This window comes from Camelus dromedarius, chromosome 14 (assembly GCF_036321535.1).
Source record: "Camelus dromedarius isolate mCamDro1 chromosome 14, mCamDro1.pat, whole genome shotgun sequence".
NCBI lineage: Eukaryota > Metazoa > Chordata > Mammalia > Artiodactyla > Camelidae > Camelus > Camelus dromedarius.
Window position 1 is genome coordinate 24,820,581 of NC_087449.1, and position 288,358 is coordinate 25,108,938.

General features: G+C 35.9%; 3 protein-coding genes and 1 long non-coding RNA gene across 9 annotated transcripts; 1 reads left to right on the forward strand and 3 right to left on the reverse strand.

Annotated features, from left to right (window-relative positions):
- The first annotated feature begins 13,107 nt into the window (after positions 1-13,107).
- Positions 13,108-191,925, forward strand: DOCK7 (dedicator of cytokinesis 7). Of its 4 annotated transcripts, XM_031465267.2 has the most exons (50): positions 13,108-13,232; positions 32,804-32,909; positions 41,898-42,073; positions 42,262-42,330; positions 46,231-46,360; positions 46,455-46,667; positions 46,983-47,068; positions 47,650-47,716; positions 48,640-48,789; positions 55,302-55,382; positions 60,334-60,499; positions 64,656-64,798; positions 68,277-68,370; positions 69,039-69,201; positions 96,832-96,949; positions 100,080-100,150; positions 103,832-103,970; positions 104,920-105,021; positions 107,431-107,517; positions 110,913-111,144; positions 113,920-114,084; positions 115,813-115,982; positions 122,722-122,814; positions 124,008-124,097; positions 125,050-125,145; positions 126,839-126,979; positions 127,077-127,190; positions 128,667-128,837; positions 130,754-130,893; positions 136,367-136,536; positions 137,564-137,718; positions 147,106-147,288; positions 147,401-147,536; positions 150,731-150,827; positions 153,296-153,392; positions 153,821-153,955; positions 154,852-155,004; positions 159,673-159,831; positions 160,476-160,576; positions 162,750-162,942; positions 164,541-164,684; positions 167,104-167,235; positions 168,760-168,774; positions 175,953-176,078; positions 177,651-177,740; positions 177,860-178,096; positions 178,447-178,590; positions 180,425-180,531; positions 186,388-186,555; positions 189,286-191,925. In XM_031465267.2, exons 1-50 carry the CDS (start codon positions 13,195-13,197, stop codon positions 189,326-189,328), a joined length of 6,396 nt encoding a protein of 2,131 aa, XP_031321127.1. In that variant the 5' UTR covers positions 13,108-13,194; the 3' UTR covers positions 189,329-191,925. The 4 variants fall into 4 exon arrangements, with proteins under 4 accessions (XP_031321127.1, XP_031321132.1, XP_031321128.1 ...); XM_031465272.2 differs by lacking the exon at positions 122,722-122,814; XM_031465268.2 differs by lacking the exon at positions 168,760-168,774 and having other exon boundaries at positions 13,109-13,232; positions 175,944-176,078; positions 189,286-191,924.
- ANGPTL3 (angiopoietin like 3) lies at positions 78,789-86,316 on the reverse strand. The gene is made up of 7 exons (XM_031465278.2): positions 85,822-86,316; positions 85,069-85,179; positions 82,802-82,916; positions 81,730-81,843; positions 81,212-81,307; positions 79,352-79,618; positions 78,789-78,985 (listed from the first exon to the last, which is right to left on the reverse strand). The coding sequence occupies exons 1-7, from the start codon at positions 86,314-86,316 to the stop codon at positions 78,789-78,791; spliced, it is 1,395 nt and encodes a 464-aa protein (XP_031321138.1).
- A 54-nt stretch (positions 191,926-191,979) lies between the features above and the next one.
- On the reverse strand, positions 191,980-203,225 carry USP1 (ubiquitin specific peptidase 1). 3 transcript variants are annotated; one of them, XM_031465277.2, is made up of 10 exons: positions 203,085-203,225; positions 202,334-202,442; positions 200,713-200,951; positions 199,300-199,420; positions 198,642-198,746; positions 197,941-198,101; positions 196,191-196,876; positions 195,338-195,508; positions 194,465-194,666; positions 191,980-193,486 (listed from the first exon to the last, which is right to left on the reverse strand). In XM_031465277.2, exons 3-10 carry the CDS (start codon positions 200,880-200,882, stop codon positions 192,751-192,753), a joined length of 2,352 nt encoding a protein of 783 aa, XP_031321137.2. In that variant the 5' UTR covers positions 200,883-200,951; positions 202,334-202,442; positions 203,085-203,225; the 3' UTR covers positions 191,980-192,750. The 3 variants fall into 3 exon arrangements, with proteins under 3 accessions (XP_031321137.2, XP_064349581.1, XP_031321136.2); XM_064493511.1 differs by lacking the exon at positions 202,334-202,442 and adding an exon at positions 201,796-201,930 and having other exon boundaries at positions 203,085-203,224; XM_031465276.2 differs by lacking the exon at positions 202,334-202,442 and having other exon boundaries at positions 203,085-203,224.
- Positions 203,226-243,374: 40,149 nt separating this feature from the next.
- On the reverse strand, positions 243,375-251,421 carry LOC116156898 (uncharacterized). Its single transcript, XR_004140823.2, has 3 exons — positions 251,192-251,421; positions 244,918-245,005; positions 243,375-243,507 (listed from the first exon to the last, which is right to left on the reverse strand). It is a non-coding gene; the product is annotated as an uncharacterized LOC116156898 (long non-coding RNA).
- Between the last annotated feature and the right edge of the window lie 36,937 nt (positions 251,422-288,358).

The following is a 288,358-nucleotide window of genomic DNA, read 5'->3' on the forward strand; positions in this document are numbered from 1 at the left end:
AGTGAAATTGCCGAATCATATGGTATTTCTATATTTAATTTTTTGAGAACTCTCCACGATTTTTCCCATAGTGGCTGCACCACTTTACATTCCCACCAACAGTGTACAAATGTTCCCTTTTCTCCACATCCTCACCAGTATTTATCTTCCTGATAATATGTCTTCTTGGTGATAGCCATTCTAACAGATGTGAGGTAATATTTTGTGGTTTTAATTTGTATTTCCCTGATGATTAGCAATGTTGAATATCTCTTCTTGTATCTGTTGGCTATCTGGATGACTTCTTCAGAAAAAAAATCTGTTTAGTTCTTCTGCCCATTTTTTAATTGGATTGACTTTTTGTTATTGAGTTTTGTGAGTTCTTTATATATTTTGGATATGAACCTCCTATCTGATATATGGTTTGCAAAATTTTTCTCTCATTCCATAGGTTGCCTTTCCATTTTGTTAATCGTTTCTTTTGCTGTGCAATAGCTTTTAAGTTTGATGTAGTCCCAATTCGTTGATTTTTGATTTGTTGTTTGTGCTTTTGGTGTCATATCCAAAAGAATCATTTCCAAGACCAATATAAAGAAAGTTCTTCTCTAGGTTTTCTCTTAGGAGTTTTATAGTATCAAGTCTTATGTTTATTTTTTGATCTGTTTCAAATTAATTTTTGTGAGTGGTGTAAAATAGGGGTCCAATTTCATTGCTCTGCATGTGTTTATCCAGTTTTCCTGACACCATTTATCAAAGAGGCTACTCTTTCCTCATTGAGTATTTTTGGCTCCTTTGTAGAGTATTTGTTGATCATATAAGCAAGGGATTAATTCTGGGCTCTCTATTCTGTTCCACTGGTCTAGGTTTCTATTTTTGTGTCAGTACCATATTGTTTTTTTAATTACTATAGCTTTATAGTATAGTTTAAATCAGGAGGTGTGATACCTCCAGCTTTGTTCTTCTTTCTTCTCAAGATTCTTCTGGTTATTTGGGCTCTTTTGTGGTTCCATACAAATTTTAGGATTGTTTTTTCTATTTCTGTGAAGAATGCCATTGGTATTTTGTTGGAGATTTTGTTGAGTCTTTAGAAGGCTTTTCTTTTCTTACTTAGTATTATAGAGACTGCTAGTTGTCCCCCAGAAAATTCATTCTCCCCCTTTGTCTATGGTAATAAACCCCTGTTTTTTAACTGGGCACAGAATAAAAACTACATTTCCTAGCTATCCTTACAGCTTGGCAATGGTCATGTGTCTAAATTCTGACTAATGGGATATGAACTGAAGTGATGTGGAACTTCCAGGTCATAAACTTAAAGGGAAATGTATCCTCTTCTCCATTTTACTCTATCTCAGGTTGTAACATATTTATAGTAGTGGTGAACCTTCTTGGAACATACAGATGAGGGCAAAACCTGACAGTCATGTGCAGACCTGCTCTACCGGCCCTGGACTGCTTATGCCCTAAGTGAGGAAAAAACTTTTATTTTGTGCAAACCTCTGTTATTTGGGTTTCTGTTACCGCAACCAGATTCACAGAGAGATACCCTTGGATTAAAGCAACAATCTTTTGATTGGTCTTCCTGTCCCCATTTTTAACTTCTCTTATATTTTTTTTCTTCACTTAAGTCAGAGTAATCATTGTAGAATTCAAGTTTGATCAGATTGTTCCCTGCCATCCTCCATTTCCCATGCCATTTCTTTCACTGTGTACTTTATATTCCTTAGCCTGGCATACCAAACCCTGCATAATCTTGCCTCTGCTTTATCTCTCTAGTTCTACTGCTTATCATGCCCTACCTTGTATGCCAAGCTCAAATCACACAGAACCATTTGGAATAAACCAAAGTCTTGTACCTCAGTGCACCTGTAATGCTGTTTACTCTGCCTGGAATGACCATTCCCCACCCTCATCAGTTTCTCTGCCTGCTAGTTTCTATTTGTCCTTTAGAATTCAGGTCTCCTCCTCTTGGAAGTTTTTCCTGCCCACTCAAGAATTGGTTATAGTCCCCTCTTACATATTCCTGAAGTATTCTATGCATACTTTTATCAAAGAATTGCATGTTTACTTGCCTACTTCCCCACAGCCCTCCCCTACCAATTTCTTGGAGATGAAAGATTACTTTCTCATTAATAGAGTATTACCATATCCTAGCACAAACCCTGGCACACAGTAGCACTTAAAAGATATTTATTCAGTGAGTGAATAAGTCAGTGAATGAACGGAAACCATGGAGTTATGAAAATAGCATTTGAATGGAATATAGAAATCTGAGTTTAATACCTGGTTCTGCCACTTCCTGGATTGTTTTAGTTGAACTCATTTCACTCCACTTCACTTGAACTAGATAAGCTCTCAGGTTCCTTCCAAGTTTATGATTTACAAATACATTATAAAGAGAAAAGTGAAAGTATACAAACTTCTAGAACTGACAACCTTAAGGAGCTGGCTAGGTAATTCTTATACTAAAAATGTATTTTGAAAAAACAATTGCTAAATAAAAGTGAGCTTTTATAGAAATATTTAAGCTCTTTCTACTTACAGCTTTTAAACTACTTTTGTAGTATCAATTATTTTCACAAAATCAGAAATATCTACTCTAATCTGTGAGAAGTAGGGAATGTGAAATTCAGTGATATTGGGTAATATATTAGAGCCAATAGCAGAGAGAGAAGCAGAGGGAGAATCTGGTTCAGAATTGTCTTGACAGAATATCCCACCTATTGTAAAACAATTGTGTAATATTCTAGACCTAAACTAGTAAAGAAAGCAGCGAACTTTCGACCAAATTGCAGATAGATTAAAATGGCAAATACCAAAACTGAGGTGCTAAATGACATTCTATTTCAAAATCACAAAATTATGGGGTTAGGCAGCATTCTTAAGGGGTAATCATCTACTTTTCCCCTGCCTCTAAGCAAGGCTATACCTAGTAGTCCCCAAAGAGAGGAAGTTGTGTGGTTCTTTAAAATATTTGGGAAAATAACATTCTACAGCTCTTTTTCACACTTGTCCCGGTGCCAAATGATATTGATAAGAGAAAATTGATTATCTTAACAATTATCTAGTTTCATTACCTTTATTTTCTAGCTGAGGAAGAAGAGGCTGGAGGTTGTGGTTTGCTCAAAGTTGCATAGTAAGATTGTGGCAAAGCCAGACCTCAAACCCCAGTCTTTCTGATTTCCAGTCCTCTTCTCCAGCTCTATCAGGAAGGACTAAGACTTTCAGCACTTCCGCATTTCACTCCCCGTGTGCCTTGGTAAGTTTTCAATACGGCCCCTGGCTCCCCAGCCAAGGCCTTATCTCTTAGTTCATACACTCAGCCAGTTCTAGCAATAACCCCATACGTCAGAGATTCCCACCCTTTCCTGGTTGTGACAGGCAGAATTCTAAAACGACCTCCAAACGTCCTGCTCCTGGTGTGCGTGTTCTGTATAAGCCTTCCTCAAGTGTGTGGGCAGGACCTGTGGATCAGAGATAGGGATGGGCTGTATTACACGATGAATGTATGGTGATGGTCACCTTTGATTCTGTAGTGATGGAAAAAAAATATATACTAGCATTACATGGTAATATTTAGTGAGAAAATGGAATGCTATCTGAATGTAGCTCCCTCAGTTTCCCTTATTTCTATCTCTAAAATTCTGTATAGATTTCCAACCTTTTCTTCCCTCCCCAGGTAGCAGATGAAAGGTACCTCTGTATCTCAAGGTGATCAAGTGTCTTTTTCAAATTTTCAGTTTTTTTCTCTCCTCTTAGTCATTCTCTACAACTACAAACATGTAGAGTCTTTTACCCGACAGAACCTTTCCATGACTCCAAGCCTTCTGAACTCTGGGGCTTCTTCCTTTCTGTGTGTCAGACCTGCTTGTTCCAGATCTACCCTACTTTTCCTAAAGAACACTGGCCTCAGCTGGGCTCAGATCCAGAACCGACAATCCCCAGCAGGTTTCAGATCCTAATCCAGTGAAATGAAGTAAGAATGGCACAACAGGGTACCACTGACATTGGTTTCCAGCTGGCCTTTGACCCAGCATTTCCTCTACTTGATTTATTTCCTTAACCGCTAACTTCTTAGGCCTCTTAGTCTGGCCTCTTGCTAGATTCATTCTCTAATCTTTCAACTCTCTTTCTTTCTTCTCTAATCAGAAGATTATCTTCTCCCTTCTGACATACTAATTTTGGATTTTTTTCTTTTCTTTTTTTTAAGTTAGAAAGAATGAGGTAATGAGCTGCCATGTTCCCATCACCCAGCTTCAACAATTAGCAACATAAGCCTGTCATGGATTATTATTTCTGTGTGTGTGTGGTAAAAGGCACCTAACATCAAAGTTACCATCTTAATCATTTTTATGTGTAATGTTCAGTAGTGTTAAGTTTATTCACATTGTTGTACAACAGATCTCTGAATCTTTTTCATCTTTTAATTCTGAAACTCTATACCCACTGAATGTTAATCATGTTGGATTATTTTTAAAGCAAATTCCAGACCTTATATTGGTCTGTTAATAAACATTTCAGAATGTGTCTTAGAGGAATAAAGGACTCTCTCCCACTTAGTTTTTTGTACAACCACAAAACCCTTATCACACTTAAATCACGGTTTCAGCAGGAAATAGATGCCACGCTCAAATAAGATAACTTCAGAAGTTTATTTAAAGGTTGTGGGTATAGGGTAACCACAAGGTATAGTATAGTAACCTAGGGTAAGAGACTAAGTTGGTACCACCTCCAGACCCATAAGGATATGGGGATGAAGTTGTTACCAAAACCTGGAAGGAGAAAGAATCTATAGAGTTGGCTACTCCGAAAAAAGCAATGAACTTTGGTCAAGAGACACAGTAAGCAAGAGGTGATCTTGTAGGGAAGGAGGTAGGGGAATGATACCCTGACATTACTCTCCTCTGTCCTTCTGTTCTCTTACCATTATTTCTCAGCTGGCCAGGTCCATCTAATGGCTAAAGGGTGTGGGAACCCTACTGGTACAGTCCATAGAGGCCAGTCTTTTGGAGCAGAGAGTACGGTAGAGAGTGGCTCTGGAGGAACAAATGGGAGATACTAAGAAAATAATAATTGTTACTATCATTTGATACCCAGACAGTGATCAAAATTTGCCAGCTCTCACAAAAATCTTCTATTTTGAGGTTGGTTCATTTTCTTTGGACCCCTAGACTCTATATACATTGTATTCGGGTTGGGATGTGTGATGAATAATTTATGCTGATTTGACTGGGTCACCAGGTGCCCAGGTATCTGATCAAACTATTTTGGGTGTTTCCATGAGGGTGTTTTTGGATGAGTTTAATATTTAAATAGATATACTGAGGACACTGCCGTTCCTAACATCAGTAGGCCTCATCCAGACAGTTGAAGGCCTGAATAGAACAAAATGGACGAACTTCCCTGGAATGAGAGGGAATTCTTCCGTCTAATGGCCTTGGAGTTGAGTCTTGAGGTTTTTTCCTACCTTCAGACAACTCAAAATAAAGTATCGTTTCTTCCTGGATCTTGAGCCTTTTGGTCTTTGGACTGGAACTACATCATCAGTTCTCTTGGTTCTCAGGTCTTATGACTTAGACTGGAACCACATTGTCAGCCCTTGGGTCTCTAGTTTGCCCACTGCCCTTGTCAGCCTCTATAATTGTGTGAGTTAACTCCTTATAATAATTCTCTCTCTTTTTCCCTTCTCTTCTCTTGCCCTTCTTCCCCCGCAACTTTCTCTTTCTTGGCTCTGTTTTTCTAGAGAACCCTAACACAGTATGCCACTTAAGTCTGCTTTATTTTATTTTTTAATGATCGATTTATTGAATTATGTGATACAGTAAGAAATACGTATTTGGTCTTTGTTCTTGATATCTGACACAGAGTTTCTAAAATCCTTGACTGGGGGGAGGATATGGCTTAGTGGTAGAGTACATGTTTAGCATGCACAGGGTCCTGGTCTCAAGGCCAGTACCTCCATTTAGATAAATAAACCTAATTACCACCCCACCAAAAGAAAAAAACGTAAAAAAACCCCAAAAAACAAATCATTTAAAAAATAAATAAAATCATTGGAATTTCCTGGGTGATAGAGGTGTTAGGAGCATCTTTTGTTATTCATAACAAGTTCCTTTCAATCATATGAATTTATGCTAATGAGGTGATTCTTGGTGGGCTCTTAGAAAGCATTAGGATGGGAGCTGGTTGCCAGAAGAACCAACCATGTGAATAGAGGGTTGGAACGTTCAGACTTATCCACAAATCTCTGTGGAGGTGAGGAGCTGGAGATTGAAGTCAGTCATCAATGGCCGATGATTTACTCAGTTGTGCCTACATAATGAAACCTCCATAAAAACCTCTAGATGACATGGCTTGGAGAGTTTCTGAGTTGGCAGACACATTCCTGTGCCAGGTGCACCCCAACTTCACTGGGACAGAGGTTCCTGTGCTAGGACCTTTCTGAATCTTGCCCTAAGTACCTTTTTATCTGGTGGTTCATTTTGTAGCCTTCGTAATAAACTGATGATAGTAGGTAAAGTGTCTTCCTGAGTTCTGTGAACCATTCTAGCAAATTACTGAAATTGGGGAGGGGATTGTGGGAACCCACAAAATCTATAGCCGGTTGGTCAGAAGCACAAGTGGTAGCCTATGACTTGCAACTGTCATCAGAGGTGGGGGCAATCTTGCAGGACTGAGCCCTTAACTTGTGGGCTCTATGCAAACCCCAGGTAGTTAGTGTCAGAACAGAAATGAACTACATACACCAAGTTGGTGTTTGGAGTTGGACAATTGCTTGGTGTGGGGGAAAAAAAAACTCCACACATTTGATGCTGTAAATAAAATCAGTTTGAGATATAATTCACGTTCCATACAACTCACTCATTTAAAGTGTAAAAATTGTATAGATTTTAGTACGTTCACAGAGTTGTACAACTATCACAATTAATTTTAGAATATTTTAATCACCCCAGAAAGAAACCTTATGCCTATTAGCAGTCATTCTCCATTCTCCCTTTCTCTCAGCCCCTGGGGACCACTAATCTACTTTCTGTCTCTATGGCTTTGTCTATTCCACACAGTTTGTATAACCTGTGACCTTTTGTGTCTGCCTCCGTTCACTTAGCATAATGTTTTCAAGATCCATCCATGTCGAAGCATGTATCAGTACTTTATTTTGTTTTATTGCCAAATAATATTCCATTATATGGACATACCACATTCTATCCATTCATCAGTTGATGGGCATTTGGGCTGTTTCCACTTTTTGGTATTATGAACAATGGTGCTATAAACATTTCATGTGCAAGTTTTTGTGTGAACATATTCTTCATTTCTCTTGGGTGTATACCTAAGCATGGAATTGCTGTATCAGGTGGTGACTCTATATTTAAACATTTTGAGGAGCTACCAGCCTATTTTCCAAAGTGGCTGCACCATTTTACTTTCCCACTAGCAGTATGGGGTGTTACAATTTCTCCACATTCTCATCAACACTTATTAATATCTGTTCTTTTGATTCTCATTCACCCTCTGGGTCTGAAGTGATATGTCCTGCGGTTTTGATTTGCATTTCTCTGATGGCTAACAATGTTGAACACTTTTATTCACATGTGTGTTGGCCATTTGCATATCTTTTTTGGAGAGATGGCTATTCAAATTTTGTCCATTTTTAAATTGGGTTAATTCTCTTTTTATCATTGAGTTATCAGAGTTGTTTATATATTCTAGACACAAGTTTCTTATGAGATAAATGATTTGCAAAACTTTTCTCGCATTCTTTGGTTTGTTTTTTCACTTTCTTGATGGTGTTGTCTTTTGAAGCACAACTTGTTAATTTTGATGATGTCCAGTTCACCTTTTTGTTGCTTGTGCTTTTACTCTATTTTTAATATTTTAAAAATTCCTTATCATTTATTTGTTGAAGGAACCAGATCATTATGTCCAGTAGAATTTACCATATTCTCAGTTTTGCTAATTGCAATCCTAGAGTATTGCTTAACATGTTCCCCCATCCCCTATATTTTTTTTTACAAATTGATAACTAGATCTTGGGGCTTGATCATATTTGGGATTAAACTGCTGACAGAAATATTTCAAGGTGGTGCTGTAAATATTCTAAACACCTCTTCTTTACATTGCATGAGGAGGGATACAGTGACTGACTGACTTTTTTTTTTTTTTTTTTTTGATGTTAAGATTAATCAGTGGGTTCTGTTCTTATCTTCCTGACCCAACCACTTAAAATTCCCCAACAGGAATAGGAATTCCTGTTTAATGGTTTATCAGCTCTAATGTTTGCGTCATTTCTATGAACTTTCTATGATGATGAAATGTTCTATCTGTACACTGTTCAATATGGTAGCCTCTAATCACATGTGGCTATTAAATACTTGAAACATGCCTAATACAACTGGAAAATGAATTTTAAACTTTAATTAATTTAAATGTAAATGGTCACATGTAGTATGTGGTCACTGTAATGGACAGCACAGGTCAGATCATTATTCCACCAGAGTCTGCATTATATCTGCATCTGTTAGCTCGAATTCTTCTAAAAGAACTCTCCCTCATCAAATATGAGTATCCTGAAATACAGCTCACTTAGGAGAGACATGACGTGGTTTTGTTTTTTAAGTGGCACTAAGCCTACACTTCAGGCCATTTTCTTGGGGCAGCCTGGCTGTTTGGCCCTTCCCAGCTCTATATAGAACCGTGAGGGGCAAATACATTCTCTTCTGGTAGGGTTGCTATTGTAGTCTCTCTGTCCCTTTCAAGGCGCCTGTCGTGGAAACTACTGGTGCTTCAAACTTTTTCCCCACCACTCATCTCTGATTTTAGCTGCAGCAGTGGTGGGCATTTATGCACATGGATGGCTTCCCACCCGAAGCAACTACTGTATCTCTCAGCTTTCTGCGGCATGCAGCATGGGGGTAGTTAATGTCCACAGGGTCAGCCATCAACCAAGGGTAGCTAAATACTCAACCTCAGAGGGACAATTCTGAAATGCATACTAAACAGTCCTTCAGGGGTGGCAGGCTGGATTGAGCCTTGTTGCCCACAGTGCGAACACTCAGTAAGGCACACTTCATGGCTTTCTCGCCTCTGGTCCACTCTCTCTACTCCCTCTTTCCAGCATTGTAGGATTTCTTCCCTAATCAAGTGCCTGCTTCCAGGCTGTGTCTCAATCTCTGCTTTGGGGGAAATATAAATTAAGGCAGGATCTCAAAATACTTTAGTCCATGGCATTTATTTACTCAGAAATATTTACTGAGTGATTATAATGCATCAGGCAGCATACTAGATGCTGGAAGTATGATGGTGAACAGGAAATCAAGTTTGAAGGGGTACTTGGATAAATAGGCAGTAGTTGAATCATGTATTAAGCATTATAATAGAATAAACATGGGTGCTATTAGTTGTGAAACATGGCCAGATTTAGGATCCCTGAATTGTCCCTTGCAAAAATCACCTTTGCTAGGGGTTAAGAGAGAGTGAATAATAGAGGACAAGGTAGACAAAAGCATCCCTGGTTGGACTTTATGCCCAAATCCTAGGCTTCAGTTTGGGATTGAGGTAAGCCTGAGTGGCACGGCCCCGAAACCCCTTCCTCTGGGCCACACTCATCTGGCCTTCCCAGAGCCTTCAGTGGAGGGAGCCTTATGGTGCTCTTATTGTAAGAATCCAGTGCTGTTTCACAAAAGCACAAGCCTGAAAAAAGGAACCAGTCCCTATCCCCCCAAAATCCCCAAAGGGAACACATTCTGCCTGCAAAGCCAGAACTTTATTCTTCATGATACAAAAACTCTGCCCCTTTGTACTGTGGCCTTAGAACCTTGGCCTTGCCACAATCAGTATCCTCCTTAGCGCTATATTAAAGGGGGAAACTTGAGCTCCATAAAAGCGTAAATGTGAAACTAATATGACTTTTCTCCTTTTTTCCCTGTTTTTTTTTTTTTCTTCTTCTGTTGTATCCCTAAATCTTCTGTTTGAAGAACTTTAGAACACTGTGTATATCTAGTGAGAAAACTGCCCTGAGTCTTTCTTATCTAACTCTTTTGAGGCTATTCTGCCAAACTGGTCCTGGCCCTTGGTAAGCAGTTTCTTCACCAGTATCTTTCCATCAGTGGGGAACTTCGGTTCTGAATCCCAGTCGATGGCTGGGCCATTGGTGTTCCCAGAGTTCGAATGAGACTTTCCACAAAGTTTTAACTGGGTTAAACATGGAGTTACACTCCATCCAATTTTCACAACCTCATATGAAATGAACATCTTGTCCTCACCTGATGCTGAGAACTGATACCATCTAGAACATACATGTAGCTTCCTGAATTTTTCCTGTTTTAGCACTAATTTTTCCTATTTGCTAATTACAGAAAATCCAACTCAAATTAGCTTAAGCAAAAATTAAAAACAAACGAACAAACAAAACCCCAGTACATTATTGGTTTATGTAACTGCAAAGTCCAAGGCTCAAGTAATGTTATAAGCAGCTCGTCTTTTTCCATCTTTTGTTCTCCTCCCTGCTGGGTCTGGCTTCACTCTCAGGCAGGCCTTCTTTAAATGGAGGCCACTGGTACAGAAAATGCAATTTTTAGTTCTGATTGGGCCCAACTGTCCTCGCTTGACTCATGAGTCTATCCTCAAACTAGTCACAGAGGCCAGGGGAATGTGCTGCTTGGCTTGGCTAGGATACACAGGGTGGGGGAGTCAGCTTCATAGAAGTAGAGTGATTGAGATGGTGTATGTGTGTGTGTGTGTGCGCACGCGCACGTGCAGCGGGTAGTGTGGGGAGCATGGATGCTGGTCAAGCCAAAACAATTCCACTCTCAGTCCCTTTGCTGAGCTCCATACAGTTTCCTGAGATTGGACCCTGTGACATGGATATCTGCCCATAGTGGACTTGTCTGGGATGCCAGCTCTTCCCTAGAGGTGGGGGGCCACCATTTTTGCTTGGAGTATTCTCCAGACTCTGTCTAGCCTGCTTACAGCTTGGTCCTGCTTGTCTCCTTCCTGCTGTAAATGTTCCCAGCAAGCTGCACAGTGCATGCAATGTCCTTTCAGACACTTTGGCAACTAGTGAGTCATGTTTACAAAGAACCATTCAAAGCAGAATGTGGTCAGTTCTCTGAGAGCGCAGTGAAAAGATGTTTGGAGAGCAGAGATAAAGGCATATAACATCTGGAGCATGAGAGCAGACAAACGATTCAGCGACTATCAAGCACCCAGGGCAAGTTTAAGTGTAGGATGAATAATGATAATAACAGCGATAATAATAACAGTAGCTAATACACCTAGTACTCAACCATATGCCAGGCTTTTTTCTAAGAACTTTATATGAATTAACTCAATGAATCCTCACAATACTTTTTCAAATGGGTACAATTATTACCCCATTTTAGAGTTGAGGTTAAGTACTTGCCCAAGGTCACCTAGTAAGGAAGTGGCAGCATATGATTAGGTTCCTATCATGGAGGGTCTTAAAGACCACAATACAGCGTTAGCCTTGACTTAGCAGGTTTTTGAGTAGCCATTTCATCTTTCCCAAAGGACTCAAACTTCCTGAGGGCAGCACTGAGTCTAGTTCATCTTTATACTACACTTAGGGAGAAGCCTATCTATCTATCTATCTATCTATCTATCTATCTATCTATCTATCTATATCTATCATCTATCTAATCTATCATCTATCATCTATCTTATCTATCTATCTATCTATCTATCTATCTATCTATCTATCTATCTAATCTATCTATCTCTTCTATGAACAGACTATCTTTACCGGAGTGAGCATTGTTACACAAAATTAATGAAGTCTTCCACAGCAGTTAGAGCACTGTGGATCTGACAGGAAGTTATGGATCTGACAACTGACTGAGACTTTCATCTCTGACTCAATGTGTGGCTCTGGGCAAATGACCTAATGTCTCCATGCTGCAGATTTTCCAACTGTAAAAGAGAGGAACAAAGTATCCAACATACTTCACAAGGACACAGCAAGAGTATAATAAATAAATAAATAAATAAACAAACATTAAATTCTTGCAACACTTCAGAGAAAGATACTACAAGAAACCAAGATGTTTTTCTTAGTTTCACTGTAAAATCGGTAATCAGCAAATATGCAATAGGAGCCAAAGATTCTAGACACTATGGGACTACAGCAGAATAATAAAACATGATATCTGCTAGTCCCTATTTTATAGGATTTGATGGGCAAGATCAGTTTGAGTTGTAAATACACAGGTTATTAACAGAACATCAAAAATGGTAAAGTACATTAGCGCTCATCTGGCTCAACACATATAAATGGAAAATGAGATTCAAAGGGGGAAGTAATAGACTCAGGAAGAGGGTTACTAACGCAGAAAACACTTGTCCTCAAAGAAAAGGCGTGGGCTCTGGGTTTGAACCTCAGTGGAAGAGGTTTCCATCTGTGTGACTTGGGGCCAGTCGGTTGGTTTCTCTGAACCAAATTTCTTTTCTCTAAACTGGGGATAATAACTTACTTCAAAGAGCTGTTGTGAAGATTAAGTAAAATCATGCATGTAAAACTTTAATCCAGTGCTGGGCTTAGCACCACAAGTCAACTATTATTATTGTTACCTCTGTAGGAGAAAGCTCTTTTCTGGCTCTTTCTCTGTGAGAAAAACGACTCTTTCTCCCGTCAGACCCTATTCACAAAGTCGCAGCAGAACAGAAAGTGCTTTTAACTACTCAGAGATGGGCGCTGCAGGAACCAGGACCCAGCCATCCCGGGCGGCAGAGCACAGCCCCTCGGCAAAGCCCATGTTCCATTTCCTTCCCTTCCTTTTTGGGAAAGCCAGGCTCCCCCCACGCGCTCGGTTATCTTATTTTCCTGCCTCGCTAGGTCGCTGGCCCCCCTCTGGTTTCTCTGCGTCCTCTCGGTCATGCGGGCCCCGCGGCAGCCAGGCGGCCACGGGTGACGGCTGGGTCCCTCCACGCCCCTTTCTTCCCCTCCACTCCCGCCGGCTGCAGCTGCGTGCCGAAGCCCGGGTTCCCGCCGGGATTGACGCGCTGGGGGAGGAGCGGTTTCTTGTTGCGCGCCTCTCAGGAGCATTACGGCCGGGCTCGTTCCCGGCTCCGGCCGCCAGCCCCAGCCTCCCGGGTCCGAAGCGGGGACTGGCGGAGGCGGCGAGGGAGGGAGCGCGAGCAAGGAGGCACGCGCCCGCCCGCCCGCCCATCCGCGCCTAGACCGCCGCCGCCGCCTCAGCAGCCATGGCCGAGCGCCGCGCCTTTGCCCAGAAGATCAGCAGGTAAATCTGGGGCGTGGGGCGCGCCGCCGCGGCCGGGGAAAGAACCGGAGAGTTCTCCCGGGCCGGGCCTAGGAGGCTGGTGGGTGTGGCGACGCTGGCGCCGGGATCCCGCGGCCTGGTCGGCGGCTGGGCGGCGGGGCGGAGGGGCGGAGGGGGCTCGCCGCAGCCGTGGGCGCCGCCGAGGCCTCAGGCCGCCCTGCGACCCCGGCCCTCAGCCCGCGCCTGGCCGGGCGGTGCGGAGAGACCCGCATGCCCGCGCGCCCGCCTCCGTCGGCTTCTCGTCCGCCCGGGCCTGGAGTTTCGCGGCGGCTTATTGAAGGGCGGGCGGGCGGGCGGAGGAGCTCGTCGGCCGGCTGCTCCGCGCTTCCCAAATTCTTTGTGTCCCCACCCCCGGGCTGACGGGCTGGGGGCCCCCTCCCTCTCCCCGCCCACCCCCGTTAGGCCCCCAGGAGGCTGCGGGGGTCCGCCCTCCTCCCCACCCCAACAAAAGGATCGGCGCGCGGCGAGCTCCCTGCCGGTGGGAGGCCGCCCCTCCTTTACGCCTCTCACCCTTCCCCGAAATCTGACAGGAATCCTCTTTGCACCCTGGGGCCCAATTCAAAGTGGGCTCATGCACCCAGAATTGAAAACGTACGGCCAAAATGAAAAGTTGAGAGCTTAGCTTGTGGGTCTGCACCTTCAGTGTGCAGCTGCCTGGAGAATTGCAGGCTGGAGCTTGATCTTAGTAGCATGTGAATGTAAATTGCTCCTGTGTTTCTCATAGCTCCAGAGAAAGATGGATGATAGGCAGTGTTCTTTATACACTGGCCGTTGGACTCGTGTTTTAGGAGTCTAGAAGTAAGCAAGCGATCAAGGTTAAGGTTTCTGAGCCTTTTACCTGCTTGTGGTGGGGAGGTTGCCACCTTTTCTTCCCCTTAAAACTGAAAATTGAATTACTGTGGAGGACTAGTATTTGTAGACTTTCATTGTGAAATATACTAATGTATATGACACTAGACTTTTTTTTTGTTTTAGTAAGACCATATTTCTGTTAATTATGATGTCCCAAGAAAAGAAACATTCGAATATATTACTTTTTTGACAATTGTGTGTCTGTGGCTCTCGATCTTTTTAGTTTGCTGATAGTTCTTATAAAGATTTTTGGACCTACCAAACAGATCCTTTTTTAACTGCCTTAACTTCTATAGTTTTACTCTATTTTGGTAGGTTTTTCATTTAAAACTAACATCTCTTTCATTTAAACTTTGTGATTATTCTTTTTTTCTTTCGAGCTTTAAAATACTTATTTCATTTTCTCCTTAAGAGGCAGAATAGCAAGTGCTTAAGAGCATAGGCTCTAGTGTGAGACTGTGACATAGGTTCAAAGCCTGACTTTTATTTTCTAATTTGGCACCTTGGCCATATTGTTTAAGCTCTCTTAAGCTTTAGCTTACTCACCTGGAAAATGGGTATAAAAATAATATCTAGCTCATAGAGTTGTTATGAACATTAAATGGCATAATTTGTCTAAAGCCTTTAGTACAGCGTATGGCCTCTTAGCTATCATTGAACACTTACAATAATTAGTATATCCTAGGGAGTTGTTACAGACTTAATAGGAAATTAATACATTTGTTCTGTTTTTTTTTTTATTTGTAAAATAACTTGGTCTTATTTCTGAAGGCAGTGCCATTTAAAGACAGACGTATTACTTCACATACATGCTTATTATTAATTTCTCTCTAATAGAACCAGAAGCTTATCTCTGAGAACATTGCGCTCATCAAGAAAGTGCACATTCGGGAGTTAGGTATAAAATATATACAGTGTCTGTTCTCCATTCATGGAATTTGTCTTCAGATAGGACATGACAAAACATAAGAAAAAAAGCTAATCAAATTAATATAGCCTTGTAAAGTATAAAAGTAAGTAAGGCAATGGAAATGAAGAGACATGCATTGATTGGAGAGATCCTTAGGAGGTAGGTGTGGAAGTGAGTGATGATAGTTTGGATATGGACGATGAGGAAGAGTGAAGAGTCTGGAATGACATCCAACTTTCTGACCTTAGCAACCAGGATGGAAGCAACTGTTGAGGTAAGCGAGTACAGGAGCAAGAAGGGGTCTGAGGGTGGGAAATGAGGTGGGATGGAGGTGATGTTTCAGTTTTGGACATACTGGTTTTGAGGTGCTCATCGAGCATTCAAAGAGAAATGTCTGTCAGCCTCTTGGTGCAGGTTAAAGGTACAGAAGACAGATTGGGTTGGAAACCTAGATTTGGGAGTCAGCAAGTAGATTGTAATGGAAGCCAGAGGAGTAGGTGAGATGGTCCAGGAGGAATGCACAGCCTTAATTTGGAGGGGAGACCAAGGGCAGAACTCCTATAGATGGTGGATTATTATCTGCTTACGTGAATGACAGGTATTTCCTCCTAGTTACCTAATATGGCTAAATAATACCTCTGAATAAATTTTTGTTCTGCTTCTTAGTTTCCTACTAGGGGAAGTGTAGCACAACACCAAAGACAAACTGCCTGGTTTGACATCGCAGCTTTGCCTCTCACTGAGTAAACTTGGGCAAGTTACTTTCCCTCTCTTTTGCCTCATTTTTCCTATCCATAAATTGGGGTTAATAGTAGGACCCCTTTATAGGGTTGTTGTAAGAATTAAATAAATCTATTCCTGTAAAGTACTTAGAACAGTACTTTGTAGATAATAAGTGCCCAGTAAGTATCAACTATTTTTTATTATTACGGGTTTTAATCTTGTAGTTTAGGACATTTTCTTGAAAGTGATAGTCCTTTTTATGATGTACCTGTATGAAATGTGTTGCTCTGTGAAAAGCCTGTTGCTATTTGAAACTCTTTCTTTCTTTCTTTCTTTCTTTCTTTCTTTCTTTCTTTCTTTCTTTCTTTCTTTCTTTCTTTCTTTCTTTCAAGCTTTATGATAGTTCAGAAACCTTTAAAAACAACTGATCTCTTTCTGGCTCAGTTATTTCCTAACCCTTTGCATTTAGTGCTGTTATTTTTTGAGGCTGTGATTTGGTGATTTCTCGGAGCTCTTTATTCTGTATCACTGTGCTGTTAACCTCAGCTCTTCATAGAAATGCAGACTTAATGTCAAGTAGCGCCTCTTGTCTGTTCTCCCTACTTTTTGAGGACAAGGCACATGTTTTGTTAATCTTGTAGTCACGCCCTAGTATATAATAGGTACAGTTTATGTAATGTTGGTTGTAGATAAACGATCTAGGATTTTGCTTGGATTATTTTGTTCTGTCACTTGATATTCAGCTGTAATGATGAACATTTGTGTGTAAAGCACTTTTTACTGCATTCTCATCTTCATAACCCAGAGGGCAGAAGAACATAGTAAAGAATGTAGGCTCCAGGTTACATTACACAGGTTGAAATTCTACCTATACCAAATAATAGCTATGTAATTCTAGGCAGTTGATCTAACCTCTTTGTGTTGGTTTCCTCATTAGTAAAATGGAGCTAAAAACCTCTATAGGGTTAATTTGAAGATTAAATGAGATAATATGTGTTGAACATTTAGAACTGTGCCTGAAATGTAATAAGCATTCACAAAATGTCACCTGCTGCTATTATTCCTATATTATTTACTATTATTATTATTATTATTCTCATAATCCAAATGAGAAACTGAGGCCTACTGAGAATGAGTTTATTTGCCCTAATTGAGACTCAAACCCTAGTCTTTTATTTCAGATCTTAAACTCTTTTTTTTCGACTGGATTTTCTTTCTGCAAAATATTTTCTGTAGTAGTTCTAGATTTTCTAACAGTGCCACGGTTAGCATCCCCAAAATTATCCTTCCTTTCCTAGTCTTTCCTTTATTAATTTGGTATCATTTTGCTACCTAAGCAGCTGAATTGAATGAAAGGCTTTCATCAGATCTTTGTTTCTGAGGAAAATCTTACATGAGTAGGATTTCCTGGATCTGGGCTTATTTGTAACCTCAATTGTTTATAGTCTTGAATCTGTTCATAACTCTGGCTGGATAGTAGATCTTTTAATCTACTTTGTTCAGTTCATAATCTCACTCCTTCTCAGAGTAAATCCTTTCCGCATGGTATCAGCTACTTCAGTGCTGCCTGTTCCATCACTTTGGCCACATGTACTCCCTGACCTTTTGTTGTACTCATTTCACTAACTCTTAATGCTGAATACCTAACCTATTTCTTGCTTCTGAGCTGCAGAGTAGTGTTAGAGAGAGACTGGAACAGATCAACAGAGTTTATCTTTTATTAATCAATGTCTTTTCATTTGAAATGCGGATAATTTCTCTTATCGTCTTTGTTTCCCTACCCCATCTTTCGCTGAAGATGTCTAACATGAGTCCTTCATTTTAACCTCCGCATATATCTGTCCCAATAAGTCATTTAACCATCTTTCTCTTGAGGCTCAAAGGTGTTTTGTCCCTGAAACTTAACCTATTTTATTGTACTTTGAACCCCATACCTTGCCACCTCCCTCAGACCCTTGATCTCACAATTTTTCCCTTCCTTTCTGGCATCTTCAGTCTATTCTTTTTTATGGATGTTTCCCTTAAACTCTAAGACTTATCATGCCTTTCTCATCATAAAACAAAGAGTTACTGAGTCATCTGGCTGCCAACCAATCATTCTTCTTCTTTTTTTTTTTCTAGTCACATTTTTCACATGTATTTGGTGTAGTCATGACTACTTCCTGCTTGTTCTCCTCATCAATCCTTGGGCCAGATGGCAGTGCTTACCATGGTACCTTATGTGTACTTGAATTATAGAACTCTTGAGAATTAGAAACATTTGACTTTTCTTCATCACTGATTCATGAGCTACAGTTTTCTTTTGCCTCTTTAGGTTTGTCCCCCTTCCCCCTTTCCCTTTGTTTTATTCTGCTTTTCAAGGCTCTTTAAGGGGTGGTCTAGGTCTTTTTATCTCCAGTGCTTAGCACAGAATTTTGTGTAAAGTGGACACATGAGAAGTGTTTGAATGAAAGCCACCCTGCCGCCTTGGAGCACCTTTCATTACCTCACTTCTGGATGACCACAACAAGGTCAAAGCTGATCTAGTCCCTCCTCCTCTAATTCAGACATGTTACAAACGAAGTCTCCCTAAAACACAGCTTTCGTCATGGCATTTTTTTGTTCAAAAATATATATGTAGTGGCTTCTTACGGGGTTAAATCCAACCCCCTGCTTGCATTTTAAAATCATCTATAATCTGGTTCTTCTTTTGTTGCTTGTTCTCTAACTTACATTTGGATTAGTCAGTCTGGTGTTTTCACTTTCCCCACACAAATGCTCTGCTCATTTCCATCTCTATAACTGTTCTGTTGTTTTTTATTTTTGATATATATCCTGCCTCTTCTTTTCTAAATTCTACCCTTCCCTTCAGACTGCCCCCAGATGCTGTCCTTACATTTGGGATAACCATTTCCTTGCTTTTCTTTTTTCTTATTACCTATGAATGCATCCATAAGCAATGTGATTTTTTTTTGTTTTTGAATTCATTTAAATAAAATCATACTGTATGTTTGTATGCTTTTCTGTTGTAATTCTTTGCTCAAAATTATATCTGTGAGATTCAGCCGTGATGTTAAGGTAGTTGAAGTTCATTTATTTTTCATGGCTTTGTATTATTTCATTGTATAAATTTTCACAATTTTCTTTTCTACAGTAGGTGGACATTTGGATTGTTACAGTTTTTGACTATTAGAAACAATGTTCCTATAAACATTCCTATACATATATTCTGGTACATGCATACATAAGTTTTTCCAGGTTATACCCATGTGTGGAATTGCTGGGTCTTTATTGCTTGTCCTGGCAGTTTTATTTATCATCAAGTTTATTAGGCAGTGCCAGACTGTTTTCTAAGATAGTTGTAGAAATTTACACTCCCATAATGTTGCTTTATATAGTTACCATCAGTTGGTATTGCCAGCTTTTTCATTTTTGTCAATCTGGTGGGTGCCTAATGCTATCTTATTGTAAAAGTTTTTTGTTTTTTTTTAAATTTTTTTTTGAAGTGTAGTTGGTTCACATTGTTAGTTTCAGGTGTACAACAAAGCAATTCAGCCATATATATATACATACACATATGTATTTTATTTTTAGATTCTTTTCCATTTTATATATATATGTATTTTTTTCTTTTAATTGAAGTATAGTCAGTTACAGTGTGTCAGTTTCTGGTGTACAGCATAATGTCCCAGCCATACATATACATACATATATTTGCTTTCATACTCTTTTTCATTAAACATTATTACAAGTTACTGAATGTAGTTCCCTGTGCTACACAGAAGAAATTTGTTTTTCATCTATTTTTATATATAGGAGTTAATTGCAAATCTCAAACTTCCAAATTTAACCCTTCCCACCTCCTTCCCCCTCGTAACCACAAGATTGTGTACCATGTCTGTGAGTCTGTTTCTGTTCTGTAGATGAGTTCATTAGTGTCTTTTTTCTTTTTTTAGATTCCACATATGAGTGATAGCATATGATATTTCCCCCTCTCTTTCTGGCTTACTTCACTTAGAATGACGATTTCCAGGTCCATCCATGTTGCTGCAAATGGCATTATTTTATTATTTTTTGTGGCTGAGTAGTATTCCATTGTATAAATGTACCACAACTTCTTTATGTAAAAGTTTTAATATGTATTTACTTGATTGTTAATGAGATTTAGCCCTGTTTTGTATATTTTTTGACCATTTGAATTTATTCTTTTGTAAATTGCCTATTTAAATAATTTACCATTTTCCTTTGGTTTTATCCCTTTGGATTCTGTCTTTTTCTTATTGATTTGTGTGAGTACTTTATACATATTCAGGATATTAGTCATTTATTGGTTATATCTATTACAAATATCTTTTCCTATCCTGTGGTTTGTTTTTAATCCTTTTTATGGAGTCTTTTGCAAACTAAGTTCTCACTTTTAATGCAGTTTATCAGTCTTTTTTTTTGTTTTTTTTAACGGTTAGTACTTTTGGGGTCTTGTTTAAGAAATATTTTATTACCCTGAGGTCATTAAAATCATCATCTGATTTATCATAAACTTTGTAGTTGTATCCTGTATATTTAGGTTTATATTTTACCCGGACTTGTTATGTGTGTGGTTTGAAATTTTAATTTTTTATCAGAGTGGATTATATATAGGAGTTATGAGTTTTTGATAACTCATAACTCATAATTGATCTGTCCTACCACTTCTGTAATAGATTGTGTGTCCTTATTTGTGGGGCTTTTTCTGGGCTCTCCATTTTGTTCCACTGGTCCAGTTATACATTTTTTCACTAATTGTAAACAATTTTCATTATAATAATTCTCAGAATTAAGTAGAATAAATCCTCCCACCTTTTAAAAAACTGTGTTTACTGCTCTTAGCTGTTAAATTTCCATGTATATTTTGGAATCTACCAAAACCAGCCAACCAAAGAAACAAAAAACTCCCAAATCCTATTAGAATTTAATTGGGGTTGCATTAAATCTACTATCAATTTGGGGGAGAAATGACATTTTTATAATACTGATTCCAATCTATGATCATGGTGTATCTCTCCATTTATTTAGGTCTTCTTTATATGGCACAATGAAATTTTATAATTTCTCTATAAGGTTCTTGCATATTTTTTGTTAGGTTTATTCCAAGGTATATAACAATTTACCCTAGGTATATAACAAGCTATATACCTTGCTAAACTCTTGTTAATTCTAGAAATCTGTGGATTCTTTTTTATTTCCTTTTTTTTTTTTTTTGAAAATTTTGCCAAAGTTTAATGATAATCCTTGATTCTTCAGAATGGGCACAGACTTTTCAACTCTGGACAGTCTTCAGGTTACATCAACTCTGGACTGTCTTCAGGTTACACAAAAGCCTTGTAGGACTGATTTAGGCAGAACTATTATGCTTTTTCAGGAAAACACAGGGTCAGTCTTTTTCAAGAGGCCTCATATTTCAGCTCCATGGTTGAGAAACTCCTGTTACAGGGCAGACTGAACCAAGCTGATGGGGAAGATCAGACTGCAATCAACCTACTTAGTGCCCTGTGGCCTTTGTGTTTTCTGTGTAGACAGCCACATCGTCTGAAAATCAAGAATTTTTGTTTCGTCCTTTATAAACCTTATGACTGATTTATCTTTTTGTCTTGGTCTGCAGACTGTACAGTATATCTGTTCAACATTGTCTTGTTGACTACTGCTTCACAAAGAGCTGGAGAGAGATTGTTTAGCAAGTATGCTTGCTCAGCGACGCAGGATATCTTTGGACAGAGGAAGTTTCTCAGATCTGTAGATGGGACTCTGGAAGAAAAGGAAATTTATCTACCTGCTTTTCTCCAACAACCTGTTTTCCAGTAGTCAATTTAATCTCCCCGGGGAGTTAGCTCCGTTTCACTTCTGGGTTGCATTTTTGGACCCCTTTTGCAATGCTTGAGATGTCTTACTGCTTTTGCAGTGGCCTTTTATAGAAGAGACTTTCTGGTTGCAAGAGACAGAAACTCAAATCAGATTAATTTGCAAGCACAAAAAACTATTGACTCGTATAATTGAGTATTTTGGTTCCAGGGATACAGATGATGTCAGTAGGCCTCTTATCTTTATGTCTTGGCTAGATTTTCCACAAAATGGTTACCCATTGTAATGAAGAATTGGCATCCCCAGGCTCAAATCCTACAAGTTTATTTCTGGCAGAAAAGATCCAGGAACTTAGTTACTAGTCTAGTTTGGATCATATGTCCTTTTTTGAACCAGTTACTGTGTTTAGGGATATAAGGGACTCTGGCCAATTCTGGGTCGTATGTCCTTCTCTGTGGCTTGGGTGAGAGGTGTGATGGTGTCAGCAACACTCGATCTCAAGGAATGAGTTTCTTACCAAAAAGGAATTTCTAACCAAAAGGAGGGCCAGAGTGCTGGTCACCAAAACAACAGATGTTCTTTAAAATGAGTAATTTTAAGTTGTGCAGAATCACTATAATTATTTAAATATATAGCTATATAGTCAGCTATACTATATACGTATAAAATTTAAATGCACCTGGTGAAATGCAAAAAACAAAGGAAAAACCAGGGTAACCTGATGCCAGCTGTGGATCCCCTGTGTCTTAAGTTTGTTTAGTTCTTACCCTACTGCCACCTTGGAGCCTCCCAAGGAGGTCTGCTTGGTTTTTGTTTTTGGGCTTTCCCATGCTTCTCTCTGGACCTGCACTCCTGCATCATCATAAGGGGGTCCATATTTGTCCTGTGACACCAGAAACCTGAACTCCTTCACTCATATCAGCCATTGAATGATTTTCTGAAACTTTGCTAAAGATACAGGGATTTGAGAGTGCAGAACTTTCTTAGTGACTCTACTCCAGCTCCCCGCTTTCCTGTCTTCATCATTCTTTCTCTGACTAATAAGCAGTTCCTTCCCCTTATTTTCACAGAGCAGTTCCAACCATATCCATCCTTTTTAAAAAACAACTTTATTGAGGTATACTTTTACATACCATAAAATTAATTCTTTTTAAGTGTGCCATTCAGTGGTTTTCAGTAAATTTATAAAGTTGTGAAATTGTAACCCACAGTCCTGTTTTAGAGCATTTTTATTACTCCCCTGAATCCCTTATGCTAGTTTATAGTCACTCCCTAGTTCCATCCCAGGCTCCAGGCAACCACTAATATACTTTCTGTCTGTCTGTCTCTCTCTCTAAATTTGCCTTTTCTGAACATATCACATAAACGGAATCATACAGTATGTAGCCTTTTGTATCTGGCTTCCTTCGCTTAGCATAATATTTCAAGGTTTGTCCATGTGGTAGTGTGTATCAGTACTTGTGAAGTGGCATTTCATTATGGTTTTGATTTGCATTTCCCTAATGATTATTGATGTCTTTCTTGTGCTTAATGGCCATTCACATATCTTCTTAGTGAAATATCTTTCAAAATCTTTTGCTAATTTAAAAATTGGATTATTTATCTTGTTCTTGGGTTGTAGGAGTTCTGTGTATGCTCTAGATACAATTTTTTTATTAGATGTATGATTTGCAAATATTTTCTCCCTGTCTGGTTTGTTTTTTCATTTTCTTAGTGTTGAATTTTGAAGCACAAAGATTTTAAGTTTTGATGAAGTCCAATGTATCAATTTTTTTTCTTTTATGGATCATGATTTTGGTGTTGTTACCTAAGACTCAGCTCAATTTATGGTCAAGAAGATTTCCTTCTCTGTTTTCCTCCAGAAGTTTTTATAGTTTTAGCTGTTTAGGTTTATGATCCATTTTGCATTAGTTTTTGTGCACAGTATGAGATGAGGGTCTAAATTCATCTTTTATATGTGAATGTTCTGTTGTTGCGACACTCTTTTTTGGAAAGACGTCTTCATCTCATTAAATTAACTTGGTACCTTTGTCAAAAATCAGTTAATCATAAATGTAAGAGATTATTTCTTGACACTCAGTTCTGTTTCACTGATCTGTATGTCTGTCCTTACAGTTTCAATCTGTTCTGGTTACTGTTATTTTACAGTAACACTTGACTTATGGAAGTATAAGTCCTTTAACTTTTAAAAAATTGTTTTGCCTATTCTGGATTTTTTTTTGAATTTCCGTAAATATTTTAAATCAATATCAACTAAATTTCACCAATTTCTGAAAAAATTCTGTTGAGATTTTGATAGGGATTACATTGAACCTGTAGATTAGTCTGGGGAGAACTGCGATCAACAATACTAAGTCTTCAAATCCACGAACATGGGCTATCTCTTCATTTATTTAGGGCTTGTTTATTTCTCTTAGCAAAGTTTTAAGGTTTTCATTGTGCAAGTCTTGCATTTCTTTTACTAAATGTATTTCTAAGTATTTTATTGTTTTTGATGTTATCATGAATGGATTTAATTATTTTTTGGTTTGTTCATTGCTAGTATGTAGATACACAATTGATTTTTGAATATTGAACTTACAAACTCTGCCCTGCTGAACTCATTTAAGAGTTCTAATAATTTTTGGTGGATTCCTTAAGATTTTCTGCATACAGAATTATATTGTCTGTGATTAAAGGTAATTTTATTTCTTCCCTACTAATCTTTAATTTCTTCCCTTTCCTTCCCCCCTCCCTTCTTTCTTTCTTTCCTTCCTTCCTTCCCCTGTTTCGCTGGCTAGATCCTCCTACAGTGTTGAATATAAGTGGTGAGAGCCCGCAACCTTGTTTTCTCTCCAGTCTAAGGAGGAAAGCTTTCCGACTTTGACCATTATAATGGTACAACATTATTTGTAGGAAAGGGAGGGAGGGGACAAAGGTTTGAGAAGTATTTAAAATTTAGGATGAGCAGGATTTAGGAACTAACTAGTTGTACACAGTTTACACCAGGATATAATTTGTATACCTGTGGGTAAGGAGATTCTGACTTTATTTTTATGAAGTAGGTTAGAATTGAGCATAAATTTATCTCCTTTTGGGAGGATTGACTTTTTAACAGCAGACGTTTTCCCCTCTCAGTTTTCTTTTTAGTTGCAAATTGCAGATCAGTGTTAATTTTTCAAATACTAAACTTTAAAATCTTTTTTTCTCTAGTTATAACTGAATATGTTCCATGAAGTAGGGAGCGATATTATCACCATGTTTTAGTTGAGGAAATTGAGATATAGTGAAATGCTGTCGATCACAATGATGGAGACACCTAAGTCTCCTTAATATGGTGCTTTCTAAATCTTTGACTTAAATGTTATCCCAAAATAGTGTCAGATGGAATACATGAGTCATCTGAAATTTTTTTTTTCATCCTCCCCCAAAAGGAACTATGTCTTAAATGTTAAGTGTATTGTATAGAAGGATTGTTTCTGTTCTTTGGTTTCACAAATCAACCTGTATGTGTTTTTGTTTTCATGGGCCTTTTTAGTGGTTGTTGGCCCACTCTGGACCTAAATTCCTCGAGAATTTAACACAGGGTAACTTATAAGTGACAGCGCCTCAGATGGAAGTTTTGTTTAGGCATCCATGGAAGATAGGGAACATCACAGCAGTGGCGGTAGTTATTATAGTGATCCTATTATTATGTTACTGTATACACCAGACAGTTTTACTGGGTGTTTTTAATTGACCTCATAGGTTAGGTTCTGAGGAATAGAGAAATCATTAAAATGAACTATAAGTAGAATTGTTTACCTTTGAAAGCTTGCTTCCATGGAAAAAAGGCCTTAGGAGCTTTATGGAACTGAATTCAGACCCTGCCTCTGCCTTTCATAAGCTTGGGAAAGTTACTTTATTTTTGAAGTTTAAAAACACCTATTTTTTTCTGACTATAAAATAATATATGGTACTGCAGAAAATTTGGCAATACCAGAAGCCTAAAAGAGAAAATAAAAATCACCCTTAATTTTTGATTTAGACAAAATCTCTCATTGGAGCTTCCATTTCAGTGATGATCTTTACAAAAACTAGAAATGGCCTAATGTCTACCAGCAGGGACTGGTTAAGTATATTGTAGTTATCCATATCATGGACTCTATACCAGACAAAAGGAAGGATGGTGGTTAAGATTGGGGGCTCTCTATGTCCAGATCTTAGTGCTATTCCTTTTTGATTATGTGATCTGAACTTCTTGAAACTTCAATAGCCTAATGTAGTGCTTACATTACAGTTTTTCATAAGATTAAACGAGGTATAACATACGTAACAATTTACACAGTATCTGGCACATTGTAAGTGCTTGATAAATACTTGCTAGAATATTATTATTTTATGTGCTAATATAAAAAATTCCCAAGGTACATTAAGTGTATAATGTAAGATATCAAGAAAAGGTTATGTATGATGTTATATGTGGACATTAAAAAAAAATAAGGATTTCTTATATACATGCTGATATATACACATCTTTTTCTTGAAGGATAACTAAGAAAATCTTAAGTGGTTACATGTGGGGAACAGGACTAGGGATTGGAAATGGTAGAGAAATCTACCTTTTGTTTTTACTTTGTGAAGTCTGAGTATTCAATACCATGCACATATTTCTTTTATTTACTTTTTTAAAAAAAGATGTCTTCCTTTACCAAGCTGTTTTCTTCATCTTTTCTCCATACGGAAAATCCTATTTTCTTTATTTCTTATAGTAACTTTATTTGCATAATTGTGGAGCTTGAATGTAGTTCTGGAACCAGTCCTTTGCAGACACGCTAAGACATATTAGAGACTACTTTGAGATAAGTAAACATGTTATCTTGTTAAAACATTGTTTAAAAAGAAGTTTCACATGGAATAGGAGAGAATTGTGTTTCAGTAGTAGTTTTTTAACTTGCCAGTTAACAAATGGCATAATAATGATGTCAGCTAGGCTCTTAAAGAAAAGGTTGTACATTTAGAACTCTTCTGTAGTTTCAGATTTTTTTTCCCCAGCAAACATTTACCTGACTGTTTGATAGTAGAAAATAAAAAGGTGTACTTTCTTGTCTCTTTCCAATCAGTTAGAAACCAACAATGCTTATAGATTAGTTTTCTCTGAAAAACATTTGGAGAGTTCATATGCTAGGCGGTCTCTAAGTTCATCCTTTTTCCCTGCCCTCTTTTTTCTCTCTCCACTCTTATACCTGTCTCTCCATTCCTCTGTCTCCCTCCCCTTTATCTCCATGATCTTAGATACTGAGGATGCAAAGATTAGTGGGATGTAGTTCCTGCCCTCAAGAAGCTCATATCAGTTGTTCCATTCTAGCATTCTTATTGAACTACTTTTGGGAGGAGGAATTACGAATTTCTCTTTGTTCTCACTTTTTTCACTTCAGCTTTATGAACATTTATTAAGCTCCCAAAATGTGTTAAGCACTCTGCTAGAGAGTGCAAAGTTAAGTAAAATGAAGCCCCACCTTTTAATTGCTTAGTTCCTTGCAAGGAGATAATAGATTTCAAAGGTATTGTTTGGTTATCGTGAGATGGTTCTTGATAGATAAGTGCCACTAGACAGAGTTTAAAAATAGACATTTTCTTTAATGACAGACATTAGTTTTCTCTTAAACATTTATACAAAAAAAGAGCCAATAGCGTACTCCTTTCAGAAGTGAAGTTTCCTTGTCCTCCCTCATTGCTCAGGGAGGTTCCAGAATTTCCTTTGAAGAGTGAGAGTGTGCCAGGCCTGAGAATCCAGATTTCTTGATACTTCACTGTACCTTTTTTTCCCCACCATATTTTTGTATTGGAGGATTGCATTACTGCTATTCTAGAAAAATCTACTTTGCAGTGTATGTGCTTCTATTAAAGAGAATGTTTACAAACGTTGGGCTTTCCTACCTCTGAAGTCAAGTTCTATGTCTGCAAGAGTAGACAGGCAAGGCCAGGTTCTTATTCCATGGTAGAAAGCAGTCTGGCTAGTCTGCTGCCTGTCCTTACTAGACTCCTGGAAACTCCTTGAATGAATGCAGATAAAGACGAAATGCTTTGAAAGCACAGAGGAGGAGTGTCTAACCTGAGTGAAACAGAAAGGAATTAATCAGACAGGACTTCATGGAGGACATGATATACTTCTTGAAGAGTATTATACTCTTGAAGAGTAAATACACTTTGCCCTATCTGTATTCTATATTTAGTTTGCTAGTTTTCCCCATTAAGGCAGAGTAATAATAACTGAAGAGTTTTAAGCTAAATTATGGACATCGTTTGTGTCTCTAAAATATAAGGACATTTTTCCTACATTATTATAATACTGTTTTCCCACATTAAAAAGCCAACAAGTCGTAATTATGTAATGCCTTGTCCATGTTCAAATTTCTTATTATCTCCAAGAATGTCTTTTGTAGCTGGTTTGTTCAGCCAGGATCCCATTAAGAACCATTTGTTGCATTTGGTTATATTTCTTGAGTCTTCTTTCCCCCTTTTAAATAGACTTTATTTTTCAGTCTTAAGTCTTTTTTTATGCTAAAACTTAGCCCACTACTTTTATTTATTTATCCATCACATTGACTTGTTGAATAGACTTGACATATAGAATGACCTTTCTTCTGGTTTTTGTCTAATTGCTTCCTCTAGTATTAACTTGTTAAACTGTTCTCTGTATTTCATATAGGTTTGATTCAATTCAGGTTAAACATTTTGGGCACAAATGCTTGAAAGGTGATACTACGTTGCATTTCTTTGATCTATTGTTTTCTTTATTTTGCTTCTTTTTTGTTTTTAATACCAGCTGTACACAATGGTGGAACTATGATTCAACCCATCAATCACCAGTCTTGGACTTGGGTAGTCACAGCATTGGAGTGTCGCCTGTTCTTGTCCTTTCACTTCTGGGTATTTTTAACTAGCCCTTTTTTGTCTTGTTGCTGATATGTTCCCTTACCTGGTATATTCCGTGATATATTGCCTTACACTTCTTCCCGGAGTTGTATCTTTGGTTTAAACACTGCCAGTTCAAAGAGATCTTGTTCTTTTATTTGACATATTACATTGCAGATATTATTTGTGAGTTTATAGGAGTAGCTCAATTAAACTCTTATTTTAGTCTAAACTCTCTTTACTCATCTTTACTGAAGCTTTACTTCTGGTTCCATGAAGAATGACTAGAGATGAGAGAGGCCCAGATTGGCCTTGAGACATTATGGAAATCATGGTTCATGGTGTATCTAACAGTGGGAGGAGGTTAGAGGAAAGGTTAAGTGCAACATAATTTTCCCTCAGGATATGCGTCCTTTGTTGGTTATTTCCCCCTTCCCATGGTGAATGGCCTTAATGAGTGCTTTTTTTTGTAAAAACCGTGATGCACATTGACAGAGTGAAGGAGCTTTCGGAAATGGAGAGAGTTGATAAGGAGATAAATAGGTCAAATATTGGATCAAGTTCTTTTGGGAGGGGAAGAAGATATTCTGCTATTATAATTTAGGAGCATTAGTAACTGGAATTTTTGACCTATTCTTCTTCCCACTTTGCAGTTAATGTTAATAGTTTATTAGAAGTAAGAAAGACTTCCTTGTCTTTCTTTACTTATATGAGTTATCATTAGGAATAGGAAAAATGTTACTGAAAAAAGTAATCTATGGTAAAGGATTTTAACTGATATCAGGAACTGTCTTTACTCATCACATTTCTTGTCTTGCATGCTTTGGACGATAGTACGGTTAAGAGAGATTGTTTTTTTTATTTGGGAAGATTTCCTCACCATTCCATGAAATCTTTCCATATAGAGGGTCTCAGTATAAATACATCCTTTGTCTGGGTTGCAGATATTTTTATTACCATTATAGCTCAGTTTGGAAATGATTTCTTATTTTCAAATTATTCTCATTTCGGGGAAATTATGTCATGTAGAAATAATTTTAGAGACATCATTTGTGTCTCTAAAATATAAGGACATTTTTCCTCCATTATTATAATACTGTTTTTCCACATTAAAAAACCCCAACAATTCTTAATTATGTAATGCTTAATTATATAATATTAATAGTTTATTAGAAGTAAGAAAGACTTCCTTGTATTGCTTTACTTTTATGAGCTATCATTAGGAATAGGAAAAATGTTGCTGGAAAAAGTAATCTATGATAAAGGATTTTAACTGATATTTGTAACATAGGGATTATCTTTTATATGTCTCTGTTATTAAATGAAAGATTGTCTTTTTTTGAAGTAATCATATTTTAAACTTTGTTTCACTTTTTAACATTTTCTGAAATCAGGATGTCTTTCAGTTAATTGATGGGGTAATGGTTAATTAGTGAGGTTTTTCTTTCTTAGCTGTATCTGAAGTAATAGCAAATCTTAACAATTAGTGAGATCTTGAATTTGATGAAATACAGCAGTTTACAGTACTGGTTACTCATGGCTTAGCCCCAGAGACACTGAGGAACAGAAACACTGAGGTAGTTCTGAGGTTGATAGACTGAGTCAAGTAGCACTCAGGAGCATAGAAATAGTGTGTTTGTTCTCTGTCTCTTTTTAAAGGCTTTTTCATATTCTCATTTCAGTCTTGACAACAGGGTCAGGAGATTGTAAGGTCTTTAAAACTAAACATAATACTGAAGATTCACAGTAAGCTTCCTTAAAAGGCCTAAGGGGGGGTCCCAGACTGAAGTGTATGTTCCTGTCCTCTCACATCCAGAGGCCTTACAGAATTTGCCCTTTGCCCTCTCCTGCATCTGTGTTCTCCTTCAAAGATCACCTTCCCTCTCTAGCTTTCATCTCTAAGCCTCTAATTGTTTCTTTATCCTCTTCTCTTCTTCCCTTGTCTGTTCTGAGTTTGTCTTTTATTTATTTACTTTTTAAAAAATTAATAGACTTTCTGGGGGAGCACTTTTTACAGAAGAGTGGAAAGTACAGTTCCCAAGTTTACTCCCCAGCCGAGTTTCCTCTTATTAACATCTTGTGTTAGTGTGGTACATTTGTTGTAATTGATAAACCAGTATTGATACATTACTATTAACTAAAGTCCATAGATTACGTTAGGTTTACTCTTTGTGTTGTGCATTCTATTTGTTTTGACAAATGTATAATGACATGTATTCATCATGATAGTATCATACAGAATAGTTTCCCTGCCCTAAAAATCCCCTGTGCATTACTTTTTCCTCCCTTCCTTTTCCTCTCCTCTCTCAACCCCTGACAACCACTGTTTTTTTTTCCCCCTCCATAGTTTTGCCTTTTCCAGAATGTGAAATAGTTGAAATTATGCAGTATTGTAGCCTTTTTAGATTGGCTTCTTTCACTTGGCAGTATTCTTTTAAGGTTCTTCCATGTCTTATTTTGGCTTGATAGCACATATCTTTTTATTGCTGAATAATAGTCCATTGTATGAATGTATCATAGTTTATCTATTTACCTATTGAAGGATACGCTTCCAAGTTTTGGCAACTATGAATAACAAATTAGCCTTTTATAAAACACAGATATGATCTCAAGTACCTCAAGTCACCCATAAAGAAAAAGTTGAGTTAATTAAGTATCTTGAACCTTAAAGAATAACTCTTACCTTTGTATCAGAAATTTCTAATTGAGTGGTTAGCTCATAACAGTGCTAGTGTGTGGAATGATTGAATATGAAAAAAGGAAGGAAGTATGGAAGAGAAGAAAGAGGGGGAAAGATTATATCATACATTTGGGTAATTTTGGGGAAATGAGATTTCCAGAATTTAGCTGGAAATTCGAATGAGCACTAAGATGTTCCGGGCTCTGAATTCAACCATTAGTTTGAGAAAACTCCAGAATAAAAGTATCATCAAGCTGGCCCAGAATCAAGGGCAGTAGGCCTGTTTCACTTTATGTGCAATGGGATGGTAGGAAGAAAGTGGGGTTTATTTTTTGGAAAAAAGTGAAAAAACAGAGGACAAGTTTTATAAAATAGGGAAGTGGCCAGTTGATAATTATAGGGTGGTGGTTAGATATTGACATCAGGAAAATAATTGCACAAAATCCATCAGTAGGTGGCTTTATTTTGTTCTTGAGTTACAGTTTTTACTTAGTAAAAATATTACTAATGTGAGGAAGTTACTTAGTTACTGGACTTAAGACTGAATATTTCAGTTTATAATTTGTGAAATCTAAGGAATACAGAGATTAATAAGTTACAAGGTCATTTGAATGTCTAAAATACTTTTGTTTTAGAAATGTTATATAAGTAAATTTGAAATACTAGTATTCCCCAAAGGGTCAACAACCAGCCTGAAATTGTGGAACTTCTAAACTGTAATCCGGATTCAAATAAAGACTTATTGGTCAAGATATGGTAATACATTTGTGATTTACTTCACTTGTCAATAAATTCAGCAATAATATATATTTCATAGGGCTAGACATTTCTCTGTTTTAAAAGCCATATGCTAAATATTTTATGGAAAATAGCAATTAATGAAACCACTGCCTCTTTATATAGGGCATAACATAAATGTAGAAAAATAGCTAGGAAGGAGGAAAAAGAAGTTAGGTTATGGTAGATGCTCTGAAGGTTTGAAGAAAGGTGGTATTATTTTTAACTGCGGGGAGTCTAGAAGTATGGAATTCTCGCCATTTGAGTTTTACCTTTAAAATTAGTTAAGAATTGAATTTGTGGATACATGAGAGAAACAGCATTCTAGGAAACAATTTATGTTCACTGAGAAAAATTTGGGGAAAGATATATAAGGCTGAAAGGTGATTAGGGTCAGATTATGGAAGGCCATTAATGCCAGAGTATAAAAGGACATTTTTTATAAGTTTAGTAAAAATAGGGAATAGTTTTCTAGGGCATGAGTGAAGGGCTGGTGATATTAGAAAGGAAAGAACAGTGTTTTTCTTCCTAATTCTTGTCATTTGTTGATTTGTTTATAAAGTATTTTAGAATTAATTTTATATCCTTAAAATATATACACTTCAATATAATCTTACTGTAGCTTAAAGCTCTATCATAAGTCAGAGTATGTTCCCTGAAATACAGTATACAAAAAAAGAAAAGCCTTATGTAATTTGGCTGTCACTCTTGTACCCTACATCAGCATTATAAAGATATTTTACTGTAATTATAAGCAGCGTTTACCAGAATATCAATAGCGTTGATATGCTGAGATTTGTTGTTCTTTAAATGAATCTTTAATATACTTAGCTTTCTCTCATTTTAAACTAGATTGTTTTCGTTTTAAAATAAATGTATATGCTGTTGTTGTTGTTGTAGAACTGTGGCTGCTGAAGTTAGGAAGCAGATATCTGGACAGTACAGTGGTTCTCCCCAGCTGCTCAAAAACCTCAACATTGTTGGCAATATATCCCATCATACCACAGTAAGTAGCGTATTTAAAATATGGTATGTCACTGTTGTATTCTGACTAGGCCCTGAAAGGATGGTGGAAAGAAGAGAGCCAGTAGATGGGGTTCCATCACTAGTCTCACAACCTTATTTGTTGCTGTCTCACTCTTCCCTGAAATTTAAGTTAGGGGAGTGTTAGGAGATGTTATAGAAGTATTGATTTCCTAGTCAACTCTGAAACTTTACATCCAGGATTTAATCAACTCTGAAATTTAATTAGAGCTTATCAGATCCAGGGTGATTCATACATATTCCTAAGATTTAGGAGTCTATTCTAGAAATAATAGGTACTGAAGTAAATATTAAATAATTATGTGGATTCATAGTATTATCTATTTCCTTTATTAGAAAAGAATATATAGTTATCGAATTATTGCTTTAAGCCTAGGGCTGTGTCAGAGACATAAACATATGTTTTCTTACTAAAGAGGCTGGAGTGAAGATAATCCGTTTTGATAAAAACACTGATACTTACTAGTTATAGTAGGAGTAGGAATTAAAAATATACCTCCACATGTCAAAAACTAAAAAAAAGTAATTACGAGGCCTGACTTGGGTAGAGTTATATTAGCACATTTAGCTATGAAACAGTATCAATTATTGAACAAACATGGTATGCCTGAGCATAATAGTTTGATTGGCTTATAATGACGTGTTTATCATGTTTGTGTTAAAATTTTAAAACATAGAATTTACTTTTAACAACAGTAACATGTGATTGGAGACATTCTAGAATATGTAGATTTCTGGGTGATTTCAATGTACATGGACATGATCCTTCTAACACCCTCTCAGTGTCTTGAACTCCTCTTTTCTACTGATTCCCTGCATCCTGTATTGCATATACCTTAACTATTCACTTCCATAGTCGTACCCTAGATTTAGTCATTATGAATAACTGTAAGCCTTCTGTAATCTCAGTTTTATGCTTCCTGTTCTCTGGCTACCACTTCTTATCTTTCTTGCTCTCTTGTTCTGGTGCTCTGACTCCAACCCAACCAGGACCTGGAATCTATGATCCTCCTAACTTTTTTCTGTCTCTCAACCCTTGATGTCCTCTTTTCTCTTCTTACCAAACTTAAATTATTTGTTGATCATTATAATTACTCTCTTGCATATACCCTTGAAATCCTTAACTTCTCATGTCACTGGCACAATCTCAGTGCTGTTTAAGCCAATTCTCTGCTTACTTCATACCTGCACTTGTGCAGCTGAGTGTGGCTGGAGAAAACACACTATCCTATTGACTGGTCTCACTTTAAATTTATGACCCTAACTCATGAAGGCTTTAGCATTGCGAGGCAAACATTGTATTTTCCTAGTCCATTCATTCTCCCACTATTTTAGTTGACTCATTTCATGCCTCCTACTCTTTCCTTAAACCCTAATTGCTCTTCCCCATTTTCACTCTTAGGATGACTTAGCTTCCTGTTTCACTGAAAAAACTGAAGCAGTCGGAAGGGACTTCCATATACTCCTACCACCAAGTGTGTTCACCTTTTATCATCTGTACCAGTATTATCTATCTATTCATCACTTACTTAAAATGAGTCACTAGTGAACTAGAGTCCAACTTCTCTCAATTACTTAAATACAGTACTTTAGTAATTTTCCCTTCCCTTTTATGTCATCATGTTTTCTCTCTGTTTACTGGGTCATGCCCATCAGTACACAAACATGCTGTTATTTCTCCCATTTAAAAAAAAAAATCCTGCTTTTTTTGCCCCACTTTTCCGTCAGTCTCCAGCCTCCAATATTTCTTTGCTCTTTTTTTACAACAAAATTCCTTTAAAGTGTTGTCAGAGCTTGTTGACTTCAATTTATCTTCTTGTATTCTCTCTGAAAAAGTTCTTTTTAAATTATGGGAATCTTCAAACATACACAGAAGTAGAAGACTAGTATAAACATTGACATTTAAAAAATTTAACCACAGTGCTGTTATCACACTTAACAAAATTAACAGTCTGTAATTCTTTGGTATCATCTAATATCCAGTGCATGTTAAATTTTCTTGATTATTTCACACATATCTTTTTATAGTTGGTTTATTCAAATTGAGATTAAACAAAATCCACAGATGGAATTTGGCTTAGATCACTTGCATTAAAAAAAGGGCAGTTTTTCCCTTCCCCAACTTTTTTTAAAAATAAGTTTCAAGTATACAACATAGTGTTTCACTATTTTTAAAGGTCGTACTCCATTTATAGCTATTATAAAATATTGGCTATATTCCCAGTGCTGTGCAATATATCCTTTTAGCTTACTTATTGTCCACATACTAATCTGTACCTCTTGATTTCCTACCCTTATCTTGCCCGCACCCCAACTGGTATAGTTTTCTATACCTGAGTCTGTTTCTTTTTTGTTATATTCACTAGTTTGTTTTATTTTCTAAATTCCACATATAAGTAATATCATAAAATACCTGTCTTTGTCTGTCTGACTTACTTCACTAAGCATAATACCCTCCAAATCCATCCTTGTTGTTGCTTATATGTTCAACTAATATTCTACAAGGGAGCCAAGGGGAAAGGATAGTCTCTTGAACAAGTGGTGTTGGGAAAACTAGATGAACACATGTAGAGCAATAAAATTGGTCCCCTGCCTTATACCATTCATAAAAATTAAGTTGAAATGGATCGAAGTCTCTTAAGCATAAGACCTGATACTATAAAATCCCTAGAAGAAAATGTAGAGAAGAAACTCTTTGATAATGGTCTTGGAAATGATTTTGCTGGATATGACACCAAAAGCACAGACACCAAAGGCAAAAATCAACAAATTGGAACTACATCAAACTTAAAAGCTTTTGCACAGCAAAAGAAACAGTTATCAAGATGAGAGGCAACCTATGGGAGAAAAATTTTGCAAATCACGTATCAGATACGGAGTTAATATCCAAAGTATATAAAGAATTCATACAACTCAACAACAGAAAGACAGTCTGATTAAAAATGGGCAGAAGAACTAAATAGACAGTTTTCCAAAGAAGTCATCCAAATTGCTAACAGATACATGAAAAAGTGCTCAACATCACTAATCATCAAGAAAACATGAAAACTACAATCCGCTATCACCTCACACCTGTCAGAATAGCTGTCTTCAAGAAGACAAGGGATAATAAGTGCTGACAAGGATGTGGAGAAAGGGGAAACTTTCCGTGCTGTTGGCTGGAATGTAAAGTGGTGCAGCCACCGTGGAAATCAGTATGGAAGTTCCTCAAAAAACTAAAAATAAAACTACCGTATGATCCTGCAATTTCACTTCTGGGTATTCATTTCAAGAAAATGAAAACACTAATTTGAAAAGATGCACGTACCCCAGTGTTCATAGCAACAATATTTACAATAGCCAAGATACGGAAGCAACTTAAGTGTCCATCAACAGACCAATGGATAATGAAGATGTGGTGTATATATATATGTGTCCAAACATACAGTGGAATACTACTCCCTCCCCCAACTTTTAACTTCATTTGTTTTTATGCCATTGACTTGTTGAGGAAGTTGCATTAGTTGTCCTACAGAATTTCTTGCCATTCGGATTTTATGTTTACTTCCTTATAAACTTGTTTCTCTATCTCCTGTATTTCCTGTAACAGATTAGGTTCTGGTTCAACTTTTTTGAAACTTCTTCCTTGTAGATGTGTTTCTCTATCTTCTGTATTTCCTATATCTGATTAGATTCATGTTCAACTATTTTTTTTAAAAACAGCTTTATTGAGATTTATTTCACATACCATATAATTCACGCATTTAATTTACAATTCATTGGATTTCATATATTCACAGATATGTACAATCACTACAAATCAATTTAGAGTATTTTCATCACCTCAAAAAGAAACTCTTTGGCTATCATCCTTTTAATCCCCCTTTTCTCCAGACCAAAACAACCACTAATCAAGTACCAGAATTTTGATTGCACACCAGAAGGGATTGAAAGAGATCTTAACACTAAACATGTTAGTCAAAATTCCAGTGCAGTGATTGTTGAAGTAAGACAGTGTGTCACATTGCCTGTGAAAGAATCCATAGGGCTTCACTATTGGTTCTTGTCATCCTTTAACCCTGCTTACTGCCCTGTCGCTCTTTGTTATAAAATCATGTTGCATCTCCTTCCTTGGATCTGTAAATACAGGATCTTTCTTTGGAGTCCTACAAAGTAATATATAGTTGTAAGCAGCTTATCACAGCATCCCAAAATTAACCCAGGCAGTTGTCTCTGATAGGAGTCAGAGAGAGTAGAGACATTTGTAGCAAAAATAAATTTGTTTCCTTGCTACAAGTCTAGCTAATTATTACACCTAGAAAGCCAGCGACTTTGTGTGAGTTTAGAAAACAAGATCATTTATCATTTCTGTGATTTAGTATTTTTAAGAGTGTCATAGGATACTTCCCTACCCTAACACTTATCTCTTGATATGGTTGGCTATTCTTTGAGGAGAGGTTAATTTTGAATTAGACATATGTAAGGACTCCCAGCTTTTGTCTTTATTTTCATTGAGTATTCATTTGTGACACTTTGAATCCTGAAAGATATACTGCCCTAGAAATAATGCATGGGTGTGAAGCATTGACTTATAAAGTTTCCAAAAAAATGTTTATTTAAATGTGTGTATATGTGTATTTATAGTGTGGTAAAATATACATAACATAAAATTTATCAGTTTGACCATTTCTCAGTGTACAATTCAGTGGTATTAAGTATATTCATAGTGTTGTGCAAACCTCCACCACTATCATCACCACTGTCCATTTCCAGAACCTTTTAATTAACCCAAACTGAAAACCTATACCCATTAAACAGTAATTTCATATTCCCCCACTTCTTTCTAATCCATAGTAACCTCTGTTCTATTTATTATCTCCATGAATTTGTCTATTATATGTACCTCATGTAAGTGGAATTGTACAATATTTGTATTGTACAATTTGTGTCTGGCTTATTTTACTCAATATAATGTCCTCAAGGTTCACCCATATTATAGCATTTGTTAGAATTTCATTCCTTTTTGAGGCCGAATAATATGCCATTGTATGTGTATACTATATTTTGTTTATCCATTCATCTGTTGATGGACATTGGATTGTTTCCATCTTTTGGCTATTGGTAATGATGCTGCTGTGAACATGAGTGTGCAAGTATCTGTTTGAGCCTCTATTTTCAATTTCTTGGAATGTATACCTAGAAGTGAATTTGGTAGAGCAGATGGTAATTCTGTGTGTTTTGTTTTTTGTTTTGGAACCACCGAATTGTTTTCCACTGCAGCCGTACCACTTTGCATTCCCGTCAGCAGTGCACAGGACTTCCATTTCCTCTGTATCCTCTCCTACGCTTGTTATTTTCCATTTTTTGGTAATAGCCATCATAATGGATGTGATGTAATATCTTGTGTTTTTGATTTGCATTTACTTCATTCCATTAATTTTATGTTGTATTTTCATTTAGTTCAATGTAATTTTAAAATTTCACTTTTTAGAACTCCTCTGTGACTCGTGGATTATTTGGAACTGTGTTGTTTAGTTTCCAAATGTTTGGAGGTTTTCCTAGTATCTTTCTGTTGATAATTTCTAGTTTGATTACATTATGGTCAGAGAATACAGTCTGTATGATTTCAGTTCATTTAAATTTGTTGGGGTTTGTTTTAAGGCTCAGGGTATGGTCTATCCTGGTGTTTACTTTTTGGGCCTTTGAAAAGAGTGTTTTTTTCTGCTGTCGTTGGGCGGACTGTTCTATAAATGTCAGTTAGATCCTATTGGTTGATGGTGCATTGAATTTTACCATATTCTTCTTGATTTTTCCGTCTGGTTTTCTTTTAGTTGTTGAGAGAGATAATCTTGGAGTCTCCAACTGTACCTGTAGATATGTCTTATTTCTTACTTTAGCTCTATCAGTTTTGCTTCATGTAATTTATAGCTCTTTTGTTTAGTACATGCCCACATTTAAGGTGCTGTGAATCATAGCTGTTATCAGGTAATGTCCCTCTTTATCCAATACTTTTCTTTGTACTGAAGTCAGGGTACTTTATCTGAAATTAATATAACCACGTCTACTTTCTTTTGATTAATGTATATGTGTTATATCTTTTTCCATCCTTCTATTTTCAGCCTCCTTATAGTATATTATTTGAAGTGAGTGTTTTGTATTCCATAGAGGTGCATCATGTTTTTAAATCCATTCTGCCAATCTTTTCTTTTTTTAATTGGTGTATGTAGACCATTTACATTTAATATTATTATCATTCTGCAAGGGCTTTAATCTGCCATTTTATTTTTTATTTGTTCTCTCTGCTTTTTGATTCTCTAGTGTCTTTTTTATGTCTTCCTGTGGGTTGCCTGAACTTTTTTAGAATTCCATTTTGATTTATCTGTAGTGTTGTTAACTGCATATCTTTGTATAGCCTTTTTAGTGACTTATAATACATATAATATAAGGCATTATATATATACATAACTTATCATGTATAAGTATTGACATTTTACCAGTTTGAGTGAAGTGCAGAAATCTTTTGTACCTTTATGTCTTTTTACCCTGTAGGTATTATATTATATATTCTGACACTGTCCCAGCAGTAAGGAGAAGGGGTTCCTTGTTACTGCTACATACATGGGAATGGGTGCCCAGATTCTCTGTGTGGTCTCCATTGACATTGTAGGAGTGGGGGACTCATTACCTTCCAGTAGATATGAAAATCTCAGCTCCCTACTCTGACTTCTCTGACATCATGCTGGTGGGGAGTATTGGAATGGTGTGTTACAGCTTAGTGGGGGTCAGTCTAGCTCCCCATTTGGCCTTTGTGGCTGTGGACATGGGTGGGACTACAGTTTTTCATGTGATGTTTGGCTGGAGTAGGGTGGTTATTGTCTAGGAGTTTTCTGTTTTGCTCAGCTGTTGCTTTCTCGGTGGTTTGGCCGGGGAGAACAGGCTTTGGTGGTTTTTGCTGGTGGTGGTGGTGGTTTTTTTCCCCTGCGCTCTTTGGTGTTTCTAGATTGTGGGCTTCTCTAGCTCCAAATCTGGAGTATATTAAGTCAAGAAGAAATTTTAAGTAACTCATTGCTGTACTGTTCCTTGGGTCCTGAGATCCCTGTTGGTGTGCCTTTTCTCTCTCCACCTTTCAGAGTCATCTTGTGTTTATTTTATAAACAACATGAAGTGTTTGTAGTTGTAATTAGTGGGAACAATAGAGAAAAGTACGTCTACTCCATCTTCCTAGAAGTGGAAGTACCTCCTCGTAACTTTTGAGGTTGAGTGCTTTTTCATGTGCTAACTGGCTATTCTTACATCTTCCTTTGTGAATGTCTTATCACCTTCCCCTTATCCCCCATTTAATTGAGAAGATAGTTTGTTTTTACGGTTGAGATGAAGGACTTCTTTATGTATTCTAGATGCCAGTCCCTTATTAAATATATCTTGTAAGTATTTTCTTTTAGTGTGGCTTGCCTATTCATTTTCTTAGCTGTTTTTTGGGGGGGGCATTTCATTATTTACTTAAATAATTTACTGAGGTAAAATTCACAGTCTAGAAATTAACCATTTTAAAATGAACAATTCTTAAATTAAAAAAAATGAACAATTCAGTGGCATTTAGTACATTCACAGTGTTCTTAACTGTCTTTTGATGTGTCAGATTTTCTTTTATGATTATCCCTTTCTGTCATGTTTAAGAAACCTTTGCATACTTCCAAATTTTGAAGACATACTCCTATAACTCCTTCTATCAGCTTTATAGTTTTAGCATTATTGTTTATATCTGTGATCCGTTGCAAGTTCATTTTTGTACATGTTATGATATAAGGATTAAGATTCATTTCCACCCCCATATAGATAATTTTTTCAGCAACAGTAGTTGAAAAAGATTTCCCTTTCCCTGATGAATTTCTTCTTTCTCTCTATCAAGAACATTGTGATAGTGTATTATGTACTTGGTAGAATGGCTAAGATAGAATGCTTATGAGAGAAAACCATGAATTTTAGGGCTTAAAGACCCAGTTTAAATTTTTGTTCTATCATTTTGTGGCTATTTTATTTTCAGAAATTAATTTATTTGAGCACAATTGCCTTTACTTGTAGAATTGAAATAGTAATTATCTCTAACTTACAGAGTTTGGGGAGGCTTCAGTGAGAATACACACAATGATGATGATAATAATAGCTACTATCAATGGGTAGAAATCAAAGTTTTGGCAAGGTCGCACCCTCTTCAGAGGCTCCCTTCAAAATCAGTTTCTTGCCTCTTCCAGATTCTGTTGGCTGCTTGTGGCCACATCATTTCCATCTTTAAGACCAGAATCTTCAAATCTGTTTGCTGTGTCTCCGTATGGCTTTTGTGTGGCCCAAACCTCCCTCTTTCTTCGATATATATGATTACATTTAGGACCGACTAAGATAATCCAGGATAATGACCCTATTTGAAGGTCCTTAATGATGTCTTCAGGCACTCTTTTATTTTATGTTTTATTTGTTTATTTATTTTCACATATAAGGTCCGTGGATTGGGATGTGGAGATCCTTTGGAGGGCCATTTTTCAATGTATTGCAGTGTGGTTATACATTTTTACTAGGATTATCAACAACAGCGTACAAAGTAAAAGCACCATTAAGAAGCTTAGCAATGAAACTTTCAAACTATAAAAAAGAATTCCTTCAACGAGCATTTTGTCACTGTAAAGTATTATGGAACTGTTAATTATCTTTACTGTTTTTATGTGAAGGTTATGGGCAGAATCTAAGCAAGAAGATCAAAGAGAGTATGACCCGAAGCATAAAGGAGTATGAGGCCAACACCTTGTGGTTTCTTTAGTGCATCTGGCTGAATATCTGTTGACATTTTAGAAATAACTAGGTCACAAACATATTATATTTTAAAAAAATAATAAATTTTCTTTGCTTAAAGTTTTAAAATTCTTGCATCCACCTCTTCCTTTCTACCCACCTCTCATGCCCACCCCTCTTTATAAAGGTGCCCCTTACTGAAGCAGTGGATCCAGTGGATTTGGAAGATTACCTCATTACTCATCCCTTAGCTGTGGATTCTGGGCCTCTAAGGGATTTGGTTGAGTTCCCTCCAGATGATATTGAAGTGGTTTATAGTCCTAGGGACTGCAGAACCCTTGTTTCAGCTGTACCTGAAGAAAGGTAAAGAGACATTTACCTATTTCTGGGTTTTGGGTAACTATAGAAAGGCTACATTCCATTTTTAAATTTAGATCCTATTTCTTGTGGTTGTGTTGTTTCCTGTTATATGAACAAGAATGCAGCAGTCAAATTCACAAACATCAATGCTTTCCTGTCTAAATTATAAAAAATTTTCTTTTTTAAAATAGTGAAATGGATCCACATGTTAGAGATTGTATAAGAAGTTATACAGAAGACTGGGCAATTGTGATCAGAAAGTAAGTTATATGTTTATAACATTTAAAAATGCTGAGTAGGATCTATAAATGGATTAAGGTGGATAAATACTAATTATGAGACCTGAAAATTCATTTTAAAAAAGAGCTGAAAAAGTAAAAGGACCTTGCATATAGATATTTTCTCCTTAGGAGTTCCGCAACTACTTTCAGTGACTTTCCTTTTAAAATAATAGGTTCGTGGGGCTAGTATTTCTGTATTATCATGGATCATTAATAACTAATAATGATAATGATTTGTGGTTTAATTCTTTTTGAGAAATCATGAGTAAGTATTGATGAATAATTTGTATTTCTCAAAAAGAATCCAATTTATTGAAACTTAAATGGTTAAGATAAATTTAACAGCTAGTTTTCCAGATTGAGCTGTTTGAAAGGTCTCTACCCGTTATCAACTAACTGAATATTTACAGGTCCTTGACGTGTACATCCAATCAAGTAAATATTTGTAAAAAAAATAATGTTTTGTTTTACCATGGAATTAATTTTTCTAATGGATGGTGTTTGAAATATCAGGTCAGACTTTTCTTTTGCTGATTTGCATAATGAAGAAGGGTCTTCATACTGAATCTTCTTAGCCTTATTGTATTTTTCTAAAGGAAATATAATGACTGAAGTAGTGCAGAATTGCTATGACATTATATTTTTGAGACATGAAGTTATCTTTGCTAAGTTGTACTAGCAACAGCGATGTATCCATTGCTTATTGTTTTGCCCTTATGGCTGCTGTCTTATTTCACTGCGTTTAATATTGTGCTAAGCGTCACTCTTGGGGATACTGCTGACATGCTTTTTAGTTTTAGTGTGACCTAATAAAAGCACAGTCGGCTACCCTTTATAAAGAAGAGCTGTTTTTATGAACTTACAATTTTGATAAGTATTACAGTAGCCAGATTTTAGACATTACTGAACATATATGCAAAGAGGTAAAGAGTTTTATGTTCCTCTGTCACATAACTCAAAGTCTTTACCTCTTTGCATGAATGTTGGAAAGTTATAATCAGAAATCCTAATAAAAAGAGATTAGTTGCAAAATATATTAACCTCAGAATCATGGGAGTCTGCTACTTAATTCTAATCATGGAGTTAACGGACTTGATTTAGACAAGAGGGTAAGATAGTAACATTTATGGTTATTTGCTATATGCTAGGCATTTTATTGGATACTTTACACTCACTTCATCTAAGGTTTCAACAGATAAGGTAGCTCAGGCTCATAGTGGTTAAGTAATTTCTTTGAGGTCCCATTAATCAAAAAGTGGGATAGCCAGGAGTAGAACCTAGAAGCATCAGATTCTAATGCTTATATTGTTCTTTTATACTAGATATTATTTATTATCTGCAGTGGTAGGCAGATACAGTATCTCCAGACAAATATGGGTTTACAAAATAAAAAGTGAGCATTAGAACCTAGAATTGCCAACTATTTGATGAAAACCACTTGAAAGAAAATTATCAAACTACAAATAAAAGAACTAACAATTTAGGAAATAGTTAATAGAATATAGATCAAGACCCATACGTGTAACTAATATCCTCAAAGAGATGTGAAAAGATATGGTAACCAAATAAAAAAATCAACTAGTTATCTTTGGAAGTGAAAATTTTGTTCAGTGAAAAAAAATGTTAAAACTCAGCAGATAAGCTTAATGGCAGAGTGAATGTGACTGAAAAGTGGAGTAGTAAGTTATAAGAGGAAACCAAAACATTTTTCTGTAATTCAGCACAGAAGGGTAAAGGGATTCAACACATACTAATTAAGAGGCTGGTATTTGCCAGGCACTGTGCTAATCAATGATGGTACAGCGGTCAACGAAACTAACTCCCTGCCCTCATGGAGCCTACATTCTACTTGGGGTTGAGGGCAATGACAGTAAATAAACACAGATAAATACGTAATACATGTGGCGAAGGCAAATCTTGTAGAGAAAAAAAAGTAGGATAAGGGGGATACGGAGAGCCAAAAATAGGTGATTCTACTTTTTATAACTAATCAGAAGAGGCCTTCCTGAAGAGATGAATTAGAGCAAAGACCTGAAGGAAGCAAGGGAATAAGCCGCCTGGATATCTGGGGGAAGAGTGTATTAGGCAGAGGGAAGAGCAGTACACGCAACGGCTCCATATTGGAAGCTAGGAATGTTCAAGGAATACTAAGGAGGTCAGTGTGGCTGGAACAGAGTAAGTGAGGGAGAGAATGCCAGGATATGAAGTCATAGAAATGGTGATGCTGGGTGGGTAATCATGTAGAGCCTTCTCATAGCAACTGACTAGAAGAACAGAATGATAATATAGAAAAGAGTATTGATCATGAATCATGTCATTCTTCTCAGGTCTCTTGAATTTCATACTATCAATTTTTTAGGACATGAAGCAGAACACAACAGTATTCTGGATTATTAGAGTATCTTAGATATGCAACTTCATGAATTAAGCCCCCCCCCTTTTTTTTTTTACTATATCTCATTTTTATTAAAAAATACAAATATATGTATATGCATGTATGTATATACTTAGGTATATGTATATACTTATGATTATACATATGCCCAGGAAAAGATCCTAAACACTAGTTCAACACTGATAATCTCTGAGTAGTAGAAATATAATGATTTTATTTTTATCAGTCTGTATTTTTAAGTTTTCAGTAAGAAACATGGATTCGTTCTGTAATACTAAAATGTTATTAAAGAAACTTTTTCATGTAGAAAAGCAATAGTGCATTCTGTCCTTTAAGGAAAATAAAAATGTTTCCATTGAGAAAAATGACTAGAAGATAGCTTAATAACTGGTAATGGTCTTTGGCTGTTAAGTTTTGTCTATTTGTTTTTAGTCTACATGGTGTAAAGAGGCAAACAGACCCGTGTTTGAATTCAAACTCTGTCACTTTTCAGGCATTTTTACACAAATTAAGGCACTTTAAACATTTCATGAAAGATTAAAACACCTTCTGAGTAATATCTTTCATATTACTATATTGAGTATTTTTATTTTAGTTCTTCTAGAGAAAAATGCTTTTATTTTGTGATTATGTTGTGATGTGAACATGATGTAGCTGCTGTGCAATACCTTTAGCAACAAGACGTGTTGTGAATAATTCATATCAAGTGTGATTCTTTACTATTTCATAAATTGACTGATAGAACCATATCATCCTCTGGTAATTATGATTTTTTTTTGCTCCAATTAAAAATTTGCCCAGTTTGACTGTATGGGGTGTGGCACAGTAATTGCTCTTTGATCCTACTGTCTGAGATTCTTGGATATTGGATTGTTAAGGAGTAAGTTTACGCTAAGAGTTATTCTTAGACTACTGCATAGATCATATAACAATATATGTTAATTAAGAATGTATGTACATAGTGCTATAGATCTTGCTATTTCTCATTTTAAGAGTCTGAAGCTTTAGATTGTTTAAGATCTTTTGTACATAATGAGATACAGCGAAAGTTTTTTGCCTGTTTGAAATTTTAAGGTTTCGATTCTCTGTATGTTTTTTGCCTTTTTAAAATTTGCATTGTTATAAATGCAGTATATACTTTCTACTCTCTCATTTTATTCTTTAACCCCGCTTTCCATCTTTTCCTTTTACTGACCAATTCTCTGAATTGAAAGTACAACTTAAGTTATACCCACATGATTGGCATGGAGAAGAAGGACAGTATGATTTACTTTTGGAAACTCAATCTGCTTTCTAGTTGGATTAAAGGAACTTTGAATGGAAGTTTTCTTAAATCTCTGATTAAATGTGTAATACACTCAAAACTGCCACATCTTATTATGTAAAGAAATTATGCAGAGAATAGTTGCTTATTACATAATGATGATGGAAAAGTTAAAAATTTTCAAAAACTGATATTTACTTAACTATTTTATTTTGAATAGATATCATAAACTGGGAACAGGATTTAATCCTAATACATTAGATAAACAGAAAGAAAGGCAAAAAGGTTTGCCAAAGCAGGTCTTTGAATCTGATGAAGCTCCAGATGGCAACAGCTACCAGGATGAACAAGTAATACTTTTATTTTTAAATGACTATAAGAAGTTATTTTAAAATAGTTAATTTTTTATTCATTAATTAATATATGTAACATTTTGCATGACAGGATGATCTTAAAAGACGTTCAATGTCAATAGACGATACTCCAAGGGGTAGCTGGGCCTGCAGTATTTTTGACTTGAAAAATTCACTTCCTGATGCTTTGCTTCCCAATTTGCTTGATCGAACTCCAAATGAAGAAATAGACCGTCAGAATGATGACCAAAGGAAATCAAACCGTCACAAGGAACTCTTTGCTTTGCATCCATCACCAGATGAGGTATAGATATTTGGATATAAAAAAGCAAATGATTATTAAGATACATATTTTGGGAGTATGAATTGTATACAGTATTATAATAATGTAGAGAACAAAACTTAACTAAAACATAGCAATGCTTTTTATAAATGAAACATAATTGATCACACTTATGATCTAATGACTCCTGTTAGAGGATAAATAGGCCATTCATTTCTGTGTTCAGTTGTGAAGATTAAAAGTAGTAGATTAATAAAATAAGTTCCTAAAAAATAAATTGTAAAGTGTTGAAATATGGTAAGCGCATTCATTTTGGTGTTGCTTGTCAATTTGTAGGAAGAACCAATAGAACGACTTAGTGTTCCTGATGTGCCCAAAGAACATTTTGGTCAAAGACTTCTTGTAAAATGTTTATCATTGAAGTGAGTATCTGTTTTGTTTACTATATAACTTTTATTTACTGGAATAATATTTTGAGTACATATATAACAAAATCCCAGTAGATTTTATACTTGTGTTTGTGTCCTTTTGAAAAGTATCATTCTATACATAATTTTAAATGCTAACTAAGTATTTAATCTTGCCTATGAAACTTAGCTTTAGAGCATTTTTGGCTCACAGGTGAAGATGATTCTTTGCTTCACTATGCAATTAGTCTTAAAATTGGAAAAATATTCACTGAGATCTACAGTATTTTATCAGACACTGTTCCTGGCTTGGGGAATATAAAGATAAAGTATCTTTTTTTCTTAGGGTCGATTTTATATTTGTTACATGGTAGACTTTTTTTTTTTAAGATTTTGAAGTATGCATAAATGGTTGATTTAGACTTTGAAAGATATACATGGGAAAGTGTGTTTCAGGAAGAAGGGTAGCATAGATGGTGTAGCACCAATGTAGAAAAGTACAAGGTATTGAGAGAATTTATTTTTGGAAAGAGATTTCTCTGCATTGTGTATTTTATATTTATTTGTTAACTTCTTCATCCTTTTCCTTCCTGAAGGTTTGAGATTGAAATTGAACCCATTTTTGCAAGTTTGGCTTTATATGATGTCAAGGAAAAGAAAAAGGTGAGGCTATATAATTTGAATGTAGTCTTTTGTTACAATCATAGATTTCAGAAACCTGTTTTTAAGTAGTTTTATAAGATAAATTAGTAATTATTTTTGAGAATTATTAAACATGAATTTTTTAAGAGAAAACAGAAATTTAAGACTTATTAAGTATTTTCTTACTGTAAGTAGTAAAGTTGACCTAGTTTTTATTTCATTGAAAGAGTTCCAAAAGCAAGTAGCAGAAGCGACTTTCTTTTAATTTAAGAAATAGAAAATATAATTTTAAGCAAACAATGTATAAAGGGTTAGAATAATGGTAACAGTGAATTTATATTGATATAATTTTGAAATTCTTACTAGCTGAAAGATCATGTATGTATATTTTAAATATTCTTGCCTAAGATATTGCCCTTAGATTTGCCATCATATCTTTATTACGCTTAGGAGTTTTTCAGACCACTATTTCATACAGCATTTCAATATCCTAAGCCTAATGTGTAGTAGAAACTTGAAATGCCTGTAGTAACTTCTGCTGTAAACAGTTATGGGTTTCTATAGCAGAACTCTACTTCAGCGACTTGTATTTGCTAAATCAAATCTTCTGAGATATCATTTATATAATTTTTTAAAGACTCATTGGAGTAATTCATCTCAGTGATAATTTCTTTGTAAAATTTCTAATCAAAAGGTTGCATTTCTAATCAAATGAGCTTGGGATATTGTTTTTCAGAATATGTTTTTGCATTATATTTCCAAATTGCAGATTTTTTTTTTGCTTTGATTTAGACATGTAAAGATTGGTCAGTGAAATATATGGGAAACTGTATGTTAGTATAATGCTCTAGTATCTGAAGTATTTTAAGACTGAGTACGTATGATTTTTGTGTTTTTTTTTAAATGCACCGATTTTAAATTTAATATATGAATATATTTTTTAGATTTCAGAAAATTTTTATTTTGACCTTAATTCTGAGCAGATGAAAGGATTATTACGTCCACATGTACCACCTGCTGCCATTACCACCCTGGCAAGATCAGCTATTTTTTCTATCACTTATCCTTCGCAAGATGTTTTTCTTGTAATAAAGGTGAGAATAATGCTAAATGTGTTTGTTTATTTGTGTTGCATCTGTATGCTTGTATCCTTATCAATATTGTAAGCTTTTCAAGGGCAAAGATTTTATCTTTACCTATTTTTTCATCTTAATATTTCTTAATAATTTTGGATGTACACTATAGGTACTACTAAATTTTGATTTTAAGGAATTGGTTCATGTGATTGTGGGAGCTGGCAAGTTTTAAATGTGTAGGGGAGGATGACAGGCTAGAAATTCAGGTAAGAGTTGATGTTGTAGTCTTGAGTATGAATTCTGCATGGCAGCAGACTGGAAACTCAGGCAGGATTTCTATGTTGCAGTCTTGAGAATTCCTTCTTTGAGAAACATTGGTCTTTGTTCTTAAGGCCTTTAACTAACTGGATGAAGCACATCCACAAAACGGAGGGTAATCTGCTTTACTCAAAGTCTACAGATTTAAAAGTTAAGCACCTCTAAAAAATACCTTCACAGCAACATTTAGACTGATGTTTGATCAAACAACTGAGTATCATAGACTAGCCACGTTGACATATAAAATTAACCATCATAGGAGCTATCCTACTTTATCACTCAGTTCCTAAATTACATAAATACTAAAATCCCAGTCCCTGAGATCATGCAGCATTATGATTTGACTGCCAGCTAATTAAGAATAAAGATTACAAATTCTAAAGTCTGAATATTACTAAGATACTTAGCGTAGGGTAACTTAAGACTAATTTACTTGAACTTGACCTTGACTTGAGAGTAGCCTAAAATATATTCCTTAATCATTTTATCTTTATTTATATAAAATTATTATTAAAAGGTAATGAATTTTATAATAAGGTTATAAAGTGGATTGTCATGAAATGAATTTTATTTACCCACAGGAATAATGTCCTAATTTGTGGAAACATTCCTATGAATTCAGGTTAAAATAAATCTTAGTTACAATGAACAGTCCTACAAGCAAAGATTTAGCAGCTGTGGTCTTCAGAAACTCACTGAAGAGTAAAGTTCCAGCTATTAATACAATTGATAAATGTATTTTGCAGATTTATTTTACATGGGAAAATAGTAAGTTTTCATAAAATAAAACATACTTGAGGGAATAAGCTGGAAAGATAGAGATGATGATTGGTATACTGGCTGCTTGAAAATGAAATTATACTATATGATCTCAGCTGTGTAAAATATATACACACACACCTATACACACATAAATGTTTGCAAATACATATGAAAAGATTTTTCTATAATTTCAAAAATATCAAGAAGTTAAAATGTTAAAAAAAATTTTAAAGAAAATGTATTTATGAGGTTTTCTTAAGTCGTAGTCAACAGGATGTTTTGTTTTTTGAGAGGAAAAATCCCTTTGACTTGTGTATTTGTTATAGCTCTACAAGAATAAAAAGGCAAAATCCCAGGGACATACGACAATAAACATTTTGTAGTTCATGCATCTGAGTTGTCTGGTGGTCAGCTGATCTAGGCTATACTCTGTTAGGTGGCTGTGCTCCTTCCAGATATCTGTAGATTGGCTTAGCTTCTTTGTATGTCTCTCTTCTAGCCGGCTAGACTGGCATGTTCTCACGGTGATTGCAGAAGTGCCGAAGAGCATACCCAGTTGCACAGGCATTTTTGTAGCCTATGGTCACATCACAGCAGCTAACATTTTTTTGGCCAAACAGGTCACATGACAGAACATAAGCTCAAGGAACTGTGATATGTACTTGTCCTCTTTATTTGAAGGAATTGGCAATGTCATATAGCCTGAGAGGGGTAAAGGGAGGGTGAAGAGTTGGGACTGTTAGTGTAATCTGTCACTGTCTGCGATACTGAGATTCTGACTCATCTAGAATTACTAATTCCTTGCTCACTTTTGTGCCTGGTTTGTTAGCATGGTTACTTTCTGGTAAATATATGAAGGGGTGATACCATTATGTTTGGATTATTGTTTACCTAAGCTTCTGTGTAGGGAACCAAAAAACAAAGCACCTTGGAAGAAACCCACAAATAGACAAACAAAAACTTGGGTTACAATAAGGTAATGATAATTAAGTTTACTTAAGGATTATTTTAATTAATTTTTTATTGAAGTATGACATACTTATAAAAAGTACACACCAATCAGAAATACATAGTTTGATGAACTATTTCCAAATGAATACGTTTATATTACTACCTACCCAGGTTAAGAAACAAAACATTACCAGAATCCCAGAAATTGCCCTTGTGCCTCATCTTGTTCACTGTTCCTTTTTTTTCCCTGTAATTTTGGCTTGTTTTTGAACACTATATTAGTGGGATCCAACAGTATACATGTAATTTTTACTTGCTTTTTTCTGCTCTACAATGATCATGTGATTAATCTGTGCTACTGTATGCAGCAGTTTGAAAGTTCTTTTACATGACTTTGTAGTATTTCCTTATATGAATGTATCACACTTTATCCATTTTACTGGTAATAGATGTTTTGGTTCATTCAGTTTTGTAACTTGTATCAGCAATTTTGTAAATATTTGCATTCCATGAGTATAGATATATGTACTGATTTCTATTTAGTATATTCCTGAGAGTAGAATTGCTGAATCATAAGATACTTGTATGTCAGCTTTGGTAGATGCTGCCATATAGGTTTCCAGAGTATCTGTGATAGTTGCATTTCCACCAGAACTGAATAAGAGTTTGTTAGTCACACTTGGTATTTATCAGTGTTATAAAAAATTGGATATAAGATACATATAATGAGATCTATATAGTATACAAATGGGTAAACAGCTTGGTGAATTCTTACGTATGTATTCATCTATGTAATCATTACTGAGCTCAAGCCGAATAGTATTTCCATCACTCCATCACCCTGGAGAGTTCATTTGTTCGTCTTTCTAGTCACCACCCTGTCTCTTCCACCAGATAACGAGTATTCCAACTTAAATCACCATCGTTTAGCTGTTCCTCTTTTTGAATTTCATATGAACAGAATCATACGGTAGGCAATCTTTTGTGCCTGGCTTGTTTCACTCAATATAATTTCTGTGAGAGTCCTCTATATTGGTATGTATAACAGTAGTTTGTTCTTTCATTTTTATTATCAAGTTGTACTCCATTGTCTGATTTTAACATATTTTATTTATTCTGCTTAGATAAAGGATAGGCCTTAATAGACCATAGTTTTTTTCCCCCTAGTGTACACCTCGTTTTCAATTGCTTATTATAAATAAAGCTCTGTGCACATTCTTTAACAAGTCTTTTGGTATCTGAGTATATACACTTGTTTGTGTTTGATATTGATGGATAATAGGGTAGATGCATGTTTAGCCTAAATACATATATCAGATTCCCAGAATGAGTCAACCATTTTCCACTCTTAACAACACCGGTATTTGTCAGTCTTCTTAATTGTAGCCATTCTGGTATTCACTGTGGTTTTAGTTTGCATTTCCCCTGACTAGTAATGGTTTAACCATCTTTATACACTTACTGGTCATTGGATATTCTCTTTATGAGATGCCTGGTGAAATCATTTGCCCATATTTTTATTGGGTTATTTTAGCTTTTTTATTATTGATTTGTAGGAATTCTTAATATATTCTGGATGTTATTTTGTTGTTGGTTATTTGTATTCACATTTTTTGCCACTCTGTGCTTGCTTTCTCACAGACTGCTGTCCTTTGATGAACTGAAGTTTATAGTTTACATGTTGTCTAATTTATCAACCATTTTCTTTATGGCTATGGTATTTTGTGTTCTGTGTATGAAATTTTTGCTTCTTTTATGTTCAAAACACATTCTCTTAAGTGATTCCTTGTAAGAGTAATTGTTTCACCTTACACATACAAGTTTGGGGTGATGTCAGATGATCAATCCCCCCTGAATACTGAATAACCAAACGACCAGGCACTATTGATTTAAAAGACTGTTTTTCCTCCTGCTGCTCTTGCAGAGTATCCTGTGTCATAAATCAAGTGCTCATATGTATGAGGTTTCCCCTTCTTTTTTGGTTGCAGGTCTATTTGTCTTTAATTGACACCAGTACTACATTGCTTTAATCATTGTAGTTTGTAAAATATAGTGTATTTTTTTCTAACTTTATTTTTCAAGATTGGCTTTGATGTTATTGACTGTTTACATTTTTGTGAAATTTTTACTTGTTAGTCCTTCTCCACTGCAGGCATACTCTCTCTCAAGAAGGGTCTTGCTGACATGTTGACTGAGATTGCATTAAATATACTGATCAGTTTGGGAAAGTTGACATCTTTAAACTGCTGCATATTCTAGTCAATGAACACAGTATATCCCTCCATGTTTTTAGGTCTTTTTCTCTTATATCTTCCTCATAATTTGATACTTTTGACCCTTTTATAAATGATACTAAATATTTTTCATTTTAAATTATATATAGGAACTTGATTTCATTTGTTACTGGTATATATGTGATTATCTTTTCTTTGTAAACTTTTATTTGTAGTTAGTAACATGCACAAGGTGTACACCTTCTTTAATTTTTGCATATACCTAACTCGGTAATATAACCAACATCCAGATCAAGGTATGGAACATTACCCACAACCTTCTTTGTGCCTCTTCCTACTACACTGACTTTGATCACCATAAACTAGTTTAGCCTCTTTTTGCATGTCATAGGAAAGAAATCATAGGATATACATTCTTGTATCTGCCATTCTGAAGAATTATGATTGTATGATTCATCATTTTGACATGTAGCAGTAGTTGTTTTTCATTTGGTATATTATCCTATTATATGAATATATCACAGTTTGTCCATTCTCATTTTTTAAGGCTAAATAATATTCCATTGTGTGTGTACACACATACACACTATGTTTTGTTTACTCATTTCTTGATGGGCATTTGTTGCTTCTACCTTTTGGCTACTGTGAATAATGCTACTATGAACATGGGTATACAAATATCTGTTAGAGTCCCTGAATATATACCCAGAAATGGATTATTCTATTGAATATATATCCAGAAATAGATTTCCTGAATTATATGATTATATTTTTAAATTTTTGAGGAACCTCTGTACTATTTTCCATAGCAGTGTGCCATTTTACATTCCCACCAAAAGCATACAGAGGTTCCAGTTTTCCATATCCTTGCCAATACTTGTTATTATTATATTTTTGATAATGGCCATCCTGATGAGTGTTAGGTAGTATATCTTTGTGGTTTTGATTTGCATTTCCCTAATGATTAGTGTTGTTGAGCATCTTTTTGTATGTTTCTTAGACATTTGTATGTTTTCTTTGGAGAAATGTCTGTTCAAGTCCTTTGCCCATTTAAAAATCAAATTTGTTGCTTTGTTAAGTTGTAGGATTTCTTTATGTATTTTGGATATTAACTCCGTATCAGATACATGATTTTCAGATATTTTCTCATTCTGTGAATTGCCTTTTTACCCTGCTGATTGTGTCCTGTCATGTACAAAAGTGTGAAGTTTTGATACAATCTGATTTAACTAGTTTTACTTTTGCTGCGTGTGCTTTTTTGGGTCAAATCCATGGAAACATTACCAAATCCAATGTCATGAAGCCTTTCCTCTATTTTTTCTTCTAAGAGTTTTATAGTTTTAGGTTTATGTTTAGGTGTTTGATCAATTTTCAGTTAATTTTTGTATATAATGTAACATAAGGGTCTGACTTTATTCTTTTGCGTTTGGATCTTCAGGTTTTTTTTTTTTAACAGTATTTATTGAAAAAGGTGTTCTTTCCCCATTTAATGGTCTTGGCATTCTTGTTGAAAATCATTTAGGTATTTATAGTTTTCAGATTATAAGTCTTTTACCTTTTTGGTTAATTACTCAGTATTTTATTCTTTATGATGTTGTTGTAAATGGGATTATTTTCTTAATTTCCTTTTTGAATTGCTCATTGTTAGGGTATAGAAATGCAACTGATTTTTTGTGTGTTGATTTTATATCCCGCAGCCTTACTGAATTTATTAGTTTTAACAGTTTTTTTTGTGGAATGTTAGGGTTTTCTATATAAAAGATTGTGTTATCTGTGTACAGAGATAATTTTACTTCTTCTTTTTCTATTTGGATGTTTTTTGGTTTTTTTTCTTGTCTAATTGCTCTGGCTCAGACTTCCAGTACTATGTTGAATAGAATTGTCAAAAATGATCATCCTTATCTTGTTCCTAATCCTAGAGGAGAAGCTCTCAGTCCTTCATTCAGTCAAATCATTCAGTCATTCATTCAGCATTGAATATAATGTTAGCTGTGGGCTTTTCATATATGGTCTTTATTATTTGAGGTAGCTTTCTTCTTTTCCAAGTTTGTTGAGCTTCTTTTTTTTTTTAAATCATGAAGAGATGTTGAATTCTCCAGTTCTTTTTCTACATCAGTTGAGATGATCATGTGGTTTTTTTATGTTATTCTGCTAATGTGTTGTATTATGTTGATTGTTTTTTTTTATGCTGAACCATTCTTGCCTTCCAGGCTGATTACTTTTATTTTTAAGCTTAATTAATCTTTACTTTTTTGCCTTTGACAGCTAGAAAAAGTGCTACAGCAAGGAGACATTGGAGAGTGTGCAGAACCATATATGATTTTCAAAGAAGCAGATGCCACCAAGGTAGAATGTCATGTCTCTTATTTCTCCCACTTTCACAGTCATTAGCAGTCAGTCCCCATTCCCCTCAAATCTCCGAACCCAACCCTAAACAACCTTTAATCTCAAAAATTATAATTTGGGAGGATACTATATGGAGCATATTAAAGAATTTTACTAATTCATTTTTCTGTTGGCTTCCCCATTTTCTTTCTTTTTTTTTCCATTATCACTTAACTTGAGTCACGTGCTATGCTATTCCTTTAAAATCTCCCTCACCCCCAAACTAATTGATTCTTGAAATTTTTTTTCTTAGAGAAAATGAAGTTAATCAGTTTAATTCCTAAATAATAAAAAATTTCCTGTATTTACAAAATAGTAATATTGATAGAATTTTTCCTAGCAAAACACAAATATTCTGGGCCTCTGTCTTGCTGCAGATAATTAAGAAATATGATTAAGATTGACAATATAACTTCCATTTTTGCTATCAGATGACTAATTTTTAGAATTTATATAAACTTATAAAGCAAAAATAATTCGTGAAGAAACAGTTGGTACCAAATTCCAGATACCCTGAGTTAGCTATAAGAATGGCAGGTGAGAGAGTTCCAGTCAAAATGGCGGAGTGGTAGGACCACGAGCTTGCCTCTCCTCACATCTGCAATGAAACCACAACTGACTGCTAAACAACCATTGAAGGAAGCCTGGAACCTAGCAAAAAAGATCTTCTGCCACTGGAAACAAAGAGGAAAACCACAGCAGGATGGTAGGAAGGGCGTGCTTGCAATATAATTGGGCCCCATACTTCCCAGGTGGGCTACCCACAAGCTGAAGATTTGTTAAGTCACAAAGGCCCTCCCACAGGAGTGAGAGCTCTAAGCCCACGTCAGGCTCCCCAGCTCAGGTCCTGGCATTGGGAAGAGAAGGAGACCCCCGGACATTTGGTTTTGAAGGCCACGGGGGCTTGGCTCCAGGAGCCCCACGGGACTGGGGGAAATGGAGACTCCATTTGCTTGAGAAGCGTACACAGAAACTCACATGCACCAGGTCCAAGGGCAGAGGCAGCAATTTCGTAGGAACCTGGGCCAGACCTGCCTGCTGGATTTGGAGGGTCTCCTGGGGACGTAGGGGGGCGGCTGCAGCTCACTCAGGGGACATAAAAGCTGATGACGGACATTCCAGGAGTGTTAATCTACATGAGCTTTCCTGGAGGTTGACATCTTTATTGGATCATTAACACCAAGACCTAGCCCCACCCAACAGCCTGTAGGGAAGCCTTAGGCCAAACAACATACAGGGTGGGAACACAGCCACATCCATCAGCAGACTTCTTAAGCCACAAAGGCCTCTAGACACAGCCCTACCCACCAGAGGTCCAGGACCAAGCTTCACCCATCAGTGGGCAGGCATTGGCTCCTCCTGCCAGGAAACCTGCATAAGCCTCTAGTCCAGCCTTATCCACCAGGTGCAGATACTAGAAATAAGAAAACAATAATCCCAAAGCCTGTGAAAGAAATCCACAAACACGTAGACAATATGATAGCGGCAATATGATAGACAATATGAGGCGGCAAAGGAATGTCTCCCAGGCCAAGGCACAGGATAAAATCCCAGAAGAAGCAACAAGTGATGAGGAGAGAGGTAATTTATCTGAGAAAGAGTTTAAAGTAATGATGGCCAAGATGTTCAGAGAACTCAAGAGAAGTATAGATTCACAGAGGGAAGCTTTTAGCAAAGAGTTGGGAAATACAAAGAATACCCAAACAGAGTTGAAGAATAAAATCACTGAAATGAACAATACACTAGAAGGAACCAAGAATAGACTAAATGAGGCAGAAGAATGGATCAGTGAGCTAAAAGACAGATTAATGGAAATCACTACTTCAGAACAGAAAAAAGACAAAAGAATAAAAAGGAATGAGGATAATTTAAGAGAACTCTGGGACAACATGAAGCACTCTAATATTCACATTATAGGGGTTCCAGGAAGAGAAGAGAGAGAGAAAGGACCTGAGAAAATTTTGGAGAGATAATAACTGCAAACTTCCCCAACTTGGTATAGGAAATAGTCACCCAGGTCCTGGAAGCACAGAGAGTACCACACAGAATAAGCCCAAAGAGGAACACACCAAGGCACATAGTCATCAAATTGACAACGATTAAAGATAAGGAGAAAATATTAAAATTAGCAAGAGAAAAGCAATGAATAACACACAAGGGAACTCCCATAAGTTTATCAGCTGATTTTTCAGCAGAAACTCTACAGGCCAGGAGGCAGTGGCACGATATAAAGTGATGCAAGAGGGAAACTTACAACCAAGAATACCCTATCCAGCCAGGCTCTCATTCAGAGTTGATGGAGAAATCAACAGCTTCACAGATAAACAAAAGCTAAAAGATTTCAGAACCACCAAACCAGCTTTACCACAAGTGTTAAAGGACTTTCTCTAGTCATCAAACCATAAGAAAAGAGAACAGAAAGAAGAAAGAGGAAAAAAAAGAGACCTACAAAAGATTGCTTTGGTTGTTGGGAGTCTTTTGTGGTTCCTTATAAATTCTGGAATTGTTCTAGTTCTATGAGGAATGCCGCGAGCATTTTGATGGCGGTTACATTGGATCTGTGGATTGCTTTGGGTAGTGTGGCCATTTTGATAGTATCAATTCTTCAAATCCAAGAGTACAAGAAATCTTTTCATTTCTTTGTGTCATTTCAGTTTTCAGAGTATAGGTGACCTCCTTGGTTAAGTTTATTTCTAGATGTTTTGTTGTTTTTGATGTAATGGGAATATCTCTGCCAGTTGTAAAATTCTGGTTTTTTGAAGTGGAAAAAAAGTGAATGAAGGGTCGCAAATGGCAAAATATCCTTCTTTTTAATGGGTGAGTTGTATTCTGTTACACACACACACACACACCACACACACACACGCACCACACACACACACATATACATATACACATACACATACACACACTAATATATATATACATGCTGCATCTCCATTGTCTATTCAGCTGTTGATGTGTACTTGGGATGCTTCCATGTCTTGGCAACTATAAATAATGTTGCTGTTAATGGAAGAGTGTATGTATCTTTTTGAGTTAATTCTTATTTTGTGGTAGACTATTCCTTTGATAACTATGTAAGTTTAAAAAGCTAAAGCTCTAAACATTCTTAGAACAACAAACAGTACATATATGTAAATTTAAAAAATTTTTTGTGGTAAAAAAAATAAATGATCTATCAAGCCATGAAAGACATAGAAGAGACTTAAAAAGACATATTGCTAAATGAAAGAAGCCAGTCTGAAAAGGCTACAAACTGTATGATTCCAACCAAATGACATTCTAGAAAAGGCACAGCTACAGAAACAATACAAAGATTGTGGTTTCCAGGGGTTTGGGGGGAGGGAGGGAGGGAGGAATGAATAGATGGAGCACAAGGGATTTTTAGGGCAATGAAATTACTCTGTATGATACTATAGTAGTGGCTACATGTCATTATGCATCTGTCAAAACTCATAGAATGTACAATGTCAAGAGTGAACCCTAATGCAAACTATGGCCTTTGGTTGATAACAATGTGCTCATGTTGGTTCATCGATTGTACCAAATATGCCACACTGACGAGGGATGTTAAGGGTAGGGGAGTATATATGTGTGGGTGGGGAGGGCCATGTGGGAACTGTGTATTTTCTGCTCAATTCTGCTATAAACCTGAAACTGCTCTAAAAGAATGAAGTTTATCAAAAAAAAAAAAAAAAAGAAGAATGGCAGGTGATTGTAGATCTTTGCACACATGGTTTAATATGTCAGACATCCAGGAGAGATGTACTTGAGGAATACTGGACAGGTCACCAAAATCTAAAAAACATTTTGCTTTCTATTTTTCTGAGATTCAGATCAAGAATTGGGCCTTTTCTGCTTATATGGTTACTTCTGAGCACATAATATTCTCTGATTCCTGGATGTCTGGTTCAAATTAGGGTTAAAGTATCCTGGCTTTCCCCAGGTCATCATTTTACAAATTAAATTTGCTCTGTTAATATGTAGCTTATAGGTATATAATTGCAGCTTATTTCACACTTCCCTTACATATTTACATAAGCTGATAGAATTAAGTACTCTTAAAGCAAGAATCTTTTTTGGATGTCTGACAGATACAGCAATAAACAGCTACAATTTAGCTATCCCTTCATCTTTTCTCAGCCCTGAGTCCCAAGATAGGACACTATCACCAGAGTATACCTCACAAACATCTTATATGGACAGAGTATGTGAAAGATTTTGGTGTATGTTTTCACCCTTGGACCATTGGTTGACTATTGCAAGCCATCTTAGTGTTTGTTTCGGGGATAGCCTAAAAACTGAGCCAGCTTCAGGATGGCTTCCAGATAAGCACACACTCTTTGGGTCATTAGTCTTTTCCCAGGGTTTCGTCCTCTTGTCATACTTTTTTTTTTTTTTTTTTTTTTTGCTTCTTTTATTACAACTCTGGGCTTATTTATTATTGGTCAGTTTGTGACCCCCACCCATGTCATGGTTGTCATATGTTAGTGATTATTTCAAAATGGCCCAACCACTTCTATCTTTCTTAGAAATACAAAATTTAACAAGGCATAACCTAGAATATTTTGTAGTTGGCAGATGCTGACTAGAACATGGTTATTTTTCCTTTCATAAAATAGTACTTGTAGTACGTAAACGTGTTTGACACTGCTCTCCTTCATTTTCTCCCAACATAAGATCATCACAAACAGAAATTTTAAAGACTTTTACATACATTTGTAGAACTGGTTGAGGTTGTTTAGTAGTGTAGATAATACACTGTTACTTGATCTCTGAAAGGTACAGACTGTTTTTCCATCTTTGCTGAGAATTCTTAACTTTTATATTTTCCTTGTATGTTATGAAGTAGCCTTTAATTCATTTCTTTTGAGCATAATCATATAATGTATAAAGTTTTATTTTGCAGAATAAGGAAAAATTGGAGAAGCTGAAAAGTCAAGCTGATCAGTTTTGCCAGAGACTTGGAAAGTATCGCATGCCTTTTGCTTGGACTGCAATCCATTTAATGAACATTGTTAGCAGTGCTGGTAGTTTGGAAAGAGATTCTACAGAAGTAGAAATAAGCACTGGAGGTAAGAGTGTTTTGTATAAAATATTTCTACATGTATAATGGGGGAGGGTATTAGCTCAGTGGTAGACTGCATGCGAGGTCCTGGATTCAATCCCCAGTACATCCATCAAAAATATGTATATATTCCTATATGTATAATTAAACACTTTTCTTACGTAGACTTGTTTTACTTGTAAACTTTGCAATGTAATGAGGCATTAAAAGGGTTTTGTTTTTTTCCTTTAACAGGTTTATTGAGATATAATTCACATACCATATAGTTCACCCATTTAACGTGTGTAATTCAGTGCACTTTTGCACTCATTAGTAGTCACTCTTTATTCTCTCTAATTCATTAAATTCAGTGCTAACCAACCTCTAATCTGTTTTGTCTGAATGGATTTGCCTATGCCAGACATTTTGTATTGATAGAATTATACAATAGGTAGTCTTTTGTGACTACCTTCTTTCACTTAGGATAATGTTTTAAGATTCATCTGTGTTACAGCATGTAGCAGTATTTCATTTCTTTTTATTGCTGAGTAATAGTCCCTTGTATAGATATACTGTATTTTATTTATCCATTCATCAGCTGATAGACATTAGGTTGTTTCAACTTTTTGATTATTATGAATAATGCTGCAGTGAACATTCATGTGTAAGCTTTTGTGTGGACGTATGTTTTATTTCTCTTGGGCATGTAGCTAGAAGTGAAATCACTGGTAATACGATAATTCTGTTTAACCTTTTGAAGAACTGCCAGACTGTTTTCCAATGTGGCTGCACCATTTAAAAATTCCACTAGCAGCGTATGAGTGCTCCAGTTTCTAAACATCTTTGCCAATGCTTTTATTATCTGTACTTTGAATATAGCCATCCTAGTGCAGGTGAAGTGGTGTCTCACTGCGGTTTGTATTTGCCTTTCCCTGATACTAATGATGTTGAATATCATTTTGTGTGCATTTATTACTTGTTTATCTTATTTTGAGAAATATACAGTGATAACCTTTGCTCATTTTTTAATGAATTTTTTTTCTTATTGAGTTAATGCTCATTTTTTAACTGGCTTTTTTGTATTCTTGTTATTAAGTAGTAAGAGTTCTTTCTCTATGTATTCTGGATGCAAGTCCCTTATTTAATAAAGGATTTGCAGGTATTTTCTCCCAGTCTATGGGTTGTCCTTTTACTTCTTGATGGTATTGTTTGTAGCACAGAAATTTTAAATTTTGATGTAATTCAGTTTCTCTGATTTTTCTTTTGTTGTTGTGCTTTTGGTATTGTACCTAAGAGAGCATTACCTAATCCAAGATAGAGGAAATTTATTTGTATGTTTTTGTCTTAAGAGTTTTATAGTTACAACTCTTATATTTGGGTATAACTTATTTTGAGTTAATTTTTGTACATGATAAGGTTTCCAACTTCATTCTTTTTATGTGGATATCTAGCTGTCCCGCACCATTTGTTGAAAAGACTATTCTTTCCCTATTGAATGGTCTTGGCACTCTTCTTGAAAATCAGTTGACTGTAGATGAATGGGTTTATTTCTGGACTCTTCAGTTCTTTTCCATTGATGTATATGTCTAAGTTATTGCTAGTACTATACTGTCTATTATTTTGGCTTTGCAGTAAGTTTTGAAATTGGGAATAGTGGGTCCTCCAGTTTGTTTTCCAAGATTGTTTTGACTATTTTGGGCTCTTTCATTTTCATAAAAGTTCCTACAGCGTTAATTTTTGCTCAAAGGCAGCTGGAATTTTGAAAGGAATTTCGTTGATTTTGTAGATCAACTGGGAGAGTATTGTCCAAATAACAATATTAAATATTCAAATCTATGGAATGTTTTTCCATTTATTTAGATCTTAAAAAATTTTTTTTAAACAATGTTTTGTAGTTTTCAGTGTATGTCTTGCCCTTCCCTTGTTAAATATGTATCCAAGTATCTTATTGGTTTTTGATGCTATTTTAAATGGAATTGTTTTCTTAATTTCATTTTCATAGTGTTCATTTCTGTTGTATAGAAATACAACTGGCTTTTGAATTTTGAGCTTGTGCTTTGAAACCTTTTTGAACATGTTTATTAATTCCCATTTTTTTTCTTTTCTGGGTTCTTTAGGATTTTTTATATACAAGATCATATCATCTGCAAATAAAAATAGGTTTTCTTTTTCCTTTCCAATCTGGATGCCTTTATTTCTTTTTCTTTTCTAATTATCTTCACTAGAACTCCCTGTACAATATTCAATAAAGGTGGTAAGAGTGGGTATCCTCATCTTGTTCCTGACCTTAAGGGAATGCATTTAGTCTTTCAGCAGTGTGATGTTTGCTGTAGGCTTGAGGAAATTCCCTCCTGTGTCTAGCTTTCTGAGTGTTTTTGTTATGAATGGATGTTGGATTTTGTAAAATGCTTTCTCTTCATTTTATTGAGATGATTTGTATGGCTTTTGTCCTGTAGTCTTTTGGTATAGTGTACTGCATTAATTGATTGGTTTTGGATGTTAAGCTAATCTTACATTTCTGGGAGAAGTCTCACTTGGTCATGATATGTAATTTTTTATATATGCTGTTAGAGTCTATTTCCTCGTATTTTGTTTATTATTTTTGCTTCTGTTTTCCTAAGGGATACTGGTCTGTAGTTTTTCTTTCTTAAGATATCTCTATCTGGTTTGGTGTCAGGGTAATACTGGCCTCATAGAAATGAGTTGTGAATTCTTCCTTCTGCTTTTTGGAAGAGTTTGTGAGCAATTGGTATTCATTCTTCATTGAGAGTTTGGGAGAATTCACTAGTGAAGCCATCTTGGCTTGATTTTGTCTTTGTGGTAAATATTTTTATTACTAATTAGATCTCTTATTTTAGATCTATTCATATTTTCTCTTTCACCCTCAGTCAGTTTTGATAGTGTGTATCTTTCTAGAAATATATTCATTTCACCTAAATTGTTATTTAATCTGACTGTTGACTTACAGTTATTCATAGTAGTGCAGTATAATCCTTTTTTCTCTCTAAGGTCTGTAGTGATGTCCCCTGTTTCATTCCTGACTTGAGTAATTTGAGTCCTTTCTATGTATTTCTTTTCTTCATTAGTTTAGCTAAAGTTTTAAAATTTTCATCTTTTTGAAAAATAAGTTTTTGGTTTTCTTGAGTTTTCTTCTATTGTTTTTCTAGTTTTTACTTCATTTATTTCTGCTCAAGTGTTGTCTTTTTTGGTATACCTTTCTAAATGCCTATTTCAGATTAATTTTCCCTTCTTTTTCTAGTTTCTGAAGTTGTAAGTTTAAGTTACTTGTTTGAGATCTTCTTTTTTAATATAGGCATTTACAGCTAAAAATTTCCCTCTGAGCACTTCTTTAGTGATATCTCATATGTCTGGGTATTTTGTACTTTCGTTTTCCTGTATCTTTGATGTTTTTTAATTTCCCTTGTTATTTCCTCTTTGCTCCATCAGTTAGTCAGAAGTCTGCTGTTTAATATTCACATGTTTATGAATTTCCCAAATTTTCTTCTGTAATTGACTTATAGTTTAATTCAACTTTTCTTGGAAAACATATTTTATATGATTTCAGTCCCTTTGAATTTATTGTATTTTGTTTTATAGCTTAGTATATAGTTTAAAGATAAATTAGAATTTCTTACGTATGCTTGAGAAGAATGTATATTCTGCTTTTGCTTAGTGGAGTGTACTGTAGATGCCTGTTAGGTCTAGTTTGTTTATAGTTTTGCTTCTTTTCTATTTCCTGGTTGATTTTCAGCATAGTTGCTGTATTGGTTTTGAATGACAGCAAAGACTTTGAATGCAAGTTATCTTAAATTTTGTTTCAAACTCAAGTACTGAGGCTGGGAGACCATTATTATATGGTGACTAAAATTTATATTATGAATATTTTCTAGTAAATACACAGCTCCTCTCTAGCTGCTTTTCATAGCTCATTTTTGGTTATATGCATAATCTCTGTGTGGTAAGAGACTCATTTTACACTGGAGCCATTTTAAAAGAGAACCTGAGGATTCAGGTTTTGTGCTTTCTCACTGATCTCTCCAGACATGAAATTATTCTACTATAGTCAGTATGTTGAGGGGATAATTTTCAGCTTCAGTGGATTTTTTTGCTGTGTTTGGAAAGCTTCTTTAAAACAAATTTTAAATAAAATGATAATGAATGTCTTATTTTTTTTTCTTTGGTAGAACGAAAAGGGTCTTGGTCAGAGAGAAGGAATTCTAGTATTGTTGGCAGAAGATCACTTGAAAGGACAACAAGTGGAGATGATGCTTGTAACTTGACCAGCTTTCGACCTGCTACTCTCACAGTGACAAATTTTTTTAAGCAGGTATTGTTGTGTCATGTAGGAATTCTAGGGGACTATTTGTACGTAAAATTCTTTTGATTTTAGAAAAATCACAGTTGTGCTCGTAGTACATATACATATGTGATTTCAAGAAGTTAAAAAGGTTAAGAATAAAAAGTATAAGAATAAAAAATAATATAATATTGTTTTATCATTATATTTATTTAAATGTTGACACTGACTAGTAATGCGTCAAAATCAATCATCTACATGTATATTCTATTTCTTAATTTTAATATTTTAGCTTTCTTAAGCATTGATGATTTATGAATTTTCTTAGAGTAAATGTGTGGTTCATCTGTCCTCCCCACCCAAGTTTTTTCTTGACCTAACGTACTACATCCATAGAATATGGAATATAAATTTCAGGCCCTAGTGGTTCATTTTTGTGCTGAAATACATTCAACATTATTTTTATAGGTGAATTTATAGGTCCAAAAATTTCTTGATCAAAGATATTTTGTTCTTTGCAAGTATGTTTCCTGTACTTCAATTCATGAGTCAAATCAGTAGTTTTCAAATGCTGGTCATGATCCATTAATAGTGATGGAAATTTAGTAGATAACACACAACATTAAAAAAAGAAACCCAGTAGAAAAGAAAAATAATAGTGCATTGCACTTAGTGAAGTTAAATATTGCTGAAGTTTTTTTCCCTCCAATTTTTGTGTTTGTGCATACCTATGGATATGTGGATATGTGTGTATGTGCGACTGGGTTTTGATGTAAAATGAATTTTATACTGTGAATCAAAATCAGAAAATTTTGAAAGTCTACCTGAGATAACCAGTTGACCAGAACCATATAAGAACAGGAGAAAATTTGTGTTAGTGTGACAAACTGGAGAAGAGTACCATGTGTGTATTTTGGAGCAGATTGAAGGAGAATGCTGAGTATTATCTCAAAATCCTTCCTTCTGAGGTGTTATTCTAAATAAGAGGAGAAAATCCTGGCCTACTGACACCTTATAATTTGAGAGGGCAAGGGTTTAGGGCAGGATGTGTCATGAACTGACAGGTAGCGATCTATATGAAACCTTTCTCACGGTTATGTATCAGTAGCTTTCACAGGCAGCTGCTCTGTGAGACTCAGATGGAAAATAAAGCAGGTGAGGTGTCTGAAGTGGCAAGGGTCTTTCTTTTTACTATGGATAATAATGCAAGAAAGAGTCTAGAAAAGGCCACAGTGTTACTTGGGTGAGGTGATAGCCCAAACTTAGCTGTGGAAACAGGGCAGTAGATTTACTTAGTACAATGACACAACTTTGTATCTATGACATTTCTCTCTCTCTCTTTTTTGAGCCACTGTCACTTCTGCTATTTCCACAGCTTTTAAAAAATTTCTTCCGCCAGCTTTACTATTGAACTTGTATTGTAAACTTAAATCAACAAGTCATCCATCCACCCACCTGTTTATTTGACAAATATTTTTTGAGCATTCACCATGTACTGAGCATCAATCCACCCACCTACCTATTTATCTAATAAATATTTGTTGAGCATTCGTCATGTACTGGACACTGTGTTAGAGACTGATAACTGGTAACTGGAACAAAGTGTGAAAACTTACAAAAGGAACAATGAAAAGCATTTACACTTGACTCTTGTACAATTCTGTATTTTTTTTAACTGTTAGCATGTATGATTTTTATAAGTAAATAGCTAGAATATCAAGCAAGTGCATATTAAGTAAAAAATAGAGATTGTAATTTTAATAAAGTAGAATTCAAGGTACTAGTTTCTCCTAAATGAGATACATAAGGCAATTTTTTGTTTTAAATCGATGAGAGATTACTATTCATGATTGGGATATAGTAATTAGGAATGTTTATGTACACAGATTTGTAATGTGTCAAGCCAAAATTATTAGAAATACATGGAGATTTTAAAACTCCACACATTAATTTTAAGGACTATTGTTTGTTGACATGTATAGAAGTTAGTTGCTTCAGGAGTGCACAGCGGTAAGCATGCAGAATGGAGGAATGATTGTCAGCTATGCTTATTCATGTGTTTGGTGATTGACTGGCATCAGCTGATCTAGACTGACATCTGCTGGGCAAACTGAAATGATTCGGACCTTTTCCATGTCTCTCAATTATTCTCTAGCAGGCCACCTTGGTCATGTTCTTATAGCAGTGGCAGAAATTCAAGAGAGAAGGCCACCTTACTTATATAAATGTTTTTCAAGTGTTTGTGTCATGTTTGCTTACTGGCTAAAGAAGTCCCATAGCTAAGCCTTAGGGAGAGAGCTATGTCCTACCCAACAAAAGGCATGAAAATAGACAGGGTGTAAAGAATGGAGACCACTAATATAGTCAATTTAACAGGCTAAGTAGACAGAAGTAATTGAGTCTAGAGATAATCTGTATTTCAAATAAGGAACATTTAAAGAGCTGTATTAATTCTACACCCAGAAGGGTATATTTTAGCAACTGATGAAACATTTACAATAATTAGTTGAAAAAAAACTTCATAAAGTCAGATTCTTTAAACATAACATAACTCATGAAACTAAAAACCAGTTATAAAAGTATTATCAAAAACCTCCAACCATTTAGAAATTTTAAATTACTTTTTAAGATAATGGGATGAAAGAAGATCAATTCTGTATCCTGTTTAGAATACAGTAGTGAACAAATGGGATCTGGCTCAAGGTGAGCACACAGTAATAACGTAGCTTTAATTATGTTCATTACCAGTAAGATGAAAAGACACTGTATGAACTATGAATTAAAAATAATATGATATCAAATGCAAGAGGTTTGAATTAATAAAATCTAAAGACTGACTCTTGAATGAAAGAATAAAATTAACTTCTACCTATATAAGTGTAAGAAAAATATTACATTAAATTAAGATTTTTCTGTTAATTAGATATGGTTTGATTTTTTTGTTTATCTTTTTTCCCATTGATTGAGGTCTTTCCAGAGTTTTCTTTCTGCTCTTACTATCAGGATAATTGTCTTTTTTCTTAAGAGTAGTTTTTTGTTGTTACTTCCTTTCCTTTTTCAAATTCAGCTAATGCTGTATATTTTGCACTTAAGAAATTTGGTGATATAAAATTGAAAAGACAAAAATTCAAGTGTAACAAATTTATGACTATCATATATGTATGTATGTCTGTTTTATGTCTATATTCTTATTTTTCTTTTTTCTTTTTATCTGCCTCTAATTTGCATCAATTTTTATTTTAGAATGTCCTGTAATACCTTATAAACATAGATAATGAGCTATAAATAGAAGTATAAAATTAAAAAATAGCAATATCATAACTTTTAATAAAACTTGAAAGCATAGAAAGAAGAAAATAGCATGTTTTTTGGTGTGTTAGTGTATTTATTTTTAATCATAATTATATTAACTTAATTTTACTTTTCATTCTGATTAAATTGAAGGAAGAAGGGCAGGATCTACTACATTTTTTTTGTCGAATACTTTTTCCTCTGTTTTTAAAATCAGGAAGGAGACCGCTTAAGTGATGAAGATCTGTACAAATTCCTTGCTGACATGAGAAGGCCATCTTCTGTTTTACGGCGACTAAGACCTATTACAGGTATTTTGAAATTTTGCAGACATGAAGACAACTATTATCATCACTAATAGTTGTAGTTTTTGTAATTATGTATTCCTTTTTTCACTTATCTGGCCCACGTGTCTTTTTGTGCTCAATACCTGCAGTCTTCATGTCACTATTCTACTCTCCTGTGGTCTAACAGTTTGGATGGAGGATTACCTTTGATAATTTGAGTACTGAAATGAGAACAATGAATAATATTGTGGCTTAAAATTGTTTTCTAGAGAGGAAAAAACATAAATGAAATGGTAAATATTCAGAAACAGATTCATATTATGATCAGAGTAAACCATGGGAATGAAACTATTTTGAAGTCAATTGAGTTTAAACCAAATCATTTAGTCTTCAAAATGTTGGCTTGTTTCTATGCTAGATTCTTTCTTTTTTGTCTTTTTTGCTTTCTCCTTCCTTTCCGTTCATTCATTCAGTGAGCATTTATTATTTTATGTATTTATGTCTGTATAAGTAATATATAAGTGTGAGACTTGGTAAGATGAAATAATTTAGAGGTCTGAGATGATAGCAGTTTTTGGTTTCTTCCCACACTTTTTGCAAAAATAGGATCTAAATTCTTCCAAAAGTATTTTTAGTGTAAAGTTGTTATTTATTATGTTTACATTGTTTTTATAATATATTTTTATATGCAGCTCAGCTAAAGATAGACATTTCTCCTGCACCGGAAAACCCCCATTATTGCTTAACTCCAGAGCTGCTTCAGGTGAAGCTTTACCCTGACAGTAGAGTTAGACCTACCAGAGAAATTTTGGAGTTTCCTGCAAGGGATGTCTATGTTCCAAACACTACTTACAGGTAACACATTTTACTTTTGGAGAATTCTGAAATAAGATACTGTATATTCTAATACTAATGTAGAATGAAACTTAAAAAATCTTTTGTAGGTTTGTGCTTATTCCATTTCTTACCTCATGATTTTATTAATAGCTGTAATGTATTAAGGTTTTACTATGCACCAGATATAATGTTAATTACCTTATATACATTAGCTTATTTAATCCTCATAGCTTGAAGTAGGTATTACCTTCATTTTAGAAGTGAGTAAACTGAAGGATAACAAGGTTATACTTTTACTGTGTTGGAGCTAGCATTTGAATTGTGGGTTGTTAGGTTAAAACATTTGAACTCCTAGTTACTATATTTCCTCAAATGTTCTTATTAATAGAATCTAGCATTATACATGAATCGAATTTATGTGCCTGCACTATGTTCTAACAGCTAACCAACAACATTTAGTAATTCTACATTACTCAGAGAAAACTTGACAGGAAGTTGTTGGTTAGACTTTTTGGGCTGAACACTGCATAACTCCAGGGGCGCCATTTACATGTACTCTTTATGAGTGAGGCTCCCTTTATTTGTGAATGCTGAGACCATGACTTGACATGTCAGTTGGGATAGCCAACAAGACAACTGAGACATAAGTTTTTACCTAGACGTCCCCATTTTATGGTATATTTCACCACCATTTACCCAGTTCCTGAGACCAAAAATTTTGGAATTGAAATGATTTCTCTTTGTTATTCACATTTTCTCCTCCAATGTGTTCTATAGGCTCTACTTTCAAAATGAATCCCAAATCCAATACTTCTTTCTTCTTCAGCCTTTAAAATTCTGGTCAACATCCAGTTCAGCACTGTCAGATAGAAATATAATGGGAACCATGTTTGTAATTCAAAATTTTATACTTGCTACATTAAAAAAAATAAAAAGAAACAAGTGAAATTAACTTTAATTATATGTTTTAACCCAATATATCTAAAATATTATTCTTTTAATGTGAAATAAATATAAAAAAATTCTTTGACTTTTTTTTTTTCACTCCTACTAAAAGTCTTCAAAGTCTGGTGTGTATTTTACACTTAAACCATATTTCAATTCAGATGAGCCACATTTCAAATGGTCTGTAGTCACATGGGACTAGAGGGTAGAATATTAGATAGCTACTGATCTGGAATTTTGCTGTACCTTTTTAAATTTGATCATTTTATCTCTACCCTTGTTCAGTTAGTTCTCAACGTTGTAGCCAGAGAGATTTTTAAAAGATACAAATCAGATCATTTATTCCTCTGTCTAAAACCCCTAGTGGTGTCCATTACAAGCAGAAAAATAATGAATTTTTTTTTTGATTTTGTGTTTTACTGAAGTGTAGTTGATTTACAATGTTAGTTTCAGGTGTGCAGCAAAGTAATTCAGTTATACATATACATACATATATATATTATTCTTTTCCATTATATGTTATTACAAGAAATTAAATGTAGTTTCCTGTGCTATACAGTAGGTCCTTGTTGTTTATCTATTTTATATGTAGTAGTGTGTATCTGTTAATCCCCAACTCCTGATTTATCCTTCCTCCGCTCTTTCCCTTTTGGTAACCATAATTTGTTACAAATGAATTTTTTATAATAATCTATAAGATTCTACATGATCTGGCTCCTGCCTTTCTCTAACTTCATATCCACCTATTCTCTGCCTTGCTCATTTCATTTTAGCTTCAATGGCCTTTTTATTTATCTTTGAACAAACAAAATTCTGCCTAAGATTTTTTAAATTTTTTCTTCTCTTTGCCTGTCATGTTTTTTCCCCAGATTGTTACATGACTTGACTCCTTATTCAGACATATATCTGCTTAAAGGTCACTCTCATCACCCTAACTGAAAGGATCTGCTGCTTCCTTCCTCCAGCTCTTTACCCTTCCTTGCACTTATCATTATCTGGTGTTACACTATGTAGTTATATGATCGTTTTTTTCTCTTATTAGAATGTAATTACTGTAAAGGGCAGGGACTTGTCTGTTTTGTTCACCACTTTATCTCTAGCATCTGGAATAGTGTGCTAGCACATGGAGAGCACACAGTAAATATTTATTCAATGAATTAAGAAATAAGAAACTGTACAGTCATATGAGAATGGAATTTAAAGTCATTCAGATATGGGTGTGATTTCTGACTTCAATGTTTACTATTTGGTATCATAGAACAAGTTACTTAATTTATTGGCACTCAAGTTTTATTAATAAAATGTGAGATGATAATACCTATCTTTTCTTGTGAGGGTACAGAGCACAAAGCATTGCATTAGCAATGGCACTTAACATGAGTAAAATTCCTGGAAGATAGGCCAAAGAAAATATATGGTGCTTTTAAAACAAACAGGTGATACAGATATTCTATAAATTTTACATATATATGTGTATATATATATATATATATATATATATATATATATATATAAAACTGCTTAAAAGGACATGGAATAAAGAAGTGATTATATAATCCAAGGTTTGTATTGAACAATTTAGAGATCAATTCTGCCTACTATCTTGTACAGGAATCTAATACAATCTGTATGTGTACATTTTCCAGTGAATAATGTTTAATAAAGAAAATAGACAGTAAGACTCTTTTTAGTTTACATATCGCCATTATCTCATTAACTGTGTACAACAGCCTGCACAGAACCAGTATAATTATCCGTGTTTTATAGATGACAAAGCTGACATTCCATAGGGTTCAGATTTGTATCTGAAAAAACCACAAATTTAAGCATTTTTAGTGTGAGTTTTAAGAAAATATTTGCACATTGTATTTATTTTTAGTACTAAACTTAAGTATATTTTAAAGGGTCTCAAGTAAAAACGTTTAAAAGATAAATTGTCTGAATAGAGGAGAATGCACATTATTGAGGCAAACATTTAACAGGTGAGAAACTAGGAAAAAGAACTGTATTCTGAAAGTGACAGATTTCCTGTTACTTAACACCTACTGCTTCCAGATTTTATAGTTATTATCAAACAATTTAGAAAAAGCTGTCTAAAAGGAGATATATGTAAAAAATATATTTTTAGCTTAATTTTTATTTTTTAAATGAAAATGTGCTTTTAAAGATGTTATTGAGACTTCTCAAAGATGTTTTTAAAAAAATATTATTAAGCTATACCTAAAGTTAAAGATTTTCACATTTAAATGAAGTCTTTTTTTTTTTTTTTCCACCACATGTGGTTGTTCACTTATTCTTGTAAAGTGTTAAACCAGAAGGGAACTGGTCTATTCAAATCTTCTATGGGGGAAATGAGAATGTAGATACATGGTAGTTTCTAGCAGTTTGGAAATGAATGACATATTTCTTATTTTGCCAAATAAGTGGAGATAATTTATATCAAATGCTTGCTTTATTAAGGAAATACTTACGCTATCATGGTATCATAGAAAAAAATTCTAGTGCAGTTGTTACATTAAGATAATCAAATAAAGAGCTCTTCCTTACTCTGTAAAAAATTTTTTTATTGAATATATGAAATCATCTGAAAAGTAGTAGATTGGGTGTAATGTTACTCATGTTCCCAATTGTTACTTGATAACCACTGTTGCACCTGAGTTATAAAGGTCATGGTACATCTAATTGAGCAAATATTTGTGTTTTATTGTCTGTTTTATTGACATCCAGTTTTTAAGAGATATGTCATAGAGCACATGCTATTCTTAGTGAGACTGTTAAGATTTAGCCTCTTTCCCAAAAGTAGCCTTAGTTGTAATCACCTGTTGAACTTTCACATCTTTGTTTTTCTTCCAATTTTAGAAACCCTATATCCAGCAAATATGGTGTTACTAAGAATACAGGAATCAATGCAGTGATTCAGACCTGGTGATACTGTGAGAAACAAAATGAAAAGATGTGGTTCATTTTGATCTGGATCTTAGTTAGAAGTTAGGAGTTTGCCCCATACATCTCTTAAAAATCCTCAGTAAAAGTAAATAAATCCTCAGTAAAATAGTCCTGTGAATTAATCTGAATATAGTTTTAAACTTCTTATAATAGAAAATTACAAACATACACAAAAGAAAATAGAACAGTACAGTTAACTTACATTGTCATTCCTGCTTCGTCTGTACCCTGTCCCTTTTTTCCTTGTAGTACTTTAAAGTGAAGCCTCATCATCGTGTCATTTCACTAGTCAATCCTTTAGTATTTATTTCTAACAGATAAGGACTTAAGCACTTCAGATGTTATTGTGGCTAATTTTTTTTATGATCGCTTTATAATCTTACCCTGTATCAGTTTTCTTCCGAGTAGTTTAATAAGCTTATTGTATGGTGATTGAATTTTCCTAAAATTTTGTTTCTAGGAATAGCTTGGTTATTCAAAAGTAAGTGTATATAGTTGGCCCTTCGTATTAGCGGGTTCCGTATCTGCATATTCAACCAACTGCAGGTCGAAAATACTTGGGAAAAGTAAATTCCAGAAACATCCACAAAAGCAGAACTTGAATTTGCTGTGTCCTGGCAACAATTCACGTGGTGTTTACATTGCATTAGGTATTATAAGTAATCTAGAGATGACTTAGAGTATGTGGGAGGATGTGCAAATCCTGTGCTGTTTTATATAAGGTACTTGAGCATCTCTGGATTTTGGTATCCTTAATGGTCCTGAATCAAGCCCCCATAGATACTAAGGGAAGACTGTACTACTTATATTATGACCTGAGAGCCATGTAATTCATGTTTCTTAAACTAGATTATCATATGATGGTAGTTCTCCCTTTAGAGTTGGGGTTCTTAATACCCTGTGGCAGTTTTGTAAATCCTGGGAGTCTCTTTTTGGGAATAATCTTTTTTAATGCATAAAATGAAATACATAGGATAACAAAGGAAATAAGTTACATTAAATTACAGTTATCAGTATTTTAAGTTGTGATATATGTTTCTTTATTAATGAATTAAATAACAAGATGTAACCATAGGTCTAAAAACTACCATATTTTCTAAGTAATATTAAGCATTAACAGTGTTTTGAAATATCTACAGTAGTTGTTATACACAGTTATGTATGATTTCTTTTAATGATAAAGTCTCATATATTACTAGCATGGTTAGTTTCCTACATTCAGAATTTAAGGAAGTGTAAATTTTAGTGAAAATTGAGTATTTTTTTTCCATTCAAGTTTTTGGTTCCCTTCTTTAGAGAGTATTGGTCTTTGTTTTTATTTTTAGTTTTTATAGATGTTATTGCCATACTCCACTGTTGTGGTTTTGCCCTAAATATGACATTCAAGCTTTTATCCTGTCTAATTGGTCCTAGTTTATTTTAACTACAGAAATTCTTGAGTTGGAAGCTCTGTTTTCTAACAGTTTAACGTAGCCACTTAGGAGTTTTTAGCTGAGGGCTTGAATGTGATCGAGTGTTACCTCAGACTCCGAGGAAAGGAGTAAAATCCCAGAAGCAGCAGAGTGTGTGGAGAGCCGTTTTGCTCTCCTAGCCTAAGAATTAGAGTATTTTCAGTTAAGAAGTATTTGTACAGAGTACTTACTTAAAGAGATGTTAAGACTAATACCTGAGATCTAGTTTTTACAAGTATATACATTTATTTAGAACTTAATAGTTCATAAAACCATTCACATACAGTGTCTTACCTGGTAATTACAACTCCATGAAGTAGATTTGGCAAGTTTATTACTATTCTCACATATGGGATGTGGAAATTGAGACTTAGGTGGTTATTTGAAGATAAACAGTTAGAGCCTTACGTCTTTAAGGTTGTAGGTTATTGCTTTTTCAAATAAACCTAATCATTTTGTTAGATGTATGATTGCTCCTGGGATTAAACATGAATTTAGAAAAAACAGTGTATATTTGAGATGGAATCCTTGATTTTTGTATTTTCTAAAATGTCACTGAAACCTCATTAGAGAGAGTGTTAATCCTACTTTCATGACCTTGAACTGCATATTTCACACCAGTTGAGTAACTTTGCCCTGTTTAATTTGCCATGAGAACACTTTGGACTTTGATAAAATGGCCAACACTTGGTCACTTTCTTTTCAATCTTCGAAACTGCTGTGTTGGATGATTACTTAGTAGATACATAAGTGCAGTACTTGTGGTTGTTAGTTATGGGAAAAAACAAAAGGATGTTTGATTATCCTATAAGAGAATGTGGAATATGTAACAATATATGTATTTGGAATAGGTTTTATAAGGAGGTAAAGAGTAGATACTCAATATATACTGATTGATGAATACATTTTAAATTGAATATTATTGATTAATGAATACACTTTTGATTAATGAATGAGTTAATTGATTTCCATGAGTTATGGTATTAGGAAGAAAAGATACAATCATGAACATGCTGATTCTAGGATGATGGTGTGTAAATAGATAATACTGCCATAGGAAATGTGTATACTTGGTCTCAGTAAAATTCACACTCGTTCAGAATAGAGGCTTGGTATAGGTGTTTTGCAGTTCACTAAAAACAAGTAGTCTGACTATCTTTGATGCTCTTGGGGTTTTATTGCTATTTTTCACTATTTTTATTGTTACGATTTTCCAGATTTGTTTTCTATCTTTTCTTTACTTGTTAAGTGCCAGTTGAAGGGATACAGACAGTAGTGCTGCAAAGTTTCGGAGGAAGGGCCTCCATTTGTGGGATATTTGTGGAAGAAGTGAGATTATTTGTGCTTCCTTGAAGTATAAATAGGACCTAGCCAAGCAGAAAGGTAATGGGAGGCATTCTAGGTAAATGGAATGGCATTAGGAAAGTATACAGGAGATGTTTAAAAGTAGATGATTTTCATTAGATCTGAGGGTTTATGCTCTTCTAATTGGGTTACACATTCTTGTGAGGACACAGCTAAATGGGATATGCAAGTCCACAGGATAAACTTGACACTTCTTCCAGGAACATCACTTTTTAGAAGTTTTCAGGAGGAAGTAACTATTTTTATATAATGTAGATTTATGAAGTAGAAAACGCAATTCACATGCGATTTTAAGATAAGATTTTGAGATTTAAAATAAAATCCTAATAGGATTCTAGAAGAAATTTGTGCTTATATCAAGCCATTTCATCCTTTATCACCAGGACCTGTAAGGGTATATTTTCATTGTGCTCAGTTGTTATACTCTTTTATTAGACAAATTTGAATGACAGAGAGCAAAGTATGGTATTGTTTTGGAAAGATTCAAGGGAGATAGACATAAAATTAGGGGGCCAGGCAGGAGACTGTTTAGATAATTTGAGACTCAGGTTAAAGGCAGTGCTTGGTAGGTTTTTGGCAGTAGAAATGGAAAAGTGTATCTGATTAAGAGTCTTTTGAAAAGAAGATTTTATTGAACTTAGTGGCTTATGGTATAGGAAGGGTGGTTTACAAAGTTAATTGAAATGCCAGAGGTATCTCTCAGGTTCCAAGCTTTTATGCCTGGAAGCATGGTAGTGTCATTAATGAATGTAAAGAAAAAGGAGATCGTGGTAAGGTGAAAGGGAGAAAGGACCAGCAGAAGCAGTAAGGTATTGATGAATTTGTTATTTGATAAGTTGAATTTGAGGATGCTATAGGATATCAAAAGGAGAGATGAAAGGTAGGCAATGGAAGAAGGGGAACTGGAGAAAAATTTGGGAATAGTATGTAGATTTGGGAACTTAATTCATGGAAAACAGATGAGTCCATGAGTAGAAAGAATTTCTGACGATCAGAGTAGAAGAGATGATTGAATATTGTACATTGGTCCACAGTGCTCAACACTAGGAGGGAATATAGCTTTAAAGGTGGATTCAAGTTAGAGATAATCCCAGAGTGTAGTAGTATTGTGCAAGCAAAATGAAGGTCGAATTTGAGAAAGGAATCTTACTAATAAGTAGTAAAGAAACCAAAGGGAATGTGAACTAAGAGGCCACTAGATTTGACAGTTGTATTAGTGATACAGTTAGAGTACTTTTGGCAAATTAGTGAGAACAGAAGGACACAAGTTTGTGAACCATAAAGAAAAAAATCCTCTATCCCCAAATTCTCTCAATCTGAGCTTTAAATGCAGAAAAAACTTAGTACTCCTAAAAGGAACAAAATAAAACATATTGTGTGAGAATTATAAAAGATTAGAATACAAAAAGAGAAAACAATTGGTATATTAAATAATGTGTTACTTTGCATTTGAAAGAGTCCTGTTTTTTCGGGGAAAAAAGCTGTTTTGGCATTCTGGCTCTAAAAAGTGAATTTTGACAGCTTGGATGTGGTTCTGAAAACTAAAACTTATTCTTGCCTTTTTCTTTTGTAATTTTTGGAACAAAATCTTTATGAAGGATCCACATAGATCATATATATTTACATGTGTTATATATTAAAAATAAATGACATATGTTGGGTAATGTAAAATACATAATGCTGAGTTTTGACTATGATGAGTTACTATATAACTTGGGCACTGTTTTCTTTAAAAACTGTATTTAATTCAAGATTTTATTTATCTTTGGTAGTTTCTTTAAAAACTTACTTAGAAATAAATACTGATAAGTGATATTATGGTCAAAAGACTTGCATATAACAGTCCTTAAGGATTTAGAATTTAAATTGTTTAAATTAGAAATAACAGAATCACACTTCTATTGGATGTCAATAAAAACAAGAATTTAAATTTCTATAATTTAGGGAACTGAATCTTTATTGAATTTGGAAACATACATAAACACCTCTCAGGCTTTTTAAGCATTCAGTAACTTGTTATGATTCTTAATTCTGTTTGAAAGCCTACACATAAGTATTAGACTCACACCACATCCCAGGGGAATAAATTATTAAACTTTAACTTGATGCCACAAGTACACTCATTCTTACTGTAGTCTGACAAGATCCCTTTAAAATTATTTGTTTTCATAATATTGTGTTAAAATATATAACATGTATACATTATAGATAAGTTAACTCATGAGTTACAGCGATAGCTGATAGATATTTGAAGTCAATATGACTTAGTAATCATGATCTACTGTACTTGTTTAAGACTGTGAACCTATTTCAATACAGTATTCCATTCCACTTCATTTAGCTTCATAAATAAATCATCCATTTACTCCAAATTATTTTGTAGCAAAATGAAGCATCAGTTTAGCAGTTTATATTACAGATTGTCACATGTACTCTGAACTGACTGAATTTTAGTTTTGAAATTGGTATTACAGCATTTAAGAATTATATAATTATCAGTCCTTTATATTTATTCAAGTTTAGAATATTAACCAGAAAAAAGTTTTTAAACTGGGGAAGTTATGAAATTAGCCCACATGATGACTTTAAAAATAAAAAGTCTCTTTCTAAGTTTTTGATTTAAAAAAGTTATTTAAAAATTCACCCATTGGTTAAAATACAGATTGTGACCATCTAAAATTGATTTGCATATCATAAAGTATATGAATAAGTAACATCATAATTTTAATTGCAAAAGGTAAATGGTGTTCTTTGAGGTGATGTGTTACGTTTAATATTAAGTTGGTAGTGACTTTAATATAAAGAGTTTATTTTTGAAGCCTTCTATTAGAGATTTAATACCAGGTTATTAAACCACAGTAATTTGGGGGTGAGTTTAATATTTAATTTATTGACTTTTTAATTTGCCTCAGTTAATTCAGAACTTCCTGAATCTGTTGGATGGATCAACATTTTGGTTGATTTGATAGAGTATAACCTTCCATTTTGAGACTTCCAGCATATTCCTCTTCTCTCCTGCTTAGTTTTTGCTTTTTGCTTGTTATATTTACCATTTAGATTGTTTTCCCCACATACATCGTGGCACCACCAGCCTCCTAAAAAAGATAGATATGCAATTTAATGGATGCAAACTCATTTGTGGTTACTGTTATTATATTTCCCATGAATGTCTCTTTGGTTCTTATAAATATGACAGTGTTGTATGCATGTATTTCACTTTTAAATAATCTATATTAGTCTCATAAACCCTAGCAAAAATGAAACATCTAAGGAAGATTAGAGGTAAAATACATAGTTGTATTAGAATCAGATTAACACTATATGAAGAGATGTTTACCTGTAGAGAAATGCTGATTTTGGATTCAGATTTTAAAGAGTTGACATTGAAAGATATTAGCTAATACTTTGAGAAGATATTTTGAAGATAAGAAAATAAAATATTGATATTAGGAAAAGGATACCTGAATAACTTTCTGGACAGTTCGAGTGTCCTTTTGCTTTGTGATCCCAAGTAGAAAACATCAAATCTTTGTGCTCTGGGAGTGCGTTGGGGACATTGCCAGTAATCTCAACTAGGTGTAGTGTGTAGTTGGTTTCATGATCTCCCAAGTGAAAAGAATATTCAATATAATGCTTGTTGTTTTTCCAGTCTTCTAGCTCAATTCGTAAGATGTAAGTAGATTGTTTTACTATAGAGTGTATCTTCTCTAGACCCAGCCAAAATTCTCCTGAAAAGAAAAGTTGTAAAAGTCTGTGGATTAGACACTGACCATTTTTTTTTTTTGAGAGTGATTTTTTTTTGGTGTAAGTAGATGAACTGTTTTAGTCTCAAATCCCTTTGTTATTTTAGTCTCTTAAAATATTTCTTTTTAAAATAATTTTATTGGAGACAGTTATATTTACAAAATGTTAAAATATTAATAGGCCTACCTAAGGTCTGATTAGCCTTTCTAAAATGGATATTATCAGGCATATTTCACAGGTGAAACGTATTAGACCATTACAGGTATTTTTAGGTCTAGTCATTGGTAGCGTATTTTCTCACTTCTGGGTCCTTATATATACTAGCTTTACTATCAGCTATTTATTAATACTCATATACTATCAAGAGATTTGTTGAGTATTTCCAGAGACTTGGATAATAATGTCATTTTCCTCAAATATAGTCTTGGCCTTTGATATTTGCATGATATATATGTTTTAATTGAGAAAAAAGGAAATAAAGTAAAAAAACATTTTAAATTAAAAAGCATAATTCTTAGTAACTTTTCTGTATAATTAAAAACTTTATTTTTTCATTTGGAATTAAAAACAAATACAAATAGATCTCTATCACAATCTCTCTTTATCCGTTTTATTAAAATATTTGAAGAAAAAAGTCAAAATTTTCTTACTGTTGTTGAATTAGACTTCATTTTAAGGACTGAAAAATAAAAATGGCTTACTTTCTTATAGAAATAAATGAGTACTCTGGACTCTTACTCTTAGAAGAAGATTTGGAGCTAAAAACATATTACTGATTTTACCATTTAGTTAGGGATTTAACTGGTAGTTTGAATGCACATTGTTTAAGTGGTCAAATAATAATTAATGTGTAAAAATTTGGCATAATAATGGATGTTATCCCCTTTATGAATGAGTACATGTACATCATGGATTTTTTTTCTTTCAATATATTTGTTATTAGTTTTTTTTCATTCATGGATTCTTATAATGTGCTTTTTAGATTTTAAATCTATCATTTACTTTTATTTTGCTTATTTTATTTTTATCTTATTTATTTTGTAATCAAAATATAATAATTTGCATTGAGTTAACTAAATGTATGTTAAACCACACAATGTCTGGTATACATTTATAATAGTTAAATAATTGAAATCAAACCATTTTGTACTGTACATCTGATAGCTTCCTTGTGCCTTCCAACCTCCAAATAGTTGATATCTAAAATGTTAATAAGAAAGTAGAGTGACCAGTGATAAAGATGGTTTTCCTTGTAGCTAATTCATAGCATTTACCACTTACTCAGTGCACATAGCACTTAATCAGAATTGTCTTTAATAATTATAGTTATGATAATCAGAAGCCATCAAATTAAATTGTGATAAGTATACATAGAACAGACATGTAATTGTGAAAAGTATTATTCAAATAAATACACTTGTAATAAGTTCAATTACTTACAAATATGTGATTATAAATAAGTTCTATGAAGGCTGGGACTATTATTCATTATTACATTTCTAATGCCCTGTCCATAATAGGTTCTTAAATATTTTTAAGTTAACAAGTGAATGAAGGAATGTATGAAGTCACCTTACCATCAAGGCTCCCAAAACCATATTTGTAGTTTTCCCAAGTTTCATTGAAGTTTTGTGATCCATCTATTCGATGTTGAATTAATGTCCATGAAGTACCTGAATATAGTGAACAGATTATGTATTTTTTGTAGACTGATGCTAATCTATGTAACAAAATACTATTTTGGTTTAGTTTTAATTAGTGGCTGTTAAGGTAATTATTAATGTTGTTATGGTAATAACATTTTATTATTTATTATGACACTGAGAAGTGAAGGGCAACTAATGAATTTGTCTTAATAAACTTATTGACAACAGTCATTTCAGATTATTTTATGGAAGAAGATGGAGAATATTGAGTAAATGCCTAAATAAATACATAAATAAACAAGACAGATATAAGTACTAGATCTATATAGCTACTTGTGTTATATATATTTCATCTTATATATATTCAGAACAAAGATAATAGAATTAGTTTTACTAATAGGTAGTGAGTAACCTGAGCTGCTGTCTGTTTTCTCCTTAGGCTAGTTTACCTGATATAACATCACAGTAGACATTAAAGACTTGGGAGTTGCTGGGTCTAATGGAATAGATACCACTTGTATGTTCGCCTCTGTTGTAAATGGTGGTACAGTCAGCAGGAATGGCTAGAATCAACAAAATATTATGTAAGATACAGTAATAAATGCTATCTTTAGAGCTTGAGATTTTACTTGACATTTTATGAAATTGTGGTGAATGTAGCCATTAGCCTTTTTCAGTAATGTGTTATTGAAAAAGTAATTTATACTAGAGCATTTTTATTAGGTGGCATGTTATGCAAAGAATATCAAAATAGTTACTACCAAACTGATTTCTTTTTAAGAAAAGCGACAAAATGAATGAGAATTTTAAGACTTTTTTTCCTAGATAACAGAAGGCCATAAATAAAATACCACATATGATATATTAGTACGCTGCTTGGTGCATAGCAGGTAGTCAACAGATACATGTGGAAAGAGTGAACATACATGGAGGAAACTAACAGAATCCTTTTTTTCTCTATGGATTACATTTTAAAAGAATAACATTTTGCAGAAGCTTATTTGGGAATGGAGACTTTGTCCCCCCGTCTTTATTTATGGAAAGTAGAAGAGAATGCCAATCTTTCTATCTATATTTAACAATTGTTAACTTTTTGCCATATTTGCTTTATAAACATAAATACAAGTACATACTTTGCTGTACTATTTGAAAGTAATTTTCAAACATCGTGACCCTTAACATCTTAGACATTTTAGTATGCATCTCTTAAACATGAGATTATACTTTCATAAGTGTAATACCATAATTAAATCTAAGAAAAATAACAATAATCCCCTATTATCTAAAATCAAATCTATATTCATATTTCCCTGATTGTCTTAAGAATATGTTTTATAGGGTTTAAAAAAAATCACCAAGATCCAATTTAGGCTGATATGTTTTATTTGGTGGATTTATGTCTTTACTTTCTTTTAATCTAGAACAGTCCCTGAGAATAGGGATTTTTGATTGAAATGTCAGAGATAGAAGAAAAATTTGATGATAATGGCTTCAAGAAGGAAACCCACCAAAGAATCTTACCATCATATTTTACATTTTTTGTTTCATTCAGATGAAGAGAGGGAGTAGTTCTTGGTACTCTTGGTTTAGAAGAAAGATAATTTTTTGTGAATTCTTGAATACCAGTTCTTCTTAACTGATAAAAGAATATAAATCTACTTTTAAAAATGGTACTGAATATACAATTACAGGAATCTGAGTGAGGATATTAAATATACAACTTATATGCATCTTTTAGTTGATAATATGTTATTGCTTTCAACGTTAAGAGGGATAAACAATGCTATACATATTGTACATTCTTCCTGTCCTCAAAATACTTAATCAGGCACATTATTTAATAAGTTCAGTAAAATAGAACAAAGCAAAAAACAGAAATTGGTCAAAAAGCAGCAAGACCAAAAGCAGAAACTTTGTTTAGAATATTTTAATATGTTATATTTATTTATATGAATATAATGTATATTCTATTCAGTGACATAGGGCGATTTTAAATTTAATAATTCTTAGTTGTAGGTTTTAAGACATGGCATATAATTTAAATGAGGCTGCTTTCTTGATAGTTTTTGACATGTAAACATATCTGTAGAGGTAACAAATTGGCAGATTTATTTGTTTACTTTCAGTATACTCCATATTTAATTGTCTGTTGTGCTGGATTTGTAATTTATTGACTGATAGCTTTTCTTACTTATGGGTTGAGAAAAGCAGAGTATGTAATATCTTGTGTTATTAGTGTTAATTTTTTGATGTCAGCGTAAGTAGTATTTCCTAGCATCTGATTCGTAAGGCTCTGTTGTAAAGTTCACTTTTGGAGCATTAGTCTTTTCTTCTAAGTAACTGTGTGATCTTACAGTCACGTAACTTCAAAGTTTTGGTTTCTTAGTTTAAATTTGAGGAACTTGAATCAAATGATCTAAGGCTTCTTCCAACTTAGAAATTCATTGTTTTGAATTCTTCATACATTTTATTAGACAGGATGTGTATCATTTTACAATAGTGATATTTTGCTTTTGTAAGCAGGTTAATTTAATCATAATACTTATAGTAAGAAGGAAATTACAGAAATCAAAACTAGCTGGCAAAAAAACATTTTTTGACAATTAGTAATAATAACCTACTAAATAATGAGTCATAAAGTAGCAACAATAACCTACTAAAATTATGAGTCATAAAATTACTGAAACATGTAACGATGTGTTCATTTAGTGCAAATTGGTAATAATACTTGTTTTATAGTGCTTGGCGTCTTTTTTATTTTTTAACCAGTTTCTTCGAGTCTATTTTTAAAACCCTCTTGAATGACTGTTTAGTAGTGTTACTGATTAATATTTTTGAACTGTGGTACTATATATAGGAATGCTCAGTGTCTGACATAGCTTTATTCTAAATTCTAAATCATTACCTTTATTAATTCAGTATGTATTAAATGCCTCCTATGTGTCAGACAGTATTCTATATTCTGGGGCTATGGCAGTTTTAAAAAGTAACTCATGGAGCTTACATTTTAGTGCAGGGACAGACAGCATAAATAACTGAAATATACGTTATGTTAAATAGAAGTGGTAAGGAAAAGAAGAGAGTAATAAAGGAGGTAGCAGGTTTTAAGCATGGGTGTGGGGGATTATAATTTCTGATTAAGTTCCATGGGAAGGCTTCTTTGAGAATTTTGTGTTTTAGAAAGACCTAAAGGGAATAAGAGTGGGCCATGTGCACACCAGGGAGAAGAGCATTCCAGACAGGGAGCAACAAGGTCAAAGGCCCTGAGATAGCGTGTTTGATGTGTTTGAGTAACCGTGAAAAGGCCAGTGTGACGAGAGTGGAGCAGATGAAGTCAGTGACATGATTAAAGGTCATTGGGGTCTTACGGGCCACAGTGAGAGAGATGGGAAGCCATTGTGGGGTTTTGAACAAGGAGAGACATAATTTAAATTTTAATCAAATCACTTTGCTGTATTGAGGACATATTGTGCATGAATTAATTCTTTTTTTCTCACAACAATCTTATAAGACAGATTCTGTTATTATCTACATAGACTACATGAGGAAACTGAGAGAATTCTTAAGTATTATTAAGTATTATTCAAGGTCACACAAAAGTTTTAGAGCCAAAATTCAAATCCAGGTAGTTTATTAGCTTTAGAGTCTGCAAACTTAACAATCACGTTTATGTGATCCTTTTATTCACTGTCCCAACTATAATTATTTTAAATAATTTTAGGGTCCAATGTTTTCATAAAACTAAATTTTATGTAAAAGATTGTACATACCGTTAAAATTTGGCTTACCTGATTTTCTATTTCTTTTATTTGACTATGCTGTTGATTTAGTTGTCTGTATTGTTCTTCCACGATCTGAAGAAGGTCTTTGATGCTATTATCTTGCTGTTCTATGAAAGTCTGGACATAGATTGTAGGTTGGTTAAAAGTTTCTTCTTTCTTTTTTGTTAAATTAGACTTTTTTTATTTCCTATAGCATTATCATAATCCAAATTTCTTAAACTAATAATGCATTACAAAAATGAGTATTGGCAAACATGTTTCCCTTGTATGCTTCTTTCACATAGTGCATACTTTTATATTTTATTTAAAATGTATCATCTCTAAAATCTGATTTCCTGAACTTTAAATTACTATAGTTAAATGAAAAAAAAAAGAAGCCAGTATTTTAATCTTTTCCATTTACTAAATTACTTTTAAACATTTTAAACATGGGAGAATAGTTATATTCCTTTAGCTTTATACTTGCCTCCAGTAATTTGTAATACTGTAATAATTTAGTTTTCTAAATTTTATTACTTCACTGATTTGTAATTTTCATCTGAAATGCTAAGGTTAGTTATTTTCATAAATAATGTAAGGGAAACGTAAAAACCAACTTGAAATTATTATCAGAAATTTTATTTCCTGGAGGCTTTTTTTCATAAGAAAAATATAGTATTTAAACAGTTCAACAAAGTATTTCAAGTGGCATGTCGTTAAATATTTTTTTGAAAGATCCACATGGAAAACATAATTATGAACTCTTTGGTTTCTACTTACTTTAAGTAAAGTTACTTCTGGGTGTTCTTGAGTTTCAGGTTGATTTTTAATTAAATTGATTAATTGGTCCTCCAAATATCTCACTTTTTGTTGAAGCAGAATTTTTTCTTCAAGAAGACTTTCAAATTTTGAGTTGAGTTCAACTGACATATTCTTTACTTCTTCATTTTTGATTTGCAGTTTGGATGTAGTTCTTCTAAGTTCCTTTTCTTCTTCTTTGATTTCATTGGTTTGCAGTGATAAGTCATAAAAAGACTGATCAAATATGTTGAGTTTTTGAAATATGTCATTAATTTGGCCCTTAGTCTTATGAACAAAGTCTTTAAGACCATGTCCTAACTGAAGTAGGCCATTGGCTAAAATTTTTACATCATCTAACATAGCAAATCTTGATTTTGGTTCTGGAGATACAGAATCAATTGATGAATAGTCTTGGTCAATTCTGGAAGAAATAACTAGAGGAGCAATAAAAAGAAAGAGCTTAATAGTGTACATTTTTATCTAAATTATTCAGTTTCAAGCAATTTGTAATTAGTTTTTTCCTCCAAGCAGACCTAGACTTTTAAACTCTTTATAAAATACTTTGCCACATAAACAGTAAGGTTGGCAGGTGAATATAGTTAATCATTAAGCTGTGTAAACTTGTGGGAATGTAACCTTCCACATGAGTTAGATCAATGCTAAACAAAATCAAAGAAATGAGCGATGAACTTAATAGGTCATTTAAAATTGTTACTGTATTTAATTTTGCTATATTACAAACTGCACTTTTAGTGTTATGAGATCTATCTATTTTTAAAACTCATCTTAATTTGTCATGATTTTTATTTTTATTTATTTTATTATTTTTTAATTGAAGTATAGTCAATTTACAATGTGTTCATTTCCGGTGTACAGCATAGTGATTCAGTTTTATATATATATATATATATAATATATATATATATATTCCTTTTCATATTTTTTTTCATTATAGACTATTACAAAGTATTGAATGTAGTTCTCTGTGCTATATAGTAGGACTTTATTTTATTTTATATTTCATAGTTAGTATCTGCAAATCTCAAACTCTCAATTTATCCCTCCCCACCCTCTCTTCCTCACATGGTAACTGTAAGTTTGGTTTTTGTTTTTTTTTGTCTGAGAGTCTGTTTCTGTTTTGTAAATAAATTCACTTGTGTCATTTTTTAGATTCCACATATAAGTGATATCATATGGTATTTTTCTTTTTTTTTTTCCTGGCTTACTTCACTTAGTACTGTCATGATTTTTAAAGAGATTTAGAAGTAAACACCAAACTCTTTTAACTGATAAATTTGTCATTAAAGCTGAGGAAAATGTAATGAATTAAGTATACATTTCCCAAATTGTATTTTAGTTTTTTTGGGAAACAGTGATCCATTAAAAAAGAATGCCTTCTCTGTGAAGCCTTCCTCTACTTCTTCAGGCGGTATTGATGGCTCTCAGTGCCGCATTCCCATGGTACTCTGTGTAAGCTAACATGATTATATATTCCTTATTATTTGTCACTATAATTATTTATTAGTATACTTTTTGTTTCAGATGATTTGTCTTAGCCATATTAGTGTATTATCACAAAATTCCCTATGTTAAAATATATCCCACCCTTTTTCTCCATAATAGTCTATGTCTCTAAGTCCTAGCCTCTTTTCCTTGTGCCCACTGAAAGACCAGTAGATTATGCATTTTTCTAAGTTTAACCAGAATTAAATACTTCCAGTGTCAGAAACTATATGCCCATTATACATTTTTCTGAAGACTGTGAGCTTGGTAACAATTTTCATGATGTAAATTTAACAGAACCAAAAAATTTATAGGATGTTTAAAAATAAATGTTCCACTGTGCTTTTTAGTGTTAAAAGGAAAAAAACCCAAATGCTTCAGTTAAATTATAAGTGATTATTTTTCTTGAGTCTTCATGTTAAGAACTTTTTGAGAAAATAATGAATCCTTTTAAAATGCCTTATCTTGACAAATTAATATAATAAAAATTTTTAAGAGGGTGGGCTTTGTAATCAGACTATGTTCTGGGTCCAAATCCCAGATCTAGCTATCCTGCCTTAGACAAGTTACTTAACCTCCCCATACTTCAGTCTCCTCATCTGTGAGTTGGAATATTTATAGTATGTACATACTTAACAGAGTTATGAGAATTAAAAGAAATAATATGTGTAAAGCACTTAGAACAGTGTCTGGCCAATAGAAAATATTCAGAATGTCATTTATCATATCCATGAAATGACCTTTTAAATGTGTGTGTGTATAATCAGCCCTATCTAAAGAAATTTTTCATAAAGACAACAGCTTTTTTTGCAGAGAGAAAAATTTTAACATAATGAATTTCAGTTTAAATTGTAAATTATCAAGCAAAACTTTACAAAATGAACCATTTCTAAATTTCCATTCTTAGCAATGCTTCTTCCTGGTGTAAAATAGAGACCTTTTCTTTTGATGATTTAGGATTAAGGGCTTTTGGGCAGTATAATTACAGTAGAGGTAGTATACTGTGGTGGTTAAGAATTTGATTCTGGAGAGAGACTGGCTGAATTGGGATCCTGGCTCTGCTGTTCTTCAGCTCTGTGAAATTACGTAGCTTTTCTGTACCTTGATCAAATTGCTTAGCTTTTCTGCACCTCTGTTTTCTCGTCTGTCAAGTGAAGATAATATCTACCTTATAGGGTTATATAAAAATTAAAAATTAATATTTTTAAAGCACTCAGACCACTACCTGATACATAGTAAAGAATACACAGTATTATATATTAGCTATTTTTATAATTATTTCTAATGGATTTATGTAATATTACTGTAATATTTTATTGGTAAAAATTATCTTATGTTAAGATGACGTAAGTTGGGAAATTTTGCTAAAATCTAGATTTTCTGAGATTTGGTCTCTTGGACCTTGGTAACTATAAGGAATTATGTCTTTTGTTTAGGCTGTGTATAGTTTTTTTCCTAAGTGTCCAATACTGAACCATGTATTTCTGTTTGTAAGAGAAAAAAAGAATGCAAGTTAATGAAAATATACAAATACTTCCACTAATGAAGAAGAAAAACAAAACATTTTTCCTTATTCTTCATTTTCACCTTACCATTACTGCTGGTATGTTATAGAATTATAAAACCGTTACGTTAAACTAGTGAAGAAATTTGAATTTTTTCTCTCTTTCAAAAAGTGGTATGTTAGTGTTGTGATCATTGGCCAGGAAGGGCATATTTCGAAACTTCTCCTAACTAAACTGTCTACTTTTCTGGCTTAAAACTATTGATCCTGATATTTCATCCACCTTCTAGCTGAGAGAGAATTGAGATGGACCAGCTTCTTGTCTCTATTGGACTATAAGCTGTTTATTGGCAAGACCTATATCTGTTTTTATTTTATATCCTGTGCAATTTTAGTACAATGCTTTACATGTTGGAGAAATAATATTTATTAAATGAATCAGGTCTTAAAATAGGAATTTTTCAAACACAAAATTTGCTTGTAGTTGTTCACCCCTTTTGATATAGGAGGTTCTTTTTAGAGAAAGGAATTGGAAATGTAGTCCCTTCCAGTACGTAAAAGTAACTGAACACTCAAAGAGAGGTTCTGCGAAAGAATTTCCTTCTATTTTGGTTACTGTACTAGAATATTAACACTTTTTGCACAATTTATATAATTCCTTATATGTAATGCCAACAGATAGATTAGAGACAATGGTCACATGTTCTTGGTTTAGAGTACACTGTTTTTGGGTAGAAATATCTGAATTTTTTTTTTCTTAGAGTAGTTTAACATTTTATTGAATATAATTAAAATAAGTAATTTGCCTAATTAAGAGCTGTGGAAGAGTGTTAATGTGGGAAATGTAATGAAAGTAGTAATTTTGTAAATGATTTTACATCTACCTCTTAATGCCTCCTATCTGAGTACACATTGTTAAATACAGAATCTAATCTTTGCTTGAACTTCTGCCTGTTTAAGTAGAACCCTGATCAGGTATAACATGTTACAAAAACTTTAAATTTTATGCCAAACAAAATAAGAAATTAGGCAAAATTAGGCCCTAATCTAAGGATTCCTAGTTTCTAGGAACAAATATACAAAATATTCTTAGCTACATAGAATTTTAGTACATTTAGGAGCCTTGTTTAAATTCTAAGCAAAGTGAATTCCTTTATCCTTCCCCAGGTTGTGCAATCTTAAGGGGATTTGACCTAACAAATAAAACACAGGCATTTTGGATCTGTTGAATATAGTACCCCTAATTCATTTCTTCCTTTTTAACTGTGATCATTTGTTTTTGAATTAATATGTTTGGCAGAAAGATTCTAGAAGTAACTATTTGAGAAAAACACATTTATAAATAGAAATGTTTATATTAACTAAAGTAAAAAAATAATGCCAGAGTGGTACATTAGCTCCCCTTTCCTCTCTTTGACCAGAACAGCACTGTCCATGGAAATATAGTGTGAGCTATATACATAAAAAACTGGAAAGAAATAGTTGAAATTAATTTTAATAGTATGTTTTGTTTGATCCAATATATCAAAAATTATCATCTCAACGTGATCATTGCTTATTGTGGAAACTCAGATATTTGAAAAACCTGTAATATGTAAAAATTATGACTTGTCACTTAATATTTTCAGGTCTGTCACACCAGTTTCCTTGTATAACTAGCTAAACATAATTTTTTAAAACACAAATGGGAATGTATTACATATAGTTCAAGTTACATATAGAAATTGATTCAATACCTTAACATTTTAAAATTTATTTTCGTATGAGTGCCTATAGATTTACCATATCCTTTTAAATGGCTGCACAGTCTTTTATTATTGGATGCACCTTAAGTTAATCATCCCCCATCAATGATCATTTAAGTTGTTTGCAATTTTCTGATTACAAACAATATGCATAGAAAATGTCTTCATATTTGTGTATAAATATTTTCATATGATAACTTTATAGAAGTTGACTTTCAAATTATCATTTCTCTTGTTAGATTATCCTTTAAGAGGACTGTGCCAGTTTACATCCCTAACCAAGGGTATATGAGAATTCCTCTTTCCCATTAATTTTTACCAATACTTTGAATGATAAAAACAAAAAATACTGATAAACCTAATAGGCAGATATATCTAGTTTATTTTGCTGGCTATGTTGTTCTCTTTGTGAATCACCTGAGTAATATCTAAGTTGTTCCCCTCCTCCATCAAACTCCTCACATTTTTTGTCTCTTTCTGACTATTTAGGAATTATTTACATATGGTGGATGCTCTTTGTCGTATATGTAGCAAAGAAGTGTTTTTCCAGTTTGTCCTTTGTCTTCCATTTATGTTTATGGTATCTCCTGCTCTGTAGAGCCTTTAAAATTTGTCTTTTATGTCTTTTGTGGCTCATTCTCAGAAATGCCTTCCTCACCTATAAAATAATAAAGCCTTTCCAGTACTTTTATGGTTTTATTTTTATTATTTAAACTTTGATTTAATCTGGAATTTACTTTGAGAAAGGGGCAAATATGAATTTAGCCTTAAAAAAGGCTAATCAGCTGTCAACAACTCAACACTTTTTATTAATCTGCCTTCTCTGCTGATTTTTTAAAAAAAATTTTATTTTATTGCTCTCTGCTGATTTAAAATTCCTCTGAAGGAGTATTATAAATGTAAGGTGTAAAGATTTACTGGGTTTATGTGGAAATTTATTAGTGGAGCTAGTAGTCAAATGAAAAAGAATCTAGATTAAATGTATGCCTTTCACCTTCAGAGGCAAATTGAATTTAAAATTGTAATGCTTTACATTAGAAATCAAGCATAGCTTAATGTTCAGTTAATTCCCATTTAACCTAGAATCCAAACATCAGAAGAGTTAAGTAACTAAATATTTGTGTGAATTCTGTACTATTTATTCATTCAATTATTCATTCATTTATATTAAGCACTATTCTAGGCATTGGGAATATAGCAGTTAATTAGATAGGTAAGATCCTTGCCCACATGGAATTTGGGCTCTATTAAGGAAGATCCATAAATAAGAAATAGTATGTAAACAAGCAAGATAATTTAAGATTATCTTAAGCAGATTGTTAAAGAGTTGTGAATGTAATAACAAAGTGATATGGTGGGGAGGTAAAGTGAGACTTTCTGAGACTTGAAAGTTGGGAAAGAGCCAGTCATATCCATGTCCACAAAGCTAAGAGTAGTAATCCCAGTGCAGAAATTGAGAGGTGAGAGAAAGCATGGTGTGTTTTGGTTTTCTATGTATTTTGTATGTCTGTCCTACTTGCAAATTTCTCACTGAAATTTAGTCTCAAGTTCTCTTGTGGGCTCCAATGACATACTATGTTCATAGTGTTTATCATATGACATTATAATTATTTGCTTGTCTGATAGACCATGAATTCTATGAAATCAAGGACTTTGTCTTTTACCTCTATATTCTCATATCTAGCATACTGCATACTTAATGAATGTTTGCTTACAGTGAGGAATTATAAACGTAGTTAAGTCCTGCCTGTTACCATGTACTTTGGATCCTGTTCTCTCTCACCATTTCAGGAATCTTTCATTCTTCTTCTAGTTTATACAAACTCTGTCTCGAATGAAATCTTTTCATTAGGATTTAATCAAACTCAAACCTTTCCTATCTCAGAAAGCATCCAAAATCCCCATGTTCTGTCTTAAAATATTGCATTATCTTTCTCCCCTTCTCAGCTACATTCTTCAGAATTTCACTTATTTATTTCATTTTCTTACCTTTTACTTACTTGGAACCTGCTTTTGTCTGTTTTCAGCCTGAGATTTTCAGTGACTTTGATGTTGCTAAATCTAGTTGACATTTTTCAGTTCTTACTTCATTTGGTCCCTGAGTAGCCTTTGACACTTAATTCTTTAATTCTACTTATAATTTCTTCCCATGGCTTCCATGCTACTGTACTCTCATGGTTTTCCTTCTGCTTCTTTGTGGGTACCTTATCACTCTTCTTTGCAGGCTCATCCTCTTCCGGGTGCATAGTTTGGAGTTCCTTAAATTAAGACTCCTTTGTTGGAATACCACACAATGAGTAATTAAGTGATGTTCTACTTCTCTCATAGTTGATGTTCATGAGAATGGTTCTCAGCATAGGAAAAATGATGTCTAGATGCAAGATAGAAAAGAGTAAATAAATACCTTGTATTTTTGAATTTGAACTTGAAATACCGCTTTGAAATCAGGATGTTTTTTATGTTAAAAGCATTTTCTCCCACCTCTTTTTACTTTAAAAGGCCTATAAACAATGAGTAACCCACAATGAGTGGCCTGGATAAACATTTCCCATTCAGAAAACCACAGCTCCTTGGAGAAATGGCTGATTCCAGGTGTGGGAAGGAAGTGTACAATAACAGCCTGGAACATCTTGTTGTAACAGATAGTAAGAAGCCATCAAAGACTATTACAACAGAATCAAAAGGAATCATGAGTCAGTTTGAATTGGCTTTTTTATTTGCCAAAGACAGGACAATTTTAACACCAATAAGGATAATAACTGCAAAATATTGAAACCCATTAGTATGTTTGGTACATGAGTTTATAAGTGATGCTAAAAAAGAAAAAAGACACAATTGATCCCTTTTAGAGGAATGTAATGTGCCAGCTGATTATTTTAAAAACTGGCAAATCATGGAAAAGAATCAAGCATTTATTCTTGCCTCTCATATAATGGTTCACTGGCTAAGCAAATAGTAGATAATTAAAAGTGCTCTAAATAGATATACTCCAGCTAAAGCAGTGATAGAATATTACCTTTTGGCAACCCTTAATGAGTTAATGGATTTAGGCATTGATCATCATTGTCTATAATTTGCACAGAAAGAGAAACAGCCAAACATTTTTCTAATAATAGAAGGACACAGTACCATTTATAAAATGATCTTGCCCCCCCAAATTTAAACCTAAATATGACCAAGGCTATAGATTAAACTCTCAATTTGTAGAAAACACAGAGGAACATGTTAAATGTCGCTGCAGGATGCAGTCAATAAAATCTAGCCTCTTCCTTCCATAGCTTCTACATACCTCTCTCACAATGCTCCAATGTTTTGAAATGGTCTCGTTTATAGATATTCTGGTACCATTAGACTATGTGTTCCTCAAGATCAGGAAATGGCTTCTTAATCTTTCTTTATTTCCCTGGTGTACAGCACAGTGCCTGACATTTGGTACAGAATCAATAAATATTTCCTGTACAAATTTTATTTGATGAGTTCAGTGGTTATTCAATCATACTCATCAGTTCTTTTGATTAGGAAAATGACCAATCATAGTAACATTTCCATATATTCTTCGTGCACTTTTGACTATTTTGAGTACAACTGACTATTCTCTATTTCTTTAGTAACTCTCAGATTATATGCTTATTGTCATATGTACCCATCCTTTTGTCATGGAAGTTACTTTATTACTTTTCCTGATTAAAAAGATCAGATATTCTCATGGTAAAAAATTCAAATGAAATAGAAAAATATAAAAATGAAACCAGAGCCATCATTATTAATCATTAATATTTCAGAAATATCCCTTTATCCAATTCTTCCTCTCCTCCTCACCCTCTCCCACACAATTTTCCTCTTGTTGGATTGACCTTTTTATCATAGTGTCATACCCTTCTTTGTCTCTTATTACAGTCTTTGTTTTAAAGTCTGTTTTGTCTGGTGTATGTATATGTCTATGTATATAAGCTACCTCGGTTTTCTCTTGGTTTCCATTTACATGGAATATCTTTTTCCATCCCTTTACTTTCAGTCTGTGTGTATCCTTATCTCTGGAGGGAGTTTCTTGTGAGCAGCATGTAAATGGGCCTTTTTTTTTTTTACCCAGTAAGCTACTCTTTGTCTTTTGATTGGAAAATTCAATCCATTTACATTTAAAGTAAGGATTGATAGATATGTTTTTATTGACTTTTTTTCATTGCTTTCTGGCTGTTTGTAGTTCCTCTCTGTTTCTTTTTTCTTTTCTTGTTCTCTGTCTTTGTGGTTTAATGACTTTCTTTAGCAGTGTACTTAGATTCTTTTCTCGTTATCTTTTGTGTGTCTACTATAGGTTTTTGCTTTGTGAGTACCATGAGGTTTACATGGAACAACTTATATCTATAGCAGTCTATTTTAAGTCACAACAACTTAAATTGATCACATTCTAAAGCTCTACATTTTTACTCCTCCTACTATGTTTTGTTTTTGGTGTCACATTTTGCCTCTTTATTTTGTGTATCCCTTAACTAATTGTTGTAGTTGTATTTACTGCTTTTGTCTTTTAACCTTCATACTAGCTTTATAAGTGATTATTCCACTACTTTCACTATATATTTACCTTTCTAGTGAGATTTTTTTCTTTCATATGTTTTCTTATTACTAATTAGTGTTGTTTCTTTTCAGCTTAAAGGAATCCCTATAACATTTCTTTTAAAACTAGTTTAGTGGTGACAAACTGCTTTAGCTTTTGCTTGTCTGGAAAACTCTTTTATCTCTCCTTAATTCTAAATGATAGCTTTGCCAGGTAGAGTATTCTTGGTTAAAAGTTTTTCTCTTTCAGTACTTTGTATATATTGTGCAACTCCCTTCTGGTCTGCAAAGTTTCTGCTGAAAAATCTGATAGTCTTATGGGAGTTCCTTTGTTATTTAACTAGTTTTTCTCTTGTTGCCTTTAAGATTCTCTTCTTGTTTTTAACTTTTGACATTTTAATTATAATGTGCCTTGGTGTAGGTCTCTTTGAGTTCATCTTATTTGGAACTCTCTGGGCTTCCTGGATCTGGATGTCTGTTTCCTTCCTCAGATTAGGGAAGTATTCAGCCATTGCTTCTTCATGATTTTTCGTAAGTAGGTTAGTGTCGCTATACATCCTGCTCTAGAACCTGTTTTTTTTCACCCAACATCCTGGGTATCTCTTTATACATTAATAAATACTACTGTACATTGTTATTTTTGAGACTCCAAAATGTATATTCTTTTTAATAGATCTTATTAGTCTAGTACTGAAGAACATCATATTTCTTTATAATTATTTGTAATTATTTCCCAATATAAAAAATATTGTCATGAATTTCTTTGAACACACCCATTTGTACATATATGCAGTTCTCTCTTTAGACTAGAGGTGGGTTTGTTGGGTCAAAGAATGTGTTCATTTAAAATTTCTGTAGTGCCCTACCGCCTTCCAAAAAACTTAGACCTATTTTCATTGTCCCAGCAGTTGATTAGAGGGTTTTATTATACTTGAAGTCTTGTTCATCAGCTCTCATCAAGCAGTAGTCTTCAGGTAAAGTAACTCTCAATCTTCTTCTTTCTTTTGGCCCTCTCCTTTGGCGCCTTTTCTTGAATGATTTCTCTTCTCTGTGTTGGCAGCAGGGACTGTGAAAGTTGTATAAGGTGCAAGATCATAAACCAGACATAAGTGAATAATTGTAGAGCAAATATGTGATTGTCTCATAGTAACTGCCTATTACTGTTACCCCTACCATGTTGTCATATGTGTTTTTGAATGATAATGTAGAATATTTTATCTCTTAAAACTTTGATCATATATTTACAAAAAGCCTCATTTATAAATGTCATCCTGTTATATCTGCTTGGAGGAACTAAAGTAATATGAGAATTATCTCTGAACTTCTAATAATGTTTCTGTCCAGACATTTATTTCCCAGAAGCCTCTTGTAGAGGAAAGAACATGTATTTTGAAGTTTGACTGAACTGTATTCTGATTTTAGCTTTGTAACTTACTTGGTTGTATGTGAAAATCTCTTAACTTTTCTGGGCCCCATTTCATCTGCAAAATGGGCATATACTTGATTGCTGTCTATTTGAATGATTACTCTAAGGATCAAATAAAACATTGTATGTGAAAATAGCATAGTGGCTAGCAAATACTAATAATTCAATATTTGTTCATCTGTTCCTTTTGTGGTGTGTAGTAGTGTTGCACAGTGTTTTTAGATATGTGTTCACTGTCATGTATACTATTGCCTTCACAGAAACCTTCTCTACATATACCCTCAGAGTCTCAATTTTGCCAACCGTCAAGGTTCTGCCAGAAATATAACAGTGAAAGTCCAGTTTATGTATGGGGAGGATCCTAGCAATGCCATGCCGGTAAGAAATGTTCTTCATATTCCTTTTCTGCATATATGGTTCAAATGGACTTTTTTGGTTATCACCTGGTTGGCAGCTCTAAACAGGAAATTAATGTGATCTTTTAAACCAAATTTCTAACTTAATTACTTCCTGTACAGATAGTAGTGAGTTTACTTGAAGTCTTATTTTTTGAGGACTTGGTATATGCTGGGCACTCCAGAGATACAAAGATGAATAAGACTTATAATCTAGAGGCTATAAGAAGAATATATAAAATTTTGAAATAGTGAACTTAAGAAGAGGAGAGATCAGAATCACCTAGTGTACTCTAACAAAGCACAAATACTTTTTCTCTACTTTTGCATCTGTGATTCTAATTCCTCTCCTTTAGAATGAAAGGCCAGATAAGGGAGGTGGAAAGTAATGGGTAGTGTATGAGTTTGTCGTATAGTTTGAAAATACTCCCCAAGTGATTCTAATTTGTATGATTCTTCCCATCTTTGTTGAGAAACTCTGGCAGTAGTTCTCCACTTAGGCTGCATATTACACTCACCTGGGGAGCTTTTAAACATACCAGTGCTTAGACTGAATCTCATTCCAATTACATTATAATCTGCGTGGTGGGATACCAGGCAGGTGTCAGTATTTTTAAATCTCCCCAAGGGATAACATTTTGCAGCCAATATTTAGGAGCAGGGCATGTGCTAATTATTAGAAGATTGGTATAGGAGTTCAAAGGCGTAGGTGTTCAGAGGTAGGAAGGAATGCCGTAAGGTGGTTAAAATGTTAATGTCAATGCGTCTAGACTGGGGATAGGGAAGAATTCAGGTTGGAGAATGTCCTTCAACAGAGGTGCAGTGGTGAGTTGCCAGTGAACCAGAGCAATGCAAGATAAGTCAGAAATAGTAGACTGAGGCCAGACGGGGGAGGTTCTTGACTGCCCACATTATCATTTAGGATTCGTGGGACACTAATAAATGTAAGTTCCATGAAAGAAGATTTTTAACTTATGGGGTAGGAGCACAGCTGTCACTGTAGATGTTCAACCTCTGAGAACCCTAGAGAAATGAAAGTGAGCCAAGAACAGTTGCATTGTTTACAGTGAATCAAGTTCTTTTGATTTTCTTCTTACTAAGAAAACTGTATATTTTCTTTTCCACTATAGCCCCAGTTTCATCAGCATTTTTAGATCTTGACAGCAGCAGACACAAATTATTCATCTTTGTATTCTTTTAGGCAGCTATTTCAGATCCTCATGTGTAATACGTGCTGAATAAGTATTTGTTGAATAAATGTAGAATTTATTTTTGAGATTTGGAATGAACATTTCATGCTCTTTGTACTATCATAGTTGATGAAAAGATACTGGGTTGTGAAAATAGATGCTTTTCTATCCTGTATGTGAATGGCCAAATGAGTTTGAGCTTGTGACACATGTAGTATATGTAAAATAACCTGCTTTTATTTTTTGCCTAACAAACTCTTCCTTGTCTTAGCATATCTATGACTTCCTCTACAGTGAGTGCCCCAGCTGCATCCAGCCACACTGGCAGTTAGAACACTTCTTCTTTTGGTGCTGCCATAATGTCTTCTCATTTGTTTTATGGGTTTTTTCATTTCATGATTGTATGTTTATTTCTTTATCTCATCCACTAGACTGTGAGCTCCTTGAGGGCAGGGATCATGTCTTACTCATATCTGTATCTTGATAGCATCATAGTACTTGGCACATAATTGATGCTCACTCAGTCCATGTTGATAAATGATTCAAAATACATGTCAAGTGGTCAGAGGAACAGTTTCCACTTTGTATCATGCATGTTATGAAAATAAGTTACTTTGTGAAAAACAATAGCTTCTCAGAGGGAAGAAAAGATACTGAATTCCTTTCACTTGTGTGTTATTAGTGATATGAAAATATACTTCTATATTTATGAGAGTGGCTGGCTTGAAAGAGTGCATAAACAGGACACATCGTGTCTGCTTATTTTTTTTAAGTAAGGACTATTCAAATGGGTCTTGAGGTAAATTTTTGATCATATGATGTTGATGTGATAAATCATAAACTTCATAATTTTGGCACTAGAGTAATATTTTATTAAAACATAGTACAGTATTCTTAGCAAGTTGATGAAATTAGACATATCTAGGAGAGTCATAATTTGTTCCACTTTTACATACCCTTAAAGTAAAATGATCTGCTTGAAATGTGGCAAAAAGAAACACAAATACCTGTTAATATGTTCTTTTTATTTGAGGATGGTGCCAATTAACTCCTTTGTATAAGGAATAAACTTTAGATTGTTTTACCAGTTGTGTGATAAAAGTGCTGTATGTCCATACACCTATTTATACGTGTAGAGTTGCCTGGCCAGATTTAAGATTTTAATCTATGGCTAGATAACACTGCAAGCCTGTCACATAGGAATCATAGCTGTGACTTTGACATCATCAAGCCATTTATCTAATCAGCTGCCCTAATTAACCACAGTATTGCTTGGTAGAATTTAAGAGGCAGATATACAAGATAAAATTATTTTACTTCTAAACCTTCCCCAAAAGTGTACTGTATTTTTTTTGTATGTAGCAGATTAAAGAAAAACACATATGTAATAAAGTAAGAATGGAGCTCCTCCTCCATGGGAGTGTAGCTTCTTGCAGTGAGTGTTGGAAGCAAAGGATACATAGCTTCACCTAAAGTAGGATATTTTAATATCATGTATAAATAATTTATATTTGACTTTCAGAATGACTGCTGTTTTAGTGGAGAGGCCACCAGTTTGTGTAGTAGATATATGCCAGCATTCTGGACCATATTTCTTATATAAATTACAAATGATGTGCTTCATACTGATTTTAAAATGAATTCTTTACCATTTTTTTAAAAAAAGGAAAGAAATGTACCTTATTACCCAATAGATATAAATATAATGGATAGAAACTTTTTGAATGTTTGAATGTCAGATGGGTCTATAGTTGAAAGGAAGTTTACAGTTAAACAATTGAACTTATAGGCACATTGTTCTTCATTGGGCTGATTTTTGCCCATTGTTCTCAAATAGTTATTAAATCAGACAAATTCTTACATAGATATGAAACATCCAGCATTTATTACAACAAAGTTTCAACATGCTGTTATTTGTTACAGGTAATCTTTGGTAAATCTAGCTGTTCAGAATTTTCAAAGGAAGCCTATACAGCCGTAGTATATCATAACAGGTACTGAATTCAAATATTTCTTTCAAAGTTACTCACTTCTCAGTGGCATTGTTAGCACTCACATTAGTGTGTTTACCAAATGCTTTGTGGCACTGAATGTGCAAATTCAAGACAGCTGACATCAGAGTTATGATTTCCAACCTGTAGATGCACATTCTCTCCATAGACATCTCAAGTATAAGACTGTATACACAAAACATCTTTTCTGTCAAGTTCTCTGATCCTTTCATTTTTATTGTTATTGATGGTCATTGTGGCCTCTGGTCCTTTGGTCTTTCCCTATTATTTTCACCTGACCCTTTATAGTTGTACTTAACTCTTTACTAAGCTTGCATCTGTAAGTCAGTTAAATTGGTGGTATTCTCTACATCCAGTAAATCTGCCTTAGTGACTTTCCATCTTACTTCTTTGGGAAATTGATTGTTAACTGGATAACCTTTGATTTCTGCTTTCTTTCTCCTTCTTTTTCTCCTTCTCTCCCACCTCTCCCTCCTCCTCCTTTTTTTGATTATTGAATGCTTTGGAGAAAAAAAAATCACATAATTGTGCCAGTCAGGGCTATTACAAATTAGTGTTATTTCATTGTATGATGGGGCTACAGTAATTTATTTTATCTTCTTTTGTTCCCACTACTCTTTGGTAAATTTTTTTGTCATTACTTTTTAACCCTCTCTCCCATTTGGCAGTAGCTATTTTAAGCCATTCTCCCCTTTCCTCTATCTCCTACTTCTTTTCTGTTTGCTTTGACTCTTAGTGTTCCTATTTTATAAAGTTTATTGAGACCATCTAACTTGAGATCCATCAACTTCTGTACTCTTCACCTCAAATTATCTCTGTATTGGTCTGCCTTTCCTCTGTTTCAAAAGTGTGTAAATGGTCCACACCCTCCTCAATGTGGATCTTTTCACCTCTGCTCTCAGTCTTACCCAGAATGTGAATATATCAGCTATTCCTTTTCTTGCATCATCAGTGTTCTTCATTGGCTCCATCTCTTATTGTCACAAAACTTAAGTTTTCTATACTTAAAAAAACAAAAGTTTTTCTTCAGTGCTGTTGTGTAGCATGATTTTTCCCTAGCCTCCTTAAAACTGTCTTCTTTCTCACCTTTATTTTATGGCCTTTTCTTGGTTTCCTTTTATCCCTTTGAACACTTTTTTTGTCTATAATAATTATTCTAATTTTTCTTTAAAGTATAGGCATTCCACACAAAACACTAAAGTTTTACCTTTAACCTTCTTTTTCCGTAATAGTCTCTCCCTAAATAATCTTATATGTATTTCTACAGTTACAGTCAATGAAAATGTTACTACTTTTACGTTTATGTGGATTGTTCCCAACTCTTTATTTTCTGTCATAACCTTCTTTCTGAGATAAACGTGTCTTTTCAGTGGCCTTTGGGGCATATTCATTTGAGTGCCTGCTGCCTTCTTACTTTCTATGTATTTATCCGTGACTATCCTCTTAAGCCAATCTCTATCTGACTATTTTTGTTAATAGTACCACCATTTTTCCAGTTACTCTGACTCAGAATGTAAGGCATTCTTGCCTTGCTTCTTTTTTTCTCTAATATCCAATCATCTTTTATGTCTTGATTTTATTTCTGCTTCATTACCAAATATATCCTGTGCTGTCCAGTTTCTGGGCCTTTCTTTCATTTTTTTTCTGTTGTAATACCAATTCCCTCTATTTATTGAACTCCTACTCTTTCTTTAAAAAGGCCCATCCGTGTATCTCTTCCGAAATGATAGTTCCCCAATCTAAAACTTGATCTGTTCAGCTCTGTACTTGAAGACCTTAACTTTATATGCTGTATACCAGGGGTTGGCAAACCTTTTCTACAAACGGCCAAATACTGTATATTTTATGCCTTGTGCACCATCTGGCCTCTTGCAACTACTCAACCCTGCTGTTGTAGTGCAGTAAGTAAAGTTGCAAACAAGTGGGCATGGCTATCCAATAAAATTTTATTTATGGATACTGAGACATGAATTTCATTTAGTATTTCAAGTGAGATACTATTCTTCTGAAATTTTTTACCGGTTAAAAATATAAAAATCATTCTTAATTTGTAGGCTACACAAAATCAAGTAGTGGTCTAGATTTGGCCGGTGGCCCATAGTTTGCCAACACCTGCTTTACAGCATAGCTGTTGATATATGTGTCTTACTTATAGTTCTACAAAATAATATATTTTTGAGGGTTATTAATTTTTATGTTCATCTTTAAAACCACAAAAGTAATATAGTGCTTAACCTAATGATGGGTAATTAAAAATTCTTGTTGATGAATAACTGGTAGATATTCAATTTTCCACAAAAACCTTCCCATAATGTGATTTCAGGAAAGAAAAGAATTAAAACACTCGATGCCAATACTGATACTGATAAAGAAGGCAGTAATTTCTAAAAGTATCTCAGTTTGTGGCTAGGTCTTTATTTTGTTGCTCTCAGCATTAGCAGAATTTAAATGACAGTACAACCTAACATTACTAGTAAATTCAACTTTCTCATAATTCAGTGGTGATTAGTGAGATCAGTAATAAGATCTATAGCATCTTTTATTCACCAAAGGCATCAAAGTCTCAGATGGCTAGCATTGGCTATCTTTCTTATGGGTATTAAAGCCTTATGCCACTTAATTTTTCTGTGATCAGATCTATACCTGTTAGCATTTTTGAGGCTTATTTGAAATGGAAGGATAGTTGATACATTAGCATCAGAGAAAAAACCCTAATTGGTGGGACAGCTTTCACTTTAAAGGTAGTTGGAGACACATGGTTTGGACAATTTTCATTGAATATAACTGAGAGATATTAACCAAATATGAAAGGTTGGGATGCTTAAGTTCTATCCCTTTTAAGTCTATATCATAAATAGCAACCATGCTTTCCTATAAAAATGCTCAGAGGGGCCACTCTCAATGAATATTGAGATGTAAATGCCATTGGGTTGATCAGATACATTTGTTGTATTCTTACAGTAGCTGGGAGCACTTCTAAACCGTGGGACACATGCAGTTTGTGGGTGTTCCTTGATCTTTCTTTTCTTTTTTCTCTTTCTATTTTCCCCTTTTTTTTTAGCTGTCAGTCAATATAGAAACTAATCCATGTTTTGGTAACATTTATTTCTTCAGCAATGTAATGAGATTTAAGACATTTCATAGAGAGCTCATCTTGATACCAAGTTGTCTAAAAATACTTATTCTTTTCTTACAAATTAGTCTTACTATGAAGCTGTAGTCCTATTAAAGAAAAATGTTTTTCTATGGTATGGTTATAGGTATACAGTTTAAAAACTCATATTATTTTTTCTATGTAATATATATTCAAATTGGTTTATATATTCAGAAAGCCTTGCTCTAGTCCCCTCTTTTATATAGTTTCCAGCCTAATGAGGATCTCAGCATCAAGGTGGTAATGATTACTGAATTTTCATATAGTAACATTACTCAACCCATTAATAAAAATGGAATGAGAAATTTCAGAAACAGTGGCAGCTCCCTCATCTGGAAATAGGGGTTAGTTACTTAGAGTTTGGAAGTAAAAATATTTCGGACTAGAGGACAAATTAAGTATGAATTCTGAAATTAATTTAAAAATTACTCAAATATACAGTGCAATAATTATTTATTTTGAACACAGTATTGACTATTGATCTGTTTTGTCTTGTTTTCTGTATGAAGGTCTCCTGATTTTCATGAAGAAATCAAGGTTAAACTCCCCGCTACTTTAACTGACCATCATCACTTGCTTTTTACTTTTTATCATGTTAGTTGTCAACAAAAACAAAATACTCCTCTTGAAACTCCTGTTGGATACACAGTAAGTATATTTTTGTTAAATATTTAGCTCTTTGATCTTAAAAATTATTACAATATTATGATATAGTTGGTGTTCATTGTCATTTGAGTATTCCTTATCTGATTCCCCACATTGATTAGAAAGGGTCATCATAACAAGAAAATGCTCAATTAAGGTAGTTAATTAATCTAATTAATTAACAAACTAACACTTGTAAACACTTACATGTTGGTCCTGATTATTGTATGTTTATTCAACAATATTGAATAAATATAAATTTTAAATGTTTTTTCAGAAAAGAATGGTTTGAATGTAAAATGATTAAAAGAGAACTTTAGCAATTAAAACTTTTTAATAGCCTTAACTAAAGCAATTAAAAGCTTTGAGTATTTTTTGAAAACCATTACTGTTGAATTGCAAAGGTAAACCTACGATGAAGCATGTCATAGTGTGCTTTCACAATTTTCGTCAGAAAGTCATGCCTTCACCCAAAAGAGGAACACCAACGTTTCATTCGTATTTTTTGTCTTCTGCAGTTCATGACATGAATTTTTCTAAATATAAGAAAATAAGTTTATGTCATACTTTTTGGTTTTGTTTTCAACATTTGTATCTAATCAAATCTTTCTTTCCCTGTTTACTTTGACACTATTACCCCAGTTTAAAGTTGATTCACTTTGTGGGCTTTTCCTACTACTGTCTTTTCCTGGGTTAATAAGAACCTGCTGTATAGATTTAAATATTGCGTGGTTAGGTAGTACCGTTTTGAGGATATTCTTAAATATTGTTGGGGAAAACATCTTTAGAGGAATTATGAAGGCCTATTATTATTTTACATAATTAAATGCCCTTGGTGTTTGTTGATGTGAGATAAATTTGGCTCATACTAAATTCTTAAAACAGATTTTCCAACTAATTACTTTTATAACTAACATATTTAAATTAATATTGTTTACTTTTCATTTAAAAGTGGATACCAATGCTTCAGAATGGACGATTAAAGACTGGCCAGTTTTGCCTACCGGTCTCACTGGAAAAACCACCACAGGCTTATTCTGTACTGTCTCCTGAGGTCAGTATCTTCATGTTGAAATTCCTCAGATTGAATGAAACGGGTTTTTCATTACAAAGGTATTTTTCTCAAACTTGCTATTTCTTCTGTCTTTTAAGTATGTAGATTATGAAGTAGGAATATTATTTTCTCCTATAATTCAAATTACTGTGTAGAATACTTAGAAGCATTGATAACTATTCTTTAAAGTATAAGTATATTCATCTAAAACCAAAATAATACATGAAATATAAACTTAAAAGAAATTTGGAGAATTTTTGTGTTGTAACATGAGAAGCTTTAAATAAAAGATTCTTTCTTTCCTTCAGTAGACAGAATTTCACTGGAAGACTGGAGGCAGGAGAACAGATTTAAATTAATTTTTTTGGAATCTTTTTGTAACTGAAGATCATGTCAGTGAAAACAAAATAGCTATAAATATGCAATGCAAGGGACATTGGCAGCTTTGATGATGACATATGTGACTTGAAAGAAACAAGAACATTGGGAATATCTCAATTAAGAATCAGTAGCCACTGTTCAAAAACCAAAGTGCTTTTTGAGAGAACTATCATATGATGATTACCAATGTCTCTTAATGCTTTAACCATAACTGTAAACATTAGTCTGAAATATGTCCTGTGAATGCTCTCCTGGTGGTATTTATTTTCAGACTAGAGCATCAAAAGTATTCACAAATAAATATGTACTGTTTTTAATTTTTTTAAAAAGGCAATTTAAGGCTACTGCTCTGATCTCCTTTCTGACCGTCGTCTGTCAGTCAGTCAGCCCTAAACGCGTAACACTGTGCCTTTGTTGTTACTCATAAGTGAAAAGCACATTCCCAGCTCAGGCCCTTTGCACTTCCCTTTGCTGGCAGTGTCCTGTCACTCGACCTGCTTCTTCATTTAATTCAGATATCCACTCCAGTATCACCTCTTCAGAGAAGTCGTCTCTGATTACTTTGCTATGAGTAGCATCCTCCACCACTTGTTATCCTTTTGCTTTGCCCTTGTGATACTTATCGGTGACTTCATAGTTCACATGTTTTTTTTATCTATTTATTGTCTACAGAGTATAAACTCTATGAGGGTAAGGACTTTGTCTTTCTTTTGAGTTACTGAATCTACAAGAACTTAGAATAGTGCTTGGCTCTTAGTAGGCAGTTAAAAAGTATTTATTAAACGAATGAATGAAGACAGTAGGAAAGAAAAATGACTGTACCCACCCCAAACCCAAGTTTTCATTCAGTTTTCCAGGAACACATCTTTTCAATAAGATAAATTAGTCTTCTGTCGGGGTAGCATTATATTTCAAAAGGAAATAATTTCAAAAGAAAATATAATTTTGTAGAAGTTATATGTTTGTTCTTATGAATTGATTTGTAGATGCAAGGTCAGCTTTCTAAAGAGAGGCTGATAGTTTTCTTCTAGCCACAATGTATATGCTCATATATAAAGAATATAGTGACAATTTAGATTTGGCTGTAGACATACAGTATGGCTGATTGATATGTGAGATAAGCCACTTTATTAAGTGCTTAAACTTTTGTATATTTTAATTACTATATTAAAAGAGCAGTATATATTCTTAGCTTTATTATTATATTGAAATAATAGTATAATTAGTTTTAATGCTTTATTTAAAACAAATGAGAAATTGGGGAAGGGTATAGCTTCATGGTAGATTGAGATGTCTGTTTAGCATTCAGGAGGTCCTGGGTTCAATCCTCTGTACCTCCATTAAAGTAAATAAATAAACTTAATTACCCCCCCCCACAATAAAAAATAAATTAAAAAAATAAAACAAGTGAGAGTTAAATATTTAAACATTTGACTTTTATAGGTCATTGCTTAATGCAATTTTGTATTTACTTTCCTGGCTGAGGTTGAGTTCTCTTTGATGTAGAAGGTCAGAGACCTTCTGATAATGTGTTAACTCAACAGTTCTTTGGGCTTTAGAATATGAAGCCAATTAAAACATATTAGGAGTGTTTAAAATAAAGAAAATGGAATATTAGAAACCATTAAGATATTGTAGATGTAAATTTATTGGCATGAAAAGAGATTCACAATATAACGTGTATAAAATAGGTTTCAAAATAATACATTTGATATCACCTATGTGAGGTTATATATAAAAATATGTGTATATAGAGGAATATTTGAAGTGATATGTTTCTGGGAAGATAGGGTTTTGAATGTATATTTTCTACTTTTTGCTCCTTGAGCCTTTTACTTCTTTTGTAGGAAACATTTTTGCAAAAAGAACAAAATGTAAATTTTACATTTATTTATTAGTGCATATAATATATTTCCACAATATTTCTTCTCATTGAGATATTATAATTTTTTGTTTCAAAATTCATAGTTATTTCAGAACTCGTAATCAACTTAAGCATCTGTAATCATTATATTCAATATCTTATAGGTTCCGCTACCTGGCATGAAATGGGTAGATAATCACAAAGGTGTTTTTAATGTCGAAGTTGTTGCTGTTTCAACTATCCATACACAAGTAAGTGAGTTTTAATAATTTTTATGATCAAATTTCACTTGAATGAACTGAACATACTGTCTAGAACTTTCATCAGTTTTGTCTGCTGTAAGATTTATGGGACTATATATCAGTTAAAAGTGTATAGATTTAGAAGTTACTTTTTAAAGGAATCAACAAAATGTCACTCTATTAATGGAAGCAAACATTTTGTCTTTCAGAATGTTGTTGACTTCATTTTGAACAATTAAGTGATTTTTTTTTTTTTGTAAGTTTCTGGTACATAGCAGAATAGTTGGAGTTGAAAAAACCATTATCCAGCTCATTTTATTTCTCATAGTCTTAGATATTTCAAATGGAAAGAGCTCATATTTTTCACTGTATTTCTGGAATATGCCAAACTCTCTTCAAAGCCTTTGTATTTACTCTTTCCCTAGTTGGAATACTTTTCCTTCTGACATTCATTTCACTTCTTTTCACTAAGGCTTCTTACTTCAGAGAGGCCTTTTGTAGTGAGTCTTTTAAAGATAGCAGCCCTATCACTCTCTTACCCCACACTCATTACTGCTTCTTGTTCTAGCTTGCACGCTCTTGCACTTTTGCTTTCTCTCCCTGTGTGTGTGTGTGTGCACGCATATACGTGTATTCATATCAAGTGCAAAGCGACACTAATGTGCTGGAAGAATGGCAAATAATCTGGAGTGAATACAATTTAAAGTGCTAGGGAAATCATGATGTATGAACATAGAAGACCAGGCTGGTGAAAGATTATGAAGGACCTTGAATGCCACACAATTTAGAATCTAAGTAGATGGTGATTTCTAACCTAAATAGTAAACAAGAGCAGTAAATTTCAGAGCACGCTGAGCAATTATGGGCTACATTGAGTTTACTTTTAAGTGTGAAGTGTCTGTGCACGTCGCATGAAGCTGTTCTGTAGGCAGTTGTAATTAATTAGGAGTTTAGGATTGGAGGTAACAGAATAAATGTGACAGTCAAAACTATACTTGTGAATTTGATTTTCCAGTGAGAAGAGGCGAGTATTGAAAAAGGAATATCGGGGCTCTCCATCTTGAAAAAGGAAGGATTGGTGTGCAGGGTTTCCCAAGGCCAGCCTCAAGTTCAGTGATTTTTCTAGAAGAACTCATAGGACTCAGCATACAGTCTTATTCACAGCTATGATTTATTTTAGTGAAAGACATAAAGCAAAAGCAGATAAAGGGAAAGAGGTCAAGTCTAGAGGAAATAAGGCACACACTTCCAAGAGTTTTCTCCTAGAGGAGTCACACAGAGCAAGTTGAAGCAGCACATGTGGAATTTTGTCTACCAGGGAAGCTCAGTTGCAGAGTTTTTACTATTGTCTTGTTACACAGACACCCTCTGTCTAACACAAACCAAAATCCTAGATTCCCAGAAGGAAAGCAGGTGGTCAGCATAAACCATGTTGCTTGCACAGTTTAGGTATAGTGAGCAATCCCCTCTCAGTGGGAACCCTCCTGAAATCCAAGTTCCCGGATGCTAGCCATGGGCAACCTTATAAGTAGGCTTTTCAAATGATAGCAGTCTTAATCTTGTTATGTTAAATCTTTTCTGCACAGAGAGATAGGGAAAAATAAGAAGGCAGAGTGCCTATATATTATGTTTTAAAACAACAGCAAAAAAAGGTAGTATGTAGGTTTTATTTAGCAGTACACGGGTAGATCCCAGTGAAAAAATACTCTGGTGGAGTTTTTCCTTTCTGTTACTGGGTATGTCCTGTGTTTCCTATAGACCTTACTTTTCTGATAATGAGAAGACTGACATTATAGTTTACTGTTGAAAATATTCCTTCCCTTAATACAATTTTTCTTAATATTATATGATATCTTTCTTAAGTATACAAATACATTATTTTTCATATTTAAAAAATCCTATAATCATTATTAGTTTTCTTTTTTTAGTGTCAGTATTATATTTATCTTTTAATCCTAACTTTGTTTTTATGGTGGCAGATACTTGTATTATCTTAATGTGACAAAGAAGGATTTGGGGCAAAATATTTTATATAGACGATTTAGAATCTATAGAATGTAGTGAAAGAATAGAGTGGAAATGTCTAGTGTGTAGCATCCTGACATTCACAGTCCTGATGACTAAAATTCAAAAGTTTATAAATTTTGCAACTATGTAATTAATTTCATCATGTATTGCAATCTTTTATAAAGGATCAATTGAAGATAATAAATTTTTTTATGATGTTTTATACTTTGCTTGTAGCTCTTTGAAATTTACTGAATATATAGTTAGAACTCAATAGATTTTTTTTTATTCATTTCAAATACATATCAAATTAGAACAGTATTAAAATTACAAATGTGAAGCTGTTTAGCATTATTACCTTTTCCTAAATTGTATTTTCATTGTTAACTAAGTAAAAGCCTTCCCAAAGTTTCAGTAAACTTCTGTTTATATCTCATTGGTCAGAACCATAGCACAGGGTCATCTCTAGGTACAAAGGAGGCCGGGAGAGCAAGTATCTACCTTGGGACTAGGCTCGTTACTGCTTTAAATGAGACTCTGGTTCTGTCAGTGCAGAAGGAGGTTAAATGGTAGCAGTCAGGATTTAGTCAAGAGATGGAAACTGCAAGTATTTGAATGGAGGAAATTTGTATGTAAATAATTGTTAACTAGGTTAAAGGTGATTCACTACTAAATGGGTTAAAAGAGGATTCTGATTGTAACAAAGATAACAGTTGCAGCAAGTGATAAGGAAGGAGGAAACTTAGAAAGCTAGAGGAGGATCCTGAAGGATGAGAATCAGATCTCTGAGGAGAGAACGCTGCGGCAACAGGAGCACATTGCCTGCCATGCTGTGATACTAAGGAAAGTTGGAGGAGGGTACCCGCCGTGGACTGTGAGAGCCACCACCGCTGCCCATGACCTCACCTCTGAGCCACAGCATGCACATCTACTTGCTGCCTTCAGGAGAACAAACAGGAAGAAGAAAAGTCCCTTCCAACTCCTCAAGCCTAGCAGATTGTTTCCTGTACCCTCTGTTGTCAGAGCCTAACCACAAGCCAGCTGACAAAGGGGAATTGTAGTTTGAAGGGTCTAGCTTCAGGCTTACAAAATGTGGAAAAGATGGTGGGTTTGGATGGAGCTAAGAGATAATAAATTAATAATGGGCACAGATACATTACTAACACACATGTAATAATACTTGAGCTCTAAAGCAATAAGGCAGACTCACACTGGAAAAACAAAACCCTAATTTCAATAGATTTTTTTTGAGTAATCAATAGTATTATTGTGTAATTAAAGTGTCTACTTTAAAATAATAGATAAGGGTAGGTGTAGTATTTAATTGGAAGCAATGTTTATATATACTACTATGTGCTTTTTTGATTGTTTAGTTCTCTGTTCATTCTTTGTTTTAGGATCCTTATCTGGACAAGTTTTTTGCTCTGGTCAATGCTCTGGATGAACACATGTTCCCAGTCCGAATTGGAGACATGCGAATCGTGGAAAGTAACTTAGAAAATGAATTGAAGAGTAGTATTTCAGCATTGAATTCATCTCAGTTGGAACCAGTGGTCCGATTTCTTCATCTTCTGCTTGATAAACTGATACTTTTAGTTGTTAGACCTCCTGTTATTGCTGGACAAATAGGTAATTTACTTATGTTTAGGAATCGTGATATTTATAATTTGACAGTTCTAACTTTTACAGAAATAGAACGCTGATTCCTGTTTGCTGTCTGTAAGGACTGTGTTTGATTTGGGGGGGAGTTGTTGTTTACTTGTTTCTAATGCCAGAAAATGACAACTTTATTTTGTTTGTTTCTATAAAATATGCCATATAGACTTCTACTCAAATTACAAAAACAAATTCATTTATTCACTCATGAAATGTTTGCTAAGCACATAATATATATCATGCACTGATAGGGACTGTCCAAGGTATGGTTCCTGGTTTTAAGGATCTCATAGACTAGTTAGGAAAACATGCAACAGATAAATTTTACATGATGTAAAATCTACATTTTCATTCGTCTGCTATCCTCTGTTTAATATAGCTATTATTTTCTTCATTAACTCAAAATCTCTATATTCTTTTTCTTACGAGTTTTTCTGGAAGAAGAGGTATTCTTGCTTCCTACTTTTTCCCTAAGATTTATTCCTCTACTTTTGCTAACAGCTCCACCGAAATCATGCAAAGTAGTTGAGCTTTTAAGGAAATTTAAGAAATTTCAGCTAACTTGTTATAGAAATTTTGTATTAAGCTGTGGCACAAAGAAAAGGAGTATTCAACTCCTTGAGATTTTTTTAGGGGGACTTCTAAGTAGAGGCAGTTCTTGGGTTGAGTATTTAAGGATGAGTAAGAGTCTGACAGGATAATCCAGGGAGATGAAGCAGTATGGGCATAATGCACAACAGATAAACTAACCTGTAAATTTGGGGGGAATTGGAAGTAATTAGTTATAAATTGGAGGGTTAGTGATTAGTGGATATTGGTGATGGGGAGATGAAGTAGAGTCCTCCTTGACACATTAGGGAATAAGGAATTAATAGCCTTTGAAGGGTTTGGTCTTAATTAGGAAAGTATGACCGTTTTGGCTTTTATAAGGATGATTGTTCATGGAGATAGATTGAAAGTGGGGAAATCTGGAGGCAGGGAGACAAATTGGAAATCTTGTAGAATTTCCTACATAAACTGTGAGGTCCTGATAAAAGTGTTAGTGGGATAGAGAAGAGACGGTGGCTTAAGAGATAGTGTAGAGAGTGCTGTTACAGAATCATAGAAGGTTTTAAGAAAAAAGTTAGTCTTGTTTGTTTTTGTAGATTATAAGTAAAATAATAGCAATTGTAACAAACATTTCCACAGCACTTACCATGTACCAGGAATTGTGCTATGTGCTTTATTTGTATCAATGTATGAAATCTTTACAACTCCATGTATAGGTGTGAATTTCATGATTTCATGAATAAAATGATGAACATCAACACTTAAAAATTTGCCCAAGAATTCAAACCCAAGCAACTGACTCCAGAATCCCACTCTTACCTTCTGTATTGAAGGAGTGTCCACTAGTGAAATTAACAAAAATAGTTTTGGTCAAATAGTGAAAGTAAAAACCAGATTACAGAGAATTAAGTAATAAACAATAGATGATGAAGGACGTACAGAAAGCGTATACTAGTCTTTTGAGAAATGTAGTTAGAAGAAGCAGCAGGGTTGATTAGGGCATAAGAACGGAGAAATGTGAGCATGTTTGTATGCTTTGAGAATCTAAATAGAGGTGCAAGAGGGTTTAATTAAGGAGGCAAGCCAGTAGGACGAAAATGAAGGTAGACTAATCATTCTTACCTAGGAGATGAGCAGTGCTTCCTTTGGAAGGGAACTAAAAATTGTTTCAGATTCTGAGAAATTTATAGTAAAATCTTCAGGACTTTCATGCTTTATAAATTTCTCCTATGAGATAAAAAACAAGATTTGCTGAGAAGGGAGTAAAGTGGACCCAGTTTTTTGAAGCTTTCTAATGGTTTGGAATAGCTACTGTGAGGAAAAGGCATCAACCAGGAACATGGGTAGGACTGCTAAACCCTGCTTAAGTTTCCCTATCTCTAGTCTTAATCTTCCTAAATGACAACTTTATCTGATTATTCCTTCTAAGAGAACTTAATTGGCCTCATTACTTGTTCATAATTTCCTGTCTTGATTAAATAAATCATAAAATCTGAGGCTCTGTTGCTCAGAATGGGTGTTTGGTTTATCCATTTATTCAGTGTGCTACCAGAATTTCCCAATTTTTGCAGCATCCTTGTTATATACTGACTTGAGTGAGTGAGTAGGTATTTTCTTAGCTTGGCATTTAGTGTGCTATAGTCTTAACCTCAAAGTGGTTTTCTAGCCTTTTTTCCTTCTAATCCTTTTACAGAGTCACTCATTTCAATTAAGTTCTTTATTGCTATTCTCCTTTCTTATTAAGTTGATATTTTTAATAATCCACTTTTATTGTTAACTTTTATTTTTAAACAAAAGTAATATGTACTCAATGCATGGTATTTAGGTTCACAGAGTCATTTTTAAAATGAGAAGTTACTTCTCAAAGGTTATATACAAGACATTTTTTTTCTTAGCATGTGCTTTGTATTTTTACAAAATAGTGGGTACTTGTTTGATAATGTTTTGTTTTCAACTGAGCAAACCCACATAATTTTCATATTAAATTAGTAAAATGAGTTTTTTCTTGTTAAGAAAATTATGTTTGATTTAATTAACATAATATCATAAATTAGATATAAAATCAATATCAAGTATCTTCTTTATATACTTACTGTGTATAGTCACTATGCTTAATGCATATAGTGATGACAAAACCTTGATCTTTTTGGAACTTAGAGTCTAAAAAAGTTAATGCAAAAATATTTTCCTCCTTAAAAGTTAATCTAGGTCAAGCATCATTTGAAGCCATGGCATCTATTATAAATCGGCTTCACAAAAACTTGGAAGGAAATCATGACCAGCATGGCAGAAACAGTCTTCTTGCATCATATATCTATTATGTTTTTCGCCTACCAAATACTTACCCTAATTCACCATCACCAGGTATTTTGTTCTTTTTACTATGAAACTATCTTGCATAGATTATGTGTTCATAGCAGGATTGAAATAATCTTGTAGTCCACAGTGTGATGCATTTATTCAACAGCAAACATTTATTAAATATCTGCTAAGTACTGTGGACTATGCTAGATGCTGAAGTTAAAAAGATGAATACGTTACATTTTAAAGCATCATTATTTATACAGCTTCCTTTGAGTTAGATCTTGGTTGAATTAATTATTGGAAATAAACTTTGAAAATAACTTCTGTCTCTGAAAGCATTTTATCATTCTCTGTTAAGATAAGATAAATGTTACGTTTGTTATTCAGAGTGTTGTTGTGTAAAGAAGAAATATGGTGGCTCAGTAGTTTCCTGATAATCCTGTGAAACCTGTAATAATATGAAAGATTATCCTCTAGAAATGTTCTGATCTCTTTATAGTCAGTAAGATAATATAGTCTTTCCAAATATTAAAGCCCAAAGTAGTTACTTGTTTTTTATGCAACATTGGTCATAGTGGTAGTAGTGGTGGTGGAGGGGAGATGTTTTAGTTTGAATAATTCTTTAGTTGTTCAGTTAGTTGGTTAATGATTATATTGTACATACCTTTCAACCTGTTCACAATATTTGTCCGTATGAGTCATCATTCATCACTAGTGATAATGGTAAGTGCCCTGTTCAGCTGTTGCAATGTTAACATCAGTAATGATGACAAATAATTATGACATTCATGATGAAAAACTAGGCATAATAGTAATCTAAGTTTTAGCTTATTTTATTTCTTAGTTGCAAAATGAGAAGTGCTTGACTCTTACAGTCTTGTTCATGATATCTTATCTTGATTTCTAAAATTATAGTACTTGAGGCTCTGAATGTGTAAATAATTGTGGACTATATACACTGCTTCTCCATTTACTCTTTCATTCAGTACACTATTAGAATTTCACAGATTTTGAAAAATGTCTTTTTTACCTGCAGCTCTGAAAAACTATAACTACAGATTAATTAGTTGACAGGTGTGCATCATTTGCAAATATGACACTCTTAGAAAGATTTCTGTAAATTAAAAAAATGGAGATGCAATTGCTGGGTATTTTATGTTCATAGGTCATGGTTGGATGATGGTTTCAGGCTTGATTTCAGACAGAAAGGGATTCTTTGCTTTTCTGCATAATCTGGGCTCTTAGGAGAATTATCTTTAGTTTATACATTTATGTATGTATATTATAAAGATGCCATTTTGTTATAGTTAAAATTGTCACTGATGGAGATAAAGATATAAGTCACAGTCCCATTTAAGAGATATTGACAGTAAATTGGCTCTCCCTCTTAGTGACTGTGTCTCAAGGGGCAGAGCAGGAGGGGTGGGAAAAAAGGAAAAGACAACAGCTGGAGCATTTTGAGTCCTAGATACCCTCATGTCTAAGTGAAGGTAATGTTTGTGTATGTTTCTTATTACTTTTTTTTATTGTGTATGTAATATATAATCATAAAAACGTTGAAGAGATAGTAATTTTATTTATGACTCATGATTTTGTCAGCTGCTGTAAAATATCTTTGTATAACTATCATTAGGTCTTGAGTGTTTTTCTCATTGATAGTATTTTCATTTTGAAATAAAAGCAATTTATGATCTTTGTGAACTTTGTAAAATGGAAGAGATTTTTTTCGGGTCTTTTCCTGATTAATTTTCTGTGTTTAATTATGTGGTATTTTATATACAACTCTAGGTCCTGGGGGCTTGGGAGGATCAGTGCACTATGCCACAATGGCTAGATCTGCTGTGAGACCTGCAAGCCTTAATTTAAATCGTTCTCGGAGCCTTAGTAATAGTAATCCAGATATATCTGGGACTCCTACGTCACCAGATGATGAAGTACGGTCAATCATTGGCAGTAAGGTAAACTGAAGATACACGCCTACAAATTTGGTTTTCAGTTTATGAACAAATGAGAAATGTCTGGTTGTTTTACTTTATTCTTAATTTTAAAATGTATTTGAATTGGTAATAAGAAAGAAGTTGTACTTTTCTATTCTACCAGTGAATATTTAAGTGTTTCATGTTTCTGTTAAATGCGCTTGCCATTACAAACTGGTTTGTGCACTCTGCTCAAGAAAATACACCAAATTCAAAAATTTGTCCAGAATGACCAATCACATATGACTCAGTTTTGTGTGTCTGATCATCATGTGAAAAATGGTTAGATTGATTTTCTGTAGAATTAAAAGAGACCTGTGACTACTGTGTAGCAGAGACATAGCATTGGTTTAAAATGTGAGCTCCCCTTCTCTAAAAAGTATCAAGGACAATTCATTGGTAATAGAGCTACATTTCACACGGAAAACTCCATGTAAGATGCATCAGGATTAGAAAAGTATGATTTATTCAATGATGGTTAATGATTATCTCAGACAACAAGGGAGAGGCCAGCTAGTATGAGATCCAGCTGTATTTTATTTAAGCATCCATCTTTATTACCTGCCAGACTATACTTAAGGAACAAATAGTTTTTACCTTCCTATAGTTAAAGTACAAAAATAACTTAGAGTTTGAAAATCAAACTGGGAAAACGAACAGTAAAAATGAGGCCAAGAAATCACATTATGTTGGGTTTTGACTAGACCATTTTAAATGTATTTTTTCCATTGCAAAGGAGGAAGATACCGTTGTTATGGAATCATAGCCAACTTTTCTTTGGCATTTTAGTCTGTTAATTAGGTTATGAAGAAAAGTTGGTAAACGTGTTCTGGAGTCTGTGTTTAACCCTTAGTCTGCACTATAATGGAATTTTTTTTTAATGGTCTGAGTTTGTTATGTGAAATACTTGACTATTGATCAAACATATCAGAACTACTTAAATCTATTCATATAGAAATTTTACATTTGGAAACTTCTAATAAACTTTAAGCATTACTCATTTTAAAGTACCTTTCAAGTAATTTCTCACAGATCAAAAAAATATTTTGTAGCCTTAAAATTTAAATAATAAGTTAAATATGAATTTCAATAATTTAAATATCCAAATAGATGTTACTCTAATTAAACAAACTGGCCTTTTGTGAACTGCCTGAGAGAATGATGTGCAGTTTATTTACATAGGATACTGCAGAGTAACCTGAGTAATATTGGAATTGCAAAAGAGAAGGCTTTTTTCCCCCATGTATATTTTCCTGTCTAGGGAAAGAGCCCAGGTTTTTTTTTTATCCTTGTCTTCATTCTTGATCTTTTCTCATTGTAATAGAGGTAATACTTAGCATAATTTATGTACTGTAAATATAGTTCTTTAGTTGAATGAATCTGATTTCTGAATTACAAGAAATTTTCCTATTAAAGAACTATACGTGCCATTTTCCTCTAGGTTCTACTTTTGAAACATTTCTTAATTTAAGATTTGCATTATGCTTCATTTAGCATAATTCTAGAGTTTTCCTTTATATATGATGTATTTGATAAATTATAACATCAGGATTTAGAACAGACCTACATATATTGGAATGATTATTTGCCTTTTATCAGGTGGTTCATACAATGGGACATAATAATGACATAAACTTGTTTCTGATATTATGATACATATAAACTTCTAAGAAAGCTATCATAAGATGAGAATTTGTCTTATGACAACACAACCTTGTCCTAATCAAATTTTATTTAAATCGTTTTTGTGGGTTTTTTTTTTTTTTGGTTGCAAAATTTTTGATAGCTACCTTCATTTTGGACTATGATTTAGTCATAATCCCTAATAATAATGTTGTATATTTTATCTCACTACAAAATTGTAAGGTATCAGAAGTTTATTTATAGCTACTCTTCATTTATTTTGATTCTGTTGGCTTGGAAATTCAAGAAACTTCCTTAATGATTCTTGTCTTTCACTCTGCCTCAGTCATAGTTATACCCTTAGTCTTGTCATGACCAATAACTTTAACCCTCATAATCTCAGTTTAATACATCTTGTCCTCTAACCATTAGCTCATGTTTTTCTGTCTAGTGCCCGAACTCCAACAATTTCCCTACCCCTCTGCAACCTCCAATCACTTGATCCTGTAACTTTTTTTACTGTACTTCACACTCTAAATTTTCTTACGATTTAGCCAACTTACATTCCATGATTAATCATTTTACTTATTCCCATTATAAACAAACCTCAGTTCCTTCATCTTTCTGTCTCTTCATTTTATATGCTTAGCTAAACCTCAAACCATAGTTGAACCCAGCTGACTTCCTGTGCCATGTCAGCACCTGTGCTGTTAAACATGTTTTGAGAAATACCATGATGACTGGTCTCATTTGAAATTAAAGGCCATGAACGTCAAGAGAGCGCTTAATGCTGTCAAGCAATTATACTATATTTGTTTATTCCATTTACTTTCCCATTTTCCCAGAAAAATGTTTCATACCTTCTCTTGTACCTCCAACCCTCCAATACCGCCCACCAATCCTCCTTCTCACTTTATCTCCTACTTTGAGAAAATCGAAACCATCAGAAGAAAATTTTTGTAAACGCTTACCATCACATCCGCCTACCCACTGCTATCTGCTACTGTCTACTGCTTAACACTCTGCTATCGATGAACTATATCCATTTCCCTAAATCCATTCCCTCCTTTTGTATACGCCCTCCCATCCCCTTTCACCTGCTCAACATCCTTACTCCAGCAGTTCTTTCATCTTTCTCCTACATCATCAGTCTCTCCTTATCTCCTAAATCAACCCATCCACATACAGGCATGCTATTATTTTTCCCATTAAAAAAAACCCAAACTCTTCTCTAGTATTTGCTGCTAGCTTCTTTGCCGTTTCTCTGCTACCTTTTGTAGTAGGGTTTCTTAAAAGAATTTTCTATACTTGCTATCTCTGATTCTTTTATTCCCATTCTTCAACTCCTTCCTCCTTGATTTACTTTGTTTATTGGCTTCCAGGGCACTACGCTCTCTTAATTTTTCTCTTACTTTCCTGATTACACCTTTTCAGTCTCCTCTGTAGATTCTTCTTTTTCTGATCTCTTAATTTGGAGGGGCCCCAGGCCTCTGTTCTTATTGCTTTGTCTTCTCTTCTCTCAGCACTCACTCACTTGGTCATCTTATGAAGTCCTGTGGTTTTAAATATAACTTTATGCTGATATCTCACAAAATTATATTTCAAGTACAAACTTCTCTCAGAAATTCTATACTCAGCTGCCTTTTCTAAACCCTTCTGTTCAGATTTGGATATATGTTAAAGGGACAGCCACTTCTCACCACCTCTAGTGCTCCCACTTCGTCTGAACTACCCTCATCTCTCCCTGAATTAATGTAATAGCCTTAAAGATGGTTTCCCTGCTTCCAACCTACACTCACTTCTCAATGTAGCAACCAGAACGATGCTTTAAAAGCTTACCACAAACAAACAGAACTTAAATTGGATTATGTCATTTCCCTAAGCAGGGTCCTCCTATGACTAACTCCTTCACCTCCTTTAAGTCTTTACAGAGAGGACTACCTTCTCCATGAGGTCTACTCTGACCGTCTTATATTTAAATGTGTAAGTGTGTTTTTCTCCCCAGTCTTGTCCTGGTGACTTCTCATCCTCTTATTCTGTTTCTTTGACCTAAAACATTTACTACTTTTTAATGTAGCATATAAACTAGTTACCTATATATTTATTTTTTTGGTGTTTGTCTCCCTTTATGAGAGTATAAGCTCCATGAGGGCAGGGATATTTGTTCACTAATGCATCCAAAGCACCTATTATGTCCAGCGTATGGAAGGTGCTCAAAAGATATTTATCCAGTGAATGAATGTTAGTAAGCAGTGAGTATCCCTAACTAACAAGAGTAAACAACTTTAAAAAAATTGAATTATGCTTTTGTTTGCCCTCTTGCTATCAGGATTAATTATCTTAAGAGATTGAGTTTTATGAAAGTTCTGGTTAGACTTCATTTTCTAATACAAAGTGCAGAACTCCTAAAATTCAAAAATACTATCAACAGTCTTTTATTACTCTAGTGGCTGTAAAACCATATTTGTGACACTTTTTTCATAATTATTTTGCCAAAACTGATCTTTTCTTTGGCCTAGCAATGTCCTTCTAATACTCAATTATGTAAATATGTGATTATATCATGTTTGAATTTTATTGCTTTTAATCAAATGCTAGTGAAGTTTTACATTGATACATAGTTTCTAATGTATCATCTTCCATTTTTTTTCATTTATTTTTCAAACAATGAGAGCTAACTATGTGCATAGCTTACTGAGTCCTCTGTGCTGAGGACTTGTTGATATAAAGCCACATCTTTGTGTTGATGTCAAGTCAAATAACACCATGGGCCTTGCTCAAGGAAGGAGTCTGTGTCTAAGGGACAAAATAATGTTACAGAGATTTGGCAAAAACAAAACAAAAACACGTTCATGCACATGCACACACATTTGTTAATCTGTTAGTTGGAGATACGTAAACATAGTTATGATATTAGTAAATATCAGTGATGAATTTGCTTAACTGAAGGCTGTTTGATATAATTCTTAGCTTTATGGCATAAAAATGTTATGGAAATTATTTACTTTACAAAATAATGGGCCCCCAGTTTTCTTTAAATAGTTAGCTTTGGCTTAAGATAACTGTTCAGAGCCTCAGCATTGTGGATATAATGTATAATTAATGGCCCAAAGAGATTTATTGCTTATTCTTAAATTACTTATTAGCATGTGCCTTAGTTTTAAAAGAAATTATTAAGCAAGGAGTTTAAAAGTGAACTTAAGAGTACAGCAAAGTTATAGTTTTTCTTTTTATGAAAATCAGATGCTTGTATTTTGTTATTTTTGTAACATGAGTAGTGACATAATTTGGGAGACTGGTGAAAATTTTTGTTTCAACTTATCTGAAAAATATATTGTGTGCTGATTTGCTTTTATTTGAAATAATGTATTGATTCTGTAAAGTCTTTATTAATACCTCATAAAATGGAATATTTTATTTTAAACAAATCTGATTACATAATTTTATGAGTATTTGAATATTGTCTAGTTTGCTAGGAAGCATTAAAAAACATGTATGGCAAATTTTTGTTCAGAGTATTTTTTAAGAGTTTACTGTATTTGAGACATTGTGCTTAGTGATTTGCTTTCATTATTTAATTTGATCTTTCCTATTTTGTAGCTAAGAAACTGAAAAAGAGATTAGATAATTTACCTTAGATTTTATAATTAGTAAGCTGGAGAACCTGGAGTTGAACTTCAACTCTCATCTTACTCATTCAGTGTCAAAAATGAGGAGAAATGGGTAGTTATTATATCATGATTTCAACTTTTCTGTATTTTTGGAAAAAAATAGGGAAAAAGAAGGGGAAAAATTCTCCCTGAAACCTAAGTCCTTGAAAGTTAGTAGTTTATCTTCCCTCCCTCCCGTCTTCCCTTCCTCCCTCCCTACTTCTTCCCCTTGCCTCCCTTCCCTTCCCTTCCCATAATACTGATGCATGGGCCTCACACCCAGAGATTCGTATGTAATTGATTAGAGGTAAGGGCCTGCACACTTGTAGTAGTTGTTGTTCCTTAACCTTCCCAGGTGATACTAATGTCTACATACTGTTGATTACCATTGTTACCACTCTGTCTTGTCCTTTACCGTCCCTTTTGTGCTTTCTTGTTTGGGTTCATACTCATGCCCTGGTATTTTCAGTCAGCTTGCCTTGGGTTGTCTTCAATAGTCCTCTAAAAATCCCTTATAATTTGCTCAATTCTTTTAGATTCCCAGGTGCTAGCCTATTGCTGACTCAGGATTTCTAGGAATCTGAATTTTATAATTTGGGTGATTCTAGTGGTCGGTCAGGTTTAAGAAATTGAAATAAATTCCCAGTTCCCTTCACCTAGGATCATAATAATCTCTTCGAGAGAAAGACATAAGTCGCTTCTAGTCATACACATTAGTAGCATATTAAATTAACTTTAAATTAATGATAGTGATGATGAAGATATAATTCCTGTAGACAGCCCAGCATAATGTTTTCCTTACAACATTTATAAAAAATAGTCGCGCATTGTGTTTAATTTCAACAAGCACAGTAAAACTGAGCACAACCCTAAGCCTGCCATCATTTTTAGGAAGGAGCAAATATTGGACATTTTTTTCTTTCTTAATATTTTTACTTAATTTCCCTTATTGGTCCCTAAAAGAAAGTGAAAGCGGAGGCAAATTCAAATAGAATTATGGGGTATCACTATACAGAAGTTTTCAGCTGATGACAGAGGGAATGAAATTAAAGTCTTTTAGACAAGAATGGAATGTTTTTCTTCCATTTTTTTCCTTTAAACCCTAGTTAGATTCTGAGGTAGTTGTGTTTTGCTAACTTACACCATCTTTAAAGACAGTTTGGGAGGTTGGTGCTGTGGAAACTTCAGTTGTTGATGCTTCAAGGTGATCCCTTCATATAAAGAGAAATTAACTTTAAATGCTATGCCTAATTTTCTTCATGATTTTTAAAACATGTAGTAAGATAATTTTGGTGAACTAATTCTCTATAGGTGCCTAAAAAATTTGGTTGCTTTAACAGTACTAATTAAAAACATGTTTGCATTGGGAAGTCTGGATTTCTTTAAATATGTAGCATGCCACATGTAATATTTCTTTCCTTTCCAACTGCTTTCTATTGTATGCTCAGGGTTTAGATCGCTCCAATTCCTGGGTTAACACTGGTGGTCCAAAAGCTGCCCCATGGGGATCCAACCCCAGTCCAAGTACAGAATCAACACAGGTGGTGTTTATATTAGAGGTTTCTTTATTGGCTGCTGATGTTTCCCTCTCGAACATTACTTTTTAGTATATACTATGATTTCAGTGGCTTGCTTTTTAATCACTAAAAAGTGTGTATTTTTGTTTATGTAGCACATTTTCCAACTGCTCTGCATGAATACCACCAGTTGCACCAGTAATACTCTTCTTTCCTGTTTCCTGTCTCCTTCTCTCCTTGTTCACGCCATTGATGTTTCAGTGCCTGCTGCTTAATGCAATTCATGGCTATGATAACAGTTTCTATTTTTGGGGTAGCGCCTCTTCAGTAGGAATTTTAAGATTTTGCGTGGGAAAAAACTGACGGTTTTCCATTTGCTTTTGGTTTAAAGTGTAGCTATTGTTTCATTTTCATTTAGCATTTGCTATCTTGTCATTCTCTTCATAATCACTGACTAGAACTATTGGTTAAGCTGAAATTAAATGTGAACAGTATATGATCCCCATGCTGTAAGATTAAATACCAGAAGCAAAAATCTGCTTAAATTTGTACCGTGTTGCAAAGTATGAAATTTGTTGCAAGTTATTTGTACTAAGTTTTGCTTACTTATGTCTAGTTGCTTGATAGCTAATATTGCATGATTCTTCAAAATATGCTTCTCATCTGTGTATTGGCTTTGGAGGAAAATGCTCTTGTTCTTGAAGAGAAAATTTAATTGCAAGTTTAATATATAAATGATTTATACTTAATATAGTATATAACAAACCTGAATTGTAATTTTTAATCATAGTGAAACATGAAAGCAACCATTCTAAATTTTTAACTTTTTATTAAATGTAAAATTCTTCATTTCTCTTTTTAAGATCTGAGACCAGTGAGAAGTATGTTTTTACTTTTTACATTTTCTTACTAGATATGTGCATGTGTATAGATCACACAGATAAAAGTTTCATTCTTTGCAGCACTCTGAATTTGTATAATCATTAAAATACCCAACTTTTAAAGACTAAAAATATATAGAAGCCATTTTGATACTTATAATGCATTGTCATTAAAGCAGCTTAAAATGGTGAAATAAGATGATGAGCAGTAAAATAGATGGTTGTTGAAACCACAGTAAAACTTTATTTAAAAAATTGTGTGTAATCCTTGAGCTGCAAAGTCATCCACGGCAGACGTTAATGTTATCTCGTCATTCATTCATCTTCACTCCATAGGCTATGGATCGAAGTTGTAATCGTATGTCTTCGCATACAGAGACGTCAAGTTTCTTACAAACATTAACGGGACGCTTACCAACTAAAAAGGTAGATTCATATGAAGACAATCCATATAGGGGGAAAATAATTCTAACAGTTAAATAGATGTAATGTTTCTTTCCATTACCAGTATGAGATGTCGTGATAATTGCATTGTGTTTAAAAATACACTTGAGCAAGCAGTGCTTGTCCGTTGCTTTTGTGGGCATACCTCTCAAGTGTAGGCTATTTTACATTATTATAATGCTTATATCTTTGAGGTTGACTGTTTTAGAGTTTAGTGAATTAAATTTGATCATCACTTTTTAGTACCAAAAATTGTATCACTCTTAATTCTGTTTCTGTAACTGCTTCTGTTTTGTGTTTTAAATCTCCAGGGAAAGGAAGATGAGTTAGAAAAATTATCACTCTTAGTAAGATATGTTGATTTGCTTCCCTTATGCACAGTTTTGTTAGTCCTTTTTCATATTAATATACACTATTTTGCAAATGCTTTGTTATGCATATCCATTACAAGGCAGGAAATTTGTGCTATTTTAATAAAAAGAATTTAAATACCTAAAAACTTGAAAATTAATGGCTTATATCAAAGTTTAAATTTTTAAAGGTATTTCCTAAATTGTACCAGCAAAGTTCATGAATGTATTTGCATATACTGAAATATGTGTTTAAGGCACAAACAAGATTTTGTTTGTAACTGTGAGTTTTCGGTCTAGTTTCTGTTTGCAGGTACAATTTAGGAGGCTGTTTCCCACCTGTCCTTTTAAAATTACATTTTACTGCAAGATAACATGTAATTTTTTCAGCTGTTCAACATACCACTGTCTTACATGTATAAATAGCCGTTTCGTTAATGGGTGTCCTCACTGCATCATTGAATGGTTCACACGCCTTATTTTGCTTATTCTCATTATATCTTCATTTATAGTTGTATTATTATTTGGTTTGTGTTATCAGTGGACTTGACGTTGATAATAACTTTGTGTTTACTTCTGGATAGCTTTTTCACGAGGAGCTGGCTTTGCAGTGGGTTGTTTGCAGTGGAAGCATTCGGGAATCAGCTTTGCAACAAGCCTGGTTCTTTTTTGAGTTAATGGTAAGCAAACTAAACACATTCTTCAGTATTATTTTCCTTATCAAATATGTGAGCTCATTATTTATATCCTAGAAATCTTTTTCTGTTGTCCATCTTACGGTTTTGCGTGTGCCTCCAAGACAAAACGACATATGCTGCATCTCTAAATAGACACTGTGGACAATCAGCATAGTTCAGATGGAGTTATAAAGCTAATTTTAACTATTTTTAGAGTTGGTTGCAGAAGCTAGCTGTCTTTTTAAAGAAAACCTGTGATATGATCTTTCTTAGTCTGAACATGCTAGTATGTAATGGCAGTACTGTTGATTTCACACCAAAGCAGATAAAAAGAGCTTTATAGATACCTACCTACTGCTTTTATGGCTGGAAAGCTATTAGGGAAATGCTAGTCACAGCCATAAGAAAAAGCAACACTTTTGGCTTATTTCAATAAATGATATTAGAAACAAATAAATGAATTAATGTTTTAATAATTATTTATGCACACACAACACATATATACACAAAAGCAGTGTACATTAAGTCCGTACAGTGTGGTAACACAGCCCTTTTGGCTAGGTATTCCCAAGGCACGGAGATTGATTTAAGTATACCCAGCTTGTAGACAGCAGAGCTGTGATTCAAACTCAGGCATTCTGGCACTGGGGACCTTTCTCTTTAACCACTGAAAAGCTGAAATCATTGAAACTTTTTATTCCCAAAAAATTATGTAAAAATATTACTAAGAAACAAAGGAAAGCAAAACAACAGCAACAACAACAAAAGAGACAAAGGGAGAAAGAAAAGAAACAATGGGAGGTTCCAGAGTATGCCATAGAGTCATTCTCAGCATTGAATGTTACTTATATTGAGGATAAGAAGACATTTCTTCTAGAGATATACTAATTTACAAAAAATTAAGTAAATCAGGGACCATATGTAAGTGATAGGCAACTCCTTTTTTTCCCTAGAGAATAAACACCAAATTGTACGTGTGCTTTTAATATAAGATCAAAATAGTAATTTTAACTTTTTAAAGAAATAGTCTTACATGTCTGTCCAGATTTCTTAAGCATAAAATAGTCAAAAAGATGTAGTTTAAGACTTGACTCTGCTATTTACTAACTGTAAAACCTTATCTTTAATTTCCCTTAATTTAAAATTCTTTATTACTGCTACCACATTGTTGTGATAAGAATCTATATCTAAAGGCATTTTGTAAATTGAAACTACTTTAATTTTTACCTAACATTTTATTCTTAATATTTAGTCATCAGTATTTAATGGACACCCCCATATGCCATTCGATGCTAGATGCTAAAGATAAAGTGTAGTCAAGGTTTCTAACCTCTCAACGCTTACAGTTGGGAGGACATGGAATGGCAAAATTGCTGAGTCTTGGAAAGATTTAAAATAATTTCAAAGGATAAATTTTTTTTCTGTTGACATACCCAGAATTTTTTTCCCATTGATATGAGGATAATTTTATGAAGGTGATACCATGATTGAGTTGTATTTTGTTTATTTCTTTAGAGAATACAAAATAATGTAGGGAACTTTTTCAAAATATTTAAGGGGTTAAAAATATTTTAGCCATCTGTTAAATCACGTTGTATGTTGAAAAAAAAACAACTCCAATGTTTAGAGTCTGTTAACTCTTAACTGTTAATTACATCCATAAGAAATTAAACTAATGGCTTATTTCTTTTTTCAGGTAAAGAGCATGGTGCACCATTTATACTTTAATGATAAACTTGATGCACCAAGGAAAAGTCGTTTTCCAGAACGTTTCATGGATGACATTGCTGCTCTTGTCAGCACAATTGCTAGTGATATAGTTTCACGATTTCAGAAGGTAATGATAACTTATTTTTTTAAATTAAATCTGTCTTTCAAGCACACATTAAGCTGTTGTATTTTTACTTTTTTTTCCTTTTTATTCTGTTTCCTAGGACACAGAAATGGTTGAGAGACTTAACACAAGCCTTGCATTCTTTCTCAATGATCTGTTGTCTGTTATGGACAGAGGATTTGTCTTTAGCCTTATAAAGACCTGCTATAAACAGGTAGTGTATAATTAGTAATAATTAGTAATCAAATAATTTAAATACTGTATTTGCTTTTTTAGGGCTAGAGCAAAGAGGCTTTAAAGAACACATTTTATATAGTGATGCTTTTAAGAAGTAGCATACTTTTTACTAGTAAGGCAAAAATAAGTTACATTTATCAGGACATAGGACCATGACAAACTGCTCTCAGGACAGGTGGCTTTTCCTTCAGTTATACCAGCCTGCTCTTGATTCTTTAATGCCCATTCAGAAGTATGCCATCAAGTCAGCAGTCTAAATTTAGTAAAGCCACCCCAAGATGCCGTGCAAGAGTTGCATTTTTTCTGAATGAACAGCTAACCCAACTTTCTGTGTCTTGAGTGATTTTTTTTTTTTCTATGTATTCCTCACAATGAAGCCCTCTACATTGTAGCGTTTAGAATCATGGGCAGATGTTTACCCAAGTCCTAAATATCATTCATATCTTGCTTTTTCTAAACTAAGAGTATCCTGGAACTCTTCTGCAAACAACTCGTTTTGTTTTAAATTTTTTATCAACTGGTTAATGAAACCTGGCTTTTAGAAAACATTAGTAATTGGTCCTGATGGGCCATTTGGATAGTGAGCTGCATAATTATCCTAGAATTACTTTTTAAAGGAGATTTAAAAATATTCAAATCTTTGAGTCCCATCCCAGGATTACTGAGGTGTTGGATGTGGGGAGTGTGGGACGCAGTGCTGGTAAAGCACTTCCTTTCTGGTCCACAGATTACTTTTGGGGAACTCCTGGTTAAAATGCTATTTGGCAGTCTAATACTTAGAATTTTGAAGATCTTTTCTATTGGATGCCATTATTGTAAGTTTCTTTTAATAGAGAAGTTAAAACTATGCATGGGGCACTGAGCTATTTGAAAGTATTTGCAACACTGTGTATTATTTTTACTTTTTTCCTGGAATTTCATGTATTATTGCTCCCCAAACCTGTCCTGTCTTTATTCTTCAAGCATTGGCCTCCTACATTTGCCAAACATTGAGCTAGATTCTAGGAATGCTTAAACTATTAAAATAAGTCAGTTTACATATGTCTCCTCAAGTAGCTAATGATGTAGTTGGGAAAATAGGCAATTATAAATATGTGTTAACACAAGGTGTTGTAAAAAGTGGATAATTTCTTTTATGTATTTATTTTGGTGGTATACTTATTCTTCATAAAGTATATCTTTGAGAAGTGGAAATATTAATGCTCTATTGGAAATATAAGAATGTGGCTTTAAGAATGCACCTAGTCAGTAGATTTATACAGTAACTCTTGTAGTTCCAAATTTTTAATTTTAGCAGTAACTGTGGAAAAAGCTGACACTGTTATTTAAACCACAAAACCCAAAACTGCCCACTGAGTACTGTTCTTTAATTCTTTAATCCATCATTCTGGTGTTGATACTAGAGAAACGATATATTCAATTGGTATTCTCTTATTTATGCAATGCTTACAAGGTGTCTTCAAAGCTTTATTCATTACCAAATCCAAGTATCCTGGTTTCCTTGAGGCTCGATTTTCTGCGAATCATCTGTAGCCACGAGCACTATGTTACCTTAAACTTACCCTGCAGCCTGCTTACTCCACCTGCATCGCCATCACCTTCTGTTTCTTCTGCAACATCTCAGGTATGCAAAACATATGCAAAAATGTTTTTAAAGTCTACATTTGTGAAAAAGCATCCTAAACACTGGAAAACATGATAAATGACATGACTGAATAATAGCTGTATGATAGCCTGCATGCTAAATGCTTTATAAGTATTAATCACTTACTCCTCGGAGCAGCTCTAGGAGGTAAGATCTATTATTATCCTGATTTTACAGATGAAAAAACTGAAACACAGAAAGCTCAGTAACTTACCCAGGGTCACAGAGTAAGACGTGGCAGAGCTAGTCTTCAAACCATGGCATATGTTGGCTTTATTCTGGAGCCCAAGTTCTAACCACTGTGTTGTACTCTTGTTACTGATCTATGCACGTGAGTGAATTCACGTGCATAAACTCACATTAGATGTTTTCACAAGTGAGGTTTTTTTGAGGCAGATACAGACTGAGTTTGGGGTGCAAGATGTTTATTACCTGTGAAAGGAAGGGAGATGAAGCATAATTTGGCAGAGAAAGAAGTCAAACTACAGTGCAGTCTGGCAAAGCCCTCTCTGTATCGAGAGAGCCCAAAGGAAACTAGATGGGTGTTGATGGGTTTTCACAGGGTGCCTAAAGTTTTTCTAAAGATGACAAAGGGTTATCATAGCAATTATTATGTGTCCTGTCATACAGATTGAAATGAAGGGATTTTGTAGTTTTAGTATCAGAGAAGCCTGGATGTTCCCTTCTAGTGAAACATTTTTTTTGCTATATAATCCCTGAGGCAAACAGGCTACTTCCTTAAGCTCTTAATGTGTAAAGTCAAAGTTGATCTGAACTCTGTAATTTTCTTTTTGAGATATTTAATTCCTGAATGTAATTCTCTAGCCTAGATCAATCTCAGATGCTTGATAAAAGAAAGTTTTTAACTTTACGTAGAAAGATTGGAAAACATCAGAGAACACCCACAACTTTACATTTTACCTTTGCAAAAATTCTTAAGGATCAGCCTATTTCCACGTGCTTTTACCTAGCTAGCACACACTTCTTCCCATAATGAATGAGGCTAGTCTTTTGCTCTCTTCCCCCATCCTCTGCCAAAGATGTGGCCACACATTCAAGGACAAATTAATCATAGGTTCAGTTCCTCATACCTTTAATGAAACACATTTGTGTTTCACACACCTGACTCCCTGATGAGCATCTCATTCAGCCAAGAAATTAATGGAATTTCTTTCATTATTTTGTTCCCTACTTTCTCATCTAACTACATAATTTACAGATTCTAATAGATGACAGAGACATCACTCTCTTGGGGAAGCCAAGAATAGTTTTATATACTTATTAGGAAGATGATTTCTCCATGGAGAAATCTGAAGTCTGTTCTTCCAAGAAACCTCACATGGGTGGTCTTGAATATGGATTAAAGGGTGATGCAGTTGAGGACACCTTGCCTTGAACTACTATCTTGTAGCATTAAAAAACTTTTTGAAACTCAGCGACTGGACCACAAATGATAGTAATTTTCTGGAGACAGTAGTTTCCCTGAAGAACAATTTTACTAGTATTTGAAATTTCTCTGAAAACCAATAGCCTTGACTATGAATATTTCTCTGGTACTCAGCTGTGAGTACATAATATATCATGGATTTAGTTCCTTTTTTTCCTTCACAGTATGATATTGAAACACTAAGTGGCTAAAAGTATAAAGGAAAAAGCAGACAGAAAAGTTTTAATATGAGAAAAAGGAAATTGAAAATAATGGAAAGCGTTATTTCATCTTTGCTATATCAAAAGTAAGAGCAGTTATTTTCTCCGGTGTTAATAATGGAAATGTCAAATAAACAAAAAATTTATCTCACTGTCAGATAATGCTCACATCTCATTTGTTGTAATGCTTTGCCTATAAAATACTTTGTTGCACAGTTATAGTTTTGTTCTACCTCACCCCCAAACAGAGTTCTGGGTTTTCCACCAATGTACAAGACCAGAAGATTGCAAATATGTTTGAATTGTCTGTGCCTTTCCGCCAGCAGCATTATTTGGCAGGACTTGTGTTAACAGAGCTGGCTGTCATTCTAGACCCTGATGCTGAAGGGTGAGTAGACCAGTTTTTGCCTCATGGAGTACAGATTTTATTTTGGACAATGGGGCCAGAAGTGTCCCACTTAACTTCCTAGGAATCAGAACTCTTTACCACTCTTCTTCTACTTCTCTGTTCATTAAGTTCCATACTCATGTTATTTCTGTACTGAACCAATTTTGAGAAAGCCATTTTTGTCATCTCTTAATTTGAGGTTTGTCTTGAAATCAATAAATTGCATCATGGTTTATGTGGTAGGTATCTTTTCCCTTCTTAGTGGTACATAAAATCTTTGTGCATATTCATAGACAGACTTAGGTTTGTTGATATGCAGCAGGCACATTTCCATTAAGAAAAGTAGACTCATCTGTTTGATTCCTTGTGAGGAAAATTTATCATTTGCCATCATCCTGTGTAGTGTTTTACTTACAAAATGTGCCCTATGAACAAATACATTAGGTTTTAAAAACTTCCAAGATTGTGTCACTTTTAAAAAATTTTTAGAAATTGATATGGCAAGAAGAGTGTATGTCTGATGAGTTGGATTTATAGAAATGGCTTTTCTATAAATATGTTGAGACCTAACATCACTATAGGGTACTTATGTCTTAATAGCTGTTTTCAGAAATCTGTATGGCCATAACTCATTTGGGCAATAGTTGCTTTTTCTTTTCTTCAACTTTTCTCATAATAGGATCATTCAGAGTTTATAATGCAGTTTAACCTCCAGTAAGAGCTCCAGAGGACAAAAGGAGATACTTTTGAGCAGGTTTTATAAGAATCCTGTGACGTATTTGTTGAAAGAGTGAAAGAGGAGTCTTGTAAAGCTTAGTCAGGGACATAGTTAATGCTTAATAAATTGTGAAAGGCTAAATCTTCTACAAATGAAAGGCATGCATTTTTTTTAATAACAGTGGCTTCTCATTTTAGGGATTTTTAAGAAGCAGTTTTTCACATTGCTCTGCAGGACAGTAGGGTTCTGAAGGGGTGCTTAATGGGTTTCCACGTGGGATGGGGTTTTAGTGCAGACCTTGGAGTATGGGTGAGGACAGGCTAGGTGGGTGAAACTCTGGGCCTCCCACCCCTGCTTGGCACAACTTTTATATTTTGCCATTGATAAATGAGTATATTTTCATTTGGGGGTAAAAAGGTCCATTGTTTGAAAAAAATCACTCTGAAAACAACTTCTAAACATACTACTTCTCTTTAATAACTGTTATGTCTCAAACATTTGAATCTATATTTCTAATATTTTTACTTGATATATCAGGATATTTTTAGTTACCAAAAATACAGAATCTTTCTTCATACCAGCTTTATTAAAGGAAGGATATTTGTTATGTCATAATTGGAAGAAAGAGAAGGTTTTTAGCACATTACAATCAGCAGCTCTATGATGTTATCAGGGTTCTGGTTCTTTATATCTCCTACTTCTACTGGAAGCCTCAGCTTTAGCCTGAGGTTTCTGTGCCTCTCATGACTTCACAGTAGTTGAACTGGCAATTCAGATTAAATTCTTACTTGTTCTTGTCCAGCAGAGGGGAGAGGGAAAAACTCTCTTCCCAAGCATGCAGTGCACATCTGTCCTTTGGACTGATTTGGCTCACTTGCCAAATCGTACTGTACTGTTATAGTCACGAGAGCAATGCCAGGTTCCTGGATGCATTAGATCACTTCTACTCAAATGTGGTGCTTGGACTGGTGATGGGCTCATGGGTTGTTTGTTGTAGAGCACAAGATGAGGAGCTCATGCCTAAATGTAAATCACTTGTTACTAAACAATATTTAATTCGTATGATTTTTTTTTTTTTGTAGACCATCTTAAATGTAAATCAATTCATTGCTTCCTTAATTATCTCTGCAGGGGAGGCTATAGCTCAGTGGTAGAGCGTATGCTTAGTATGCATGAGGTTCTGGGTTCAATCCCCAGTGTCTGTGTTTAAAAATAAATAAATAAATAAACCAAATCACCCCCCACCCCACCCCCCAAAAAACCCAACAACAATGAAAAAGAGGAAAAAAACAAACATTTATCTCTTCTCAGACTGGCAACGAAACAGCTTTCTGACCGGCAGCTTTAAGTAGCAGGGCTGATCTAGTTGGATCTACTCCTGAAACTGGGGGTGGAGTCAGCTTCCCCTGAGTCATAGAGGTTAGAAATGCATGCTTGAAATTTTTTGCTTTTTATTAGGAAGGAAGACAGGTGAAGTGGATGTTGTGTAGGTGTTCAGCAATGAATAACGAAGAATAGAGAATTCTAACAGTTAACTATTTTTGCGATGAGGTTTCTTTCTCACGTCAAGGATAAGTTCTATTAAAATAGATACATTTCTGTGGAACAGTACAGGAATTTTGAAAGGCTTCTTTACTGCTTTTTCTTACCTTTTCAAGGTAGTGTTCGAAGTTGGTCTTTGACACTTGGAAAGATTTTCTGTGAAGTCCAAAAGCAGTGATAACTGTTCACTATTATTTTTTCTTTGTCTATTCAATTAAAAAAGGTAACTGGAAGAGCTTTCAATAGTAGTATGCAGGATTATCACCTTAGCTGTTACTGCAGCTGGCTTCCTCCTTTTCTCACTCTTTCCTGCACCGGGTCCATTAGCAAATGCCTTAGTGCTACCTCCAGAATATATTCTGAGTTCAGCTACTTCTCTCCATCTCCACTGCTACTCCCCTAATCCTGCTTCCACTCTTTCCTCCCTAAAATCGCTTTTCTACATAGCAGCCTTCATGGTCTTAAAGAATCAGATTATATCACTTCCTTGCTCAAAACTCTTCAATGTGTTTAGAAGCACACACTTTTAATTTTTAAAATACTTGAAAATGCATGCTTTTAAAATAGCACTTAAAATCCAGACTTAACAATAGACCTCCGAGCCCTGTATGTCTAGCTAGCTCTTGTCTACACTGCCACTTTCTTTCCTCCTCACATTAAAATCTAGCCACCTTGGCCTTTTTTCTGTTTCTATGGGCCCAACTCATTCCTACCCTAGGGCCTTTGCCCTTGGATTTTTCTCTGCCTGAAGCAGTGCTGAAACTGTCCTAAGATCTCCACATAGGCATTTCTTCCCTGTGATTCCTCAGGTCTCTACTTACATAGCATCTTCTCAGTGAGACTGTCATTGGCCACCCAATCTGAATTATAGCAATGTTGCCCTTGCCACAATCATTTTTAACCATATAACACTTTTATTTTCTACGAGGCACTTACCAGAAGTTTGCTTATTATCTTCTCCTCCCGTTAGAATGTAAGCTCATGAGAGCAGGCACTTTGTCATTATTGTGCACCGTTATATTCCCAGTGCCTTTAGAATAGTGTCTGGTACAAAGTGGGCACTTGATTAGTATATATTAATTAATTCAACAAGTGAATGATTAACTGTGAGAGACTCACATCTGATCTCTAAATTTTATATATTTTTTGTTTATATAGATAAAATACAACATAAATTGTCTTAGACGCTTGAGAAGAATCTTTTTCCTTTTACTCCATCTGCTTGCTAAGTAATCAAGACTAATTCCTTGAGTGGCAATAATATGTTCTGATATTGACCAAAGATTTGCTCTCTAGAAACTTTCATTATAGTTAGAAAGTTATAACTATGAAAAATATACCATGGTTAAATGTAAATTTTATAGTACATAGTTATATAGAAGATTAGCACCCTTATTATAGCATTTGTAACATTGAATTATTATTTTTATGTCTGTGTTACTCTCTTGCTAGAGCAAGCTCTTTAAGGACAGTGTCTTATCTTCAGCATCTAGAATAAGTTATGACAGGTCTTGCATTAGTGTGTGTGTGTGTGTGTGTGTGTGTGTGTGTGTGTGTATGTAATGGCTGAATGTGATCGAGTAGTGTAGGCATATGAAAAGATTTCCTAAAGATGAGTGAATAAAGTTTAGACAGTTAAAATCTGGGGCTGGTAGCTGCTGAGAGACAGGGAATACATACCCAGGTTTGGGAGTCATCACTGATGAGACAAGAAGTTGAAAGGGAGAACATAAAAAGCAAATGACCAGACTCTGAGACTTTGGAAGAATGACAGAGAATGTGAGGAAGAGTGGAAACTATTTGGAGAAAATATTGAAAATTATGAAAACATAAAAGATGACTAAGTGTCAAGTAGGGAGATAGAAAAAGAAATCTGAGGTTTGTCCATTAGATGTAGTTCTTGACAGTACTTAAAAATATACTTTCTGAATAAAAATCTGGCAGGAAAAAGAAAGACTCTCCGGCCAAAGACTCTCCAGCAGATAAGATCAAGAGCCCTGGAAGAAGACTACCCAGTTCAAATCCTAGCTTTTAAATCTGCTATGTGATCTTGAAAGAGAAAAGCTGTTATTTACTGAGAGTGGCAGTGTGTTAATAAGCATGTTACACAAATTATGTAACTTAATTCTCACAGCCACTTACGAAATAGGTTATTACCTTCATACTCGGGGAAATTAGAGGTTAAGTATCTTAGAAAAAAATCGTTTAGCTATAAAATGAAGCTGCTATAGTACCGTGTTCTAAGCATTCAGAAACTTTTAGTTTCAGAGAAAGAGTTGATATTAGGAAATAAATGGAAAAAACAGTCGATGTAGATTGCACATTCAGGAAGTTTATTAGTAGCTAAATCATGTAATAGTTTATTACTGAGAGAAATACTGTATAAGCCAGAGGAAACTAGTTTCAAGTGAATGTGTATTTTTAAGATAGGAAAGGCATATTTGAAGAAAGGAAGAACTCAGTGAGGGTGGACATTGAAACTATAAAGAAAGATGGGATTTATAGACATATGAGGAAACCACTTTCTTAGAGAAGGTACAACTTTTTCTGAGACAAAAGATGATTTGGTAGCGATAAAGATTCTAAGAAGAGAGGCAAAAAAATATGAGGATGAGAGTGATCCTCACTAGTGTATTAGCCCAGTTGAAACTCAGGTCTGGGACTATAGAATGTTGTAAGGGCCCAAATGAACAAGAAAATTCAGTTTAAATAGAGAGGTCAGAGGCAATCCCAGCTATGACCTATATAATCCATTTGGTAGAGGATTTTTCCTTTAGAAAAAGGAAATGAAAGTTTATTTTTGGTACATGTGAAACGATTTTATTTGATGAAATAAAATTTATAGCTACTTAAAATTTAATTTTTTTGCCTTAAAATATAGCCATAACTGGTCTTAAGTTATTTAATATTAAAATGAAGTAAGGAGTTAATGTAAAAATATTCACATTTACTCCTAAGTGAATTTGTATAGTTTCTCCTCTCCTCTCAATTCTTATTTTCTACAGACAGTAATTCATTTTATATTACTTACTTATTTTGGGGAGTATTCATTAATTTTAAAATGAGAAGTGTTTTATGGGAGTACATGCAAATATGTGGCTAAGTTAAGTTGAACACCATTGATTCAGTACCATGGCTTACTGTTTGCTTTAAAGATATTGACTAATCTTTGTGACCTTACTACAACTGCTTCTTCATCTTCTTTTTAAATAGACTGTTTGGATTGCATAAGAAAGTCATCAATATGGTACACAATTTACTATCCAGTCATGACTCAGACCCACGGTACTCTGACCCCCAGATAAAGGCTCGGGTGGCTATGTTGTATCTGCCTCTGATTGGCATTATCATGGAAACCGTTCCTCAGCTGTATGATTTTACAGGTACTTAGTATATGTAAGACAAACTTTCAAGGCAAATCTCAATGTTTAAAAGTATTAGAAAATATCTCAAAGATAAAGATCTGATTTTAGGAAAAGAAACATAAGGAAATTTACAAGGACATAGGTACACTGTAAATAGTAACATATTACTGAAAAACTTGACTATGTGAGAGAATTCACTGCAAAGTTTCTATAAGTAGTTCTTACAATGAATTTTTAAATAATAATTTTATATCATTTCTATACCTACCTATTTGGAAATAGGGTTTTTTTGTGTATGAGTATGTATTGTTAATCTGAAGAAAAAAATATGTGAGCATCTAAAGAAAAAAAAATAGAAAATTTACCAGGTGTCTACTACTTTCAATCTCAATTTTATTCGTATACATATAATTGAAATTAATACTCACCCAAATAACAAGAGTTATGTTTATTGCCAATACTGGGTTCATAATTTGAAGTTATGTTGCTTTTTAAAACTGGAACCCACAAAATTTTATTCCTCTTGCTTTCATATTTAGAATTTACTTAAATTCTTTCATTTGCCCTAAAAAAGCACTGATGATTGCATTTGAACTAGCAATTAACCTGATAAAGTACTTCCAGTTCAATTTTTAAAAATTCCTGGTACCTATTATGTATTAAGAAATTCAGTAGGTGCTGGTGATACAAAGATAGCCAACTCTTTGCTTTTAGGGACTAATATTTGAGTAGTTTTCTCAGTATTTTGATCACTAAAATGGGTTTCCTTATTTGAAGGCAGAAATTTTTTTATGATTATTATTGTATCTTCTTTTATTAGCAAGCTGAAGTTCTCTACGAAACTATAAATATTACTATAGGAAAGAGTTAACGTTTGAAATATTTAAGTTTTTTTAAAAATGTAAATGTCATGATAAGCGGTATATGTTAATAGGTTTTTCTTTTGAAGAGTAAAGGAGAATAAGAAAGGAAATTGCAGCTCAATAGCTGTTAATTAAGCTAAAAAGAAGTTTCATTCATTTATTTTGGGGTTATTTTTTTCCAGAAACTCACAATCAACGAGGAAGACCAATCTGTATAACCACCGATGATTATGAAAGTGAGAGCGGAAGCATGATAAGCCAGACAGTTGCCATGGCAATTGCAGGAACATCAGTTCCTCAGCTGACAAGGCCCGGTAGTTTCCTCCTCACATCAGCGGTAAAAATAACCCTCCTACAGAAGCTTTTTTCTGGAAAGACAGATTTTTACAAGGATATACCCTTAAATGACTGAGATTATGGTATTAGCTGATGCAAAAGTATTCTGAGTTTTATTTATGTTGCAGAAACATTAAGGTTTTGAGAATATTGCCTTTCTTGTAGTAAGTTGTTTTAAAAGTTATTAATTACCTCAAGCTTTATGGTAATAAAGCTCTGTATTCTTTATACCAGATTCTCATTCAGAATTTGGAAGTTGCCTTATGGTAGATAGCCTATTTTCCTCATTTTTAAAATCCATTTTTTTTTTATCAGCTCTAAGAAGTATTCTCAGTTGTTTGAGAATATATATTTTGAATCTGTGAAGATACATACTTTTTCATGTTTAAATAAATTGATATTCATTCTACCCCTTTAATTTCCCCCCCTCAAAAAGGGAAGAACATGGGAGCAGGGAGGAAGCATACTGCCAGTAGAGCAAGATCAACTTCTAAAAGTTTTAAATGACTTTCAGAAAAATGCAATCATATTTATGGAAGCTGTAGTACTTGACAACTTTTTAAAAAAGGTTTATTGAAATAATTTACATATCAAAAGATTCACCCATTTTAAATATACAATTTCATGGTTTTCAGCATCTTTACAAAATTATGCAGCCATCACCACAGTCTAATTTTAGAACATTTCCACCACCCCAAAAAGAACTCTTTGGCTTATTAGCAGTCACTCTCAATTTCTCTGCAGCCCAGCCCTAGGCAACAGCTGATCTACTTCCTGTCTGTATAGGTTTGCCTATTCTGGACATTTCAGGTAAATGAATTACACACTATGATCCTTCGTGTCTGGCTTCTTTCACTAAGCATAATGTTTTTGAGGTTCATTCAGGTTGTAACATGTATCAGTACTTTTTTTTTTAATTGCCAAATAGTATTCCTTTATATTGATAGACCAGATTTTTATCTGTTATATCAGTTGATGAACTGTTGAATCATTTCCAGTTTTTGGCTGTTAGGAATAATGCTGCTGTGAACATTTGTGTATCTGTCTTTGTGTGCACATATGTTTGGATTTCTTTTAGGTAGATACTTAGGAATGAAATTTGCTGGGTCATATTGTATTTCTATGTCTAATATTTTAAGAAACTTCTAAACTCTTTTTCAAAGTGGCTGCTCCATTTTACATTCTCACCAGCAATGAATAAAAAGTTCCTTTTTCTCCAAATCCTCTAACACTTTTTATTATCTTTTTTATTGTATATACTTCACACTTTAATGTGTATGAAGTGGTACCTCACTGTGGTTTTGATTTTTGTTTCCCTAATATCTACTGATATTAAGAGTATCTTTGCATTTGCTTATTGGCATATCTTTTTGTATATGTTATTTAGAGAAAAATCTATTCAAACCCTTTAGCATTTTAAAATTCTGTTATTCATCATCTTATTATTGAGTTGAAAGAGTTCTTAATGATATTCTGGATATAAATTCCTTATCAGATTTGTGATTTGGAAATACTTTTTTCCTGTGGATTATGTTTTCATTTTCTTGATGATGTCATTTGAAGTGCAAAAGTTTTTAATTTTGATGAATTCCGGTGTATCAATTTTTAAGCATTTGTAGTTTTGCCATTGTATATAAAGTACATGTGCAATTAAAGTATAATAGAAGAAACAACAGTGTACCCACCATTCAACTTCAGAAATAGAAAATTACAAATACCTTGGAAGTTCCCAGTTTGCCCTCAGTTCAGTCCCTTTCTTGCCTCAAAATGACCACTATTCTCAATTTTATGGACCTCGCTTTTCATTTTTTTAGACCTTTCTTGTGTGAAATATACCACACATGAAAAAGTACATGAAACCTAAATGTACATGTACGAAAGATGATAAAATGAATACCTTTGTAACTACCATTCAGGACAAAATATAGATCTTTGGCTGCCTTCCAGAAATCCTTTGCATGCTCTTCCCCACCAGAGCTATACACCACGCTACCCACTCTCCTGACTAATGATGTAATTGCTTAATTTTGTTAATAATTTTACCGTCTAGGTTTGCATCCCTTAATACAACAGTTTAGTTTTAGATTATGTCTTTAATATTATAAAATATAGTTACAATTCACTGATTTTTCATTTTGTTATGATATTCTGTTGTCTGACTATAGGTCAGTTGATTTACCCATTCTATTGATAGATGCATAAATGGTTTCTAATCTTTGGTTATTAAAAATAGCAATCCTGTGGCTTCTTTTGCATATATCCTATAGGCATATATACGCTTTTATTTAGGGTATTTCCTAGGAGTGGGATTTTCTGGGTCATAGAACATGTGTATCTTCTGTACTAGATATGCCATGGAGTTTTCCAAAAGGTTTGTCTTGATTTATACTTGCACCTGCCGTATGAGCATTCCTGTTCCTTCATATGTTCGTTCATCTGCACTTAGAATTTTCAGACATTTAAATTTTTGTCAACTTGATAATTTAGTGTTGTATCTCAACTCATTTAAGCATTCATTTCCCTGATGTCATATGAGGGTGTGCACTTTTTCATATATACGTTGGCCATTTGGATTTTTTTCTTTTGAGTGTCCAGAGTTTTTTGCCCATTTTCCATTGGGTTGTCTGCCTTTGTTTTTGATTTGTAGCAGTTTCTCTGTCTGGATCAAGCCCAATGTCAATTATAAGTAGTTCAAAGATTTCTTTCTTTTTTGTGGCTTGCTTTTTCATACACTTAACGGTGAATTTGGTGATTAGAGTGTCTTATTTTAAAATACTTAAGTTTGTCAGCCTTTTCCTTTATAGCTAGTTTTTTGTGTCTTATTTTTTAACATTTCCTTATTTCAATATTTTCTCCTATATTATTTTTTAAATACTTTTTTGTTCTTCCTTTTATATCCAATCCTAAAATCTACTTGGAATTGACTTTTTATGAACAGTGGAATTGGGGGGTTCAGGTTTATTTATTATTTATTTTATATGTTATTTTCCCAACGGTTCTGGAGGACTACCTCTGTATGGGCTATCATGTAGAGAAAGTCCTCATGCATTTAAAAATTTTTCTTGGCTAATTCTTGGTCCTTTGTATTTCTATACAGATTTAGAATCAGCTTATCAAATTCCACTAAAATAAATAAACAGAAACCAATGAACCTGTTGGGATTTTGGTTGAGAATGTATTGAATCTATGGATCAGTTTTGGGAAAAATTACTATTTTTAAACTGTTAAATCCCTAAATCCTTGATCATGATAGCTCTCCCCACTATTTAGGCCTTCTTTAATGTCTATAAATTCATAAACTTTTATAGCTTTTACCAAAGAGACCTAGAACATCTTTTGTAGATGTATTATTGGTCCTTGATATTTTTAATATTTTAATAATATTATAAAATTATATAATATGATAATGTGTAATATATTCTTATAGGCTTAGAAATGACATCTTTTTCAAAAATTCTTTTTTCTAATTGGTGATTGCTTTTATGTGGACATAGAATTGATTTTGAACAATAATGTTTATTTCCAGCAGAATTGCTAAACTAATAACATGTGCAGATTTTTTTCCTACATACACCATCATACCATCTGTGAATAATGGCAGTTTCATTTCTTCCTTTCAGTTTTTTTTCAAAACTTATTTTCCTGGCTAGAACCGTGAGTACAGTATTGAATAGAAATAGTGATAGTTGGGATCACTAAAGGGGAAATTTGCAACATTTCATTCTTAAACATAGGTGTTAAAGGTTTTCTTTTGGGGTTAGTATTTAAGATACCTTCTATTACGTTAGGGAAGTCCCCTGCTGTTCCTAGTTTGCTAGGAGTTTTGTTTTTTCAGTTATGAATAGTTGTTTAATTTTATCATACTTTTTTCACCATTGAAGCTGTCATGTTATTTTGCTTTTTAATCTTTTACTGTGGCATCTTTCAGTTAATTTTCTAGTGTTAAACCCAACTTGAACTCCTGCATTAAACCCAACTTTTTCATGATTGTATATTAATCGATTTGTTTTGCTATATTTGTTTAAGATTGTGTATCTGTGTCTGTAAGATTTTTTTCTTTCTCATAGTGTTCTATTCAGGTTTTGGAATTGGGCAGTTTAGGCAATTAAAGTGAGCTAGGGAATTTCTCCTTTTATTCTGTTCCCTGAAAGTACTTCTTTAAAATTGAAATTATTTCTTCCTGGAATATTTGTAGAACTTGTGGGTGAAGCCATCTGTACCTGCAGTTTTCTTTTTTGAAAGTTTTTAAATTACTGATATAATTTCTTTAATGACTATAGGACTGTTTAGTTTTTCTATTTCTTTTTACACTGATTTTTGTAAATTTTATTTTAGTAGAAATTGATTCAAACTTCTTGGCATACAAAGTTGTTCTGAATATCTTTAGTGATCTTTTTAATGTCTGTAACATATATAGTAGATATAAATATTTTTATTTCTGTGACTCATTTTTTGTACCTTTTGTCTTAGATAAATCTCAACAGGAATTTGTATATTTCTTTAGTTTGTACAAAGAACCAATTTGTGGGCAATGTTGATCCTCACTTTTGAATGTTTATCTTTAATTTTTACTGTCTTCTAATTTTTTTGGTTTATATTGATGTTCTTTTTTTTTTTTTAACTTCTTGAGATGGTTGCTTAACTCACTAATTTTCAACCTTTCTTCTCTGATACATGTTTTATATATATAAAGTAATATATATATATTACATATAAAGTAGTCCTTTTGTTTCTGATTTTGGCCTAACTGAATGATCAGAGAACTTTATACAATTTGATCATTGTGGCAGTTGGTTTTATGGTCTAGTATATGCTCAATTTTTGCAAATATCTCACATATTCAAAAAGAATATATATTCTTCCCTTGTTAATTATGTATTCTGTATTTATCCATTATACATATTACATCACATTTTTAATCCTGCTGTTTCAATCTTCTTTCTCTTTGCTGAATTCTGTTTGCTTTTTGTAATATCCCACTACAGTTGTGGTGTTGTAATTTCTTCTTGTCATTCTATTGGATTTTGTTTTTATTTCCTTTGAGGCCTTATTATGAAATATCTGATAATTTAAAATTGATATATTTTGATGGACTGTACTTTTGTCAGCATGAACTGAAATACTTATTTTTATTTGCCTTTAAGTCAATTTTGTGTAATACTGGTATAGCTATGCTAGGTTTCTTTTGCCTTGTGTGCGTGTGTGTGTGTGTGTGTGTATACATGCACGCGCGTACACTCACACACACACACATATATATGGCGTGAGTTTTTCCATCCTTTTACTTTCAGTGTTTTTATATTTTAAATATTTGAAACTTATGTTTTAGCTGTGTCTTTTATAAACAACACTTAGTTAGATTTTTTCTTATATTTTAAAAATCTGGTCTGTTCAAAGATTTTAAAAATCTTTGTCTCTCACTAGAATGTTTTAGTCCATTTACATTTAATATAATTAATGTACTTAACATTTTAATTTTATTTCTTGTTTTCCCACCCCATTTTCTTTTTGTCTCATTTGTTATCTTCTTTTGGGTCATTTTTTTCTCATTCTTTTTTCCCCCCATTCCACTTTTTCCTCTCTACTAGTTTGGAAGTTATACATTCTGTTTCTATTCTTTTTGTGATTATATTACAAATAGCAATTCACTTCCTTAAATTTCAGTGTAATAGTAATCATTATCTTTACTTTCACATTGGTTAATAGAAGGATCTTAGAACAGGTTGACTTTGTTTACTTTTCTCCCTACCTAAATGCTGTTTTTAGTTTTATGTATCATTAAACCCCACAAGACATTATTATTATTTTATGGCTACATAGAATCAGTTTTCATTTAGATTTACCCATGTGTTCACCACTCTATTTGTTCTTGATTCTTTCTGGATTTTGTGAACTTCCATAAGAGATATTTTTCTACTTTGGAAAACATATCCTTTAGAACTTTCTATTCTGTGGGGATGAACTCTCTGTTTCTTTGAAAAAAATGTCTTTATTTGATCTTAATTGGGATTTTTTTAAAAGAAATGGCATCTGAGCTTCCTCTTTTTTCTTTCAACATGCTGAGGACATTGTTCCCACTGTCTTCTCATTTGCATCACTGCTTTTGAAAAGTCAGCTGTATTGAACTATTACTTCTTTAAAGATAATTTGTATTTTTTCTCTCTTGTTTACTTGATATTCTCCATAAAACTGGCTTTCTATGGTTTCAGTCTATTGAATCTAGTTTTGGATTTCTTTACATTCATTCTGCTTGATAGTTTTAGACTTCTTAAATTTATGATTCAGCATCTTTCTTCAGTTCTATGACATTCTTGGCTATTATCTGTTCAAATGTGTCCTCGTCTCCATTCTGTCTCTCCTCTTTTATGTTCATTTATACATCTGTTAATCCTTTTTATTGTGTCTGCTTTGTCTCTGTTTTCTGTATATTCCATCTTTTTGTTAACCTATGTTTCATGCTGGATTGCTTGCTTTGATCTATCTCTCATTTTACTAATTCTCTCCTTAACTGTACCTGATATTACATTACACTGATCTTTTGAGCTCTTAATTTTGTTATTGTGTAAGTTTTCTTTCAGTCTTCTAAATTCTATTTGTTTCTTTTATTTTTTCAATATAACATTTCTATTTATACTTTTAAGTTTCTTGTCAAAGTTTTTAACCTTATTTTTGGGCAAGCGTACATCAAAAGTGTGGTTGTTTTGATAATTTCAATATCTTAAGTCTTAGTGTACCCTTTTCTGTTGTCTGTTTTGTCAGTCTCACTCTTGAGACATTGCTTCTTTGTGTGCCTGGTTCTTGACCGTGTATTGGACTTTATATTTGCAGTGTTACTTGTAGATATAAGAATCCTGGGTTGTGGTTTCTTCCTTCACTGAAGATTCATTGATTGGTAATACCAGACCAGAATTATCTTTTTTTTTTAATGCCTCAGCCTCTTAGTCATTTTTTGTAGGGCTTAATTTTTTTGTGGAAACTTGCTTAAGAGAGACTGTTCTGGATACAAATCTCTGGTTGGTTTTATATGCAGCAAATTTCTTCTAATTTATGGTGTGCCTTTTGTAGCTATCTATTTATTAATTACTTGTGTGAACAAACACATGTTCTTAATTTTAATGTAGGCAGATGTGACCACCTTTATACCACCACTCATCCATAGTGCCTGCTCTGTTACATATCGCATTTTCATATATGCGTAAGATTTTTTTGTGTGCTTTCTATTCTATTTCATTAGACTATTTGTCTATCCATATGCCAATATCAAACTGTCTTCATTATTCTAACTTTTTAGTAAATATTGCTATCTAGTAGAGCAAATTTGTTCCCATCCTACCTGGTTCTTCCTCAAGAGTGTCTTGCTTATTCTTTGCCCTTTGCTTTTCCTCATTACATTTTAAAATCAGTTTGTCAGCTTCCAGGAAAAACCTGGCTGGTATTTTGATTGGAATTGCATTGATCCTAGAGACCAGTTTGGGGGAAAACTGACATCTTTCCATTACTGAGTCTGTTTCACGTTTGTCCGACTTTCTTCAAATTGTGTCACTGTGCTGTTGGCAATTTATGTGGGGGTATAAGAAACGTTAGTGTGTATCTTTGTGACAAATTCAGGATAATTTTTAAATTTTGCTTTTAAAAAATCAGTCATTGAGAATTTAGTCAATATATTTATGTATGCCTGAAAATTCTGCTATATAAAATGCCTGCTTTTAAAATAAAGGAAAATTTTCCTTATCAGAGAGACTGAATTTGGAGAGTGGGAGTCAAAGCTATTTGTGTCCAGCTCAAGTACAATATAGCATAGTTAAGTGAGTTTATGTGGGTGAGTTTATTTACATCCTTGAAAGGCAGTAAACATAGTGGATAAGAGCTTGGTCTCTGGACCCACACTTTCTACATTTGAATCCCAGTCCCACCATTTACTGCAAAATACTTTCACAAGATAACTAACTGCTTCTTGTCTTGGTTTTTATGTCTGTAAGATGGAGTAAGTAATAATAGTTATCTCTTTAGATGTTGCAAGGAATAAATACATTAAAAGATACAGTGTTTCGTACAGTGCCTAGCACAGAGTAAGCATTATAAAAAACTAGGCTGTAGGGGAAGGGTATAGCTCAGTGGTAGAGTGCATGCCTAGCATGCACAAGGTCCTAGGTTCAATCCCCGGTACCCCCATTAAATAAACAAGCAAACAAGCAAACAAACCTAATCCCCCCCGCAAAAAAAACTAGGCTACTATCATTATCACCATCCAAGATAGATAGAGGAGTGATTAAGGTGGTAGTAGTTGAGGTCATGGCCTCAACAGTCAAGTGTATGTTCAGCTTTCCTTTGTATTTCTTCTCAATATCCCATCTACTACTTTCTTATTATTATTTAGTATATTTATTAACCAAATATTAGAATGTAATAGAATAGTGAAGTGTATAAGCTTTGGAGTCTGGTTAACCTGGACTGAAATAGTGGCTTTACCTTTTCTTAGTATGTGATTTAGGGCAACTTATTTAATCTCTAACTTTTAGTTTCCTTAGTGGTAAATTAGAAATAACAGTAGTTAATACCATCATATAAAACTGTTGTTAGAGTTAAATAATAAAAAGTGATCAGCATGGTGCCTAGCACATTTCAAATGTTATGTTTTGCCATCATCATTATTACTATTCTTGTCATCCTGCATTCTTGTCTGTTAAATTGAGATGTTACAACCTGCTTAGTAATACTGTTGGAGGACTAAATGAAATAATGTATGTAAAAAGCTCAGCCTGATGCCTGGAACTAAGTAAATATCCAATAAAAGGCACTGTAAACAGGTTCTTATTCTTAGTTTTTATTTGTATTTCTCATACTATATACTGATACAGATTGAAGTTTGGGAATAATTCCTTAACTTTATATGCTTTATGTAAAAATGCTTTTCACTTATATGTGTTCTAAGACTTTTTCCTTTTGTCAGTATCCTTTGATAGGAAACAATGATTCTCTAAACCTAACAAACATTTTGTTATTACTAAATACTCTTAAAATATTCTTATTTTCAGACAGTTGCTTTTTTCATTTATTGTGTCTGATAATCTTTGGTAAATATCTTTGTTTTTAATAGTAGGACCCTTTAGCTTTTCCCTTTATGTCTTCTTATTTATAGTCTGCTGGAAGCTCTATCATAGATTAAAATAATCTTCTATTGCCAGGAAAGGTTCTTTAAACCTCAGGACCTTAAGTTTAAGGTTCTATATGACTTAACACAAGTATTGTCTAGATCAAATGGTTCTTTTGAAATGTTTGATTTTTAAGTAATTTTTGCTTTATTGTTTTTAGAAGAAAACAACTGACAACTCAAAAAAAGAAATGGTCTTTGATCAATGTGTCTCATTCTGCTGCTTTTGATTTTCAGAGTGGCAGGCAACACACTACCTTTTCAGCAGAATCAAGTCGGAGTCTTTTAATCTGTCTGCTTTGGGTTCTCAAGAATGCAGATGAGACAGTTCTACAAAAATGGTTTACAGATCTCTCAGTCCTGCAGCTAAACCGACTATTAGATCTGCTTTATCTTTGTGTATCTTGCTTTGAGTACAAAGTAAGTGATCATTGTGCTGTATTGCAGAGAAGAACAAGAAAGGAAACATAATGTGGAAAAGGAAGAAGAAAATTTCCTCAATGTGTCTTCTTTTCTAATGTTTAAATTTTAGGGAAAGAAAGTGTTTGAAAGAATGAATAGTTTGACCTTTAAGAAATCAAAAGACATGAGAGCAAAGCTTGAAGAAGCCATTCTTGGGAGCATAGGTGCTAGGCAAGAAATGGTGCGCCGAAGCCGAGGACAGCTTGGTATGTACACAATATCTTCTCCTCCTGGTGAGAATTTTTCAATTTCCTTGAAATACTACAGTGATCACTGTTGCAAGTCTTCAATGATAGTTCTACACTTTTTAAAAAGTGTTTTAAATGTAATTGTAAATTAACTTGAATAACCATTTCTTTGCAGGAATTCAAGTTAGAATTCTTATTCAAGTAGGGAGAACATACTTCCCAGTTTGCTCTGGATAATCTCAATTTATTCCTGTTGCCTTTGTGTGGTTATTCATAACATCCCTTTTTAAAAATAGATTTTTAAGAGCAGTTTTAGGTTCATAGCAAAATTGAACTGAAGATACAGAAAATTCTGCTATATCCTCCACCCCTGCACACGCATAGCCTCCCCTGTTATAACATCCCCTACCGGAGTGGTACACTTGTTGCAATTGATGCACCTACGCTGACACGCATTATCACAGAGTCTGTAGTTTACACGAAGGTTCACTCTTGGTCATCCATTCCATGTTGCATCACTTTTTACTCATAAAAGTTTCCTAGCTTTACAGTAATTGATATATGAATATAATGCAAAGATACCACCCATCAAACTCAAATATCAGAAAGAGAAAACATTTTAGTAGCATTTGAAGCCTGTTTCTAATCCTCTGTCTGCAACTCATTAGCCATGTAACCTTGGCCAAGTCACTTGATATCCCTACTTTCTCTTTCCTCATCCACTTGTGATTGTTTTGAGATTTTAAAAGATAGTGTAACTAGTTGATCGTATCATCTTTGTAGGGACCATGTGTGGGTAAATATTTCGTAAATCCTAAAGTGATACAGTTGCTGAGAGCTCCTTAAGGTCAGGGACGTGGCTTAGTCATCTGTGTACGTGACACATGCCGACAGCTCAATATATATTTGTTGACTTAAAATGTGAATGTATACTTACATGAATATTTTTAAATTATTGTTTTCTGATAGGCCATTTGACGTATTGATCGTTTATTTAAGTAGGTTTAAATATCTTTTATTTGCTATGTGTGTTTGAAATTTAATAATGAATAAGACTGTCTTTGCCTTTGGAATTAACAGACCACTGTTTTCTCACTTCCGTTGTATACATTGTACCGATTGATTTTCTTTTGACTCATTCAGTGTGTACAACAACCTTCTATAAAGTATGGAAGTTAACTTTTATCTGGGTCATTTAATTATTACCAAAACCTAATGAATAATTATCCTCATCGTTAATATAAATAGAATAAATCTCACAGAGGTAAATAACTTTCCTAAGATCATAAATAAGTGACAGAACCAAGATCTTTCGACATCTAATTTAGTGTTCTTTATATTATATCAGCTCTTTCTGAAGCTTACTGTTGGAAAGAGTGGAGCTGTTAACAACATGTTGGTTTTATGTTTAAACTTGTGGCCTTTGGACAGCTATCACTGTTTGAATGTAAGAAATGAAGAAATGTGGAATCTTAAACAAAAAAACAAAAAAAACCCCCAAAACCCTGAACTCATGGATACAGAGAACGGGGAGTAGGGATTGATGAAATGGATAAATGGAGTCAAAAATAGAAACTTACAGTTACAAAATATATAAGTACTAGGGATGTAACATACAGCACCAGTACTGTGTTGTATACTTGAAAGTTCCTAAGTGAGTACATCTTAAAAGTTCTCCTCATAAGAAAAACAAAATCTGAAACTGTGTGGTGATGGGTGTTATCTAGACTTGTGATCATTTTGTAATAAATACATATATCATTGTGTTGTATACCTGAAACTAATGTAATGTTATACGTCAATTATATCTCAGTTTTTAAAAAATTGAAGTTCTTGTCTTGGGAAAATTAAGCTTTTGCAATTCTTATGTACATTTGGACATTTAATAAGCTACATAACCTAATGATAGACATTTGTAACTAAGGATATGAGAGGCAGTTTCATGAAAAAAAATAAAGTTAATGATAAAAATGTAAATAGATCACAAATATTTTGCTTTCTGTCTTAATATAGGTATATCTTTTATGCTTTCTTTCACAGTTCTTAAAGATAGAGATTTCAAAATAAAAAAGAGGTAAAGAGAGACAGGAAGAAAGAAAGATAAGGAAAGGGAGAGAAAGCAGAAGAAATATCCAAACATGTCCTTTAGTGTGTGTTAAATTATATTTGTTTCTCAGTATTTCTAAAATTTCTATTTGAACTCTGAATTTTTACTTTAATTTTTCTTTCCATTGTCCCAGCCAATTTAAAGTCTCATTAGTTTTCTAGTTGAAAGTTTGAATTCATGAATTGATTCCATTGTTTAAATGTATATTTCTCCACAATTCTCAATGCCTTTTCCACTTATGCTGGACTTGTATGAATCAGTTCTATTGCTGCTGCCCCTTAAAGGATCCCATGCCATTCACTCTGCCTTTCATCCTAGAAGCCTCTTGAGAGAAAGCCCCCATCTTCCTCCTGTCCTGCCTTCTATGGACCAAAAGAAGTAATTACTTTAGGAATCCTTCTTATTTTGTTTATTTATTAAACAAAAGGCTACTGAGTTCTCAATATGTGCCAGACACTTTGTCAGCACCTGACGTAAAGTGAACAAAATGGACATCATCTCTGTTCTTAAGTAGCTTATGTTCTTATAGTCATAAGTGCTGTGGAGAGAAATATAGTAAATTAAGAGGTAAAGGAAGCATTGGAGAGTTGAGGAAGGCCTTTCTATGGAGGTGATAAATAATTGGCCAGTGAAAATTTGTGCGGTGAACAGTCAGGTAAAAGGAACAATAACCATTGCGCACATCCTAAATCAGGAGCATGTGTAGTGAGACTGCCTATACAGAACACACAGACACACAGACACACACACACACAGTAACGGGAGCGTAAACAAGAGGCAGAGTGGTAGGAAATAAGATCATATCATGCAGGGTCTTATAAGCCATTGTTAAGATTTTGGGAAAGTCGGTATTAGAAAGTCTGCTTATTTTAAAATGATTTTTATTTTTTTATATTACATGTAGCACATATATTTCTTCTGTAACTGCTGTGAAAATTTTTGATAAAAAGCACCATTTCAAGTTTTTCCCGCTTGTACTGAGTATAAAATGGCTGTGTATAAAATTAATAAGCTTGTGTGGTATTTGTTATATGTTTGGAAATATGCATCTGTGTGGTCCAACTGAAATAACATTTTAAAAATGGTTTTGAAATTTATTTGACAGAGAGAAGCCCATCTGGAAGTGCCTTTGGAAGTCAGGAAAATCTGAGGTGGAGAAAGGACATGACTCACTGGCGTCAAAACACTGAGAAGCTTGACAAGTAATATAACCTTCTGTTTTATCTTACTGATGGGCTGTTGGATTTCAAATGCGAGAGGAAAATAGTGACTTTTAGTGTTATTTTACATATATCAGCATTCAGATCTAAGAAGACAAAATAGTTACACTTAATTTTTAAATTTTAGATTAAAAAAGATTTGGGGAAAGAATATTTCAAACTGTATAGTAAAGCAAAAGGTTACATATTTTCCCAGCAATCCCCCTTGGAAAATGCTTTCTGCAAGTTTTTGAACATATTTTGGGCATCACACTGAACTAAATATTTCAAGAATTACAAAAAATTAGAAAACTAATCTTTGCCATCTTAGAGCTTAAAATATAGATAAAGACAAAACACTCCAAGTCTTCTGTTTCTAGCACAAAGACAGACTAGGTACAGTGACTGACCCTACTGCCAAAAACAACTAAAAATGTACTTTTGTGAGTCCAGGATCCTGAAGAACTGCATCTTCAGCATAAGGGGAAAGAAACCCTTCTCACCGAACCAGTGATAAAATTGCTTGGCTTGAAATGTGGCATTGTATCAAGGGGCTAAAATATTTTCCTGAGAATTTGTAATTACAGGTTAGCCCTTAAGTAGCTTGATTGGTTCAAAAAGCTTTGAAAATACGGTGACCAGCTCATTCAGGTTTGCCTAACAGTCCTGATTTTAGCACTGAATATCTCATGTCCCAGGGAACCCCTCAGTCCTGTCCTAAGTAAACCAGGATGATTGCTTACCCTACCTGAGAACCATCTTCAGCTTGAGCTCTAGAGAATTCTCACAGATAAATGTCTAGAAACATTAGCTCTCAGACAGCAAAATCATAAAACCCAGGAAACAAGGCCTTGTACCAGCCAGCAGAGAGACAAGCTGCAGGATCAGTACTGTAGAGATGGGTTTGGAATCGTCAGAAACTGTCCTAGTCTCTTCAAGCTGCTTTAACAAAATATCACACACTGGTCACTTTTAAACAACAGAAATTTATTTTTCTCACAATTCTGGCGTCTGGGAAGTTCACTACCATGGTGTCAGCAGATCTGCTGTTTTGTAAGGCCCTCTTCTGGGTCACAGACTTCTTATTTTGTTCTCTTATAGTGGAAGGGTAAGCAAACTCTCTGGGGTTTCTTTTATAGAGCCACTAATCCCCTTCACGAAGGCTCTGCCCTGCTTCTGATGACCTACTCACCTTCCAAAGGCCTCACCTCCTAATACCATTACCTTGGGCATTAGATTTTCAACATACGAATTTGGGGGCAGGGCACATATACTTGGACCAGAACAGATACTGAATATAATATAACTGTTAAAATTCTTAAGATTTGAGTGTTTTTCTGTTGTCTTTGTCCGTATTTTATTTCTTTCATTATTTTTCCACGTGGTGTGTTTTTTAGAAATCACAAAGCAGCCAGATACTATACTATTAGTATTTCTACATTTGTATACTGTGTTCTGTCTGCTTATTTTACTATGTTTTAAGGAAGCCTTTTTCTTTTCTTTCTTTCTTTTCTCTTTTTTTTTGGTGTTTTCCTGATTCTTTTTTTTTTTTTAAGCATCTTATATTTCTGCACAAAATCTTGCTGGAATTTTAAGCTTGAACATGATTTTTTTTTTCCAGTTTAATTCTAACTGTGTTATATTTTCTTAATTTGTAAAAGATAAATTCATGAACTATTCTCTTTAGTGGTAATAATAAAGATTTAGAGACTTGAACATCTACGAACTTTGAAAAGTTAGCATTTAATATATCCTTATACTTTGATTTATCTGTTGTTTTGTCTACTTGGATGTGATATATAGTTTCTATATATATATTGCTACTAAAACAAATGTCAACTTTACCCATAAATCATATATAGTTATTCTTAAATGTTTTATTTTCATTAAACAATGTTTTTGTAAATATTAATATTCAAGTAAACCACTTTATTCCATCAAAGTGTTTTGTTTCTAATGAATGATTCCATCCGGAGTCTCACTGAAGAGTTACAAGAATTTTGAAGTCATTTTCTGTATTAAAAAATTGGGTAAATTATATGAAACTTAATTTTTTTAAAGTACTTTTATTCTAAATAAATAAATTGAAAAATCCTTGAAATGGCAATATGAATACTAATATTTTAAATGCTGCTTTATATGAAAGCAGCCCTAAATACAAGCCCACATAGCACCACCTAGTGTCTATGCCATCCAGAATAAAGCAATGTTTTTGCATCTCTGAAAGCTAAGTATTTATGCTTTTAGTAGCATTGTAGTACTGTAAAAGGGTGAGAAAATCTGTATTGTCATGGTCAACAAAATTCAGGCTAAAATAAAACATTTTAAAACATGTGAAATACTTTGTTTTTCCTTAGTCTGTTCTAACTTTGCATTCAGAAAAATCTGTGCATCTTTCAATCTTTTTTGAATTGTGGATCTATTGGCTTTTCTAAAAGATAAATATAATTTCTTATAACATTTTATACTAGGTCAAGAGCAGAGATTGAGCATGAAGCACTGATTGATGGAAATCTGGCTACTGAAGCAAATCTAATCATTTTGGATACATTAGAGATTGTTGTCCAGGTAAGAACACAAAGAACATAAATTTATAGTATAGATTTGTTAAATTGAGGTGGGGAAAAAAGTATTTATTGAGCTGTATAATTACATTTAAATATCAGAAGTTCCTAAAAATTATGTCCTTGCTCCTCTTTTTTTCTCATTTAAATCCTATCCATTCTTTTTTCCCCTTTTTTTCTCTTATCAAAACCCTGCTCAGCTTCTTTTCCTTGAGGTCCTCCTCGATCTTACATTGTCACGTATATATGTGTATGACTGAAACATTATATTGTACATCAGAAATTGACACATTATAAAGTTCAATAAAAAAGAATGCAATAAATAAATAAAACACAAAGAAAGAAAATCTGTTTGTTTATTTATGTACATTCTATCTCTCTCACCAAATTGCCGTTACATGCCTATTTTATTTATCTATTTTTAAATTACAGACAGTTTCTGTAACAGAATCCAAAGAGAGCATCCTTGGTGGGGTGCTGAAAGTGCTACTCCATAGCATGGCCTGTAACCAAAGTGCAGTTTATCTGCAACATTGTTTTGCTACCCAGAGAGCCCTGGTTTCAAAGGTGGGTTTTTTTTTTTTTTTTGCTACCTGCTGTTTTGTCAGACGTTCCTTTCTTTATTAACATTGTCTGAGATAGTTTGACACATTCATTGATTAATGTATTTAAAATTTAAATTTTAATAATAATCTAAGACCCCTTTTCTCTACTACTTGCCTTTTGGAATTTCTTTCTTATATGAATTACCTTTAACCAATTTCTGCCTTAAAAAAAAGTAGTTTTGATATGGAGAATGGCCTGAAATTGATTGCCTGTTTTAAATATGGGGCTTGTTTTCTCTTCATCTTGTTTTGTCTATTCCTTGTTAACTTGATTTATCAAGAATTCAATGTATAAGTAGTTCAGTCTGTTGAAATTAACATATCCTGTGGTAAATGGGAAGGAAGTTACTCTTGTTTGTTCAACTACTTCAGATATTTCCTGTGTTTTCCCCCAGGAATATGTGTATTCTTAAATCTTGAAATTAGCTATTTCACCTTAGTCATCTTACAAGATGGACTACAGAGCTGTTGAAAAAACTGAGCCAGTGAAAATAACTTCTATACTATTTTGTAATAGTAAAAACGTACTACAGAATTATTACATGTTGGTTACCATACTAAGCGTTTTACGCACATTATCTAAGATTGTCATACAATTCCGTGTAGATAATATATTAAGCCCATTTAATGGATGAGAAAACCTATCCAAGGTCACACTACTAGCTATTAAATGACATAATCGGTATTTGAGCCCACTCCATCTGGCTCAGTGATCCATATAATTAGCCATTAGCAAATATTGTCCTTAACCCTTTTTTTCATTCCTGGACTATACTAACAAATCTCTATGTCAGCTATATTAAAATACCTCTGGAACTTTTAGTGCATAAATTCAGTGTTGATGTTGTTTCTCTACAGTTCCCTGAACTCTTGTTTGAAGAAGAGACAGAGCAGTGTGCTGATTTATGCCTCCGGCTTCTCCGGCACTGTAGCAGTAGCATCAGCACAATACGGTCACACGCTAGTGCCTCCCTTTACCTACTTATGAGACAGAACTTTGAGATTGGTAATGTGAGTATTTTATCTCAGGATTTTATCTCTGGTTTCATAATGAAATATAACTTCTGCAGATGCCTATTAAATGGGTTTTGGAGGAGCATGGAATTTTTTTGTATATTTTGAGTCTGATCTTAAGACTGTCTATTTATTTCTCATTCTATGGATACCTTATAAAAATCCAAATCTCCAATTTGCTTCCTGTACCAAACATAACATAGACTAGTATAGATTGAAAATATAAATGTATGTTGAACTATTACAAATTTTAATTATTAGCAATAAGCGAAATGAAAGTAGTAATAAAGAAAATTAAAAGTTTTAATACCTTCACTTGATATTTTATGATTATATGCCAGTCTTTGAAGAATTCCATATTTTCATTTGTGTATTTTTATTTGATAATATATTTATGGATTGTATTTTTCCTGACTTTTTTAAGTCAAATGTTTAAATTTATTTATTTTTACTCATGTAAGTGTTTAAAGCCTAGAATATCCCTTTGTGCACTGCTTTTGGTCTATCATTGGATCTGATATGTAGTATTTTCAGTATTTTTGTTTTGTAGATATTTCATTATTTCAGTTTGTATTTTCTTTTTAACACAGAGTTTTCAGGTTTCGATGTTAATTTTTAGTTTTATTGCAAAGTGATCATACAATGTATACACTATATTTCCTTTTTGGTACTGTGGATGTGTATGTTTGTGTGTCCAAACATATAATGTTTTTATGAATATTATGCAAGCTTTTAAAAAGAAGGGGTACTCTGTATTTTCAGAGTATTAAGTTAAACAAATATACCTTACTAACTACATTATTCTGTTTTTCTCTATTTTTGGTCCATTTAGTAGATTGATTTTGGGGAGGTTTTTTTGGGGGGGTGGGGAAGTAATTAGATTTGTTTGTTTATTTTAAAGGAGGTACTGAGGATTGAACCCAGGACCTCGTTCATGCTAAGTGCACAGTCTACCACTGAGCTATACCTTCCCCCCTCATTTGGTGGATTGAAGGAGATGATTTAAAGCCTATACATTGTCTGTTTTCCTTTAGCTCTTATTTGATAAATTGATATTCATTACTATTTGTTACATTGATATTCATAACTATTATATCTTCCTGTGAATTATTCCGTTTAGAATTGAAAAAGACCTGAATTGGTTTTATTTAAAAGTTTTGTATTTTTGACCTGAATTCTATTTTCTGTGGTATTAAGATACCTCTGCTTCCTTTTTATTTTGAGCATGCTTCAGTTACCTTTGCCTGTTCTTTTACTGTCACTTTTTTGAATAGCTTTAAGTGTGCCTCTCTTGTCCAACGTAACAGTCGAGTTTTGCTTTGTAATCCAGTCTCTTAGTTGAATTAAATCTCTTCATACTTGTTATTGTATCAGAAGCATCCAGGAGTCGTGTTGTATTATTTTGTTTTGCTTACCTACTCATCTCCTTTAAAAAGTTTTTTAGTTGTTTTCATCTTGCATTTTATGGTCATCTTCACTTTATTTTGGGGGTGTAGTGTTTATCATGTTTAAGAAAGTTTATATTGCCCTAATGATTACCTTTATAATTATATAATACCTTCAGTCCTCTATTTCTTTAATCATGCATTCTTAGGGAGGGGCAGTATGGCCACCAACCTGGTGAATATTGGTTCTTGGTGGGGAATGAAAAAAATCTTAACTATCACAGTAGCTTTCCTTGAGTTCTTTTATTTCTGCCTTTTTTTCTTCCTAAAATTAATGGCTTCATAAATTTTTTATAATTTATAATTAAATAGTTTATTAGAATTTTCATGTTTTATGACCACGTTTTTCTATTAAATGTTCTTTGCCTAGTGAGTTCCAGTGATTCTCTTTACCATTTTATTGTTCAACTTAGAATGAGTTAGTTTATCTTGGCCCAGGTGTTTGTAGGATATTCCTTCAGGAATGTGTCTCTCATGGGATTTTGCTATTGTACACACATCTTGCCTAACTTCCTAAAGTTTCTGGTCAATGCATTTCTGTCCCGTCCTCTCAAATTTTTAGCTCATTTTGTTTTCAAGACAGATAGTTTCATCACCTCAAAGTGAGTTTCTAATTTAAAGAAATATTTTCCCCATTATTTCTGAAATCCACACACTAGGATTTTTTACTATTTGCTCTCCCCTCCTTGCCTTCCTTTGAAACTACCTCCTATCTCAGCTTGTCTTGGCCACCCTTATGTACTTTTCTAATATTATATGAATTATATCAGTCTCTTCATTTTGCTGAAGTAGAGTTTATGGATTTCTTTCTATTCATCTTTTATTTTTGTATGAAATCCAGGAGAAGTGGGAACTTGCTGTCTCACCCTGTCCTATTTTTATAAGAAGCCAGGTCCTCTTTCTTAATCCAGAACAATTTTTTTTATTGATCTTGCTTAGTTTTTGAAATAAAGTCCCTAAAATTTGAGTGAATTTGGAGTGTTCTTGGTACATGTTCCTGTTATTTTAGGGAAGCTTTATATAATAGGATAAAAATAGGTAATTTATCATCTTAGTGTCAGGTAGTACCTTTAAAAAGGAATAGGTAATTTAAAACTAGCGTTGATTTTTCTATAGTTTATGTATGCAAGAGATAGTAGAACTAACTACTGAATTGTATTCTAGATTTTATAGTAGGCATTGGGCAAACATAGATAAAACAATAGTCCTTTTACTCAGGTAGCTTAGCATCTAGTGGGGGAGGATAGGAACAGGTAATGTTCAGCTAATAATAGTAGTAAGTGCCTACTGCAGATAGTTTTGTGAGGATTATATGAATTAATATTAAGTATAACACATGTCAGTAACTGGCTCTGGGCAAATGCTGAATGAGTGCTGTTAATATAATGAGAAGTAAGCACAGGGGACTAAGTAAGCATAGAGAAAAATAGCTTATGCTCTCAGGGATGGCTTTTCAGAAAGAGGAGATACTTGAACTAAGGATAAAGAATTACCCAATCAAATTGTGCTCTACACTGGCATTTGACACAACATTGTAAAATGACTATAACTCAATAAAAAAATATAAAAAGAGAGAATTACCCAATCAGATGGATGAGTAGGTGGATAGAACTTTGTAGGTAAAGAAAACAGTGCATACATATTAGAAAGGCATGAAGATGAGAGAAGGAAATAGGCAAACAGAGGATACCTTTTTAGCACTTCGTGATTGTTATGGCTCAAAGAGAGAATAATAAGAGAGAAAGTTGTAGTTGAAAAGTCTAGACAAGGCTGTCATAGGGCACATGACATACTTGTTTTGTTTACCACTTACTCTCAGTTCCCATCATATAGTTTGACACATTTACTGAGTCAGATATTTGAATTTTATCCTCAAAGCTATGAGCAGTCAGTGGAGTGTTTTAAGGAGAGGAGGGATGTGTTCAGATCTACATTTTACAAAAATTTCCCTGATGATACTTAGGGGATTAGTGAAAAAGGCAGAAAGATTGATTAGGAGGTTATTACAGTAACCCCAGTAAGAAATGGTAAGGGAGTAAACTAAAGCAGTGACAGTGGGAAAGGAGAAATAACAAACTGGAACAGATAGGAGGGTAATGTGGAATGGATTTATGGTATGAATAATAAGAGGGGAGAATGACTATGGAATGACTTCTAGATTTTTGGCCTGAATGACTGACTACAAGAACAGTAACAATAGTAACACCATTCATTTAATCAATAGGAAAAGAAGGCATTTTAGAAGTGTTAAAATTGAGGTACCACGGAACATCCATACAGAGCCATGAATGCCATATATGTCGCCATCTGTGGGGCCATGTAATAGCTTGGACTCTAGAGAGAAATATGGGCTGAAGACATAGAAATGTATCTCTTCTGGTTGAAGGCAAAGAAATGGATAAGGCTATTTAGAATATGACCAGTGAATAAGGTTTCTTGACAGAATCTTTGGGAACACTGTGGTTAAGAACGGCAACTGAGGAATAAAGGAGACAGAAAAGAAGTGGATAAAGAATAGGTAACTCAGGATAAAGTGGTACCGCTGAAGATAAGGCAGGCAATGTTCAGGGAAAAAGTAACCAATACATTTAAATATACAGTTATGTCAAGTAGAATATTGACAAGTATCTTGGATTTGGTAATTACTAGGTTACCACTGATAATCTATTAAGAGGGGTTTCATAACTGGGGAACAGTGGAACAGAAGTGAATTTACACTAAGAAAGGGAAGAATGTAAACTGTTAAAGGTATCACTCCAAAGATTCTACCTTTAGGTTACTTTATACAGGATGTGTGTTAAATTTATCATAGCACTGGACCTAATGAAATGGGCTATGGTGTAAGGACCACATCGAAAAGTTAAGAATTTTATGATGTTGGTCAACTTCTTTAACCTCATCTGTAAAAATGCTGTTTTATTAATAACATATACCTCATAGTAGATAAATGAGGCAGTGAAGTCTAGGAACAACTTCTAATCAAGTCTAACACACAACTTTATTTACCCTGTTTTGTAGCTTATTATTACAGCAAGTGTCTAAGTTTTATGTCCTTTTTAAAACTAAGATTTCAATATACATATTTCATTGCTTTTTCAAAAATATTTTGCTTAGAATGGTATTTTTCACTAACCTTTCCCTTTTAGGAAGTTAAAAATAGACTTTTTTCCCTTTAAGCTTTCCTGTATTAAATGTTTACCTGGCAATTTCTCTGTTACAGAACTTTGCCAGGGTTAAAATGCAAGTAACCATGTCACTGTCTTCTTTGGTGGGCACATCTCAGAATTTTAATGAAGAATTCTTGAGACGTTCTCTGAAGACTATATTGACATATGCTGAAGAAGATCTGGAATTGAGGGAAACAACATTTCCTGATCAGGTCAGAAATGCTACTTTTTAGACCATTAGTTGAAATAGGAATTGTAAATAGACACTTTTCAAATTGTTAAATCAAACTTTGGTCTTTACTGGAAGAACCTGTATTTCTCTTTCAATCCATATATCATATGCCAGAGATAGGACTGAATCTTTTTGTTTCAGTAAGCTTCTTTTCCTTCTCAGAATGGCATTTAATTCTGTGAATTTGTACCCAAAGCATAGTAGACTTAAGCAGTATAGACACAAAAGCTTTGCAATAAAACAGTATTTCCACTTCTGAATGAAACTTGCCTTAAAAACTAAAGTTTTTACAAACTACTTTTCGGGAAAATCCGAACCATAGGAGAGAATTTCCTTTTGTGTTCTTTTTCTGTACTCCCTATATCCCATATGTATTTTATTTCTACTTACAGTCTACTTGTTTCTGGGTGAGAACTGAAAAAAGTCTGCTGAGGAATCTGTATAATGTTTACTACTCCTTACTGCCCCATACCCCAGCACGCCGACACTCTTTAGAACTGTATCAAAACCATGTTGTTTGTTTTAAAATATCTGGATGCTTATCTGAAATATCTTCCAAACTAATTTAGTGATTGTGAATGAATGACAATTGAAGAATGTTTTTCTTACAATTGTCTGCTACAGGTCCAAGATTTGGTTTTCAATCTCCATATGATTCTTTCTGATACGGTTAAAATGAAGGAACACCAGGAGGATCCTGAAATGTTGATTGATCTAATGTACAGGTAACATTTGTTTGATTTACTTATACCTTGTATAATGGGCTTAAGTTAGTAAGACATACAAAAAATATTAGATTAAAAAAATACAGAAATTATTTGTCATTTTCTTTTTTGTGTGTGTGTCATTTTCTAATGGTAATTGAAAAGTAAAAATGTGCTTTTCAGATCGCCTGTGTCACTTCTTTTAAGAACTATGAATAATTCGTCAGTATATATATTTTTTTTAACTTTTTAAATTTAATGAAAGATTCTTTAAATTCTGTAGTGCTTTACAATTTTCAAAGGCTTCACACACATGATTTCATGTAATCTCTTAATAACCATAGTTCCCTACCCCCATACAGCCGTTCCTCCCTTTCCTCTCCCCACTGGTAACCACTAGTTTGTTCTTTCTGTGAGCCTGCTTCTTTTTTGTTTTATTTATTAGTTTATCGTTTTTTTTAGATTCCACATATAACTGATATCATACAGTATTTGTCTTTCTCTGTCATGTATTTCATTTAGCATAATGCTCCAAGTCCATCCATATTGCTGCAGATGGCAAAGTTTCGTTCTTTTTTATGGCTGAGTAGTATTCCATTATATATACATATACCAGATCTTCTTTATCCATTTGTGTGTTGATGGACACTTAGGTTGCTTCCATACCTTGACAATTGTAAATAATGCTGCTGTGAACACTGGGATGCATGTATCTTTTCAAATTAGTGTTTTTTGGTTTTTTTCAGATATATACCCAGGAGTAGAATGGCTGGGTCATATGGTAGCTCTATTTTTGAGAAACCTCCATACTGTTTTACACAATGCCTGCACCAACTTACATTTCCACTAACAGTGTAGGAGGGTTCCCTTTTCTCCACACCCTCTCCAGCATTTGTTATTTGTGTTCTTTTTGATGATGGCCATTCTGACAGGTGTGAAGTGGTATCTTATTGTGGTTTTGATTTGCATTTCCTTGATTATTAGTGATGTTGAGCATCTTTTCATGTGCCTGTTGGCCACTTGCATTTCCTCTTTGGAAAATGTCTCTTCAGTTCTTCTGCTCATTTTTTAATTGGGTCGTTTGTTTTTTTGATGTTGAGTCGTATGAGCTATTTATGTATGTTGAACATTAACCCCTTATCGGTCATATCATTTGCAAATGTCTTCTCCCATTCAGTAAGTTGTCTTTTCATTTTGTCAGTGGTTTCCTTTGCTATACAAAAGGTTTTAAATTTAATTAGGTCCCATTTGTTAATTTTTTGCTTTTGTTTCCTTTGCTTTAGGAAATGGATCCCAAAAATATTGCTATGATATATTTCAAAGATTAATTTATTTCTGCCTATGCTTTTCTCTAGGAGTTTTATAGTATCTGGTCTTACATGTAGGTCTTTAATCCATTTTGAGTTTATTTTTATACATGGTGTTAGGGAATGTTCTGATTTCATTCTTTTATAGGAAGCTGTCCAATTTTTCAGTATATTTATTGATTATCAAAAATAAGAGGATTTAGAAAAATAATAATAATATATTTAACACCTTGGCATCCTGTGCCCTAGACTTCTTAGAAGGGCCAAGACCCATATTTTAAATATTAAAAGCAGTTCTTTAGGAAGAAAATATAGTGTATTAATGTTTTACTACAACGTTAATCTTCCTGACTTTAAATATGAGTATACCTGTAGGACAGTGTTTGTAGGGGTATATATTGAGAATTTTGTAGTTCCTATTGTATCTTGAAAAATGTAAGTAAAACTTGACTTTTATTTGCTATATGACCTTCTCTTTTTACATTTTGTAGTTGTTTAGAGGCACAAATCAACTATTTTCTTTAAAATAAAGATGATACAATGAAACAATCTTCTATAAATTTTTTCCTTGAATATAGAACTTCTTTATATTCCCTTAATGAAAACATAAATTCCCAGTTTTTCCTTTACTGATTGTTTCCTTAGTTGCCAGATATTAATATAACATTTTTTTTAGTCCTCCCTGCAAAAAAGAAACTGCTATTACCCATTCCATGGGCCCACAGTTATTTCCTTTAAGCATACTGAAAGACATTTTCATACCACTCACAAACTTGTCTGAATAGATTGTATTCAATAACAGAAACCTCAGCACTGAATAAACAATCTAAACTCCCTTCCAGCTTGGGAAGCAAATGCTAATTGAGAAGAATTTCTGTTCTGACTAGAATTGCCAAGGGCTACCAGACCTCTCCAGATCTGCGATTGACCTGGTTGCAGAACATGGCTGGCAAGCACTCGGAACGCAGCAACCATGCTGAAGCCGCCCAGTGCCTCGTTCACTCAGCAGCCCTTGTTGCCGAATATCTGAGTATGCTGGAGGACCGGAAATACCTTCCCGTGGGATGTGTGACGTTTCAGGTAGGAATCTGCCAGGTTTACATTAAATCAAGGTATGTCCTCTTTTGGATTTAACTTTTTTAACGGTGTTTAGATTCATTCAGCTTGTAAGAAAAGCATGAAGGCTGAAGGTGATGCTTCACAAGATGAATTAACATTTTACTATCACTTTTATTAATACATTTTTAGAATATTTCTTGCTAATTCTCTTCCTATATTTTCTTACCTCTGAATTGTCAATGCTATTATATGTATTTATTCTCTTTGCCTATACTGCTGTGGACTTTATAGCATCTATGAAATATATTCAAAATATAGAGAATCAGAATTCAGTAGAAACTCTTCATTGGCTTTTTAAAAATATCTTATTTTTTATTATTGTATTATTTAGTTTATTTTGTTGGGGAGAGGTAATTAGATTTGTTTACTTTTAGAGGAGGTACTGGAGATTGAACCCACGACCTCGTGCATGCCAAGCATGCACTCTGCCACTTGAACGATACCCTCTCCCCTTTAATTGGCTTTTAAGTAACATACCAGATAAACCAATATTCTCCATTTCCTGTCTAAAATATGCTAATAATACATGACTCAGAGATGATAGTTTACTCTCTAGTAGGGTTACAAATCTCTAGCCCACTAGTTGAATTCTTTGCTTACCAAGAGTCAGTTATGCTTCCCTTTGCTTCAAAACCTGTTAATGCCAGGTTTAGGAAGTGACAACATTTAATTAAGTATTATGTCCTCTGATAAATATAAATGCAAAAAGAAAGTGAGCTATTATTTCTCTGAAAACTAAGTGAAATGTTTGCAAGGACTTGATAAAAGTGAGTCTCTAAAGTGCTGCTGAATTAATTTTGAATCAGACAAATACAGAAAGATTGGGAGAAAAATTCCTAGAAATCTAGTATAATTTGATGATCTTTGAAGTTCAAGTTTTTGCTCTAAAGAAACCAAAACTGGAAATCTTAAATGAAGCTTGTATCATGGGTATTTAGTCAAGAGAGATTACATTGAACTGTGATCTGGAGACCTATACACAAAGAAAAGGCCTTGGACCTACTTCAAAAAATTGACAAATGAGTATATACCTACTGTGAAATTCAGGTTAAAATAAAATATTTAAAGTATGTATGTATCATTTCTTTTTTAGAAATAATGGATGATCCCAATCTCATTGGGTAAGGGGGCTTTTATTACATCTGAGTTTTTTCATTCACTCGATGTATGTTAGGCAAACCAAGGGACCATTTTTGTACCTTAATTTCCCTCATAGAGAGTTTTGACAAGATCAATTGAATTAAAAATAAAGACTGTTTAAGTCTCCTTAGGTGTTCTATGTAGTATCACAATTTTCCTTAGCCCATGATTTTTCTTAAGTTTCTTTCTCACAACTTTTTTTTAATGGAAAAATTATCTAGTGATGGTGCTGCATTTTATTGTCATCTTCAAAACACAGAAAGGTTTTGGAGATTTGTCTTTAATCTTTGCATTGACTATCCTTTTTTTTAACCTAAGCTGTTAGTTATATTTCGTCTTCAATTACTTCTTCATATACAACTTTCATGTTAAGAAATTAATTCCATTTCACAAACCTTAAACATTTTTTTTCCTTCTAGAATATTTCATCTAATGTTTTAGAAGAATCTGCAGTCTCAGATGATGTGGTATCTCCAGATGAAGAAGGTATCTGCTCTGGAAAGTACTTTACTGAGTCAGGACTTGTGGGATTACTGGAACAAGCAGCTGCTTCTTTCTCTATGGTAGATGACTCTTGTTCATTTCTTCCCACAGTCACATACTTCTTAATTATCAATGACTTGTGTATTTATTCTTCCTGCCTGTGACCCTGCTTTTCCTTTATGATTGTTTTCTCTAAGTACCTTAAGAACTATCTAGTAACAGGTTTTCTTTCTGGATTCATCATTGCTTACTCCTTTTTATCTTAATAATCTGTCAGTTCCTCCAGTGTTTTTCATTTGCTTATTTTGAACCAACACTTAGTCTGTAAGAGATTTGGAGGATTTTTTTGGTTTACAAAACTTTTACCACTAAACATTTTCTAAAACCTTAAAATTTTATTAAAAACAGAACAGAACAGAAAGGTTTTGGATGCTTTACGTTCCTGTTTGGGCAGACTAACATGGCTCTTTATACATAGCATGTCTATTGGATGAAAGGGAGAATCTTCTGAGTGTTTTGGGCATTGCCCTCGTGCTCAGGAAGATTGTGGCCACTCATCCCATTGGTTACATAGTGAGCTCTGTTAGGTAGATGTTGAGATGTTGTCAGGAGCTTTATGATCTCCATCCCAGATCCCTTGCCTGACCTACCGTACCATGCTATAATTCCAGTTCTTGTCCCTCCCTATCTGTATGGGAAGAACTGAAGCAGTCATGTGGGCCTGAGATGGGATGTTTATTGGAGAAGGAGAAGATAGCTAGCTGAACCCCTGCTTACTTTCTTGGAACCATGGTGACAGGGTCACCCTCTTCCTGTTACTTTGCTGCTGAGTGTTAGTGTCCCAGCACCAAAGTTCGGGAGACCGTGAGGTTCATGTTAGGGTAAAAGAAAAGCTTGAGGTAATAAGCGGTGCTTCCCTCCTCCCCACTGTACTATTACTGGGAATCGGTTATTTCTTCTCCTGGCCTTAACCCTACCCAGCAGTACATTGGCTACTGGCAAAGATTTAGAAGGCACACAGCCAGAATTCAAATCCTGGCTTTGCTACCTTAGTAGTTAAGTCACTTAAGGCACAAATTACTCAACCTTTCAGTGCTGCATTTTTCTTATCAATTAAATGTGTCTAATAATAGTACCTACCTCAAGGAATGTTGTCAGGATTAAATGAGTTAAAATTTGTAAAGTGTTTATCACAGTGCCTGGCTCCAAGTAAGTTTTAATGTGTTTGCTTTTATCATCCTTTCATCATTATTGACACTTAGAAGCAACTCATTTAATAATGATTCTGAGATTCAAAGAATACTAGGCATTGGTCCACTTTAAAATTTCTTGTTTTTGAAGACCTTGATTGTCCTGATTCTGACCTGGGATCTCTCTCTGTTCCTTGAGTTTTAATTTAAGTAATTTGAACTAGCAGGAAAAAAAATGTTGTTTGCTATTAATGGAATATTTTAATAAATATACATTCTGTGTGTGTATAATTTTAATAATTCACAGCAGTAAATTTAGACTGGTGTACAGTGGCCTGCATTACGAAGCCTATATTTTGCAATAGCATATAATTATAAATTTCCTTCTTTTTCAATTAATCTATTTAATATTAATTAAAATAATTACTGGGGCATTTTAGTTACACTAAATATATTTTACTGTTACAGCTTCATGATTGCTTAAATATACTCCTGTGAACTAACTAGAAAATATGAGAACCATGTTTATTTCCTTGGGAAAATGTGTTTGCTGATTTGTGAGGCAGTGGAAATTCAATGGCTCTTGGAAAACATCTCTGTTTTCCTTCACTACAGCTATCAATCCATTATTAAAGACGAGAGTAGAGTAGCAGTATAAACACGTTTTCTTCCTCACTCAGATTATAACTAGAGCAACGCTTGGCCAACCCCTGGCCAGCAAGCCCCTACCCTAGTTGAATAAAATCTGGTGATTCAGAACTTTCTTATGTTTTGTTAAAGATAAGTGATTTTTTCCATAGGAGAGTTCCAGAAAGATTTCTTGTACCGATTTAATATTTTGGAAAAGCAAATACTTCTAGTGCTCTAGGAGCCACAGGTTATCTGATCCTGCATATCTGTAGCCAGTATAATAATTGGATTTCTTTTATTCCTCTGCTGAGAAATAGTTTCTCCAAAAGTTTATATGCATGTGTAAGTGCACATACATACCTACATTCATTTTAGTGAAGTATTACTGGGTAAATAAAAGCAAAATGTCCAGTTCAAATTATATAGAAATGCAAATGTGCATATGTGTGTGTGTTAAATGCACACAAAGAAACATATACGTATCCATTTATCCATCTAGAGGAGATAGTACATTATGCAAAATTCTTTTACTAGGCCTTATAAAATTAAAAATTAGTAGTGTTTGTTTCTGTGTCCTATTGGAAAACAGTGGCATTGTCTTAGAAATATTGTGAATTCATAAATCATAATTCACTTTCTTACTGATGTAAAAGAAAGCAATATCTTATTCTTCTTCTAGGCCGGCATGTATGAAGCAGTGAACGAGGTTTACAAAGTACTTATTCCTATTCATGAAGCTAATCGGGATGCAAAGAAACTATCCACGATTCATGGTAAACTTCAAGAAGCATTCAGCAAAATTGTTCATCAGGTAATGATTGCAATTTCTAGCTTCAGTATAAACGGAGAAAACTGTCTGAAAGCATTAGTGTTGCTTCGTACTAATGTCAAACTAGATCCCATGAAATGACCATTTTAATCAGGTCACAAATGAACAGTGTCAAAATGACAGTTCATGGCCAAAGCAAGACTCTAACAAAAAATGAATTTATCTAAAGTAGATTATGATCATCATAACCGTTCCACATAGCTTTTCTATTTTTTCCTTCTGTTTTTTTGAATTATTACTAGTTGCTAAATTTTTTTAAATTGTTACTTTCTGTTTCACAGTGTGGGTTACAGAAATTGATTTCTATTCATTTGCTGCCAAAAAAAGTTTTTATATTTAACTTTTTATTAAATGATGTGAAAGTTGAATAAACTCCTAATATTTTTAATGATTTCAACTGAACTTTAATTCTTTTTCCTAGATATTTTCATTCAGTCATCCTTTGATGTATTTCTAATATGAAAATAATATTTAGTGAAAATAGTGGAATGAATAAAATGGTTGTCTTATGTTTATTTGATCATAGTAGTACGATTTCAGTGCTTGTTTGTAGTTCATGGAATCCACGTATTATCACTAAAATAAAAATTAAAATAAATTTGCTTTAAACATTAAGTAGACTACCAGCACTCAGTTTCCCTGAAACTGAATCCTTGGCTCTATTGAAATACTCTGAAATATCCTGTTGAGCCTCCTTCTCCACTTTTCTGTTCCCTTCCCTGTGCTCCCCATGCTGTTGTCTGGTACTGCTATCATCTAGGAAGGAAGTGGAGCATCGGTTTTCCACTTTTGTATTCAGCATCAGTCCTACTTTAGTGTCCATCAGCTTGACCTCCTCTTTCTTGCCATGCACTAAGCTACTCTAGATGAATTGATATAATCTGAAAAACTTTAACAGTCTTAAATAGGGTCGCTGTACTGTTCAGCCAGAATTTTATTGTTGTTTACTAAAATATTGAAGTTACAAAAGATTATTGGGATTCTTGATCACAAAAGGTAGGTCTTTTTATAGTCAGTTTTTTATATCCTGTTAAAGAAATCTCGTCCCAGCTTCTTGAGCTACAGATTACAGATGACACATGCCCTGTCTGGAACATCTAGAGCTAGTAGCTTCCAGGAAAGACTTTCATACATTTGTATTGAAGGCAATTGAGGGAAATTTCAGTTTCTGTTCCAGCTTACCCTGGGTGCAGATCACTTTAGTTAGCAATCTAATTTAGACATACAAATGAAACAAGTAGTTGGCTTTCCCCAAAATTTGTACTTTTCACTTACTAAAGTTTTAAAAGGTGAAATTTTAGCTTCTAGGTTTTGAGCAAGCAATTTATACAATTATCACAGGAGTTAAGTGAAAGAATATGTTTAAAATATCCTGGTGTCTTCTATTCATGGAGAAGAGTTTATGGTATATGGTGCCGTACACTACTGAACTTCCTTTGGCTTTTTTCTGTTCTTTTTAAACAGTTTTTTTTTGTGACTTGCCCTTTTTTACTTTTTATTATACAGAGTACTGGCTGGGAGGTAGGTAATGTTTTAGTTAGTTAAAGACACTAATAGATTGATTTGATCAGATTTCTTATGCCAATGCTTTGCCCACATGTGCTAGTTGTGGGCATTCTGTTGCTATCTGCTATCAACTGAATTCATTAACCAAAGAAATTTTCTTAAAATACTGTAAGTTATGTTAAGAAATTTATTATTAAGAGGTTGTAGGCAGTGCATGGAAACCCATATGTTACACTAATGAGATTCTTTGGTAAATGAGCCACTTTGTCATCACTTTAGTTTGTTTTTATCCTTTGAAGCATTTTCTTTCATCAACATTTACACACAGATTCCTTTTTTTAACTGTGTTGTTTCACCTCATTTTACAGAGGTCGATTTATGTGTTATTGCTCAGAGGTGTAAATAAAAAATAGTATATTTCATCTGATCTAAGATGCCATCAATTCTAAGCTCTCCCGTTATTTTATATGCCTTTAAGAAAGAAAAAAAGACCCAACCCTGTGTATTTAACCACAACATCCTATCAGTTGAAAGATGACTGCCAGCTACAGATATTAAATATATTAGAAATATTAAAATGTGGGCAAAAAGATGTGCATCTTAGAATTGATGAAAGAATGTGTTAATGTGATCGTGAGTCACTTCACCTTGAGTATAAGCACCTGAGGAAAGAAACTCACTTTTGTCATTTGAATTTTGTTGCGGGGAGGAATAAAGAGGTTAAGAAAACTTGAAATTTAATTTGACCTCATATTCTGACAGTGTTTGATAATTAGTCTTTAATGAAGACTACTTAGTTAGGCTGGTGAAGTTATATATAAATCAAATCTTACCTGAAAGTGCCAGAAAGACTTGATTGCCATTGTTTTAAATATTTCTGTAAAGGAAAGAATTCTATAAAATATAAAATTCTACAAAATAATTTATTTTGATGAGGTGAAGCAAGGTATTAATAAACCAGATTTATTTAAAGCTGTATTTACTTCTACAGTTTTCTGCTTTGCCTCTCACTCTGTAGTCAGGTGTATGTTGATTAAACAGCTAAGACTTTCTCTGGTTTTGCATTGCAATCCTTGTTTTGGGACCCAAATAAAAACCCTTCCAAATAAATGTTACTATTACATTTTCTTCCGTTTTTGAATTAGTTGCCACCTTTTGTTTTTCTTCAGATGAAGACAGTACATTTACATCTACTTTAGTTCTCCAGATTGAATATGTATGACCTGAGTAATACCTAGTATAGAACCTCTCATTCTGTGACTCAGTTAAGACTTTGAGACTTTCTGTTGTTATCTATGAGTGGTAGAGTTCCTTACGGATTTCCTAACATGAAATGGAATTAGTTGAAAAGTAAGCATAAAAGATACATTGAAACCTCTGAGCAGTTTATTACTAGTCTGCTTGATGCTAAATCGACCCCTGAAAGGTATGATTTTCACTGGTTATGACATTAATATCATCTGTCATCATGTTTATTGCATGGTAAAAGTCACACAGACTTTATTTTCTTGTTTATATTCTTATCACTACCTTTCACTGGACCTTTAGCTTTGTAGCTTCTAAAATTGTTGCACGTTTGTTTTTTGCTTTTCCCTTGTACAACTTAAATGGATGCTTGCATTTTAAAAATGTGTTTGCTACCATTTGCTGCTTATTTGTTTTGAAATTTCCCTAATTAAAATGCTTTCTGTTTTCTCTTCTCTCTTGCCCCTGGTTGCTGACCCTACTCCCTACTTTTACTATTGTCTATTGTGGTAAGTTTCTATCTTGTGAATATTTTTCTTTTTGACTCTGGGAAAACTTCAGTAATTTCATTTTTTTTTTCCTAAAAGCTGTGTTTCCTAGCTAATTTCCTAGTACTCTCAAAGAACTTTCCGTGGATCAAGATCCAATAAGGATAATTTATATACTGTATAAAGGCTCTTTGAATTGATAACTCCCTCTCTGACTTAGAGGAAAGCCATCTGGGCTTATATATTACTACTGTGTTTCATTTTTCACTGTGCTCCTTGATTTGGTACCAATTATTTAAGTTGGCAAAGCTGTTTAGGGCTGTATGTGTGCGTTTGTGTGTGTGTGTGTGTGTGTGTGTGTGTAAAAGATAACTCTAAAACTTGATAGTTAGCATTTTGGTAAAATATTTACCATGCAAAATAACAAATCATGAATCTTTCTTAAATCATGGTGGTGGTTATCTGCTCTGCCAGTTTCAATAACTTACCTTTAGTTTCTCTTTTTTCAAGCCCATTTATTTTCCTTGAAATAATAGAAAATAAAGTGTCTTTTGATAATTTGTTTCTTATAATTGCATTTTAAAACTATTTTTAGAAAAAAGAAATGTTGAATTTCTGTAAGAAACTTGTAGCCATTTTGTATTTTGTGTGTATATATTTTATTTTAAAAGATTACATTTATTCATTTATCAAATAGTCATCAGTTTGTATTCAGAAGTAGATTAATGCAAGTTTAGATTTTTCGGAATGATCGTTCCCCAGCCATTGATAACGTAGTCACATGATACTTTCTCCTTTGTTTTTCTTAAAAGATTACAACATATTTCTTTAAGGGGAAATATCACCACCCTAGTAGGTACATATTATAGTCTGCAGAAAGGCCTGAGAAGATGGCCTTAGCTTTGTTAAGCTGAATTCTCTCTATTGGGGCACTAAAGAAAAGTAGGGTACCCTAACTTTTGAGATTGAGACATGCAAAATAACTATATCTTAACTCTTATCATTTTACTGGATGGACATGAATATGAGCCAATATTTTGGTTTTTATATGCCGGGAAATACTGGCCATAGTTCTGGTGCAGTGGCTTCTGTAGACTTTTTATATGCTTTAATCCACTCTAAAGCTATGTGAAATAAATTAATTCATCCAAGCAAGTAAAGAAGCAGAATGAGAAACAACAAATTATAGTTGAGGGGGCGGGGAATCTCTGAAAGAAGGGAATGAAAAAAATTCCAAGAGCATAGTCAAAACAAGTAATTTTACAACAAGTAGTTGAGTGGAAAAATGTGACCCTCTAAAGAAGAAATTAGACCCATGTAGGTCTAAAACATCCATTAGTGTTTACCTAGGAAGGTGAAGAGGTGAAGTTAGGTATGAAGAAAGTTAAGGAAAATAGGCTAAGTGAGAACTTGTCTGTGAGGAGATACTTTCTGATAGTTGGTGACTCCCTGATAATTGGTTTAGACCCATGACTGAGCACCTAATGGTGCTGTACCACTAATTGGGGTCTGCCCTTTATACTACCTTTGAGTAGAAAAAGATATGGACGGCAAACATACACTTTATAGATGATATTGGGCATGATTTCTTTTTTTCTGGACTGAGACATAGGGCAGTAGTCAGAATTGAACTTCAGCTCGGAAATGTGGTAGGATATATCTCAGAAGAATATATTTGGTAGGTAAACCACCAACCTGATTTTCATACTGGAGTGTACAGGAAGGAGATGCAAATGTGAAATAACGATTACAGTAGAAGACAATGTTGTAATATCCTGCAAGGCAAAACAGGGAGGGAGGCACAGCAGTTCTCAAACAATGACTCAAGTAAATTCTCAAAAATTCTTAAGAAAAACATCAGAGAAGTGAAAGCTGGTTCAGAGACCATATTTTGCCCTGGTGTTTGTATACCAGTATATAGAATACGGGGAGTGTATAGGTTAATTAAGAGCTTGGACTCATAGGTGTGATAAGAATTGACATAACCCATGTAAAGTAGATAACCAGTGTCTAGCACATAGTAAGTACTTTAAAAATGTTGGGATTATTATTTTTATTGTTGTTACTATATCATCATCGTCATCAGTATCATCATTATCATTACTGTTACTAGATATTTTAGCACAATTTAGCTGTGAAATCTAAGAGGTGTTAGGTCGAGATCTGTGACTAAATAAACTGATAAAAGTATATGTGTTCTTTAAGAGGAGTAGGTCTAGTAGAAGAGAAGGAGACTACCACTGTGTGAAATACTGGTGTGCTTATCTGGAAATCAGTGAACTTGAAGAAAGCATAGTGGAGAACAACTGGATGAGGATAAAAGAAGTTTTAGAAGTGATGTCATTGTGGAAGTATACAGCTAGCACAATCGAATGTTTCTTTCTAAATAAAGATAACAAAACTAGGAAAGATTTAAGATTTATCTGTCATAAGAGATTTCAACCACTAGAGCCATGGACAGATGAGTAGGTAGACTTCCTTTTCTGGGACATAGTTTCATCATACACAAGATGGTGGAAGCAGTAAGTAGAACTGCTAAGGAAGAATAAAAGAGTGTGGGAATGATGGGAACTTCAGAAAAGATTTATGAGAGTAAAGAAAGGTAATACAGGTTAAACTGTAAGAAAGTACGTGTGTGTATATATATATGTGTGTGTGTGTGTGTATACATACACACACACACACACACACACACACACACATATATATATGTTTTTAATTCAAAGGAAAAACAGGTGTCATCCTGTAGTCCAAAACTGAAGAGGAAGTAAGATGAAGTGATGTTTTTCCTGACGATGAAGCTGTATGATTAGGTTTTCAGGAACCTGATAGTTTTATACTAGAGAAATCTTTTTAAGTTGGAAATAAATTTACTCAAACTCTTAGCCTTCCTCCTTCTCCTGCTCCCCCCCCCCCACTTCACTACACACATTCATCTTCAATTCTAGTATCTCCTGATTGTTACCTCTCTGAGCTTTTCTCCCCTAGTCTTTCCCTTGCACACAGTGCTTCACCCACACTGCCCACCTTCCTGTTCTTCAAACACAGGAGGTAGGCTCCTGCCCTAGGACATTTGCACTGGCCCTTTCCTTTGCCTGGAATGCACTTCCCCCAGAGATCCACATGAATAATTCTCACTCCTCCATCACATCTTTGCTCAGGTGTCACCTTTTGGTGAGACTGGCCCTAACCATTGATTTATCACCAAAGTCTAGAATAGTTTGCTGACACATAGTAGGCACTCAGTAAATATGTGAATAGATGATTGGTTTCCCTCACATACATTCTTTCATGACATTTTAATCTTCCTTTTCTCTTTCTTTTCTTTTCTCCCCCCGCCCCCCAAATCTCTCTCCCTCTCTCTCTCTTCTCTACTGGAATGTCTTTTCCTTCCCTCACACATCTGCTTAGCCATAGTTGTAGAATCTTGTCTGTGTCACCTCTTTTGTAACCTGGCTTCAATAGGATTAATCTTTCCTTTCTCAATAGCACTTTTTATTATAGCACATAACCCTTTGTATTATAATTATTTGAATACATTTTTTAGTCTCCTGAGGAGCCAAGTCTTATTTATTTTTATTTTCGTATTACTGAGAATGAACAGTGGCTAACACATTATAAACACTCAATTTTTTTTCCTTGAACTGAATATCGATGTGAGAAAGTAAATAAAAAGAGTTTAAAATGGCTGCTCAGTAACTAGTTCAGTTTTAAGCTACATTAATTAAATTCAAGACCATATCCAGGGAAGCAGTGACCTCTTTACTGATCAGATCACACCAGCAGTATTGTGTCTATTTCTGGGATACCACACTTTAAAAGGTAGCATTGTAAAACTAATAAAATGCAAACAACATAGTAATTTCTGTCATGTGAAGATGATTGAGAACTGGAGAGTTTAAAGGAAACAATTTCTAAAGCACTTCAAATATTTAAAAGGGCACAATATTGGATTAAGGTTATAAATTAGCTCTGAGAGAGGTATAGCCAGAACGGCAATATTTTCATATTTGTGGTTTAAAAAAATAAAATATGTATATGTATGACATTTTTGAAAAAAACAATCATAAATCGTTAATTTTCTCAAGTGCGTTTTTTATTTTCCATGCAGTACTTCATTTCTTGATCATATCAAAATCTCATATTATTGTTCAATTGGCTTATTGACAGTTTTAATCAGAATTTTAATTGAACACATTTAATCTAGAGAGATTTAATATGCTATAGGAATCAGTTAATTTTTTTGCCTGTTAAATTTTGAAACAAAATAACTGAAGGAAAATTATTTTTTATTTAGAAACCTCAAGTCTTTAGCTCCAAAGACATTTTTCTTTAAAAGTGTATTTCTTCTAGACAAAAATGTGGAAATACTTTTAGTCACTATACTTTTTTGTAATTATGATTATAAAGCTAGTAAATTAAGGACCAGAATTTCCCATTTTGCTTTATTATCTGTTTCATTTGTGACATACTTTACATACCCTTTTGCCTTTCCAGTAAGAACTCAATACAGGAAAAATAAGTATTAAACTTGTTAGGCTTAAAGAGAACTCAGAGGTATATAAACACTTATGTGTGGCTGTTATACACACTACCACAAAATCCTTTTGAAATATCTTTGGATCTAAATTGTAAGACTTGCATACAAAGCTTCCAAGTATTTTATCTTTCTTGAGGGAATTTGTTTTCAAATGCACTGTGTAAGAGTTAAGGTGACCTTCGTGTACTTTGTACTTGAATGTGTGGCTAATGTATGCAGTGGGTGGTTTCTGGACTTAATGATAACCAACTCTTTTCAAATTTTTTTCTTTTATCTTTTATTTATACTTTTTTTTCTTTCTATCCATTTTTAGTTACTCTTCCCCGTATCAGTATTTTTATCAGCGGAGGCATACTGATTGTAAATTGTTTGCCTCGGTGCTTCTGGGTGGTCTTGACATGTGCTGACTGCTCTGTGCCAGGTGCTATACTGGGCTCCTAACTTGTACCATCTCTTTTAACATACGTAAAGAGATTATATAAAGGTTAATGGTAACTAAAACTGTTAGTGTTGTTTTTAAATCTAACTTTAGTGTGCTCTAATTTCAGGATAATTAAAACAGTTTATTTCATACCAAGCATCTTTTCTTGCGATAAGGAAAGTAAATTAATTTATCTCAATTGTATGGACTTAAAAACATAGACCAATGTGAGGTATTCACTTGGTACAGTCCCTGAAAAACATACAGCGTATGTGATTTGGTAAAAGCCCTAATTGCACAATGTCATTTGTTAGAAATGAAAAAAGAAAGATAACTTCGTTTCTACTTTCATTTGTGAAATAATAAAATATTGTAGTTCTGAATTAAAACTTTTTGCAATATTCTGAGAATTTTTATACTGTAGAAATCTAAACAGAATGTTAAGATAAAAAGACTTTGTATTAAAGTTTCTTCATTTTCCTACACCTAGGATGGTAAGCGGATGTTTGGCACCTATTTTCGTGTTGGTTTTTATGGAACCAAGTTCGGGGACTTGGATGAACAGGAATTTGTTTACAAGGAACCTGCAATAACCAAACTTGCAGAGATATCTCACAGATTGGAGGTGAATGCTGTGGTGGTTCATAAAATGTCATCTTTAATTTGTATTTTCTATGATGAATATAGACTTTCACATCCAGATACAATCTTTTAATAAGCTGGATCCTGCCAAATAAAATACTCTAGAGTGTAAGGATTTTTGTTAGGTACAATTATACTCTTGAATTTTTCAAATCTTTATGGCAACAGTATAATAATACTATTAACTTGATTTTTGAGGACCTATTTTCACACATATTTTAGAAACATACCTTTTAGAATTACTGTAATTTATGGAGAAATGTAGAGTATTTTTCCATCCACATTTTGTAGAAAAAGGCATGCATAAGGAATTAATAATCATGAAACTAAAACCCCAAGAAATTTCTGATCCAAATGCATTAACTTTTTGGCTTAACTGATTCCCAGTAAGATCTCTGTAGAACTTAAAAACCTAAAATCATACTTTAAAAACACTTCTTAGAATCCCTTAAATTTTATGTGGCTTCTTAATTTTCACTATAAATGATTAATTTTCATGTTTATGAGACTAACCAATCTTTTCTGTTGAAGTTATTCTTTCCAATCTTTCTCTATTCTTGGTACTCAAAGTATGGTCCATGGACCAGCATCTGCATTGTCCTCACCTGGGAGATTATTTGAAATGCAGAATCTCAGACCCTACCCCAGACAATATGAATCAAAATCTGCATTTTAACAAGATCCCCAGGTGACTTGTACAGAAATAAGAGTTTGAGAAGCACTGCTCTAGGCTAGTTTTTATTATCAGCTGATTTTAATTTCTTAAATGTTACGTTCTTATTGGTGACTTCCAGGGGCCCAACTTCCATAAATTGGTTTAAGCTGTGACTTTTTTTTTTCAAGAGCCTATTAAGTAAGTCTTGGGAAATATTGAGACAGTATTTCTCAAACTTAGTCATAAAAATTATCTTTGAGGGAGGAGTAGCTGTTCTCCTTTGAGAATTCAGGTTTAATTTTTCCTTTTGAGTAGCTCCATCCTTTGCCCAGGCTGCTACTCAGTGTCGTATGGAAAAGTCACTGCATTCTTGACCCAGGGTTACCTTTTCAAAATCTGAACCTACACAAAACTTCCATAAGTCAGTGCTTTTATTTGAAAATTCTAGAACATCACATTAATCATTCATAAAAATGAGTGCTTTTTCATTGACCCATGTCTGCAAGAAATCAGGCTACATCAAACTCAGTAAAAGTTGATATCCTATACATCAGTGATAATGAGTTTCCTTTGTCTCTGCTTTCTGTTCCCTGTTTGTTTTGAGGACCTGTTGTGGAATCCTGTGTTTTCATTGGAGAAAATTGTTTGTTTGTTTGTGTTTCATGTTATTAAAGCGAGTAATTGGAGTAATATCAAATAAATATGGACCATGGCCTTGCTAATTTGATAGGCTAAATATAATTTTTGTGAACCTAAATTATTATTATTTTGTAATTATTGACATGGTTGTACAAGAACTTTCTCAATGGCCTAGTTTTGCTCAGAGGTCTCCCTCAGAGGCCTTCTCTATTCTCTATTACTATTAACTTCATGTGTAAGATGTCTTTTTCTTTATTGTAGGGATTTTATGGAGAAAGATTTGGAGAGGATGTGGTTGAAGTAATCAAGGATTCTAATCCTGTAGACAAGTGTAAATTAGATCCTAACAAGGTATGGTTGATTAGACTGTAATGGCACATAGGTATATCTTTGAGACTCCATGATTTTGTTGGGCAAAGACTAAACGATGATTTAACAGGGAGAAAATGAAGGACTTTTTTCTTTCCCAGGCATATATTCAGATTACCTACGTGGAGCCATACTTTGACACATATGAGATGAAGGACAGAATCACATATTTTGACAAAAATTATAATCTTCGTCGTTTCATGTACTGTACACCCTTCACTTTAGATGGTCGTGCCCATGGGGAACTTCATGAACAGTTCAAGCGGAAGACCATTCTCACTACTTCCCATGCCTTCCCTTATATTAAGACAAGAGTCAATGTCACTCACAAAGAGGAGGTAAGTCTCCAAACAGGAAAACAGGATTAGTGGAGCAAAACATTGGAGCCATGTGAGAACAGTGTGGACATAGCATTGTGCATCATTCCTTGCCTGGTAACATACTAGAACTTTACTCATTTTTAAGTCATACTTTTAGCTTCTTTTCTAAGTCCCCAGTTCACCCTCAGATTATGCTTTAGAGGGTTGACTTTTTTTTCATTTAGTGATCCAAAGTTTTGGAATTTTTTTAATTAGATAACAGTTTACAATTGGTCTCCACTTTTTTTCTTATTTTAATTCATTATATATGAAGCTTATCAAATAGTTTTCAATCAGTGCATTGACCTAATAGATACTACTTCACCCAGATCATCTTAACACCGATTGAAGTTGCCATTGAAGACATGCAGAAAAAGACACAGGAGCTGGCATTTGCAACACATCAGGATCCAGCCGACCCCAAAATGCTTCAGATGGTCCTCCAGGGATCTGTAGGCACAACAGTGAATCAGGTTAGAGCCTTTGCCGGCACTGCTCTGTTACACATACACATGTTAACATGTTTATGTCATACGTGGCATTTGGAATGATTTCGTTATTATATTTTACAAAGTAGATCACAAATAAGTGTCAAATCAAGTGAAGAGATGTGTTAGAAGTGGTTGCAAAGGACAATGAAAGTATAAAGGAAGTTAAACTGAGAAAAAGCTTTTTAGTATAATCTCATTGATTAAAATTGTTCACGCTTGCCTTCTGGACTGCCTCTTTTTCTGCCTATCTGTTCTGAAGCATTCTATTAAGAAGGAATGGATTCACTCAAATGGCCTTTTGTTTAAAAGCTTGTACTGAAAGAACGTGATCTAAAAAGAAGGGCTCATTTTCAGAGCTTTTGTATGTGCATATGAGTGCCTGATGTCTCAGATCCTCCCTGACGCTGTCTTCTCCAGACCTCCTTCCCAGTGGGCCGAGAGAAGTAGATAAGTAACGTGAAATCATTTTGAAGGTCTTGGTGATACATGTATACAAGACGTTATTGTTGTTTTGTCAGATGCAGATTAGAGGCCATCCTCATTATCTCCTTGTAATGGGTTCATCTAGCTTCTTTTGCCGATTAGTGAATATGCCAAGGGAAAATCCAGAAATCAAGTAAGATTTCATGTAATATATCTACTTATGTGCGTTAAAGGAACAAAGCCAAAAAATGCCCTACCAAAACAGAAGTAAACATTTTAAGACCTTTACCCCCTAAGAACATACTTGATTTGGAGGCTTTACATCAAATGATACAACTTACAAAAATCACCTTCTTTAACTTGCAGTGTTAGGAACACATTTGGAATACTGAGGGAAGCTGTTTTAGCAAAATTAAGTTTCGTTACAACCCAAGGCATCTGTCACAGCTTCAGTAGAAGTGAGATCTGCCTTCCCTGAGCCCCCAGCACCTGCAGAATGGAGCCCCCCACCCACCCTTGTGTTATAGATTCTCCTGTCTTCACCTCACAGAGTCCCACTCCCATCACTGACCCTTTCCCCACCAGCCTGCAGAAAAAAAAAAGAAAATGGCCCTGTACCCTGGTCCTTTTGAGGTTTGAAGGGCCTGCTTGGTTGTGACCACAGAGCTGAGTGGAAGCCTGCACCAACAATGGAGAAATTTCAGGCTCACATGGTCCAGTAGGTGTGAACGACGGTCAGGAGGAAGAAGATGGCCACAGATGGCAGCTTGTTCTCCTGGTTCTCCTGCTGAAACAACTTTAGCTCCTTTTCATAGTTGGAGGCTTTGTTCATCAGGCTGTTTTTCTCCTTCTCCAGAGACCTCCTGGCCTCTGGCTCAGCTCCACCCCATAGAGCTGGGATTTCACAGCCTCCAGATCTCAACACTGTGACAGCTTCTCTTCCAACCCATCAATCTTCTGATCCCCCCTCTCGTGGCCCCTTGGATTCTCCAACCTTTGTGCTCCTCACCTCTGGGTATCCCATCAGAGTCAGCAAATTAACAACTGATTATCAGTAGCCTGACAACTTTTGCATTTAGGATAAATTAAAGAATGTGAAAAAGACAAGGCAAAATACATTAATGAGTACAATACTTGATCTTTTGGCTCCTACTTTTTCTTTGAAAAATGAACTAATATAATAAGTTAACTTAATTGCTGTAGGCAAGACTATAGATTTGGCATTAGGAAAAACTAAAAACATGTTGCCCAAAATCCATCTCTGAAGAGTTTTAATATAGGCATAGACATTAGCTTAAATGCAGCCATCTCAGTGCTAAGAAAAATTGTTTGGGTAAATTCTGTGAGTCTATAGAAAACGAAATACTTCTTGTTTTATTTTCTTATTTTACAGGGGCCTTTGGAAGTTGCCCAGGTTTTCCTGTCTGACATACCCAGTGACCCAAAACTCTTCAGACATCATAATAAACTGCGACTCTGCTTCAAAGATTTTACTAAAAGGTATTCAAGACTTCCTACATAAAGATCTTCAAATTGAGAATGTCCAGTACACAGTATAATATGAGATTCTTAAGGGACTATTGAAAAGAGAAACTATAGGAAAATAGTTCATAATGAGAAGTAGCCTGTGTGTGAGTTACTATTCTGTAATGGTGTATATCTATCCCCCACCAATGCTCTATAATGCCATATTTTATATTTTAAAGGTCTGAAAAGGCTAGACTCAGGAAATTTTTTTTAACTTAAAACTATTGCTAGTTTAACATTTAACTATTTAACTTGAAAGCTGTTATTTATTGTGAACATTCAGTGTGAGAGTTTCTGTTTCCTTTCCCTCAGAAAACATACAAGCAAGAAACTTGGAAGGAAAAAGATTGTGTTCAGCAGAAAATTTGTGTTCAGGTCTTACCCTTATCATTATATGTCTGTTTTCCAGGTCACTTAAGCTCTGTGATCCTCAGGTTTTCAATGTATGAAGTACGAATAATAATACCTACCTCCCCCACAGGGAAGTTGTGCAAATTAGGTGAAGTAATATATGGGTGTGTCCAGGTCCCCAAGAACACCTCCGATTTTGAGGATTTGCTCGGACTCACAGGACTCGGCATGTGGTTGCAGTCATGGCTATGATTTGCTATAGTGAGAGTAAAAAGTAAACTCGGCAAAGGGAAAAGGCACAGGGGGTGAAGTCTGGGGGAAACCAGGTACAGGTTTCAGAAGTTTCTGTCCCAGTGCCCTCACACAGGAGGTGCTAATTCCTCCAGCACGTGTGAAATGATGTCAACCAGGGAAGCTCAGTAGGAGCTCAAGTGCCAACCAAGATTGGGAGGCTGGTCACGTAGGCACCTTCCCCCTGCCAGGTACCGAAATTCCAGACTCCCAAAAGGAAAGCAGGTATTTAGCATAAACCATCGTGTTTGTATAAATAGTTCAGGCACAGTGAAACCACTCTTATCTTCTGAGTGTGATGGGAACCCTCCCCAAGTCCAAATTCCCAGAAGCTAACCAAGGGCCAACCTTGCAAACAGGCCTTCTAAGGCTAGCAATCTCAGGCCTGCTGTTAACTCTTTTCTGCACAAATAATGCTTACCATGTAATAAATGGGTATTTGGTAAATACTATATTTTGAAACAATACGGAAAAACAGTCATCAAATTGATACTGATTCTTGCTTTACTAACACTCACAGTGCACAAAAGAGGGAATGACAGTTTTACATGGTGACGTCAGGGAAGATTTCACACAGGAATTAACATTAGATATGGACCTTGGATAAATACTAGTTTTTGAAGCAGAAAAGAAGGGAAGGGTATACTGAATAGGAAGGAAAACCAGCATGAGCATAAGTTCAGAATCTGTCCTGAGAAACATGAATAGTTGAGTGAAGCTGGAACCATGGAATCTATGAAGACGAGAAGTCAGACACTGGGAAAGTGGTTGGAATTAAATTGTAAGCGCCTCGTGTACCACTAAGTAAAAGACTTGATTGTCACCTAACAAAGCAGCATCAGAACCATAGTCAGAACCCGGTCTTTGACTTCCTCTTATGGTTTCTCTTATCAAATCATTCATTGAAAGGGCTTATTAGGGGTGGAAAAAGTTTTACTTTACATCAGGTTTTGTCATCAGAGAAGTATGAGGAGTGCTAACTTGTCTGACTCTCTGGAGATGGTATTTCCCTTATTCTCATTGCAACAGCTGTCGTGAACTGCTGCCCATTTCTCCTGCCTGGACATGGTAAATACCTTTAAAAAGAAACTTGCGCACAGCTTCATTGGAAGCCGAGGATTTTATAATCTGATTAATGGGCTAGACAGCCTTGTAGATTTGGTTGTAGGAAACAGCTCCTAATGTATGTTGTGAATGAGCTGTGGTAGTCAAAGAAAGAAACCTGCTTTTACTTAGAGAATTGACCAACTTCTAGCATTAATTTCATTATTTGGGAGGCTTCAAATAATAACCAAAAAAATGCTGCTGTTTGTGAGCCAGGTGATCTTGGCATAATACATACTTCTGTAGGTCACAGGCATTTAGTTATAGATACTTTCCTTGCTCTTGTTTTAGAGTTTTTACTATGACTACAATTCTAAAACAAAGGTCTTCCTCTTTGTGTAGATTTACTACAGCGTAATGAATTTGTGTAGTCTGCCAGTCTCCTTAAGGGTTATTAAGGAGATGGTTTTCTCCTTTTAAATTACAAAAAGGCAAAAAACAAACTACATGATATAAACCTTACAAGTCATAGCCAATATGGCCTTTATTTTTATGTGTGTAAGTGCATTTTTATGCCAATATGTGTATTTATATTATCATAGTTCAGTTATAATATACATATAATCTTAAATTCTTATTTGATTAAAGTTTAAACTATTATTTTCCCCTTCTTCCCCTTGATGGAGGCCCTGGGGATTGAACCCAGGACTTCATGTACACCAAGCGTTTGCTCTTCCACTGAGCAGAACTGTTATTGTAATAATTACATTATATCATCAGTTGTTTGAATTTAAGTGTGGTATAGTTAACCGAATGTATCTTTTTCTTTTAAAATATTAACCACAAAATGACTGAGACAAAGTATATGAACATTTTTATTGGCCCCTAATATGTAGTCTATTCTAAAAATGTTCTAAGTATTAATAGTACCAAGAATGCAGGTGTACTAGTCACAGTACACCTTACTTTAAGTAATGCTGTTTAAATAGGGTGTCTCTTACTAATCAGCTTAAGTGGTACTTCAGTTTGCATTCTTTTTTTCCTGAAAACACTTTTTCTTGTATCTACTCTTTATATTTTTGGATTTATCTTTTAAAACTTGTTTTTGTTAAATATTGAGTAGATTTGAAATAGTATTTATAACATTTGCTATTAAAGAAAAGGGAGGGAAAAAGTCATTACCTACCACCCAGTATAAGAAATAGAACATTATCTTTGCTTTGAGTTCCCCTCCTCATATGCCCTTTTCTGAAATCATCACCCTCCCTTCCTTCAGAGGTAACCACTGTTAGGAATTTCATATTTGTCATTTCCTTTATTGTTTTTATAGTTTTATCATAAATGAATGTATCCCTTGATACACTGTTTTAGTTTTGCATGTTTTTTAACTTTATGTAAATGGAATGTATATATTCTGTGATACTATTTTTAGTATTTGTGAGGTATCACTATAATAAATACTGCTTTAGATAATTTGTTTTATATATTTTATTGTATAAATATTTTATAATTTATTCATTCTTCTGTTGATGGATATTTTGGTTGTTTCCTGGTTTTGTTTTTTGTTGTTGTTTTTAGTTACAAAGATTATTATTCAGATATTGTTCTACCTATTTCTGGATGTACAGAGACAGTCTAGGGCTTATATACCTAAGAGTAGTGTCATTGGTTCATACGTTCAGCTTCAGCTAGATAATGCCATGTTACATTCTTACCAGTAGTGTTTGAGAGAATTCCTATTGCTATATGACCTCATCAATACTTGTTATTGTCTAACAGTTTAACTTTTACCAGTCTGGTGGGTGTAAAATGATACGTGATTCTGGGTTAAATTTGCATTTCCTTGATTACCAACAAGGTTGGGCATCTTGTCAGGTGTTTGTTAGCCACTTTTCTTTTCTCTCTGTAAAGTTATATGTTCAAGTTTTGTGCGATTTTCCTATTGGATTCTTTTTCTTACTGATTTCTAAGAGTATTTATATATTCTGGATACATAATGCTTTATCATTTGTAAGTATTCACGTCTCTGAATCTGGGGCCTAGCACTTTTTTTAAATAAAAAATTTCTTAAATTTAATGTAGTTAACTGATTCAGTCTTTCTGGTTATGTCTATTGCTTTTTGTGTCTTGTTTAAGAAATTATTTTTTACCTGAGGTCAGAGTAACATTCTACGTTGATTTCTAAAATGTAATGGTATCTCTAAACTTCTTCAATGTAATGAAATCTCTAAAATTCAGTATAGGCTAAACAAAAGGAGAGGAAGGCAATAAAGTCTTTTTACTTTTAAAAAAAATCTCCTTATGACTGGTCTTGTATATGGTTCAAGGTAGGGATCAGTTTGATTTCTGTTCATAGTGATAATTGATGATTATCCCATTACCATTTATGAATATGATGTGACATAGGGATCAGATTTCTTTTCCTCTATAGATAGGCAGTTGACTCAGGACCTCTTATTTCAAAGATTGCCCTCTCTCCACTATATTGCACATCAAGTGCTCATGTTTGTATTCATCTGTTTCTAGGATCTTTATTTTCTTCCATTGTTCTGTTTATCTCTCCTTGAGCTAGTATTATGCTTAATTATGTAGTAATTACTGCATATGAGAGCATTTCCTCTCACCTTTTGTTTAAGGACTATTTTTGGCCCTATTCCTTTTGACTTAAATTTTAAATTTTGGAATCAATTTATCACTCCCTCTACCTCACCCCAAATAATAACCTGAATCTGAATCAATAGATCAGTTGGAATAAAATTAACTTCTTTATAACTTGACTCTTCCAGTCCATGAATATGGTATATTTCTTTATTTACTTAGATCTTCTAAATGTTTTTTAAAATTTTATGTAGAGGCCTTATATGTCTTTTAATTTATCCTTTGGTATTTAATTTTTTTTGCTTTTGTTAATGGTATTTTTTAAAATTATATTTTCTGTTGCTGAAATACAGAAATGCAGTTGAATTTTATATGCCAAATTCACTTGTTAATTCCTATCATTTATCTGTAGAATCTTTTCCTTACAGTAATGTTTAGCACTTCCGGTACTATGTTGAATAGGAATTTCTTCTCAGGAATAGTTCTTTTTTTCCCCTATACTCTGGAATAGTTTTGTGTATATTCTGGAATAGTTGTGTTACATTGGGATTATCTGTCCTTAAATGTTTAGTAGAATTTGCATATTTGTGTTTTCTTTGTGGATAGACTTATGATTTGATTTGATGCATTTGAGGTTTTAGGATTATTCATATTTTCCTTATTAAATGTTTGGTAAATTAATCTAGAAAAGTAGAATTTCAGACTTACTTGCATTAAATTGTACAATATCCTTTGTGCGTTTATAACTTTTGCTGTTTGACTGTATGTCCCATTTTTTATTTCTAGAAGATATTTGGCCTTCTCTCATTTATTCTTGCCAGAGCTCAGTCTATTTTTTTAGATTTTTCAAAGAACCAATTTTTGCATTTTTTGATATAGAGCTATTATACTTTTAAATTTTATTTCCTTTCTTATACTTTGAGTTTATTCTGTTGTGTACTAGCTCTTCAGTTTTAGCCTTCTTTTCCAATATAAGCATTTTAAGGCTATACATTTTCCTCTGAATATCACTTTAGTTGTATCCTACAAGTATTGATATGTATATTTTTAATACTTTTTAAATTTATCTATTGGGGTCTAGATATTTTTCTTAAATAGCTGAATAAATTGGATAAAAGATACTATCAAATGTATTCATTTAAGAAACATTTACTTGAATACAGGCAAACCACTGTGCCAGATGCCATTATTACTACATAAATGAGTATGGTTACCTTCCCTAAAGCGCTTTTAATCTTTGTGGAAAAAAAATCTTCAGATTTACCATTTAAAAATATGTAATTTTCAATTAAATGAAAACTGGAAGTGAATGTTAGTTTTTTAAAGAAACTCAGTTGGTCATCTGTTTCTTGCCGTAAACCTAATTGCAAGAGAGGATATTTAACATTTAACTGAAAAGCTGAATGTCTGCATCATGGTGTATGTATATATGTGTGTGTGTGTGTGTGTGTGTGTATCATATATATATATATATATGATATATATATCACTAAGCCCTCAAACTATGCCAGAAGATATCTTTTGGTAACACGCTGTTTTTCCTAGGTGTGAGGATGCCTTAAGAAAAAATAAGAGCTTAATTGGGCCAGATCAAAAGGAGTATCAAAGGGAACTGGAGAGAAACTATCATCGCCTTAAAGAGGCCCTGCAGCCTCTGATAAACAGAAAGATCCCTCAGTTATACAAGGCAATATTACCTGTTACCTGCCACAGGTATGCTTATTTTTCCTGTTACTCTGGATATCTTCAGAAAAATGAAATCTCCTTGAATTATTTAATAGTGAATTTGTTTAACTTTTATTAAATGGTTTCAAATACTGTCTTCAGAAACCTAACGAGTTCAATTCATGTAAGCCTATTTATCATCTGTACGTGTATCAGCCTGCAAGATAGAAGTCGATTCTTTCTGTAATTTGAGAACAATAAAGTTTTTAAGTACTCATACTCACCAGGATCCCACACATAGTAAGTCTGACCTCCTAAAACTATTCCTTTCAAAGTCCTCTCACACTTCCTGGTGTTTCTCTGGGAGAGTTTGCTAGACCATATCTGGAGCCAGGTATTCATTTCTCTCAGCCCTGACAGTAAATAGTACACAGTATGTTCTTCTAAATTTGTATTAAAACAGATAACCCCCATTGAGTATCAAGAAGTCTTCACTATTTTTCTCCACTTAAGTGTGACAGATAAAATTAGAAGTGGGAATAACTCGGAATTTTCTACAACTGATCCTAGTTCTACTTGAGCAGGTAATTTAACCTAGTTTTTAGATTTCTCCTCTGTAAAATTAAATAACCTTTAAGAGGTTGCGGAATTTAAATGACATGTAAAGCTCCAAGAACAGTGCTTAATTAAATTTTACTTTTAAGCCCTTGAATTCTGGACAAGACATGGTAACTGCTAAAAATAAACACCCTTGTTTGCATTTTGAAATCCAAATGTACATACATTTATTGAATTATTGTGGCACTGATATTTTACCACCTTTTTCTTTGAATTAATAACAGTGAAGCTATGAAATTGTAGTTACTTGATAAATTAATATTTGTAGGCCTTCAAAGTTGCTTATATGAAAATAGAATATAGATGTAGGGTATAATATACTACAGAAGAAAGTTAAACTGGTTATATGATCATCTGAAAGCACCCCGTGTTTCATTCATCTAACATTTGTGTGCTTCTAGACCTCTGAAGTAAATCATTCACACATTCTTTCACAAAAAAAGAAATTCCAAGTGCCTGCTGTATGTCATGTCATGTAGACAGACCATCTACAGAAAGAGGGAGACCAAAAGGCCTATTTTAGATCCTTTCTCTGGAAAAATATATTTTGCTCCCGCCATCCTTACATTGATGTGAGACACCCAAAGTGATTTCCTCTTAAAATTTTTAATGGGAAGCAACACTAGTCCTCTTCACTTTTGGCTTCCCTTTCAGTCTTTTTGATATTTCAGGCCCCTTGCTGCCTATACCCACCTTGCTCCTGTCCTATACTCGTTGCTCAGAGGTCCTGGGATGGGGGGGTACTAGGTCTTTGAAGTAGTCAGGAAGTTTCCTAACGATAGTGTCACTTCCTTCAGATCTCTACAGCTCCTTTCAGTGGAAAGACTGTATTATTCCTATATGAAGGAAACTCCCTTAATCCTGAGTTTTGCCTTCCTCTGTGATCTGTTAAGGTCAATCCTCCAAGCTTTAGTTCTTACTTGATGAGCAGGGTCTAGCTTTCAAGACTCCTATTTTCAAACAAACAAAAAAACCCCAAACAAACAAGAAAACAAGAAACCAAGCTTTGAGATTCAAAGCTGATCATCATGATCTCTTTGTACTTGTCTTCTCCTTTTCTGGGGATTGTAAACCCACGGGGCTTAATCTTAATGGCAGGAAAGATAAGCAAAAGAAACCAGCTTAAGGATAAAGGAAAATACATTAAGAGGTATTAAAGAATTTAGCCTCTTCACTCTTGATTTCTTCAGAACTTAGAAAATAAAATTCCCATAGAACTCAAATTATTTATTTTCCTGATTTACAAAATCTGAAATATTATTTTGCAGAAAGTTTACAAAGTCTTAACATAGTGGTTCTCACAATGTAGTCTGGGACCCATGGGAGGGGGTCCTTGAGACTCTTAGAAGAGATTCTTGAATCAAAACAAACTTTCATATTAATACCAAATATTACTTGCTTTTCTCAGTCTGATTCCCTCATGACAGTACAGTGTTTTCCAGAGACTATGTGGTATGTGATATTCTAAGACTGAATGCAGAAGCAGATAAGAGAATCTAGGCTTTCTGTTAAGCCCTATATGAGGGCCAGTCTTCTAAAATTCTTGCAAGTTATTTTTAATAAACAGTGCTATTTACAGAAACATGTAATGGATTACTTTTATAAAGTAATTTTAGATGTTCTTAGTTTTAATTTCTAATATGCTTAATGTCAATATATAATCCATATGAACAAAAGCTTCCTGGGATCATCAATTTTTGAGTGTATGAAAGAACCTAAAACCAAAAAATTTTGAGAATCACTGATTTAATACTTAGAATTTAATATTCTAAATAAGAAACACCTGCCTTTTGCCTTTTATTAACCCCAAGTAAACCTATTCCTGATATTCTTCCATTATCCCTTACTTCCTGTTTAATCACAATATTTAATATACTTATTGGACAAATGAATAAACGATCAGTGGACTTAGCAAAGTAGTTACTGTAATATACTTTTAATCTATAGAGAAATCTACAAGTTAGAATATATAAGGCAGTGTATAGGATGAGCATGTAACTTGAAAGGTAAGCATTTTGATAGCAAAGTTTTAAAGTTAATAAGCTTTTGGTGGCAAAACTTTAAGGTAATTCCAGCAGAAAAAAAACCATGTAAAACATATTTTAAAGGATTATATAAAAATTATTTACTTATAATTATATCCTTTCATTTTCTCTCCAGAGATTCCTTCAGCCGAATGAGCCTGCGCAAAATGGACCTCTAAAATAAACGCACTTGTTTAATTCATTTGAAAAAAGCCATGTATTCAACATTGAGTGTGAAAAGAATTTAAGATCTATTGAAAAAGACTTGGGACTTAATTCTGAAAATTATAGCATTAATTTACTCATTGAAGAATGCAGTGGCCAGAACAGTATCAAATGTAGATCGTTAAAGTTGGAGGATCATGGCTATGGTTTCTAATGTTCTGGTAATATGCTGTTATCTTTTTTTAAGACATTTTAATGACTCAAAGGTACACTATACATTTACCATTATTTATACCATAGCTAATGTTAAATTTATTTACTTTTAAGTTTGTATTTTTTAATTTATATTACCATTTATAGATTCATTTTGGAACTGTTTTAAATGTAGTAATGATTATTTTAAAGGTACAATTAAATATGTGAACGTTTACACTAATTTTACTGAGTCAGATTTCTAAAATTTTTTATCAACAAAGGCAGAGAATGTTAAAGTTGATTCAAGAAATAGTTCCAAAACTAGCAAAATGAAAATCCTAATTGACAGTCACTTTGTGGGCCCAAATGACAGCTCCAAATAAATTAATGGGTGGAGACAAGTTACTGATAACTATTTTGTGAAATCTTAAAAACTGGTCTTTATTTTCCATTTAGACACCCAAAACAGAGACTTAGAATTACAGAAATAACTTCACCTGATAGAACTTTTTATCTATAAATAATAATTAAATACTGGGATAGGTGATACCAGTAATAGATAATACCAGTGACAGTAGCTTGATCTTTGACTTTGAACCTTATTATGCTAATGATAGTAGTATGAACTGACTCTCAGCAACTAAAATGAATGGTTCCTGTGTTTCAAATTAAACAAGCCTGTCATTTCATCATTTTTTTTAGTGATCTAAACTGGTAAATTAGAAATCTGCTTTAAACTTATCTTACATCACCATAAAAATAACAGAAAGCCAGTGTTTTTTTAATCTACCAGTTGAATGAAGTTATTTTGATACTTGTATACACTGTACAAAGTACATCTAAAAGGTAAAATTAACTGTTAATTAAGTAATTTAAACTTGTAACTTTGATATGAAAAACTGATGCAAAATTTTTTGAACATATATTCAATTACTTGGCAAGTTTTTCCAAGAAAGTGCCTATTAATGATTTTCTGAAAGTATCTCTGTGTAGTATTAGAGCTTATCGAAAGGCATGTTATAATCTATCCCTTTGATCTATTGATCACTTACCTGAATCACTTAAGCACTGATCAAATAAAATACAGTGCCTTCATTGTTGTTGATGTTGGAAACAAAGGTCTCAAAAATGTCTGATTCTCCTGAGCATGGATGTGATGGCTGATATCCCCTGCTCCAGCCTACCTTTTTAACAGGCAATATTATCTCAAATTCCTCTTACCACATCAATTCAGACAATAACAAAAAGGTTTTTCAGGTGCATCTACAATGTTGGCCCCAAAGGGGTGAACTAAGGAGTCAGAAAGGCATAACCTCAAAAATGTTTGGGAACAGAGGATCCAGATGAACAATAAGGAAAGGCAAGTAGTCAAGAAAGGAAACTTTAAAAGAAATAAAAAGGTACTATATATACTCTTTCCTCTTCAGGGTCGGGGGAAGAATATTAAATAATCCCTCGGTCATTTCTCGTAAGGTTACATGTATATAAGTTTGGATTACTTCACACCTGTCTCAGTGAGTTATCAAGAACTTGAAGATTTATACAATTATCATGCAATACTATTATCTGACTTGAGTCAGAAGAGGCTTCCTCTTACTCTTAAAAACACTTCCTAACTTCCCATGTACTTCAGTTTTCTTAAAACATAAACTTCCTCATAGCAGGAATCTACGCTAGCTCCTAACCTTGGCTGTCTCTGGAGATTACAGAGGCCCAGGTTCTATACTAGAACTACTCCCATTAGAAGCGCATTTGAGTCGTGTTCAGGGCTGTTTCATTTTAAAAGTTCCATCAGTGATTCCTACTCCCGCTGCTGCTTACGGGCAGTGTTCAGGCTGTTAGTTTTAAGACGTTCCACTAGTGATTTTGTATCACATCATCCTGTGAAAGAATTTATAAGACATTATTTAACTATGTAATTTATTAGTTGACAGATACTCTCATTTGTTGAAATGGGGTGTAGCAGTGATATTCCAATATATTTACATATTCTTTGGAATTATTTTTAATCTTAAAACTAAGAATGCCCTTTAACAAGTCATAACATAATCTATCATTTACCAATTTAATATACTGTTTAAAATGAAAATTAACCAACAAGTTTTTGTGTGTGCCCAAAGCCTCATCTTTAAGTTCTCCAGTTTTGGATATCATAACGTTATATGTCTACTTTAAAGGACAACTAGAATACAACAGTTTTGACTGTGAACGTCTTTTAAGTATGACAGTCTGGATGGACAAAGCTCAATTTCTCCTATTTGAAAATTTCTTCACTTCCAACTATCAGAAAATATTGAGTATTATTAAAGGTAATTATGCATGTTTATTCTCTTCTGTTTATTTACATGTATGTATAATGTGTGTGTGTGTATATATATATAAATATATAATACAGACACATATTCTGTTCTTTGAAAACCCAGCTGTATTTATGGTAAAAATATGCAAGTAAAAAAAAAAAGCTCAAGCATTTATATACATAGTTACGCAGTTTAAAATTTATTGACCTCCTGGTTTTTAAAAAGTTAAATTTAAGGTCATACCTCTAAGTTTGTTGTACTGCATACAGACCATGCAGAGTATGCCTGTGAAGAGACACAAAGTAGTCCATGCCCAAAAAGATTTACTAGAGTACAGAACAGTCTTCATAAATACATATAAAATCCTTGTCAAGATAGAAGGGGACTGACAATCCACGTTTTCTGAGCCACTTTTCAAAGTTGATTCAAGGCACAAAATGTACACCATTGTGAATACACACATAATCCAGACTTTGTGCCTCTAACACAGCCCATCAAAGATCTGGCTTCATGACTTAGAAAACTAAATGTACTGAAATGAGATTCTGCTTCTTAGCTGAAAACCCACAGGACCTATAAACATCGTGTAGATAATTACTCCAAAATATGGAGATACAAATACAAGCACTTTATTTTAAAAAGCAAACACAAAAGATAGGTGTAAATTCAAAAGTGTTTAAATGCTTCCATTTTGAGTAATTCAATTAAGAACCTATACAAGTTTGTTCCCAGAAGCTAATGCATCACTAGTCTCTACTAAGGAAATGAATTCTAAAAATTAACATGGTTTTCAATAATTCAAATTTCACTATTTATATAAAAGCCTAGAGAGACCAATATCCAGTAGCTTCAAAAGATAAGCTAAAGACTTCTGATACCATCAGTTGTACCAATGTTTGTCCAAGTCTGTTGAATATATACACAAGGAAAATACACTCACTCTATAATTTCTTATAAAATAGCAAGTAAGGAGTAGATGTAGGAGATGTAGAAGGGGAAAGAGAATTCAGGAAGTCCTTCTCTTCGGTAACTTTCACTTCAGAATCATCAAAAAGCAACCACTTCCCCTCATACTCCTTTAAGCTTTGTACTACATATGAAATTTTGTTCTCAAATCCACTAATGTTAATGCCTGTTTGGTCACTGGATTCCTTGTTTCTATCAGATTCATGGGTCCCATTAGTACCATTAGCCTCAGAATTTCTATTTTCAGCCAATGCTGTACTGGCAGCTTTATCAGGATTAGATGCTTTGTTGTACAACTCATAATCTGCTTTACTCTTTTGTCCTCCAAGAAGTCCAATAGCTTCTACATTTTTTTTGTTCAAAACTTTACTTGGCTGTGTATTTCCACTGGCTCTAATTGACACTTCTTCATCGTCATAATTTTCAACCACACCCCTTGCTTCCTCCTCATTCAGTGGTTCTGGCTTACCAATTTCACACATTTGGTCGACCACAAAATTTTCCTTATCTAATTCTAAACTGTTAAGGTCAGTGACTTTAACAGAAGCAGTATAATGCCCACTACTGATGGTAATGCCACTATGCATCACAACCGCAAATAATCCATAGCTGTCGTTGGTTGGCTTTGTGCTCCATTCTTCTAGTGACAATTTAAGAGGTGTCAGTAAAGGGGTGTTGATCTTGGAAAGTCCACCACCGTAACAATCAAACCTTTGGAAGAAAAAAAAGGCTTTGTAGGATTTCATTTTATATATATTCCATTTTACAACCAGTGTGAAACCAAGTAAAAATCTGAATGAACCCTTAATATTTAGTGCTCACAATAAAAACAAGTCCTCAATTTTATATATTTACACTGAAGAAAAAATACTAAAATAAATACTAATATTCAGGTGTTTCTGTGAAGGATATATGGCACTTTCCCTCAATTTTATTTTCCTAATTTTATGCAGTAAGAAAATAAGTAGCATTTTAAAAACACTTAATAAAATGTAAAGGATTTTGAAGTTAAGTCATTTTATTGTGAAGTCTGCCTCTAACCAAGATTTGGGGACCAAAAAAAAAAAAAAATAGTACTATAGCGAAGAAAAAGTCCACTGAAAGAAATAATTGTATGTCATCTTCTGGCATAATAAAATGTGTGGTGAGCCACTGGGAAGCTCTCATGTAATTTCAAACAATTCATTAATATAGGAAGGAATAAAATCTACAATGACACCATATATACATGCCAGAAAAAGTCAGAGACCATTCAAAATGTAATTGGCATTTTTATATTTATTATTTAATTGCTTTTAGATAATTAAATTTTGAGCTACAGAATAATCTCTCAAATTGCTCAAAAACTAGTTTGTTCAAAGACTAGTTTGATTTCCCAGCTTACCTTAAACTAATTTTGGCTTTTTTCTCCCCTCAAATAAAAACTTGATGTATATAAAATTTATTCCCTATTTTATTAATTCAACTAAAACTATCCAATAAGGAATGAAAATGAAAAGATGTATGAACAAATTATAGAACACGCATTCATACCAAAAGGATTTAAGCGGCTGCGTTTTTACAGGGAAACTGTTAATAAGAGAACAAACTTTTCGAAGGCAATCTTTATAAATTACTTTATTTCAATAGTTTCTATTATACTATTTTGTTACTATTATAGTATTTTGAACAAAACTTTATAATACTCACTCCAGGCCACTAGCCGCAAAGCACTTCAAATGAATAGTTATAACTTCAGGCATTTTGTCAAACAAAAGACTTCGTTCGGCTTCAGTATAATGATGACAATTTTCACAGAAATATTTATCTTCTCCTACAATCCTCTCCACCGAAGCAAACTGTGAAATTGCCCATCTCAGGGTCTTCATTTCTGTTTTGGGCTCTGGAGAAACTACATAAGAGAATCCTTTCACTTGCAAATGAAAAATCTCCCAGAAATTTAAAACTTAAGCTACAAAGTTCCATGTTCAAAATTAGCATGTAATTTCAATTGACTAATCCTTCCCAAATAACTATTTTTTTTTATTTTCAGAAACCCTCACCAGAAGTTCATCCTCAACAGTGCACATACCTTTAAATATAAATATCTGCTCAGCCAAAAAATACTGAGGTGACAGGGACAGCAAAATCAAGATAACCCTAGTCTCTTTAGTTTATATTTAAAAGCCAACAATATCTGAATAGGTAAACCAGTCTCATGATCAACTTCCCATGACATTACCAGACTTTTTGTAGTTTATACTGACAAAACAGTGGCTCAAATATTGTGTTAACAAAAATATCAGTAGCTCTGAGAGACTGAGGCACCCCAAAATTAACTTACTTAAAGCATTTCGCTTTCTCATTATAACAATACTCTACACATCAAAATAAAGATGCCACAATTTCCCCAATGCTGTTAACTATTAGCAAATGAAGCTATATAAGCAGAAAGATTTTTATTATACCAAAGACACTAAGAGCCAGCTTTTTTCTCAATAATTATACAAGCTACGTATTAGTCTGTTTTATTGAAGAAAACTAATTATCCCATGGTCCATACAAGACTCCAATTTTGCTTACTTTCAGAACTCTCCTCAGCTTTGGAAAGCTCATCTTCTTGTACTGGTACACTGATATCTTGAAAATCTTCTCTTCTTTCTGTTAAACTTTCACATTCCAAGCAACGAGTTCTTAATACCAGCTGACCTTGAAATAATTTCTCCACTAGCTCAAAACCAATTTGCTCTGTGCCTAAAACAAAAAAGAAAAACAATCTATATAGATGAGGTTTTCAGCACAGCCCAAATAACCATTAATCCACTTAAAGCAGATCATAAATAAAAGGCTGATTTCCATATCTCAGCTCGCTTATTAGGTGACTTATTCATGAAATACACATTCCCTATAAAGATAATTTCGAATATAAATTGCTGTTCTCTCTAAAAAAGTTTCACACAATTGTCTTAACTCCCTTCCCAAAGACACCCCAAAGGATGACACTTTTGGTAAAATCATTAACCATGTCAATCTACACATTTCCCCTGAGATCTGTACAAAACTAGGTAGAAATCCAGTTCAGGTATGGTGTAACTACTTAGTTCTCTACTTTAAAACTGCATTTTGCTAAATGCAATTTCCTTCATGAATTGTCAAATACTTCGTATGTAAGAGGGTAAAATATTCTCCTTCTATTAATATGTATTAAACTCTTCTAGTTTATAAACATGAATTACTATTACCTTAAGACTACTGAGGTTTATATACACACACAAAATACATGAGCATAGTGCTTAAGACACCAGTTCATACTGTTAAATTTCTCTTAAAACATTAGTCAGATATTATACTGCACATGTATCTAAAAAGAAAATTCCAATTCTGCAGTTGTTAATCCTCCTAACCTATCAATGTCCAAGAATAAATTATTACTGACCTTTGTTTATGGGCTTAACTTCATTAACATTAATGGGCATAACATTATTCCCTGGAGATTCAAGTTCACAACCATTAGCTGTGTCATTTTCACAACTCCCCAAATCCTCTTCAAGATCATATTCATTTTCTTCAGACTGTCCTTTGGATCCTTGGTTGGTGGTTATTTTCCCCAGACTACAGAATTTAGAAAGAATGCTGGGTTGCTTAGTTGCAGACTTTAACCAATTTATTTTAACTCTTGATTTCTTTTGTGAGGCTCTTGCACTCTCACTTTCAGAGAGGTACTTGGGGATTATTTTAGGAGGAATCTCTAATGTGTCACCTGTAGCTTTTCTCTTTGATCTGGTTTGTCTCTGGTTTTCTTCCAATGACTGGTGATCCTTGGAGACTTTGACTTTTTTCTTCATGCTACCAAATTCAGTGTCACTTTTTCTTTTCCCACTTCCTTTTGGGAGTTTTTCTTTAAAATCTTCAGAATGCCTCACATTGTCCACCTCCGTGCTGTTATTACCACTTACTTCCTCTTTCTGTTGTTTTTCTTCTACCTTAGTAGATAACTCTGCCACATTTTTTACTTCTTCTTTTTTTAGGAGTTGGCATGTTTCTTGAATGTTTCCCAAAATACATTGTAATACTTCCTGTGCATCATGCTGTAGATATCCTTCATACATAGGGTTGAGTTCCCTATAAATAAAAATTTCCATTCATCTATTCTAGTTTTGAAGATACAATAAAAAAAACCTTTCTATACAGAAATGAACTCATTTATAGGGATATCATAAATTATTTTAAAAGCCCCAAAACATTTACTCAGCTACTAGTTTGAAACTTACCTAAACTTGTAACTAAAGAAAACAAATTTAACCTCATTTTCATTATCAGATACTCTGATCTTCTAAATATTGTTAATAATAGCTAATATGTACATAGTGCTTACTATGTCCAAGTTTTAGTCAAAATGCTTTTTATATTATATGTATAACATAATTCTCATGATAACACTATGAAGTATTACTATCACCACTATTTATACAGATAAGGTAACTTGCTCAAGGTCATAGAGAGGCAAAGCCAGGATTCAAACCTGCTCCTGGCCACACTATTCTGCCCCTTAACAAATGTACGACAATGTATTACATTTCAATCTATTCCTAAACTAAATGATTAAATCATTTTAAAGACTTAAGCCCTTTAATATTTTAAATAAGACTTTTTTATATATAGAATAAAATTTCATTTTTTAAGACAATACACAAATCTAGTCCAGTTAACTACTAGTTCTCTTCTAAGCACAAACAAAAATAGAATATTTGGAATTTACAGTTCTTGTGAATATTCTGAACATATAGCTATATAATTCCTAACCTGAAATCCTTAGTACCAAATATATTTGATAATTCAGAAATTTTTAGATTAAAATAGACAATATGGCAGAGTAAAATATGTATTGCCAACACGATGGGGACAGTATCCCATAATTACACTCATTACTACTTCTACAGGAAAGTGTAGGAATATCTGCATTACAGATAAATATGAATAAAGACTATAAACAGCCTCATACAAATTCAGATCTAATGAAATTTATAAACAATCTTAAGAAAACATTTCCAGGTTTTGAGCCTCTGGGATATTAAGGATTGTAGATCTGTAGTTTCGATTTTCCTTGCCCTTTATTCACCCCACTTGTTCACATTATCTCTCTCTTCCAAAGAATTAGAATCTTAAAATTATGTAACAGGCTATACCTGAGTGTGTTAAGCAGTCGCCTTGGCTGAGTAGCAAGTTCATCAGTATATTTCTCCGGATTTAAGAGAAAACTAGCCTGAAGCTGTTCAACTGAAATGATCAAGGACTGTAAGCTGCATATTAGTTCATAACTTGCCAAAGAATCTTCTTTGCAATTTCCCTGTCAAGAAACACACAAGCCAATATTTTTATTTATGAACAAATTAAGTACCTTCTCCCCTCCTGTCTTTGTCTCACTATACAATACCAGTTTCTCTAAATTTAATTTCATAACACTAATTTTATGGGGGTATACAAATAAACTTAAAAATTTTAACAGTAGTTTTGGTTACTTTCTATTATGTGGGTGATAATGGTTTTATAATAATGTAACTCACAGGTTTCTTAAAATTTACTTAAATGTTAAGAATGAATCAATTTGAAAAAATAGATAAATAACGGGGTAAAAATATGATAAATTGTGATGGCAGTATACAAATGACAATGTTGAATAGTAAACAAATTAAAGAACTGAAGAAAACACTCTACAAAAGGGGATAATTTAGTTAGCTACTGCACAATGAAAAATAACTGCCTTTCTGACAACGTAAGATAATGAAAACTTCAATTCTCAGATTCAGTTTAAGAGTTTTTGTCATCTTCCCAAATCCTGTTGTATCTATTTCTAAGCAAGTGAATTTCCATTAATTTTATTTTTTACCTTATCTTTTTGATTGGCTTCATCTTTTAGGGCTTCTTTCTTCCTTGAAATAATATTAAATAAGTGCTTCACTCCAGACTTAAAACCAGGACAAAAATATAATACCTATAAAATGTGAGATTATGTGTTTACTGAACAAACAACATACTTAAAAATCATTAAAACACTATCATGCTTTTTGTGGAGCATGTTTAAATGTGCATTATTTAAAATTTTTATATTAAGATTGGTGTCCAAAATTGGTCTGTATTTCATTATAGTAGCCTACTATCTTCTTCCCCTCAGTGGCACCACAGCAGAGCCTGACCAGATACAAGGGTACACATAAAACAGATATGGTTCCTAGGGTTAAAATACATACAACAATAGCATGAGGAATCAGGCAGAAAAACTAAAGGTTTGGCATCTTCAGTTTAACCAAGGTCTACTCAATTTTGCTATCCCAATTTTATTTATCACTTTCTCTTACCCCAAAGGGCGTTTGTAACATGCAGTTTAGAATCATGATTATTTTACTCCATTCTGGCTTATTTACAGTCAAAAGCAAGACAGTAAGGACAATTGAACTCTTCCAATAACCTGAAATTCTCAGAAGACATTAAATGTTACATCATTCTTTGCCTACTAAAGTTTGTATTTATATAGCAAAACAACTTACCTGAAGTATACTATTAAGATAACAAGTATTGCCAAGATTATTCAGTCCCACAAATGGTAACAAGTTTTCTCTCTTCTCACAGTTTATAGGTGAGGACTGTGCTGCAGGAACAACTTGATCACTATTAAGTACAGAAGGGAGAAAGGCATACTGAAGTAGATTGTTAAACAAAGATTTAAGATTGTAGTAATGGAAGTAATAAGTAATAATGGAAATATTACTTCCTTATATTTAGTCTTTTTCCAAAAGTTGTACCCTCTGAAATTCAGATGACACTTTAAGAGAAAAAATCTGTTCAAGTGCAAAAATTGCTATACACCCAGAGTAAAAGTTTTACAAGTACTTTAAAAATACTGTTTTACTCAACAAGCATCAAAGCAATTCCATTAAAGGGCTGTTAATCCCACTTTACAGAGCAGAAAATTGCAGAACTGGTACTGTGATTTGTTAAGCCAACCTGACATTTTAATCAAGTAGTTAACTCTGAATAGAAACCTGGGAATAATCTATGACAATACTTGGGAGAGGCTGCACTAAGTCAGGTTCCGTTAAAAAGAGATTAAGAGGAAACAGAGTCTATGAAGATAATTATATAGCTATCCTTCACTTAAAAATGAATTGTTCAAGTTTACAATACTTTTACCTCAGTTTAACAACAGTCCTCACAGCATTTTTATTTGTTTTACAGTTGCCAGCTATTACTCTAATACCTCCAAGTGTTTATTGGCATGATTGCTGGTGAACAAAAGGTTCAAACACAATCTCCTAAACTGATTATTGGTAAATATTACTAAATTACAAAGGAGACCGAATCTACTTTAGTCATACAGCAGACTGCTTATGTGTTGAAGGAGCAAGTGTGGACTCCAGCTAGAGCAACTCTTGGTGGAATAAAGTATTCCATCTTGTTCTCATTTCTTTTCAGCCACTGAAAGATTTATTTGCATCAAAAGCATCTAAGATTATTTTAAATATAATTTGCAATTGTACACCTCGAATAATTTGCAACTGTACACCCCCAATAGGTATGACTACAAAGTTTAACTATGTCAGGTAACTGTCAAGTCTTCTGAGCAAAAAAACCCCCACAAATTTCTTTAGTCTTACACAAAATGTGCTGCACTACAAACAAGTTTAAATTGAAAAATAATTTTAGTAAATGAGTATTTCTCCAAGTCACCTGCTGAGCACAGTTTACATGAGTTAACATTATAGATGTATAGACGTGGGGAACCACCAGTTTTACTGACTACACTGCTAGACTTGCCTCTCTAATGGGGCTTTAGGTTTTTGTTTGTTTGGCCTCTATGGACTATCAGGTCACCATGTCTGTAGATATCAATCCAGTTCACTGCTCTTCCACTGATGCATAATTTTAAAAGTACAGAAATATACTTAAAATAACATACATACATTTCAGATCCTCTATATTCAGAAGCTTTTTCTTCATTTTCTTGAGAATCCGTGAAATCTAAGGCTCTCTTGGTTTCCTTTTTCTGGAAAAACTTCAAGGAAAGTCTATTTTTTTTTGATGGACTACCTCTTGAAAGCCCATTACTTTCACTAGGTATGACACCAGGCATTTTCTCTTCAAATCCCAAGGAGTTGACAAGAATTAATTTATACAAGGACCTTGTAATCACCAATCATATCTGTTAATCACAAAGAAAAAGTTATTAGTTTTCAGTTATCAGCTGTAGGCAATAAAATCACCATTTCTGAAAACAAATTTACCAAGGAATGGTACTAATTATAAAACTTCATATTTGAAAACCAAAACCAAATGCCTGGCAATAACAGGCACTCAAGGTTTATCGCTTAAATGAAGGAGCTTGCCATTTGTCCTTAACTTTCTTAAATAACCCAAAAAATCAGATACTTAACTTTTATTAGTCTATCACAAAATACCCCATTTTAGTAGGAGACCTATAGTAAAGAAATATTAAATTAAAAACTATTATGTATCAGTTCATTCAGAAAACACTGAGCAAATACCATCTCTAACTCTAAAGTAGGAGGTAAGAAACAGAGGGATGAATGGGAAAGTCAAAGGAGTGCTGTAAGTGACTAAGATCTCCTTCCAAGGCTTTTTCTAGTTATTAATATGAACACGTGAAATAAAGTCTCTAAAAATATATTTAAAGTATAATTTGCACACAAGAAAAGGCACAGATCTGATGTTAAGCTTACACCTAAAAACTTGTGTGAAAAGCAATAAACCATATGCAAAGGTGAGATAATGGTGTAAAAAAACTGCTATACTTTGTGTATATCAAGTTCTTAAGCGCTAGAAGCCACAATGTACTACTGATTTTCTGAAACATTTTTTTAAACAATAGGATTTTTTAAAATACTGCCGTTAAGTAGGGAAAAAAGATGATTTGATTTTGTCTTGTGCAAACTTTCTTCCGTTTTAAAACAAATTTTGGATTTAAAAAAAGGGCTGTGTTTTTGGTAGTTATTTTACAATTCACTTCTATTTTTCATGAGGATTACCTGGGGACAAATATCTGACTGGAGTATTACCAGAAAATTACTTGAGTCCGAAAGTTCAGCAATGACTTTCAAATATAGGTAGAGTAACAGGATGAACTAAATTCCGTCCTTAATAAGCATTCCACTCCGCTGCACCTGATATGAGAATTGACAACACTGAACTTAGCACGGAAACCACCTTTTTGAGACAACTCAGGAATACCTGGAAAGCCGACCAATTTCCCCATGAGCTCTCCAACTCAATTTACTGCCCTGGCCACTTAATGCTACCGATGAAATGCTATTGCGAATGATAAACCAGCCTGCACTAAGGTGCCAGGGATCTCTAAGCATCAGTGATTCCTGAAAAAGGGTTTTCTTAGGAGCCAATTCTAATGACAAAAACTAGACTGTCATAAACTGGACTAAGAGACAGAGTAACCAGACTTCAGTAAATATAAGAAAAAAATGACCAAGCAGCTGAAGTTACAGTATTAATCCTAATTAATAAACCAACCCTCAAGGCTCCTCAAAGCAATAATTAAACATTCAACATTACCTAAAATATAACATTTTATCAGGTGCCGTATCTGATGCTATACCGGTTCTTGCTCCTGGCTGTTCTTATCACTGTGGGTTGTTACCTCAAAAATGTTTCTCCCATAAATCTAAATCAAGTTTCGCAGAAAACACAATAAATCGAAAGTTAGATGTTCTTGAACAAACGACAATGTAAACACTTTTAAGTCTCATTAGTTTTAAGTTTTTTCCTTTATAACAAGGCACGACTTAATTCCAACTTTTCACAAAAAATGTAAAACAAGGATAATATCCTTGACAAAGGTTTAAGACACGTGGCGTTCTAAATACTTGTAGAAAAGTTAAAGTTAAGCTGCGCGGTAAAATGTAGCAATCACCGACACAGGATAACGTGAGTGAAAGCATTTCTCCTCCCTACCCCGCGCACTCTAGGAACGGAAAAGAAAGTGAAAAAAAGACGGGATGGTGCTGATGTCCGTGCCCGTCAAAGGCGGTATGGGCTGGGAGGGAGGCCGGCGGGTGGCGTCCGCAAGCGGACCCGCCGCTCCGGGCCCCTTCGCCGGTGGAGTTGGCCTATTTATGCCCGGCCCGCACCTGCCTCGAGTCCCCGGCGGCAGCAGGAGGGGGTGCCCCTCCCGGGGCACAGAGGGCTCCGCTGGCAGCTCGGCGAGGGCGCAGCACCAAAGGAGCCGGGGGTCCTCCCCGCGGCCCCCTCCGGCGCCCGCCGAACTTGCCCCGGCACCGGCCCCTCCTCTCCAGGCCCTCCTTACCTGGTCATGGCCCAAAGAGAGGTCCGCGGCGGTGACACCGGCGAGTCCAATCGGGGAGTGTGTGGATGCGACAGGTGAGCCCTGCCCCGAGCCCGCGGGGCCCCCGGCCCAAGCAAAAGCTGGTCGGATCGCCCTCCCCCGCGGGGGAGTGACCATTCGCTCAAAAGCGGGAATCCGGGCTGCCGCTCCGTCCTGCCTGGCGCCGGCACCAACTACATCCCCAGAGCGGCGCCTGCCCGCGCCCGCCCCCGCCCCGGGACGGCAGGGAGCGCCAGGAGCAACCCCGATTGCCCGGCGCCTGAACCGCTAGGGTCTTCCCCACTCCACCACCGACGGGAACTTGGCGCGTTTTCCTGAGTCTCAGGACCCCCGTGTTTTAGCCTCCGCCCGCGCCAGCGCTGCGATTGGAGGTGGCGTCCTACGAAAGTGCCGGTTCTAGTCTCCGCGCTGCGGAGACACGAAAGTCCGGAGCCCCCTCGCGACGGCCACTCGCTCCCCTGGCACGTACGGGCTCCGGAACTAGCTGGAACAGTAGTTGCCCCAAGCTCCTAACGGGTTCTGCAGTTTCAAACAGCGCAGGCAGCGTCACGGGCAGCCCGCGCGGGTCCTCGCTGAGGGCGCGCGCTAGGAGCTAGAGGCCTGGCTGGCGGGCTCGAGCCTCACACCCTTTTTTTTAACCATTCGTGCGCGCGAGTTGAGGGAAAAGCGTACGGGTCGGGAGACGGGACAGAGAAAAAAAAATGGGACGGGCGCCTTGCTTGAGAAGGAGACGCCAGGTGCTCAAATCCACCAATCCGTAACGAACAATCCCCAAATCCTGCCCCCCGCAGCCTAGGAGGAGCCAATCAGAAGTACATAGGCAAAAAGCCAACGGAGTAGGCGGGGAAAGGCAGTCCAGCCAATACCAAGAAGAAGGGAGGAAGGCTCCAGCCAATCATTGTTGTACAGACAGAGTGCTCCTCTGGAGCGGTTCCCCTCCTTCCGCTCTCATTGGCGCTCGAGTGCGCGCTTTCGCCGCGGACTGTTAAATCTTGCTCTGCGTTTTGTGAATCCTCGAAGGTGGGACGCCAGCGAGGGTGCGGTTTCCCGAGCGAGGCCCTCACAATAAGTCCCGCCCTCGATTCATGCGTACACACTCGGGCGGGGGTTACCCGGGAGACTAGTTTCGGAAAATGGCTGACCGCTTTGCTGGCTGCTCCTGGCTTGCGCTTTCGGTACGGAATCGCAGCCCCAGCCCCCGGGCCATCCAGTAAAAACAAGCGCCGCCATGGTAACAATAGATTCTCGACCGAGCACTGCAGAGCTGAGGCTCCTTTCTCAGCCCCTCCACGCCTCATTTTCTCCCGTTTACCCTTTGCCCTTCCCGGCCGGACAAGGAAACGAAAGAGCATTCTTAAGGCCCAGCTCTGGCTGGGGAAGCTGCAGAGGGTTCCTGCGCGCGCCTTACTAACAGGCTCCGCTGCTTTCTGCTTCCGTCTGTGTATGTTTGCCTTGGTGAGGTGACCTCAAAGCAAGGATGGCAGTTAAACAGGATAAGTTCAGTACAAACTCATTTAATTAAGCATGTTTTTATATGCCTCATATGTGCATTCTCCCAGGCGCTAAGGATACGGTGTGAATGAAATACATTCCCTGCTCCAAAGGGACTTTACATTCCAAAGAGGGTAGATGTTAAACTAAAATGATATAAAATAATACGAGTTATAGGGAAAGGAAATAAGGAGTGTGCTGTTTTAGGTAGTATAGTCTGACATTTGAGGAGATAGCTGAATGAAAGCGCAGCTAAGTTCAGGCAGGGAGAATGGCAAGTTACAAAAGTCCTCAGGCTTCTGTTCTGGAAGGAAGCACGGAGCCCAGGGTGCTTAGAGCACATGAGCCTACGTGTGATTTATGTGGGAAAAGAGATGAGTGACATGGGCAGGGTTTAAGCAGGGTAAGGAGATGGGAGTCTTCTGAGGTTTTGAGCTAGGGAGTGGCATAGTTTGTAAAGTGGCTGCTTGTGGTGCATAGACTGTTGACCTTCATAAGTGCGAGCTGGAAGGTCACCTAGGAGGCTATTTCAGCAGCCCAGGGAGTAAATTATGGTGGCTTGGAATAAAGTGGTAGCAGTAGAAATGTTGAGAACTGGTAGGATTCAGGATGCATTTTGAAGTATAGCCAACCAGATCTGCTAATGGATAAGAAAAAAGAAACCAAAAAAGGACAAGGTTTGTTTTGTTTTGTTTTAAACCAAAGCAACTTGATAGTGGTTAGTCCTTTCTAAAACAGAGAACATTGGGATAATAATGGGTTTGGTGAGAGGGGTCATTGTTCTTAGACATTAAGACTGAGATGCCTATTTCACATGCAAATAGAGATATTGAGCCAACAGATATCAAGTTTGGAGCTCAGTAGAAAACTGAGATGAGAAGATACAAATTTGGGAGTCACCAAATGGTATTTAAAGCCACAACACTCGGAAAAAATCACCTAGGAGATACTTAATCCTGAAAAATCTGCAGGGCATTGATGACCTCTACCCTTACCAAGCCAGGAATTCTAAACCCAGATAACTGTAATTTTAGAATCAATATCCTTCCCAAATACCCATTTTAAGACAGACTTATAAAGCACCCAATGACATTTAAGATCATTTAAAAATCAAAATGGAACCAGGAGACCATTGTGGATGTGGTTTCAGACATGTTCCTGCATCACTGAGAACCTGAATTTTCTGAACTGTATCAAACTCCAGTACAACACCAGCCATTTTCAAAACAGTATCTGCTAGCAACTGCCAGCTGCAAACTTACGGTCTCAAGGTCTCTGCTTGTAACTATACAACCATCTCAGACCCCAGCCAGTACTTGCTTAACAAGCACCCTTCTTGCCAGCTCCAATCCTAATTCTTAACAATTTACGTAACTTTGCAGTTTTTGCCTATATAAGCCATTTTGTAGTTAGGTGGAACAAAATTCAAGTGCTCCTTGAATCTGTCTCCCGGGCTATAGTCCTCAGCTTGGCTTGAATAAAAAACTCTTGTCTATTCCTTGATATAGATTGCTTATGGATTATTTGTGTCGACACTACTAATCGTTGAGTTGGTTTATAAAAAGCACACTGATACACATGTGATCTCTAAACTGCCTAAAGAGATGTTAATGCTACTATTATTTGGTAAAACAGGCTCAAAACTAGATGTTTAGGGTTTTTTTGTTTGTTTTTGTTTTTACCATACTTGCAAGGGATTGATAATTCCTATTTGAGAGCAGAAAAGAAAGCACCCCAGACTCATGCCACGACCAGTACAATGTTGATATCCAAAATAGATAAGGACAGAATTAGAAATATAATTATAGGTCAGTCTCTTTGCTGTTGTGCACCATGGACTGGACTATCTCTCTTCTACTCTATAATAATCATTCAGACTCTATCAGGATGGATAATCAATTGTAGCTTCCTATTCTAATTTCCCTAATTCTAGTTTCTGATCTCAGTTGAGATCCTATTGTCAGCAGCCACTATTCTTCCTGTACGGTTTACATCAATGTTCAGTTGCAAAGAATGGAGTCCTTCCCCTGGTATAAGCAGGAAGAGCACTGACTACTCAGAACTGTTGATTAAAATAGACTCTAAAATTAGTTTTTCAGGAATGAGTCCCAAAGTCTTCACAGAACTAGGCCACCAAAGGAGTAGTGAGTCTTCTATGATCAAGAAATGATGATTTCTAAACTACAGTGCTCCCACAATGCCTGGGAAACCACAACCATCGGAGAGCTGCTTGTGCTGCCAACTGCAGAACCACTCGGTACCCACTGTGATCTACACCAGCACAGCACATGTCCCAAGTCCTGAATGTCAAGGCTCACAGAACTAGTAGCTGGACACCAAGACTTCTGCTAATGCTGCTTCAGAGATACCAAACACCTCCACAATTGCTCGTCAGCGGCAATGGCAGAAGCCTATGGATGCATATCAGGCTTGGTTTATCTCTGGCAGTAGAATCCGTGCAAAAATTTAAAAGGTTTCTGATCCTTTTGCTTTCGGTCAGTTCTCTGTGGGAGAAGTTACAGCTACAGTTCTTGCCTAGGTATAGTTTCCAAACCCAAAGACTCTATCTTTTATTTTCTGGCTTCTCCGTCCTCTGCAGCTACCCTTCTAATGACAGTTAACTTGGAGGCATCCGCAACAATGGGATTTAACAGGTTGACAGCGTTCTTAATCCAGTATTTGTCAGCCTCGTACAACTGAGTAGCAGGCATATTTCCTTCCAAGGCTTTTGTTCACAGGCACTGTTTCTATGTGCTCTGATTAGGAGATATATAAGAAGTTGGTTTTTTTTAGCCCTTTAGTGCTCCAAATTAGAGACTCTCAATCCACTTAGATTATAGACAGAGTTTCTCTTTTAGCAAAGCTATATTCCTTTCCATCTCTACTTGCAGACTGATTAGCTCAGGCCTGAGTTCATCACTCTAAGAACTTTGCTAAAAGTGGCAAGAAAAAGCCAGCAAATACCAAGGTTATAAGTTTTTCCAGTTATTTCCCTTCATGCCACAAATACCTTGCAGCTGGACAACAAGGGTCACCAGTTTATCTTGTGATATCTGAGTCTTTACCACCCACTGCCCAAATACTTTTACTAAGCCAACACCATATTTCTTTTAAGGTTATGTTATGTGCAGCACGAATTTATAGGGATCAAATTCTGCATCAGATAGGAGTAGGTTAATCTGCAAGAAGCAGAATAGTTTAAATGTCCTTATCCAAGACGAACATTTATCTCTTTATCACATAAACAGTGCAGGGGTAGGCAGCTAGGATGAGAAAGGTGATTCCGTGACCATCAGTGACCTAATTTCCTCCATTCTCAACATATAGCTTCCACCTATGGCCCAGTATGGCTGCTTAAATTCTATCCATCATGCCTACATTCTAGTAAGCAGGAAAGAGCTTTCTCTCAAAATATACTACTATGATGGCTCCTAGAAACATGGAAAAAACAATAATCTCCACCGAATGACACTAAAATGCCAGAAGTGCTAGGGCAGACAGGTAGGACAAGAAGTGATAAAAAGACTCAGGGAAGTGAATGTGCTCGAATGTACTATACTACGTACAGCCAGAAATTTATGATAATTATGTTCTGAAGGACGACCCGAAGGACACAGGGTTTACCAAGACCATAAGGAATGCAGTGGTGCAAAGGGCAGGAACATCCCTAAAAAGTTCAGTGGTGGCTCTCTGAAAGTCATGGCTGAAGGTAGCAGAGACCTCCCAGAACCTGGCTCACTGATAGCAATGGGCATGACAAGACCCCCAAAAATCGAGGCCCGGTGGCAGTGTTCAACTATCAGAAGCCAGAGGGTTACGATTATTATAATGTGGACCTGACCCACACAGTTATGGAAATGGTTAATAGAACATGGTATTTTTAGAGGCAATATAGATAGGCAGCCAAAAAAGGTCCTATTAATTTGTATCAGGAGAAAAAAAATCAAGGGTAGATGATCAGAAAGCTAAGTTCTGTCATCCAAAAAAGTCACAATTCCTCAGTCAGTTTCCACAACTGAGCCAGTCTGTAGATCTGGAACGCACTGACTGAAGAGGTCCCCAGGCGGAACGACACTGCTAGACTTCAACAAGTACAAATGGTAATGATTTCCCCAGTCCATCCCCGACTGGTCATCTACTTGGGTAATTGTACCTTGGGGAAATAGGAATACCCAGACATTTCAAGGACTGCTAGACACAGGGTCTGAACTGACATTGATATCCAGAGACCAGAAGCATCATCATGGCCCTCCATTAGAGTAAGGGCATAGAGAGGCCAGTTAGTAAATGGGATCACGGCAAGGTCCAACTCAGAGTTGGTCCACTGGATGTGTGGCCCCACCACTGGACCCACCAGTGGTCACAATCCGCAGTCCCCACATGTGTAACGGGATTGACCTATTTGGCAACTGGTAAATACACCTGTGAAGTAAAATCTATCATAGTTCGGAAGGCCAAGTGGAAGCCTCTGAAATTACCTCCCCTCTCCAGCCAAACATGGTATAGGAAATCAAAACAATATTGTATCTCAGGAGGAGATGGCAGAAACTAGTACCATTCACGAATTTAAAAAATACAGAGGTGCTGATTCCCATCATATCTCTATTTAACTCACCGTGTGGCCCTGCCAAAAATGGCTGGACCCTGAAGGATGAAAGTAGATTACTGCAAGCTCAACCAATTAGAAGCCCTGATGGCAGCAGCTATGCTAAATGTGGCATATTTGCTGGGGTAGATTAATATGGCCTCAGGTATTTGGGACACATCATTGATTTAGTGAACGCATTCTTTGGTTCAATCATAAGAAAGGATCAGAAACAGTTGGCATTCCCATGAAACAGACAAAAGTGCACATTTACAGTTTGGCTCAAGGCTATGTTAATATTCCTGCCCTCTGTCATAAAATATTCTGAAGACATCTGGACCTTCTGGACATCCTGTAGAATATCACATTAATCTATTACATCAATGACATCCTGCTGTTTGGGAAGCCAATGGATGATGGCTAACTGAAACATCAAAAATATGAACATGTTATCCAGGCAGGTGGAGGTAAATACCGAAGAATGAGCTAAAAGTTGAAGGAGGCTGCCTTGAGGAAATGGGACGTCTTGCTGGAAACATTTAACTCTTTAAATCATACACAATTTTGAAATAAAGCAAAAAACTTAAATTTTTAAAAAAGCATTGTAAATGAATTGTCTTCTGATTTCAACCCCTGGGGAAGGTCAGAGCAAACAGTACATTATTTGGGGTTGGGGTGACAATTCTTCCAGCCTGCACCTTCTGGATACAAGGTAAAAGAAGGCTCAGTATGTGAACCCTTGGCCTTCATCCAGCATCTTTAGTAATCACAAAAAGCAACCAAAAGAACAGCTGGGAAAACCACCATCCAGTAATTAAATTTAAATTTAAAAGATTATTTCCACAAATTAAAGTCTATTTAAAAGGTAAAATCCACTTGGCTTCAGAATTTTAAATTCTCTTCCACAACTAAAGCCCCAGGGTCAGGTGGGAGAACCTCCATGCCTATGAAAGGAACGCCCTGTCTCACTTCCTTAATGTTTTGTAACAATTTAGTAGATGAATGTCCGGCAGGTGGTTGGGTGCTGAGGGGGCAGCAGGAAGACTCATGAGCCTATTTATGTTTCACGGGAAGAGAGTCTTGTCTTTCTCATGCCATTAAAATTCTCTTATCCTTTGTATGTTTAACCCATCCTGAAAAGAGACCTACAGTTAAACTTCAACAACAGTATCTTTTCTTCTCTGAATAAAATTTACTTGAATAAAGTACTAAGTATTGGAGAGAAAATAAATTCTTATTCTTTTCTTTTGAGTATCATGATGGACTCATGGCTTTTTACAGTCTTGTTTTAATTAAGCATAATTTTTATTTCCTTTTTTGAAGCAAAATCTGTCACTTTTTTTTTAATGGAAGCACTGAGGATTGAACCACTCTGCCACTAAGCTATTTCCACAGCCCCCGCTCCCCAAACCTATCACATTTTTAACCTGTGTGGGCTCTTTAAACTGGTTTCCAGGGCCTCTCAACATTTCAAAAAACATCCTTGCCTCCTGGCAAATTCCAGGTCCATCATTAAAAATATTTTCTAACTAACTTGAGTATACCATATGTTGTTTTACCACATTACCTGTGTAAACCACAATATTATTAAATGTTTATAAGCCTTAATTTTAAAAAAAACTTATTTAAGTATGTCCTAAGTTGCTATTCACCATATATTATTTAACCATTTCATTCTGTGCTTTGAAAAGTCTTTTTTTTTTTCAATCAGACAAGAATACAGTTGGTTCTAATATGGAGAATGTGTCGATAATTTTGATGACATATTTTCCCCTTCTTTCAGCCCAACTAACTTGGAATTAGATTTCAGATAGACCTTGGTATGAAACCACCCCCAAACTTGGCGGCCTAAAATAACAACTTCTTACTTCTCACGATTTTATGGCTTGGCCGCTGGTTCTTCTGCTCGTCTTATTCCGGCTCCCTTGGTGGCTGCATTCAGCTGGTGGGTCACCTGTGGCCTGGGCTCAGTGAGTCAGCTGGGCCTTCCACTCCCTGTGGTTGCTCCTCCTCAAAGAGGCTGCACCGGTCTCCTCCACCAGGCGTCGACAGCAGCATTCCAAGAGGTCAAGTCCCAGTGCGCAAGCGTGTAACAAGCCTCTGCCTGCATTACTGCATTACGCTCCCTTCAACCAAAGCAAATCCCAGGCCCAGCCCAAAGTCAGCATGGGAGGGGTCTTCACAAGGGCTTGGATAGGGCAGGCAGCCTGAGTCTGGGGTCATTACTGCTGCAGTCTACACCAGTTGTCCTGTGAATATTATCTTAAAGTATAAATCCTACCACTCATGGATATATAAGACAGATGACCTGATATTAATACAGAATTTTATATGAGATCTGGTCAAATATCACCTTAACTATAGGTAGTTTTTATATACAAATATGTATTTCCTAGTGCCATTTTAAATGTTTTATCTAAGGCAGTTGAGTGTTGAGCTTTAATTTTTTACCTTTAAAAAAGTCTATAAATATATATTTAATTTGTATATAGTCCCAAAAGCCAATTAAGATTTTAAAAGCATTTTAATATTAAAATGCAATAAAATTAATATGTAATTAAGAATTATCACAAATATTACAATTTAAAAACTACACAATAAGCTTAAAGAAAATGCTTACTATGGGTTTGTATTTTATATTTTCATCTGTGACTTATAAAAACTAATTTAATATTGTTAAAATTACCATGCTACCCAAGGCAATCTACGGATTCAGTGCAATCCCTACTTATCAAAATACTGATGGCATTTTTCATAGAACTGGAACAAATAATTTTAAAATTTGTATGGAACACAGAAGACCTGAATAGACAAAACAATCTAGAGAAAGAAGAATAAAGCCTGAGGGATCATGATCCTTCATTTCAAATGACACTACTAAGCTTCAGTAATCAAAACAGTATGGTACCGGCACAAAAACAGACATATGGATCAATTGGATAGAATAGAGAGCCAGATGAACCCACATTTATATGGTCAGTTATTCTAAAACAAAGGAGGCAAGACTATACAATAGGGAAAAGACAGCCTTTTCAATAAATGGTGCTTGGAAAATGGGACAGATAAATATTAAAGAGTCAAATTTGACTACTTTCCCACACCATACACAAAAATAAACTCAAAATGGATTTAAGACGTACATGTAAGATCTAAAACCATAAAATTCCAAGAAGAAAACATAGGCAGTTTGCTTTTTGACATGGGTCTTAGTAATATTTTTTTGGCTATGTCTCCTCATGCAAGGGAAACAAAAGCAAAAATAAACAAATGGGACTACATCAAACTAAACAGTTTTTGTGTGGTGAAGGAAACTATCAATAAAACAAAAAGGTTAAAAAAAAAAAAACCCAAAAAACAACAACAACAAAAAACAAAAAGGTAGCCTACCGAATAGGAAAAGATATTTGCAAATGATGTATCTGATAAGGGGTTAATACCCAAAATACACAAAGAACTCATACAACTCAACTTCAAGAAAACAAACAATCTGATTAAAAAATGAGCAGAGGACCTGAATAGACATTTTTCCAAAGAGGACTTACAGATGGCCAATAGATAACATAAAAGATGCTCAACATAACTAATTATCAGGGAAATGCAAATGAAAATGACAATGAGGTATCACCTGACACCTGTCAGAATGGCTATCATCAAAAAGACAATGAACAAGTATTGGTGAGGATGTAAAAAAGGAACCCTCAGACACTGTTGGTGGGAATGTAAACTGGTACAGCCACTATGGAAATCAGTATGGCGGTTCCTCAAAAAATTAAAAATAGAACTATCATACAATCTAATAATTCCACTTCTGAGTATTTATCCAAAGAAAACAAAAACACTAATTTGAAAAGATACATGCACCCCTATGTTCATTGCAGCATTATTTACAATAGCCAAGATACGGAAGCAACCTAAGTGTCCATCAATAGATAAACTATCTATCTATCAATCATCTATCTATATTTTGTTTATTATACACGTGATAGAATATTACTCTGCCATAAAAAAGAGTGAAATCTTGCTATTTGCAACAACATGGATGGACCTGGGGAGTATTATGCTAAGTGAAACAAATCAGACAGAGAAAGATGCATACTGTATGATTTCACTTATATGTGGAATCTAAAAAACAAAACAAATAAACAAACATAACAAAACAGAAACAGACTCATAGATACAGAGAACAAACATATGGTTGCCAGAGGAGATGAGTGAAATAGATGAGGAAAATTAAGAGGCACAGACTTTCAGTTATAAAATAAATAAGTTACAGACAGGTAATGTACAGCATAGTGAATATACTCAATAATATTGTAATAACATTGTATGGAGACAGATGGTGACTAAACTTATGGTGGTCATTTTAATAAAGTATAAAAATATTAAATCACTGTGTTGTACACCTGAAAATACTATAATATTGTAAGAGAATTATGCTTCAATAAAAAAGAATTAATTTATACAAGAACAAGTATATGGATTATATTACAATTCAACTGTAATATGTTTATCTTATATTTATTCTTTTCTCAATCTGTCATAAATATTTTAGCTACTTTAACTTTAGGAAAATATTCTGAATCTTTGCAAGGAATACAAAAAGCCATGTTTGTATTCCTAATTTTATATTTTGTAGATCTACACTTTCCCTTCAGATGTGAACCATAAAGTCACGTCAAAAGAATTAAAGTTTATTTTTAAAAAAAACTATTTTACCAATAGATTTTCCTTATAATTTCACTTATTAAGAAAATTTCCACAGTAAGAAATGTTAATGTTGCTAGATTAATTATGTCATATATTTTATTACCTTTGAACTTAAACATTGAATATGAAAGTTCTAAATTAAAATTTACATCAAAAACAAAAACTCAAAGAACTTTGATTTTTCCTTCCTACCAAAAAAGATAAAGGAGTGGCTTAATTCCCTTGTTATCAGTTCAGAAACAAGGTCTTTGGGATCAAGATTCAAAGTGCCACCTTATTTCTTCACTTAAGAGTGAGGCATGGAGGAACTGCGTTACCAGATGTGTAGGTCCGTGTGTGTGCATGTGCCTATGTAGGCATTTTATAATTGTTACACAGGAACATAATTTTTTGTCTGGATGCTGCCATATTTTTTAGGTTAAAAATTCATTCTTTTTCTCCTGTAGGATTATGCTGAAACACAAAATTAGTAGTTAAAACAATTTAAATCATACCACCTTAGCTTAATTGATTTACTACAATTTAATCACAATACCTATAAAATTTATGTTTTTAGATTTACACACAAAATATGCTTATGCATATTCATTCTTGCAAACAGACATTTTGAAATAATTTGTTTTTACATATTTTAACAATAGATTTATGTTTTTAATTAAGAATTTTACTTGGCTGCTTGTAAGGAACTGCTTCTAAACAATAATTTTTGAGATTTTGAAACTTCTTAAAAACTTCTTAAAAACTCAATTAGTTTGCAGAACATTTGCACTAATTACATGACTTTTAGGTCATGCTCTTACAATTCTTTGTCTATAAAAGCAAACAACTTATTAAACTACATTAAATGTTACTCATAAGTATAATTTTTAAAAATTTCCCCTCATTTTAAATTATAAAATTGATAATAATTTTTGCTATCTCTTGGTCATTCTCTTGTCTTTCTGTTACAGGGATTTGAGAAAAAGTTTGGGCTGACTTACCCAGTTTTGCTGAAGAACTTTGACCTAGCTGTTTGATTCTTGAAGTCTTCCCAGCTGAGATTTCTACAATTACTTCATTATTTATTCATAAATTAAAAAGCTAAGTCCACTGAGCTTTCTGGAAGTGTCCTGCTTCCTTGAGTTTTAAGTGTATCCTTAAGATAGCAACAGCTTGTCCTAAGTTGCCCATGGTATACCAATTTTCAACATTTATGAATCAACATTTACATATACATTAAATATGTTAATGGACATGTCCTTGGAATTGCCTTCTGTCTCAGTTCTCACAAGAAAAATCACACCATTGGACTGCTTACTCAGTCTTGGTTTACCCAGGGTATTTCCTCAATTCACCAGGAAAAGCAGTACCCTCAAATCAGTCTATTCTTAGCTCAAAACTTTCTCAGTATAAAGACCAAAGCGTCTAAGTCCTCATCCCAAAGCATCCCTTGGAAAAGAACAGCCAGGATGGCTGACAAGTGTACCTCTGGGAGAATTCAGGAATGTTGCTTTGTTGAGTCCTCAGTTTTGAATCTGTTGCCTCCATATCTTCCCATAACCAGAAGCTGCTATAGCTTAATTCATACAGGGAGACTCGCTCATTGATATTGCATTTTTCCTTAAGTATAAGCACCATTTTTACACTTTTCTTACCTAAGAGTAAATCTAGAAGATCTGTCAGCAAAAGGTATGATCCTAGACCAGAGTTAGGCTGTCAGTCGGTTTTCTGTGGAAGGACCCCAAGAGTGATTTCAGAGACTATTATGGGTTTCGATGCCAATGTTAGTTATTCCATCCAACTATCTATCTATTGAGCAAAGTAACTCCAATCAAGGGACCACAAATTGCTGAAATAAGCCAGACTCCACACCCCTGTTAAGATCTGCTAGACGGTGTTTTAATTTGGCCAATATTTCAACCGTTGCCAGGGAGGGAATGGAAAGTTTAGAACTGAGAACATATGCATAATCAAAATTGTCTCTCATTCCTAGAAGCAAGACAGACACATTTTACCGTGAAAAAGTCACAAAGAAGGAACAGTTTTCACATTTTTCCATTTCAATCTTTTAAGTAAGCTTGAGCTAATCTGAAGCTTACAAGAATCACAAGCATTGTCATCAAGCAGCTATATTTATTAGAACTCCCTCATGTTCCTTGTACAAGCCTAAATTAAGACTTAAAACAGACCTAGCACAAGTTTAGCTAACACAAATTTAGCTAGAGTTTGCATAAAAAAGCAGCATTCCACACAAGTAAAAAATATACGTGGTAGAGCAAAAAAAGGTTTTGGAGAATTTTCAAAAAGATTACCCATAATAGATTTATAGGCACTCTTGTAACTCTTGTTACCATCTTAGATTTCTTCTTTCTCACTTGTTTAGTCAACTTTCCAAATATCTTTTATTCATTAAGAAGTATTTGGTAAAAGAAAAAGAACTATTTGAGAGATATGGAAGAAAGTATAAGGCACAAATGTGAGTTGTGAGCATAATAATAAAATGAGCACCCATGGAACCACCAACCAACTTAAAAACTGAGCATCAAAGCACTGAAGTCTCCCATTAGTCCCCTTCCATCTCCATTCCTCCTCCCTCCTCTAGGTAACCACTGTTTAAGGTAGGTTTTTTTTTGTTTTTTTTTTTCATTCTCCTCTTATCTTTATAATTCTATCTAATATACATGTGTTGGAATAAATTACTCCATTATGTTTGATTTTAAAGTTTACATAAGTAGTAACATTCTCCAACTTGGTTTTAATATGAGCTTTTTGTCTGAGGAGTTCAACTTTGTTGTTGCAGGTAGCTGTAGTTGATTTATTTTTTGCAGTTGTGTAGTATTCTATGGGGTGATTATGCCATAGTTTATTTATCCATTCTCCTGTTGATAAGCATTTGAATTATTTCCAGGTTTTTTCCACCTATTATCACATATATACATATATTTCTTCTGATGGAAGCGTGCATATATTTCTCTGTGGTGTATGTCAGCCTTACCAGATAATGCCAAACTGTTTTCCAAAGTGTTTTTACCAGTTTACACTCACATAAACAGTGTACAATACTTCCTGGTTCCTTCATCTTCACCAACACTGGATATTTTCAAATTATTTTAATTTTCCCTAACCCGGAAGATATAAAAAATAACTTACTGTGGTTTTAATGTGTGTTTCCCTAATGCTGAGCATCTTTTCATGTGCTAATTTGCCATTTGTATATTTTCTCTAATGGCGTTTCTGTTCAAGTCTTGTGCCCATTTAAAAAAAAAACTGTTAAAAACTTTTTTTTTTAGTATTTTGGATATAAGTCTTCATCAGATATGTTTTGCAAATATTTGCTCTCATTCTGTGGCTTACCTCTTTATTTTCTAAAAATATCTTTTGGAAAACAAAAATTTTTAATTTTGACGAATTCTGAATTACCATTTTTTTTCCTTTGTGGGTCATACTTTTAGTGCTGCATCTAAAAAATCTTTGCCAAACTTAAAGTCAGAGAGATTTCTCTTATGTTTTCTTCTGGAAATTTAATAGTTTCAGTTCTTATATTTAGTTCTATTTTCTATTTTAAGTAATTTTTGCATGTGGTGTGAGATAAGAGTTGAGGTTATCCAGTTTTGCATATACAGATAGTCTAGCATCATGTTTTGAAAAGACCATTTTTTTCCTCCTTTGAATTATCCTGGTACTTTGATTAAAAATCAATTAACCATATTACTTATAATTAAGATGATTGATTTCTTGAATATGTGTAAGCACATTTGACTGTCCTTTATGATTGGATTACCACATTCTGTTGATTCTTATTTTGTAGCTGGCTTTATTCCTTTGATAACTATGTAAGTTTAAAAAGCTAAAGCTCTAATCTGTTCCTAGAAACAACAATTAGTACATATATGTAAACTAAAAAATATGTGCAATGTACTGTATATATGTATTTACAGGCAATATGATGAGTATATGCAGTCGAACTGTAATAATTCTGCCTAATAAAACTGAAAAAGGAAGAAAAAATCAATTAACCATACACAGTTGTCCCTCGGTATCTGTGGGGGAAAATCCACAGAGGCTCAAATCACCCTGCCCTGGGTAGGTCAGCTAGTCTCCTACCTGTTCTGATATTCTGTAGTTCAAAGGTCACCTCTGTAGGCTCTCACACGGAACTAACTGTTCCTTCATCTCCTTTCTGATTTTGCTTCATATAGACTTCCATTTTAGCACATAACATTTGATTACATGTATTTTTATATTGTTGTTCTCTACAGAGATAACTTTTAAAAACTCTGTATCCTCCATGTCGAGTGCCTGGCATAAAGAAAGGGATCAGTGATGGTGAAATTGAAGTTTTATGTTCTAGCTCATAAATGCAAGCCCACTGAGGTAGTCTTAGAAATGTCAATTACTTAAATCACTCAGCGTTAAAGTAATTTACTTAAATTTTAAAACATAAAACTTCTTTAGTAGTTAAAAGAGTTTTCCAGTTAAAAGGGGGAATGTGCACATATATTTGGCCAGTTAACGAGTTAACTAGTTAAAAGTTAAAAGAAACTTTTTAAAGTTTTAACTTTTTAACTAAATTGAAGTAAGTAACATCTAAGTTTCATTCATCTGAAGGATCTCTGGAACAACCCAGGCCTTGAACCATATCAAGACATTGAGTATCTGAGAGTTGCCTTTAAATTTCTCAGCAATAGGTGGCGCTCACATCATAGTGTTAACTGGTCTTGAACCCGCTGGTTTTCCAAAAGATACTGACTTGGGGATGAAAAAGGGTGTTTCTCTACATTTATGATATATGCTGAGGGCAGAGTATGTAACTGTTACAAAGATAAAAAGTAAGTATTGTTAATCTTTTACCCAGCTTCAGTTTGTTAGTACTCTAGACATTTCAGCAAGTTTCTTTGCCTGAGTGGTTTAATCAAGTATCTGCTTTGAATAGATGAAAATGTTAAAAGTGGCAACTGAGCGTGATGTAAAGTCACTTAATGGAGTGTTTGTAAGTCTGGAATTAGGCAGACCTAAAGTTACATAAAATGGGGATATTAATACTACTTCATACTCTTTTTAAAGCTAATGTTTGTTGAATGTGTACTGTGCGCTAGGCACTAGGCTTAACCCTTCCTATGGCTTATGTAATTTAATCATCACAACAAGCCTGTGGGGTAGGAGTTTGCCAGTTTGCCAGTTAAAAACAAATCCTCCTTGATTCTGGTCCAAGATGGCAGAGTAAGAAGACCCTGAGTTCACCTCCACCCACAGGCACAACAAAATTACAAATATTTACAGAGCAACTATCAATGAGAAAGATCAGAATCTACCATGAAAGATCTTCTACAACTAAAGCTACAAAGAGGGAAGTACAGTGAGATGGGTAGGATGGGACAGAGTTGCGATATCGTCAAAACCCACACCCCTGGGTACAGGACCTATAAATGGGTGACTTCAGTAGAAACTCTGTAGGCTGGAAAGGAGTAGCACAATATATTTAGTGATTAAAGGGAAAAACCTACAATCAAGAATATTCTACCGGGCAAGGCTCTCATTCAGATTTGATGGAGAAATTAAAAGTTGTATAGATAAGAAAAAGTTAAAGAGTTCAGCACCACCAAACCAGCTTTACAAGAAACGTTAAAAGGGACTTCCCTAAATAAAGAAAAAAAAAGTCCACAACTAGAAACATGAAAATTACGAAAGGAAAAATCTCTTTGGTAAAGGCAGATATACAATAAAGGTAGTAAGCTAACCAAGTACAAAGCTAGTAGGAAGGCTAAAGAAAAAGTAGTAAAAATCATCTATATATCCAGAATAAGCAGTTAAGACACACACAAAACAAAAAGATGTAAAATATGATGTCAAAAAGAGTAACTGTGGAGGGAGGAGAGTAAAAACGCAGGGTTGTTCAAATACACTTGAAATTAAGAGATCATCAACTTAAAATAATCGTGTGTGTGTGTGTGTGTGTGTGTGTGTATATATATATATATATATATGGCTATGTATAAACCTCATGGTAACCACAAACCAAAAATCTGTAATAGATACATAGACGAAAAAGAGAGGAATCCGAACATAACACTAAAGATAGTCATCAAATCACAAGGGAAAAGAATAAAAGAAGAAAGGAACAAAAAGGAACTACAAAAACAACCTAAAAACAGTTAACAACATGACAATAAGTACACGCCTATTAGTAAATACTTTAAATGTAAATGCTCCAGTCAAAAGACATGGGGTGGCTGAGTGGATACAAAAATAAGACCCTGCCTACATGAGACTCATTCAGATCTAAAGACACAAACAGACTGAACGGAGGAGATGGAAACAGCTATCTTATGCAAATGGAAATCAAAAGAAATGTAAAGTAGTAATGCTTATATCAGAAAAAAATTTACTTTAAAACAAAGACTGTCACAAGAGACAAACACCACAGAAATACAAAGGATCATAAGAGACTATTATGAACAACCATATGCCAATAAAACAGACAAACTAGAAGAAATGGGCAATTTCCTAGAAATGTACAACATCCCAAGCTTAAACCAGGAAGAAGTAGAAAATATGAACAGACCAAATTACTTACAATGAAATTGAATCAGAAATTTTAAAAAATTCCCAAAAAACAAAGGTCCAGGACCCGATGATTTCACAGGTGGATTCTACCAAACATGTAGAGAAGAGTTAACACCTATCCTTCTCAAACTATTCCAAAAAAATTGCAGAGGAAGGAACGATTCCAAATGCATTTTACGAAGCCAGCATTACCCTGATACCAAAACAAGACAAAGATATCACACACAAAAAGAGAATTACAGGCCAATATCACTGATGAACATAGATGCAAAAATCCTCAACAAAATATTAGCAAACTGAATCCAGAAACGCATCAAAAGGATCAACCAGGATCAAGTGGGATTTATCCCAGGATGTAAAGATGGTCCAATATTTGCAAGTCAACCAATGTGATCCACCACGTTAACAAATTGAAGAATAAACAACGTATGATAATCTCAATAGATGTAGAAAAAGCATTTGACAAAATTCAACATCCATTTATGATAAAAACTCTTCAGAAAGTGGGTATAGAGGGAACCTAGCTGAACATAATAAAGGCCATACATGACAAGCTCACAGCTAACATCATACTCAGTGGTGAAAAGCTGAAAGCATTTCCTGTAAGATCAGGAACAAGATGAGGATGCCCACTCTCACCTAGAAGAAAACACTCTTTGACATAAATCATAGCAATATTTTTTGGATATGTCTCCTAATGCAAAGGAAATAAAAGCAAAAATAAACAAATGGGATCTAATTAAACTTAAAAGATTTTGCACAGCAAAGGAAACAATCAATGAAATGAAAAGATCACCTGCTAAATGGGAGGAAATATTTGTAAATGATATGAACAATAAGGGGCTAATACCTAAAATATATAAACAGCTCATACAAGTCACCATTAAATAAATAAGCAACCTGATTAAAAAATGGGCAGGAGACCTTAATAGACATTTTTCCAAAGAAGACATACAGATGGCAAACAGGCACATGAAAAGATCATTAATCATCAAAGAAGTACAAATTAAAACCACAATGAGATGCCACCTCACACCTATCAGAATGGCTATCATCAAAAAGACCACAAGGAACAAATGTTGGCAAGGATGTGGAGTAAAGGGAACACTTGTACAATGTTGGTGGGAATATAAATTTGTGCAGCCACTGTGAAAAACACTATGGATGTTCCTAAAAAGAAACACAAAAAATAAAACTATTGTGTGATCTAGCAATGCTACTCCTGGGTATATAGCTGAAGAAAACTAAAACACTTAATTCAAAAAGATATTCACACCCCAATGTTTATAGCAGCATTATTTACAATAGCCAAGATATGGAAGCAACCTAAGCGTCATTAACAGATGAATGGATAAAGAAGTTGTGGTATATAATATATAATGTAATACTATTCAGCCATTAAAAAGAATTAAATTTTACCACTTGCAAAAACGTGAGTGGACCTGGAGGGTATTATGCTAAGTGAAATAAGTAAGACAGAGGAAGACAAATATTGTATGTTGTCACTTATATATGGACTCTAAAAAATAAAACAAACTAGTAAATATAACAAAAAAGAAATGGATTCACAGCTATAGAGAACAAACTAATGGTTACCAGTGGGGAAAAGGGGGCAAGATATGGGTGGGAGATTAAGAGGTACAAACTTTTACGTGTAAAATAAATAAGCTGTACAGCATAGGGAATATAGCCAATATTTTATAATAACTTTAAATGGAATATAATCCATAAAATTTTGAATTACTATGTTGTACACCTGAAATTAATATAACGTTATAAATCAACTATCCTTCAAAAAAAAGTACATAAAAATATTTTAAAAAACTTAGTGACAGCATCATCTATAGATTAAAAAATGATGTATCTCTAACAGTTTAACTGGAAATGAGGTGATATGCTCTGGAAAATTGTGTTAAATGACTTAAGATTTATATGGAAGTATTAAAACTCTTTACATGTTAAAAAATTAGTTAACTGTTTAAATTTTAAAAGTAATAGTTTTAAAAATCTAGAAAAACAAATCCTTCCTCAGAACCCTGCATACATGTCTAAATGCTGCCCTTTCCTATCCTTCAGAATGAAGTAATATTTCTTAATAATTACTGTCCCTATTTCCTCACCTCCCACTCACAACTCTACTGTCTTCGGTGTGGCTCCCAGCACCATGACTCCCTCAAAACAGTAAGCAGTGACCTCCATGTTTTCTTCCCACACTGAACCTCCTTGTAACACTCCTTCCCTTGGCTTCTGATGGGCCCATGATGCGTGGATCTTCAGCAAGACTCGAAATAAGTATAAGGTGTGCTACGAATGCTGCTTTTATAGAAGGAAAGGAAAGTTAGGGCAATCCGTAGTCCCTTTGCGTTCAGTCCTTCCTTAGTAAGGCGAAGGTGAAGCGTGTTGGTAAGACGTGTGTATCATGAAGTGAAGTAAAGCCAGTCAAGTTAGTTTTGTGCAGTGTTTCCACTGTTCTGGTTATAACAAAACACACATTCATGTGTGAGCTATGAAACATGAATAGGATGATTTCAGTGATTTCCCATACGAATTAAGTGTTCTTAAATTGGCATTTAAAACTACCATTGTACAATACAAAGATGAATGGTAAAATTCATGCTAATAATTTAAATTTAAAATTTTTCTTTACTTAGAATGACATTAAATAGTAACTTGTGGTGAAAAAGAATATGGAAATGAATATATGTATGTTCAGGTATGACCGAAGCATTATGCCGTTCACTAGAAACTGATACATTGTAAACTGACTATACTTCAATAAAAATATATATGCAAAAAATATGAGGCAAGAAGCTAAGAGGAGAATGGGTAAAAAGGACTAGGTTGGCATTTTCTAATGGGAAAAATCATTATTAGTATAGACTATAAATAGGTTCAGATTTATTAAAAATATAAATATGAAAAGAGGCAGGATGAGGCACAGGGATGAGATACACTTGTAACTCCAGAGATCTGGAGAGAGATTGAAGAATTAAAATGCAATGGATGGTCTATGCAGTATGCAGTTTGAAGTGAACTTTATGTAAATTTACAGTAGAATAAGATTGTAATCGAGGTTGGAAATTTCAAACACCACCCCAAATCTATAAACCTTGAAGTATAAAATTAAATAATAAACAGTGTATCAAAATAAAGCATAAATAAAATAGAAGGAAATGGAAAAAAAAAAGACTGACATTATATATAGCAAATTAAAAGCACCATGACAAGTTGAGAGAGAGACCCTGAAAGAAAGGAAAAAGCATTATGTTTTTAGGACCTTGAACAGCACATTATTCCTGCTTTTTTAAACAAAGGGCCTTGCATTTTTATTTTGCACCAGGCCCTGCAAATTATGTAGCTGACCCTGTTCAGAGCCCTGACTCACGAGTGCTAAAATGTAACTATTTTCTGTAAGTCAGTTTGGGTTCTAACACTGAGCCCCTATTCTGCCAAATGCAAAAATTTATTGTTCCCATTCAGAGTAATTCAGTCCAACTCAGTAATTTCTTTGTCACATTACACTCAAAACACAGTTAATTCTGGGGTCTGCCCACCCCAGACGGGCATCCTTTGTCCTCCTAGGTTGGACATTGAGGATAGGAGTTTTCTGGTTGGTTCTCGTCTGCTCCTGATGTCAGGCTTGGGTCTCGTCTTTCTTTATTTGCCTCTAAAACCACTGCATTTGATGAGACAATGACAACTAATTGAGGCTCTTTTCCCAGTTCTTGACTTGTTTCACTAACTCTTAATTTGCATAATAATTCTATGAAGTAGGAACTATTATCACATTCATTTTACAGGTGAGAAAACCCAGGCACAGAGAGGCTAGGCAAACTGCCCAAGGTCACACAGCTAGGAAGCAGCAGACACACTGGCTCCAGAACCCACTGTCTTAATTATACACTGGGACTACCCCTCTCAGCCTGGTATTTCCAAAGACCCGACTTGGTCATGATAAATGTTTTGGGGGTTTTTGTTTATTTGTTTTCCTTAATATAGTATCACTTTCGATTTAAATTTTTCAACTTTTTTTAATTCATAAGAGATTGACCTATATTTTTATTTTCTTAATTGTTTAGATATCAAAGTTATACTAGCCTCATAGAATAAGTTGGGTAGCTTTCCCAATTTTTCTAGTCTCTGAAAAAAATGTGTAAGAGCTTATTTGTTCTGTGAAGTTTTGGGAGAGCTTATCTGTAAAACTGTCTGGGCTGGTGGCTTTTTGAGTATGGAGAGACGTATTTAACTACATCCCACCAAGCGGACATTCTGCTCTAGACATGAGTCTCATTCGGGGAGCACTGACTGGCATCTGCCCCCTACTGTCAAAAGTGTAGAGTGCAGGTGGCAGAGGTGATGGCAGTAAAGTTTCTGCTGGGGCTGTCTGTGATGAGGTTAGGCATTTTTTGTTGTTGTATGGTGGTATACACCACTTCAGTGCTGGCCACATGGCATACAAGCCCAGCTCTCTGGCCCACCTGGGGAATCATGGACATACCTAATATTTTATTAGTTCTTTTCTGCTTAAATTAGTTAGAGTAGGTGCTGTTGTCTGCAACTAAGAATAAGCGGTAGGACATAACACATGGTCACTTTTTAGATACTTATACTCCATTTAGTACTAATTTTTAGTTCACTTGAGCTATCACAGGAGTATGGACAGGAGTAGATAGGACTATATTAGGAATATAGACAGGATCATATTAAAATACAACATACACAATATTGAAAGAGAAGAACAAAGTTGGAGGACTGACAGTACCCAACTTCGAGACAGACAATCAAGCTATAGCAATCATGTCAGTGTGGTATTGGTTAAAAAAAATAGAGAAAGAGATCAAAGGAACAGAATAAAGAGCCCAAATATAGACCCCCATAAATACAGTCAACTGATCTTTGACTAAGGAGCAAGGGCAAAACAATGAAACAAAGATAGTATTTTCAGCAAATGGTACTGGAACAATTGGACATCCAAATAAAGCAAAATAAAATGGAAGAATCTAGACTCAGACCTTAGACTTTTCATGAGAATTAACTCAATATAGATCACAGACCTAAATGTAAAATATGAAACTGTGAAACTCTTAGAAGATAACATAGGAGAAAACATAGATCATCTTAGGTTTGGGGATGACTTTTCTGATGCAACATTAAAGGTGCAATCCATGAAAGAAAGAACTGATAAGCTGGACTTCATTAAAATTAAAAATTTCTTCTCTGTGAAAGACACTGCTAAAAGAATGAAAAGATAAGCCACAGGCTGGGAGAAAGTCTTTGCAAAATACACTCTGGTAGAGGACTGTTATCCAAAATATACAAGTTTAAAAGAACTTTTAAAACTCAGCAATGAGAACACAAAACAACTAGATTTTTAAATGGGCCAAAGACCTTAACAGACACCTCACCAAAGAAGATATACAGATGGCAACCATTTCATATGTCACTGGGGAAATGCAAATTAAAACAACAAAGGGATACCAGTACACATCTATTAGAATTACCCAAATCCAGAATACTGACCACACCACATGCTGGTGAGGATGTGGAACAACAGGAACTCTCATTCATTGTTGGCAGAAATGCAAAATGGCAGAGCCACTTTGGAAGACAGTTTGAGCGTTTTTTTTTTTTAACAAGCATTCTCCTACCATAATATCCAGCAGTCACACTCCTTGGTATTTACCCAAAGGTGTTAAAACTTGTGTTTAGACAAAAAAACTGCTTATGGATATTATAGCAGCTTTATTCATAGCTACCAAAACCTGGAAACAACCAAGATGTTCTTTAGTAGGAAAATGAATAAATTGCGGTACATCCAGACAATGGGAAATTATTCATTGTTAAAATGAAATGAGCTATTAAGCCATGAAAAGACATCAAGCAAACTCAAGTGCATATTACTAAGCGAAAGAGCTCAGTCTGAAAAGGCTACATACTGCATGATTCCAACTACGTGATATTCTGAAAAAGGCAAAACTATGGAGATAGTACAATAATCAGTGGTTGCCAAGGGTTAGTGGGGAGGGAGGGAGGGGTGTACAGGTGGAGCACAGAGAATTTTTAGGGCAGTGAAATTCTTCTGCATGACACTATAAGGGTGGGTATGTTTCATTATACATTTGTCCAAAGCCATAGGATGTACAACACCAAGAATGAATCCTAATGTAAACTATGGGCTCTGGGTGATAATGATGCCTCAATGTATGTTCATTGATTGGAACAAATGTACCACTTTGGTGAAGGATGTTGATAATGGCGGACACTCTGCATGTGTGGCGGTAGAGGGGTAAATGGGAAATCTGTGTATCTTTCAGTTTTTCCACGAACCTAAAACTGCTCTAAAAATGAAGTCTATTTAAATATATACACATATTTATATAACATACTATGTTAATAAATGCATTTAAGTTGACTATTTTTTGTGGAGGAGGAATTGTTCCTTTTATTATCAGGTACTGCCCTTCTTTCTCACTACTTATTACTTTTATTATTTTATCTAATAATATGATTTTATAATTTTGCTACATGGGCTTTTTAAGAAATTACTATATATTAATTAGAATTAGGTTCAACTACCAAGAACTAAGAACCAAAATAACAGTAACCTAAGTGAGAGAGGAGATTGTTCTCTCCTTCAGAGAAGTCCTGAAAATAGGCAGCCCAGGGCTGACACTGTGGCTGTTTCACAGGTCCTTGGGGACCTGGTGTTCCAGCCTTGCTACTCAACCATTCAGACAGCATGGCTCTCACCTTCATGGTCCTCCAGGAAACTAGAAGCCTTCTTGGCATAATTTAATAAGGAGCCCTCACTCTGGCAGTAAGATCATCGCTCTACAGAAGACTTTTCTGTGGCTTTAAGATAGAGTCCAGGCTCTTCATCATCTCAACTGTAACTTTCCAACTTTCTGCCTCTAATATCCCAACTCAACAATCTTTCAGCTCTATTGAAGCCTTCCATCCACCTCTGACATGGTCAGTCTGCCCCCTCTATTCTCCATGAGCATACAGCTATACCATTCTCTCTTCCATTTTTCATCTTCTCCTGATCCCAACTTTCACTTCCTCTGCTCCAACTGCTATCCCATTTCTTTACTCATTTTGCATCAAAATTCTTAAAGAAGTAGTCAGTTCTCATTGTCTGCAATTCCCTCTCCTCCCATTCTCCTTTCAACCCACTCCATTCGGGCTTTGTCCCAGGTCACCACTGAAACCTCTTCCACTTTGCTAAATCCAGGTGTGAAATCACAGTTCTATCTGCTGGGAGATCAGATTCCTCTGGGGCCAGCAAGTACTGGGCCTGCTTGACCTTTCCATGCATATTAGCGTTCACCCCACCGGGCCGTCTGGCTTCGTGGACATCAAGTATTACCAGTTAATCATTTAAAAAGTTACATGGCAGAGTCTGTTTTTCCGACTGCCCACAGGCCTGCGTGTATGGAGACCGCCACTGGTGTACTCACGTGTCATTCTCCCTCAGAAAACACGCACAGGGACGCGGTGACTTCAGCTGCGAGCACTCCAGGGAAGCCCAGCCTTCTGCGAGGCTCCTGCCCCAGCCCAGGTGATAGAATCAAGGCTGAGCTGGGGGTGGAGGGAGGCAAGATGGGGTAGAAAGACTAATTATTTTTACCCAGTTCACCTCACAGGCAGTGCAAAAATTTAAGAGGGCTCGACACATACCGATCCTGTGCATTTGGAATTTGAAATAATCTGAGAATGAGAATTGGGAGCTTCCCTTTGCGGGCTCTATCCTTTAAAAGCATTCATCACGTAAAACAATAGTCATTCAGCTGGGGCCACTTAAATCTCACTCTTCATGTCAGTCGATCCCAACCCAGATGCTGGATCTGTGGTTTAAGCACAGTTTGACCTCTTTCTGCTCTAACAATTAAGGGATTCAAGCTACCCAGTGCTTTCCCCCAGGGCTCCCAAGTTTGCTTCTGATAGCAAGGCTATTTGAATTATTCTCAAACAATTTGACTATAATATTTTTAAAGGTGGCAGAATAGTTGATTATTAGGGTCCTTGAGGGCACACCCACAGAATGCAATCTTAAAATAGAAGGGGTCCGTTCCTTAGCACTAGGATGTTAGTCCAGGCGACTGCTGTAACAGCAAGTTGTCTCATCACCAAGTCAGTCCTGGGAGCAAGTGCATCCTGCTCCTCTCTTGTAACTGGGTGACTTTCATATACAAGGTGTTGCCCCACTCTCGAGTTTTTACAAACCTGGATAATTACTAATAGGTCACCCTGGGTTCCTTGTTTCTACCTTCACTCCCTGGGCCATGACTACTAACGGGTCCTGGTATGATGCTGGCTTTGTAGGAATTATTTTTCCAACCATGAACATAACAGAAACCAATTCACTTTTCCAGTTGCCTCAAATTTTAATTACCAAATAAAATATATGAAGAAGTACATTATGAAGAGACCAATAATCAAAACTAACTATTTCTAGAGCAGCATTTCTCAGCCTCTTTTTTGGCTACTTCCCTCCTAAGGAATTTTTGATGAATTTTCCAGGTAACCCTTCTCCCCATAAAATTTTAGTGTCCCAGATACACTGTACATCTGTTTCTGTACTGTGGTCTCCTGGAGGGCCATGAACCATCGTAACATCTAAAATTTTTGTCACCCTCATTTGAGAACATGTGCTCTAGAACAATTGGCAAAGAAATTAGGAAACTAGGGGAAAAATTATTCAACACGACAGCATCATTTTTCATCCACAATCCCCATTTCTTTATCCGGTGTCGGGAATGCAGTTGGTACTGAGGCTCCCTTCTTGGGCCAAAGTCCCTACTACACTTGCCCCTCTGGGGTGACTGGCCAAGGACTGGTGCGGCCTCGAGCTCCTTTGTAGGGGCCAGATCTACTGCCAGGCACCATTAACAGCTTCTTCTTCTCAGGTCTGTGTTCACTTTGAGATCCTGCCTGTCATCCTAGTCAAATTTACTTGACACACTACCAGTTCAAAAATATGACCGAGAATGTTCCTTACATGAAGCCTGGGGCTATAGTCTCTTCTTAGGCTACCTCTCAGCCAATCTATACTCTTTTCCCCAAAGCAGAGCTAATCCAGCAGAAGAGCTCTTGCAGTCAGCCTACAGAGGGGAGTGGGAGGCTGGAGGGACTCAGGGGAGATGTAACCAAGGAAAAATAAAGCACGTAAATTGCCTCATGTGTTTGACCATCTCAAGAGGAGATGTATACTTCAACACCAGTGTTTGAAAATTTAAAATTGATGGTTACCTAGAAAACCAACCAAACAAAACCAAGACAATTATTAACTTGAGAGAAAACTAAAAGTTGTATAATAAAGTGAATTGTAATACATAGGTAGGTCTAATAATATTAACATTCAGTATTAGTATCAGGCTGGGGCATATTTTTATCCCCAGTATTTCCAGTTTCTAGTCTCTTCCTCCAGGGAAACGAGAATACTGTTTAGCACTTGCTGATGTTTCTCATACAGAAATTATGTGGACTGGCCGTTATTCCCACTACCACCCTCTGACTCAGCATGGTCTTTTAACTAATGTCATCACTGATGAAGGAGAATCCTCCATCAGGGGCTTTTTCTCCAAAAGGGGACCCTTCCTCATATCAAAACACATCCACTCCAGAAGTAGGTATCAGCCCATGAAGAGGGACAGCTATGACCAGCACCGAGACACCGTATGGTGTCCCCAGTAGTGACTGAGGTTAGGATATGCATAGTCCTGAAGCTTCTGGATTTGGAAGTGGGATCTTCTGCAGTAAAATGGTACCTGGACTCAGGTGGGGTGGGGAAAAGGAGTATTTTTAACTGGGGCTTTAGGAGCCTGAAAGAACCATCTCAATGTTGTCTTGCCACATGTATTAGTCTCCCATGTTGCTGCTGTAACGATTTATTTATTTAGTAGAAACATAGTGGCTTAAAACAATACAAATTATATTATAGTTCTGGACGTCAAAGGTCTGAGATCAGTTTCACTAGGCTAAAGTCAAGGTGTTGTCAGGGCTGTATTCCTCCTGGAGGCTGCAGGGGAAAATCCTTGTCTTTCTAGCTTCCAGAGGCTGCCCACAGTCCTGACCCGTGACCTCCTTTCATCTTCAAAGCCAGCAACTGCATCGCTCCCCCCTCTGCTTCTGTGGTTACATCTTCTTCTCTGACACTCCTGCCTCCCTCCTGTAAGGACCAGTGTGATAACACTGGGCCATCCACCTGGATTATCTGAAATAATCTCCCCAATTTAAGACCTTTAAGTGAATCACACCCATAAAGCCCTTTTGCCATGTGAGGTAACGTATTCTCAGATCTGGGGGATTAAGACGTGGACATCTCGGAGGCGCCCTTCTCCTGCCTGCCACACTAGGGGCTCCAGGTATTTAGTCTGTGCTTGGGGAGGGAGGTTGAAAGGGGTGGCGTCAAATGATGCAGCCGTGACCCTCTCACCTTAGGTCTAGAAAAAATACTCAGGTCAGCCTTGGCCCAGGGCTTCCTCCACAGCCCGTCTTCCAAAGAGCTCTAGCCCAGGTGTTTGGATGCCATTCATGACCTACCTGTGTCTTCACCTGACCCAGGGAGCTTTGCTTAGACTTGCAGTTTCACTGTCTTTGCAAATCTGCAGGTGTCCAAATAAACTTCTGGAGCTATGCCTCGGCCTGTCAGCATGCCGTGGAGTCCTGGAGAGTGGCCTGGAGGACAGAGGAATTTAATCTGATAGCTGCCCTGTGACACCTTCTCCTTTTTAACTCCAACCCCTAGGCTTGCATTGACTCTGGGTTGTCGAGAGTTAAAACCCCCATTCTCCTACTGGTGGGCTGCTTGAAATTAGGGCATCCTGTGTGATCCAAGCCAGATCCTCCTCATCCCCGAGATAGCCTCAGGGTCCCCAGGACACTTGGCCCCACTTTGGGAAGGCAAAGAGCCACAGGGAAAGAGGGCCATGGGACCTTCCTTGCTTACCCTCCATGCAGAGCCCACCTCCTGTCCTTGCTCCGTTTTTGTTTCTGCATCCTCATGTTGGCATTGGAGCCATTCTCCCTAGTCATGTTGTCTTGTGATAGATCAATGACGGGGCCTGCTGATGCCAGGAGAAATTTTCTATTTGAGATCTCTAGGGTTCCGGGGTGTTGAAAGCGCTCAGAGCTCCTGCAGCTGGCACCTCGGCCGCAGGGCAGACTGCAATCCTGGTAGAGAATGTTTCTCCTGGAGTGCTCCTGGGACGGGGGGGGGGGGGGGGGGGGGGGCAAGGAGGGGTGAAGACATACCTTTGAGTAAAGTTTGAATGTTGCATAATGTACTGGATGGTTTTATTTCTGAATTTTTTTCTGACTATGTTCTATAGACTCTGAGAGTGATCAGACTCCCTGAGTTTTCAAGAGATACGGGAAGAATTTCTCCCACTGAATCCACTTAAAAGGGCAGTAGAGAAAAATGAAATTGCATTTTGATTACATGCCGCAAGCTGGGCTTGTCTTGCTCAACACACCCAAATACACGAATTTCCTTTACGAGGGCTCAGCGTGAATACATTTCAAATGATTATCAACAAACAGTTCACCTACCTGCAGACTCACTAAATATTCTCTAACATATTATTTCCATTAAACTTTCTTTAATTTTTTCCCAATTTATGTCTGTTGGGACGTGTACTGAAAACCTTGTTTAAGTGACCCCCCTCTTCCAGATAGCACCCCCCATTCCAGGCCACTGGATTTCTTTGCTGGGGGGACGGAGAGTAGATTGGGAACTGGAAGGATTTCCTCCTTGGGAAACAATTGGCCAGTGTTGGGGTGCAGACCATCTGGGTCCATTACAGAAGCAGCTTTCTTCCGAGAGGAATGCTGTGCACGTAGACACCCTGACCCTCGCTGTTCCAGTTCTTGTTAGGACCCTCTGTTCCAGGGCCCTGTCACGAGACCTGCAGGTCAGCCCTGTTCTGTGGCTGCTGACAGGAGCCTGGTCCCAGTGGCAGCTTTGCATTTTCAGACTGGGCTTGGCACTATTCCCCTTTACCCATCCCAGCCTGGGTCACTGGCAAGGGGGCAGGAAGATTTCTGTGTGTGCGACTATCTGGGGGGCAGGCAGAAGGGAGCAGGACCAGGGAAGTCATCGCCTATTTGGGGAGCATTGCCCTGTGCCAGGCACGGTGCTGGGACTTCACACACTCATGAACTTTCACTGAATGCTCTCAACAGCCCCATGAGGTGGGTGTTATTGTCCCCGTTCTGTAAGGAGACTAAAGTTCTGTACCGTCAGGGACCCAGCAGGAAGCAGGTGGTATACTCGTGGGGGTTCACTGAAGAGGGTCTAGGAATGGACTATTCACAGAGGTGTGAACCGAGTGAAAGGAACCAACCAGCATGAGGAAGCCTCTAGGGATTAGCAACAGCTGGAAGCCATCATCACCCCTCAGTCTAAAGGGCAGGGGGAGGGAGAGATTTACCCAGAGGTGAGAGAGCTGGAGCCTGGAGATGGTCAGAGGGTCAAAACACCACATTGCAATAGGGCAGGGAAGTGGGGGTGGGAGCTGAATACCCTGCTCTCTCTTCTTCCACTGCTCCCACCCACTGGGCTCCCACCACTGCTTTCCATTGGCCAAACCCAAATGATAGCCAGAGGGCAGGGTTGCTGGGCTGATATGGTCTGCAGAGGTCAGCCTCGTGCGGGATGCAGGAAGACCAGGCAGGCCACGTTCTGAGAGATTAAACAATTCCACCAAAAGTCCTTTGCTGAAATTTAAACCTTGGTTTTCCTGAATCCAGAGTACCACACTGCTGGCCTCCCATTGTCTACATTATTGAGAATAGCAGCTGGAAATTGGAAGAAAAGACAGACAAGGAAATTAAATTTCAACTCGTAGACCAAAATATAATCCAAAGAACACCAGGCTTTTGTTGCCAAAAAATTTGACAAAAGCTTTATTTTACACCCTCCGGGTTAGATCTCCAAAATGTTATACCATAATGAAGTAACTGAACCTAAATAATTTTCACCCTTTTCTCCAAATTAATTAATCATACAAGCTTTTTTGTTCCTATAACACCAATTACATCACACAGACCTTGTGTTCTTGGAAACACATTTGGGAGCAATGCAGGGGGGCGATAAAGGTAAGTCACTGCAGGGTGGTGGGGTGGATTTGAAGAAGTCAACGTGAGAAACAGGCAGAACAGAAGGCTCCTCCAGTAAATCCAAGTAAGAGATGAGAAGGGCTGGACCCTAGGAAGTTGTAAGAGGAGGGAGAGGAAGAGCAGGCTCCTTTTCGGTGACTGGGATGAGTGATGATCTCATCTACCTGGAGGAAAAATCAGACAGGGGCTGCCAGATGCTCAGGCAAGTTTGGGGGTCCACTGAGCATAAAGTCCCTTGTGATAAACAGAGATGTTTTAGTTGGAAATTGGGGATGTGAGATTAAGGTTTTGGAGAACGGTTGCTGCTCCAGTTACACACTTGAAAACCATCCATGTATGGGTGACCCTTGAAGACGGGGGAATGGTTGGCATCCCCCACACTGAGAAAGGAGAGTAGAGGCTCTAACTTGGCTTCAGGGTGAAGTTACTTGGAATTACTTAAAATATTGTGTATCCAAGAATATAGGTAATTTTTTTTTTCAGGGAAGAGTGTCCCATAGCTTTCAACATATATCAAAGGCATTCTTGAAAAAGAGAAGGTTAAGAACCACTGGTATAGACTCTCAGAGGATTAAAGGTAGACTCTGAAGGAGAGTCACCAAAGAAATCTGACACCTTTTAGCTGGAGCAGTGGGAGCAATGCAGGGTGCAGGGGCCATGGGGCGCACAGGGGCAGGAAAGATCAGCAGTTTCTGACCACTGGAAAGGTCCAGTATGATTAGGTCTACAGACAATTCTTTGGATTTGGCCATTAGGAGCTTACTGGTGGCCTTATCAAGAGCAATGTCAGCAGAGTGGTGCATGGGTGAGAATGTAGAGGATGGAATAGTTAGTGACTTGGAAGGAAGTAGAAAGTAGAGCCAAACTCCTTCAAGATGCTTGTGGTCAAGGCAGGACTAAGATTGTTTTGGTCTGAGATTAAGAGCAACAAAAGCAGTTTGGTCATTAGGACCCACCCCTGAAGACACTGCTATCAAAGGAAAACTGAAACCCACATACTGAAAGACAAGTCAGTTTCTCTTCCTGAATAACAAATGTAACACATGGAACCCATCAACAGACATACACACAGACACACACACAGACACACACAGCATGTGGAAGTAGGGAGAACAGGTTACAATAAGGAAAAATGTGGAAGGTCACCATCTGGAAGACTTGCTATTGATTTGAGCAGCTGGGTGAATGGTGGTGACTTACAGGATTAGGGAAGAGCAGGTTAGGGGTAGAAAGCACGGGTTCCATTCTGGGCATCTGTTTTTTTTTTTCAACTTGACAGAGTTTATGTCTTTTCCAGCCTTACTGAGATATAATTGAGATTTAACACGTGTAAGATTAAGGTGTACAGCATGATGATTTGAGACACGTATGTATTACAAAATGATTGCTGCAGTAAGGTTGGTTAACATACCCATCAACTCACAGTTCCCTTTTTGTGTGTGTAAAATCTACTCTTAGCAACGTCCAAGTACTATTACCTTGAATCACCAGGCTTACATTATATCCCCAGAACGTACTCATCTTACAACCGAACGTGTGTGCCTTTGACCACTTTCGCCCCACACCCCACACCCCCATCTCAAGAACCACCAATTTACTGTTCTTATGACTTCAGATTTTTTAAGATTCTACATTTAAGAATATACATTATGTCTTCTATCTGACTTATTTCACTTAGCACAATGCCCTCAAGTTTCATCCATGTTGTAGCAAATGGCAGGATTTCCTTCTTTTTATGGTTGAATAATATTCGTGTGTGTGTGTGTATCACACTATCTTTAACCATTCATCCACTGATGAACAGTGTTAGGCTACCTCCAGGTCTTGGCTATTGTAATAATGCTGCAATGAACACGGGGTGCAGACAGCTCTTTGAAATGGTAATTTCCTTTCCTTTGGATATATACTCAGAAATGGGATTGTTGGATCACATGGTACTTCTATTTCAATTTTCTGAGGAAATACCACACTGTTTTGGTACAAATGGCTGTGCCAATTTACATTCCCACCAACGACATGCCAGGATTCCCTTCTCTCCACATCCTCAGCAGCACTTATCCATTGTCTTTTTGATGACAGCCATTCTAACAGGTGTGAGGTAGTAACTCACTGTGGTTTTGATTTGCATTTCCCTGATGATTAGTGCTGTCAAGCATATATTCTTGTCCCTGTTGGCCATCTGTATGTCTTCTTTGGAAAAATGTCTGCACAGGTCCTTTGCCCATTTTTAATCAAATTTTTATTTTTTACTATTAAGTTACATGATTTCTGCTTATAGTCCCTGTATTAACACCTTACCAGATATGATGTATTTTGAAAATATTTTCTCCCATTACATTGGTTGCCTTTTCATTTTGTTGATCATTTCTCTTGCTGTGCACCTTTTTACTTTGATGTAGTCTCACTGTTTATTTTTGGTTTTGTTGCTTCTATGGATATCTTAAATTATGTTAGTTTCAGGGGCCTATTAGATGTCCAAGTGGGGATGCCAAGATGGACACAGGAGCAGAAGCTCAGGGAGAGGAAATGGCTGGAGATAACATTTAAGAGTTATCATCTTTGCTTACCATACGATCTAGCAATCCCACTCCTGGGCATATATCTGGAGGAAACTCTGATTCAGAAAGATACCTGCACCTCAATGTTCATAGGGGCACTATTTATAATAGTCAAGATATGGAAGAAACCTAAATGTCCATTGATAGATGACTGAATAAAGAAGTTGCAGTATATATATATACAATGGACTACTACTTAGCCATAAAAAGAACAAAATAATAGCATTTGCAGCAACATGGATGGACCTGAAGATTGTCATACTAAGTGAAGTAAACCAGAAAAAGAAAGAAAAATACCATATTATATCACTTATATGTGGAATCTAAAAAAATGACAAATGAACTTATTTACAAAACAGAAACAGACTCAGACATAGAAAACAAACTTATGGTTACTAGGGGTAAAGAAGGAGGGGGCAGAGGGATAAACTGAAAGTTCTTGATTTGCAGATAGAAACTACTGTATATAAAATAGATAAAGAACAAAGTCCTATAGTATAGCCCAGGGAACTATATTCAATACCTTGTAATAGCCTACAATGAAAAAGAATATGAAAAGGAATACACACACACGCAAACACACACACACACACACACGTATATAATTGAATCACTATACTGTACACCAGAAATTAACACATTGTAAATTGACTATATTTCAGTTAAAAAAAATTATCACCTTTGGATGGCATTTGAGCCATGGGCCTGGATGAAGTCACCTTGAGAATGAGTGTAGGTAGAGAAGATTCCCAAAGACTGAGCTCTTGGCACTTCTCCATTTAGAGGTTCAGAAGGAAGAGAAGGAGACTGACTTGCATTTGGCCAAACTCAATTCAAAGTGAGCTTGTACCTCCAGGAAGAGCACAATGGGAGAAGCTGCTTTCTAGGTACAGTGCTCGTAAACTGTGTATCCATAACCATTCTAATAGTCACTGGGGTAGCAGTCATCTTAGCAGTGTTGCCTGTTCTGCATTTATTGGCAGCCTCAGTTTGCTCGTGATGAAGTTAAAGCTTAGAGAAATGAAGGTCAAAGATCATAGGAGCTTATTTAAATTTCAAGGTTCATGCCCATTAAAGGCATACGGAAACACAGGAGGTGACCAGCACAACTTCAAGGGCACCATTCCCATACACTATAGTGTGAATGGCGCCCCCTGGAGTTGTGTGGTGCACAGTATGCACAGCCATACTCAGCAGCCTGCACCCTTTCTTACTATGTCTTGCTACCTTGGCATCTTCCCCTACAAAGTTCTGCTACCTTTAACAAAAATATCTAAGTCCCTTCCAAAGCTTTCTGGTAAAAGAGGCTTATCACAGTGATTATAGGCTTGAGCTTTGGAGTAAAACAGAAATCTGTTCAAGTCATAGCTCAACCTCTTACTAGTTGTAACCCCTTGAAGCTTCAGTTTCTTCAGCTGTGAAATGAAGGAAATAAGAGCAGCTACCTCAGAAAGTCATGTCAGCATTACAAGAAAGAAGTCCTGAAGGAGGTTCAGCATGCCTTACTCAGTAATTTTTGCCTGGTATTAACTCACTTTTGTCTCTAACTGCAAATTCTTCAGCCCAGATCTTGGTTCTCAGGAGAGACTGAAGGTTTTATGGAAAGGATGGAAATCATATTGGGTTTAAATCCCCAAACAAATTAATGAAAAGGGCACCATGGATGAGGAATAAGTGTGCGGAACAAAGATACGATGCTCAGCGTTCAAGGAAAACAATTTGGGTGGCTTTGTTTGGATCTGTTACTCTTTCTGTTCAGAAAAATGCTTCTTCAATTTCAAGTTTTTAAGAAAGTCATTTGTCATGAATTTGGTTTTGTTTTTATTTAGTCTGTGCACATAAGGAATTCCAGGGTTGCATGAAGGAAATTTTGAACACCTCTGAGATCTAGCATACTGGCCCTGCCATTCCATTGTTGGGCAGGGCATCAGGACGTAAGGCGCCATGACCCAAGGGGTAAGTCTATTTACAACCTAGCTACAGTGTATCCTGTTTTCTCCCCGCTGTGCTAGGCTGAGTATCTATTTAACAAAAGATTCTCCCACATATCTAAAAATAAAATGAGGGTCTGACTACCAGGTCTGTGAGAAATTGACACAGTATGTTTTCATCTTATTTTTGCCAAAGATGCATAATGTTTTCCAGGGTTTTCCTGCTCTTCTCCATTCTTTATAAAGAACTGAGGGGAAAGAGGACCCTCCTGAGAAAAGGAAGGGGCTGGCCAACAGCCCAGGATTGTCTTTCTGGCCTCAGAAGGACACGTGAAGATGGTTTGAATTTGGGGGAAAAATGTGTTCTGCTGCCTGATACTGTGATCTTCTGTGGCTTCCCACCCCCACCTCAAGTAACTGTGCAATAACTAGATGTTAGAACATGTTGCTTTTTAATATTTATTCAAATCACTTCCCTTGAAACACCTTGATACGATATAAGGGGCAGAGCAGGGTCATCCCGCTTCTGCCATGTCCATGCAGAGCTCAAACCACAGGAATGAGAACAAAGGGTGACTTTGGCCACCTTCAAGAACGTGCAAGGTGAATCCTTCCAACAGAGGGAACGATCAGTCCTATCTCTTGGAATGACCAATTTTTGTTATTATTATGGGGAAATTTTGCTGTACACATCAGTAGAGAGAAGAGCATAATGAACCCCCGTGTAACCATCGTCTCCAGCTTAACAGTGATCAGCTCCTAACCCATCTAGTTTCCTCTGTACCCTTTATTCCCCTCAAACTAGATCACTGTGAAGCAAATATCAGGCATTGTATCATTTCCCCATAAATAGATATGAATATTTAAAATATAAGAATTATTTTTTAATGTAAACAGAACCATTTCTACACTTTTTAAAAATTAATAGTCCTTAGTATCATTATATATCCAGCCTGTGTTCAAATTGCCTGGTTGTATCATAATTGTTTGCTATTTTTAGTGAGAATGAGGATCAAAAGAAATCTATGTTCTGAACAGTTGATATGTTTAAGCCTATTTTAACCTAAAAGTCACCTTCCTTCCTTTTTTTTCTTTTCCTTGCAATTTATTCATTGAGGAAACCGGGTCAGTGTTATAGAGTTTTCCATACAGTCTGTATTTTCCTGATTTCATCTTTCTCTGACCCCTACATATCCTGTAAATTCATGGTTAAATCTAGAGACTTAATCGGATTCCAATTTGAATTTTTTGGCAAGAATACTTCCTAGATGGTGTACATTTCCATCAGGAGATGCATAAAGTCTGGCTGTTTATTTTTTGTGATATTAGCAACAATCGATGATTATTATATAGGTCCATTAGCAAATGTAAATGGGCGATAGTCAAATTATATTATTTCTTTATAATGTATTTAGCTGAAATACTCTATAAAGAGAAACTTCTCCTGATATACTAATTGGCTGAAATACAGATCATATAGGAAAGAGGCTAAGTGCTTGATTCTTTTCCTTTATTTTTACCAATGTTCAAAAGAATGAGTTGGTTCCCTAGGATCCTCCAAATATGACCGGTGCATTTTTTTTTGACCAATGAAAATTTAAACACCAATGAGAATTCATGGATTTTTAATATTTTTGGCAGTTTCAATATATTACAGTGATTACTCTTAATAGTGTTCAAATTGTCCCATTTTTGACTAGTAGGTTCCTCTTTTAAGTTAGTTCCTGAGTCCTTCTGATACAACCCTAGTGGTCTTTGATAGTTTCCTTGCTTTTTTTAAAAAATTGGGGGTTTTTTTGCTTTTTTTTTTTTTCTGAGGGGGTAGGTAATCAGGTTTTTATTTATTTATTTTAATGGAGGTACTGGGGATTGAACCCAGGACCTTGTGCATGCTGGCACACACTCTACCACTGAGCTATACCCTCCCCACTTCCTTGCTTTTTAGTATGCATAAGCCCACACAATCAAATTCATCTTGTAATTATCTGCCCCAGATTTGGAACCATTCACTTCTTCAAGCAGCCCTTGTTCCTTTTGGTGGAAAATAGAATCGAAACATCACAATCTGTGTACTGTGTGTCGTTATTCTACTTGGTTAGTTAATTTGCTTTTAAGCCTTCTCCATGGACAGAGCTAGCAAATACTTTTTTTTTTTTTTTAAGATAAAATATATCATGAGTTCAAACTGATACTTCTATTTCAGATTCAAGACTTTAGGATTTTTACTTAATCTCATCAGACTTATATCTGTATTTCTTTTACCCAGTATCAGTTCTTTTCTCTCACACTGATCAACACTGTTCTTAAAGATGTTCAGAGAAAGAGATTCCAAAGTCTTTTGGGAACAGAATGTGATGCTGCTTTCATCCCCACATAAATCACTGATTTGGATGGGGGCAGGTGAAACTTAAATTTTAAAAAGTAAAATTGAAATGATTGTGTTTGGAAGATCTCCTATAGATTTTCTTTTAGAGAAGCTAAAAATTACAGGAAATTTTAGCTTTTTGTCTTCTATCTCAAAGAACTGTTGGAAAACCAGTTCCCAGAAATGATTAGGTCCATCTCAGAGGGACCAACTGGCTTCCATAGAAGCAAGAGTGAGTGACAAGATTTGGTGTTTGTAGGAGTTTGAGGTTTGACCACAGGTCACCACCCTCTTTACCTAGAGAGGCATTTATAGAGTTATGATGTTCTCAACCCATTCTGGATGTTGAAAGTTATCAATCTGAGGTTTGAGGAGGAGGACAGGCACTAGGACCCTGTGTGGGACACTAGCTTAAGAGAAGAGTTACAGGAAGTGTGTTCACAGTTTTAATAAGCACAACATAACTAGGGTTTGTTGTTTCTCATGGGGCTTATCATCTTGTTGACTTATGAGAAGTAAATATCTGTTTCATCAGAAGAGCTTTTGGGAAAAGTGTTCAGAGTTTTAATGGGCACAGCATAACTAGGGTTTGTTGTTTCTCATGGGGCTTATCTTCTTGACTTCTAAGAAGTAGATATCTGTTTCATACAGACTTATCTGAATGCCTCTCCTTTTTGGGGAGAACCTAAGAAAGACATTTCCCAAGGCATTAACTACAGTAGCTTCTGGTGAATCATAGAATTGCAGAAATGGCAGACATGGAAAGTCCCTGAGTCATCTAATCAAGTTATCAACTTCCTTGGAGATAAGGACTTAAGAGTCTTTGTTTAAAATAAACAAATGAACAAGCAAGCATAGAAGCAAGCAAACAAAATAACAAACAACTCTATTTAATTAGAAGTCCAGAGGGTTTAGAAATCTCAATTCTTAACCACTACTTCCAGGGATTCTCATCTTTGGGGAAGTATTAAAAACACTATAATCTGACACCTTCATTTTTCAGATGGCAAGATTGAAATGTACATAGGAAGCGATTTGTCAGTCACCCAGATGGAGGAAAACTGTTAATACTCCTGAAGGACAGATACCCTACAGTTATTACCCACGAGCCCACCCATATATGTACAACTATATGTATTTCTTTAACACAGGATTATAACTACGTAACATGGTGGTTAAGTAGTTGCCCAGTGGATCCACAGACAAGATTGTATAAAAAAAATCTTGGGTCTCTCGTGGCTAATTCCATGGTAAGAAGGAACTTTTTAATTCATTGTACATTATGTTTAGGTTTATAATTTCAGAAAATTCTTTATCACAGCAAAATGTGTTTTCAGAACTTGGCTTTCTTGGGAAAGATAAGACTTTGAAATGCAAATATACCTTTTTTGCACAAAGAGTTGCAGTGAATCAGAAAGCCTTGTTTAAAGAGAAATGAGCATGTAAAATTGAAAGCAAGATGAAAGCATAATACAAGGATTATTCCCTTTATCTTGGACATTGGCCAGAGTTTATTTACCTATTTACCTCATTACATTAAATCAATGTGTCATGAGGAACACTGTTCTGGAGACACTTATAGATACACTGCCAGCAAAGATTTTTCCTGATCAAAGCTTGAAAAATGCTACATTAAGTTACCCCGACTTGGAAATACAGAAAGCACGTTGGCTTGCTGCTTTTGGGCCCAACGGCAGGGTAAGAAACAGAATACCTAGACGACGGCATGGCAAGGCATCCACTCCCTTCTATGGAAGGAGGCTGGCTTTTGGGCGCTGACGGCCCCTCCCTCATGCCAGGGTCTTGAAGGGCAGCAAGCCCCCAGCTCTCATCTCCTCCAGCTTGGCCAGACCCTCGTTCCCTGCTTTGACTGCCAAACTTCAGTCACACTCCCACGAACAGCAAGGGAGGCATCAAGGAGCCCTATCCTCCCACTTGTAATCTCATCTTATGACCACTTCTCTTCTATGGCTGTGTCAGGATGTTCCGCAACTGCACAGGGAACTATATTCAGTGTCTTGTAGTAGCTCATGGTGAAAAAGAATATGAAAATGAATATATGTATATTCATGTATGACCGATACATTGTGCTGTACACCAGAAATTGACACAACATTGTAAACTGACTATACTTCTATTAAAAAAAAAAATGTTCCTCAACTGAAACCTAGTTTTCCCCAATTTTCAGTAAAATACATGACCTCAATGGATAGAATTTAATATTTAAAAATTTTTAAATTTCTTCCAAAATTTATTGTTAAATCCTTGGACCTGCTATTCCTTGTCCGTATTCAAGTTCAGTATAAAGTAATGCACTATCTTACACAGTGGTGTCATTGGTTATTCTCAGTTGAACAGATCGTAGTAGTTTGTGATTGTGCAAAGAGCCCTGGGGTACGTAACCTTACCAGGATCCACGGACTGAATACTCTACTACCTGCCTTTACTGAGGGCTGACACCAAAAGTGGTCACTGAGGCTGTGGTCATGCAGCTCCCGCACCAGTTCTCATGAAGACATTGTTCCACAGGTCACCCCACATCTGTCCTATGAAAAACCACACCGTAAATTTAGCGGAGAGTTTGATGTCAGGAACTAGCCTGTCTTTTGAAGGACTGTGAAGTGTCTGGCAAACGTAGATGTTTACTAGATTTTATTGATGATTAAATGAGTAGACACCAGGTTCAGTGTGAGGGGAGGAAGAACATGGCTTGTTTTTTTAAAAATCAGATACTGTATGACATATTGTGTATTCTGTTTTGCCTTGGTTGCTGGGAAGCTTAGCTCTAAATTAATGCTTGATGCAATAACTATTTTACCCCAGGTCCCAGTCTCAATTATTGGCCCCCTTCCCAGAGGCTTTATTTATTTTTAGCATTCTATTGTACATGCGTTTTTGTTACTAACAGTTTTAGACTATTGTAAGATGTAGAATAAAGTGATGTAAGAGGTCTGGAGTGGTTCAAGTCTGCTGATCCTTGGCCAAATCACTTACGTCCTCTGTATCTGAGTTTCCTCATCCGTTATGGGGAAAGTTGACAGGATTACATGAGGCGATGCTTAGGAAGTGCTCAGCAGAGTGCCTGGGACATGGTAAGCAACTGGTAAATGTTAACTGTACACAACAGCAACAATAAAAATTAGTACAATATGAATTATAAATACCTTAAATTCTTTGTGTGTATATTCTGATAAAGCCATTTTAATCACGTTAGTTTTTTTTACCCCAGAATTGCTTCTAATACTAAAAGTGAATATTTCAATAATGCTTAGGCACATTTTGAGTGATTTGCATTTTAACTTATGCAAACAAATGATTTCTAATGTTCACTGACAGAAACGTTTGGATCCTTACAAAAACCTTCTGAGGTGGGACTATCATTTTCTCTGTTTTTCAGATGAGACCATTGAAGCACAGGGAGGTCAACTTATTTGCCCACGGTCATAAAGACAGTGAGTGGGAGAGCTGGCATTCACCCTCAAGCACTCCAACACCAGGGTGGTTTAACCGTGGTGCATTCAGCTTCCAGTCAGTATTTACTGAGCACTCACTACGTGCCAGGCTCTGTAACAAGGGCATTACTTGCAGTACCTTATTTAATCCTTCCATGTGAGGATTAAATAAACCATGTGAGGTAGACCTACTGGAAGGTGCTGTTGAAAAAATAACCCATTGGGTGTAATATAAAGATCAAATCTGAGACCATCTGCAAATGAGTAGCATGGTCAAGATTAATACATTATTTCTTCTCCGATCTTGGAAACTTTATTAATTGAATTCATGGTTGAGGAATACAAGATCTTATGTGAAAAGGGGCCACAATAATGAACAAGCCACAAAAGACATCTTCATCTTTACTAAAATTAAACCAGTAGACACTCTACACTCAACAGACCAGCTATGGCATTTCACATCCTTGGTTGCTAACAACCCAGATTCCTGGAGTGTCTCACAACTCAGTTTTAGGAAAAATATGGCAGTTGCAATAAGTCTTGCAATGATTTGCACTTCGAGTCACTCAATGTGAAATTTGGGGCAATGTGGAATAATATATAAATGTATATGTGAAGTCTAGAATTCCTCCTAAGGGTGAACCACCAATAGAGGGATTGCTACATCAGTGGTGTTGTGGGGTCCACATCCACAAGCTGCTGAATGAAGCACCTGCCAAGGGTTGATATCTGTCTCCTGAAGGTGAAAACAGTTGCAAGGAAGAGAACCAGGAAAGGTTCACTCTGCTCTGGGATCACTTTCCAGGTCTAGGATCTGTGACACGGATCCAGCTGCTACTTAATGCTCAGGACAAACTATGTTGCTCATATCCACAGACCACTAAAAAAAGAGAGTCAAATTCTTTTTAAGTATAGGCCACTTGAAATGCTTTCAAGAGGAATCTCAGGGTTTTGTGCTACTAGTCAAAGACACAAATGATTAAGGCCTTAATGAAGCAGCTCAGTTGCTGGTAAAGCCAGGAATTTCAATGTGTCATTACCTGTTGCCATTTTGTTTCTTCAGGGAGCAGGCTGCAAGACAGAACGTAGTGTGTGGATGTGTACTGAGGGCGCCCTTGAGGTCAACACCTGTGGAAGGGAAAGAAAGGAAATAGGAGTGGACAGAAAATCAGGGCCAGTGTGTTGCAGGCTCAGTTGTCCCAGCTGACACCCACTGGGAACTCTAGGGCTGAACAGGCCTGTTAGAGTTGTCCTGCATTGGTTCAAAGTAGTCAGGCTAATCTAAAGTGGATGTGGGCTGTCCCTGTAAGGGAATAATCTTGGGGGAGGCAACTCTCTACAACTGAAGCAATCCTTGAAGGGGTCAACAGCTGTCTGCAGAAAGTACTTCCACCATCAGGGGCAAAGAACACTTCCTGGAAGGGGATCTAGGTAGCCCATCTCCATAGCCACCAGAGTTCTTACAGGACCATTTTCACTCAGTCAAATAATTATTGTTAAGCCTCTCTAAGAAGAACACCTTAACAGGAGTAGAGCAAAACTTCTGGTATCTATTATTACCAAATATTTTCAGCTTAGCAGCACCTATCCAAGATTCAGGAGTTGAGAATCTGTTCAGGACTCTCTCAGCTTTCTTGGCTGATTTAGTAGGGAAAATCGGTGACATCTGAATTGGAAAGATGGCAAATCATGCTCAACAAAACAAAGTAGAGAGAGGGGAGGAGAGTTGTTACAAAGTGTAAGAAATGATTTTAATATACTACTCAGAAATATTGATAAATTTTACTTTTCATAACTGAGGAAATTAACCAAGTTATATTTGTGAGTTGCTAGATACACACATGATAGATGGGATCAACACAGTGTTGAGAAGAGATATTTCTAAGTTTTTAAAAATTTTTGTTGCATGGAGATTTTCAAACATATACAAAAGTAGGGAGAATAGTTTAACAAACTTATGTACCCATCACTCTGATCACATAAGCCAATACAAGGCAAATGTTGTTTCATCTGTTTTCCCAGCCACTCTCCTCCTTCCACTGAATTACTTTAGAGCAAATCCCAGATATTATAATATTTTTCCCCTATAAATATTTCAAAATGTATGTCTAAATTATAAAGAATAAAAAACCTACAATATCAACACATCAAAAAATGAGCAATAAGGTATTAATCTCATCAAATATCCATTCAGTAATTGCCATGAGTTCCCCTATAGTCCTAGAAATATTTTTTGACCATTTGTTTTTTAGAATCAGAACCCACATAACATACACTAAAACTGATTGTCTCTTGAGTTTCCTTTAATTTATGGGCTCTTCTTTTCATCTCTCTCTCTCTTTTTTTATTCCTTGCCATTTATTTGTCAAAGAACCCTAGGTTGTTTTTCCCGTAGAATGCTCCAAGACCTCATTTGTTGATTGCATTGCCATCGTGTCCTTTAACATGTTCTCTTTCCCTTCTTTCTGTAACTGAGAGTTAGATAAGGAGGCTTGATCAAAATCGGGCTTGATTGATTGACTAATTTTTTGTTGGTGGCAAGACTACTTTATAGGTGGTGGTATGTGCTTCTGCTGTGAGGTCTGTAATATCTAGTTGTCTCCTTTTTATGATGTGAGTAACTGTTGATGATCATTGTGCAGAGTAATTCATTAGAGGTTGCAAAGGCTGCAAAGAGGTTATCCTTTGATTCCATCATTTCTTTTTATAGTAGCTGAAATAGTTCTATTAAGAGAAAATTCTCATCAACAGTTTGTGCAATTAATACATATTTAAATATCTGAAGTACATTTCTTTTGAAAATGTTATGATAAATTTTTGATTCTTTAATTTACCAGTTTTCAAAATAATCAGATGGTTCCCTGGTGTCCTCCAAAGTAATTAAGGCAGTCAAATAACTGTGTTTTTAAGTCACTTTGGAATAGTTTCTGTATGGTTATGCCTTCCACTCTACACAATTAGGTTCAGGTGCATTATTTGGTTTTATTTTCTTCAAATTTAGCCAAGTGGAGAAAAGTATGTAGAGGATGCTACCATTTAGGAAGATATTCTCATATATATATACACATATATATGTATATGAGAAGTTCCACATTTATATATACTATATATGTATATATGGGAATATTTCATATATGTGTGTGTATATATGTACACACACACACATATGTATACAAATTTTGGAAAGGTAAACCACAAAGAGGGGGTTACCTGTGGGAGAAGGATGAAATAGCATGGAGGATAGAAGGATAGAATATTTTTATAGATTTGACTCTAGAAACATGCTCATGTTTTACATAATTTTTTTTTGCTTCCATGTCTTGGTATGTATGTATGTATTTATTATTTATTTATTTATTTTTATATATAAACATTTTTAAATTGAGTTATAGTCATTTTACAATGTTGTGTCAAATCATAATTTTTTAAAATTACATTAAATAAGAAGCAATCCCTAAATCTCAAAAGAACATAACTTTTGAAGTCTGCTCCTACCACTTTAGAACAGGAAAGCCCTCAGCAAGTTACTCAATAAGCCTTAACTGACCCTCTCATTGGGTTAATATGAAGATTCAGTGATGTACGTTAAACACAGTTGACACAGTGCCTGGCATGAAGCAAGTGTCCAAAGTATATTAGCTATTATTTGTAACCCTAAAACTTGGAACAAAATTATTTGGAACCAAGTATCCATTTTATATGAAGATTCTCCCTGAAATCCTTCTTAATACTGAAATCTTCCAAGATATTTAAATATTTCACTTTCAAAAACACAGTTTTTCATAAAATAGATAAACAGCAGGTTTATACTGTACAGCACAGGGAACCATATTCAATATCTTGTAGTAACCTATGGTGAAGCAGAATATGGGAACGAATGTATGTATGTTTCTATGAGACTGAAGCATTGTGCTGTTCACCAGAAACTGACACAACATTGTAAACTGACTATACTTCAATAAAAACGTATTTTAAAAAACCCCAAAAACAAAAAACATAGTTTTTCAGAAGCGGGTCTACTACAGCCTCGAGAAGGGGAGTGGTGGTCGTCACCAGCCCAGCACAGAGACTCTGCTGAGAGCTGGGACTCGGAGGCAGCGTTAATTTCACCTCGCTCCAGTGAAGGAGTGGCAATGTTCACTGCACACGAAGGACTTCCCTGCCTCCTTGAGCAGAAAGAAGCTTCTAGAACTCCACACACAGAAGCGTACAGCTTTCGTTGGTGGAGAAAGTGAGCCTTGCTGGGCCAAGGCCCTTGGTGAGGGGAAAGCCTCTTCCAGCCAGTCTTCCTTCTGACACGTTCCTCCTCCGTTATGCACGTACCTGTCAGCATCGCCCCTACCTGTCATGAGTCTGAGGGGTCAGCACGTGGCTGGCAGGGGGATGTGTCTGAGAGCCATTCCCACAGCAGGGTGTCTAGCACTAACTAATCTATACACCAAAGTGCATTTGAGCCACATAAATATGTCCCACTATACCCAGACTAAATGAGTTTAGATCCAACTCATTTTTTCTTTACCTGGATCTAAAGTTGCTATTAGATACCCCAAAACCACCAGCACAGGGGAAAGTGGTATGGGGGTGTAGGGGCATTGCCACGTAGAGAGACAACAGCCTTAACCAATTGTAGTTAAACTACTGTCTTTGCAAATCTGTAACAAACATGCGACCATATAAACACATTGTTGGGGAGCCTCCCGGGGCCTTGGTAGAAACTCTGCAAACTAGGGACCTTCTAGCACGAGCTTTGTCTGAGTCACAGTAAATCTGCCCCTGCTTATCAGGAAAGCTCAGTTTTCAGAAGGATTTTCTGGGAAATCTTTTTATAGAACACAGCCTTATTTCTCAATTTATTAGCCTGTGGGTTGAGGTATTTCCGTGTCCAATTTTCTAAAAATGGAGAGACCTGCATTTGAAAGCTAAAAACTATGAGCAGTGGCTGACAGGGGCAAGGGGGTGGCATCACCGGCTGCCTCCAGAATAGCTCTGAGGGTGCAACAGCCATGGCAGGGGGCCATGTCTGAGCAGAGAGTAGATGTACCCCAGACACAGGGCCGGGAGGGGACCACTGATGACCATAGCAGTTAACAAGATCAGTGACAGCAGAAGGGAAGTTCCTGAAAACCTCTCCTTTCCAACCCCCCAGCTCCTTACCCCTCCTTCCCCACCTCTCCACCAGGAAGCTATAATTACACTGGACAGGTTGAGCTGGAGAATTTTGGATGTGTTCCCATTATGGCCTTATTGATATCCCCTCTGTTATCATGCCTCAGGCCCCCAGCCAGGAGAAGCACCTGGGCTAATTCTATTTATCACCAGATCCTTAACATCCCCTGGGGGTGTCAGGACTCATCATTCCAAAGACAGCACGAATGAAGAGTATTATTGCAAATTACCCATCTCAGACCTGAGCCCAGACTTCTGTTTTGCATTTTTATAAATGGCTAAAAGGTTAACTTAGATTGAATCAGTTAAAACCATAGCATTTTAAATTTCACCAAGGTTAAAGGTAACAGCTTTCAAAACTCTTGATTTCAGAATATCAGGAAGTGACTAATGAATTAATTGGAAATTATTATTAGAATTAATGGAGCTTTCAGAACTGCCCTTGTGAGCTCTGTAACAAACTCTTTTTTGTTGGAATTTCAAAAAAAAAAAAAAAAGTCACCCAGAACATGGCTGGAAGTTCCTTAGATGCATATCTCTGTAATGAACAGGAGGTTTTAAAAAGTGCCCTGCTTCTACAGCAGACTTTATTGCTTTTCAAGATAGAAAATATTTTAGCTTAGAAAATAACAACCACCACCATTGCCCTCTTTAATTCCTATCCCTCCGACAGAAACACAGTGAAAGAAAAAGTCAGTTGAGGGGACTCCTGATGGCTTCCCATGGTTGTAGCTCTATTGTGGGACAGAAAGGACATTCAGAAAGAAAAAGATTGCATCTGCATTTTCATAAGGAAGGAATGTGATGCAGTCTGCATATAAGTGAGACTTTGTGAAGCATATGTGTTGTTGCCAGAATGGATCACATAATAAATGCATTTATGCAATTATTTGTACAGAGTTGTCTTCCCTACTAGATTATAAACTTCACGTGGGCAAGGCTAAATTTTTTTTTTTTAATTCTCCTCTATGTCCTTAGATGCTAACGCAAAGAGGATGCCAAAAATATATATGGAGTAAGTACTATCAAGGTCCCAAAGAATGCTTTAAAAAAAAACAAACAACTAGGGCTCACATTTTTTAAAAGGTAATAATATTTAGGGAAGAGAACCCACTAGGTTTGAATAACATTTCATTTTGTAATAATTCCAAACTTACCGAAAAGTTTCAAAAGTTATACAAAGAACTCCTGGGCACTCTTCAGCAAAATTCCCCAAATTTTAATATTTGCCACACTTTCTTTTATGTATAAACTTGAGAGTAAGTTGCAGACATGCTGCCCTTTTACCCCTAAATACTTCAGTGTGTAATTCCTAAGAACAAAGATATGCTTTTACGCAGCTACCATACAATTGTCAAAATCAGGAGATTAACAGTGAGGTAGTATTATTTTCTAATCAACAGGCATTATTCAACATTGCTCATTATCTTAATAATATCTTATCCAGAAATAGAAAATTAATTTTTAAGGATCCAGTCCAGGATTACACATTGCATTATCGTATCTTTACTCTCCTTCAATCTGGAACAGTTTCTCAGTCTTTTTTAGTCCTTCATGACAGTGATGTTTTTGAAGAGTATAGGTCAATTATTTTGTAGATATCCTTCAGTTCAGGTTTATCTGATGTGCCCTCCCTTCCCCAAATTCAGATTTTGCATCTTTGGCAGCATCATCAGATAAGTGATGCTGTGTCTCTTGCTGTGCATCACATCAAGAAGCACAGATGTCAGTTTTTCCATTACTGGTGATGCTAACACTGATCACTTAATACATAAGACGGTGTTTGCCAGGATTCTCCACTGTAAAGTTACTATTTTCCCCTTTGCAATTCTTCCTTTGTACTTAGTAAGTATTCTGTGGGGAGATACTTTGGGGCCATGTAAACATCCTGTTCCTCATCAAAGTTTCACCTGCCAGTTTTTGCATCCATTGATAATTCTTGCTTGAATTAGTTACTACTGTGATACTTGCCAAATAGTGATAATAGTGATTGTCTATCACTCAATTATCTATTGATGCTTTTATTTACATTATTGTTTTAATCATCGGGGTTGTAATATGTTAATATCATTATTTATTTGGTGTACATATTCTCCCAGATTAGGCTCCCATGGTCTTTTGACATGTTCCATTATTTTTGAGCATTACCTTTCTCTGTAGATAACAAGATTTTCTGGGTTTGACCTGAACCTTCTCTGCCCAGTCCTGGAATCAGTCATGCTCTCAGGAGACTTGTTTCCTTTAAATGGAGAATGGTCCCAAATTTACTTTTAAAATAAAATAAAAACAGAGAACACACAATTACTCAATAAATTCAATGAACATTTAAAACATACTCTAATCTATGTCATTGCCAGTTAAACAAAAGAGACACTAAGTTAGATTCATTAAGACAGTGTAGTATGGTGTTAATTAATTAATGGTATTAATTTTTCTTAATATTAGAAGTAATCAACTTAGTTCTTTCTTCTCAAATTAAAAAAAAAGCTCTCCATATATTAAAGCCTTGGTTATGAAAATAAAACAGAATTATTAGAAGAAAATTAAGAAAAAAGCTTTAGAATACAGAAATAATACAAGATTTCCTAAATAAGCACAAAGTTACATATAAGTTTATAATTGTTGTATCTGGTAGACTTTTCCTTTTATTATTGTGCATTGATCTTCTTACCACTACTAAATTCTTCATCTCAAAGTCTACCTTATATGATATCAGTATTTGCATGCCAGCTTGCTTTTGATTAGTATATTTGCAGTGCATGTTCTTTGGTCCCTTTACGTTCAACTGTTTTCTATTATTTTGTTGAGGCATGACTCCTACAAACAACATACAGGTGGATTTTTATTTTTAAAAATTAAACCTGACATTTTGTCTTTTAATAAATTTGTTTATTCCACTTACAATTATTATTCTTCCTGATATACTTGGACTTGTTTCTAGTATTTCATTTGGTTCTTCTGTTAACCATGCTTTTTTATTTTCGAGACTTCTTAAATTGGTCATTTGTGTCTTTCTAGGAATCTAGACAATTCATCTACTTTGTTTAATTACTGGCATAAAGTTATTAATAATACTTTATTGTAATCCTTTTAATTTCTGTAGGGTGTGTAATTTCATCCCTGATTTTAATAATGTATGTCTTCTCTACTTTTTTCTTGGTCAGTATAGCCAAAAGTTTATCAATTTTACTGATTCTAGCAAAAAATTTACTTTTGATTTCTCTCATTTTCCCTACTGTCTTTCAATTTCTAGTTTTATTAATTTAGTCTCTGATCTTTTTACTTACTTTAGGGTTGACTTTTTTGGTTACTGATTTTAGATCTTTTTTCCTTTGTAAAAAACATTAAAGGTATAAATCTCCCTCTAAGCCCTGTTTTAGCAGCATCCTATTTATTAGAATAAATTGTGATTTCATTTTTGTTTGGTTTAGGTATTTAAATTATTTCCCTTGTGACTTCTTCTTTGACCCAGAGTTATTTGGAAATATCTTCTTTAATTTCCTAATATTTGAGAGTTTTAAAGATATTTTTCTGTTGTTGATTTCTAATATAATTTTATTATGGTCAGAAAGCATACTTTGTACGATTTAGATTCTTTTAAATTTATTGAAACTTTAATAGCCTGGCATATAGTCTATGGTGGAAAATGTTCCATGTGCACTTGGAAAGAATATGTATTCTGCCAGTTGTTAGGCAATCTTCCATGTATGTGTTAGTTCAAGTTCACTGGTAGCATTACTCAAATCTTCTATTCTTACTGCTTTTCTAACTGCATCAATTACTGACAGAGGAGTATTGAAACCTCCAACTATAATTATTTTGTATTGTCTATTTCTGTTTTTGATTCTGTCAGTTTTTATTTCATGTACTTTGGGGCTCTCTTGTTAAGTACATAAACATTTATAATTATTATATCTTCCTGATGTATTAACTCTTTTATCATTAGGAAATGTCCTTCTTTGTCTTTAATCTCATCTAAAGTTTATTTTCTCTGATATTAATATAGCTATTTATGGTTACTATTTGCATAGTGTACATTTTTCCATCCTTTTACTTTCACTATATTGTATCTTGGAATCTATAGTGTGTCTTGTAGACAGTATATAGTTGAGATTTCTTTTTCAAAAATTCATTCTGATGATCTCTGCTCTTTTATGGAAGTATTTAATTCACTCACATTTACTGTATGAATGATATGGTTGAAATTACTTTTGTCATTTTGCTTTTTGTTTCTATTTGTCTCATTTTTCTGTTGTTTCTCTCTTTTCTCCTTAAATACTTTCTTTGTGTTAAGCAAATATTTTTTATTCTTTTGATTTTTAAAAAAGTTTATGTTACAAGATGCATCTTTAACTTATCAGTATTTTATGTTAATGCTGACTTACTTCTGGCAAAAAAAATGCAACTTTGCTACAGCAAAACTTCATTTCTTCTGCCTTCCTTTGTGCTTCTATTGTCACATATATTATATCCATGTAAACTCAACAACACAGGGTTATAAATATTGCTTTAAATAAACACACAATTAGATTTGTGTTACAGTCTGACCTCATTCTCTTTCAACACAGAGGAGGACTTCCTTTAGTGTTTCTTTTAGGGCAGGTCTCCTAACAATGAATTATCTCAGTTTTTGTTTATACAGAAATGTTTTTATTTCACCTTCAGTTGGAAGGATGGTTTTGCTGGATATAGAAGCTTTAAGAATGGTTTTCCTAGAAACTGAATTCTTTGCTGGCAGTTTCTGTTTGCTCTTGAATCTGTCATTTCACCACTTTCTGGCCTGTGTTATTTCTCATGAGAAGTCAGCCATTGATTGTGTTTTTGTTTCTCCCGTATGTAATGAGTCATTTTTGCTGCTTTCAGCATTTTGCTGCTTCGCCCTTGTCTTTTCTCCATTTAACTATAAAACGTGTAGAGGTGGTCCTTTTCATAGTTATTCTGTTTAGAACTGATTGAGCTTCCTGGATCTCTCGGTTAATACTTTTTAACAGATTTGGGAAATTTCTGGTTATTATTCCTTCAAATAATTTGCTGCTCTTCTCTCTTTCTCCTTCTTGGGGTCCCATTACACATATGTTGGAACAATTCACTTTGTCCCAGAGGTTTTTGAAGCTCTGTTTGTTTCTTTTCAATCTTCTTTTCTCTCTATGCTTTAGAATACTTTTATTTGCTCTATCTTCATGTTCATTCTTTCTTCTCTCCTCGTAAATCTGTTGTTGAGCCCATCTAGTGAATTTTTCATTGCAGTTTCTCTATTTTTCAATTCTAGTTTCCATTTAGTTCTTTTTTTATAGTATTGATTCCTCCACTGAGATTCCCTATTTGTTGACTTGGTGTCAGTGTATTTACCCTTAATTATCTGAATATATTTATAATAGCTGCTTTGAAGTTTTCTCTGCTAAGTCTTACATCTTGGCCCATTCAGAGATAGTTTGCATTGGCTGCTTTATTCCCTGGCCACGGATCATACTTTCCTGTATTTTACAGGTCTAGTAACTTTTGGTTAACAATTGGACATTTTAGGTACTATTTTGCATGACTTGATTCTGTTTTGTTTTTCTGAGTTTTTCTCTTTTTTGTAATTTGTCTGCACTTGTACTGTGGAATCTCTGTCTTCCATAGTGTGCAGTAACCGTTGTGTCTACTCAACTTATTATTCTAATTTTAATTTTTTCAACCTGGCCTCCTGGGGTCACCCCATGTCTATGTAGCTCAGTGGTCAGCCAAAGATTGGTATAGAAGTTTTTCTCAAACATTTCAAGCCTATAAAACTTCCACCCTCTGCCTTTTGATCTGTGTGTGGGCTGGAGAATCTATCCAAAGTTGCAACCAATTCCAGAATTCCCTGGCTTTCACTTATACCAGATTCTCTGAAGTCTCTCCCAGGCATGTGTGTTTCCTCAGTCAACCACGTGTGTGTGGAGAGTTAACTCAGGCCTTTTGTGGCTCTCATGTTCAGAATCTCCTTGTTAAATTTATGCCTGGCCTATTCATCATGCCAGTTAGGACAGCAGCCTTACACTGGCAAAGCTGTGGGCTTTCTCCTGTTTCCCCACAACACCCCACCATTTGCTGGCAAAACTATGGGATTTTGTACCCCACTTCATCCCAAGTAAATTACCTCCCCCTACCTCACCCTGCTTTGGCAGCAAAGCGGCTGGTTTTCACTGCTAGCCCCAGACTGGTAAAGCTACAGTTTTGTCTAATGAGTTGGGGGTGGGGCAAGGAACAAGAGAACAGCAGCCTCAAGCAAGAAAGCCAAAGGCTCTTGCTGCTGTTACACAAAGCTCTCATAATCTTTCACAAACAAATATTTCTCAATTTGTTGTATACCTTTGGCTTATTTCCAGTGCTCTTAAATTGTTATTTTTGACAATTTCATCCAGCTTTATATTCATTTTTTTGCAGAGGGAAATTGTCAATCTTTTCACAGTATTATCATGTGAAATTTTTATTGAATTGATATTTTTCTCCCTTTTAAAATCTGGTTTCAAAGATATAGATTATATTCTCTATTCTTTCAGAAGTTATCTTTTAGTATTCAACATTTATATATATCTTTTTTACAAAGTCTAAAGTTATTCTGTTTCTCCTTGTATCCTCCTCTAAACAAAACAAAGATTTTAGCTTGTTTTAACTGCATTTTATTATTGTTGTTGTTTTAAGTTTTAGTTCTGTATCTTTACAACAAAATTTTGTATTTTTTTAAAATTTCATAATTATTAGAGGGGAGGATATAGCTCAGTGGTAGAGTGTGTGCTTAGCATGTATGAGGTCCTGGGTTCAATCCCCAGTACCTCCATTAAAAAAAAAAGTATTGGTCAATTAATCTTTGACAAAGGAGGCAGGAATATACAATGGAGTAAAGACAGTCTCTTCAGCAAATGGTGTTGGGAAAACTGAACAGCTACATATAAATCAATGAAGTTAGAATACTTCCTCACATCAAACCCAAAAATAAACTCAAAATGACTTAAAGACTTAAACTTAAACGTAAGATAAGACACAATAAACCTCTTAGAAGAAAACATAGACAAAACATTATCTGACATAAATCTTAGCTTTGTTTTCCTAGGGCAATCTACCCAGGCAATAGAAATAAAAGCAAAAATAAACAAATGGAACCTAATTAATCTTATAAGCTTTTGCATAGCAAAGGAAACTATAAGCAAAACAAAAAGACAACCTATGGAAAGGGAGAAAATATGTGCAAAACATGAGACTGACAATGGCTTAATTTCCAGAATATATAAACAGCTCATACAACTTAATAAGAAGAAAACAAACAACCCAATCCAAAAATGGGCAGAAGACCTAAAGAAGCAATTCTCCAATGAAGACATACAAATGGCCAATAGGCACATAAAAAAATGCTCAATGTCACTAATTATCAGAGAAATGCAAATCAAAACTACAATGAGGTATCACTTCACACCAGTCAGGATGGCCATCATTAAAAAGTCCACACACAATAAATGCTAGAGAGGGTGTGGAGAAAAGGGAACCCTCCTACACTGTTAGTGAGAATGTAGTTTGGTGCAACCATTATGGAAAACAGTATGGAGATTCCTTAAAAAACTAAAAATAGACTTACCATATGATCCTGCAATCCCACTCCTGGGTGTATATCCAGAGGGAACTCCAATTCGAAAAGATACATGCACTCCCAACGTTCATAGCAGCACTATTTACAATAGGCATGACATGGAAACAACCTAAATGTTCATCAAAAGATGACTGCATAAAGAAGTTGTGGTGTATTTATACAATGGAATACTATTCAGCCATAAAAACGAATAAAATAATGCCATTTGCAGCAATATGTATGGCCTTGGAGATTGTCATTCTAAGTGAAGTAAGCTAGAAAGGTAAAGAAAAATACCATATCACTTATATGTGAATCTAAAAAAAAAGACAAATTAACTTATTTACAAAATAGAAACAAACTCACAGACATAGAAAACAAACTTACAGTTATCAGCAGGGAAGAGGGTGGGAAGTGATAAACTGGGAGTTTGGGATTTGCAGATACTACCTACTATATACAAAATATATAAACAACAAGTTTATACTATATAGCACAGGAAACTATATTCAATATCTCGAACCTACAGTGAAAAAGAATATGAAAATGAATATATGTATGTATATGTTTGACTAAATTATTATGCTGTACACCAGAAGCTGATAGAACATTGTAAACTGACTACACTTCAATAGAAAAGAAAAAAAAGCAATAATAAAAAATAAATAAACCTAATTACTCCCCCCAAACCAAAATAAATAGCAAACTGTTTTAAAAAGTGAAAAAGGTTAATAATCATTTACATTAACTAGTATCTTTTATGCTTTCTCTGTTTCCTATATCAAAGTTCTTCTTGCAGTGATATTGGGAGTATTCAAAATTTGGTTGCTGAGCTGGTAGATATCTTGGCCCAGGACCAGTTAGCACAAATTGTTCCTTAAAACACTTATTATAAGCACTGGTTCTGGGTTTCAGCTTCCTTTAGCCTCTTCCTGTGGATCAAATAAAATGACTTACTTGATTCACACAATGTGCTGGCCTGTGTTCCTGCCACTTGTGGGGTGTGGGGTGTTTATTGCTTCACTTGACTCTGAAGGAAAGCATCAAAGTTCAAAGCATCTCTACCTGCTTCTAGAATCACAGACCAGAATATTTATACTCTGCCTTCACTTATTGTTCCATTATCATTTGTCTGTTCCATTTAATGTCCATGGAAATGTATTTTGGTATTGTTTTGTTACTGAGGGTAGCTATATCTTTATAGTATATATATATATACTTACTTTATCTGTCATTGCTTCACTTGAAGCTGAGGAGGGTTTAAGGACTGAAATTACAGTACCCTCATCAGTGCCAGGCTTGCCCCACCCCTTGCCCCAGCCCAATTTGGCAGCTGGGAGAAGGAGCTGGGTGAAGAGATCTGTGATGGAGTGGGAGTGATATTGATGGTGTTGATGATGGCAAAGATGCTGGTTTTCCTGGACCTGGAAGAAAGGACTTTACCAAAGTATTATTTGACTTTCTAATGGCTCAGCTCTGGGAGACTGTGTTTTAGATAATGTGCTAGATAAAACTGTTTTAGATAATGTGTTAGATAAAACAGGATATTAAATATGAGTCAGTTCTTATCTCAGTTTTAGCTGGGGCACCAAGATAATAGATGACAAAGTAAGGTGTCAGAACACAATAAGGAGTTTTCAAAAATAAAGTTTTCAGAAAATCGGTTTAGCAATCCTAAGCTCAGCACACATCTCTAGCCTATAAAATAGGTTGGAGTGACCAATAAAAGTACAGTAAAAGATTAGAGGAGAGTTTTTGTGTGTGTGTGTGTGAATTTGTCTAATGTTGTGCCTTAGAATATGAGCTCCAAGAAAGCAGGATTTTTAAAAAAATCTATTAGGGATGAATGAATATGGGTACATATTTACAGAGAGCTGTCATTGTATTACAAGTTTCAGGGGGAAAGAATGAGAATTGCCTCATCTCAGATGTAGGGGAAACAAAGGGTCACAAAGAAAGGTGAGTGTCCTGAAAAATTAAAAAGGGGAGAGCCTAGCTAGTGGCTCGTTCAGAGGTCGGAATAACAAGAGGGGCTGTGTTGGGATGGCTTGCACTCTTGGAGTTACTTCGTTGGGGAAAGATGATTGAGCATTTTCCACGCGGTCAAATACAGCCTAGATACCTAGGAATGAGAGCTGGAGTAGGGTCATCTCAGGTGATATCCAGAGGCTGGAAGGAAAGAGATGACCCAACACAGAGGTGAACCTCAAGACTTTCAGGGGCTAAGAAAGGCATTGTGGGTGAGTACCCAAACTTCCTTGCACCTACAGGAAAACACAGTAAGAAGTATACCTTTTTGGCATAATATTTAACTTCTTCTAAACTATTCAAATGTTTCAATATCTAAAACTATTTTAGAATTTATTATTTTATTCTAAAACAAAAGTAGTTTATTTAAAATGTATTTTAATTTTATTTAAGGTATATTGTTGACTTTAAAAGGAGCGACTAGAAGACTCACTTTCTCAAAGCGTAGCTACATAGTCCATGTCTAAAGAGCTAAAACAAACAAAGAAAAAAAGGTGTAACTAATATACCAGAGAGTTCTCTGAATCATGGAAGAATTTACTCCAAAGACACTGACAAAACTCTAGATAAGAAAAAAAATATGGCAAAAGCTATCTTTCCTTAAGCTTTATAAATGTTAATAATTACCTTAGTGTTGCTAACTAAAAATTAGCACTTGCCATCTGCCTCTACAAGGATTGGATCATGCTGGCACTTGCCATCTAACTCTGCTTGGATTAAATCATGAGCCACTGCAGCCGCTGACCTCCAACACTCTCTGAAGGGAGTTCAGGATAGAGAGCAGGAATGAGGCACTCTGCGCTCTGGGAAAACTGGCTGAACAGGCCTTCAGATAGTTAGGTATTTTCAGGAGAAGATTTTATGAGCCCAAATTCTTGTGTCGCCTCATATCTAGAAAAGCACTAAAATCATTAATGGTGACATCTGCTCCTTGTACTAGTAGCAAGCCTCTGCCTAAACGTGTGCTTGACTGCACGTTCCCCTTTCACTGAAATCGTATATAATAGCGGAATTCCCCCCTGCCTCTTTGGAACAGTTTCTCGGAGCTGTCTGAGATGCTGTCTTCTAGGTTATAGTTCTTATTTTGCCCCACGTAAAACTTAACTCTCACATTGTATGATTTTATTTTAGTCAACAAGGTCTTTTATGTGACAGAGCATTTTCTAATAACATATGGTGACACCTAAATTGCAGCAGCATATCGGGGCTAGTTATACAGAGTATAAAGAAAAACAAATAAAATATTTTAAACAAAGACATGATGAGCTCTTTAAAAATCTAATAATTGCTTGTCACAGCTTTTCAAACTAGAAATGAAAAAGATACTAAGGGACCTTACAAGGTAAGTTACCATATTGCATTGGCTGGAAAAGTGCACCCAGTAGCAGAGACACTAATAAAATCTTGTATAGTTGACATTGTTGAATGCCTGCTGATGGAAAGTCAGCAAAAGGAATCACAGAACTGCCATCTTTCAATGGTTCAGTAACTCAGAGTAAAAATTTAGCAGACAAAAAGGCTGGGTTAATATCATCTCTGTAGAAGCAAACTTTTGCCTTAAAACGAACAAATCTGCAAATGTGACTAGACTTGGAGTTATGCTTGTACTCGTTCAGGTTCGGCACCACTAATCATCAAAGACCTTCCTTTATGTGAATGCAATTAACACAAGTGGTACTGACATTTTCAGTGTTAAGTAACGTTATTGAATAGGTTTGTTTATTCTGTAACGACTGTGCTGACATTTGTCCTGATGGTGTAAAAGCAATGGTCGGTAAAATTGCTGGTGCCTAGCATGAATCGAACTATACTAGTAATCATTAGATTTTTCACCACCAAGCGCTTGCAAGAAGAAAGGAAGTTTTGCTGAAGAACATTTTTAACGAAGCAGTCAAAATTATTAATTTTATAAAATCTCATCCCTTGAGTCTACAAGTTTTTAATGTTCTGTGTTGAATGGGACGTACATATAAGCACTTCTGTTGCATACCAAAGTATGCTAGCTGTCTTGAGGAAAAGCACTTCCTTGTGCAATTGTTCGGAGAGCTGACCTTGCTCCTTTACAGAGCACCAGAACACCAGTTGGAAGAATGACTGGGAGACCAATTTAGGTTATTCAGACTTGGGTACATATTTGGCAGACATTTCCGAAAATACGAACAAAATGAGCCTGTTTGACAGGAGATATTTGTGAGCTATTTCTTGACAATGATAAAATTCAAGCTTTGCTGCAAAACTTAGAATTTTGGAAAACTTGTATCTGCCCCCATGAACTTGACAGCTTCTCAATAAAGACTCCTGATTAGATCAATAGTGATACTAACATGTGTGATTTTTTAAAATTTTACATAGTTAAATGTATCAATATTTAGAAGATCTAAAAAAGATTTGAAAAAGATTATACAAATATGAAAAACAGTACTTCTCTTCCCACTAAAATTTTTTTTAGGCTTGGAAAATACAGTTTTTTCCCATAAAAACGTTATTTACGTTAACATATAATGGGGTTTATTATTTTTTTAAATAGTAAATGTTCTAAATTTCCCAGTTTTTAGTCTTAATATAATAAATATAAGTAGATATAACCGATATAGAAACAATAGCTCTTTAGGATCATCAATTTTCAACAGTTTAAAGGAGTCCTGACCCAAAATAATTTTGAGAACACCAGATTTGAGTAAGGAGGGCAGAAGAGTTCTGGAGGTTTGAAGAGACAAGAAGAGGTGTGAGATAATTCTGGATATTTAGCAGAGTGGGAGAGTGACTGGCCTGGGCACGGTAGTGGGAGCGTCCACTGAAGGCCCTCTCAGGGTTACTGATCACAGATTTAAAGTGAGACGAGTCAGTGTGGTGTTGTGGCTTCCTCCAGCTACATTCAAGTGCACAGCACTGACTTAGACCAGGTGAAGACTTGGATTTACTGTATACTGGCTTTGCTAGGCTGGTGAAAAAAGGGAAGAATAGGGTAAGGGGGTTTTGTAAATACAAAGGAACGACTATGGTGAAGTACTATAGTATCTAATCTGGGGCAAAGAATGGAAGGCACGAGGAAGGTGAGACATAGTGAAAACTGGGAGGAACAATGAACTGTAGGCTCTGGTAAGGTGGCAGAATTGTTGGAGCTGGAGCTCCAGGTGGACTAAACTTGAAGGACAAGAGGTGGTGGCTCAAGAGTGGGATGCTTACAGTTTAGATCACGGAGCGGATGCAGTTGTGGGTCTAGTGTATGACACATGCGGTAGGTGGCTGAGGTTGAGTGGAGAACAAGGTCACATGATGAGAAGACAGCAAGGAATTGGGGAGGGTCATCTGCACTCAGGGCTGAAGTCAGCTGGAAGGAGAAGTGTGTCCATTTCAAATGTTCAAATGTTGAAATCCTTTTACGCCAGTTGGTTGATGGCTACTGCCTGAGTCCCCTTGATGCTCCTTCATTGCCTTGGCCCCCGTGGCCCCCTGAACCCTGCCCCATGACCTCCCCACAGCAATTAAAGGGTAAGACCTGACCCAGGCTGAGGCTTCCAGGGGAACAACTTTGCTTCTGACTGATCTCTGCCTATGCTTTTTATTGATATTACAAAGAACCAAAGCAGGCTGCTGTTGGAGGGAGTGACAATGAACATAGGCTACAACCTTCAAAGAGTAAAGACCAGTGACCCAGGGGTCTAAAGATGACCACTCGCAGTAAGAATCAAGTGGTATTGCCTGATACTATGGAGTTTCAACGCTGGGGATTTTCAGAAAGGAGGGAGGAACGAAGGTCTGGAACTGAAAAGAAGGAGGAAGCAGACACCTGCTGGCTTGTGGGCCCAGTGGTAGGAGGCGGTAGGGGAGAAAGCAACCACCACTTGTGAGGGCTACAGAAGCAGCAGGGTCCTCAGGGGAGAGCCAGGTTCAAGAAGGTGAAGGGAACTTTCAGAGAAGAGGTTGAGGGTAGAGAGCAGTGGCTCTCAATCCTACTAGACCCAATAAATATTGTGTGATGCCCCTTTACTATTCAGAAATGGAGTTCATAGACAATATGACCCGTGCCTAGATATGAGTTTTTAAAGTGAATCTAATGCCTGAGTGTCATCATATAAAGGAGAAATAAAAGGAGAAATAAAAGGAGAATATTTTGAAATTAAATAATGCATATTTCAATATGTAAAAGCTTGGGAATCCTCTCAATCAGGTTAGGATCAAATGGTGATATTCTTGCATGTGTGTACTGAATCACCACCGATGACGGACTCCCACAAATGCAGACTGATGGGGTTATGTTATAGTGGATTCATGACTCAAACACCATGAGCTTCTTTGCCATTGGTGATGTGATTTTTCCACTCCTGGTAAAGTTTCAAATATAATAAAATATAATCTTCTCTTGATTTACAAGATGATTGCATTCTTGGAAAATTCAGCATATATCAAAACTGTGCAAAAAATATTTCAGATTTACATGTAAAACAGAGTAAATTTCCAGCCTCAAATAATTATAATTAAGTTTTCTCACTGACATGAATGTCCAGCAGACATTTGAAAATTATGCAGTTGATGGAACAATTCTTCATGCATGGGATTGCCTCAGGATGTCATGATCACAGGACATCTAGCATCCTTGCTTTCTACTTACTCAATACCAATAGTGCTTTGTAATCAGCCTAACAATTTAAAATACTCCTACAATTTTCCAGAATTTTCCCTAAGGATCAGCACCATTCCTCTGACTCTCCTGATGCAGGGGATTTTTTTTTTTTTTTGGATGACTATTGTGTAGTGCAAGGGACACATTGTGTATTTGGCCTTAAGAAGCAGTGGATATTGGGGCCAGCTGGGGAGGGACACTGCTGAGTTGCACATCTGTGATGCATGGTCTCTGTTCTGGACTGGCTCGCACTCTAGTGAGCAGACAAGGCTCAGAGAAATCTGTTAAGAGCATCAAAAATGATAGTTACATAAAGGTTTTGTTTTACTTTCAACAATACAAGACAGGAAGATCCACGATAGCAAGGTTTTTAACAGGAAAATCCAATCTCTTGGATTTTATAACCATCCCTCTGTCAATTCAGTTTTTAAAATACCTGACAGAGGCTTTTCTACATGGAAAGAGTTACTTTCAGTTCCTTGGTTTTCACGGACAGTGCTTCTGGCCTGATACTACTCAGGTTCACCTCCCTAACTTTGTCTTAAGGTGATAGGAATTTAAATCCTCAAATTTTCTTAGGACTTGGATTATGAGTTAAAAAGAAGTCATTCCACTTAGTGAAATTTTAGAATCTTTGTTGTAACGTCTTTCACCCGTCTCCTAGTGTGATTCCACGCTCTTCACGCATTTTATTTTCTTAACTGTCTCACTGATCTCACTTTTGCAATCACTTTGCTGACATCCCTCCTTTGTGTCCCACGTGAATCCTGTATGATGCAGCCCAGCTCCTGAATTGTTTACATTATTCATTCAACTAAAATGTGCTGAGCCCCTCCTATGTCCCAGGCACTGTTCTGTGCCCTGGAAGTACAACAGGAGACCAAACAGAAACAAACAGCTCTGCCTCCATGAAACTTCCTTTCTAGTGAGACCATTACACGTCTCTCCACCTTGAGTCAAGGACTGACTGTGTCACAGGAAACCCTGACTGGCTCAGGGCCAGCACGCAACAACAATGCAGTAACAGCTAATGTCTCTGAGAGCTTGGCTTGTGTCTCTTGTATAATCCTTGCAACAGCCCAATGTCAGGAGGTTGTAATTCTACAGATAGGAAAGCAGGCACACCGACATTCAGTCACCTGCCTCCATCCCGTAACGAGTAATAACAGGGCCTGGATTCTAAACCAGTCAGTTTTCTGGCTCGTATTTAACTGCTATGCTACACTGCCTCCTAGAGTAGTGTGAAGTAAATGTTTGGGAAAAAAATAACACGGGGAATTCTTGTGGTTCTAATTGGCTGGTTACCTTGGTGTGTGTTGACAAACCACCCATTCTCCCCTGCCTGCCTCCACCTCGTGTCTTTCTTATTCTCTGCCTGACTGGAGAGTCTGCTAATGTTTTATTTATATAATATCCTTAATTTAAACCAACTGTACACCAGGTGTCCGGAGTCAGATTCTATCAGGAAACTCTTAACCCACATTTACAAGCCGGAAAATGGGATTAGAGTAACCAAAGACTATGTGGTGTCTTTGATTCATCTCCACCTACCCTTTCTGTGACTGATCACGTGTAGATCCGAGGTGACAGATGTCCTGCTGGGAAAGCCACAGGGCCTGGATTGTTTGTATGTCAGCTATTGCTTGGATTCAGCTTTACTTGGATGCCTAGCCCCTGAAGGACATGACCAAGGTCACCGAATTAAATTCCTAATAAAGCCAAGTTGAGGGGTACCGGCTCCCAGAGCCCACATCTGTGTGTGACAAGAGAGTGACAAACAGGAAGGTCCTGCTGCCTGAAGGGTAATGACAACGACTTCCAGCAGCCCAGGGACTGTGTGTTCTGAGCCAGGCTCTGGCTAAGTCACCCTACAGTCTCCTTAAGCCTCACAATAAGTTGATTACACCAGAAACTTCACAGATGAGGAAACTGATGCTAAAAGAGAGGATTCTCCCTCCTCACACCATACTCTAGCTTCTGTAATCACTTTGTTCCAGGTATTAAAGTGGGGCTTTCGCGGTGACATAATTCTGAAACTCAGAAACCTCAAAGAGCAAGAAGGAGCTGGAAACTCTCCCTGTTGTTGCTGTGAGTAGTTTTCACTTCTGTGAGATGGAGGTTTGACTTCACTTTTGGAAAAGCGGGTGCCTTCTACAAGTAAGGCACCAGCATGTAAGCCAGGGACCATCGATGGGTCTTGGGAGAAAGTTAGGAAGACACCATTTATAGACGCTTTGGACTGGAATGTGAATGCCCTGGTTGGGGCTGTGAATGGTTGTTGTGAAGCTACAATGGAACTGTATCTCAGCTCTTGCTTTTTGGGGAACAGAAGGAGGGAGATGCCCCTTGGCTACGTTTGAACTGAGCTGCCTGTGCTGCAGAGGTGCTGCCTACTCTTCATGGGCCTGGGCCAGTGCCCACTGTTGCAGGAAGTGGGGAGCAGAAAGATTCCTGGGTCTGGGACACGTGACAGAGAATCCAGGGCACCTCAGTTGGCTGGGGTAAAGCATACCTGCTGCCAGAGAGGGGATAGTCCTGGCAGAGAGGCTTCAGAATGCAGCAAGAAGAGTCCTTCCTCCACTGAGAGCCATCGCCACACTGGCACCCAGGCAACTGGCAACTTGGGGACACAAGGTGACAGTCCCCTTGATGCAGCAATGGTGATTTCATGAGCAGCCTTCAGACCGCTTCCTGACAGCGGGCATCAGTCAGAGTGAGACGGAATGGGCAAAACAGGATTTGGGGATGGCATGTAGCCCTAGTGCAGACACCCTTCCAGGAGCTTAAATGGGAGTATGAATGTTCATGAGGCTCTTTAAACTTTTTTTCTGATCATCATTAAACAAAAGCCACAGCAAAAACTAGTCAGTAACTTTTTCATGTTTTTGTAACATTGGTTTAAAACAAAACTGTAATTCTGTTTCCCATCCAATAGGTAAGTCTCAAAAACACTAAAATGATTTTGATAAGGGCAAATAAGATGATAAGGGTTCAAGTCATTGTGATCTGGACATTGAAAAATACTACGAATGCTTTTCATACTCATGTGCTGGCAAATGTGATATAACAGACTTCAACTGCTTGTCACGGACCATCTATCCAACGTAGGACTAGATTCAGATGCATGCAACAGGGAAACCCAAATATCAGCGGCTTAGACAACGGAGGCGGTTGTGATAATGCCCTACTAAGAATCACTCTTCACTGTCACTATGCCTTTGGGTGACTTGCGTAGACCAAGGGACAGTAGCAAATGTGACACAGCAGAGATTTGAAAAGCACCTGCCTACTGAGACTTGCCTTCTCTTTTTATTTTGAACCCTGAGACTACCATGTGAAGAAGCTTAGGCTAACCTTCTGTAGGATAAGCCAAATGGAGCAAAGCTGAGCCATCCCATTGAGGCCCCTGGGACCAACCAGACGTGTAAAGCCAGCCTAGACCATACAGCTCCAGCCAACCTCCAGCTTCCCAGCTGACCCATACAACCAGGAGCTACATACGGTAATCATCGTTTTAAGCCACTAAGTTTGAAGTAGTTTGCTATGCAGCAAAAGCTAACAGATACATATATATATATATATATATATATATGTATCTGTATATAAAATGTAGGAACTTGTTTTCTTTCTCTTATAAATGAGAGAGATGAACCGAGGGGTGGTGTAGCACTGCACTTCGTCAGGGGCTATATCTTCTTCCATCTTGTTGTTCTTCCATCTTCAGTCCATGGCTTGTACTTCATGATCCGAGATGGTTGCCCAAGCCCCAGCTGGTGCAGCTTGACTTCTAGCCAGCAGGAAGCAGGGTAGGGGAGTGATGGAAGAAAAGTATGCTCCTTTTCTTTGCAAATACTCCCCAGAAGTTTCACATACTATTTATGCTTACATTTCATTGACCAGAACTTAGTCACAGGGCCACAGTCAGATATGAGAGAGACTGGGAGGTGTAGTCCTTTTTTCTGGGAGCCATTAGCTCAGCTAAAAATCTGATTTTTTTCCCCTCTTTTTTTAACTGGAGAAGAAGGGAAACAAAATTTTGGGGAAAATGAACAGCTTCTGTCCAACTTCATATGAACTACTGCAACACAGGGTTTTACTCATCTTTGAATCTCCAGCACTTAACAAGTATTCAGTAACATTTGTGGAATGCTGCTTAGGGAACAAAGGGTGGTCTATTTCCCAGACCACTGAAGGGGCGCTCACAAGTTGCGGAATTTCACTCCACCTCCAGTAGATGGTTGGCATCCCCCCATTCGAGTGATTAGATAGTCGATGTTATTAAAGAGGCTTCAAAATGTAGCAAGAAAATCATGATCCTTAAAGTCAGAAGTCCTGTCTGTTACTTATTCCCTGGGTGACTCTGGGCACAGTGCCTAACCTTAAGTATCCTTGTCTTTAAAGTGAAAATAAAAATTTCTACCTTAAAGGGAAGTTATTGCTTAATGGGTATAGAGTTTTTATTTGGGGTGATAAAAAGTTTTGGAAATAGATAGTGGTGATGATTGCACAACACTGTGAAGGGAATTACTGCCCCTGAAATGCACACTCTAAATGGCTTAGAAAATTTCCTACCTCACAAGCTTACCATATTTCTGAGTGTGCCTCATGTGAGTTTATAGAACATGATGAGGGAAACTAACAGAAGGCAAAAGTAAAAAGCAATTGCAAAAGGGTGGGATAGGGTGAGGGGATGAACGGCTGTGGTTGGAAGACAGCAATTATGCTTTCCAGGAATCTTGGAGCCTTGTAACCAGAACCCTCTGTGGTCTCTTGGCAACATGCAGACTGCACAGAGAAATGCCTGACATGGAGAATTAGTGATGCAGTGGTTCTCGGGTGGCCTTCTGTGCAGAGCTGATAGTGCTTATGTTTGCAAACTCTCAAAAACCATATAAATTGAGCTGAGTGAGACAGAGTTCACTCAGTTTGGTCAGAACTGGTCATGCAACTTCAATTCAATCAACACTAAAGGAGCACCTATGTGCAGTTATTACAGCTATTGATAAATATTCTGAATCTTGCCTCAGAACATGAGGTCAAATCTCATTCCCCCACTGACTTAGCTTTGGCGAGTGAAAGAAGAGCAGAAGTAATGTGTATTGTGGTAGGTGAAAGTATTTCCCTTCCCTTTTCCTACCTCAGTGACTGCAAAAGCACAAAGCAAGATGAAGCCTCCATCACCTGTGTGCATGAGTGCCTGCAATGAACCTTACTTTCCACCCCATCCTAGATGTGTAGCGTAAGGGAGGAGTAAACTTTTCTTGTGTTATGTCACTGCAATTTGGCATTGTTTGTTACTGCAGCATTACCTAGCCTAATCTGACTGATGCTGTGTGTCTCTCCCTGAGCAAAGTGAGGATTTTAACACAGTGCTTAAACTCTAGAGTTAGGAAGCCAGTTTCAGTCCCAGTTAGCTACTTTCTCACTGTATGATCTTGAACAAATCCATAATCTCCTCTTGCTATTTCCCACATTTAGAAAATGGGGACAATAATGAAAACCATCTTATAGGGTTTTATGAGGATTATATTATGTGAGCAACATAGCCCAGCGCATAGTAGGTCCTCAGAAATGCTGGAGGATGATGATGTTGATGATGATATCATTTAATCCTCGAAACAACTCTATGTAAGATTTGTTGTTGTGTCAAACCACTGAGGCATCAGCACTGCTACTGCAGCATAACTTGGCCCTAGACACACAGGTGGTAAGAGGAAGTTTTGAGATTAGAATCCATCAACCCAACTTTGGGGGCACACTTCTATGTCCCTGGAAGCCATCCAGCTCTGGTGTGCAGCCACTTCTCATTCTGTCCTCATCTGCTCTCTAGAGGGCTCGTTCCCTTACACAGCTTCCTCAGGGACCAGATCCATGTAAAAAAATCACCCTGGGGCAAGGACTCAGAGATACAGCCAAGCCTGGTCCCTCAGAGACTGTCCTGCTATCCCGCCTAAGTGGCAGACCAGGAATCAGACCCTCAGACACAGGATCCATTTGATCCCCTTCCACACCAGACTCATCTCTTCCTCTACCAAAGCCAAATGATTTATTTAAACTGCTAAAAAAAAGAAGAAGGAGAAGGAGGGGGAGGGGGGAGGGGGAGAAGGAGAAGAAGGAGAAGAAGAAAGAAGGAAGAAGGAAGAAGAGGAAGAAATCAGTGCACAAGGCAAAAATATCCTAAAGACGCGAAAGGGTATGAAGAGGTGTCTCTCTCCCGCACTTCTCTCTGTAGACTCCCAGTTCCCCTCCCCAGAGGCAACCATGGTGACCAGTTTCCTCAAAGTGCTTTTACAGCCAGTTCCTCATTCCTTCCTCCGACTGCACCATCGTGGGGAATGTTCTTCTGGGGCTAGCATCCTTCCTGCTCTATAGCTGCACCCACTGTTTTCTCCCACCAGCACACCCTCCTCTGGGCCTCCTAATCCTGCACATCCTGCTGTGTCTGTTCAGGCTACGTTCTCCAGGAAGAACCTTTTTTAGCAATTCCAGCTGTCATCTCTTCTTCCTGACAACAGTACTATTTGTGTCACATATTTGAATATTTTTTCATTTTCAGTTTACCAGGTGCTAGTTTCTCACTGTTTCGTGTGGGTCACCCTTACTTCCTCTACCAGCCTGAAGGTTGATTGTCCATCCTCATGGCTTCTACCACCACCTACATCCTGATGACTCCCAAATCCACTTTCCTGAGTTTCAGACATATTTCCAGTTGAAACTGGGCATCTTCCCAGTTGTCCCATGGGGCCATCCAAAACATCCTTTTTACCCTTAACTCTACTCTCCGCATCTCCTCTTTCAATAAATAGTCATCCAAAGGAGAAACTTAAGTCACATAAACTCCCACACCCCATCCCTGGAGGCCCCCTAGGAGGATAATGTGTATGGGAAGGTGGGAGAAAGGACATCACAAGCCCTGTCAATTGTACATCAGAAACGGCTCTCAAATCAGTACCTTTCTTTACACTCTCACTATCTCTGCCTTCTTGTTTCATATCATTCTGTAAACAGGTATCTTTTTCACAGTATGTTTAGTGCCACTTTTTCTGCATTTTATGCTTTTGTTGGTGATTCTACCGTTTAAAATGGCCCTCAAGTGAAGTGCTCTTTAGTGTCCTAAGTGCAAGAAGACTGTGCCTTACAGAGAAAATACCTGTGTCAGATAAGCTCCATTCACACTGATAGTTAAAGTTAGAGCTTACACTACTGTTGGCCAAGTGCAGTTTAATGAATCAACAATATATATTAAATAGGTGTATTTAAACATAAATACACATAAAACAAGGTTATATATTGATCCATTGATGAAAATGTTGTGACCAGAGACCTACAGGAACCTAACCCTGTATTTCTGCTAGGAGCAATGGTTCTGTATTTGCTAATTCAGTGTTCATGGTAACTTTATACAACATAACTCCTACAAATTATGAGAATCAACTATATTGTTTGTTTGTTGTCTGACTCACAGCAAAATGAAAACTCAGTGAGGGCAGAAACTTTGCCTGTGCTGAAACAATGTGTGGCACATATTAAGTTCTCAATAAATATTTGTTGACTGAATGAATGAATGAGTTAGGAGACCCTTTGGATCTCAGATGATGAGAAAATTACATCGTTATTTTCATTATTCTTGAAATGAAATTGAGCATTTCCTTCAATTATGAATATAAGGCAACAAATCACAGTAGAAATAGCAGTATTTGTCACATCACCATGGAAATCACTGGTATTTTCAAATCTCAGTACAGTTGCTGTAGATAACTTAAAATACAGTTTAACACTCATCAATACATTGAATTAGATTGGTATTTTCCCCATCACCAGATATCATTATTTTTTTAATTGAAGTATAGTTGATGTATATGTTTCAGTTGATTTATAATTTCTATAGGCTATATTCCATTTATATTATTATAAAATATTGGCTATATTCCCTGCATTGTACTGCATATCCTTGTAGCTTATTTATTTTATACACAGTAGCTCATACTTCTTAATCCCCTACCTCTATCTTGTCCCGCCCCATTTCCCTCTCCTCACTGGTATCTACTAGTTTGTTCTCTGAGTCCATTTCTTTTTTGTTATATTCACTAGTTTCTTTTATTATTCCACATATAAGTGATATACAGTATTTGTCTTTCTCTGTCTGACTTGTTCCATTTAGCATAATACCCTCCAGGTTCATTCATGTTGTTGCAAATGGCAAAATTTCATTCTTTTTATGGCTAAGTAGTATTCCATTGTGTGTGTGTGTGTGTGTGTGTGTGTGTGTGTGTGTGTGACATTTTTATCCATTCATTGTTGATAGAAATTTAACTTGCTTCCATATCTTGGCAATTGTAAGTTTATTTTTTTTTTCTGATAAATACCCAGGAGTGGAATTGCTGGGTCATATGGTAGTTCTATTTTTCATTTTTTGAGAAACCTCCATTCTGTTTTCCATAGTGGCTGTACCAATTTACATTCCCACCAACATTGTACAAGGGTTCCCTTTTCTCCACATCCTCACCAATCTTTGTTATTTGTGGTATTTTTGATACAGCCATTATGACAGGTGTGAGGTGATATCTCATTGTGGTTTTAATTTCTATTTCTTTGATTATTAATGATCTTTTCATGTGTCTGTTGGCCATCTGTATTTCTTCTTTGGCACAATTCAGGTCTCCTGCCCATTTTTTAATTGCATTGCTTGCTTTTTTGATGTTGAGTAGTATGAGCTGTTTATTTTGGATATTAACGCTTTATCAGTCATATCATTTGCAAATATTTTCTCTCATTCAGTAGGTTGTCTTTTTGTTGATGGTTTCCTTTGCTGTGCAGAAGCTTTTAAGCTTAATTAGGTCCCATTTGTTTATTTTTGCCTTTATTTCCTTTGCTTTAAGAGACAGATCCAAAAAAATTATTGCTATGATTTATGTCAAAAAGTGTTCCACCTATATTTCCTTCTAGGAGTTTTATAGTATACAGTCTTACATTTAGGTCTTTAATCCATTTTGAGTTAATTTTTATATATGGTGTTAGAGAATGTTCTAATTTCCTTCTTTTACATGCAGCTGTCTAGTTTTCCCAGCACCACTTATTGGCGACTGCTTTTCTCCATTGTATATTCTTGGCACCTTTGTTTTAGATTAATTGACTGTAAGTCTGTGAGTTTATTTCTGGGCTCTCTATTCTGTTCCATTGATCCATGTGTCTGTTTTTGTGCCAGTACCATACTTGTTTTGATTACTGTAGCTTTGTAGTTTAATCTGAAATCAGGAAACATGATTCCTTCAGCTCTGTTCTTCTTTCTCTTCAGAAAACAATATTGTTTTGGCTATTCAGGTCTTTCACGTTTCCATATGAGTTTTAAAATTATTTGTTCTAGGTCTGTGAAAAACGCCCTTGATATTTTGACAGGGATTGCACTGGATCTGTAGAGTGCCTTGGATCGTATAATAATTATAACAATGTTAATTCTTCCAATCCAAGAGCCTGACATATCTTTCCATCTGTTTGTGTCACCTTCAATTTCTTTCATCAGGGTCTTATAGCTTCTGAGTACAGATCTTTTACCTCCTTAAATAGGTTCATTCCTAGGTATTTCCTTCTTTTTGCTGTGATTATAAATGGGATTGTTTCCTTAATTTTTCTTTATGATTGTTCATTGTTAGTATATAGAAATGCAACAGATTTCTGTATATTAATTTTGTATCCTGCAACTTTACTGAATTTAATGATGAGCTCTAGCAGTTTTTTGGTGGTGTCTTTAGGGTTTTCCATGTATAGTATCATATCATCTGCAAACAGTAAAAGTTTTACTTCTTCCTTTCCAATTTACATTCCTTTTGTTTCTTTTTCTTGTCTGACTGATGTGACCAGGACTTCCAACACTATATTAAATAAGAGTGGTGAGAGTGGGCATCCTCATCTTATTCCTCATCTTAGAGGAAATGCTTTCAGCTTTTCACTATTGAGTATGATGTCAGCTGTGACCTTGTCATACATGGCCTTTATTATGTTGAGATATATTCCCTCTATACTCACTTTCTGGAGAGTTTTTATCAAAAATGGATGTTGAACTTCGTCAAATGCTTTTTCTGCATCTATTGAGACAATCGCATGGTTTTTCATCTTCAATTTGTTAACGTGGTGTGTCACAGTGATTGATTTGCAGATACTGAAAAATCCTTACATCCTTGTGATAAATCCTACTTGATCATGGTGTTTGACTCTTTTGATGTACTGTTGGGTTCAGATTGCTAACATTTTGTTGAGGATTTCTGCATCTGTTTATCAGTGACATTGGGCCTATAACTTTCATTTTTTTGTGATATCTTTGGTTTTGATTCCAGAGTAATGCTGTCCTCATAGAATGAATTCAGAAGTATTCCTTCCTCTGCAATTTTTTGCAATAGTTTGAGGAGCAGAGGTGTTAACTCTTCTGTAAATGGTTGATAGAATTTACCTGTGAAGCCACCTGGTCCTAGACCTTTGTTTTTCAGAAATGTTTTTTATTACAGATTCAGTTTCATTAGTGGTAATTGGTCTGTTCATATTTTCTATTTCTTTCTGTTCAGTCTTGGGAGATTACAAATTTCTATGAATTTGCCCATGTCTTCTAGGTTGTTCATTTTATTGGCATATAGTTGTTCATAGTAGTTAGTCTCTTATGGGATTCTTTGTATTTCTGTGGTGTTTGTTGTAACTTCTTTTTTATTTCTGATTTTATTGATTTGTCTGGTAAAGTTTTATCAATTTTGTTTATCTTTTCAAAGAAACAGCTCTTAGTTGCATTGCTCTTTTCTATTGTTTTATTTTTTAGTCTCTCATTTATTTCTGCTCTGCTCTTTATGACTTCTTTTTTTCTACTAAATTTGAGTTTTGTTGTTCTTTTTTTTAGCTCCTTTAGGTGTAAGATTAGTTGTTTGAGATTTTTCTTGTTTCCTGAGGTTGGTTTATATCACCATAAAATTCCCTCCTAGCTTTTGCTGAATTTCATAGCTTTTGGAAGACAGCTATGCTCAACGCTATACCAACACCCATAGCTTTTGAATTGTTGTGTTTTCATTTTCATTTGTCCCCTGGTATTTTTTAAATTTCCTCTTTGATTTTTTTCAGTGATCTATTGGTTGTTTAGTAGCATGCTAACAATCAATGCTAACAATGCTACTAAACAATCAAACACAAAGATTATTTTAATGTGTTAATAAAGAAACATTTCTGTACCACACACTTTAATAATTATATTTGAGAATAACTGACTTCCTTTGAAATCCTGTGGTTTTTATTTTCTGCATTTAAAATACTGAGCATTAAAACACTCTGAGAACAGATCCATAGGCCTCCCTAGACTATCAACTAGGTCCATGGCACTAAAGAGCTTAAAAACCTTGGTCTAGATTCAGGTCAAGCCTACCTTCAGGTAAGTTCAGGGTCAGGAAGCTATTTAAAAGGTAAATCTGGTGTCCTCACCCAAATCTTCCTGCAAGTATCATCACAGAGGGGCTTTCATTCTAACATCTCCTCCACAAAGACACTCCTCTGTGCACCCCTTCCGACATCTGGAGGAGCACTGGCAGAAAGTTTCCAATGGATTCCATAAAGCCTATCAAGCACTGACCACATGCACAGACTTCTCGCAAGGGCTGGAGAGCATTACTTTTCCAAGTGTGGCCTGAAAACTGTTACTGGCCAAAGATGAGAAAAACATAGAAATTGAGAGTAAGGGTTTTAGAAACCTTTTAGCAATTTGAATCTAACAATACAATAACTAAGGTTCATATTTTATGTCTTTTTTCCTAAATTTCATTTTATTTTACAAAATCATCCATTTGCAATAGATTGGAAATTTACAAAAACATAAACTAAACCAAAAATATATATATACTGGTCTTTCTTCCATACAGAGTATGAGAATCACCATTGTGAGGGGTTACAGTGAAGAGACATGGATCCAACTGGGCAAATGCTCTGAAACACATGAATAAAATCCAGGATGCAGAAGCACAACAGACCAGCAGAACTAGGGAAGGCAGAATTAGGAGGAAGCATTTGAACATGTTGACCAGTATCTATAGGTGGAGATGATGCCTTTTGGGGTGTTCCAGGCAGTGGGCTCAGCAGGAGCTAAGGCAAGGAGTATAGAGTATAAGGTGCCTCAGAGAAGGTAGTTGTCAGGCAAGATAGGGAAAATGCCTGCGTGTGTCTGTAGTGAATGGGGACAGAATATAGTGGGAGTGAATCATGATGGCCTTGGAAACATGCTGAGGATATGGGGCTTTCTTAGTCGGCCATGAAGAGCTGTGGACTCATTTCCAGCAGGGAAGGAAAAGATCACATCTGAGCTTTAAACAATAATGTCTACTGGGCCAAACTAAATTTAAAAATTTCTCAGGCACTGACTCTTTCAGAGAAGAAAAAATCTGTCTTCCATTAGAATGTGACACAGAGACTGATTTCCATGCCTGGATGAACACGTGCATGGGTGTACATGAATGAGGGCTCTCACTTGATTTTGATGGGTTACATTAGACAAGTCACTGCCAGGGGATGGACACAAACTAATGTCCACTGAGCATTAGCAAAGTACCAGGCATGGGATGTTAAGTGTCTTGACAGATTACCACATTTGAATGTCACAGCAAACCTGTGAAACTGCTTTTATTTCTATGTTACAGATGTGGAAAAGGAGGATTAGAAAGGTAGGCAGTTTGCACCTCTGAGAATCAGTTTTCTTCCCAAGGAGATGGGACTAGTGGTCCTCATGCTGTCTACTCTCCAAAAAGGTAAAGAGGACCAAGTGAAGGTTAAGAGGACCCCAAAATGTTGACAAGGCAAAGGCGCTGAGTGAGCTCAGGGGAGGGAGGTGGTATTTTCTGAGAATACAGACAGGACACAGTGTTCTGAGATGGTTCTGCCCTCTCACTGATATTGTAAATCCTTTAAATTTTCCATTTAAGAAATGCCTGAGGCCAGGACTGATTCAATCATGTAAAAACCAATATCAGCTTGGAAAGGTTATCACAACCTTTCAATTCCCATCAACATTAAAAATGCAAATGTTTGCTATTTAAATATAGCCTTTGGTCACCAGTGTTCAGGACATAAAGTAAACCACAGCAGGCTGCCATCTCCCACTGAGGGCTCGGCAGGAAGGAAGCAGAGGAGGTGCCGAAAGAATGCATCATAACAGGCTAATGGAACCACTTCCAGCCCCACTAAGGTCTGGGTCCTCAGAGGTTGTCCAGGTTCGGTCACTGGATCAGACATCCATTCACTAGGAGTTGGGACCCCATTGGTTTCTTTGTCCTCATCTTCCCAGTACCTAGTCTGGTGCCTGCTTTATAGTAAGAGCTCAATATTGTTGACCAGATGAATTAATTCACTTATCACCTTTTTATCATGTCCCAGGCACTGTGCTAGGCCTATTCATTGATACAGAAACAAGCCACTTGGGAAAATCAATCTCAAGTAATCTATCATCTAAGGATAGTAAGATATGCAAATAAATAACGATAATGTAAGAGTGTTTCAAATTACCTTGCCTTAAGTGTTAATTCTGGAGGTCTGTCAAAAACAGGTGTTTAAAAATGTGCCAGATGAAGAATGCTTGTGTGGTTGGACATCAGAATTCTGGCTGGCTTGGGAGATGGAGTAACTGGGCAGTGAGATCAGCAGTGGGAGGTTCCTGGAAGAGGTGCCAAGAACCATTCCTGAGGTGGGCTCCTGTTCCTGGTGGTCTCCTCCACTCAGACTGTACGCTTCCTGAGGACTGGACTGTAGCTTATTCAGCTCTGCACCCCAGTACTTCACATGGGGTCTGACACATAGTAGGAAACAACATATGCTGAATATACAAATGAATAAATAAATGAATGTTAGGAACCCATAAGGAATCACAATAAGAAGCATCATTAAGAGTTTAGTATGTAGCAAACATTACATATTTATATATATATTAATGGTGGTATATATATATATATATATATATATATATATATATATATATATATAACATACATTACCAGCAAACCCCATTAACAATTCCCAGGAAATAAAAGTAGAATCTGTGTAATAAAATAAAGGCTAACCTTTTTTTTTCCCCTTTCTGCTTAGTCTAGCATCACTTGCTCACGGGGTACTGCATACAGAGAGAGGCCTTGCATCCAGCACTTCAGACCAGAGTTCCCAGCATGAATTGGCTGCATCCGATACCTCAGCTCAGCAGGCCATGTGCAGAAGCACTGCACGCAGCACTGCAGTATGGACCCATGGGCAGCACAGCTGCATTCAACCCACAAGAACTCTTCCCGCCTCGTTGCTGATGAGAACCCTGTAAAGCAGCCCCAAGACGGCCTGCAGGGAGTGCGTGTACTCTACAGTGCGAGCTCATACCTCTCTATTCTTTGATCAAAGAATAAAACTTTCCTTTACTTCGAAACCAAACTGCATCTCATTCTATTGGTTCAAACAACACCAGGAAGGAGGGCCCTTATGGGAGTCAGACTCGAAAGTAACAAATTTTGGCAACCACAAAGGGACAGACCATGGCTTCTTCGCATGCACCTAGCCACTAGGCTCCAGGCTGTCCCTGACTCTAGCAGGAGGACGGCAGAGGCTTTGGGAGGTTTGAGTGAGGATGAATGACTCTGGTCTGTGAGTTCACTCTCATGCAGTGAAATAGCAGAAGTCTTCAGCTGAATTCAAAGAAACTCTGCCCAGCAACCCAATACCCGGGTGTGGTGCAAACACAGTATAGGCCCCAGAGTAATCGGGACCATCATGCCCCATTGTGGGGATCAACTGCAGCATTGGCATCACGGGGGACTGGAGACTGAAACTCACACATGCCTGCCCATTGCCTCTGGCTTGTCTTCCCACGGTGCCCAGTGGGTGGGGGGATAGGGAATGGTGGGGTCTTGTGGGCGAGAAGCCGCCACACAAGTCTTGCCCAGTGACTCGCCAATAGTGCTGTCCTCTTGACCCCTGTACAAGGCAGTAACGCCGCACTGGGCTTTTTGCCCTCCACACCAACCACATTCTCCATAGTCACCTTCAGTTTGGTAAAGGTAAGCGGCCAGCCCTGGGAGCCAAGAGGCAAGACTGGGGAAGGCCCAGATAATGAGGACCATCTGACAAAACAGAACCACAGAACAAGGATGCTTGATTTGAGTTCAGGAAAAGGCTGATGCCCGAATGTGAAAGGGTTCCAAGGTAGGTACTAGACCAGTGACTTGACCTCTTTTGGTCAGGGCCAGTTTCTCTGAAGTGGGCTTGGGGGCCCTGTGAGCCACTTGCAAGACCAGAAACCCCATTATTGAGAAGCCTTGTGAGGTACTAGCAAGAACAGGAAGCACCCACTACCCCACCTCTCCTCCTCCCTCTGCTTGTGAGGCGAACCTTGGGTAACTGTTGACCGAGGTTCCGCAGGCTCTCCTTCCAGTATCAACACAGAATACCAGCTTCCCCAGCAACCTAGTGAGTGCTCTGTGGGAATCCCTCAGAGGAACTTTAGCTTTTAGCATTCACTTGGCAGGAAGCCTGAAAACCCTTCCTTCTCATGCAAAAGGTGGAAAGAGCCTCCAACAGCTGTGCCACTCCTTAAGGGACCCAAGTTGCTCAGGAACAAATGTGGCGAATGAAGCAGTCTCGTCTAGCCTCCTGTGGGATATTCAGACTTGGGAGAGACTATCTCAAGCACAGGCCTTTACAAATTCAAGGGGAGAGCCCCAGTTACATCAGAGACCCAGACCATGTGGATGCCTCCTTTTTTGGTCTTCTGAGGTATTCATTAACAGTTTAGTGCTGGTTCCAAATTTTCCAAACCAGAAATCTCATTTGGGTCAAAGCTATGGCATCTGCATGCTAACAAATCACTCCAAGTGCCCCCTTGGTAGTTGGAAACAAATTCAAAACAGAACATCTGAGGTATGGGGAACCAAAAATCCACCATACCAAAGGATAGCTCATTAGGGTGCATCCTGCAGAACTAGAAAACTATCAATTGGAATAATATAAAGGAAATCAATCAACCTAGTGGCTACCATAAAACCCTGTCACACAATAAATCCCACCCCCCTGCTACCCACAGAAATGGGGGGCCCCTGGAGTATGATTGTATAACTACAGACACAATCTATTCCAATCCCCCTGACCTAGGAAGTGAGCCTCTGCCAAAGGTAGAAGAGGAACGGTTTACAGATGGGAGCATTTTTATGAGAGAGGGAAAAAGGCTGACGGGATACTCAGTAACCCCACACCCAAGTAGTAGAGGCACGAAGCCTACCCTCAGGAACTCCAGCCCAAAAATCTGAGCTGATGGCCCTCACCCGAGCCTTAGAGCTTGGGACAGGGAAGATCTTAAATGTTTACACAGATTCCCGGTATGCACATGCCATCCTACATGCACACAGGGCTATTTGGAAGGAAAGAGGTATGCTTACTGTGGAGAATAAACAGGTGAAACATACTGAAGGAGACTAAACAGGCTTAAGCATACTGGAGCTCTTAGAAGCAGGATAGCTTCCAAAAAAAAAAAAATGGTAGTGATTCATCCTAGGGGTCACCAAAAGGGAGATGCGGAGGTAATAAAGGGAAGAAGCAACTGCCAAAAGGGGGACCCTAGAACCAGTAAGTTGGCAACTACCCCTCATACCTTGAAGACCAGATCCATCCAATTATTCCCCAGTTGACACAAAGGAAGAAGTAGATAAAGCCCGAAAATGGGGCATCAGTAGAGATCTAAGAGGCCATGGGTGGCTAGTTAATGAACATGGGCAATACTTTCCCCAAACTGCAGCTTGTCAAGCCATCAGGGAGGCTCATCAAGGAACTCACTGTGAGGGAAGCCCTATGTAACTGGTTAATTGTGGTCATGGTAACTCCCAGGATGAAGAGTATAATCAGCTGGATAGTTGAGACCTGCCCTATCTGCTCAATGAACAACCCCAGTAACAGGGCCCTCAAGGGCCCCCAGATAAGGCAATTCAGACCAGAAGGACATATCCTGGAGAAGCCTGGAAGATTGATTTCACTGTCATGCTGAGAGTACACGGCAACTTCAGGTACCTCTTGGTGCTAATGAACACATTTTCTGCGTGGACAGCATTCCCCACCAGAACTGAAATGGCAGCTGAAGTGGTTAAGGCGTTACTGAAAAAAAAAAACCAAAAAAAAAACCCTAGGTTTGGTCTTACAGGATCCCCACAAAGCAATAATGGTCCAGCATTTGTGTCTCAAGTGATGAAGGGGATAACAAGTGCCCTGGGCATAAAATGGACCTTGCACTCAGCCTGGAGACCCAAATCATTGGGGAAACTGGAGGGATTCAATCGGACCTTGAAACAGGCCTTAATCAAGCTATGTCAGGAAACAAGAAAACTGGATCAAGTTGCTCCCAACTGCCCTCCTCTGCATGAGGTTAGCCCCAAGGGGTAAGTTAAGCACATCTGAGCTTATGAATGGTAGGCTCATTCTCAAGCCAGAGAGAAGGTACACCTTAACCCCCTTGAAATGGAACAGCTCAAGTGTTTTCTCCAGGGAGGAGAGAGACCATGAAATCTCTCATGGAATATGGTGACCAGGTACTGCCAACCCGCTGGGTCAGGAGACTGTGTGAACCTAAAACCGGCAGCCTGCAAAACCAACTCACTCTTAAGTGGAACGGATCCCCCAGTGGCGATCCTAACCACCTGCTCTGCCCCAGAGTTGCAGGAATCACTCTGAGGGGGAACATCGCACTCGAATGAAGAGGGCTTCCAAGCCCCAACCTCCAGAGAGACAACCTGGGGCAATGCACCCCTTGATTACGCGTGTGAACCTCTCCCTGACCCGAAACTTCTCTTCCGAAAAACAACAAACGTGAGACCAGGAATCCTCAGGCCACGGCAGCGAGCCTCAGCATCAGAGCATACTTTTGCCTGCGGGCAAACCTAGATACCTTCATTTTTAAGAAAACTTTGACATGTGACCATTATTCTCCTGCTAATATCTGGGCCGTGTATCTTAAATTCTCCGCCTCTTTATCTCCAAAGATTAGACAAATGGTGGTCGTTCAAGGATATAAACAATCAGGGCTGCAACCTGGAGACCATCAAACACATCTAAAGGTGGCCGGAGAGAAGTTCTGCTCCTCTACCCGGGGTTATAACGATGCCCCAAATCAGCAGGGAGGTAGTAACAGGAGTCGGACCTGCGCCCCTCAGCATCCCTGGAGAATGAGGAGCAGGACGAAAGACAGCGGAGGAGTTCGTCGCTGGCAAAGCCCATTAACAATTCTCAGGAAATAAAAACAGAATCTGGGTAGTAAAATAAAGTCTAACCTTTTCCTTTTCCTACGTGCTTCATCTAGTTTCACTCGCTCATGGTGGGCGCATGCAGAGGCCTTGCCGCGACACTTCGGACCAGAGTTCCTAGTGTGAAACGGCCACGCGGACACCTCAATTCAAGATGGTGGCGGCGGCCGGGGGGCAGAGACGCTGCGACGGCCCGGGACCTGGGGCGTGAGCAGCTGTGCCGGCCCCGCGAGAACTCCGCGGACGAGATCCCTGCAAAGCAGCCCCGCCCACGGCGTGTACAGCGACCGCGAGCTCGCATCTCTCCATCCTTTGATCAAAGAGTAAAGCTTTCCTGTGCTTCTGCACCAAATTCGGTCTTGTTCTGTTGGCACGAGCAACCCTGGGCAGGAGGACCCTTGTTGGGAACTGACTCAAAAGGGTGGGTAGCATATCTCTTCATTAATTATAACTCTCAGGGTGCAGCCAGCAGACAGAAACCACATCAGTTACTTGAACAGAGAATATAATATAAAGGATTGTTAACTAGGTATAAAATGGTTAACTAGGTAACTGAAAGGGTAAAGTGAGATCTATAAAGTTTAACAGAGATAGCAACTGCAGAAAGCAGCTGTCCCCCTAAGGATGAGGGGGGAACAACAGGGGGAAAAGAATTGATAAAATTTAGAGGCTTAGTGGAAGGACCCTGTGAGCTGAGACTCAGATGGCTGAGGAGGGGGCACTGCTGGGCTGGTGCTGATGTCTCTGCCTGGATATGATGAAGCTAATTCTGTGTTGAAAAACTGCAAACTGGCTTCAGCTACTGCCGTGGGGAGGCATTGCTGCTGCCAGAGTGAAAAAGCATTGCTGGGGTGATGGTCATAGCCACCCAACAAACTCCTCTCCATCCGTCAAGACCCAGTTCAGATGCTGCCTCCCCTGAGGAACCTTCCTGATCTCTTCCTTGACACAGGAAGCCCACAGGAAGCAGACAAGAAGGAGCAAGTCTTATTTTTGCCCTCTAATTGTGCAGCCCTCTCTAGCACCCCCACTGACAGAGCTTAAGTTAAAGTCAGCTGATCAAGCAAAAATGTGATTTGTAGCAACTCAGCCCCATCATCACAAAGCAGAGTACAGAAGGGTTTTGGAGTTGAGATACCATGGCATCCTAACTCATACAGAAGTCTGCCCATCAATGCTGTGATGCAGGAACTGCTATCACTCCCACTATACAGATAAGAAACCAAAGGTGTAAAGAAGTCAAGGTGACTTGCCTATAAATTGTTGTGGCAGCACCCTGATTTGAGGCCAGGTCCATCTGTTCTTAATGGAAATACTACACCAAGTTTCCTTCACATTTTTATGTGACGAAGATGTCAGAGGATAGAGCAGATTTGAAGTCCCAGTGTTGTTAGGTTGGCAGCTGGGGATGCAGTGGGGTGGGGGATTCAGGCATCACCTATAAGAGCAGGGAAGCAGGCGTGGGGCAGTCCTAATGAATGTCTCCCAAGGTGCTATTATAATCTTTCACTTTACTGTCCTTCAAGTTAAGTGGAGATCTCTATTCTTTGATCAAAATTTAGCTACCCAACAAACTCCTCTCTACCCTTTAAGACCCAGCTCAGATGTCACCCCCTCTGAGAAGCTTTCCTGATCTCTACAAAGCTGGCCATGCCCCCACGGTACTCCCACAGGACTTGATGCAGACACCTGGGTGAAGTTCACTTGTCTGTATGGTGCACTAGATTATAGGCTCCTTGAGGGAGCCTGGGTCTACATGGGTTCTGTCTGGCACACAGTGGGCACCTGGAGTCTAGTAATATCTATAAAAGGCTTGTTCCAGAAGCATGCTTCTGTGGGAGCCCTGGCTACTTTAGGACCATGTCGTCTTACTTATTCTCTGCCTTCCAGAAGTTCTCAGTCTAATGGTGAAGACATACTGAAAAAATGTCGAAAAACAAAATCCTCCAGGTTTAGCTCTTCACCTCCTGCCTTTTCCAACCCATTTGTCTCACTTCAGTCAAATGCAGTGATAATTATGCCCCTGCTAAAACCTTCCGAAGGCTTCCATTGCTGTTAGGAGGAAGACTGACTCCTCAGTGGTGTTGCCTAGTCCCCCGAACTCTGTCCCCTGCCCGTCAGCAGCCTTGCATCTCACCACTCCCGGTTCCCCTCCCGCCTCCTTCCACGTCACCCTTCCAGATACTGAACCTCTTCACTTTCCCAAACTCACCAAGCTCTTTGCATTCTGGTCATTGCAGGCGGGGATTCCTCTATCCAGAACCCTCTCTCCTCTTGCTCCCTTCGCCCAGGTCCCTCTGATTTATCTTTTAGGTCTGGGCTGCTGACTCACCTCCTCTAGGAGGTTATTGGCAGGGTAACTTGATGCTCCTTTCGGTGCAGCCAGTGCCAGACCACACCCCTCACCCACTGAGTTCTAATGGCCTGTGTTTGCTCGGGAGGGTAGCTCCCTGGCACGTGGCAGGTGCTCCGTAAAACTGATTTGAACTAATTCAAAACAACAAAAAAGCAAAGAGCAGTGTCTCCAAACTATTTTGGAAGTCACAACTGCCTAAGACATGGTGAAATAACTCTTCCTTAGTATCTAGGGGCATTGTGAAAAGAGGGGCTCTGGAAAGGGGAAGAGGGCCCTGACCAGGAGTCAGGAGATGGGGTTGGAGCCTCGGTGATCAGTGATTGGTGATGGGAGGAGCGGAGGGAGGTGGACAGCCTGTTGTCTCTGCATTAGTGTCTTCATCTCTATAATAGGTATCATAGGGGAGGGAAAAGCCTCTTCCTCTATCCTCCTAGGTTCTGTAGCTGGGAAATTAAACTGATGAAAGATTAACAAGAGAAAAAATTAGCACAGTTTATGAATGAGTGCAGCATGCATACATGTGGGAGAAACTCAGTGAGGAGTGTCCCAAAGGGGCTTGTGTGGCGTCTTAATGAAGAACAATACATTTGGGGAGCAGTGATAAGACAAAGGGAAGACCGAGTAGGCAAATATATGGGAAACTAATAGAAGATAGTGGTTATGTCGGTAAGATGGGTTATGGAGAGTCCTTGCGGTGCCATCTTTGGGCTGATAAGAGTCTAGAGTTGTCGTCTGCAGTTAAGATCTAAGATTGTCCTCCTGGGTCCTCATCTTCTTAGTACAGGAGAGGGAGACACCTTTGCAAATGAAAATTTGTGTTCTGCTGTTAGGCAGATAGGGGGCGAGGGCAAAGAGCTTTTGCTGGTGTCTGTTGTTTCTCAATTGTCTTCAGCTCCAAATAATCCTTCTGCCAAAGTGGTATATTTTGGGATGGCATATTCTGATTCCCTACAGGCACAAAATGCCTGCCCTTCTCAACTTGCAGGGTTGTGATGTGATGGCCCATATGGAAACTTCGTGCAAACTGTAAAGTGCTGTATGAATGTCAGGCATAACCAGTTCCACAATCATCTTCTATCCAGGAAAACATCCAGGCTGCAACCTTGCCAGCTTTATTCACTGCTGTCCAAACCCAGGCCTTAAGCTTTCCACCTCCTTCTCTCCCAGGGCCAGGCCGGGGCTCCTTACAGAGAAGACACATCAAAGGCCCAAATGAGCATTTTTATAGTTCAATGTTGCACAAGCTTCCTTCTTGCAAGATAAGAAGTCTGGAGGGAAGGTGGGCCGCTAATCTAAACTTCCTGCTCTCCAGCCCCTCCCCCCACGCCTGACTCCTCTAAGATGAAGCTTGCAGGCTGCTCCTGACTTTTGTTTACGTCATTCATGATCCCCCTGCCCACAGTTCTCCTTTGTGGGACTTCCTTACTGTTCTCTGTGGAAGCCGGATAGACACAGCTAATAAAAAGGACCCAGTGCTTCCTAAGAGCACCAGGTCCCCAGAGCCATAAATCAAAAGACAGAGCTCTTTGAACATTATCCAGCTACAGGAATGGGATGTTTCAAAGAATTAAAGTCTTCCTGAAACTGACTCTAACAAGGCCAAAGGCATCACGGAACAAACATTAGTGCACCCACTGTGTGTCAGATATTTAACACGTTTCGCAATGCTTACACCTTACATCAACTATCCCCACTTTATAGATGAGTAAATTAGGACTCAGAAAGGTTTTAGTTAGACAGGTGGGCGGTTGGATAGATGGATGGATGGATGGATGGATGGATGGATGGATGGTTGGACAGATTAATGAGTAGGTGGATTAATGGGTGGATGGGTGGATGGATGGAGAGGATTCTCACCAGAGTCAAGAGAAAGTGCTTGGGTCTCCCCAGGAAGGTGGAGCTTCCAAGTCACATATGGTCTCATATTCAAGCCCAGCCCAGGAAAAGGCTGTGCATGTCACAGTGGAAGATAAAGCCATCTATGACAAAGCTGTTCCCTGAACCTAAGATTATAGAGAGGATCTTTCAATTCTTGGTTGTAGCTTTGGAGTCAGAAGAATCTGCGTCTTGTCTCCACGATTTACTTACTGTGTGACCACAGACAAGTCACTGAACACCTCTGTGCTCAGTTTTCTCGTTTGTAAAATGGAGAACTACCCAGCCTAACAGTGCTGTGAGGCTTAAATGCTAGCACTCAAATATAAACATTTGTTAAATGTTTTAAACAAATATTTGTGTTAAACACCAGTCAGTGGTCTCTTCTCTGTCCCATAGGCAATGTGAAACCATTGCAGAGAGGGGCTAAGAGTGTTAGAATCTCCCCCGAGGGGGGAGAACTCCAGGTGTAGCGGTGTTGCTCCAGGGCAGGTCTAGCTGTATTCTTCTGGGACTGAGAAAAGAATCGTTGCTGTCCAGGTAGCCAAAGAGGAAGTGAGTTTCCCCGCCGTGAGGACATGGAAGGTGCTTCTGACTATGGGTGACCTCTGAACTATGCTTCATTTCAGTGGCATCTGAGAAACTCGGGTCCAGACCTCCGAGGGCTGTTCTTTTAACTGAGAGAGAAGGAGGTAGAGGGAGTGGAGGTGGGGACAGAAAGGGATAAGGGCTGAAGACCTAAAGCAGCCAGGAGGGGGATTGTTTGTTTTTCCCCCGATTCACTCTAAAGAAGGATACAGAAGGAAAATATATTCCTTAGATTGTTTCAGGATAGGAGTCTGTGTGTGTGTGTGTGTGTCTGTGTGTGTCTGTGTATCTGTGTGTCTGTGTGTGTGTGTGTGGGGGATGAGACTGTGTGGATGGGTATGTGGAGAGAGGAGTCTATGGGGAAGTGGGTGTGGGTATGTGTGAGAGACTGTGTACGTGCTTGTGGGGAGTGTGGAAGGTGGTTGTGGATGAGTGGGAGGGAGTGGGGAGAAAATTGAGTAGAGGAGTTTGGGGTGTGTAGGTATGTAATTGGGGCTGGGGGGCAGGGTGTGGGGAGGGGACTGAGTATGGGGGTGTGCAGATGTGGGTAGGATGGAGACAGAGATGGGGAGGGTTGGGGAGGGGAGCAGTTCTGGAGGTGTGCAGATGTGGGTAGATATATGGGGATGGGTGCAGTTGTAGATATGGGTCTAGATTGTCACACTGAGGGGATGGGGCTCAGCAAATACATAAAATCACACATGTCTAAGCACTGTTAACAAGATCTTCTTCACTGGAAATTTGTAAGTAAGTTTATTTTCCAATCATTCACTCATTCATTTTCCCATTATCAACACTGACCTACAGTAAGAAAAACAAAAAGTTAAAATCCCTGAGGGACTTCCAGTCTTGTTGGAGAAGGTGAGACACAGATGGGTCAGGCAGCAGTAGTGAACACGACGCCAAGTGCTGGGCACTGCTCTGAGTACTTTGTGGGTATCATCTGCTCACAGTGACCCTACAAGATAGGCCCTATGGTGACTCCCATCTCACACATGAGGAAGTCCAGGCTTGTGGTAACTGGTCCAAGGGCACACAGCTTATGAGTGGGGCTGGGATTCCAATGCATGCAATCTGGCACCTGAAAATGTGCTTTTAAGTATCACATCAAGTCTATCCCATCTGTTCCCAGTTGACCTACGGGGCTAGGCTTATGTCCCTTATGAAAGATTGGCTGTCAGAGAGCAACCAGCCCTTGCGATGCTTGGCACTCTAGCCATCTGTGAATGCTCAGCCCATTGCCCTAGGTCCACTGCTGTCAGGGCCCAGTCTTTTCCCGCATTCCTCTCCCTACATCTCTTACCCTTTTCTACTTCACACACCAAGACCAGGCAGAGAGAGGTACAGAGAGGAGACCATCGTAAACTTAAGGGCCCATGCCTCCCATTACCCACCAGTTTCCCCACCATCTAGCTGAGGGGGTGGTTACCAATCCTGTTGCATTTTTTACCCCTAAGTCCTCTGTCCTACTGATCCCGGGAGGCGGTGCCCATGACAGCCACCACGCTGGGGCTGCTGGGCCTTGGACACATGGAGGGATCTGATTTCAGTCCTCGGGGTCATGATAACATCTCCGTCCACAGAGATCTTGCCAGGGATCAGAACAGGTGCTTTAGGCACAGGTCTCATTCAGTTTAATACCCACGGCAGTCCCACGAGGCAAAGATTACTAACCCCCATTGACAGATGAGAAAACCGAGACTCAGAGATGCCAAACAGTCAGCTCGGGTGGTGGTGCTGAGAGGACAGGCTGTCTGGACCTCAAAGCCCAGGCTCCAGGCCAACCGTCATGCTGTTCCCTCGTCCCCGCCTTATACCGCATTCTTAGTAGTGAAGACAGTCCTGACCATTTCCCCTGCCAGCACAGGAGACTGGATGGGTGGTGCTCGATTCTAAGCCACCTCCACCATCAGGTCTGTCTCTGGGGTGGGCCTGGCCCAAGTCTCCTAGTCTGAGACTTTCCCAGGAACTTCCCTGAGAAGTAGCA

Bases quoted from the DNA above. Each gene is read 5' to 3' on its own strand.
- DOCK7 (XM_031465267.2), top strand. From the start codon at position 13,195: ATGGCCGAGCGCCGCGCCTTTGCCCAGAAGATCAGCAG. The intron at 48,790-55,301 runs GTGAGAATAATG...TGCCTTTGACAG, and splicing joins ATGTTTTTCTTGTAATAAAG to CTAGAAAAAGTGCTACAGCA. The intron at 107,518-110,912 runs GTAAGTGAGTTT...TCTTTGTTTTAG, and splicing joins TTTCAACTATCCATACACAA to GATCCTTATCTGGACAAGTT.
- USP1 (XM_031465277.2), bottom strand. From the start codon at position 200,882: ATGCCTGGTGTCATACCTAGTGAAAGTAATGGGCTTTCAAGAGGTAGT. The intron at 195,509-196,190 runs GTCAGTAATAAT...TTTTTGTTTTAG, and splicing joins AGTTAAGCCCATAAACAAAG to GCACAGAGCAAATTGGTTTT. The intron at 194,667-195,337 runs GTAAGCAAAATT...TCTCTTATGTAG, and splicing joins AGCTGAGGAGAGTTCTGAAA to TTTCTCCAGAGCCCAAAACA.
- ANGPTL3 (XM_031465278.2), bottom strand. From the start codon at position 86,316: ATGTACACTATTAAGCTCTTTCTTTTTATTGCTCCTCTAGTTATTTCT. The intron at 81,308-81,729 runs GTAAACTAGCCT...CACTATATTCAG, and splicing joins CTACTGTGATGTTATATCAG to GTACTTCATGGACATTAATT. The intron at 79,619-81,211 runs GTAAGGTGACTT...TTTTCTTTTCAG, and splicing joins TGGTTTTGGGAGCCTTGATG to GAGAATTTTGGCTGGGTCTA.